Source organism: Strix aluco, chromosome 6 (assembly GCF_031877795.1).
Source record: "Strix aluco isolate bStrAlu1 chromosome 6, bStrAlu1.hap1, whole genome shotgun sequence".
Taxonomy (NCBI): domain Eukaryota; kingdom Metazoa; phylum Chordata; class Aves; order Strigiformes; family Strigidae; genus Strix; species Strix aluco.
Genome location: NC_133936.1, coordinates 43,637,074 through 43,910,939, shown reverse-complemented (window position 1 = coordinate 43,910,939; position 273,866 = coordinate 43,637,074). Strand labels below are relative to the sequence as shown.

The following is a 273,866-nucleotide window of genomic DNA, read 5'->3' as shown; positions in this document are numbered from 1 at the left end:
GGCATTGGGTGTGGGCACCCACTGTGCACCACTGCTGTCCCCCCCAATCCTGGGCCAGATGTGCCCACAGGCAGCCCCAGGACTTTTCTGGGGGTTCCGGAGGGCTCTGCCAGTCCCACAGCTGGCAGGGAGGGGGTTCTGGGAAGGCAAAAGACATGGAGATGCTGGGGGTTGAACCCAGGGCCTCTTACATGCAAAGCAAGCGCTCTCCCGCTGAGCTACATCCCCCTGCCCATGGGTAGGGCTGCACCCAGGGGTCCCCACTGATGCCCGTGGTCCAGTTGCCTCCATGGCCACTGGGGCTAGGGCGCTTATGTACTGTGGCCACCTCCAAACAGTGGCCCAACGTCCTGGGCACAGTAAGATGGACTTCCCTGCTCCAGGCTGTGCCAGGGGCAGAAGGCAGCATCAGCCACCCTCACCAACACCCAAAATTGTGGGGCATAGATGCTAGGGGTGCATTGGGGTGCAGCACCCCGGCTCGTTGGTCTAGGGGTATGATTCTCGCTTCGGGTGCGAGAGGTCCCGGGTTCAACTCCCGGACGAGCCCTCCTTTTGGGCACCCACCTGCCTTGCCTGGCATGTGGGACCATGGCATAACCAGGGCACGATGAGGGCAGTAGTGCCCAACCAGAGAGGGGTTGGTGCCGTGTCCTGGCTGGGTGTGTCCCCCTGCACAGGGTGGACCCCCAAGAGCTGACTGCGTTCCCTGAGGGTCTGTTTTTGGAGTCAGCACCCTGGGGGCAGAGCAGGGTGAGCAGTGGGCAGTGGGGCAGTGGTGGGGGGTGAGGGGAGTTGTGCAGGTCTCCACCCCTGCCCTTACAGAGGAGATGTAATTCAGTAGCAGAATGCTTGCTTTGCATGTAAGAGACCCTGGGTTCAACCCCCAGCATTTCCATGGCCTTTCCCCCCGACCCTGATACCTGTTTTCTCCCTGGGCATCACTGGAGGATGCTTCCCTTTGGTGCCCGTGTCGAGGCTCTCTGCTGTAACTGGATTTCTTCCCAGCCATTCATGAATACCCCCAGACATTCCCCTTTCCCAGCCCTGGCACGTGTGGGTACTGGGGCTACCGAGGGGTAGAGGGACTGTGCAGATGTCCCCACACCAGGCTGGGGGACATTTCTCCTCAAAAGCAGACTGCAGAACAAAGCCGGGGTGTCAGTGGCCCACAGAGAGACACCAGGGGCTGTGATGGCCGAGGGGTGAAGGCGTTGGACTTGAAATCCAATAGGGTTTCCCTGCGCAGGTTCGAATCCTGCTCACAGCGAGAGCTTTTACCCACGGTGGGATGGGGTGGGGGGCCAAGGCAGCCCCAGACCACAGGAGCACGCAGTGAGGAGAGCGAAGGCAGACTGCTGCCCTTCTACTGTGCTGGGCCTGGGGGACCCTGGGTCCAAGTCCCAGATGAGCCCTTCTTTTGGGCATGCACAGAACCTGTGGGGATGGGGCATGGAAAGGGTGACCTGCCCAGTACAGGGGGGACAGGCAGCTTCCTTGGCCACGTCCCCTCTGCTGGGACGGTCCCACTACTGCTGGGACCAAGGTGCTGCCCGCGGCCCTGTGGGCAAAGACACAGCTCAACCATACCCGGGCTTGTCGCCTTCTGGGTGGGGAAGGGGCTGTCAGGGCAGTGGGGGATGGCAGAGTGTGGCACTGCTGTACCACATCCCCCGTGGGCAGCTCTGCCTGGGACGTGGGGAATCCTCCCCTGCTTTGGGGATGCCTTCCAGAAGTTCAAGTGGAATTTATCACCACTGTCCTGTGGAGGTGGTGGGTATCAGGGAGGCAAAAAAACCTGGAGATGCTGGGGATTGAACCCAGGGCCTCTTACATGCGAAGCAAGCGCTCTCCCACTGAGCTACATCCCCCTGCCTCATAGCTACTGGCACCTGGGGGTCCTGCTGCCCACCCTGGTCCTCTTGGTCCCACGGCTTTTAGAGCCAGTGGCCATGTCCAGGTTCCAGCCCTGCAGCCAGGGCAGAGCAAGGGGGACCTTCCAGCTGTGAACTGGGGCCAAAACCAGCTTGCGCAGGTCCCATCCCATGCCGAACAGTTCCCTGTGTACTGAAGCTCAAGCAGGGGGGTCCTACCCCTCTGTAGCACACAGGCTTGTTGGTCTAGGGGTATGATTCTTGCTTTGGGTGTGAGAGGTCCCAAATGCAACTCCCAGACAAGCCCTCCTTTTGGGCACTCGCTTTCCTTGGCTGCCGTGCGTGGCCCCAGCCCGTGGTGGGACGAGGGGTTGGGGTAGTGTGAGGGCACTGGTGCCTGATGCAGTGAGGATAGGCAGAGTGTTTGGAGGGGACATGTCCCCACGGACAGGATGGAGCCTCTTAGAAGCAACAATTGGGATGATGGAGGGTCTGGTTTTGGTGTCAGGGCTCTGGGGGCAGTGCAGGGTGAGGAAGGGGCAGTGAGGGAGCAGTGCGGGGTGAGGGGAGTCACTCAGACCCCCACCCCTGTCCATGCAGAGGGGATGTAGCTCAGCGGGAGAGCGCTTGCTTTGCATGTAAGAGGCCCTGGGTTCAACCCCCAGCATCTCCAGCTTTTGCTCTCCCAGACGCCCCTCCCTGCTGGCTGCGGGGCTGGCAGAGCCCCAACAGCCCTTAGAAAAGCTCTGGGGCTGCCTGCAGGCACAGGTGTCCTGGGAATGCTTCCTGGCACCCACGGCCTGCGGGGAAATGCCTGTGGCCATTTCCCTCCCCTGCCAGGGCACTGCGGGGTGTGGGGGCACCTGGTGTCCTGTGTCTATGGGGCTCAGGGTGTCTCTTGGGGTGAGTTTTGGTGGTGGTGGGAGCGGCTGGGTGGGAGGAGGGTGGTGGGTGCCCAAAAGGAGGGCTCGTCCGGGAGTTGAACCCGGGACCTCTCGCACCCTAAGCGAGAATCATACCCCTAGACCAACGAGCCGGGGTGTGCAAGTGCTCGGGCACCCCCATCCTGTGCCGGGCACTGGGGTGCTGGGGGGGCACTGCTGCCCAGGGACACGGTGCCCCAGGAGCCGCTTTGTGGGGCTGGACCCTGCCCCCAGCCCCTGGGGAGCAGAGCGCGGCTGAGGGGGTGTGTGGGGATGCACCGGCCACCCCAGAGACTTCCCCACTTCCCAGGAAAAGGGGGCAGCAAGGACAGACTGGGGCAGTGGGAGCTGGGGGTGCACAGGGAGCCCAGCAATGCCCCAGGCTGGGGCTGTGATGGACTCGGAGCAGGAGGGTCACCGGTTCCCCTGGGGTTTTCCAGGTCTTGCAGAGCTGGGAGAGGTGAGGAAAGAGCCAGTTGTTGGGGAGGTGTGTAGGACCATGTTGCTGAGCTGCCACGTGGCTCGCCATCATGACCCTGTGCCTTGTCCAAGGACTGGAGAGCAGAGGGGAGGGAGAGGGCAGCCGCCACCTGTGCTGGGCACGGCTTGGGCTGTGCAGTGTCTGCGGCCGTGGGGTAGAGGAGCTGGTCTGGGTCCCCCCTGTGTACCCCATCTCGTGGTGGGTGCCCAAAAGGAGGGCTCGTCCGGGAGTTGAACCCGGGACCTCTCGCACCCTAAGCGAGAATCATACCCCTAGACCAACGAGCCGGGGTGTGCAAGTGCCCGGGCACCCCCATCCTGTGCCGGGCACTGGGGTGCTGGGGGGGCACTGCTGCCCAGGGACACGGTGCCCCAGGAGCCGCTTTGTGGGGCTGGGCCCTGCCCCCAGCCCCTGGGGAGCAGAGCGCGGCTGAGGGGGTGTGTGGGGATGCACCGGCCACCCCAGAGACTTCCCCACTTCCCAGGAAAAGGGGGCAGCAACGACAGGCTGGGGCAGTGGGAGCTGGGGGTGCACAGGCCAGGAGGGATACAGGCCCCCTCCAACGTTTTCCAGGATTTGCACCCTGGCACAGGTAGGGAAGTGACATTTCCCCACGATGCTGAGTGGAGTCTTCCACATTACTTCATCCCTTGGTGAGCTGGAGGAGCCGATGCCTGGAGAGCAGAGAGGAGAGAGAGGGCAGCACCCTGGGGCATCCCCCACCTACACTGGGTACGGCTTGGCCTGTGTGGTGCCTGGGGCCATGGGACTGTGGGGAACAGGAGCTGGGCTGGGTTCCCTCTGCGCATCCCATCATGTTGGTCTAGGGGTATAATTCTTGCTTAGGGTGCGAGAATCCCAGGTCCAACTGCCAGATGAGCCCTCCTTTTGGGAACCCACCACCCTCCTCCCACCCAGCCGCTCCCACCACCACCAAAACTCACCCCAAGAGACACCCTGAGCCCCATAGACACAGGACACCAGGTGCCCCCACACCCCGCAGTGCCCTGGCAGGGGAGGGAAATGGCCACAGGCATTTCCCCGCAGGCCGTGGGTGCCAGGAAGCATTCCCAGGACACCTGTGCCTGCAGGCAGCCCCAGAGCTTTTCTAAGGGCTGTTGGGGGCTCTGCCAGCCCCGCAGCCAGCAGGGAGGGGCGTCTGGGAGAGCAAAAGCTGGAGATGCTGGGGGTTGAACCCAGGGCCTCTTACATGCAAAGCAAGCGCTCTCCCGCTGAGCTACATCCCCCTGAAACACCCTCTCACCTGCCTTTCTCATCACTCCCACAAAATACCTCTCACTTCCCCAACCTCCTGCAGCTGCTCACCGTGCCCTTCAGGCCTTTCTGGACACTGCGTGGCCCTCCTGGGCCATGGGGCCGCTGACGGACCTCTCACTGCCGCGTCGACACAGGAGCACGCCAGGGACACGCTTTTCTGCACACAGCCCCCACGCACACCTGCCCACTGGGGATGTGCTTGACAGCCCACACACGCTCTCACATCCCCCACTGCCCCGACAGACCCTTCCCCACCCACATGGGGACCACACTGCCTGTGCCTGACCTCTGACTCTCACCACAGGGCCACGGCCAGCACCTCGCTCCCGGCACTGGCAGGACTGGCCCACCAGAGGGGACGTGGCTGACCTGGGGAAGCCGCCCGTCCCCCCTGTGCCGGGCAGCGTCGCCCCATCTGTGACCCGTCTGTCCCCACACAGGCCGTGCCCGGCAGTGCTGCCCTAAAGGAGGGCTCGTCCGGGGCTTAGACTGGGGATCTCTCGCACCCTAAGCGAGAATCATGCCCCTACCAAGGAGATGGGATGCGCAGAGGGGACCCAGCCCAGCTCCTGACGCCCATGGCCCCATGGCCCCGGGTACCGCACAGGCCAAGCCGTGCCCAGCGCAGGTGGGGGCTGCCCTCTGCCTCCCCTCTGCTCTCTGCACATCAGCTCCCCCAGCTCGCCCAGGGACAAGGCACAGGGCGATGCAAGGGACTCCACTCAGCATCTCAGGGAAATGCCACTGACCCCACCTGTGCCAGGGTGCAAAACTTGGAAAACATTTGCAGGGGTCTGTGTCCCTCCTGGCCTGTGCACCCCCAGCTCCCTCTGTCCCAGCCTGTCGTTGCTGCCCCCTTTTCCTGGGAAGTGGGGAAGTCTCTGGGGTGGCCGGTGCATCCCCACACACCCCCTCAGCCGCGCTCTGCTCCCCAGGGGCTGGGGGCAGGGCCCAGCCCCACAAAGCGGCTCCTGGGGCACCGTGTCCCTGGGCAGCAGTGCCCCCCCAGCACCCCAGTGCCCGGCACAGGATGGGGGTGCCTGGACACTTGCACACCCCGGCTCGTTGGTCTAGGGGTATGATTCTCGCTTAGGGTGCGAGAGGTCCCGGGTTCAACTCCCGGACGAGCCCTCCTTTTGGGCACCCACTGCCCACCGCAGCCCCTCTGGGCACGCATGGGGTGACACCCCAGCTGGGTGGCTCTGCCCAGGGCTGCGGTGCCGATGGTGATGGCACTGCAGCTGGGCTTCCCTCAGCAGCTCCTCTTCCCACCCTGGCACAGCTACTGGCAGCCCCTGACCAGCGGCTGCATCCAGAATATCAGGCCCCTGCTCTGCCCCGGAGCCATCCCCCTCCCTGTCCTGGCCCCGTTGGCACCCGTGGGCAACCAAGGCACACCCAGTGCCTGCAAAGCCCCATGGTCAGCAGCTCTGGGGGGCTGGGGAAGGGAGTAGTGGCAGGGATTTTCTGGGAGTGATGACAAAGCCACATCAGAGTGGGACATCAGCTTTGGGGGATGCCCCGTGGAGGAAGATGGAGGTGGGTGATGCTGCAAAGCACCAGCCGTGTCAACCTTGGCAAGAGCCAGGGAGGTGATTTTGAGGAGAAAAAGCCCTGGAAATGGTGGGAATTGGAGATGCTGGGCACTAATGTCCCGTGGCCACCTGCAGCTGCTGCATCCACTGATCAGGGATGGCCAGAGGGACCCCCCTGCTCCCAGAGTGTGCCGAGAGTCACACACCCCCTCAGCTGCCCCCAAGACCCCAAATCTGCGTGGAGCACAGGGGCTGGGGGCACAAGGGGGTACAGCGCCCTGGCTCGTTGGTCTAGGGGCATGATTCTCGCTTTGGGTGCGAGAGGTCCCGGGTTCAACTCCCGGACGAGCCCTCCTTTTGGGCACCCACCTTCCCCAGCAGTTCCTGCAACCATGGCCCAGCTGGGGCATGTCGAGGGCAGCAGTGTCCAGCACAGAGGGCTCAGTGCCACGGCCTGCCTGGCTGCGTCCCTGTGGGCAGGAGGGACCCCCAAGATCTGGCAGTGAGTGCCCCACCCCGAGGGTCTGGTTTTGGTGTCATGGCCCTGGAGCAGAGCAAGGTGGGCAGTGGGGAAGCAGTGGGGGGTTCAGGGGATTTCCCCAGGCCCCCACCCCTGCCCATGCAGAGGGGATGTAGCTCAGTGGGAGAGCGCTTGCTTTGCATGTAAGAGGCCCTGGGTTCAACCCCCAGCATCTCCAGTTTTTGTCTCCCCAGACCCCTTCTCCCTGACAGCTGTGAGGCTGGCAGAGGCCCTCAAACCCCTTAGGAAATCTCAGGGGTGCCTGCAGGCACTGCTCTCCTGGGGATGCTTCTTGGCACCCGCAGCCTGCACAGAATGCCCAAGGCCCTTTCCCTCCCCTGCCAGGGCACTGCGGGGTGTGGGGGCACCTTGTGTCCCTTCCCTACGGGGCTCAGGGTGTCTCTTGGGGTGAGTTTTGGTGGTGGTGGGAGCAGCTGGGTGGGAGAAGTGTGGTGGGTACCCAAAAGGAGGGCTCATCTGGGAGTTGGACCTGGGACCTCTCGCATTCTAAGTGGGAATTATACCCCTAGACCAACAAGATGGGGTGTGCAGGAGGGACACAGTCCAGCTCCTGTCCCCCACGGTCACGTGGCCCTGGGTACCGCACAAGTCAAGCCATGCTCAGTGCATTTGGAGGCAGCCCCAGGGCGCTGCCCTCTCCCTCCCCTCTGCTCTCCAGACATCAGACAAGGCACAGGGGCATGATGGCGAGACACATGGCATCTCAGCAACATGGTCCACACCTCCCCATCCCACTCCCCTTAATGGCTGTTTCCTCACCTCTCCCGGGTCTGCAAAACCTGAAAACACCATGAGAGTCTGTGCCCTTTCTTCTTTGAGGCCATCACAGCCCCAGTTTGGGGCATTCCTGGGGACTCAGCCATGAAGTGGGTTTTCTGGCGCAGGAGCTGCTCCCTAGGGCAGGGCTGGGGCTGCCCTGGCTGCCATCACTCTCCCACAGCAGCTCCCCCAGACGCAGCTGGGACTCCCAGCGTGGGTACCAGGGCGGCGGGTAAAAGCTCTCGCTGTGAGCAGGATTCGAACCTGCGCAGGGAAACCCTATTGGATTTCGAGTCCAACGCCTTCACCCCTCGGCCATCACAGCCACAGCCTTGTGCTCCCCGGGGGGACACCTGCCCCCCACCCCCCATCACCCCCCGGGCACCCCCGGGCACCCCGTTGTGCTGGGAAGTGGGGAAGTCTCTGGGGTGGCCGGTGCGTCCCCACACACCCCCTCAGCCCCGCTCTGCTCCCCAGGGGCTGGGGGCAGGGCCCAGCCCCACAAAGCGGCTCCTGGGGCACCGTGTCCCTGGGCAGCAGTGCCCCCCCAGCACCCCAGTGCCCGGCACAGGATGGGGGTGCCCGGGCACTTGCACACCCCGGCTCGTTGGTCTAGGGGTATGATTCTCGCTTAGGGTGCGAGAGGTCCCGGGTTCAACTCCCGGACGAGCCCTCCTTTTGGGCACCCTCATCCCCACTGGTGCCTGGGACCATGGCTTTACTGGGACAGGGCGAGGGCAGCAGTGTCCAGCACAGAGGGGTCAGTGCCAGGTCCTGCCTCCCCCTGGGACCTTGTGGATGCTTCCCCATGGGCAGGATGAACCCCCAAGTGTTGATAGTGTCTAATTTTGGAGTCAGAGCCCTGGGAACAGAGTGGGGCAGTGGTGTGGGGGGAGGGGATTTGCCCAGGCCCATGGGCAGGGGGATGTAGCTCAGCGGGAGAGCGCTTGCTTTGCATGTAAGAGGCCCTGGGTTCAACCCCCAGCATCTCCATGTCTTTTTTCAGGGAGAGCCCAAAAGGAGGTCTCATCAGAGAGTTGAACCTGGACCTGGGCCTGTGCCAGGGACATCCCCAGTGTAGGGTCCCCTTTGGCAGCTGGGACAGCTGGAGGGTGCTGCAGAGCTGTGTTTCATCCTCCGTGTTTCAGCCTTCCCGCTGGGTGTCAGTGGCTGAGCAGGTCTCAGTCCCACTCCCCAAGTCCCCTTCCCAGTGCTGGAGCCCATCTGAGCCAGGCCAGGAGGAGGCAAATGGAGCTGGGTGAGCACAGGTGTCACCAGCACCCGTCGTGCTGGGGAGCTGCTCTCGGCCACTCTCCCCCTTGATGTGTCTCACACAGCTCTCAAGAAACTGGAGACTTTAGGGGTGCCTGGGCGCTTAGAGGCTGCACTGAGATTATCTGGGTTGGCCTTTGGCACTCATGGGTGAACTGAGCAGGTGGGCAATATCCTGGGGACCCCTGGGATGCTGGGGTGAGCTGAGCAGCCAGAGAGAGACCCAAGGCAGAGGCAGTGGCCTCAGGGCAGTGCAGGGGCTGGGGCAGCTGGCAGGGCTCTGCCAGGGAAAGAGGAGGAGGGTAGCAAGTTCCTGCAGGGGCTGGGACCCCAAAACCCAGCTGATGGTGGTAGGGGACATGTTGGGCTCCCTGTGCCAGGGGACTGGGTCAGAACTGGGGCTGCTCGCATTGACAGATAGAAAGGCTTTGGGGGTGGGGTACCCCAGACCTGGGGCAACAGTGTGGGGCATGGGGAGGGGGAGTGTGGCTGCAGGTGGGCAGAGGGTCAGGTGTGTTGGGGGGGCACCCCATGTCTGTGGGGCAGGGGGGCGCCATGGCTCAGCTGGTTAAAGCGCCTGTCTAGTAAACAGGAGATCCTGGGTTCGACTCCCAGTGGTGCCTGGGCCTGGGGCTGTTTTTCCTCCCTGCCCCAAGCTGGGGGCCCTGCTGGGGGTCTCTGCCCTGCCCCCTAACAGTGGAGCCCCCCACCCCTCTGTCCCAGGGAACCCCACTCTGGAGGGAAGGCGTTTCCCTCTGCTCCCTCCCCCCTGCGTGCTCACAGTGGAGAGAGATGACCCAAACTATTTCTAGACCCCAGGGGATTTGGGAAATAAAGTGGTAGATCCAATGCTGACTGGAGCCCCACCATCTTCCCCATTTATTTGCACAGCTGGTGCTGAATCACGCAGGAAAACCCTCTGGACAGAGGTTGGGGGCGGTGGGATGGTGGTGTGGGGGGTAGTGGAGACCTGCAGCAAGTAACAAAGCCCAGGGCACATGCTTTTATGGCAAAAATAAATGCCACTTTGCCCTTTGCCATCCTCTGAACACAGGGAGAGAAGGGACCATGGAGAGGGGCAAACGAGCTGCTAGCACTTGGTTGCTGCCCTGCCCAGCTGCCCTGCGACAGGGAGGTGGGCAGTGGGCTGCCATGGCCAGGCAGATGGGCTACCAGGGCTCTGCCTGCCCAGCCTGGCTCTCCAGGGGACACTCTAGACAACCAGCCACAGGTTTGCAGCCTTTGGTCAAAAAAGAATAAAAAAATTCCCAGAAAAGAAACCAGAACAGGGGACGAGGTGGCCGAGTGGTGAAGGCGATGGACTGCTAATCCATTGTGCTTTGCACGCGTGGGTTCAAATCCCACCCTCGTCGGGGCTCTGGGGATACCCCACCCAGATGGGGATAAGTTTTTGCTGCAGCTCCCAGTGTGGCTGGCTTCCTTCTGCCTCTCTCTGTTTTTTTTGTTCTGCCATGTCAAATACCTGTCTGCCCCTGGGTTGCTGCTCCCACTTGTTGAACCTGCTCCTGGTTGCTCAGAGAACTGGGTTGCCCTTCAGTGCAACGTGCCAGGCCCCACACGCTCCCCTGCAGGAGCAGGCTACCAACCCTCTCCGTTTCCTGAGCCCTCCTGCCAGCTCACTAAGTCTTTCTCCAGGAGGTAAAGCACCAAACCGTGGCCAGGGAAGGTCAGCCACAGGCTGGCTGGGCAGCGATGTGGGCACATCCCGAGCTTGTGCTCTACTTTATTCCCTTCTGCTTTCTGTCAGCTGATTTATTCCTTTCTGCATCTCACACATAAGCCCTGGGCATCCCTGTCATGCTGATGGGAGCCAAAAGCCATCCCTGGACAAAGCTGTGTCTTGCTGAGCCATCGCCACATCCTACAGGTTCTTTTTCTGAGGGTGGCATAGCTGCTGCGTGCTGGCAAGCTCCCTCCTGGGTCTGCAGCAGTGCTGGCAGTGCAAGTTGCTGGGGAGAGAAGAGGGTGAGCTACTGCAAGATGAAGAGGAAAGAGGTAAAAAATAAACCTCACCTGCTGGGTATTTGACTGCTGAAATCCCAGCGGTCTTGCAGAGAGGGAAGCCTTGCATTCCTCAGAGCGTGTCTGTGCTTCGGTGCAGCTGGGCAAACGTGTTGTGCCAGCCTTGCAGGTGCCTTACCCGCTCCCGCCCCTTCTTTCCGCAGATGAGGATGTGGCCAGGCAATGCCGTGGCTTGGAGGCAAGGCGAGGACTCTCAGGCTGCCCACACTGCAAGCCCTGCACTGGCTTTTTGACCTTCCCTGGGGCCACGTTTCCTTCCCATGCCTTGGGGAGGTGCTCCTGGGGACCAGCTGGGAACTGCTTCCCTCTGTCAGCCTCTCCCAAGCCAGAAACAGTGATCAGGCTGCAGTGAAACACCGGCCTCATCCTGTCCCGCTGCTGTGAGACACTGCGGTGCTTGGCCACTTTCGGTGCATGGGGGTTACAGCCCCGGAGAAACAATAACTCACAGCTGGATGTGGTGAAATGGGAAGAGGTGGGGGGTGCAGGCTCCTCCTCAGGTGGTGGTGTATGGCACGGGGGCTGCTGCAGCAGGATGGGACCGGGGGGCTTGCCAGGCAGAGGCAGACAAGAGAGGGGACAAGCTGACTCCCTTGGGACACCCTTCAGCCCTGCTGGGCTTTATCCGCCCTGGCACATGCGTGCCTCCACCCTGGTGTGTAGTGATGAGGCCTCCTTGGGGGAACGTGCCAGCCTCAGTGACGCTGTGGAGCATCAGCCCACCCGGGGACCTGGCAATTACAGGGGACGTGTGGTTGTATGAAACCAGATCATCTGCAGCCCCAGGGTGGCACACGGCAGCCGGGGCCTGGCTCTCCACAGTGGCACCGGCTGGACTCTGCTCCCTGGGATGCACACAGTGGCCCTGGAGCACACCGAGCCTGCCCTGGCAAGGGCACAAACAGCCAAGGATGCTCCGTGGCTGTGTGGAGGGGCAGCTGCCCCAGGGGGTCTGTCTGTGCCAGGATGCTGCCTCCTGGCACCAGCGTGTCCCGCTCGCCCTCACCCGCCTCAGCGCAGTCCCCGCATGTGCCACCGCTGGCAGGTCAGCTGTGGCCCTGGGCGAGCATGCTGGATGCAGGTGTCCCTTGGAGATGGGAAGCAGTGGGTCTGTTGCTGCTCCAAAATGTGCCTTTGGCTTTCAGGAGAAGTTTGGGGCAAGCTTCTACCCTCCAGCCGGTCCCAGAGACATCTAGTCCTTGGGTTGTTGGAAATCAAAATGCAAAGTGGTGAAATTGGTGTTGCAGAGTGCTGCTGGGGCTGGTGATGAGAAGGGAAACAGCGAGTATTGGTCCTGGGCCGTGTTTCTTCTCATGTCCTTATCTGCAGGAGGAACCAGGGCTGAGATGGCCACACATCCTGGATCCACTGCAGAAGTTAAGAAAATGGGTCTGACATGTTTGGTTTGGTGAAGTTTTCTCATTTTTGTGGTTCCTCCAGAGAAAGTCATGTCTCAAGCAGAAAGTGCTCATTCCCTGAAATGAACAGGGGTTTGGAGAAAACAGCCCTTGTCTTTCTTCCAAATAGCTGCATTTCCAGGAAGAGTTCTTTCCCCTCTGGTTTTCCTATGCTTTAATCTCATTCATTACACAAATCTGATTATTTTAACTTCCTGACACATGACTTTTGTTTCCCCTTCTTCAGGCAAAGGTCTTGTTCAGTACACAGATCCACTCACATTCAGCAACATGCCCTCTCTAAGTACCCCTGTGCATTTATTTCAAGCATCACTGCGTCTGTGGATATTCTTCTGGGACACCTAAACTGGGTTGCAAAACATGCAGTGAGGCTGCAAATCAGAAGATCCCAGACTGTGTCTGGAAGCCTGGAAAGGAGTGCTCCAGGAAGGGCTGTTTTCCCTGGGATCATGGCAGTGCACAGAGGCACAAAAAAAAAAAAACAAAAAAGAGAGATGGAAGATGATTAGTGAAGTGGAAGAAACCCTGACTGGCAAAGGAAAGGTTTAATTCTTAGGCTGTGGGTCGAAGGTGTACCTGTGGCATCATTTTCTCATTCAAGAGTGGTGCAAAATGCAGCAAAGTAAAGCTTTATTTTAAGCTCACCAAATTGCTGTTTAGGAGGTCGTGATGAACAACAGCCTCCTGCCTTACTCCAGCAGGCTGCAATGTGGCTTCTGTCTGAAGCACATGTCCTCCGCTGCACCTCGGAAAAGCTGATTTTCTCTTTCCCCATTCAGAATGATGCTAAAAATAGCTGGGCTTGACTCCAGTGCCACTGAAAGGCCTATTTGCCCTGGCAGGCAGGGCAGGGAGGAGTAATTAGGGACAATTCAGTGCTATCAACCATGGCTCTGCAAGGCCACATCACCCTAGGAACTAAAATGACCCCCAAAACCTTACAAGGTGTGTCTTTAACAGTGATGCTGACAACCCCTGGCTCCACACATGCATAGTACATGTGCCCCAGTACTGTCATGGTTTATTCCAGGGCAGAAGATGTTTGTGCCTTCATCTGGGCTCTGCTGGCATGAAATGAAAAGCCTTCTTCAAACTTTCCTTGCCCCTAGAGCCTGATGGCTCATTCCCCTGCTTGGGACCACGCCAGTGACTCCCTCTCCCCAATGTGCAGGTGATTCACGTTTAAGTGCAGGTCGGGACTTTTGCGAGTCCCCGGCTGTTTAGCAGCTAACAGGCTTTCAGCAGAGCAATCCGGTGTCATGCCGCAGCCTGTAATTAAAAATGTCTTGATGATGTCACTCCATCACAAGAAAGCATAGCTGTGAACTTCTGGCTCACCACTGTTAGCATATCCAAAGAGCAGGATGGAAAGGCTCTTGGCCTCAGAAATCAGCTCACTGCGCAAAATCAGTCAGTTTTGGTGTGCGTCATCTTCAGGGGTGGACTCCAGAGCCCATGATTACTTTGCTTTTAAAATTTGATGTGTCTTCCAAGCAGAATTCATACCCCAGGCATGAGGAATAGTAACAAAAAAAGGCAAAATGCTCGAAGTGGATCCAAAAGCGTTAACAATTTGCTCATGCCAGGGTAACTCAAGTCCCTGTGTCTCTGTCTGTAGTACCTGGACATCTGGGGCGATAGAAATGCCCTCTGGCATTTTTCTTCCAGCCGTCTGTGGTTCCCCAGCACCTTCACCCCTGCAGCCCCCTGGTTTTCCTGCCATCGATGAGGTCACCTTTACAGGGTTTACCTACAAATGTATGTTTTTCTTGTGTTCAGCCTATGTCCCTGAGCTCACCTCAGGTGCACTGGGGAGCACTTGGTTGTGCTCGGAGGAAGGTGGGGAGCGATGCGCCAGGGATGTGCCTGCCCTAAATTCTGCTGAAACACTCTCCTGCCTGGTGGCATAAGACCAAAAATGTACTTTGGCCTTAGGAAGCAAGGTAATTAATGCCTGTAGCCCAAATCATTTCAATCTTACTCAGTATTAAATGGAAGCAAAACATGACAGATGAAAGAGGGAACTGTTTAATCAGCCGGGGGAGCTTTCCAGGAGAAAACTGTCGGTTGTTGGGAAGTTTCAGGCGGAAGGTATGCACCCGCTCCCCTGGGGGCTGGGACTCCCTATAAAACCCCGTGTGACTCCCGGCCCCACCACCCGCTCCCAGCTGCTGCCGCTGCCTCCGCCTGGGTAAGTCGAGACAGGCTCCGTCTCCTCCCCACTGAGCTGTTGCTTTCACCGATGCCTTGTACCCGGTCCTCCGCAAGAGTTCAAGGTTTGTTACCTGCCTCCTTCCCGCCTGTGGAGGATGCTGGGGAAGGGTGTATTTCTGCTCCAAAACGAGGAGTGCAAGGGGTTGTGGGATGCAGGGCTTGCAGGATCCGTAACCACATAGCAGGGTGCATCCTGCGTGGCTTTCCTGTTGAAGGAAAGAAAAAGAATAGCACATGCCCAGGTTGCAGGGATAGATGTGTCCCTGATAACGGGAGGGCATCAGAGGTCCCTTATATTTTGGGATGGGATAACTCAGCTCATGTGAAGTCCAGCTTGCTCACATTGTATTGATTTAGGTGGGTTTTGCTACAACCAGATGCGTCTTGGTAAGCATTTCGCTTGCTGAAGGCTTGCTGTCAGCTTGAAGGCGTGTAGGAGTGGGTCTGTTCTCAGTGCTCAGAGTCTGGTGCCTCCAGTTTCCCCAGACGTGCAGTCCAAACCAAACTCCTCATTTTCTCCTGAGCAGGTTATGGGGTGAGGGAAGGGGGAAGCTGGCTCCTGCCCATTTGGAAAGCCTTCCTTCGGCGTTCCTAAACCATCCAAACTCACCCTCTAACTAGTTTTCCCACACCTCTTATTATGGGAGCCACTGAATGAGGGCTCAGCAGAGATGGACCAGCCTCTGCCTTACATTTATACCCTGGCTCTGGCTTTCAGGTGTACGTCCTCGCCGTGCGATGTCCTGCTACGACCTGTGCCTGCCCTCCTCCTGTGGTCCCCGGCCACTGGCCACCAGCTGCAACCAGCCCTGCTTCCGCCGCTGCGGGGACTCCACTGCCGTCATCCAGCCCCCCACCGTCGTGGTCACCCTTCCCGGGCCCATCCTCAGCTCCTACCCGCAAAACACGACGGTGGGGTCCACGGCATCAGCAGCGGTTGGGAGCTACCTCCGGTGCTGCGGGGTCCCCGTGGCCTCCGGTGGTAGCCGGGGGCTGGGGAAGGCGGGACTGCTGTGCCTGGGCAGCGGGCTCTAGGGGTGTCCCTGGCCACCTCGGGAAGGACAAACGAAGCACAGGACCAAGACTGGGGAAGAGGACTAAGGAAATGCCCATGGGTTTCCCAGCTGGGGGGGGCACCTGCAGCCCCCCCAGGAGGAAAAGAGCTATGCGAGCGTGTTACTTGAGACCGTGCCTCTGTATACCTTTATCTCACTAAGCCTTACTTTATATTCCCATGTAGGTGTCACACCCTGCAGTGCTACACAACATTTGCTGCTGGCTGGGCAAAAATGCTTATAGGGGGCTGTAGACAGAAGATGATAGTCATGGGGCAGTGGGGCAGAAGAACACCTTGTAGGGATTGGCTTGTCCTGGAGTGGGGTTTATCCATTTCTTTACCGAGCGCTGGAAATGCACTTTTCATACTCTGAACTGGTTTATTCTCCTTCTCCTTCTCATTAAAGTCATGCTACATCATAGCCTGAGTCTTCTGGTGTTCCTTGTGCCTCTGGTCTGGAGGGGTAACCTGCTCTGGAGGCCACTTGTTGCTGGAGGAGGGAGGTTTCTTTTTCATCTGAAATGGGAGTTCCTGCTGCTCAGCTCCACACTGTACTGACATAAGTGTGTGGTTTGCTGTGACCAGCCTGAAGGCAATTTTCTCAGCCTGGAAACCTCTCCTGCTGCCCTATAACAAGTGCCATCTTAGGGATGACTTCCCACAGGAGCAGACTTGTTGCCTATTCCTTCAAGGAGTTGGGAGCACGAAGGTTTGACATTTCAAAATGACATTTACCCTGCCTTTTGAAGCAATTTTTTGAGGGAGCTAAGGAGGATGGATGTGGGGTCAGGGAAGAAAGGCAGAAGTGGCCTTCTTGGGAGATGCTTCTTTGGATGGTCATCCTACGCCCAACTCATCCAGTGTTTTATGGGTGACAATTAAGAGTAAAAAATTCCTAAGATATATCAGGGCTGCTTCAAGCATTAGACTTTTTATTCTTACTCTTTACAACAGCATGTAGCAAAAGGGGCCTTATACAAATAAATATGTACTGACTCAAACCCAGATAGCCCAGGTGCCAGTGAGGCATGTGGTGTGTCTACATGTGATGTATCTCCTAAGGAAGCAGCAGAAACATTTTGTTCTGTGCTGCCGCCTGCACACATAGACATGCATATGTACAGGCATGGCTGCAACATTGGCCTTGAGCGAGTCCTGTGAATAACATGAGCTGAATGTCCCTGTGCTAGCTCCGTGTGACAGCTCAGGGAATGCCATCTCACCCTGCACACAGGTGCACCTTGTCCTGCAGCCCATGTCTGCAGCAGCATCCCCGGCCCCCTCAGAGAAAGAGGGGTGCCTGTGATGTGAAACGCGCTGCAGGGTTACCCAGGCTTCCTCTGGACACAGATATTGGGAAGCCCAAATTTGCTGAGACCTGTGACTGATCACTGATTGATCAGAGGTGTCGTGGGGAGAGGCATCCTAACATTTCTCAGAGACTCCAAGCATGAGGACACTCAGACCTGTGGTAATGCCATCGGGACAGATATAGAAACGTAACAACAATGACACGAAGAAGCAACTATAGTTTACCCGTGTGCTCCAGATACAGAGGCAAGAGCAACAGCTGGACTGGCACACAGCAGGGAGCTGTTGCTGGGTAGGGAGCCCTGCAGCTCCTGTGCTTGTGAGCTGCTCAGTTAGAGGAGGACAAGGATAACCCCATTCCCATCCCCAGCCACAGCACGGTGAGCTCCATACTGAGCTCTTCCCAAAGACTGGGACACAAGACTTTAGTTGAACACATTAAAGAATCGGAGAATAATTTTTTTACAGGGAGGGGATGCAGGTGTTTCTGGAAAAAGATGTCAGGCATTGAGTAAAGCCATGTATCATCAAGCAGAACCTTTTCAGCTGATGAAAGGAGGAATAAGAGTCCTACATGGGTATTGTTTAAATACCCTCTCATACCTTATGCATTTTGGTAGTGTGACGATTTGCATAAAGCTGATGAGTGTTTATAATGAAGGATTATGCTGAGCTTGAAAGCATGTTGGTCTTCAAAAGCCTTTAACCAAGCTCAACTGGTTTTATTGCTCAGGAGGTCTTCACAGAGGTGCTCCTAATTTGGAGAATATTTATGTGGCAATTGCTCAGCAGTCAGAGCACCAGGAGAAGAGAGGTGTGGCTTTGCATCCTTCTTCCAAGGACTGCTCAGATATTTTTATCCCAGCTCCAGAAATTGCCTGTGGAGATAGTATGCAAAATTCTCCTGAACACTGCAATGAGGAAAAGCATTGGATTTCTAGCAAAAGATAAACAGATAATAAAGATTAGAAAGCTGTAGGCATCTGGAGCTTGTGCAACCATCCTCCATCAGTCTGTTGCACAGGACAGTCAGGATGGAGCCAGTGGAAAGAATAATGACATTTTTATGCAGCTTTTCTCTGAACAACTCCACTGGTGAGGTTATACAGATTGTTTTTTTTCTGATGATCCAGTGTCTTAAAGGAGACTAAAATCCATGCAGCCCTTGATTTGACTTGAAAATTGTGATGCCTTAGTGCAGACAGAGTTGGGGAATTGAGGATCTCAGTGCCCTGCAGGGCTCCCTGTCCTAAGGGACCTGGCACCCTGTCTCCCACGGGTGCTGTGACACCCGTCTGGGAGCCGTGCCGTCTTGGCTCCCAGCTCAAGAGCTGTCCTGAATTCACTCCACCATGTATCCCCCCAGCCAGTGCTTGCCCAGGGCAGGACCCCACAGACCTGCTGATCAGGCCCTAAAATACAGGTTCCTCCAAAGACAGTGCAGCCAAAGGCTCTGGTGGGAAACAGAGAACTGCATGCCAAGACTGAGATGAAAAATAATGCTTAGCGGCTGGAAGGACACACATGGAGGGAAATAGCTGGGTCCTGGGGTTTGGTCCCAGCCTTGCCTACTTACGGCTTTCAAAAGCAGCAACAGCAGCAGCATTTCTCAGAAAAACCTGGAGCATAGCCCTCTGGCTATGCCTGCATCTGTTGAATTTCATGTCTTCTGCTCATCTCCCATCTTCTCTCACCTGCTCATGTCCTTAGAGGAAACCTTCTCCCTGCTGTCTCTCAGCATCCTCCTCCGGCAGCAGTCATTGCGTCCTGGAGACCCCTATTTCCCTTCATTTTCTTTCTTCTGTCCTTTGCTTTGGTGAAGCCAACTGCACCAGCAGAAATTACAGTGCCCAAATCAACAGGGCCTGGCAAGGTGATGGTGGTAGCTCCCCATTGCAGGGCCACATCCATGGGGGTGTTGATCTCCTCTTTGGGGTGTCTGTAGCCATGGGGACACCCCAACCTGCATCACCACATGTGGCAAATGGGCTTGCTCAGGTTCCTCTGCATTTGCTTGTTTGGGGAAGCCAACAGAAGCAGCCAGTGAGCATTTTGTATGGTGGTGGGTAATTTGCTCCCCCCTGGGGATGGAGGAGGTGGGGAGCAGGGATGAAGTCATGGTTTGAGTTGGAATGATGGAACAATGGAAAAACCTAGAGAGTTGTCATGGAAAAGGGAAGACTGGTGTGAGTAACAAGCGAGTGGGACCATCAGGAGCGGAAGTCCAGGACAGCACGGAGCTAGTGATAGGGATGGAGGGATTGGTGGTGGCTGAATGATTGCTGGGTCAACAAAATACAAGCACATCAATCTGTGGCTTCTCTGCGCATCCATATGAGAAGACAAAAAACGTGGTGACTCACAGCAGTGGGATGGGATGAAGAGCCAGATCCACTGCCTGTGCCTTTGCTGGGTTGTAGAAGGTGTAACCCACCCCAGCACCTGGGCACTAACCTGAGGGCAACATCACCAGGAGGGTGAGCTGGCTTCCACAGGCAGTGTCCCTCATCCTCCTAGCTGGGGCAAACACCCCTGGCCAGAGCACTTGGGGACATGCCCCTGGAGCTGGGAGCCCGCAGGCATGGCAGACTGAGATGGGACTTGTTTGTCAATAAAAATCTCCTTCCTCGCACACCAAAGCCTGCAACACAATTTCCCACAAAAGCAGAGAGGACACCTGCTCTTGGGCTTTAGGAAAGGGAGAGAAAGTGGTTGCATGGCCGGGATAAGAAGGAGGAGAAGGCACCACTGAGAGGACATCCCACCCCAGGCACCCGTGGACTGACTGCAGGGCAGGGGCTTGCTGCTCTTTCTCGGGGTGCCCTCCCTGCCATGCAAGCGCCCTGTGTCAGCCTGGGGAGCCAGACAGGCGATGGCTCCTGCAAGGGCTCTGGTTCTTCCCCAGGGCTGGAAATCCCATAAAGCAGGAAAATAACAGGCCACCCACATGTATGAGTCATGGGGGAAGAAGCATGCAAATCAAAGGGCACTGGCACCCTGGTCTTGCCCTCCTGGTGCTGCCCATGGGAGCGGGGCACACAAGACTTGCACCCCAGCGATCCCACAGCCCTGTTGGCTCCGCCAGAGCCGTGCCTCATCACCGCTCCCGGCTGTCCTATCTCCCATTCTCCTCTGAGCCTCTCCCCCTGGGGAGGGCAGACCTCAGGGGGAGACAGGGATGAGTGCAATGAAAGCAGAGCCCGAATCCCAATGGTTTACAAGGTCCCGGGAGTGAAATACTTGTGGATCTGTGTTTAAAACTCAAGAATTGTTCAGTTAAATATGCCAAGGCTGTTAATTCACATTTGCTGAGAACTAGACGTCTGCACATTCTCCGAAGAGGACCAGGGTGATGTGGTTATTGCTGCATAAGGTGGCTGGTGTTAGCACTGGATACATGGGGCTGAAGGAGCTGGGCAGCCATGGAGGCTGATATGACATGGAAATCACGGGGGTGCAGTGCTTCCCCTGCCTGCTCCTCCCCCCTCCTCCGTGATTTGCAGGGCAGGGGAGAGGAGTGAGGCTTGCCTGCACTACCTCTGGCTGATCCATCCTCTCGGTTCCCCGGGGTCAGCTCACGGGGTTTGAATGTGCCCCAAGGAGGGAACCCTTGCTCTGGCACAGCACGCAATGTGATATAATCAGCATCACAGACTTGCTGTGGGCAGGTTGTCTGAAAATCAGCTCTTCACCCTGTTCCCCCCGTGACTGTCCTGCGTGGAGGGGGGTCCCTACCAGCTGGGGGTCCTGCAGCAACTTGGCTTCCCAATCCAGCACAGCTACAGGCAGCCCTCGGGGACTGTGTCCAGAAAGAATTCCCCTGTCCTGCCCTGGAGTTGTCCTCCCAATCTTGCCCCCCACGGCACCCGTGGGAGACCTGGCACCAGCACTATGCTGACCCCCATGGTTGGCAGCTCCCGGGGGCTGGGAAAAAGGTATGTCTGGGGGAATTTGCTAGTAATCTGGCACTCGCAACTCCTGTCCCTTGTCCCAAAGCCACACTGGCATCCGTGGGGCAGGGGAGAGGGAGATCCTTAGCCCTGGGACCACGTGAAGTGGGTCTCTGAGGGGTGGCAGTGGGAGATGAGGACACCCAGGAACCATCACCCTCTGCCCAAGGCCATGGGTAGATGGAGCACAGGGGCCAAGGGCAGGGAGGATGGTTCTGCCCCGGCTCGTTGGTCTAGGGGTATGATTCTCGCTTCGGGTGCGAGAGGTCCCGGGTTCAACTCCCGGACGAGCCCTCCTTTTGGGCACCCACCTGCCTTCCCTGATGGCATGTGGGGCTGTGATTGGGGCAGCAGTGCCTGGCACAGTGGGGTTATCCCACATCCTGCCTGGGTACAACCTGACTGGGCAGGATGGACCCCCAAGAACTGGCATTGAGGTGCTCCTGGTGCAGGGGGATGTAGCTCAGCGGGAGAGCGCTTGCTTTGCATGTAAGAGGCCCTGGGTTCAACCCCCAGCATCTCCAGCTTTTGCCTCCCCACAATCCACTCTCCATGCCATCTGCGGGACTGGCAGAGCCCCCCAGACCCCTAGAAAAGTTCTGGGGTTGCCTGTGGACATGGCTGGCCTGGGGATGCTGCATCCCCAGCCTGCAGGTGTGCTTGGGGAAAAACACAGCCCCAGGCACACCCTTAGCCCCAAAATTTGGGGGTGGGACAGAGAGAATGGGGGTGCAAAAAGCATGCAGCACCCTGGTTTGTTGGCCTAGGGGTATGATTCTTGCTTAGGCTGTGAGAGGTCCTGGGTTCAGCTCCTGGACAAGCCCTCCTTTTGGGACAACCCCTCCTTTGGGGACTGCATCCCTGCCCCTCTCTGCAGACCCCGTGGAGGAAGGTCAGCCCTGGCATCCCTCAGAAGCCTGCAAATGGCACCCTGTCGGGTGGCCATAAGGGTTCTCTCTGAGCTGACCCCGGTTTTAGCAAGCTTGGACGCTGTTGCTGCGGTGCCAGGGACAGTCCCTAGATAGATATCCCCCAGGAAAGGGGATGTAGCTCAGCGGGAGAGCGCTTGCTTCGCATGTAAGAGGCCCTGGGTTCAACCCCCAGCATCTCCAGCTTTTGTCGCCCTGAAAACGTCCGTAGGAAACATCCCCTTTCTTGCTGCATGGCACATCCTCAAAGCTGATCTCCATCTCTCACCAGGGTTTCTCCCCCTTGCTCCCTGGAATCCTGGTGACTGTTTTCTTTCCCAGCTATCTGTCTCTGCCATCAGGCTTAGCTGTCCACTGGATGTATTGTGGTAGTAGGGGCCACCATCAGCCATCCCCCACTGCCCCGACAGCCCCTTCCCCACCCAGGAGGGGATGAGCCTGGCTATGGCTGAGCCATGTCTCTGCCCATGGGGCTCCAGGGAGCACTTTGCTCCCATCAGTGGTGGGACCATCCCAGCAGAGGGGATGTGGCCAAATTAGGGAGGCCACCTGTCCCCAGCAGCATTGCCCTATCCATGCCCTGTCTGTCCCTGAAGGATCTGTGCCCAGCATCTCCAATTCCCACCATTTCCAGGGCTTTTTCTCCTCAAAATCACCTCCCTCGTTCTTGCCTCTTCGCAGCATCACCCGCTGCCCTCTTCCTCCACGGGGCATCCCCCAAAGCTGATGTCCCACTCTGATGTGGCTTTGTCATCACTTCCAGAAAATCCCTGCCACTACTCCCTTCCCCAGCCCCCCAGAGCTGCTGACCATGGGGCTTTGCAGGCACTGGGTGTCCCTTGGTTGCCTACGGGTGCCAACGGGGCCAGGACAGGGAGGGGGATGGCTCCGGGGCAGAGCAGGGGCCTGATATTCTGGATGCAGCCGCTGGTCAGGGGCTGCCAGTAGCTGTGCCAGGGTGGGAAGAGGAGCTGCTGAGGGAAGCCCAGCTGCAGTGCCATCACCATCGGCACCGCAGCCCTGGGCAGAGCCACCCAGCTGGGGTGTCACCCCATGCGTGCCCAGAGGGGCTGCGGTGGGCAGTGGGTGCCCAAAAGGAGGGCTCGTCCGGGAGTTGAACCCGGGACCTCTCGCACCCTAAGCGAGAATCATACCCCTAGACCAACGAGCCGGGGTGTGCAAGTGCCCGGGCACCCCCATCCTGTGCCGGGCACTGGGGTGCTGGGGGGGCACTGCTGCCCAGGGACACGGTGCCCCAGGAGCCGCTTTGTGGGGCTGGGCCCTGCCCCCAGCCCCTGGGGAGCAGAGCGCGGCTGAGGGGGTGTGTGGGGATGCACCGGCCACCCCAGAGACTTCCCCACTTCCCAGGAAAAGGGGGCAGCAAGGACAGGCTGGGGCAGTGGGTGCTGGGGGTGCACAGGGAGCCCAGCAATGCCCCAGGCTGGGGCTGTGATGGCCTCAAAGAAGAGGGGTCACAGGTTCCCCTGGGGTTTTCCAGGTCTTGCAGAGCCAGAAGAGATGTGGAAACAGCCATTAAGGGGAGTGGGATGGGGAGGTGTGGATCATATTGCTGAGATGCCATGTGTCTCGCCATCATGGCCCTGTGCCTTGTCTGATGTCTGGAGAGCAGAGGGGAGGGAGAGGGCAGTGCCCTGGGGCTGCCTCCACCTGCGCTGTGCACCGTTTGGCCTGTGCGGTGCCTGGGTCTGGGCTCCTCTGTGTCCCTCCTGCACACCCCATCTTGTTGGTCTAGGGGTATAATTCCCACTTAGAATGCGAGAGGTCCCAGGTCCAACTCCCAGATGAGCCCTCCTTTTGGGTACCCACCACACTTCTCCCACCCAGCTGCTCCCACCACCACCAAAACTCACCCCAAGAGACACCCTGAGCCCCGTAGGGAAGGGACACAAGGTGCCCCCACACCCCGCAGTGCCCTGGCAGGGGAGGGAAAGGGCCTTGGGCATTCTGTGCAGGCTGCGGGTGCCAAGAAGCATCCCCAGGAGAGCAGTGCCTGCAGGCACCCCTGAGATTTCCTAAGGGGTTTGAGGGCCTCTGCCAGCCTCACAGCTGTCAGGGAGAAGGGGTCTGGGGAGACAAAAACTGGAGATGCTGGGGGTTGAACCCAGGGCCTCTTACATGCAAAGCAAGCGCTCTCCCACTGAGCTACATCCCCTCTGCATGGGCAGGGGTGGGGGCCTGGGGAAATCCCCTGAACCCCCCACTGCTTCCCCACTGCCCACCTTGCTCTGCTCCAGGGCCATGACACCAAAACCAGACCCTCGGGGTGGGGCACTCACTGCCAGATCTTGGGGGTCCCTCCTGCCCACAGGGACGCAGCCAGGCAGGCCGTGGCACTGAGCCCTCTGTGCTGGACACTGCTGCCCTCGACATGCCCCAGCTGGGCCATGGTTGCAGGAACTGCTGGGGAAGGTGGGTGCCCAAAAGGAGGGCTCGTCCGGGAGTTGAACCCGGGACCTCTCGCACCCAAAGCGAGAATCATGCCCCTAGACCAACGAGCCAGGGCGCTGTACCCCCTTGTGCCCCCAGCCCCTGTGCTCCACGCAGATTTGGGGTCTTGGGGGCAGCTGAGGGGGTGTGTGACTCTCGGCACACTCTGGGAGCAGGGGGGTCCCTCTGGCCATCCCTGATCAGTGGATGCAGCAGCTGCAGGTGGCCACGGGACATTAGTGCCCAGCATCTCCAATTCCCACCATTTCCAGGGCTTTTTCTCCTCAAAATCACCTCCCTGGCTCTTGCCAAGGTTGACACGGCTGGTGCTTTGCAGCATCACCCACCTCCATCTTCCTCCACGGGGCATCCCCCAAAGCTGATGTCCCACTCTGATGTGGCTTTGTCATCACTCCCAGAAAATCCCTGCCACTGCTTCCTTCCCCAGCCCCCCAGAGCTGCTGACCATGGGGCTTTGCAGGCACTGGGTGTGCCTTGGTTGCCCACGGGTGCCAACGGGGCCAGGACAGGGAGGGGGATGGCTCCGGGGCAGAGCAGGGGCCTGATATTCTGGATGCAGCCGCTGGTCAGGGGCTGCCAGTAGCTGTGCCAGGGTGGGAAGAGGAGCTGCTGAGGGAAGCCCAGCTGCAGTGCCATCACCATCGGCACCGCAGCCCTGGGCAGAGCCACCCAGCTGGGGTGTCACCCCATGCGTGCCCAGAGGGGCTGCGGTGGGCAGTGGGTGCCCAAAAGGAGGGCTCGTCCGGGAGTTGAACCCGGGACCTCTCGCACCCTAAGCGAGAATCATACCCCTAGACCAACGAGCCGGGGTGTGCAAGTGCCCGGGCACCCCCATCCTGTGCCGGGCACTGGGGTGCTGGGGGGGCACTGCTGCCCAGGGACACGGTGCCCCAGGAGCCGCTTTGTGGGGCTGGGCCCTGCCCCCAGCCCCTGGGGAGCAGAGCGCGGCTGAGGGGGTGTGTGGGGATGCACCGGCCACCCCAGAGACTTCCCCACTTCCCAGGAAAAGGGGGCAGCAACGACAGGCTGGGACAGAGGGAGCTGGGGGTGCACAGGCCAGGAGGGACACAGACCCCTGCAAATGTTTTCCAAGTTTTGCACCCTGGCACAGGTGGGGTCAGTGGCATTTCCCTGAGATGCTGAGTGGAGTCCCTTGCATCGCCCTGTGCCTTGTCCCTGGGCGAGCTGGGGGAGCTGATGTGCAGAGAGCAGAGGGGAGGCAGAGGGCAGCCCCCACCTGCGCTGGGCACGGCTTGGCCTGTGCGGTACCCGGGGCCATGGGGCCATGGGCGTCAGGAGCTGGGCTGGGTCCCCTCTGCGCATCCCATCTCCTTGGTAGGGGCATGATTCTCGCTTAGGGTGCGAGAGATCCCCAGTCTAAGCCCCGGACGAGCCCTCCTTTAGGGCAGCACTGCCGGGCACGGCCTGTGTGGGGACAGACGGGTCACAGATGGGGCGACGCTGCCCGGCACAGGGGGGACGGGCGGCTTCCCCAGGTCAGCCACGTCCCCTCTGGTGGGCCAGTCCTGCCAGTGCCGGGAGCGAGGTGCTGGCCGTGGCCCTGTGGTGAGAGGCAGAGGTCAGGCACAGGCAGTGTGGTCCCCATGTGGGTGGGGAAGGGTCTGTCGGGGCAGTGGGGGATGTGAGAGCGTGTGTGGGCTGTCAAGCACATCCCCAGTGGGCAGGTGTGCGTGGGGGCTGTGTGCAGAAAAGCGTGTCCCTGGCGTGCTCCTGTGTCGACGCGGCAGTGAGAGGTCCGTCAGCGGCCCCATGGCCCAGGAGGGCCACGCAGTGTCCAGAAAGGCCTGAAGGGCACGGTGAGCAGCTGCAGGAGGTTGGGGAAGTGAGAGGTATTTTGTGGGAGTGATGAGAAAGGCAGGTGAGAGGGTGTTTCAGGGGGATGTAGCTCAGCGGGAGAGCGCTTGCTTTGCATGTAAGAGGCCCTGGGTTCAACCCCCAGCATCTCCAGCTTTTGCTCTCCCAGACGCCCCTCCCTGCTGGCTGCGGGGCTGGCAGAGCCCCAACAGCCCTTAGAAAAGCTCTGGGGCTGCCTGCAGGCACAGGTGTCCTGGGAATGCTTCCTGGCACCCACGGCCTGCGGGGAAATGCCTGTGGCCATTTCCCTCCCCTGCCAGGGCACTGCGGGGTGTGGGGGCACCTGGTGTCCTGTGTCTATGGGGCTCAGGGTGTCTCTTGGGGTGAGTTTTGGTGGTGGTGGGAGCAGCTGGGTGGGAGGAGGGTGGTGGGTTCCCAAAAGGAGGGCTCATCTGGCAGTTGGACCTGGGATTCTCGCACCCTAAGTGAGAATCATACCCCTAGACCAACGAGCCGGGGTGTGCAAGTGTTCAGGCACCCCCATCCTGTGCCGGGCACTGGGGTGCTGGGGGGGCACTGCTGCCCAGGGACACGGTGCCCCAGGAGCCGCTTTCTGTGGCTGGGCCCTGCCCCCAGCCCCTGGGGAGCAGAGCGCGGCTGAGGGGGTGTGTGGGGATGGACCGGCCACCCCAGAGACTTCCCCACTTCCCAGGAAAAGGGGGCAGCAAGGACAGGCTGGGGCAGTGGGAGCTGGGGGTGCACAGGGAGCCCAGCAATGCCCCAGGCTGGGGCTGTGATGGACTCGGAGCAGGAGGGTCACCGGTTCCCCTGGGGTTTTCCAGGTCTTGCAGAGCTGGGAGAGGTGAGGAAAGAGCCAGTTGTTGGGGAGGTGTGTAGGACCATGTTGCTGAGCTGCCACGTGGCTCGCCATCATGACCCTGTGCCTTGTCTGATGTCTGGAGAGCAGAGGGGAGGGAGAGGGCAGCCGCCACCTGTGCTGGGCACGGCTTGGGCTGTGCAGTGTCTGCGGCCGTGGGGTAGAGGAGCTGGTCTGGGTCCCCCCTGTGTACCCCATCTCGTGGTGGGTGCCCAAAAGGAGGGCTCGTCCGGGAGTTGAACCCGGGACCTCTCGCACCCTAAGCGAGAATCATACCCCTAGACCAACGAGCCGGGGTGTGCAAGTGTCCAGGCACCCCCATCCTGTGCCGGGCACTGGGGTGCTGGGGGGGCACTGCTGCCCAGGGACACGGTGCCCCAGGAGCCGCTTTGTGGGGCTGGACCCTGCCCCCAGCCCCTGGGGAGCAGAGCGGGGCTGAGGGGGTGTGTGGGGACGCACCGGCCACCCCAGAGACTTCCCCACTTCCCAGCACAACGGGGTGCCCGGGGGTGCCCGGGGGGTGATGGGGGGTGGGGGGCAGGTGTCCCCCCGGGGAGCACAAGGCTGTGGCTGTGATGGCCGAGGGGTGAAGGCGTTGGACTCGAAATCCAATAGGGTTTCCCTGCGCAGGTTCGAATCCTGCTCACAGCGAGAGCTTTTACCCGCCGCCCTGGTACCCACGCTGGGCATCCTGAGGAGCAGCTGTTTTCCCCCACCATCACGGAGTGCTGGTGTTCCTGTTGCTGTGCCTTTGGCAGGAGCAGGCTGTCCCTTCAGGTAGCCACAGCATGTTGCTGCGTGCAGCAGATCCTTTTTTTCATGTGGCATCACCTTCTAGCAACTGGCGCTTGTATTTAATTAGTGTTACAGGCTGTCCCTGGTAAGCAGGCAGAGCCCTTGCGCCTGGAGTTGCTCCAGGCATGGAAGGGTTAGTACCATGCTGTTTATCCAAGACCCTTTCTGACTCCTGGCCATCGATCAATGCAGTTAATGAGAAACCCTGGCTTGGGGAAGAGGCAAGGGGTGGTGTGTCCTGGGAGTATTTTGCTCTGCAGTGGGACGGGAAAGGGCAGGCAAACCCACAGGGTGTGAGGAGCCAAGCGTGGGACTGCGGGGTGCAGACAGGCCCTGGGACCATGGCCAAGCTGGTGGAGTGCGTCCCCAACTTCTCGGAGGGGAATAACAAGGAGGTGAGGGAGCGCGTGGAGGGGCTGAGGGGTGGGCGATGCCAGGGTGCAGATGGCTGGGCTGCCTCAGCGGAGTGGCCGTGCAGGCAGCACCCACTGCCAAACTCTGCCCTGCCTCTTTTGAAGTGCTGTGCACCTTTCCCTGCCTGGCTAATGCCAAAAATGCCCAAAGGCAGCCCCTGCTGAGGTGGGGGCTCAAAGACACCCCATCCCCACAGCCTGCAGGTTGCTGTAACACCAGGGCTTGATGTGGTCTGGCATACCCCCTTAGAGAAGTATCACTTGCAGTTGTTGTGCCGAATGACACTGTCTGGGTTAATGGGATCTGTCCTGGTCATCAGCCCTAGGCTGAACTTTGGCCCTGCTGGGGACAGGGGAGTTCAGTAAACCCAAAATTGCAGTAAAACCACTGCTTCCCCCAGGGAACAAGTTTTGCAGAACCAAATATTTTTGAATCTGGTAGGGGACGGTATCCTCAGGATTAAAAATCTGTGATGGCTCTCTCCAACCTGCAGCAGCAACCAGGTGTATCTCCCCCACCACAGCGGGTTTGGGGCTTGCTGGCAGCCATAGGTGCCCCAAATCCCCTGGGTATGAGTGGGATGCTCGTTCCTTTGCATCACAGGGCTGCATCCCCACTGATCTGATCATGGGGTCGTCCCTGACCCCAGTGTGGGTGGGAAGGGGGAGAGCTGAGAAAAGGTGTCCCTCACCTTGCGAAGCTGGGGCTGTGTCAGGGATCTGGCTGACTCAGCTTCTTGCCCCCATCTGCTGTCTGGCAGGTGATCGATGCGCTGGGGCAGGCCATCTCCCAGACGCCGGGCTGCGTGCTGCTGGACGTGGACGCCGGTGCCTCCACCAACCGCACTGTCTACACCTTTGTGGGCTCCCCTGAGGCCATCATTGAAGGGGCACTGAACGCGGCCCGCATGGCTGGGCAGCTCATTGACATGAGCCGGCACACGGGTGAGCTTGGGGGTGGTGTGGGAGCTGATGTGGCATGGAGCATCCCTTGACTGTGGTGTGTAGTTGGCTCTGGCTGCATCTTGCATGGCTGGAGCTAAAATCAGCTGCTGGTGGCCAAGCACAGCACGTTACTGCACCTGCAGCAAGCAGCGCTGCCAGGATGGATGCTGGTGGGACTGTGCAAAGCTCTTGCTCATCCTCCCAACCCAGAGAGGCTTAATGTCTCCTGTCCTTGGGCTGGAGTAGACATTACTGCCACAAACTCAACTTTCCTTGTGGTGGCAGTGTCCAATCTGCAGAAGAAGCTGGGAAAGGGTCATCCTCCCTCCTTGTCTGCTTGCTCTTCCCAGCTCCCATCCTTGTATCTGCCCTGTCACCAGGTGAACATCCTCGCATGGGAGCCCTGGACGTCTGCCCCTTCGTGCCGGTGATGAACGTCAGCATGGAGGAGTGCGTCACCTGCGCCCACATCTTTGGGCAGCGCTTGGCAGCAGAGCTGGGGGTGCCTGGTGAGTGGGGCCAGGAACCTCTGCCTGTGCATCCGACCCTGCATGCTTCCAGCTGTGGAGAAACCACATACCTTTTGCAAAAGCTTAACCAAATGGGGTTTGCTCCCAAATGGGCAAAACCAGACCTTGCTAGACGACGTGCCACCAGCCCCTGCCCGGCAGTGCTCAACCCCAGCTTTGTCTTGCAGTTTACCTGTATGGAGAGGCAGCACGGGAGGAGAGCAGGAAAGCCCTGCCTGCCATTCGCGCTGGCGAGTATGAGGCGCTCCCTGAGAAGGTGAGCCTGGCAGCACCCGACTGGGTGGCATGGGCTGGGCAGAGCCAAGCTGCAGCTTCCCGGCTTCAGGGAGAGTGACAGGGGCTGGCATAGTCCCTTTGCACTGAGAGGAGCTGATGAAACACTTTGGGTGATGCTGAACATGGAGGTGATCGTGGTAGATGCCAGCTGGGAAGAGAGATGTTGCCCCTGGGAGGGGGTCTCATGCTGCTCAGTGGTGCCAGCCCATGCACTCTCCTCCCTCCTCCCCAGCTTGCTAAACCAGAGTGGGCTCCCGATTTTGGGCCCCCAACCTTTGTCCCCCGGTGGGGGGCCACGGTGACGGGTGCGCGGACCTTCCTTATCGCGTACAACATCAACCTGCTGTGCACCAAGGAGCTGGCTCACCGCATCGCCCTCAACCTCCGTGAGCAGGGTCGTGGCGCTGACCAGGTACCCCCATGCCAGCGGCATGCCGGGAGCTGATCTGCTTGCCCCTGCACCTCCTGGGCCATGCCTTGACCATGGCAGTTCTTGGCAGCCCGGGCGCTTGAAGAGGGTGCAGGGCATCGGCTGGTATTTGGAGGAAGAGAATATAGCCCAGGTTTCGACGAACCTGCTGGACTTTCAGACCACGCCGCTCCATGCTGTCTACGAGGAGGTCTGTCGAGATGCAGAGGTGGGTGGCGCAGGGCAGCATGCCATGCTTGTTTCAATGGGGACTTCACAGAGGATGTCTCCCTCCAAATTCTCCTTCCCATCCCCAGGTCAGGCTCTGCTTTATCTCATGCTCAGCTCAGCCAAGCTCAGCAACTTGTTGGTAGCCCCCAGCTCCTCCATTGAAGGCTCTTCCATGAGCTCCCTATGTCCTAGGAAGGGATGAGGACCACCAGGCTGGGGTAGTAGTGGTAGCAGGGCAGGTGGCTCTGGAGACAGTTATGTTTCTGATGTCCTTTGCAGGCACTGAATCTCCCTGTGGTGGGGTCCCAGCTGGTGGGGCTTGTCCCCAAGAAGGCCATGCTGGACACAGCTGAGTTTTACATCAAGAAGGAAAAACTTTTCATCCTGGAAGAGGAACAGAAGATCAGGCTGGTAATGTGGCTCCTCCTGGTACTAAGGGGGAGGGTTGGATCATGAGAGTCACACTGCCCACCCCCCAAGCCTCCCAAAGTAGCACTGAGCAGAGATGTGGGACCATGGCAGACCCTAGGCCTGACACTTGTCTCCAGGAATGGTGCCTGGCAAGCTGTGAGGGCACAGCAAGTGGGAAAAGTTGCTTTATTGTCCTGAGGATGCTGAGATGCTCAGGAAGCAGAGAGCCCATCTCATGAGGACAGAGTGTGGGCCGCAGCTGCCCAGCTTGCCTGCAGGGAGGGCAGAAGGGGAAGGAGACCTCCCCAGAGCTCAAGGACAGTGCGTGGCATTATGGGCAACTGCCCCAGGACCAGTGTAAGCTGGAAAGGAGGAATCAGGCTCTGCTTTTCAGCTGCTGGAGGGAGGGACTTTTCCACCCTATGGGGAACATGCTAGATAAGAGCAAGGTAATTATTTATTGGTGCAGTTTCCAGTCATTTGTAGGTGGCCGCACACCGCCCCCAAGTCTGAGATGGGATGGGCTGGTGACGCCAGTCGTCCTTTCCCCGGGTGGTGGCCTGAGCAACTCTGTCCTAGGGCTGGATCACCCATGGTTAATTAACAGCAGGGAATGAGGATGCAACAGGACTTATCGTGACAGGGCTGACGCCGTGATGCTCCTCCTTGCAGGTGATCAGCCGGCTGGGCCTGGACTCCCTGTCTCCGTTTCACCCCCGGGAGCGCATCATCGAGTAGGGACCCCCATCCTGCTTCTCATGATGGTGCCCACCCCTGCCCAGATGGGGGGATCCCACTGCCTGCATCTCGCACTCAGCTTGTTTTGGGAGTGGTGCCTGCACCCAGCTCCTCTTCACACCCAGGGTTTGCCAGGTGTTGGGCAGGCATGGTGTGGTTCCTGCTCCCAAATGCTGATGGCGATCAATGAGGAGTGGGGGGATCCCAGGTCACTCGAACAGGCTGGGGGAGCAGGTTTCATGGCCAGACTTGAGCATGTACACGTTAAATCCTCCACCCCAGCCCGAATTTCACTGCCTCCAGCTCACATGCTGCCCTCCAAGGAGAGACGCCGTGCTGCAGCGCCCAGTGTAAAACACATGTCTGCCAGGGGAGAGGAAGGGAAATCCACCCATGCCAAGGTGAAAACAGGACATGCACTTTAAGTCCTTGTCATTGTCCCCTGGGGATGTGGCTGCAGGCATGTTTCTGTCCCACCAAATGCTGTTTGCATGAGCCCACCCTGCCTAATGCTGAGCAATGCCCTGCCCCCCCTTGTCCATCTGTCCCTGGGTCTCCTTGTCCTCTCCCTGACCCTTATGCTGTGTTTTTTTGAGCTAGTCCCCTTCTCAGCCACCTGCAGAGCCAAGGGGTGAATGAAAACCTGTTGGAGAGGGCAGTGCCGGGTGAGAAGGGACCAGCTGGTGATGGTGGGTATCCCTGAACCTGGGGGGCTCTGACCCACGGGGCCACTGTGCTGCAGGTACCTGGTGCAGGCAGGAGAGGTGGACAGGGGGCTGGTGGCCAAGCCACTGGGTGCCTTTGTGCGAGCAGTTGGTGGCAGGTCGGCAGCACCGGGAGGAGGCTCCGTGTCCGCAGCTGCGGCTGCCCTGGTATGTCCCCCATGCCAGGGTGGGGTCCCTGCCTCCCTGGGGGGTCCTCTGGGTGTGCTGAGCCCCTGAGAGGAGTTGCCACGGTGGTAGCTGTGTCTCACCAGAGGATTTACCACTGTGCCCTTTCAGGGAGCGGCGCTGGGCTGCATGGTGGGGCTGATGAGCTATGGGAAGCGGCAGTTTGAGGAGCTGGACCCCATCATGAGGAAGTTGATCCCCCCTTTCCACCAGGCCATGGATGAGCTGGTGGCCATGGTAGACACTGACTCCTGTGCCTTCAGCAGCTACATGGTGAGGTCCCACTGTTGGCAGATGTCCCATGGGGAAGTGGAGGGCTTTCCAGGTGGGAGGGAGGCCAGCATCACTGCACCCCAGTGTCCTTAGAGTCAGGGCCTAAGCCAGGGCCAGGGGAAGGGACATCATCACCTAAAGAAGTGCAAGACTATGGGAGCTATTGGGTCTGCTCTGATCCCTGATGCAAGGCAAACAGGATCTTGAAGCAAATGGCAGAAAATCTGCTTTTCTTCACCTGCAGGAAGCTATGAAGCTGCCAAAAAGCACCCCTGAAGAGCGGGAGAGGTAAGCTGGGCTGGTGAGGACTTGCAGACTGGGGGACCATGGCCACCCAGCGCTCACTCCGGGGCTGTTCCCCTCCCAGACGCACAGCTGCCATGCAACAGGGGCTGAAGACAGCCGTGAAGGTGCCCTGTGCCCTGGCAGAGAAGGTGAGCGGTCTCTGGCCTGCTCTGAAGGAGCTGGCACGCCACTGCAACCTGGCCTGCAAATCCGACATCCAGGTATGGCCCTGGGCTCACACACTGCCCTGGCTGGGGTTTTGGAGCCTGCCAGGCTCACCTCTTTTCCCTGAAAGGTGTCCCATTGTGTCCTGACCTCCAGGATGCATCTCTCTAGCCACGCTTCCCAAACTGGCCAGTGGTTTCCACCCACTAACTTGTTGGCAGCTTGCAACCCTTGTAGACAAGTTGACCTTCAATAGCCCTTGCCTGAGTTTTCCTGCCTGTGTGGCAAGGCAATGAATGGTTCCCACTTTACATCCTGAAAATACCGTGTTGGAAGGTGTTGCATGGCACTGGATGACGGAGGGTGGGAGCCCTGCAGTGTAAGGGTCTGCCCTGCTGCAGGATCGTATGCTGGTGCTCCGGTGCAGCAGGAGAGCTTCCCACAAGCCTCTTTTCCTAGGTGGGAGCCAAAATGCTGGAAGCAGCTGCGTTCGGAGCTTACTTCAATGTCATGATCAACCTCAAAGACATAACGGATGAGAAGTTCAAGCTTGTGGTAAGCAGGGGCCACGCATGTGCCCCATCCCTGGTAGCAGAATGCCCAGGCACCCCGTCCCTTTGCCACCAGCAGGATGCATGGGGTGGACGGTGGACAGCTCTCCTGTCCTGTCAAGTGGCAAACAATGCATCTTCTCCCTCCCTGCGCAGATGTCACAGAAGGTCTCTGGGCTGCTGGAGGAGGCGAAGCGAGGCTCGGCGCTTGTGCTGGAGCTGCTGGAGAAGCGAGCAGCCTGAGAGGGGCTCGTGAATGGACTGGGGGCTCTGCAGTGGCAAATACAGATGGGAAACACACTCATCCCTGCTTGGGCTCCTTTGGTATCTGTCCTAAGAATGCTGCTCCACACAAGCATATCCCAGTGACGTGTCCCCTGGTGGCCTTTCCCTGGCCAAGGTTGATTTTTGCTGTCTGGGGCTTGGACCCCAGTCTCCATCCCCCCATCCCTGGGGCAGAAGGTGCCAGTAGGTCTGGCAGTGCCTGGGACCACAGGGATCCCAATGGAGGGGATGTCGGCAACCCCGTGACGCTGCCTGGGAGGAGATTCCCGTTTGTGGGTACCTCCTGACTTTGCACACTCCTGTGTGTTTCTGTGCCCAGAAGACCCCCCGCCCGAGTCACCCCACTGCCCAGGGGAAAGACCTGTCTCAGTCCCTTTCTGTGAGGTGTCTTTTTGATGGTGCCTGAATGATGAGACCAGCCTGTTGCATTGCTCACTGGCCCGGGAGAGGAGAGCTGCCAAACACGGGGCAGCATCAGGCGTGTTAGCAGGGAGATGGGGGTGGGACAGGAGGAGCTCTGCCCCCTCCTCATAGACCCCCCGAGAGGAAGAGCTGAGCATTGGTGCATCCAGCCCTGTCTCTTGTCTCTGTTGACTGGGTCTGATGGCAGATATCACCTCCTCCACCCGCACACCATGGCAGCACCCTGAACAGTGTCAACAGGGAGTCATTATCTGGACCCTGAGCCCCGCTGTCCTACAACAGTGCCTGTGGGAGGGTGACCCCCCCCATTCCAGCCCCCCAGGACACTGTGTCCACACTGGGAGCACTGAGCCAGGGCTCATGGTGGGGACGCCTGACTCACCTCATCACCTCATGCTGGGAGGTGAAACCACCACCCTCTGTCCCTGGTTTTTATCAGCCCTCTGGGACCTTTGTGCTGACTGGGAGCGGCGTGTTGACATTTCCCGTGTGCCCATGGTGACGGCTGTGGCACAGGGAGTGGTGTGGCTGGTTCCACAGCTTGGCGGTGTCACCCCTGCCCGCCGCACCCCTCCTTGCCTGGGCAGGGCCCTGGTATTTAGCGGGTGCCCGCCACCCGAGGGGAGCCGTGCTGAGGACAGTAATCAGGGGTGCTGCTGGCAGCGGTGCTTTCAGAGGGTGCTGCTGACATCACCTCTGCTGGGACCTTTCCTGCAGGTTTGGTGAGTGAAAGTGTCTCCCCGAGGCAGCAGCGCCTGGCGGGGTGCAGGGCAGCCTGGGAGCACGGGGGCAGTGGGAGCGTGGGCACCCATGGGTCAGGGTGCACTGTCGCCAGGGCTGGCACTGCACTGAGACATGGTGTCCCTGGCCCCTTACGGTCCATGAGGACGTGGACTGGGCACCCAGGCTCAGCTGGAGCTGGTTTATTATTTCCATTAACAATGGAAACTACATGCCTGGGCTCTGGGGGTGCACAGAGGTAGGAACAGTCACTTTTGGGGTCAGCACTTTCACCCAAAGGTATGGGACTGCTGTTGGGGTCTCTGGCAGAACGACACTTTGGGGGAAGCAAGCGCGGTCTCTGTGCCTGGGGCAGAGGAGCCAGGTCCTGGCTGCTGGCAGGGTGATGACGCCCCCATGACAGGAGGTGCTGTGAGGGAACACTGACGATGCCTGTCCTTCCTTTGCAGTTCAAGGACTGTGGAGGATGTGGAACCCCAACCCAGGTGAGGGGCCATGGGGCTGGGCAGGGCTGCGGGTACCTCACAGCCATCGGAGCTCAGAGAGGGGCTCAGTGCAATCGCCACTGTCACCTGGGGGGATTATCTGCTTACCAAAGGGGAGTGGGGCATCATTTGTGAGGAGGGGGTAGGCCGGGAAGGGTCTTTTGGGTGCATGGGTACACCAGTTCCCTGCATTGCCTGCCTGGGGAGAGCCCGACTCTGCTTGCTAACAGCCCCCCTCTTCTTCCTAGGCACACCCGGAGGAGTGCCACCACCACAAGTGCAAATTTGCCCACCTGCCCCTCCGGGATACCCTGGTCCCAGCACTCCAGCAAGTCCCTGCCCTGGCTACCATACAGTGTCGCCTGGCACCCCCGGGGCCTGTCCCCCGGGACCCCCAGGTGGCTATCCCTGTGGCCCCTCTCCACCTGGCCCCTACCCACCAGGGCAGCACCCCCATGGGCACCCCCATCCGGGGCATCATCCCCATGGGCACCCCCATCCGGGGCATCACCCCCATGGGCACCACCATCCGGGGCATCACGCCCATGGGCACCCCCATCAGGGGTGCACACCATGCCACCCTGAGTGCCACCAGAAGCACCATAAGAAGCACAAGAAGAAGCACTCCAAGCACCATGGAGGCAAGGTAAGAGTGAGGCAGCAGCAGATCCTTCCAAATCTCTACTGTGGTTCTTCCCACGCCCTCTTGCATGCCACAGCATCCAGCCTGGGCAGCTGGGGCTCCCCACTTCCACCCTTGGGTGGCCAGTGTGGGCTGTCAAGACCTCAGTGGCTTTTTTTAGATGTGGAGACTCCTGTTTGGTTAATAAATAGGCAAGCATGAGTCATTTCAAGTGAGTCTCTTGAGATGTCATCCGTGAAATTCCTTGAAGCTCTTCAGAATGGTGACACAATGCAGGGTGCACCATGCCGCTGTATTAAATCCCAGGACTTTGTCCTGCTCACTCAAGAGTGAGGCATGTCTCTGTAAGGGACATTCACTCAGTGTCCCGCAGCAGAGGAGCAGTTTAGTTCCCTCTTAAAAAAGAAAAATAAATGGAAGAGATGCAAAAGGAGATGCTGCAGAAATGCCCTTCCACGGACAGGCACTATCCAGAGTAGGTGTGAGTGAGGGACTGCTAAATAAGACCCCAATTTCACCATTGGAGGTAGGAGCATTTCCCAAACCATCAGCTCCTCTTGATGTTTAACAGCTTGGAAAGTGAACAGCCTTGACATTTGCCCTCGCTGGCAGACAGCAGGACCCTTCTGGATTTTATTTAATTGGCCTGAACAGCCTTGTAAAATAATAATAAAAATCCCAGCCCTCTCATGATATGCCTGCAATTATATTCTCCAAGCAGAAAAATAATGGCTCCAAACTAAAAAGCAGTTTGTAACAGCACTGCAATAAACATTGTGGTGATGTTATTAGCAGCTATTTTATCTTCAAGTCAGGGTAACCTGGCTGGGGTTTGCTGACTGAGGCTGTGGTGCTGTGCTGACTCCCTCTGCATGGCCCCCCCAGGGGCCTTGACATTAACTAATTACTGGCTTGCAACCCAGCCAGCGTGCAAACCTGAGGGCACACCGTTTGCTGGCGTGCCAAGGCACGTGGGGATGGGTGGGTCTGCAGCCATCACTGCTGCACGCTCGGCCTGGACGCAGCTGGGCTTGGGAACGGGCGCCCACCACAGGATCACTAACGAGAGGGTTGTTTCTGTGCTACCTAAAGCTGTTTTTATCTCCTCCAGCACTCCAGCAGCTCAAGCAGCAGTTCCGACTCTGACTGAAGAGGACATCTCCCATCCACATGATGCTGATGAAACACAAAGAATGCCCCTTCGGAACCATCTGCATGTTGCTCCACTCCTTTCCCCTTTCTCTTAGAGCAGTGTTTTGCCTGCTGAGTGATTTTCTTGTTTTTAGCTTGTAAAGTCTTTGACCTGGAATTGCTGTAAGAGGACGGGCAGCAGCTCCATCCTCTGTCTTTCAGAAGCGCCCACTGAAAGTCATCCCCGAGGCTGCAGGTAGCCACACGGGGAGTATCACGTGCTGGTTTGCAGTCTGTTGGTGTCCGTGTGTTTTTTCCTGTGCAATGAAGCTGGCTGCTGATGTGGATCCCACCACCCGTAGAAGTCCTTACATTTCACATGAGCTTTCCCAGGTGTAGCAGGGGGCCTGGCCGAGGAATGCCATAACTTTCCCCTTGCTGAGATGTACGGGTTGTCATCCTCCATGCCACGGTAATAATTGATAGGAAAAAGTAGTGAGCTCTCTTTTTGCAGTCCCTGAGCCATGGCCATGCCACTGCAGCATGCTTGCTAGGAAAGGTGAAAAGTCTGGCAGCGCTTTCACCACAAAAATGTTAACATAGGGCTGCTTTTGCTGGTGTTTTATTTTTGTTTTGCCCACTGTCATGGCTCAAGAGGAGCCTTCCCAGCCCCGTTATCAAGAAGGCTTTGCTGCCAGATGGTGTGACTGGCTACTGGGCCCAGTGACACAAACACAAGCAGCTCACTGTGGCAGAGGGAATCTCCAAAAGAAGAGGTGCAGTCCATCTCACCCAGATTTACTGCCAGCATAGCTTTGTTCATCCTTGTTGCACTGCTGGCTGTGCATATGTGTGCTGGGGCAGTGGGATTTCACTCCTGCAGCTCCTCTCTGGATGCAGTTGTGTTTTGTCCTGTGACCCTCAAAGCTTCCTTACAGCTCTCCTTTCTGAAAGAGGGAAAACATGGCAGTCACACTGCAGCACGCACAGCCGCAGCTCCCCACCACCATGGCCTTCCCTGCATCTGCGCTGCTGGCTCCTCTGCACCCTGTGCCTGGGGTCCCCTACGGACAACCCAAGCCCTGCCTGGCCTCTCCTCCCCATCCCACCTCCACCACCTTACAGAAATGCCCCTGTCCTTGGAGGGTTCCCCTGCCCTGCTGTCCTGGCTTGAGACACCCAAGTGCTGGATGCAAGAGGGGCTGAAGAAAGCACGGGTAAAGCCTGACTCAGGTGCAATGTCACCTTCATTGGGGGGAAAGGCACAGCCCCCTCAAAGAGAGGCACCTGAGCTCTCCTCACCCATGCACAGGTGAGGAACATGAAGCAGGTGAGGAATGAAGACAAGGTCTTTGTTGTGCTGTGAGATCATGGTCTGGATGGGCACTGGGAGGGTGCGGGCACAGAGGAACAGGTCTGCAAGACAGTGGGGAGGGCTGGAGGGGCTCCATCAGCATCCTGTGGTCCTTCAGGTCCTCAGCAGTGACCCCTGTGCTGCAGGGACGCCCAGCTTTGTGCTCCAGCATTTGGGAGGAGAGGCAGAAGACAAACTTATCTGGACTTACCAGCTTAGCACCAAAAGAATCAGCTGCTCATTAAAACTAATTAAAGAGGCAAACTACAGAATAAAGAGGCTTTTGCAAGATAGGGTGAAAAGGGTTTGTTTATTTTGCAGATAGCACAATTCAAGTTCAAATCTGGGCATTGCTCAGCAGATACCGGTGGGAAGAAGGCACCATGGTTACTTTGAGCACATTGGGATGACAGCTCTGGTGGCTGTCCAGTATTTTGAGATGCTGGGAGGCGTGCTACCCCTCTCAGACAGGATTTTGGGTGCAGTAATAAATGAACAGGTTCTGATGAAGGTTGGAATGGCAGAAGGAAGCAAGGGAGATATGGCCCACAGGAAAATAAAGATCTTAAACTTGATCTGTGAAATTTAGAATAGATAAGAGCCCCAGAAGGAGCATCTGCAGACAACTGTAGAAGGCAGCAAAACCTCTCACCATCCCGTTGCTCCTGGGAGAGAGGAGCAAGCCACCGAGGGCCATGCAAAAGGCAAGCAAGTGGCTGACCATTTCAAGCAGCATGTGATGTGCCATAAACTCACTGGGTCCTCTCAGGGCAGAAGTACTGAGAGAACAAAAACCATGAGATAATCTGGAGAACAGTTTGCTAAAGAACGGGAGATGTCACAACCGTAAAGCTCCTCACAGGACACTGAGGGATATTGAGAGTTTTTGAAAACAAGAGATGATCATTTGTCCTGTTACAAAGGTTTCTCACTTCTCTGCTAAGCCCTCCTAGGATTATAGTATGTACACAAGTCATGTCTTTGTGTGTGTAAAGCTTTATAGAAGTATGTCATATGGCTCTGTATCCTGCTTCAATCTTGATTTTAATTAGCACCATAAATGTAAGATACACGACTTCTCATGATGAAAATCAAAAAAGAGCTCTGAATTTGGCTAGAAAGGAGGACCCAGAGGGCAGCTGTTCTGGGCCAGCTCAGAGTTGCTAGCAACCATACAGAGGGAAGAAAATAAAACAGGTAGTATCAGGGGTGTGTATACTGGTGAGAGGAGGACATGTGCGCTCCCTTTAACATATCCACCTAATGAACCTGTCGAAGAAGCTGGGCTGGGAGAGGCTGTCATAGTCCTTCTCCCGGAAGATGGCCGCCCGGTCCCCAAGGCCAAGCTTCAGCAGGACATCCATGTCTACATCACTCCCGAGAGCCACTACTGTGGGCATGACGTCTTGCTTCTTCATGGAGTTGATGGCCTCCTCGAGGTTCTTGCTTCCTGTGATGCCGTCAGTGATGAAGACAAAGGAGAGCTCAGCATTGCGACGGGCGAGTCGCTGCCCATCTCCCGGGCTGAGCACGATGTTGTTGATGGCGTGTATGATGGCTGACCCGATGTTGGAGGATGAGTCCAGGTACTTGATCTGTGCCAGGGCATTGGAGATTTCTGTCAGGTTGTAGGTCAGTGGGAAGACCACATCCTGGTCCCTCTCACTGCCGTACTGCAGCAGCGCAATCCGGGCATTCATGTTGTCACTGTTGGTCCTGGCCAACGTGAGCTGTCGGGCCACGTCCTCTACAAAGTGGTGGGCTCTGTGGAAATTCTGCTCCCCGATCCTTTCAGAGCCATCAAGCAAGAAAACAACATCAACGGGGCGCTGCGTGCACTGGGCCACCGCAAGCTCTGCAGGAGAAAGAAGACAAGATTTGGGAGCATAAGAAAACCTACGGGATAAGGTTGGGGCTTGCCTCGGGCAGTTTGGGCTGGAGTTGCCTCCATGCATCTTTGTCCAAAGAAGGACCAGCTCCACTCTGCTGCCAAAGCCTGTCTTTGCAGCTGGTAATGTGGGAACTTTGCTTCTGATGCCCTCAGCTCCTGGTACTAGGTCTTAATATATGTTAATTCTGGGGCCTACGACAGACCTCCATGAGATTAGACAGCTCTGTGCATTTCAGTCCCAGAATTACCTCCACCTTCTTACAGCAGTTCTCAGATCTTATCTGTAAGAGGAATACCCAGAGATTAATGGCAGGCAGTGTCTGCACACCTCTTACTTTTAGAGAGTGGTTTACTTTCAGAGTTACTCTTCACACACAGATTTGTAGGATGAAAGCTGTTTTCACACCTCTCACCCAGATTAGTTTAATCAGCAATCACTAATTCCTGAAGAGCTTATAAAGGTTGGGTCATATGATTCGAAAACAAGACTATCCTTGTCAGTTATATTAAAGGTTATATTAAAGCAGGCTATATTAAAGACCAATATTTGAGTGAAACACAGCGGGACACTGTTCTTCAGCCACTCAGAACAGCACCTGTCCACAGAGCGGGCATGTCAGCATATGAATATACACAGTAAATGAAAAAAAAAGGAGACAAAAATAGCTATCTTTGGAATCGGCTGTTAGTTAGGGACCATCATTTTGTCCCTTTGCAGTAGTTGCGTGTATTGCATTTGGTGTTCCTCAGTGTGCACTGCTTCTCTGAGAAACAATTCCATTTCTACACTGTTGAGTTTTCTTCTTGAGTTTCCGTCTCTGCTGAAAGCACTAATCAGGAATACAACTGCAACAGCAATATTGATTTGTGATGTACCTGCTGCGGCTGGCCACCCCCTGAGTTGGCAGCAGGGGAATGGCCATATCATTGTCAAGCAATTCTGTGGCTCTAAGACTGAATTTTGAAAGGGTGAAGTGCTGGAGCTGATGTCATGTTGTGCTGCATGACTGGCAAGGAATAGGAGATTCCGGATCAGCCCCAATTTGAACATCCATTTCTGGCAATGAGAGGTAACTTTTGGAATAGGAGTATCACATTAGGTTGACTTTCCATACTACGGGCAAATCCAACCTGACAAAGTGCTTCCTCAGCACTGAATGCAGCGTGGTGGGGTGCTGAACGGATGTAACTCCTTGTTTGAGCTGAGCAACAAATGGATCACTGCTCAGTACATGAGTACTATGTGTGTGGTCAACATTTGGCAAACAGTGAATTTATATTTTAAGCCAAGTAGATAAATGTACTCTTGAGACTACAGACACAGTGTCCAGCATGAATCCAACAGCACAAGACAGTGTAGCAGAAGCTCTGATGGTGCATATCATTGAGCTCGCAGATTATTTGGCACCACTTTCACCCATAAAACCGTCAAACCTGATGCAGGAACTTGTGCTGGTACTTCTGGCTTAACCTAACACACTGGACATAGCACAAGTCTGTGGTTGTTCCTCTATCCTATTCCCTGACATTGGAGCCTTGCATTTCTCCTTAGCCCATACTGTAAAACATATCTACAATGATGGCATGCCTTGAATGGTGCTTACTGTACATTGTCTTATTGTGAACAACAGGCTTCTGCAATGCTAGTTCTGACTGCAGTAGAAACCAATCTCTAAGCAATGCTTTTTCCCCCACAAGCTTTTTGAATATCGCATTTCCAAATTCAGCTGCGATACTCCACTCCTTTAAAGCAATAAAGGTACATACTCACCTCTGCCCAACCTTCCTTGAGAAATGTGTTCTAAAGGTACATTGATGCTGCAGTTCCTGGTACGCAGGTGCTGCTGCCACAAGGATACTTTGCCTTGGCAGCACCTGCGCTCTGGTCCTCACATGCTCTGAGCAGTCGTGGAGGGGGAAAGGAAGGAAGGCATGCCCTTTGCAACCACACAGTCTGAAATCTAAGCAGGGGGTCTGCAAAAGCAGGTGGAAACGAGCGGGTGGGAGCGAGGGCTGCATATTGCATTGGAGAATTGTTACCAATCTGTCTCCCCCAATGTCTATGTGTAGCCACGTTTCTTGAGATGACAAGCAAGATCCGTCCGTCGCCCACATGACTCGAAGCAAGCCTTAAGAACTCCTAGTTAAGCAGACCGTGGCTGAGAGCAGCATCACTCCATGAAGCTTCAGCGAGAGTGTAACGCTCTCCAGGCAGCCTCTACTGCAAGAGCACTCCCCAGAGACACTCTGCTTGCCGCTCAGCCCTCATGGCTGGAGGGCACTGCCTTCGAGCTGTGTGATAAGATACCTTCACATATGAGTTACCCCATGTGAACATAACATAGATGCAAGCAGTGCAGAAAAACCTTGGGTTTATCACGCTTTGGTTCAGCTTGTTCCCATTTCTGAGAGCCTGAGGACCCAAGCGCCCTTTCCTGCAGCAAGTAACTACATTCTAGATTCTAGCCCTTAACTAGGAGATAAGTTCTCAGAGGCATCACCACGAATTAGGTCCACTAAACTCTTCATGTCGTGCTTTTAGTTGGCGCACTGGTCCTTCTCATGCGGCTTACAGAAAGGCATGAATGCCTGTAGCTCATCACACTGCATACCACGTACTAGGACACAGGTGAGGATGTCTAACAGAGGCAAGCACAAAATGCAGAAATACCATCAATTTTCCTGCCATTAGCAACCGATCTAATTACGTGCACGTGCAGAGTAACCCCACCCATACACATCATGTTCCTACTTCTTCTAAAACCTGGGTAACTTGTACTTCCTCTACTGTTTCACAATTTTGACAGTGGAGATGAAAGCGACAGTGAGATGGGGACACCCCTTTCTGGGGCTTTCCCCTTTCACAACCCCTCCTGTGTCTCTGGGGAGGTGTGGACTGTCCTTTCCCTTATCTGTGTTCTTCCTTTGCCCAAGAACTTCACTGAAGGAACCACTGCTGTAATGAAATCTATCTGGTTTTATCAGAGGGATTAGCCAGGATTATGTTAGCAAAACATGACTACACTCACTTGACTCTGTCTAATAAGGACCAAGGCAAATACTGCTCAGGCAGAGACATTTTTTCTCTTCTTTCCCCCCCCCTAATGAGTAGAAGGTTTTCCAGAGGTAAAAAACTTTGTTTCCAATGTTGTACTGCTTTGCTAGGAAATTTTTCAAAAGGAAACGAAATAAACTCCCCCTTGCTGAAGTCTTGCCAAATCCTCGTCTTGTTCAGCAAGATGTCCCAGCCCTGAGTTGTTCTCTTCAAACCAGGGTTTTTTTGGAGCTTTTCCTCTAGCATCATGGCTGAAGCAGCTTAACTACCCTGAGTTCAGTCCTCTTCCTTGGATCCCAACAGGCTAAGTCACATGCTAATTTGGGGGTAAAAAACAAAACAGAGTAGGGAGCTTGGCTTTTCACAGACTATCTGGAATATGTGGATTACAAACAGACGTTGCCTATGGACTCAGATACAGGCTGATCCTTTTGCCTTCACCTAAACTGCAGAGCACACCACGTAAAGCTCTCTGAACTCTCTTCCCTCTATTACATGCCAACAGCAGAGTTCTCTGAACAACCTATCCCTATAGACTGGGACCAAAAAGTACTGAAACTTGGGAGAAGAACTATTTTTGTGCAGTGCGTCTGATCTGCTCATGTGCTGAGTGACACAAACACCTCCCCTGTGTGCCTGTTGCCGGATGGCTTCTAGCCTAGAGTGGCAAGCTCCAGATGTTGAAGAAGAGCTGGAAGAAAACACTGCAGTAAGTTCAAAGTGGGCAAGTTCCTTGTTCCGATTCCCATGCCTGAGCTCAGCAGCTGGCTCCACTTTGCACACGTGGAAACATTACAGCCCAACAGCATTTCTGAAGACCGTACACCTCCTTTCTGCCCATTAAATATGACATTTGCTCAGTATACTTTATTGCAATAATACCATGTCAGTTAGAGAGGCTGCAAAATCCACTTGCTGGCAGTAAACACTTCTACTCTTGTGTCTGCACACGAAATGCCATTTTCTCTTATGGCTTGAGAAGGCAGCAGTTATTCTGGAGGCAGGAATGGCAGTCACCTGCCTGACTTTTGGTGAAAACCAGGGGCAGCTGAGCTCATGGAAACATCACTCCTCATGAAAACGCACGTACCTGCAGTGCAAGTGGTGGGTCTGTAGTCTCTCTGAACCAAACCAGCACTGGATATGGGTTGAATGGGCTATACTACATCAGGTTTAAATATTTGCTTTTAAATAGCTCACGTAATGCATCACAGAGGTTTGACTGCACGGTCATGGATTTTTGCTTTGAACTGCCTGGCCCTACCATAACCTCTATCTCTTGGATATGAACAGGTACATGTTGCTAATTAAGACAGAAGAAACACAAACGTACAAGCAGAGAAAAAGGCAGAGGGAGCTCATACAGCTTCTCAGAGAAGCACTCCCCAGGTTTTGGTGCTCTTGAGGATGCCCCCTCCCCTGTACTACTTGGTCCTTCCCTTCAGTATCCCCAACAGCCCATTGAATGGTTGTACGGAGACACTCGCTGCGGCGAGAGGGGATACACCTTGCCTTGCCAGTCTTGCCACACAAATGGTTTGCAAGACCTGAAGAAACCCATCACGGTAACCCAGCGAGCGGATGCAGAAGATGCTTCAGGGGCAGTCAGCAAATATATATGTAAGAAGACATGGGAAAAAAGTGCATTGTTAGGCTCTCTGCAAATGAGGGCTTGCTCCGGCCCTCAGCCACGTGCATCCCAGCACCTCCTTGGTGGGGCCCAGTGCTGGAGTGTGGCTGAGGGCCAGGGCATGCTAGCCTGCCAGGCAGGGTAGGAGCGCGGGAGGGGAGCAGCATGGCTGGCTCAGAGACTGAGGCAACACAGCTCGTCCGCAGAAAAGCAGCAGGAAAAGCAAGAGCATCTCTTGACATCACTGGAGAAAGCTGCCGTGCTCATCAGTCAGCCCAGCCCGAGACGTCTGCTCCTTGTGTCCCATCCCTGATTGAGCGCAACCAAGCCACTTCACTGCCTGTTTCTCCTAAACTAAAAGCACCTACCAATGTACCTGTCCCCTCTGCCAAACAGGCACTCAAGGCAAGACGATTACCACCTCCACTCAACCTCTGCCTCCACCTGCTACATATGATCTCTAACAGAGATGTCAGCAAAGCCCTAGCACGGTTTCTGGGTCCCCCACAATCTCGCTGTGCACCATTTTGAAGGTGTCAATGAACAAGTCCATCCACTCTTGCCGCTCATTTCCAGTGGCAAACTTGGCTTTTTCGGCGGTAAAGGCCAAAGTGGCCACCAGCTGCGTGTACATGCTGGGGTCCTGGGTTTCCCGCGTGGCGTTTAGGAACTGGGCGATCGATTGTATGGTGCTGGGGAATTCTATGTTGATTCCCTCTTCCATGGGGCGGAAAATAAGTGGGTTTACGTTCCCAGGGTTCCTGTCATCTGCAAGTGAGCGTCAAAAGAATATTTTCAGGGCTTGCTAGCAATGGCTGTGTCTCTGAAAGCTACCTGGCTTCCCTACGTGCACTGCACCAGAGAAGAACAGAGCTAACGAGGACAGAGAAGCAAAGACCGAAGTTAGATTTCAAATCTTTCTGCCACATTTATGTGTGAGGAACCATGGGATTTGTAGTGAAATTACTCACACATCAGCCAAGAGACCTCAGAAAGTTACATGAAACCTTAACTGCCCAGTTCCTTCCCACTCATCCAGCACAGTGTGATGGAGAAAGAGCTGTGCTCAGGAAGACGGCCACAAGGTCCAACTTATTTCTGCATATGGGATTCAGCCATCATGTATGTAGCTTTGAACTCTGCTACGTGCAAACTATGCACATGATGCTGTGCAGCCAGAAAGACATCTAAGGGACAGCGTTACGTGAACTTGTCTGGCACTCAGCCTGCTGCGCTCTGGCTAGAGTCACTGCCCTGCAGTGTGCAATGCTCCTGTGTGGAGCACAGGCTAGGGAGGACCCTGAGAGCCTCCATCTCCACCTGATTGCAGATAACATCCCAAAGCTCAAAGCAAAGCCTTTTGCGTGGGTTAGAGAGCCGCACAGAGCGTCATGCGGTTTCTATTGAAGCAAGTGGTCAGTTCAGATTTGCTCAGCATTTAACACTCCAGCAGCCTGTTAGCACCACAGTAATCGATGGGTGGTAACAGGGAGACAAGGGTCTGCCCTGAAAACAGGAAAACCTGGATTTCCTTAGGCAAAGCACTGAGGCAGCACACCTTTAGCTGCAGATGTGACCCGAAGTGGTGATGTGCCTGGATCTGCAAGGCAGCAGGGAGGAAGCTGGGGTGTATGTAATACCTGTCCCTCTCTGTGCTCTTCTGACAATACCCAGTCTGGAGTTGGGCCACCGGGCATGAGAAATTGATTTGCTCCTTAAAGCGCCAGGACTGCAACTCTGTCAGTCATGGGGCCAAGAACAGCCCTGGGTGTAGCTGTCTCCCTGACCTGAACCGGTCTGGCCTGTCTACGTCTGGACACACACATTGAATGTGCATGAAGCTCCCGCACATACCCTGCAAAGGGCACTGCCTCCATCCAAAGGGTTTGCATGTGAATTAGCACCAACTCTTGAGATGTTCTTGGAGAACCAGAGGAAGCTGAGCACTGAGCAGAGAAGCCTGAGGCTGTCACACATTTTACGTTACACCCCATCCAACACGTTCCCTTGCCACTAGGCAAGTGTGATCATTGCAAATCCTTCTAAATGACGGCAGCAATGCATCACGGACCATCCAGTGCAGTGGGTGGAAGGCGCTTTGCCTAAAGGCCCCTGAATCCCTCGATATCACTTAGAACTTGATCTACTGGGCCCAGCACAGATCCTTGCACACCAGGAGAACTTTTGCCCATGCTGAGATGGGTGTACTGTCACTTTCACAGGAGGCCCAGACCTACCCAGTCACATCACTCCACCTCCCATGTCCTCTGGGGTGCAGGTGTAGGGCCTGCACTTGACCTGGCCTGCCTATGGCATGGCTTGAGGGATTCACCCAAGAGGGAATCCCCTCAGATAGCTCCTCAAGCCATTTCTGTTCTTGTTCCCAGGACTGTCAGGTACCAGCGAACTGTTCTCACCTTGCATCAGGAACAGAAACACCCAAGTGCACTACAGGTAAAGGACCGCCAACTTCGCCTTGCTTTGGAGGGCTTTGATGGCCCAAGCCTAGGAGAACATGAGTGCGCCACAGCTTGGGTCAGTCTCTCTCCTGCAGTGTTCCTCAGAAACAGGGAAGCTGCAAAGACCAAAACCTTTGAAGACACCTGAGCAGTCACCAGTGTGGCATGGGGAAGTTGCCTCCTTGTGCATGGATCCGCAGGACAAAGCTCCTCAGAGGACACTGCAGAGGAGCCTGCGTGGGTAGCTCAGCATCACGGTTGGACATTATGCTCTCTGCATGGCCGGGTGCAAATACTCTAAATACTAGTAAGAGATTTTAGACGGGAATAATTATAGCTTTTCTGTCTTCAGATTTCTGAGCATCCTGGGACCAGTTTTCCTTTGCTTTGTATGGAAATGAAGGGACTTCTCTGAAAATGAACTTTGAGATTCTGTTCCATACCGAGTTGAAGCTGAGGACTTTCACAAAAACATTCACGGCAAGTGTAGAGATAAAAGTTGCAAGAACTGGCAAAACTTTTTCCCTTATAAGCCTTGTGTATATCAGCAAATAGTGCATCTACTGCTTTTAAACAGGCACAGAGACTCAGACAGACGGGATCTCGAGGAATTCAGGTGGCAGATCTGCCCCTTAACAAGCAAAATGTGATCAAGTAAAGCTACCTGCAGCGAGCAGCAGCCATCTCTTTTATACCAGAGGATCCCTAGAGCCTTTTGTCCTTTAATACAACACTTTGAGTTAATTGTTAATTAAATACAGCCAGCGTTAGAAAAGCCAAAGCTTTGGGTCCGCTATGGTGTCATTTTCCAAAGAGTCCCTGCCCCCTGCTCTGCCCTTGTCACTCCCAAGGAGCATCCTGCCCAGTGCTGCAGGTTGGGCCCTGCATTTCAAAGGTCACATGGGTGGGACAGTTTAGCAAGGGGGTTTCAACTTGATGTATTACAGGGACATGGAACAAGTGAGAAATTAATTGCCGAGTTCAGAGGTCAAAACCTGGCGGCTCCCAGGAATTGGGACAGGGAGAAATATCAGGGCTGAGCCATCCTGGTGCACTAATACGGTGCACTTGTACCTACCTGTGCAGAGAACCCAGAGAGACAGGAAAGGAGCAGGAGATGAAACCCTTGAGCCTCTCCTCATGTAAAATAACACTATTTACCAAACTCCTGCCATCCAAAGGGAATGAACAGGGTTTCTCCCACTCCTGAGCCTTGTGCACTCTCCCCCAGACCTACCACTTTGTGCAGATGGCATGAAGCTACTTGTAATGTTTACCTGTCTGACAGGGCAGCTCAGGACAGACAATCTGTGGATCTGGAAGAAAAAGAAACAAGGAAAGCTGAGTGATGTGATGCCATCCCCCTTCACGGCTTGCACAGTCAGGGTGGCAAGGGGGAAAAGACTCCAAAGGACTGCCCCAAAAGGCTGGCCCATATCGGAGGAAGGACTGTTTACCCAGGGCTACATAAAGGTCAACCCCCACCATGAATGACCCAGTTTATGAGCTATTGGCCAACCTGCTGGGACACAATGTCTCTGCAATCGTTGTAATGCACCATACGTGCCCCCCACCCCAAACCCTGGGGGTGAACACTCCAGTTTCAGTAAGAACTGTGCAAGGACAAGTACAGACCTGGGCAGAGCACGTCCTCCATCTTGTCAATGAATTCCTCTGCCACCAGGTCTGAGAAAAGCCTCATCTTCTGGACTCGCTGGGGTTCATTGCAGGCAATGGAGACCAGGGTCTCGCTCTGTTCTGGCTGATCAAACATGTCTCCAATGCCAATAGTGTTGACAACCACATCTCTACCGCAAAGAGCCCCTAGGTTCTTGTCATCATCCCGGGGGTCGTAGCGCCCATCTGTGATCACCACAGCAAACACTTGGGCTTTCTCTCGCTTGCTTTCCTTGATGAGCTTGTTGTAGGCAAACTGAAGGGCAGAGGGTGTCCAGGTGCCTCCAGCGATCCACTCCAGGCGCTTTACTGCTTCTTTGAAGCTCGACAGTGAATCAATGCGCTCATCATCAAGCTTGATGGCTTCGAAGGTCCCCTCGTGACTGTACTGCACCACCCCAACACGGGCACCTGCCAATGAAGTGTGACGTTACTTGGCTTTCCGTCCTCAGTGAAAGTCAGCCAACTTTTGTGTCAGCAAAGAGCTGCCCTTTTGCCCTACAAAGATGGGAAGGGGGAAAAGCAGAAACTGCTGCGAAAATGCTGGACAGACGGATCGTAGCCTAGGGCAGCTACAGACAAACGTGGAAGCTGGAGGGATCCAAGACCCTTTTGTTTTCCCCATGCCCTGCTCTGTCCTCACACAGTCCAGACCTGTCTGCGACTTGGGGTCCTTGGCAATAGAGCCCAGCCGGCTGACCACGTTGACAACAAAATTTTTCTCCAGGGTGAAGTTGGTGTAGCCAATACTCTCCGAGCTGTCTATGACAAACATGATGTCCAGAGCACCGCAACGCTTCTCACAGTCTGGGGAGAGGGACAGAAGGAGGAAAACATGAAGGTCAGTGATGGTGGGAACAAGAGCCACCAGGGCAGAAGAGACCATCTATGGGAAGATGGAGACAGTTAGCATCACATCAAGCACCCACAGGGTTTGTGGTGCTGCCTGCAGCTGGCAACATAGGGAGGATTTTAGATGCATCTTTCTATTGATGTATATTGAAAGAAATCTTTTTACTCTTGCTGTGTAATACACTCTATGGTATCATCTGGACCATGCAACTCTGTATTACAGCTCACTGCTCCTGCGATGGCAGAGTTAAATTTTGGGAGGTAAGCCAGGCTGCCCCTGCAGTGCTACCACACTGGTCCTGGCGGGCTGGGACCAGGGTGAGCAGGGAAGGACTTCCCATGGTGTCTCCTCTGCAGGGTGCAGCCCTGTGCAGAGAGGCAAAGACCCCATCATGCCAGCAGCTCAGTGCAAAGGGCAGCTCACGGGGCAGAGCTCCCTCAAAGGAATTCCTGAAGAAGGAGGCAGTCTCTGGTGACCCCCTTTCCCCATCCCTTGAGTGGTCGTTCCTGTGCCCAGGGGAGAGATGATGGTCTGCTCACCACAGCATCCGCACGTCTCTCGCACGTAGGTCATCACGTCGCAGTCCTGCCAGCAAAAGGGTGCAGGGTGAATGCCTCCCTCCCCTCATGCAGCATCCATTCTCCCTAAGGGAAAGGCTCCCCTTTCCCCTCCCACCCAGTCAGCCCCCTCTCCTCTTTCCTTGGCTCCCATGGAAAGTCACAGACCAGCTCTGCTGGGCAGCAGCAGGACCTAACGCCCTGTTTTGTTCTCTGGCTGTGCACAGCAAAGCCATGGTTGCCCCTGGAAGAAGAGCACCAGGGGCTGCAGAGCAGTGCTACTTACAGTCAGGCCAGGATCTCCTGGTGGGCCGGGGGTCCCCTGTAAGAAGAGCACAGGGATTTCAGGCAGTTTTCCCATGAGTTCCCTTTTTGGGAACTGGACGCCAGAGCCATCAAAAACGTGGCTTTTTGCAGAGGTCTGCCACAGGAAGGGTAGGAAAGCCTCGCGGGGATCCAGCAGACATGTCTGGCAGCTGGTGTCCCCTCCAGCAAGTCCTGTTGTGGGGAGACCAGCTGGGGTCCGATGGGCTTTAGAGCATCAAGGAGAAGTGGGGAGGAGAGGAGGGAGCTAAAGCATCTGCTTAGACGCAATAGCATGGTACTATACCTCGAGGCCTGGTTCACCAGTTGGACCGCGGGGTCCGGGCTCCCCTCCTGGGCCAGGATCACCCTGGGGAAGAAACAGAGAAGGGTCAAGTATTTCCCTGGCAAGTTTGGTGATGCAGCTGCTGGTGTTCGGGGCTCCTCCTGATCCCCTCATCAGCTGCAGCCCTGCTAAGCGTGGTCACCAGCCTGCTCCAGCAAAACTTGGGGACACAGGGCAGGCAGGACAGCGGGCAGCACCATCCCCAGCACACCTGGCAGGGGAATCCCTGTGACAGGGGGACGCCGACCCCATGGGCAGTATGGGAAGTCTGCTTACCGGTTCCCCCTTCTGTCCTTTGGTTCCTTGCACTCCTTTTGGCCCAAGTTCACCTCTTACTCCCTGCTCAAAGGAAGGAGAAACAGATCTGGCATGGAGCACATCTGGATGTGCTCAGGCAGAGGCACTGCTGCTACGAGCCTGTCAAAAACACATGTGTGCCTGAGAGAGCACCCTCTAAACCAGCTGCTCAGTGCAGAGCAAACAAGCAATGTTTACATAGGCATTAACTAAGAATGAAGAAGTTTTGCAGAGCATATTTCAGATGGTTTCAAAAGGAGATGGGCTTGGGAGATACACCCAGGCTCCACAGCTTCAGGGAATAGGCAGGGCAGCTGCCAGCAGGACAGGCTCCTTGGCCACGCACCCGGAGGGTTGGGTGACAACTACTCAGCATTTCAGTCAGTACAAAAAACCAGGTGATAGAGACAAATATACTCACCTTGGGTCCTGGTTGACCCTTCTCACCCTTGTCACCCTGCAAAGGCAGAGGAGGGAGAGGTCAGCACCCGAGCGGTACCAACCCCACACCGTGCACGCATACATCTGAAGTTTGCATTGAGGGGCACAAAGCTGAACATCAGGTATAGCTTCAGGCTGATGGTTGGGGTGGTGGGTGCAGCCACCTCCCCATCACCACCGTTGAGGCTGGGGTCCCCAGCACCTCTGTCACAAGGCTGATGGAGCTGTGGCTTGGCTCAGTCCCAGTGTTCAACCCCTATCACCCCCTTTGCAGGCTGCGTGTTTCTGTGACCCTGATAATTTTAATTCCTCTTTCCCTCTTCTCCCAGGCTGCTCAGCTCCAACAGCATCCTCCACAGAAATGGGCTTCCTCACAGCATGTGCATCTGTGCTGGATGAGGCACACGTACCTGCGGTCCTCTGGGTCCAGGATAGCTAAAGCCAGGTCTGCCTCTGTCACCCTTTGGTAGGGAAAAAAAAAAAAGATCCATCAGAAACCAAACCAGGCCTTTCTGGTGATGCCAGTGACAGCCTGAGCTGTTTTCATCTTCTCTCAGGGTGAGACAACCCCAGGAGCTGTGACTTCTGCAGCTGGCCCTGAAACACTGGGAACAGCTGTGCAGAGCAAGGCTTCGCGGGGTCCTGGGGACGTCACATGCCAGGGACACCCCTGAATTTGTGCAGAGCGAGGCGTGCAATCAGAGCTGCCTTGGCCAGAGCAAGACCTACATCTCTGCCCCGCAGGAAGGCTCAGGTTTGAGCCATTCTGTTTCTGAGGCATGCAAATTTCTGCAAACTGCCTTTTTTTTTAATAATTAAAAAAAAAGGACACCAAAATACACTTTCAAGTGCAGAGTTGCATTCATGTACTTTACCTTTGGTCCTGGTGGCCCGGCGTCACCTCTTGGGCCCAAGTCACCAGGGTCCCCACGCGATCCCTGCAGGATAGTGTTGGGAAGAGTGGAGGAAGTGGGTGAGGATGGTCCCTGCAGCTGCCTGGCCACACAGGGGACTGTGCTGGAGAAACCAGCTCTTGAGATGATTCTGCGAGACCATCTCCCCTCCCAGTGAGGTTATTGTGACAGTGACTGATTCAGCATGTGAGTTCCCACATTCCATGGAGCCACACGAATGTCACAGCACTATTGCCACCGTGGGGTGCTGGACTAACCACAGACCCAGGACAAATGGGCACCCAGGGAGCCCCATCTTTCCTTGCTCCATGACCCACTCTGACATGATCCCTTCCGCATTGTCATAGGAACATCTGGGACCGGGATTGATGGAGAAGCAGGGAGTCCTGGCTCCTGCAATTTCTCCTTGTCCCAGAAAGGGGTAGCTAGGGGCCTCTGGGCTAATTTTTGAGCATCCCTGAGAAAAAGGCAGGCAGGCTGCCCTGGGGAGGGAAGGTGAAGCCAGCTTATGTCAGTGGGGCAAGCTGTCACTGCAGAGGGAGGACACAGTCACACAGATGCCCCAGAGTGACTTACTATCTTCCCTGGCTCTCCTACAGCACCTGAAGGGCCTCGGGGTCCTGGCAGTCCTTGGTCTCCCTGCAAAGCAAATCAAGAAGCAAGAACGTACAGAAGCAGGTACAGGCAGATGTGCATGAGGAGGAAAGCCAGGGGAGCTGCCCCTGGATGGCAGCAGTGCTCTCCCTCACTCCTGGCTGTCACCAGTCCCTGCTCCATGCTTACCCTTGCTCCTTTGCTTCCAACCTCACCGGGCAGGCCACGAGGACCCTCTGTACCAGGATCTCCCTGTGAAGTGGGTAAAGATATTTCTGGTCAGGGATGTCTCCAATGCTGTTTGTGTGCATGGCAGCGCTCCTTGAAGTGAGGAGGCATGATGCCATTCTCAAATCTGGTGTTTCTTGGCTAGAAACACAGTGTCAGGGCAGCTTGCACTCTGAACATTTCTCTTATCCTTGAGCTTTTCTGCCCTTTATCCCTGCTCTGGATCAAGCCCTGGAAGAGGAGGCTGTACCCGCTGCCACCAGGGCACAGCGGGAGCAGAGCACACATTCAGAGCCTGCTGGGTTCTGCAATTCCCAGCTCTGGTGTTGGATGCTGTGTGGCTGGGCAGTAACTCATCATGCACATTGGTCCTGTGCATCTTGGGGCTCACTCCCAATGGTCTGGACAGTTGCTTTACTCACTCTTTCTCCTTTGGCTCCAGGAGTACCTTTGCTGCCTTTCGTCCCTGGATCTCCACGTCGACCCTCGGCAGACACAGAAAGTCACATAAATGGGATGCAAAGATGGATCTACCTAAACAGTGACTCCTGGCTGCTCTGCCTTCTCCCTCCTGGCCCGAGACGTCTCCTTGCTCCCTTAGCGAGCACGTGCTTGGCAGCAGGGGAACAGGGATGCCCATGTTGGCACTGCCTGGGGGGTCTTGCCTTTGGCTTTTGGGAAGCTACAGCCAGACTATCCTTTCAGGAGAGTGATCACCGCAGTGACCACAAACACTTGTGGTTCATTCCCTCAGGGTTAAAGACTCTGCTTTACTTCCAGCTCATCCAGCATTGCTTCCCCCACCAGATCTCATACAAGGATGCAAGCCGGCTGGGCTCTGGCCTCCTGGTGCTGGTGGAGCCGTGATGCTGTATTCTGCCAGGGAACACAATCTTCAACCCACTCCCCAAATTTTGCAGCGCCCCGTCACATTAGCTTGGGTCTGCATGGCACCATTGATGTTGTGACACAGCTGTGATTTGATGTTGCCCTTTTCAGAGCGCTCTCCTGTAACAGCCACCAGATCTCAACTCTGTGAGCTCCTGTGAGAAGCCAGAGGTTTGGGAAACTTGCCAGAGTACAGGCAAAGGGTCTCTGGGCATCCACAGGGGCATTTGTGGTTATGTGGGAATACAGGATGCTTCTCTAAGGTGTAATGGTTATTAGGCTTAGGATCATGGAAGTACTGCTCTGTAAAGTTCAGGGAGACAAGGAGATCAGCATCTGCACATCTTTCGGGACGCAGAAGGTGGGGCAGGCAGGCTAAATGGGGCAGTTTCTCAGAGCTCATCCATGAAACTCCATCGGGCTCCATCCAGACACTTACAGGCTCTCCTTTGGGTCCAGGAGGTCCCGTTTCACCTTTTCTTCCCTTACTTCCAGGAGGCCCTTGAGGTCCAGGGTTGCCTGGAAGTCCCTTGGAGAAGAAAAAGAAATACAATTTGTCAGAAGAGAGGTCAAGGTGCACACACACAGAGCTCTTGTCCTGTGTCAAGCAGTCACCCTTTAGCAGACGTGTGCACGAGCACACAGCTTATGCTTCCACACACCCACCGTGCCTCCATGTCAAAGCTACGTGCACAGGCTCCAGCCTTGGAGCAGTGTGATGCTGTGTCACCTTTCCTCCAACAACCAGTGCAAAGGCTCATCAACTCTTCTTTACAGCATCTGTTCAGCCCTGCCCAAAGCTGGAGGGCTATTTCAGCCTCCTCCGCTATGTCTGAAGTATCTGGCCATCAGCATAGCAAACCCTGGGCTATAAGGTTGAGTGCAGTCGGTAAAGCCTGTGCTAGATCTCTGAGCAGTTAAAGTTTACTCACATGAATAAAACCAGCCTGCAAACACTGGCAGTGCCACAAACACTGAGGAAGTCATGAGACTGTGGCAGGGGAAACCATGGCCAAACAGGGTCTTTCTACTCAGGAGAAGATGGGAAGAGAAGGAAAAATGCAGCGCAATGGATGAACTAGAAAGGTAAATCCTTCTAAGTATGTTTTGCCTGCTTTGCTCTCCTCTGGGCAGATGCTCAAGACCCATTCTCATTTTGCTCTGGGCAGCTGCAGGGATGTTGCACAGTCCCCTCTCCTGTTGCCCACATGATGTTTCCCACTATACTGGTGGGGACACACACGGCAGGAGAGTTCACTCGACCACCCAGGGGCTTGTGCTTTCTCTGCGCTAGTGGCCTAATTTGCAGAATCACCAGGATTCCTTGTCAAACAGTCATCTTTGTGGTGCAGCTGCCCCATGACCAACAGTTGATACTACTCCGGTTCCACACCATGTGGAGCAGACCCTAGTACGACACTGGAGACATCTGAACACTGCATGAACCTACCGGGCTTCCTTTTTCTCCTGGAGGTCCCAGGGGTCCGCTGCGACCGGGCCGACCAGGATCTCCCTGAAACAGCCAGAGAGCAATGGTCATTGCCTGTGTCATCAGCATGTGGCTGTGCACCACTGACATGTGCCATGAGGAGCCCAAGGAGCAGGGCCAGCAAGGTTCTTCCCTCAGCTCCTGTGTCTGGTGATGGGATCCAGTCCCCAGGCAGACAGAGCCTAAGGGGTCCATGAGTAGTGAAGGATTTAAGAGAAAACACAGGCAATGGTGTTTAGCTGACCCCACTGGTGGCCTCTGCCCACACCCTGCTCACTGTTCAGAGTACTTGTACCTTTATGCCTTCATCTCCTCTTTCACCTTGGTCTCCTGCATCTCCTGGGTAGCCATCAGGGCCCTAGGGAGGGAAAGGACAAGGGACCACACATTTTGCAGTGGCAACAATATGGACTTTCCCTGCAGAATAAAACAACTGGCTTAGTTGCTCTAGAGACTAAAATAGTTTCTGCTTGTTGCTAGAGCTGCCGAAAGGAGCAGCTCCTCCTCTCTATGTGGAGGGAAGGGACACTGCGGGATGCCAGCTTACTTGCCCATGGAAAGAAGGCACAAAATATTCAGGCTGTGCTCCCCATTCTGGGGATCCCAGGCCTGGCATCAGATCATGCAATTGGTTGGAAAATGGGCCAGTAACCTCTTGTTGGCCATATCTCTCTGCATGTGCAGCTCATTTAGCAGCTAAAGTTGGGGTGATGCATCTGATGTGCCTTGTGAAAGAGAAGGCATTCCTACCTTGTCACCGGGGTCTCCCTTGCAGCCCGGTGGTCCAATTCTCCCCAGCTTGCCCTAGAGAGAAAGCATTCAAAAGAAGACACAGAAGCTGTAGGTGTCTGAAGGGAAAATACAGCTTTCCTGTTAACAGTTACTGATTTTTAACATCATCAACTGATCGCACCGGCGCTCAGTTAAAGAATAAATAGCAAGTGTCTTCCTTTAAACAGGAGTGTGATGTGCAGGGTCAAACAGAGGAGGAGAAAGTAGTTGAAACACCCCAAGTGGTAGCACAGGTGTTGGTGGGAATTCAAGCATGTTCATCCCACACACGTGACCTGGGTGATGGGCACGTCCCTTCACTGAGGCTGGATTTGGTCATCACTCATGTCCATGGTCGCACTGGTCCTCCATTGTGCATCTCGTGTCAGAGCAGCTCAGGTTCACAGGAACGTGAGGCAGTGACCACCTTGCCCTGTGCCATGAAACAGCTTTGCCAGCAGCACTTAGACAGCTTGCCCTGGCTAAAGAGCAGTGGTGACTGAAGGATTTTTGTGTTTTAGAGCTTCAGTGGCTTTTTAGTAGTGGGAAGAGTTGGTATTATCTCACAGATGTACTTGGTTGAGTATACGAGGAAGTGCAGAGCAAAACCAATGTGTGCTGGCCAGCAGACAAAGCCAGCTGAAATAATCTCAAATTAGACTATCCTGCTGTGGTACATCCTCATGGCATGCAGATCTAAGGGAGGTCGTGGCCCTCTACACTTACCACAGAGGGGACAGAGGATTTCAGGGACTTTGTTACAAGGTTCTTGAACCTGGTTTTAAGGCTTTAGTATTAAGAACAAGCAGTAGTTAGAGATGAAATCCCAGATTCTGTGACGAACTGCCTTGAAAACCAAATTTCTGCAAAACTTTCTGTGTACATGTCCTGTAGGGGTCACTAACACCCAAGATATCTACACCCAGATGATCCGGCCATATCACCTCCTGCAGCAGCACAGCCCGGGTTACACATCGAATTCCTGCAGAGAGCTTGCTGATGAAGCCATAGCACTTCTGTGACCTGAATTAATCCATCTCCAGCTAGCTCACGTATTTCTACAGGACATGCAGAATAATGTGCAAATAAGTTCATAGAAACCTCAGTCAGAACAAATAGCTAGTGTGTGGGATGGGAGAAACCAAACAGCCTGTGGAGACAAGGGTGGGTAAAGAAATGAAACAGCAGCAGTGACATTACAGGGTGCTCCCAAGTGGTGTTACCTTCTGTCCATCGGTGCCATTCCTGCCTGCCAAACCAGCGGCACCCTGGGATCAAGGGGAAAAAAGATGGGTCAGTGATCTGTTAACACACTCAAGGGTTGGTAGCTGGAACAACATGCAGGCTAGAAAATGTCCTTTCTTACCCTCCGTCCATCGGATCCAATCTCGCCCTGGGGGGAGAAGAGAACAGGAGTCAGCTGGTCTGCCTCCCTCCCTCCCACCCATTTAGCTCAGTGAAAACATCAACACTTCCCAAGATCATGAGCAATGCCTGAAGGAGACAGTCTTTGGGATGCCCCTGGAAATCCCCCCCCACCTCCATGTCTGCAATTACATATTAATAGGGTTGTTATTCTCCCCATTACAGCTAAACTCTCCCTCTTTGCAACAGAAAGGTGTGCGTCCCTTGCCAAGGGCCCAGACAGCCATTTCGTCTCTTCCTTCTCACCTTCTCTCCTTTCAGCCCTGGGACACCCTAGACAAAAAGAAAATAAGAAAAATGCTGTGTTAGTGCCTGGGGATCAGCAGAAGCAGAGGTAACGGCATGCCGGGGGGGGCGGTCTTGTGTGGTAAACAAGCAGGTGGAGAGGGAGAAGCAGCGCTCCCCCTGCTTCACCAAAAATCAACGAATGCAAAGAGCTCAGTCACCAGCTACAGGGTTCTTACCTTGGGACCAGGGTATCCGATCGGACCTTCAATACCTGGGTCACCCTTAAGGGAAGAAGACATGGAGCGTTAGCTTGAGCACGGCAGTGCTGCGGCCCCAGCTAATGCAGGGGCAGCTCTGATGGCTGTGGCAGGTGGGGGGACTTTCCACAACTCACCTGTCGTCCCTTCAGCCCAGGGGAGCCTGGCTCGCCCATGTTCCCCTTTGCACCCTAAGGAAAGAAAACAACCAACATAAGTCAGGGCTTGGTGCTGACTGTGAGAAAATGGCAATTTCTGGAAGCATCAGGCTCACTGTGACTGCTCCTACAGAGATTGGGGCAGCATCCTGGTGGAGTGGGACCTGCTTTATTCCAGGGAAGCTGGGGAAGGACTGTATGGGGATGGGAGCACACAGAGCTGGGGACAGGAGAACAGCACACCCTGTACATGTAAGAGCTCTTCTCTTGAGGGTGGGAGAATCGGAGACAACTGCTACCTCACTTCTGTGCTTGTGCTTCATATGTAACTTGTCTTTTCCCACAAACATCTAAATATCCAGAGGAACTCCTGAGAAATTCAGACAAGCCTTTTTTCCCACTGTCCTTTGTGTGTCTCTAGTTCCCCTCCATGCTCAGTTTGATGGGGATCCTGGAGGTGTCAGTGTTACCTCCCATAACCAGATAATTTGGGTGTCAACATGCCTGATGCTCAGCTGCCTCTCTGTGCTGGTGTCAATGCATCAGCCTTGGCATGGACATGAAGAGACACTGGTGCTGGCTGTGTGCTCCATTCACTGCAGCATGGCAGTCTCTCAGGGCCAAGAGAAATCCTGGGGAGTTATTTCCCACCTCACAGCATAGGGTGCCATGCCTGAGAAGGCTGCTGCAGCCGAGGTGGGATCTAGGGCATTCTGCAGCATCTGTGGCAGACACTGGCATTTTTCTCTTCCCACAGGTTAGGGTGATTTACCTTCTGCCCTCGGTATCCCTTGGGACCAGGTGGACCTGTAATCTCCAGGCAGCTCATCTTGTAGCACTGAAATACAGAAGAAATTATACAGGAGGTGTAACCCCGCGCTGCAGCGTGCCGGCCGCTTCGTGCACTGAGCCAGTGCGCACCTGAAGCTTGGCTCTGCACCATGGTTCTCCATGCACCTCTCCCCGTGACCGAAGTGCTAAAAACTACTATGGCTCCAGCTGGGTCAGAGTTGAGGCAGCAACAAGCATGCAGAAGAATGCTGCCCGTAAATTAAAAGCAGGAAGTTGCCACAAGCACATTCATTATGGCTTGGCTCTGGGCCCAAACTGAAGGAACAGGACTGCTAAGTGTCAGGCGAGGTGATGTGGGCTTGCTCTTCTGGTGCCCTCAGGGGCTGTGCATGCCCTCTGGAGCATTGCTCTGCATACTCCTCCCTAGGTATGCCTGTCCATGTGATACCAGTAGGGCAGGATCTTCAGCTTGTGCAGCACCTACAAAACATGCCTCCGAAGTGATTAAATTAGTCTATTCAATAGACCTGAATTCATTACAAGTGAGGGGGAGGCAGAGAGTGAAGAGTCCAGTGTATGCCATTTTAACCACTGGGTAACGGGACAGGTCCCCAGGCTCTGCACTAATCCACAGGTGGGCAGAGACCCACCCTGTGCAGCTCACTGCAAAATCTGGCTTGATACTTCGGGGTGCAAGCTGGTCTGCTTTTAAGTGAGGCGACTTAAACCTGTGTCATGTGGCAATGACATAAAGATGCTGGTCACTCACCTCTCCGTAGGCTTCGTGTTTCTGCAAAGGAGAAAATAGGATGAACAGAATCAGTTAAGGTGGTAATCCCCAAGAGAAAACCAGCATCGTGCCCTTAAAGGTCCCATGGCTTTAAAGATGTTCTCAGCAGAGTCCTCAGTTAACAGGTGGGGCCTCAAAGACCACGCTGATGGTGAGCACATGTCTCAGTGCTGCCTACTCTTTCACATGCCCCTGGATGGGGAGTAGCCTAGGGTGTGGGTCCGGCCTTCAGCAAAGCCAGGACTAGGGTGGCAGCCTGCCCAGACGTACCGGGGAACAGAGGCGCAAACCAAAGAGTCCTGGTTAAGCACCTAACCAGAGAAATCAGAGATGCTCAAGACTGCGTTTGGCCCGTAAGTGCTAAAAGGACATAAAAACTGAAGAGAAACAAAACAGAGGCTTTTCCCTACTACAAGTGATCTCTAGAGCCCTGCCAAAACCCACTGTGGGGCCGCTTGGAAAACATCCCCCCTGCTCCATGCGCTGCTTCTCTTGTCCCCCCTGTTATACTCCCTGCACCTCAGACAGCACTCCGTACCATAGCTTGGATTATCCTGTCGATGGTGTTCACATCGATGTCCAGGGTGTCCTTCTGCGTGATGGCATAGTTGTTGCGGTACAGCTCATGCGGCAGGTTGGCGATCTCCCGCAGCCCCTGCTCGTAGACGTTCTCGCTGGGGGCCACTGCGAAGAGCTTGATCCCCATGTCTCGTGCCCTCTCAGCCTGCACCTTCATCCCCCCGCAGGGGCTGCCAGTAACGTGGCCATCGGTGATGACTATTGCAAAGTTCACGCCTGAGGCCATCTGTGTCTGGATCTGCTCCGTCATGTTGGAGATAGCGCAGTCCGTGAAGGTGCCCCGGCCAAGGTAGTTAATAGCAGACAGCCTGGGGAGGTATATGTCTTTGCTGCTTGTTAAAGGGCTGTAAATTTCCACCACATCTGAGTAATGAAGTCCACCAAACTGCCAAGTGATATAGACTTGGTTCTGGTAGAGCTCATTCTCCAGTTTATCGATGAACACAGGGATGAACCGCTTTATTTGATCCACGAGGCTCTGGATAGGCACAGTCTGCAGAGCAACGCTCTCCGAGGTGTCAATGATGAAGTACACATTGATGGGGCAGTTCCTCTTTTCTGCATGGAGACAATTATTCAGATCATGTCAGAGGACTTCACGCACCACTGCACCACCTTCACTGTCCCCCAGAAACCTGGACTAAGAAGCGGATATAGACAGCACACAGAGGACAGCACATAGAGTTGTGAAGAGAGCAAACAACAGCACGAGGTTTGATATTCAGCTTCCTGCGAGTGTGTTGCAGTTCTTACTAATCAGGAGTTATTTCCACCTGGGTTGGAAGAAATGAGGAAACTGCGGACTAAGTGCTGGGATTAAACAAAGAAGAACAAGGTTATGACTTTTGCTCTCCTGCACTAAATAAATGCTCTGCCTGCCAGGCTGCTGCTTTGCTCTCTGATTTAGAAACATTTTGAAAAAGGTCATACCCAAGTGTGATACCGAAAAAGCACAAGTCCCACCCAGCTCTAGCAGAATCATCTGTGTTCAGGTCAGATGACTCTCCAGTGCCCAGGACTTCAAAATCCTAAGATCTGCTGAGTAATGAATCAATCTTCAAAATCTTGCAATTTTTTGTAAAAGCCAGGCTGGACATGTAAATCACCTCCTCTGCATTGCAACTGAACAGCTCTCAAATCATCAAATCCTAAGTGAGCTACTTTCTGACATCAGATACAGACCTGAGCTCCCTGGTATTTATTACTGCATCATCTGGGAGAAGCCACCACTGGCAGACCCCAGCTCTTCAATCTCTACCTCTCTGCACTCAAGTGCAAACCCAGAAATGGGAGTTTTGGTGGATGGAGGATGGTGTTCCTGACAGAGGGATCGCTACCCCAGGGCACCGCCCAGGAGAGCAAAAGGGCAGGAGAGGTATAACCTGCCACTGTCAGCTCCTTGGGAGCAGGCTCTACAACCGAGCATGGCCATTGCTTTTGGCAAAATTGCTGTCTACAAAGAAGAGAGAAACCCAAATTATCTGGTTCATACCTGCACAGGAGACAGGACTGACATCTCCAGTATCCACATCAAGTTGAGCATGGAGAGGAACTAGAGCCACACAAAGGAGAGTGGAAAAAAAGGCTTGTCGGAACATCTTAGCAGTTCCTCTGGATAGTTAGATGCCTGTGGGAATAGACAAGTTACATGTTAAGCACAATATACAACCTCCTAGCTCTGCTGGGAAGATGCAAAGCTAGCCAATGCTCCTTGTAAACCCTGTCTGTGAAAAACAAGACCTTTCCCTCACTGTGAGTCGGTGAATGATTTAAAACTGCTTTAGCTTCTCTGTCAGTCTGAAGGGAGGGATCAGGTGGTGGAGCTATGGACAGTGGATCAGGATCTTCTCATTTCCTGGTTTCTCTCCAGGTGTGACTCTGGCTGCCCCATGCCCACATTGACTCCATCATGCCTGATCCACGCAGACATAGCATCCATGCTCCTCTCTTCTTCTGCTTGGCCAGAGCACTAGTGAAGGTGTGCAGCAAGTCCTTTACACTTCTAACTCACCACACGGGTTTGGTGGTGCCTGTGTATACTGAAAAGGTACAAAACCCTGTGCTTAACAGTGCTGCTTTGTAGCCTGCACAACCCATGGAGTGAAGGGATGAATAAACAAGCACTTGAAGAAATGAACATCTTTAGTGTTCAACCCATCACTGGGCCTCCAAGGTCCAACTGCACATGGGAGTATATTTTGTGTAGGGTTATGATAACTTCAGCAGCAGCAGAGTTAGCGCTCTAGTCTGAAAAGTTCTTGGGAATGTGTGTAAGTGTTCAGAGGAACCCGGGATCTGAGAGGATATTCACAGACAAAACCCAAGCAACACTTATCAACAGCAAAGAATATGGAGGACGAGGCAACACTTGCTTTTATGTCTAGATGACAATGGCACTAAGCAGCATGGCCCCTTGATGGCACACGGGCCAAGTAGTAGCATAGACACTTTTCTGCTTGGTGGTCACCACAAGACAAAACAAAAAGGCCCATGTGTGATTTCTGTTAGGAAAAGAAGGCCCAAGTCCAGAGAGCTTCTTAAATGGCTTTTTTGGATAGCTCTTGGAAGAGTCCAAGGCTTAAACGGACACTGAGAGTGCATTTGGTTGCATTGGCTGTGCAGGGGGAGGGCAGGGGGTTAGCAATGTACCTGAGCTGCTGCCTTAGTTGCATGGGAAACGGCATTACCTGAAGAATACAGACAGCTCAGCTCCCCCTGCACCTCTCCAGAGACCTCTTTCCACATGGTGACCAGCTACTCCCTGGTGGGACATGTCCTCTTCCAGTTTACACTGCAAGCTGCAGCGCATCACAGGGTTCTGCAGACTGGTTTGTTCAAGAAAGGCTGGTTCCTATCAGTGCTGCCTATATCCTTACAACAGTGACAGCCTTTCTTCCTTACTAAGGCTTGTGCATATGCTAACAAGCCTGCGAGAGCCAGAGCTCAGGCTAGATTTTAGATAGGGGAAGGAGAAACCCTCATGCTCTTTGGAGATCTCCTGGGGAAGGGGACAAGATGTACAGAGAGCTTTGGGAACACCAACCTGAGGTGCTTCACAGACACGGCTCAGCAAAGCCCTCTGACATGTGGGCCTCTCACGTGCCTCCAGCTCAGCAGCCAAATGTCCCTACCAAGAGTTAGTGGGTCCTTTTTCCCCCCTCCAGCTCAGAGAGGCTGCACAGCTGCTTGCAAAGAGACCTGACTGTGGCCTCATGAAGTCCCTGCACTGGTAAGCGTGGCTCAGCATTCACTGCGCTGCAGGGAACAGAAGAGGTATCGTAAGGATAAAATACTGTAATGATTAAGGGGTATTTTAGTGAAGATCAAGACTTCCTCCCTCTAGCCCTCGTCTTGTTTGCCCTCCACAAAGCAGAGCTGCAGGAGATCCCGATCTCTTGTAAGACACAACAGCTTTGTGCCTTCAGACAGCACCATTTTAGAGCTAGTCTTCCGTGATGGCTGAGGAAGCTGGAGACATCAGCTTTTGGAGAGGCTGGGAGCACCGGAGTCTTTGGCCAAGTGTCTGACTCACAGATCACCGCATCCCGAGTTTAACCACCTCCCTCCTTTCCTCCCTCCCGCCATGTGTGTGTGGATGGGAAAGGCGCTGTGCAGAACCGCTGCTCTCCCGGCAGAGCTGCGAGGAGCAGTTAAACCGCACAGGCAGCCAGGGCCAGCTCTGGCACAGGACTGGATCAGTGAGGCACCATGGCCTTTGCCTCTACACGACCAGAAAAGTGACAGCTGCAAACACTAGAGACGGAAACGCTGTCTCCCTCAGAGGGGATCTCTGTGCCTCCCGCCACGTTAGCCTTCTGCTCTGCCAGCATCCCACCTGGTCATTAACAGTGAATGGACACAGAGTGGGGGAGGCCCCTCTCCCCACCTAAGGGGTCTTCAAGGCTGGGGTGGGCAACGGTGCCTATTTTGTCATCCTCAGAGCACTATCAGTTGTTGCAATTCTCTCACAAATTTCATAATATGCAATATTTTCCTTACAGCCCCGCCTCCTGCTGCGAAATTCTCAAATTAAAATCTCAGATTTCACCAGTAAAAGGGTGTATTTCAGACTAATGCGTTTTCTGGATGTTGAAGACAATTTTTGAACACTGACAGTCCAGAAAACTAATGGAAAGAGCAAATTGGGAGCTGACTCATTATGTTTGAATATCAGGGTCTGCCCATCCCGTTCTTCCTTGACCTTTCTCTCTCTGCAAGAGCAGGACCATGATACTGCGGGAGCAAGGCCTTACAAGGCTTTCCCTTGAAATTTCCTTCTCTCAGTATTTGTATTGTTGAGTGATGCATGAGACGCACACAAGAAAAAAACAACAGGGAATCTCGCGCAGTGGTTTTGGGTGCTCTGAACAGATTTTGAGGGCGCTGCTTTGCATCGTCCTCCCTGCATTAGGGTCTATGCTCCTACCTAATGTCTCAGGTGCTCAGCAGAAAAAAATGCATGGTCTGTGCTGCTGCCACACTCAGATCCCAGGTGACCTGGCTGTTGCCTGCATAATTGCAAAAGTATATGGAGTTATCTACACAGATCCCTGCACAAATAGTGGTCTTGCAGAAGGACCTGAGTTCCCTGCTTGTGGGTACCTCTTCCCACCCTGAGCAACTGAACCAAATGTAATCTTACAGCAAACAAATGACTTGCAACGACGCTTTCAAATGTGCAAATTACAGTCGACTTATTTGCACTCTCACACCTGATTATCAGACAGATCAGATTTTAATGCACTAACAAGATCACCTCATGTGCCTGGCTGGGCAGAGCCATGGTCTGTCTTACCCCACACATTGACATTTCTGGAGTTCCTCCTCGTGCACTGTGTATTTCTCCTTCAATACCACAACAATACCACAACAATTGCAACGAGCAAATTGATCCCAAATTTACAAAATTCAGGCGCTCTGCTAAGCTAACTCTGCCTGCAAGGAGCTTATTTAAAGCCACAAAAATTGCATTACTCCCAAGAAAGGAGAATTGTATTAGATATGTCATATGCAGAATAAAGTTTGAAACTCCACTGCTGCTCTGACATGGACCCAGTCCCAACTTTTTCATGGCTATGCTCAGCTGGCAGTGTCTCTGGTGCCACCCACTTGTGCATTTTGCTCCACTAAAATATTTGCTAAATAAAACCAGGGGGGGAAAAAAAAAAAAAGTGTCCCAATTTGGAACAAAAGCTCTTATAAATGCACCTCATCTTTATCATTTGCGTGCCCACGGTGGTTTGCACATTGCGTGCAGAGGGAATTTCAGTGTTTCTCGCAGTCGCTACCCAAATGTGCCCTGTCGCTTGAGTCCCTGGGCACACCACACACGCGGAAGGTTTCCTGACAGATGCAGGGAGCCCAGCAGTTCTCCAACTGCAACTATCTGGGCACTTCAGCCAGGGGAAGCCCAGGCCGCAGCGAGGTGCTCTGGCTGCAGGACTGTGCCCAACCTCCGGGGGGATGCTGCAGCCCCCTGGAGCTTTGGCTCTGGCAGCCAGAAACCTCCATTTACAGCACTCGTGTGGACCCCTGCCACCAAAAAAATAGCTGACCCGAGGAGGCAAGCACAAGGAGCTCTCAGGCATCGCCAAATGTGGTGTTACCCCTATAGAGATAACCCACCCCCAAGCTATAGAGGAGCTTGAGTTCATGAAGCTCAGTTTAACTAGGAGCCGTGAATCACAGATTAGTCTAATCCGTATCTTCTGAAATTCCAAAAATGAAAGAGGAATCATGAAGCAGATCAGAAAGTACCGTGCTGCCACTGCAGCCATCCCTTCTCTCTGTTGTGGCTGGTGAACTCAAATCAGTTGCCCCAGGGAAGGATTTGGTTCAACAGGTCCCCCCTGAGGGATTTTCTAGACCTCCAGCCCTGGCAGATGAAGAGTGTGTAGCTCACAATATCTGCACCTGGAAAAAAATGTTGGAAAAACTCCCAAACTACCCAAAAGCTGAAAGCAAATCAGATATTCTCTTATAGCAGGCACTGCCCAAACACGATGGAGAGCCCGCGGGCAGCGTCAGGGGCCCAGGCGCAAACTGGGATCCCTGAGGCTGGGCTCTGCTGGTCCTAAACTGGAGACGCCACACGACCACTGTACAAGGAGAGGAAAACTCTGCCTACCTGGAAAACGAGGTCATCCAAATTACCTCCAAAAAGCCTCTGAAATGCCGGGAAAAAGAGTTTGTGAAGTGGCCCGTATCAGGAGGGCTCCTGCATCCCCAGCTGGAAGGGTGAGCTCCCAGGCTCGGGGTGCTGGGTGGGGAGGAGCGGCCGGCAGCAGCAGAGGCGTCTCCAGCCCAGTCCCTCTACTCCCTCGCAAGCTGGAACTGCCCTCTATATTCCTCCTCCTTCAGAATCAGGCAGAGCCTCATTTGCAGTAGCTCCAGACATCCACGGAGAGTCACTGTGGGTCCACCGACACCTCGGGCCAGTCCCCTCCCACCCGCTCCCCGCCCAGGGCAGATGCTGGGCTGGGGCGAGGTTGTCATCTTCGGAGCTGAAGGCAGTTTTGTTTTACACGGGCTGGAAGAAGTCACTTTTTTCCATGATGAGAGGTCCCTTTTCGTGGTTGGCATTGCTGCCATACATATTTGTACCATCAAAGAGTGTTCCTATTTCTCCCCCCCCGCCCCTCCCCTTCCCATCCTAGTAACGTGTCCTGAGTGGAACAAATAAAACAAGAACATTTCAAAAAAGAGCAACTTGCATCTTAGCCTTTGCCAATATCCAAGTCTTGCTCAGAGTCACCCAAGTCTGAGTATTACCTCTTTGTGTTGATTTATTTCTGGGTTTTGTTTTTTCGTTGTTGGGTTGGGGTTTTTTGTTGGGTTTGGTTTGGGTTTTTTAAAAATTTTATTTTTAATTTCACAGGCAATTTTTATCTTTCCTAAATGAAAAATAGGGGCAAGTGTCACAACAAAATATGGAGAACGTCAATGACTTTCAGGAACATGGCTTTTTATCTCCTGAGTTATGACTTTCTGGTTCCAAACTCTGGTGTAAATGGACAGTGTGAAGGGACCACAACCAGGCCACAGCTGTCAGACACGGTAATCGCAATGGGGAAACCCAATTTAACTCTCATTTAACTCTGCTGACCCCAAGTAGTGACAAAACCAAAGGGTTTGTCTCAAGAGATCTTGGAGTAAGTTGCTAACCCACCAGTCCTGATCTATGGATCATGTTGCTCAGGCTGTTTGTGTTTGTGAAAACATTTGAACTATCAGATTAAAATAGTAAATCCAACTCTGTGTAGCTGCCAGTGCTTAAAAAGGTACATTTCTGGAGTATCTTCTGTGTCAGCATCTTCACCGGAAGTACTCTGGTGGACTTGGCAGTGTTAGGTTTATGGTGGGAATCGATGATGTTGAAGGTCCATCCAACCTATGGATTCTATGATTCTGTGATACTCAAGCAGCACAGCCGTAAGCTAGAATTTTACATGCCCATTTCCCCGTTCATCTCAAAGCCCTGTGACAGAAGCAGGACTCATTCTGGAGCAAGGGGACACAGAAGAAGAAGCATACCTGAGAAACAAGACATTTCTCAGTGACCATGAGCTGTCTAAGCAAAGCACTCACCTTCCAGTAATCCAGGGAACACACCACATGAGCAGGCTGTGCTGCTCTGCTGTGTCCGAGCTCTGTTGTGTCCATGAGTACCCACCAACACTGCTGTTAATCCACGCTCAATAAGCCTATTTCTAGGTGAATCTGCCCCTGTAGAAGCTGTTTCTCCATCAAGATGACTTATCACAAACAACTGGACAGCACATCTGTCTCCTACATTGCTGCCGAGTGCCTGGAGTGTAGAAAGGAGAGCACAGGGCCACATCTCCCTCTTCCTCCTTGCAGACTTGTCTTTTGTCTGCAGTTTCTTGGCCAAAGGACCTACAGACTTTTAACTTTCTATGTGTGCTTCTTGAGCTTTCTCATGTCAAATCAAAACCTTTTCCTGCAGCTTGACATGACGTGTTTTGTCTCCATGAGGATTCCCATATATTTTACAAAACAGCCCCATATTGCATCCTTTCCCTCAATAAAAAAAGACTAACTTGGTCTTTCTCACCTACCCAGGCACCCATTTTCATGACATTTGTACGAATATTATCTTCACACCTCTGTCACAGATTAACACATCTGGTGAGTTCATTTCTTACGTCGGGGTGCTCTGACACACAGGCCTGTTGAAGTGGTGGTATGTCTTGTTTACATAGGAATTCAGACAAATAACTCAAAACTAGATGCTGTTTTTTCTGGATTTGTTGGGCTTTTTTACAACCTTCTTTTATAATTGGTGACATTAAAAGCCTGAGCTAGTTCTCTGTAATTTAATTTTTGTTGTGAATGGGATGAGAATGTAGGAAGCTCTAAAGGAAAATGGATATAGGGCAGGAACTGTTTGAGACAGTACCAAAATTTTATCTAGCATCTCCTTTCTTCTTTGTAAAGGGAATCAGGATGGGCAAAGACATTTCTTTCTGTGCACAGTGACCCTCTTTTATACATCGTGCTTGCTATATATGTATATGGAGGTCTGTCCAGGTGAGGAATCACTCCCCTTCACTCAGGGGAGCCTCATTCACTATCTCTGTCCTCTCTTTGGCTCCTCTTCCTAATCCTCAAATCAATTGTCTTTTTTTTTTCTCCTTTCTGTGGAACTGCAAATCTCATGGAAACATTTTTGCAGAGAATGTGCATGGGCATGTATTAGTTGTTCATCCCCTATGTTTCTGACCTGCATACTATTATTGCTGCTCACAGAACACACTATATACTGAATAGATGTTTAGTATTCAATTATATTTAAAATGGAGAGAGAGGAAATGGAGGAAGATGAAGAGTAGAAAGAAAGAAGGAAAAAGCTGGTTGATTTTCTGCTCTCTTCTATAGAGTTTGAAGTAAGGGAGCCAGTCAGGCACAGATGGCTACTATTTCATTTACATCCCCTTGAAGTTGAAATGTGATTTACAGTATGTTTAGCTGTTACTGTAAACTATGTAGCTCGTTCTTTTATTTTTTTACATCTGACTTGTAGCCCCCAATAAAATGCAATCTCCTGGTTTTAAATCACATACATACATCTGAAACAGCTTTATGGGACTTCTGTGGTTCTCTGGAAAGCAGCTACTGTAGTTTCTTTGTGTCTGTCTGCCATTGCATCCACCCTTCATGTGATTCTGGTATTACACAGTGGTCTCCCAGGGTCTTGTTTTCTAAATATGTGAAGAGAACCAAAAACGAGGCCAAGATTGTTAAGTGCTTAGTGAAAACAATGAATGCTGCTTTTCAAATATTTGTAAGAATGTGATTGATAATCTCAGCATTTTAACTGATGACAAACGGAAGGATGGATTTTACGCCCTTTGTAGTGGCCATTTTCTGAAATTCTTGCCTCCTAACTCAATTTGTACAATGCATTTGTATTCCTCTGCCCCCACAGGCAAACCCCTGCTCCTCTGATGTAATTCTGCTGCTTGCCTTGCTGACTTCTCTCAGCACCTGAAGCGCCACAGCCTTGTTGTCCCTGCTGACAAGGCTGCCTCCAGCCTTCTGCAGCCAGTTCTTCCCTGTGTTTGAGCAGTGGGCCCAAAAGAGTTTCACCCCTAGTCGGTTCATTCATCACCTCCATCACGAAACTGCCTTCAGCCCATTCCAGAAACCTCTTGTGGTGGTCGTGCCCAGCCACACTGCTTTCCTAGCAGATGGTGAGGTGGTCAAATCCACTCATGAGTACCCAGGCCTGTGGCTGTAAGGATTCCTCCAAGTGCTTAAAGAAAACTTTATCTACTTCCTCTTCTTCATCAGGTGGTCTACAGCAGACCCCTACTACAACATCACCTGTGCTGTTCTGCCCTCTGATCCTCACTGCCCTTTGTGCAGGCACTGGGTGCAGGCTTGGTTGGCTCTGAGGTGTCCCTGGAAGATCTTGCTCATCCTCACCAGTGCCCAGGAGAAGACATCTATTAAAGAAACAAAAGAAGAAAACCCATTTGTTTTTCTAGATTAACCCAAGTCACGTATGTGAACAGCCCCCATTGTGTTTGGCAATCTTGAATTGTGGTAAAATGAGACACAAAGGGGAATCTTTCTGAAGAAAAATGTAAATGTTCATTTGATACCATATTTTAGCAGCACTTCCTGGGATTTGGGCTATTAAAGCTAACTGCTCCAGGATGTTTAGAGAGTCATCATGAACACACAAACACAATCTGAGGCTTTGCATACTTTTTCCTAGTTTAATATTCTGGTTAAAGTCCCCTATGCTATTGCAGTTCGTATTTATTTAGCACCCCGTTTTTATATACAGCATTTGTGTGCTCATAAATTGTTGTTTGCTAACATGTAAGGAGGTACTATTTGGAGTTTCTAGAGGGTTTTTTTTAAACACTCCCAAGGATTTCCCAACCTACAGCATTACTGAAGCCTTGCCAGACAGAGGTGCATATTTGTGACCTTGTGTTTTTTCACTAGAGCCCAAGATCCTTGGAGGATGATGACATCTCAGAGACTCTGCATTGTGTAGATACAGTGGTGGGAAAACGAGCAGCCAGAAATGGAGGTGGCAGTCCCCCATCTTTCAGATGGTCCCATGCTGCACAGACTCCAGAGAAGCCACCAGTGGAGCATTAGCAAGATGCATCTTGCTTTCGTTGGTGGGCCCAGGGCCTGTTTCGGTTCTGCTCTGCACAGCAGAGGCTTCGTCGTGAGAGACCACCCAAAGGAACGGCGTGCTCCTGGCTCTCTGTCCCAGCTGCAGGTTGCTCCTCACCGAGGCTTTGCTCCTACAGCCAGCCATGAGCCTGCTTCCCCACTATTTCTAATAATCCTCCTGAAGTGTTCATTCAGAGCTCGCTAGTGCGGAGACGCTTGCTCCAAGGTTTGTTTCCCCTCTGCTCAAAATGTCCCTTGCTAGGATTGGTTTGACTATACTGGCTTGAAGAAACAGCAGGGATGCTCTGGGGCTCTTGCGCTGAGCTGCTCTTGCTGCACAATTTCTTTGTGTCTTTGAAGTTTGCCCTTTTGAAATTGAGGCCATATTTATGAACTTGTTGATATTTTACCTTCAGTTTCTCAGTCCAGGCTTATTGTCTAGAGTCAGCTTTTCTACAGTGCCCCAATGGCTCACCATTTCTGGAGCTGCTCCCTCCCAACAGGGTGAAAACCCAGGGCTCCCAGCTGACCATTTTGGGGTCTCCTCGCTACCGTGCACTGGGTGGAAGAGTAATCTCAGCCATTTTAATACCAGGGGAAGTGAGGGTGCCCAGGGCTCTCCCAGAGGTGCCAGCTAGCAGCAACACAAGATCATACATGAATCCAGCAAGCAAAAAATCGGTGAACAGAGAGCAGAGAGAGTGGAGAAAAGGACGGACTGAAACCCTTTCTCCCAGAATACTTCCCCTTTTACCAGTTTCACAATCCTTGCTTTTTCATGCTTTCATCTCTTGCAGCATATTTTTTCCACGCAGCTAGTCAAGACGGTTGAGTCTCAAAATCTGTTGACTCACTGGGAAGAGCCTTTGCATAGTAAAGTGATTGCATTCCAGCTCTCTGGCAAGATAGACCTTGGAGAGGCAACTGATGCCTCCGTGGTCCGCAGTACATGCTGGATAATTCCGAGCTATCTTTGTGGAGATTTCAAACCATCTTTAGTTTCGGAGCCCATGGTAGGGAAAGAGTTAAAACACACAGTTTGCGTCTTTGGGGCTTTGTGGCGAAATACAGCAAGAGCAGAATGACCCAGCTGCATTTGTTTTATTTTCTTGTCACCAGAGAAACGAGAAGGAAAAACTTGCAGTGGTGTTTCCATGAAATTAAGAGAAAAAACCCACATAGTTTATAGAGGAAACCTCATTCCCCTCCCCAGCCTGTTACCAGTGACGGTTCACAAAAATGTACATATTTGAAACTTAGTCACATCCCGCTCCACCCACGGTCCTTAATGCCATGTACAGACCTAAGAAAGAGATTTCAGTTTCCTTCTTCCGCTGGTGAACTCCTGTCTAAACATTTGCTTTTTTCACTGCTGGAGCCTGGAGGTACTGCCTCCCCACGTAATGACTACTCTGGCTAAGGTTACAAATAAAATATAGACTTTCTCTGTTAGATTTCAGCTAACTGTATGAATATTATTCCCTCAAGACATACTCATTATATTGAACCATAAATCTACTGGGGAACACTTCTGCAGTGACTAATGGGTATAAATAGAAAGGAAAGGAATTAATTAGTGCTTTATTCTGGGAAAAGAGGGGGCTGAAAGGGATCAGATAAGAAAAAAAAGTTTTTTCTCTGAATGTGGGGGTACAGCAGTGTGGGCTGCTGGACTGGGAGGAGGTTGACCCTGGTTGGAGTGACTTCCCTCAGGAGTCTGGTGGCCTGGCAAGGACACATTAGGGCTCAGCAATTGAGCTGATTTATTTGAAATGCTAATCTTGTCTTTAATCCCAGTTTTGTCTCTCTGTAATCACGCTGTTCTCCTGCCCTCAGGTCTTAAACAAATGTTTCCAACACCAACTCTTGTATGGAGCTGAATCCTTGAGACAGATTATGTGTAATTCCCATTTCCATGGGACCAGTAAAAAGGAATTAGAAAGGAAAAAAGGAAAAAAACCCCTTGAAGCCAATGAGAGTCATTTTACTGGCTTTAGGGACCTGTGATTCAGGTTCTAAATGCAAAATCCGCACCTTTGAGGTTGCAACTTCTAACTAAAAATGCTCACCAAGAGAAAGCATGAAGTTTAGCTTCTTGAAAAGCCCTAATCCTCACAAACCCCCAGGAGATGGAGGGGGTGCTGAGAAATGAGCTTGGCTGTCCTCACTTGGGATGCTTTAGCGCGGGGTGCAATAGTGTAGCAGTCAAATATGAGCCCAGGTCAATACCGAAGAGAGCAGGTAAAATCTACTGGCATAGCACCATGCTGGTACGCTGGCAGCAGTACCTCCAACACCGCCTGAGGGAGGTTTGCCTTGCCTTCCAGGAGCACAGAGCCACTGAAAAGCCTTCCCTTGGGTCTCTCCTTAACTACACAGTAAGCTTTTAGTTTTTATCTTATAGAGGTTAAAGGAAAATATAACCTTTTACTCCCCAAACCACAGCAGGCAGGCAGCAAGGAGGCCAACAAGGGTCTAGAAGAGCATCTGATCCATGCTTGTGTGAATCAATGGGCTGACGGGCAAAAGACTCTGCACAGGTAAATGATAGCAAACAAGACCAAACAGTAATATTTTCTGGAGTTTCTGCAGTGTTAAGGAACTGTATCTAGCTACTCACTAACAACATTGCCCCCACATTCTCTGGAAGTCAAGTGTAGTCCTGGAGCAAAGGCTTCCATCATGACCCCTTTCACAGCCTGAATTGAATACAGGGCCAAATTTGACACAGGTTAAACTAACAATAATTTACAAAAATTTCACACAAAATTGCAATTATAATAATTTGCAAAATAATTTGCAAAACCAAAATTTTGCAGCTAATTCAAGTCTTGCTAACAGTATATGCCACAGGTGTACAGATGTGCCTCTGAACTGGAGTGATAAAGACCTCTGAAATCTGCGCCCACCTCAGCCACCAAGTCACAAAGCAAAACTCCACCATGCCTCCAGCCCTCCTTGGACTGAATTTATGTGCTGAGCCCTCCCAGGACTTGCTTTTCTCTGCTGGGGTAGAGTCTGTGAGGAGCCGCCCAGCTCTCTGGACATCCCTGTCCTGGGGAGTGTGGTGGGCAGCCACCCAGCTGCTGTTCCTTGGGTTGCAGAGCTTTTCCACTGCTCGGTGGCTGCTGTTCTTCACGTATTTGATGTGAATCCAGGGAACCCTGTGCAGCTCTTCGGCCCAGCTTCCCGGGTCACGTACAGCAGAGCATTGCTTCTCTGTTTTTGGCACAACGCTTAACACCTCCCCTTCCCTTACACACATACTCGAATTTTTGCTTTAACACAAAACATTAGAGGCCCTCATTTCATTTGTAGCTATAGATTGACGCTCAAGAAGTGTATAATTCTGTAATGAAGTGTCCTTCTGACCAAATACATCATCACAGTAAAATTCCCCTCTACCGTCACGTGAATCTGCTGCTACTGACAAGGAAAATGGTATTTGCACAAAGTCATAAAAATTTGAACAGGAGTTTTATGTATGTAAGAAATGTAATATAATTAGTTACAGAGTCAGTGTTAAGAAAAAGATTCTCATCCGAGTTGGTTTCAAAGGTCCTCCTACAAAGTAAAACAAACAAACAACAAAACCCAACCCCCCAAAATATGCTGCATTATTAACTTGTACTCCTCTGAGACAAAACAAGCAGACACTCTGCGGAGCAAGTTAGCAATACAGAGGTACAGAAGGAGAGCAAAATTCCATACTTCCTTGGATTCTTTTTTGACGTCACCTTAAATCAGCCCAAGAGATCAGGGTCACAAGGAAGTTAAAATATTTTTGCCAGGGATGTGACATCCCCGTTTACCAGTAACTGAACATCTGTGCTCTTCATCTGAGCATTAATGTGAGCCCAACCTCCAACATCAAATGAAATAATTTTGATCACATGTGCACAATAAATAACATCTTATGTTTATACTACTTTTCCTTAAGACCGCCAGTGGAACTCAGAGTCTTATCTTCAGCCCAAAGAGGCTTGAGATTTTCCAGATTCAGTGTGTGATAAACAAAATTAACAGTGGGGAGGTGAAAGTGCAGACATGCACTTACTGTCTTTCACATACAGTTCTTTTTTTCATACAGTTCTTTGCTCTCTCTTCTGTCCCTCATCCCCCCCTGCCCACGGCGAGAGCAGACTCTGACAGCCTCCATCTACAAAGATAAAAATATAGAGAGAAGCAGAAATGAGAAAGAAATCATGAATGATTTGCTTCTTTTATAGTTATTGTCTTGTGCACAGAAACCAGATTTTCATTTTACATTGACATTTCCCCTGCATCACTCTGGCAGTCTAAAGGCCCCTGCAATTGTTGACATTACCTACCTGAGTGCCTCTTCACACAGCAACATAACTAGTATAATTGCATTAAAAATGTGCCCTGCCGTGAAATCACAAAGTAGATTGTTTGTGCCTGTCCTAAAATCGTGGTAACGATTGTGACAGGCTCACCAGTCTGCTCACAGGAGAAGCTTCAAGGCTTAACAGCTGAACCATGTATGAGATCAGGCAAACGTGAACATCCTGAAAAGCAATCCGCTCATGTTTGCACACCTTGCTGCCTTGCGAAGGCAAAATAGATGTCCTGTCTGCTTAGCATCTCTGTCAGACATGAAAAAAATAAAAGGTGCGTCTGTGATCAAGATACAGTCTAGCATAGCCCACCCTCAGGGAGCACAAGGACAAGCACAGTGAGAAAGGATGGAGGGTGCTGGAAAAGGGAAATGGGGAGGGAAGGAGTTGCAGGAGCTGCTGGAAACCCTGTGGGGAAATCAGCCTCCCACATCCTTTCTGGGGAATCCAGATAATTGAAGGCTGTAGGAGTGCTTGACAGAACACCCCAGACCAGGAACAATTAAGTTCTCCTGGTCTCTCATCGAGAACACATGGATCCCATTGAGAGACCACAGCTTGGCCAGCAGTGGAAAGATGTCTCCTTGGGGGAGGACGGGGGGCTGGCAGTTTCTGACAACAGGAGACAGCAGGCAGCAGTTGGTTTTGGCAAAGCCTCTGTCATATTTTGTCTCTGCAGGCAAACAGCAAGCTTGCCTCCAGTCCAGGGTTTTGCTCTTGAAACTTTTGGGAAGAGGTGTGGGAGCACGGGAGGTGACAGGTCTACATTTGCCCCTCTGCAGCCTTGGTTGTAGATGCTGCAGCCGCTGGAGAAAACCCATGTGGGCTCCCTCCCCACCCACGGCGAGAGCAGGGGCTGGCGCTGGCTGTTACGGAGCACACGGGAGAGAACTTGAACCAGAAATGCCAGTAAAGATTACTGCTTGGGTTTGCTACCTCTGAGCTATGATATCCATGAGCAGCACCAGCCTCAGTTTCAACACCATCATGCTGACTTAAGAGCCCTATTTTCAGGGAAAACATGTTTCCAGAACAGGGAGCTGCTTTCATGCAGTCCAAAGTCCACATTTCAGGGGAAAATGTATTTAAGAGCTGTCATTTGAATATACATTAATTAAAAAGTTTTAATATCATCACAGCCTTAACATATATGTGCTACTAACTCTACCTTTCCTCCCAGACAGTTCAGATGGACGTAGTAACACTGTGGCCATGTACTCAGTAAACAACCCCCCTCACCCTACAGCACACCAAAATTAGGAAGGTTACAAGTTTGAACACATGTATGTGACGATCTCTCACCCTTTGCCCCTGTGGATCAGGATAGAGGGTTTACACTGTGATAACCTCCATCCCTTGCTGGTGCAGAAGAGACATCCCAGAACAGGACAGCCACTTGAATATTCAACCTATTGCAGATGCCATGTGCTGTGTCTCCATGGGGGTATTCCCTTTGTGGGAACAGCAGGATTTATCCACTGCCCCACATATTCCTCCACTGGTCCCTCCCAAAGACTTTCTCCCCTGCACAGGACACCGTGGGCCCCAGCAAACTGCTCTCATGACCCATCAGCTGCATCCCACCAGCTCCAGTGTCCCACCACCACTGTAGCTGCTGCAGGAGCATCTCCCCATTTCCCTGTCCCAAGTGTTGGGGTCCCCCTTTGTGGGAGGAGTGGTGTCACTCCCCCATCTCCATCTGCTCCTGCATCTGCTCTGGGTTAGCTTCAGTGCTGACTCCCATCCAGCAGCCCCACTAGTGTCCTTGTTAGTAGCTCATTGCACCCCCTAAGGCCATCGGTTGGACTCTCCAGCCCTGCCCAGCAGCCCTGGGCAACTGGGATGAGCCCCGGGCATCCCCACAGTGGAGTAGCACACGTTTACCTGGGTCTGGTACTCAGCACAGCCCTGCTGCAGCTTCTGAGCTGGTGCGTCTGGATCCTACGCATGGTGAAGGTCCCAGACCCAGGCCACTGGGGCAGGGGCTTGGAGCAGGACCCATCCCAGGACTGGCTTCCCATCTGGGGAGAGCACTGTGGGGTCTCACATGACTCTGAGCTTCTCTCCTGTTCTTCTCCCTGCCTGGGCAAAGAAAGGACTGGGTAGGACTCAAGCTCCTGAGAAAAGGGTAACGCACATACTGTCTGCATCCTGTGATATGATGGTTTTAAATGGCTCCCATTTTCTTTTCTTGAATCCTCGTCATAACACAGGCCAGAAAGCTGCAGACAGAACTTCATCAGCAGGGCCTGGCAGTAACAACACATTTGTTCTTCCCATGGTGGCTCCCTGTTCATAGGAGCTGAATGCTTTGATTGTAGAGGAATTGGCTCTGGCAAAGACTAGGCTTTTTTGGCTGGAAAAATCAATTCTCTGTTTTCAAAAGTTTTCTCCAGAAATCACATATTTCTACAGAATACCCAGAACCCAGACAAATGTTTGAAAGGAAACAATTCAGACATGGAGAGGTTATCCGTAACCTGATGAAGAAGCAGCTGCCAGGTCAGTGCTCCAGTCTTTGCATCCTTTCTGCCCTGCCAAGGGGGTGAGTGCCCCCAAGGTGCCCTACTCCACCTGCAGCCACCTCTGGCCAGTCAGTCCAGGTTTCACTGTGGCATGTGCTGAATTTCCACAAAACTACATGGAGTGGGAGCAAAAAGCATGGGGTTTTCAGTGCCTTGCTGAAATTGGGCCTTATACAAAAGACCAGTTATTTTTCCAATCTGGTGCCCTGGGTAAGGAAAATGATTAATTTTTTTTTCTCAGTTCTTCTCAGCCTGCTGCTCCACGTTAGGCATGTGAGCATGGAGCGGAGCAGGGGATGGGGAACTGGCAAGCAAGACAAGGTGCAAGAGCAAGATGGGGGTGCAGCATCCTAGTGCTGTTCCCCTGGAGGCTCCAGCCCCAGCTACGGCAATAAGCTTGCAGAAGGCATATCTCTTTCGGAGCTCAGGTCACGACTCTGCTTTATCTGCCCTAAAGCTCTTCATAAGCTGGGAATGCTTTATTCCATAGGCTTGATGGAGCACAGGGCATCGTAAACCTGCACATCTGTAATGCGTGGAGGGAACCTGGATCCCACATGCTGTGTCTCTCTGTAACTGGATCCTCTCTTCCTGGAGGCCAGAAAGGAGCATTCAGGAGCTATGGCCCTGGGAAGAGAATGGGCACAGCTCTGAGGGTCTCCAGCACCGCCTGCTCATGTGGCTGCCCCTTCTCCGGTGTCGCTGGCAGGACCAGGCATGACACACAGCTGCTAGCAGGGACAATCAGGTCAAATGGCCATAGCTTTGTCCTTCACAGTGTATCTGAGCCCTAGGTAAGGAAAATATTGACAACCACAATAATATCTGCTCTCCTGCCGCCAGACAGGCGCAACGCCTGCTTCTGGCCAAAATGATCCCTAATGAATCCCTGGAGCATCCTGGGTGGTGTGCTCCCGTAACAGATACTTGAAAAGCAAGGTATGAATACACACAGCTGGTTTCTCCCGATGTAAATCTATGGCCTCCCCTTTTGGAGACTTTCCATCTGTGTGGCGATTGGAGGCAAAGGGAAATAAAAATCCCAGCCATAAATGGAAACATTTGCAAGGAACAGGGTAAGACCAGCTGCCAAGTTACAGTTACTGCAGTATGACTAAGCAGCAAAATCAGCACAAGATACTGTACTTTCTGTAAGCTGCTGCTCTTTCACACACAAAAACCATGGTGCTCCACACGCACTACTCCTCCACCATCCCCAGCTAGAGCGTGGTGACCAGGAACACAAAGGCACTGGGAGCTAGTATGCAATGGGATGTCCAGCTCCTGAAGCTTGGCTCTGGGTGCTCTGAAGCAGGGGTCATCCCAAATCCAGCAGGATTACCTTGAAATAAGAAGTCAGGAACCATTTCAGAGTTTATAAACCTTACCCCACACTTTCTGAGTCCCTTCTGAGCTGAGGTGATGCACTAAAGAGGGGACAAGATCTTTAATTTTCCGCTACCTCATGTAATGCCTTGGGATTGCAGAATGCTTTCCTCTGAAACCCTGATTGTCCAGGATTCTGCAGGGAGGCAGAGCAGATGACCTTCTGTTGCCTTTGGTGAAATGGGGACCACCAGAATCACAGTCGAGGCTGGCAGGCAGCTCTGCAGATCATCCAGTCCAACCCCCCCCAGCGCAAGCAGGGTCAGACAGAGCAGGCTGCCCAGGACAGTGTCCAGCTGGGTTTTGAGTATCTCCACACTTGGGGACCACATAACATCTCTGGGCAACCAGTTCCACTGTCTCACAGTAAAAAACCTGTTTCCTGGTGTTCAGATGGAATTTCACGTGTTTCAGTTTGTGCCCGTTACCTCTTGTCCTGTCACTGGGCACCACTTCTTTACTTCCCATCAGGTATTTATACACATGAATAAGATCTCCTGAGACTTCTCCAGTCTGAACAGTCCCAACTCTCACAGCGTCTCCCTGTATGAGAGATGCTCCAATCCCTTCATCATCTTGATGGCCCTTCACCAGTATGTCCATCTCTCTCTTGCCCTGGGGAGCCCAACACTGAACACAGCACTCCAGTGCAGAGCAGAGAGGAGGGTTCACCTCCCTTGACCTGCCCCACAGCACTACCCCTATTGGAGCCCAAGATGCTGTTGGCTTTGGTACAAGGGTGCATCTCTGGTTCATGTTCAATTACAGAACTCATCACATCATGTTGGGCAACTTTAAAACCAGAATCGGTATCTACATGACATAGACCTAACTCTGGTAGAAACCATCCAGGAGGGGAAAGAAGATGAACAGAAATATTCAGCTAGAAAAATTCTTTTCAATTCAGCAGCAAGTTCCTTATGACATTCTATTAAAATCACTTGCTTCCTAAATTTCTCCTCACATTTCAGTAAAAACTATCAGCCTCCTATTCATTGAATGATTATTTAACATATATGACTCCATTTCAAATGTTTTAACAGAATTAAAGGGACTTTTTGGACTGTTTTGATGCAAATTTCCTGGAAAAATGTGCAAAGTAATAAATCCATTTTTACTAATGCAGCACACATGTCCTATCCAGTGGCTAACAAGCAATCATTAGTTTAAGTGCAATAAAAAAAATAGTGTTTGTGAGTCAGCTGAGTACTTCAATTCCAATTTTGCAACTGCACAGTGAACACATGCTTCTAATTTGGCTATCAAAATCAATGGACTTAAGGAAACTGGAGACATAGTGGTTGCAGGCTTGATTCAACTATCTAAGCTTATGAAAAATTGCCCCAGAAATACATGATAACACTATAGAAGAGCTGAAGTGAGTGTCTACTCTTGCTATCATAAAGAACCATGCACTTCTGAAACAGCCACCATGACCTCCTTTATAACTGGTGGAGAGAAATGGGACTTGTATGGACCAGTTCGTCACCTTCTGACTTGTCTGACATGATTCCGGTTAATTTTACTCCAGATGTGCTTATTTCTTGTCTGTGTTGTGAAGAAGTCCTAAATGATTAGCTTAGACTGAGGTGTATTCACTGAAGATAGCTCAAGCTATAGGAAATTAATAGCCCCCAAAAAGGCTTATAGAAGAAGGCATCTGCCCTGACAGTGATGTACAGGATTCAGCCAGTATAGTTGTCTCAGGAGGGTGCGCTCATGCTCCATGCAGAATGGAGAAAGAAAACATTATGTCAGAAGTGTGCCTGAACAGGAGCTTGACGTTTTTGTGCATCACTGCCTTTGTCTTGTGTCCCCTGTGCACTCAGGATGGTTTTCACAGAATCTCTTGCACACAAAAATCAAGTGAGAGAGGTTCAGTTCCTACATCTCTTGCAGCCTTGAGTTATGGTCTTGGGCAAACGCTTAATTTCTTTGTTTTGCAACTCCCTGCCAGCAAAATAGCTCCCATAATATTCTTCTAGCTCTTTTCATTACCTAATAACCCATCAGACATCACAGGCAACAAATATTATACAAAACTTTTTGTCAACCAGAGTGTTTTCAGTATCTTCTGGCATTACCTGTAGACCAGGCACAAGATGATCAGAAACTGATTTTCTGATTTCAAAGCAGAAACATTTGAATTGTGTGGTGTCTCCCTGGCTCCATGCAGATATCACATGGTCATATCTGTCTTTGTTATGCAGGCCGGACACTGCTGTGTCGTAGTTTCTTACATCAAATTGCCTTCTCTTGCAAATTCCCTTGCCTGCACCAAAGAGGATACAGAAAAGCTTTCCAGATAGCACCCTTTCTGCCTTCCATGCTCGAGTGGTACCTGTCTGGCAGCCAGACTGAGTCTACCAGAATGCCCACACAGCAGCCTGGTGTCAACTGGATGAGACATCTCCTGGGCTGTGGCAATGCCTGTCTTCTGCATAAAGAATGCCACGGTGGACTCACCACTCAGTTGTGCAGCATCTACCAGCAGAGTATTTCTTGACCATGTCTTGCCACATGCTTGAGGTTCTTCCCAGGCCCTGCATAAAACATACAACAATGTGAGCCCAAGGGACCCTGAATATGCAGGAAATCCCAAATCCCCTTGTGGCTATGAAGAGTGGAGCCACTCAATTTGGGTTTGATAACACTGAACTCCCAGGCCCACCCGTCTGCAAATGAACCGGCAAGACAGCCACCTTGCACAGCAAAGGGGACAGTGTGGGCTAGATGAGATGTCAGCTGAAACTGGAAACCGTGGGGTCCCTGAGACCCTTGGCCTGATTGCACAAGCTTGAAGCACGTGTGGCCTCAGAGCAGTATTGCTATCTTTCCATGCAGCCCTCTTCCTGCACTACGGGGAGCACGGGGTCTTCTAACACCCAGCATGGGTCTTCCTGTGGGATGGGACCTGTGAGACCCAGCGATGTTGCAGAGGGAAGTTTATGCAGAAGGCTAGTCTGCTCCTGCCTTGCTTTGCAAGGTAGCAAATGACACTTTCAGCAGGGCCCCGCTGTGCCCTGGGGGCGGTGTTCGGGTCGCATCCCAGGCTGCTGTTGGGACGGCTGGTTTCAAGTGCAGTAATCTGCCACATGTTCTCATTTCCCCCGCATGCCAGACCCCTTTTGACACACATTTCAAAGGGGCTGTGGGGCTCCAGATGGGACTCATCCAGCTGTCCTTGGCTGCGTCTTGTTAAGTACGTGCCCAGCGCTTCCATGCTAGGCTCTCAGAGCCAGAAAAAACTTCAGTCTGCTGCTCATGGCCTGAGCTTTATCCGGGACAGACTTGCCCTAGAAAAGCAAAATGCTGGTTTTACAAGCTGCCTTTGAAAAATCTCAAGTACTTCAGGTCCCGTGGAAAATACTGTATATAACTTTGTTTAGCTCTCACGTTAACCAAGACATAATTTTATATGCAGGGATAATTTTATCACCAGAAGTACTATCAGAAATCCAGAGCCCTCAGAAACACTTGGGGCTGAATTTCCCATTTATGTAGAAATAAACACAACTCAGACGAAGGAGCAAACATTTTGTGGTTCCGGAGGGCTTGGATTCTTTTAGGGCAAGAGAGGGATTTGCAGGGATTTCAGAAATTATAGACAAGCACTTTGAGCTCATATCCATGTTTATGAAGGTTTGAATTGCTTTCTAGAACTGAGCCAGGAAAGAAACACCAGCCAGGGTTTGACAGATATTTCTCCGTGCTTTCAGAGCAGTGAAAATCTGTGGGATCTAGGTGCCAACCTTGCACGCTTATTCCTGCCTTGTTTACTTTCTCTTAAGCCATGAAAAATGCTAGTTGAGGAGTATAGGATTTGGTTGTTGGGGCATAAGAAAAGAGAGACAGAGAAAAACTTCAGGGGCAACCTTGGGATCACATTTAGGTTTACGTTTAGGATCACATTACACCAGGATTTTGCCATGTAGAAAAACCTGCTTTCAAAATGGGGTGCTCCAGACCCACACTGTCTGCAGCTGTCCTTCCACTGCCTTTCCCCATCAGCTGTCTCAGGCCAGGACCGGGGCAGTAGCAGCACAGGCAAAGGGGGCTGTAGGCTCCTTCCTTGCCTGCAATATCTATTGCAAGACATATCTTGAAACTGCTGGCTGAGCTCCATGGGCAAAGACCTCCTGCTGCCAGGGCTAGCCAGTGTCTGCACTGGATATGCCTTGAATGTGGTATGAGGTCATGCAATGTGGGGCTAGGTATCTGATGTCTGATTTGGTTCGGTCTGACTGCAAGACATGTATTTGTGATGTTGCAGAAATCCTTCTCTGGCTTACAGCAGCATCTGAGGTTTAGTATACCAGTAGGAGCTAATGCCCCAGTCCTAACACAAGAAAAGCTTGTTTCTGGAAAGCTGGAATAACATCAAAGAGCCCTTACCCCCCATGCAAAGGGCAAGGAAGTATTAACAACAAAATTACCTGCTTCTAGTATTTTCAGCCTGGCAGCCAACACGGATCATCCTCAGTGAAAGGAAAAAATGAAGCGGTAGCAGGGATGAGCCTGAGATCATCCTGAGAAAGGACAGGCTCTTCCAGGGAGGGAGCTTGAAGGACACCTGAGATGCTGAATGAGGCCCAAGCGGGTAGCTGCCAATGCCTGTCCCAGCCGGTCTATGAAACACATATGTCTGTTCTGGTATTTCATTTCATATCTCCCTGAGGGGTCAGAGTACAAACTGGTGTGCTTAGGAAGGACAACCCATGGTGAGTGCCTGAAATTACTGTGAGGCTTTGGGGCTCTCACATGCTGATGTAAAAACTCTTGTAGACGTGTATATTTTGTTCCCTTTCGTGCAGAGTTCATCCCCTTTGCAGAGACTTTTGGGGCCATTGGTGGTGGTGCTCCATGCCATGTCAGCCTGCGTTCCTTCCCCCATGGGACACAGCCCCAGCAGGAGACCCTGCCCCGACGGGCGGGAGAGGGAGTGCTGGCAGACATGGGTCATTGCAAAGCTGAAACATCTGGCTGGCCGTTTTGGAACTAAGTGATTCAGAAAGCACAAAGTCCACTGACGGCTCAGCTTCTGGGCTCCATCATCCCTACGTGCTGCAGCAGCCAAACTCGCCTGCGCATTGTGGTGCACATCTGAGGGATGTGAGTACCGCAAGGTCTGGCGGGCTGTCTGTCCTCCTCAGTTTGATTCTGTGGAAGGATGCTATTTATTTCTTTTTGTCAAGCATCTTCTGGCCTCACCTCTGTGACTGGGAGCTCTCTGAGGCTCATATTTTCCAGGATAACAGGTCAGATTTCAAATTTCAACTTCAAAAATGATTTGCTGCTGGCTGGCATGAGCTTGTTACCGAAGATGGCTAACTCTGAGCATGTTCTGCTGATCCACACGTAAACCAGAGGTTGCCTTTCACAAAGGTTGTTTCAAAGCTGCCTGTATACAGAAAATTTGCACCTTAATCCCTTCCTAGTCTCTAGGACAACTGTGCAAAACAAATGTCTCAAGGTTCTCTTGCCAGAAGTGAGTTTGGGTTCTTAATCTTCTCCACGGGGGCTCAGAAAGGCTTTGTCCTGTCCCCACATTACCTTTATGATAGGTAGAGGTCTCAAAATGAAATAACCCATAACTACCCTGTGGGCCAACCAGAAAAGAAAGGTTGTCCGTGAAGACTATTAGATAACATATGAAAACAACTCCAAACAGACCCAGGACAAAGGACTAAGGGGATCCTCGCTACTGTCAGACCCTTTACCAGTTTGGAGAAGGTTTTCCAGATTGCTCCTGGGATGAACATACCTGCTGCGAGACTTTTTGCTGTAGCCTTACTTTTGGGTGCTCCCACAGGCTTCTGGCACCATGAACAAGGACCGTGTGTTCAGGTCATGAGAGAAAAAAAGAAAACACAAATAAGAGACCTCAGCTGATAAATGACTCTGTAAGAGAAGGAGGAAATGATCTCTGTGTCCACAGTGCAGATGACAAGAAGTAACAGGCTTAATATCAGCAAGAGTAACACCAACTGCATTATTTGCAGCACTGTGAATAGAAGCAGAGATTTGCCCTAAAACACTGTCTGCAGATGTGGTAAAGTCCCCATGTTCAGAGCTCTTTAAGATTCGACAAACACCCATCTGACAGGGTAACAAATACGTAGCCTGTGGGGTAAAACATACCTTTAAGGTAGAAAACAGGCTTAATGACCTCTTTGTGCCTTGTTTCTTGGTGTTTCAGTGACTAAAGAAACCTAAGTTTGTTAAGGCAGCATCTTCTATTTGGCCAACAGATTGTGGGAAAAAAAAAAGTTTAGACAGAGGCTACACCAGGACTGCTACAGCATATGCTTTGTGCAGTCAAATCAGATGACACTGTAAAAACAGATGGCCCCCCAAGTTTCTTGCATGATTTTTCCCCACCAGAAAGCTCATCTCATTTCAAGAAGCAGTTTATCTCCCAAGACCTTTGGAGTGACCCAGAACAAAGTGCCATAATCAAAAGTGGAGAAAAAAGAACAATTTTCTCCAGAAGTGTGAAGTAAGGGGTAGGATGCATCTGCATTGCCTCCAGCTTCTGCTATTTCATTCTATTTTCCCTTTTAATATACTAACATCAAGAAGATATACCCCAGCTGCGTTTTCGTTTGGTTCAGTGGCTTGGACGTTAAACTCTAACATTTTCACAGGGATGACAAAGCTGAGAAGTGTTCCTGTGGGTGTCTGCAGCAATGGGAGCACTGCTCTGCTGAGATGGTGGGAAGGTGGAAGGGCTGAGGTGATATTTCATGGGGATAAGTCACTCCACGCATTCCCAGTCCTCGCTGGAAAGGCCGTGTCATTGTCTCAGGGTGTTCCTGTGAGCACCTCAGTAGTTTCCATGTCTGACAGGGGTGACCATGTGCGTGAGAAGCTATTTAAATGAATCAAGAAAAAACCCCAAAAAATAGAAATTAAACAGCATCGATTGCTCAGTCCTCTCAACTTCTTGGTGAGGCTACCTGGCTGCAGCTTCCCTCCTGACATCCATCCTCCAGAGCTATCTGCTGCCACAGGTCCTGTCGGGACAAACCAGGAGCTGGGCTGATGCAACATATAATTTCTGCAGACAGTCATGGGAAGTAGAGACTGTGGTCCCAGCCTGATCTGACAGACAGAGAGGAGAAATTTTCAAGGGAAAGACCCTGGCAGAGCATGCTTGTTGTGTGTGGGCTTAGCTATGGGCAGCCAAAAAAAGATGCTGTTAAGTGTAGATTTAAAAATTCGTTGTTTGTCTAATTAACATCTTAGCCTAGCCAGAGTACAACAACTTGCTTAATCCAGTCATTATATAGGTACCTATAATCTAAATGACAATTATTGATAGGAATTAACAAAACCTAAAATTGTTGTATACATGTGTCCCAGAGCTGTACCATGCTTTGGAGATGCTCCCCCATCCTATGTAACGTTATGGGAGGCCATCAGCTTCTCAAATCCTTTACCTGATGAAGTATGATGATGACAGTATGTTTTGGGTGGGAGGGGATGGTCTTCCTCCATGGTCTTGAGTTTGCTCAGAATTACATCTGTGTGCCAACCCTGTATTTCTTAATGGGTTCCAGTCTTTCCTCTGCTGTTAGCCCACAAGCTTGTGTACCATGATTCTTTCTCCATATACAGTATGATTTCTTTTAAGGAGGAGATCCATGTAATTGGACAAAATAATGCAAGCTTAGACTAAAACACATTTGGTAGTAATAGAGTTAAAACAAACCCCAAACCCCAGGATAGCAAGAGGCATTTGAACATTCAGTTATTCTGTTGTTACAGTTAGAGAGGCTAGACAATGGACCTCTGCTCCTCGGGAAAATCATAGGCACATGAAAGGTTCTTAAATAATTCTGAAAATGCAATTCAAAATCATCCGAGAGCAGCTATTTATTGTTACACAGCTTGAGGCCTAGCGCTAGCATTGTCAACAGTAATTTGGCTGGGCTACAGGGCTGCAGGCTGAGGGAAGAGTTGCCCTGACAGCCCTGTGGTCTCCAGGAGTCCCGTGTTGTCCAGGGCAATGGTTCTGGAGGACGGATCTGCCCAAGGGTGCAGAGGTAGCATTCCCAATGCTACTGTGCCTTCCCTTTAGTAGCAGGAGCAAGCACTCGCCAGGGCCCAAAGAGATGATTTGGAGCTCAGGGCTGTACAGGTACACTATGTGGTGCCAGTCAGGGCCTTGTGCTGTACTTGACCGTCCATGGAGAAACAATGACCGGGGCAGTCAACTAAGCTGCAGACCTGCTCCACAGCTGGAGATGGAAAGCTGGGTAGGTCAGGTCAGATGAGCAGTGCCAGTGGATGGGTTTAACTGAGCCTCTTAGGGTTTCCCAAGTGCAAGCAGTCTTATGTTCTCATTTACAAGAGCTAACTGGGTAGGATATTTATCTCTCACTTACCAGTTTACCTCTCTTACATCACTTTTTGCTCTATCCTTTAGGATTACAATCCCACAGGCCTGTCCCAGCCTGTTGCCTTGTTGGTTTTTTGCACTGCTTGTTGGGTACGTGTTTTAGGAGTCCCACCACATTAGTAAAGTGGCCTCAGTGATCCCTTCCTTCACCAGCCATCACATTCCCATGAAGGGCTGTGAATCAGCGTTGCCTCAAATGAGGAGAATTTAGTCAGAGGAAAAGAGAGAAATGTGGCCCAAATTCTGATGTTGTTACATAAACCCCCTTGCTGAACATCTGGAGAACATCTGAAGTTTAACAAAGCAAGCCTGCAGGCAGAGGCATTTTTGACCTTTCCTGTAATGGAAGCATAGAAATTGAGACTGAAAAGAGGGGAGTAAATATAACTAGAAATGGAAGTCAAAATGGGTCCAGCATATCGGGGTCGACTTTGGCCCAACCACCCAACAAGGGCTCCTGCAATCCTGCCTGGACAGTGCACAAGCGTGGGGAGAGACATGGCAACACACCTAAACACAAGGTGTTGGGCACTGCTGAAAAATCCCTGCTGGTCCCTGTCTGCTGGGGAAGCCAGCTTGCATTAGGCTCTGATTAAAACTATGTTTCTTCTGGGCAAACTGGAATTTAAAGGGAATGTTTAGATTTTTCTCATGAGGAAAACTGACAAACACTCCAGAACTGAGGCTTAGAAACCGACAATTTTTGCTACTTTGGGATTTTCTTCCCCTTTCAGTAAAGGGAAAAAACGAGGGCATGGTTGGGGGAAATGCACAGAAGCAGGAAGAATTCCAGCCCAAAGGCAGAGATAGCTTTCCCCGGGTGTCTTTTCTATCCCTGCATTTGGCCCTGCTTGGATCTGAGAGGGACATACCCCTGGGATGGTGCAGGAGATGTCCAGGAGGGGCAGCTGCCTTTTCCCACCCCTCCTTGATGGCAGCAGGACATCCTGCCAGCCGGGCAGTCCCAGCAGTAGGTGTGTGACCCAGGGGCTTGTCTGTATCATGTTCCCTTCCTTTGTGGATGATTCATGCTGAGGATTGCAGTAGGCCATTAAGAAATATTTCTTTAGCTGTAACAATAACTTTCTTTATTAGGGCAGACGTGAAGGCATTTTTTCCTAACTTTCCATGGAGAGGAGAGCAGGACATCTGACACAAACTGCAGCCACCCACAGAGCCTCCCCAGAGGTGTTTCTCAGACTTTCCAGCTGTGAGGTGTCCCCAGTGCTGTGGGACAGTCAGGGATCTCAACAACCATCTCAACTGAGGTGCTTGGCCACAAGAGAGGATGACTAAGAGGAGGACATGAGACAAGGCAGAAGCCTTTCTGTTACAGAAACAGGACATGAATGTGGTCCACTGTCTGGAGAGCAAGTGAGTGTGCATGCATCCACGATGAAAGGTTGCAACAAGCCCCTGGGATGTACAGGTACGGCCTGGGAGCTTTCCCAGAGATAAGCACCCTTTAGAGCTGTCTTAGGATGTAAAACAAATGCTTGAGGACCACTGAGCCTGACAAAGCTGGATGAGATGTTTGGATACCTCCACCACTAGCCCTGTCTGAAGAACTGCATCCCCATGTGCCCAGGAAATGAGGTACTACGGAGAGATGCTGAACATAAGCAGAAAGCTGGAGCACCTACCTCTTCACCTGATGATCACCATCCCTCTGCACCTGGTCTTCTGGAAACAACAGTTCCTAGCTGTATAGTTGTTTGGCTTTTTTCGCAACCAGAAGGCAAACAGAAGCTGCGTAAGCATTTCCCACCCTTTGAGAGCTTGGTGCTCTTCTCATAAGTTTTTTATGCACCATTTAATAGATGAAGAGAATTCACAGTATTTCCCAAGTCCATGCCATTCAATAATAGCCAGATTTGTGATACAAAAGCGATAGATCTCTTTTCTTCTATTCCTTACAGTTTTATACGAGAAGTTCTGCTACAGTCTTCCCAGATCCCAGCAACCTCTATTTCACTGAGTGACTATTTGAACGTTTGGAGACCTTGAAATTCAAGTCAGATAAACTTCCAACGAGACTGTGGAAAACAATTTATTTGACAAATTTCCGAAGTGGACAATTTCAGTAAAACACAGGCATAAAATAAAACTAACTCATACAGTGGGGTTTTGGATACAAAGTAAAGAGTTTGGAATGCCGATACCTGGCAATCACTATTGCTTTCTCAGAAGCGCATGAATTCATAGCAAGAGCACCAATGGAAGCGCTGAAACAAAATCTCACCCAGCCAAACCACATCTTCAGTGTGGTCCTGGAAACAACTGTGTAAACACCAAGGGCCCATATCACCCACGTAGTGATAGCACCTTTGTCAGTATATCCGTAGGGTGTGACTCAAAAACCCTGGCAGATAATGGCAGCCTTTCCCTTGACTTTGCTGGGCTGTGGATGAGGCCCTAATTCAATATATATAGTACAGTTAGTGGGCTTCCCTAGGGCCCAGCTGCCTAACTCCTAGATGGTCCTATATAAACAATACTCCCAGAGAGCTTACTGGGAATTAGACAGCTTGGCACTTTTGAAAAAAATATTTTAAAAAATCCCACTAACTGGGCTCAGAGAGATTTTCCAGAATGGAGCTTGGACCATAACACAAGTCATCAGGTTATTCATGAGGTTCCTGGTTTCACTGTAGGACCATGAGATCAGTTAGTGATGGAGTGCAGTTCCGTAGCTTCTTCTAGGGTTTCCCCCCTCCCCAATGGCTACTGTCCGTCTTTCATTTGGTCGGTGCCCAGCCTCCCTGCCCTGAATGGGAGTGTCATCGCTGAGGGATGCTCCACCACCCACCTCCACACCATCCCTGGGAAGTCAGTGCCCAATCCCATGGCACTGGAGGACAGAGATGCTTCCACCCAACTTGGGTAATGCAGTCCAGCCCTCCCTGTGCCCCCCTCCAGGCATGGGACATACGAACCAAACTTGCCAGCCAGGACAACAATCCCCTCTCAAAGCTTTGCTGAAGTGTTGAGCGTTTCACTTGAAGCACAGCATTGGGTTAGGACCATTGTGAGCTGGGCAAGTGCTCAGCTGATGTATGAAAGAAAGAAGCAAATGAACAAAAACCCTGGTATCTGAAAAGAGCATAATCAGCCTTATGAGAACCAGGCCAGTCCTTAGTGGTACAAAATTCCTCATCCTGATTCTTTCTTGGCAAAAAAACTGTGAGATGAGGTTGCTATTGGTGTTCTGTCAGCTTATTATTAGATGTGTTTGTGTTTGCCTGCTGTGGGAGGGAGACGCAGTCATGGGCAGGGAGGGAAGTTTGAGGCTAACAGAGTAGCAATGCAAATGATGAAGCTGGGGGAGAAGGAAGGGGACTATGCACAGCCAGGCTGTGACACTATGGCTATCTGCATAGACGCAAATTCTTCAGGTTGGTCAAGAGTACCGTTAATTTTTTTTGTTTTGTTGATTTTCATTTTTAGGCAAGACAGAAGCAGGCATGGCCTTGGCAGAAACCCACCCAGACACTCAGTCAACAGCTATCTTCCTGGAGACAGTTTGGTAGAAGACGCCACGCAGCAGAGAGGTATAGTCAGGCACACGGAAGAGGTGGCGCTCCCCGTAGACCACATCATAATCTGCGCTCTTCCCTGTGACCAGGACACGGATGTTGGGCTCGTTGGCTTGGCTGCCCACTGCCAGCACGTAGATCTCGATGCCAGCCTGCTGAACTTCCTGCACTGCCCTCTCAATGGCCCTCGCAGTGATCCCTTGAGAGTTGCCATCAGAAAACACCAGAACCCTCTTCTTTGCCCCAGCACGGGAAGACCGCTGGTACAGCCCCGTGACGTACCGCAGGGCAGCGTTGACATCCGTGGCATCATTAATGAACTCCATGTTGTCGATGGCTTTGGCGATGACTGTGTAGTTGTACTGGAACTGAGCTTCCACCTTCTGCTGGTTTCTGCCACTGTACTGAACCACTGAGATGCGCACGGAGTCGTCGGCAGGCTTGCCAGCCTCCAGGAACCGCTCCGCCAGCCGCTTCACGAACTTCTTGGTGGTCTCAAAGTTCTTGCTCCCCACACTGGTGGAGCTGTCCACCAGCAGCGTGATGTCAGCCAGCCCATTGAAGGTGACTGCAAGGGGAAAGGCCAGGGCTTTGTTATGTTGCATTTCAACTCCTGCCTCCTCCATGGAAAGCCAGTGAAGTCACCAGCTGTCTCGCAGGCTTCCTGCCTTTTCAGACTTGGGAAATCCCCACTCTCTGGGTATTTGCTAGCTTGGTTTCCCCTACACCAGTGCTGTCCTACACTTGTCCTTTTACCTTTTCATTCCTTCTTTTATTTGGTTTACGGCAGGCTGCATTCCCAGGTACTTATCTGGTTTAGATAATCTAGTGACTCTTGTTGTTTAAATACAGTGCTGTCCTTGAATGTCTGGGGAACCACTTCATCTCCCAAGGCTGCTTTCTTTCCATCATGAGTCTGCACATTGTATACACTTCTGACTTGGAGGTGTACCCCACTAAATTCCTCCCTGAACTCACTTTTCAGGCACCTTTCACAAATATCACTGCCATGGTGCTGATTTTTCCTTGTGCTCCCACCACCACATAGCAATTGATCTCATTACCTGCCTCAGCTAAAGCCTGTGAGGGCTAAAATCTGGCACAGCCTCCTCTCTAGGTTTGTTGTCCCAGAAAAGCAACTCTCTAGGCTTTTCCCCCAGGTGCTTTGGGCTGGCATGTGTGTGAGAAACCCTGTGAACTTCTGACATGACTTGCTTTCTTCTCCAGCCCAGGAGTCTCCCTGTTGCAAGAGGTCTCCAATCTATGCATTCCCATAAACACAAAATCCTGCTTCTTCCACCACAGCACCCACAACCCCTTTGGGTGGCACGAGGAGTCAATACTCACTTGGGCAGGTGTAGTCCGGACATTTCTTCTCTGTTAAGAAAATTAGAAAGAGCAATGTCACCAGCTCACCCAGGAAAACCATTTCTACTATAGCTTCCCAGTCAGCCACAGAAGGAACAAATGCTCACCTCAGTCACAGGTGCACTACACAAGGTGCTGTGCAAAGGCTATAAACATGCACCAGAAAGAGCAGAGGTGCACACGTGGAAAATGCTGTGGACGGAGGTGTCCTGCAGCAGGAGAGGACCTGGACCTGGCTGCAAAGTGTTCTGATACATGAGCTGTCCTTGTCCCTTATTGAACTAAAAATTGAATGCTGTTCTCCTCCTTTAACACCTGCTTAATAGCATCTCTGGGGAAAGGCAAGGGAGGGCAGCCCACATCCCTCACCCGTTGTCTGAGGCAATCCTCACTACCTTCCTTATTGCTTCCAGACACAGTCTTTCACCCACCTTGGCAGACGTACGAAGTGATGTTCTGCAAGAAGGTGTCATCCAGGAGCTCAGCGTAGTTGTCCCTTTGAATGGACAGTCCTGGCCTGGTCGGTCTGCTTAAACAAGCGATGTCATTCAGGTGATCTGGATTTGGAGGGTTCCGGAAAATATCGCCTATCCCAAGGGAAACCACCTGCAGTGAAGTTTAGAGTCCATCACCAGATGCATTCATCATCTGATGCATTCATAAGCTTGTCAGTTTATGACAGTGCTTCTAGCGACACATGTCCCCCCTTGCCCTAGCCTTGGGTAGCAAAGACGTGGAGACTCCCAGAGAGCCTGCACTGCTCTGATGCACAGCTGCTGTGTGGCAGTTCCCTGCAGGCAGGGTGCTTCCCCTGTGCCCTTACCGGGGTGACATCACACAGAGAGTTGAGAGGAGTAGGGTCCCTCAGCGTGTCAGAGCGTCCATCTGTGATGACAATGGCAACACGCTTGTCAGAGGTGAATCTCCGCAGCAGGTTTTCCTTGGTGAACTGCAGGGCTTCTCCAGTGTACGTGCCCCCAGCTATCCATTTCAGGTTCTTGACTGCCCTGCAAGCATAGACAGGTTAGCCTTCAAGCCCTGCCCCGTGGATACAGAAGGAGCCCCTGGTAACATGTATCTCTGACATGATTGCGAAGCAGGACGACATCCCTGCATGGGGCTTTGGGTGGAAAGCTGGCAAGCTCCTTGGCCTCAGCACCACTTACAATGCTGCCAGCCTCTACTTTCTGCTAAAGAACATTTAGCATCCTTGCAGTTGCAGGAGCTGCTGTTCTGGACATGGAGGCTGGGAGGTGAGTAGGTGTCCCTGTATCAGATCTCTGCATGATGCGCTGAGACCCCACAGACTCACTGTTTGAGCGCCCCGATGTTGTCTATGTTGGCATCCCCCATGGCCACCAGCTCCTGCGTGTTGTCATGGCTGTACTGCACAACACCCACACGGGACTCCCCAGCTTCAAACTGTTGGAAAAAACAGAAGCAAGTTAAGGTCAGATACCTCAGGGGGCCCTTCAGAGCTCAGAAATCATCTGGTGGTTTGCACTGAATGCCTTCATGGCAGGATCTGCCATCTCTCCTCTGTCTTATTCCAGGCAGAAGAAGCCCCAACAGGAGTGGATGCACATGGGGACAAATTCAGTGAGCCAGTCAGTGAAACAAGACCCAAACCCAGGTTTCCTGGCTCAGTGGTCTCAACACAAGCCATTGGCCATGGTGGGTGCCTAGGAATAGATCTTTTGTCAAAATTTCTGGTTTTTTTCCAACACAGTAGTTTTGCTGCCGAGCTCTAGGCTTTCTGCTTGTTACCATCTCTTTGCCAGCCAAAGAGAGATGTGTATGCCCACACAAGTGTCCAACAGCAGGTCGCTGTGGCTTTACAGCCCGTGGGCTACAGATGTCTCTGGTTATACCTTAAGGAAAGACCGGATCCCAAACATTCCTTCCAAATCACAGAGGTAAACGACATTTCCTGCGCACAGCTGGTTACCAGGGAAGAGTTGGGAGAGTAACTATTTGTGTGCGAGACTGGAAGACTCGCTACTGGGACAATATTGCTCTTTTGGGCTGCAAAGGTCCTTTTTAGTACTGTGCCTAACTGGTAACCTAAACCCAAGCTTGTGTGCAGACAAGGGCACCTGGGGGACTGACCATCAGGGAGCTAGGGTAAGCTGGAACACACCTCATGGTGTTATGTACTCCAGCCACCTGAAGTGCTCATCAGGACAAGGAAGAGACTGAGAGGCTGATTGATCAGGCTAATGCTTTATAAGCCATCTGCTCTGGGACATGGAAAAAGAAGTCACAGCCACAGCAGGCAGAGTCCCTTTGCGCAGAAAGAGTAAAATGTCTATATTTTGGGACAACAAACTGCTGTGTCATCTCCACCACTTTATAAATCTGGAAGGAATCTGGATCCACCCCAGCTAAATACTTGAAGCTAACCCTTGTGGAGGCTCTTTGGAGTGGAGGCACCTGCCTGTTTTTCTGCTTGCAGTGAAAAATAAGTGAGTGTACACAAGTGTATCTCAGCACTAGGTGGAAATCTCACCTTCACACGCTCGTCCTTGCTCAGACGGTCAATGACTTTGATGATGAAGTCCTTGGCAATCTGGAAGTTCTGCAGGCCAATGCTCTCCGAGCTGTCCAATACGAAGAGGAGGTCGACGGGACCGCAGGTGCACTCTGCAGCAAGGCACAGGAGTGAAGGGGCTTGTGTTTTCTACCTGAGCATCTTGCTCAGAGCAGCGCATTTTGCAGGGAGGCATACCAAAGCAAGCAGCTGATGTCTGCTGTTAGCATGGTGTAAAGTAAAGCAGTAAAATAGCTGCACAGGAGACTTGAGAGTCAGTTTACTGATTTCTCCATTTGCATTTTGCTCAGCATCCCTTATAAGACATGTAGCGTTTCCAAGCTGTGAGCACCCTTAAAACACCCAATAATTATTCCAGAACCTGATTCTTCGTAAGCCTTTGCACTTCTTACACTCACCCAGCCCAGGAGGACAGAGGTGATACTGGTGAGCTGGAGAAGGCTGACTCAGCTTTCTCCCCTCTTTCCTATGACTGAAGGACATCATGTGCCCTTGGCTCTTCCTTCGAGCTTTTGGACTACAAACCCAACCCATCGGGACAGCATCAGAGAAGAAAGCCCAGCACATTTCTTTGCAGACCAGCACAGGATTTGGAAGGAGGACAGAGCTGGATCCACAGCATGCCCTGAAGTGACGTCCCTTTCAACTGCAAAAAGGGTGGAGAAAATCTGCCTGCAGTTTGCTGGCACAGGGCACCTTGACAACAATTTTCCAGTTGTAGGACCCAGCCTCTGGATCCACGCAACACCCTTGTGGAGAGCTCGCTGCCCTTCCCTGCCTTGCTAATGCTCGGTCCTCCCTCCCAGGCTCTCACCACATCTCCATAGCAGAAGGCAAGGAGCAGGGAAAGGGAGGCGTGCAAGCAAGGAGAAGGGCTAGCAAATGTTTGCAAAGCAACTTTGCCAAGCAACACTCACCACAGCAAGCTAGGGGAGAAGGGAGAGAAAGAGACAATGTTAAAATGCGTGACAGAAGGTTTTTTCACACACTAATGTAGACTGCAGATTGGTGTTTCTGCAAACCCGCGGACACCTGGACTGGACAATTCAAGCTCATAGAGGTTTCCCTCCCCTTTGAAATATCCAGATCTCTCTCCTCTTTCAGATTGTTACGCCACAACCTGGAGCACTGCATGCAACAGAGCCCTGTTTCTGCACGCGCTGATGCATTCTTATTTAAATAAAAATAAAAGCTAATCCTGAAGGGCTTAGGTAAATCACCAGAGTATGGAGCTCAAACTCAGTTCGTTAAGTAAGTGTCCTTCCACCGCTTCATTACTGGCCAGAAACCCTTTGCAGCACATGTGTACTGCTGCTCCCCATGGCAGGACACCCCAGAACAGACCTGCCTTTCCCAAGGGGTAAAGCCAGGCACTGCTATTTAAGAAGAGAACATTGTAAAATGGTCCACACAAGGACTGTACACAACTTTGCTTGTATTTTCACTGAGGGGTAATTGTGTATATGCAGAGCCATAGACATAGCAAACCAGTCTGCAGCATGCACAAGTGAAACACAGCTGCATGATCTACTCTAGAGATCGAGCTGGAAGTCCCTGGGTCAAGAGAAGGGACAACAACACACAAAAGATTTGCCCCTTTTAGGTGCTGTCCCGGCTGCAGGGAGAGCCTCCCACCTCTCCCCGAGCTTGTTGACTTAATTGTGACTTGTGGAAGGGGAGTGATGCCCACGGCATCCCTCTCCGTGCGGCCCAGGGATGGCTCTGCTTACTGGGGGCCAGAGAAAAAACAGCTGTCTCCCACTCGGCAAGGACCTGAGCAGGGCAGGAGGAGCAGTACAGGGATACTCACAGCACATCTTCATGATGATGTCCAAGATTTCACATTCCTGAAAACAGAGGTAAAGAAATGTTTGAGTAATGGTAAGGGCAGCCTCCTGGCTCCCAGGTGCTGCCCACAACCCCGCCGCTGCTTTGTACCCTCAGAGCAGATCCTGATCTGGAAATGAGTGATGTGCAAGTGGAGTCCACTAGAGAGGGGACTGCCTGGTGATGGACTGGCATGAAGGAAATCTGGCCAGTGAGACTCGCTGGGACAGTAATGGGAGGAAGACACCACCCAACCCGGGAGGACAAGACTTCCCCAGCAATGACGCCCTCCCAGGAGCCATCATGTGGGGTAGGGAAAGCACAGACCAGGTAAGCAAGCAGTGCCCTGATCCTATCCCACTCACATCTGGTCCTGGAGGCCCCACAGGTCCTGGTGGTCCCTGTCAAACAGAAGTGTAGAGAGAGCAATTACAAGAGCAGCCAGTCCTATCTGCAGCGTACTCTGCCGATACCTTGCTAAGCAATGAAGAGTCTGGAAAAGTCTCTTGGCTTCCCAGTTGCTGGCCCCTGCACTGGTCTTTGAGCAGGTACATCTGCTTGTTTGCATGATGCCCTGGGGCTGCACAGGGGTTGGGGGAAGGAGACCCACTTCCATGCGTGCCATGCCCACTGAGTTGGGAAGGCAAGCTCTTGCTGCAGGCAGCGAGCACACACACCATGTGTGACATGGCTTGCCATTGCTCCCAGAGCACCCAGAGGATGGACGGATGGATGCCATTTGCTTGGAAGATGCCTTCCTGTAGCCTCTAGGTCAACGTGAGGCAACACAAGCAAGTGGCGGCTCAACATGAATGCTTTCAGGTTCAGGATGGCCACCCCGAAAGGCTGCTTACCCTTACTGAACCTGATCATACGAGAATGTTTTGCTCATGAAAAAGCACAAATGCCTCAATTTTCTGCCTTGATTTGGGATGATCATGATTTCAGAGACCCGTGTATCAGGCTGCAGCAGTGGGTTTTCAAACTGCCTTGTTCCTGCTGTGAGCAGGACCAAGCACAGCAAGTCTGTGGTGAGCCCTGCTATTGGGAGCTCCATCAGCCTGGCACGCTGTGCTTATCGGTGCAAACCCTGCCAGGGTCCTTACTTACCGGGCGGCCTTCAAGTCCCCTGTGGCCCTTTGCTCCTTTGATGCCCCTGGGGCCAGGGGTTAGGTTCTGGAATGAAAACAAAACAAAAATTCACAAATCTGTTGGTGTCAGGGTGCAGCACCTTCCCCTCCAGATGTCTGCTGAGCTCTGCTTAACCACAAAAATGTTATCTGAGATTTCTGTACCCGACCAAAGAAGTTAGGCCTTGGGAAGATTGGGATGGACTGGGAAAATCTTCCTCCACAGGACAGTGGTGCAGCACAGCTATCTGGAAACATACAGAACCTTGCAGAGATGATACCCATCTCAGCCTAACAGACCTGGAGGTTTGACAGCCATAAGCTGTAGGACACAATGAACATCTGGAGGGAGCTCCCCTTGCCATCAGACACTGCTCATCGACAAAGGGTACTTGCAGACTTATAAAGTCTGATGAGCTCTGACCCACAAGCAAGGTAGTGTTAGAGACCCAGCCCAAAGCTCCTGTACTGTGTTCATGGAGAAAGAAGATTCAGCTTTATACAGATTACTCACATCATTGCCAGGGTCACCAGCTTCTCCTTCATCACCTTTAGGACCGACATAGCCTTTAGTTCCCTGAAAAATAGTACAGAAGAGACTACTGCTTGGACAGTAGCGTGGTGAAGTTGGTGCTGGCATGCAGTCACCTTGTGACAACTGGCTCGGGAGGGGGTAAAAAGCAGCATATAGACTCCCTAGCACCAAATTGCAGTGCTACTGAAGGAGAGAGCTTCTTAGGTGGCTTTCACTGTTATTGCATCATCCAGCTCCCCCTGAGTGGCACTCCCAACACCAAACTCTGGCTCTGGCATCAGAAAGCACTCAACCCAGGCTGCTGCCCTTGGGTGTTACTACCAGTACACCAAGGCAGGACACTTCCACCAGAAGCATCCACTGCAAGGAGAGGTGGGAAGAAGGAAAAGAGGGCTTTGGAGGAGCAGGATGCTTCAGGGAGCTCATTTCACCATGCAGCTGATGGAGAGGCTCTAGAAGCCAAACCACCAGCCAGGACAATTTCTGTTGGGAGTATGAAGAAACAGCACACTTACATTAGTTCCAGGGTCACCTCTGTCTCCTGGTTGCCCCTGGGGATGAAGGAAAGGAAGTGTGTTAGGTCAGACAAGCAGAAATAATGGTCTTATGCTTTCAAAGCAGCATAAAAATCTTACCGGGGCACCTGTGAATCCAATCGTGCCGTTCCCAGGAGGGCCATCCTCCCCCTGGAAAGGAAGGGAGAAATATGTGAGATAATGTAAAGTGGACCCCTCAGATAGCACAGCAGCAGGATCCTGACCTCCTTGGACAGTTTATCTCCACAGCAGAATGTCTGTGCCAAAAATAAGTGACTAGTGGGTTGAACACTGGTGCAGGCAGGTAAAAAGACCATCTTGCTTGTGTGTGACCTGCACAGCCACCGAGAGGAGAGTGACACTGTTCCTCTCAGAGACTGGGGATGTGACCACAGGCTGGGAACAAACTGGGAAGTATCAGGTCTCTGTTGCTGGAAAGTAAACCCCAAAATACAGCTCTAGAGCCTTAGAGATGTGATGCATATTCAAAACCAGGCTGCTTGCAAATTTTCCCAGCACCTCAGCTGTATATGAATGAGATTTCTTTTCTCCTGAGTTGGATCATGCTCTGTGGAACCAGCATGTTGTATATCCTTTCCACATGACGTGCAATCCCCCCAACCAAATACCACTCACCCTTTCTCCCATCAGGCCAGGGTCTCCAGGCAGCCCAGGTGCTCCAGGCAATCCCTTTGGGCCCTGGAAGGAACAGAAGAAACAGTCAAGCATTGTATACCATCCTTTGAGCTGGGAAGATGATGCCTTCTGAGGCAACAGGCTACCATCACCAGCCCATCACGGGATGCATTTTGCTTATACAAGAGCAATGCAAAGCCCACAGCTGGGGTTGGGATTCAGTTTACTCCCTGCCCTGGGGATCGAATCTGCTGGCAGATTCAGGTGACTGCCCTTGGAGAGCAGCTCCTCCAGCTTCTGTGATGGGAAGTGACATGGCTTCTGGTGTGGCTATACTCTCTCCATGAAATGGCCATGAAAAATACCTCGATGTGTCTGCCAGGAAGCTAGCACCTGAGTTTGTACTTACAACAGGTTTCCAAGATCTGAGGGGTTGGGGGACAGCCCTAATGGGCAGCATCTCCTGGTCTTCCCTTCATTCCCTCCCCCCAGAAGTTGCGGTGGTGAAGTAGCACTGACCTCATTGCCGCGAGGGCCGTCGTCTCCCCTGTAGCCCTTGGGTCCTGGCGGTCCAGGCTCGCCCTAGGGAAACAGAAAGAGCTCTTATAACAGGGATTTTCTCTTGGTGCTGCTCCTGCCCTGAAGGGCTGGTCCCTTCATTTTGTGATGTGGTGGGTGGGGGCATCTGCCTCGTGCCTCGCACCCATCTCCACCTTGGCCAGCCTCACAATAAAGGACATATTGATGGGGGTTAACACAAGTGGGGAGATGCTGCAGGAGCTGTGCCTGGCTCCTCCCGTGCCTGCCTGCCTTCCTCTGTCTGCACAGGCTGCAGCTCCCCATGCTTCCTTACGCCCTGCTTTCTCTGCAAAGCCCTGTTGAGGCAGCTCTGGCCAGACCCCTGCTGACTGCGAGCCAGAACAAGAGGCTTTCTGGGCCAAGGTGTGACACTGCAGGAGTGGGTTGAACACCACATGATTTCAGTGGCAGCCGGGCTGCAGGAGGGAGCAGTCTCTGAGCAGAGCCTCCAAGTCCCTAAAAGCCATCCCTCTCCTCCACATCTCAGTCCAGTAACAGAGGACCTGGTGGGGGAGAGGACCAGGGAGGCAGGGATGATGTTTTCTAGCTGGGTTGTGTAGTGGCATCTCATCGGCTGTGACAGAGGTGTCACCGGGGCAGAGAACGGTCTTTGGTGGAGCACCTGAAGGTGACACAGACCTCCCTCCACAGAGTCCCTTGGGGCTCGGACATGTCTGGGTCACAGCCAGGCTGGCAGAGGCCCTTTTGTGGCTCCGGGGGGTTTCTGTCCTCAGGAGGCTGCAGATCCCTGGCAGTGTGTGCTGGAACAGACCAAAGCTGTCACTCTGCCACATCCCATCTGGGCAGCAGCCTCTCACTCCATCAGCTGTGCGGCTGGCCAGAGACAGACAGAGATAAGAGAGAAGGTAAAAGAAGATTTTTTTTCTCCGAGAGCTCCAACAGATGTCCAAGGGAGCCCCTCCACCTTCTGCTGGGTGCCAACAGCCCTTCGCTGGGTTTACTTGCCAGGTGATGATGCTGGGTGAAGATTGGGTAATGATGTTCTTGCTCATGGGTCCAAATCCTTGAGCAAGCCAGCATCTCATGTGGATCTGGGTGTGCAACCAGTCCCCAGGCGATAGAGGTGACAGAGGTAGGCAGAAGGAAGGCAGAGAGCAAGATGTGGTGGGAGAGAGCAATGGCTCGGCAATTGACCCCTCCAGCATCGCTGCTGCAGGCAGTGGGCATGCCAGTTCAGAACTCCCAATCTCTGAAATGTTCACTGCGGCAAGCCACACGACTGCACTGTCCTGACAGGCAGAAGACAGCACTCGCTCAGTGGTACCTCAACTTTAGCATCACAGTGGTGCATGCCTGAGAGCTTCCTCCATGTTTTCCGTACATCAGCAGCACCTCTGAGCTTTTCTGGGGAGCTGCCTCAGTGCAGTGGCTCAGCCTAGCCCAGCTTTGCAGCCTCTCTCTCACCTCCCGAATGCTGAGGAAGCTGAAATCCCCTCCAGCTGTCGTCCCTGCTCCTCTTCGCATGACAGCGGCTGGGAGAATCTGCTGCCAAACATCCATGCACGCCGCATGCACCCTTCTTCCAAGGAAAGGTGTACGTGTGGGTACAGCGGGCTTAAAATTACACAGTGCAGTGCAGAGCACTAAACTGCTCAAAGGCATGTGACCTTCTGCACAAAAGCCCAGAAGAGAGAAAGCTGGGAAGAAGAGACAAGAACTCATGATTGTTCACATCAGCCAAAGCTGGATCCACGGCACCCTTGGCTCGTGATGGCCTTACATGTTCTCACTGTAGTACACAGTGCAAATCCCTCACGGCCCTGGAGGAATTTATGAAGATGCCGGATTTTGGGTTGCCGGATTTTTTAGCAGCTCTCTGTCCACTACCTTTCTGCGTGTGACAGGAACCACAGGAAGGATGGGCACCATGGCCAGGAATAGAGAGGGACCAGCAAACCTGCCCATGAGGACCAAGGAAAGAGTGTGCTGACCTTTAGCTTCTCTCAGATAGAAAGAGGATGAAAGGGAGTCACAGGTTAGCGGGAGCCCTTTCCCCTTGCCAAGAGAAATACACTCCAAGAGCCAGAACTTGCAGATAACACGGCTTGAAAAACACTTGTGTTTGCCAAAGTCCTAGTCTTGCCCAAGCCCAATTATGCATTTATTTTTAATTTGGCCAAACAAAAGCATTCTTCCTCAGCTTGTGGAAAAAATGTCCTCACTTTGTAACTGCTTTTGAAATCTCCCTGGAGCTGTGGAGGTTCTGGGGTAGTCTCTGGTCTGGGGAAGCATGGGAGCTGCTTCTTTAATGCTTCCCTCTCTGACAGGGGTTTGACTCAAGTTCAGTGCTGGCGAGGGAAAACTGGTGTCCCACAGGCTCAGTGACAGCAGGGAGACCATTCTTTCTCCTCCTCCTCCCCCCTAGTGAAGACTGGCTGAAGGCAGGATCTATCCCAGCCTGACTCCCCACCATGCTTGTACAGCTTTGTCTTCCAGGCTTGCATCAAATCTTCACCTTAGCTCTGTCTTCTTCTGCACAATCCTTCTCCTACCTTGAACTTGGAATGAGCCTCTACCACATGGACAGCAGCTCCAGTCCTTCCTCCTTCACTGATGTCAGGCTGTAGCACCAGTCCATTACATGCACACATCCAAACAGCTGCCTTCCTACCAAGGCCCCCTCCCAAAATGACACCTCCCACCATGGCAGTGCCGAGCAGGCTGGATGCTGTCAGATGCTCTTTGGTTGCAGCAGGAGCTCAGCTCAGCTACAGACAGTAAGATCTAGACAATCCCCCTGTGTGAATTTGGTGCAATTCGCTAGCATGAGACAGGCTCAAGGGAAACCCAACTCCAGGCAAGCACAACACCGGCGCAAGCATGTCCTCTCCCCGGGCTGCGGCATGGTGCGGGTCTGCCATGGGGATCACCTGTGGTGGGGATAATGTGGCCCCTTCATGGCTGTCCTGCCCTCTGGATCTCCTTCAGGGCTCTTCAACAACTGGTCAACCATAACAGGAATTCAGAAGCTGTCTCCTCTTTGTCTGCACGCTGGTCTCCATGCTTCACCCCTTCTGCAAGTCCTGCTCCACCAGTGTGGGGATGTTTATCTCAATACTTCCCTGTATCTTGGGCTCTGTTAAAGCTCTGACAGTATGGGTAGCAGGGGAGTTTTCCCACAGAGCCCTGTCCAAGGATGATGTCAAAGCATGCTTGCTCGGGTGCAGAGACCCTGTTGGCATTGCAACCAGTGCTATCGCCATGGAGGATTGACCCAGCAACAACTCCAGAACCAGAGTTATCATCTGGGCCCTGGGTATATCTTTGGGAAGAAAGAGTCTTTAATTGTGCAGGGGACAGAAGCCATCCTCAGGCTGGAGGTAGCCAGCTCTGCTCTCCAGAAAGCCCGTGGGGTCTGAGATCTGTTCCTTGAGGCACATGAAGACAAGCAGACCCCAGAGCAGGAGGGCCAGACCTTGCAGCAAGCAGACTTGAGGAACACTGGCCTTGAGACAGACTGTCTCTGAAGATGCCAATGGTGTCAGGGGCAGCACTGGGGCCCCGTCAGGCTATCCTCACTGGCACAAGATGTCTCATTGACTCCTTTGACCGAGGTGAGCAACGTCTGGCCCCAGGCCTGAACATTTTGTGCATTACTGCAGCTTGTACTTGCCAGTTTCCAAATCTGTGAGACGTGTTGACATTTGTTTCCATGGGATTTGGAAATGGCGTGGAGGTTGCTTTGTCCCCAGCCCAGCAGCCAAGTCTCCATTTTTTTCAGCCCTGTTCATATTCTGGGTTCTCCTAGAAATCCCTGCCCCTCTTCACCAGCTTTGCTACCTGGTCTGAAAGATGCTGAGATCTTGCCCCAAGATGCTGTGGCATCAGTCAAGCCCCTACCCCACTCTCCCCTCTGCCCCAACCACTTCCACCTGGGATTCAGAAGGTTAACCCAAGCTCCTACCTGGTCGCCAGGTGGTCCGAGGGGTCCTTCCCGCCCTTGGTCACCAGGTGGTCCAGGCTCTCCCTGAAAACACACACAGAAGGCATGAGAAACTCAAAGAGGAACAGGTGTAGGGTGTAAAGGGCCCTGCGTGCAGTCGGGAGTGGGGATACAGCACTGATAGCACATGCTGGATAGAAATGCAGTCATCCAAACAGGGAGGTTTTTGAGGCAGATTCAGGAGCTGGGTAGGAAACAGAGGTATGGGGAGACAGAGGCTAGCGTGGCCACCTTGCAGTCAAGAAGATAGCCCTAAGAGTAAGACCTTCAGAAAGATAAGAGTGCTTGCCTCTGGGTGACATGTTTCAGCCCATTTTGTGACAGAAAATCAAATGCCTGAAGAGATCCATCTTGCAAGTCTTCTACAGATACACAGACCTGGACCTGGCCCCAAAACCGTGTAGTGAATTTTCCCAGCTATGCTCTGTAACCATGGCTGCTTTTCTAGAGCAGCTCCTGCCCTGGGCAGTCTGCATGGAGAGGAGCTGCTGTCCCCATGCATGGGCAGAGACTTCAGGCTAGCAGCCTCCTTCCTCCACCCCCTCTTCCTCCAGCCTGCCATCCCTGTGGAGCTAAGGGGGTTTTCCAAGGGAATGAGCCAGCAGATGGGAAGGGACATCTTCACCTCTCACTGCTGATGCTCTCCCCTCTCCTTACTAACACTCAGCACCCTGAGCTGGGTTAGAGCTCTTTGCAGAGAACTGACAGCCCAAGAAAGCCTGGAAAAACCTGAGTCTGGGTTTTTTGACACTCCAACAACTCCAATAGAAGGAAATGCCCAAGGGCTGGACACAGCTCAGTTCCACTTTCACTTAAACAATGTGGAAAGGGACAGCCTTCCACCAGTCCAGCAGAGCTGCTTCCCAACAGGGCAGTATGTCTGTCAGACCTGGGCTGGCTCCAGGGCACCTTCCCCATCTAGACCCATGACTAGGAGTGAGCAATCCAGGAAGTCAAAAGGAGAGCCATGAGGCACGGCCCCCCATCCCTGCAGCCTGAAGTCTTGCTGCAAGTCCCCAGCAATTCAGAAGAAAGATTTCCCTCCTGCAAAGTAGAGCATTACCCCTTACAGGGCTGCACAACAGCCAAGCACAGAGCTTTGCACCTTACAGTCAAACCACCCCTGAGATCAGCCAGCACCAAGTGCTGCAAGACAAGGATCTTGCACGAGGTGCTGCTCTGCCTGCAGCCTGGGGATGTGGGGCTAGGCAGCCACCAGCCCATGGGGAAGGGAGGTGTTCAGGAATGTCCCATGACAGTCACACCTGACTTAAAACTTTGAGGAAAGAGGTTGAAAGCTTGCTGACCTAAAGCTGTTGTTTGCAAGCTAGAAGCTTCCAGATGCCTAAGCCAAACAGTGAATATAAAACACAACTTCCAAAGGACCCTCAGCGCCAGTGGAGACGTTTCTGGCGAGGTTACACAGCCTTGTGCTTGGACTAAAACTTGGAAGGAAGCAGCCCATCGCCTGCTGAACAATTTAACTCCGGGACACTGGCGTGCCTTCATCTCCTGTGCACATCTGCCCCACACATCACGTGCAGCAGTGCTGCCGCTCCCTGAGCAGTAAACAGGAAGGGGGAGGCTGCCAGCACCCCCCTGCCAGAGCTGCCCCCTCCCCAGGGTGGAGATCTGCCCCCCACTCCCTGAGCTGGTGGTGGGTACTGGCTGTCCTCGCTGCAGGGACAGGGGAAAAGAAGTGTGGTGGTGGCTGCCCAGCAGTGCCAGGACATGGCTGGCCACCTGCCAGGATGCTGCTGCTGGACGCCTTGACTCCCGCTGCCCCCACCCTAAGCAGCATCACCCCTCGTCCCTCCTCAGTGTGCGTGGCACCTCTGCCGCTCACCACATGTTTGTCCTGGCCTGCTGAGGGCTACTGCCTGTCCCTCCCACGCTCATGCTCCGTGACTCACCCCCGGAAGGCAAGAAAAATACTTTCCTAGTGACTCCCACCCTAAAGGGGAGAGAAGGGTGTTCCCCCTCCCATCTACACCCACACATGCTGCTGTACTGCTAATGGTACCTGTGCCCTCCTTCCCAAGTCACCGGTACCCCATGCAGCCCCCCAACACCTCCAGAGGAGGACACCTTGACTCTTGTCTCTTCATCAACTGGTTTTGCAGCTGTGAGGCAGGGGCTGATCCCCCCTCTGCCTACTTTTGGCTTGCTGGGCATGCTCTCCCCTGGGTTTGGGCTGTTTGGTGATTAGCTACCAGTGTAAAGGGGCAATTGCTGGGGGACAACAGCAAGTCCCCCCTGGGCTGGCAGTTAAAGGTACCGAGCTTGCTTACTGGTCCACGGGCTGGTGGGTTAGCCACTGAGCACCTGTTTTTAGTCCCTGGCTGTCAAATGCACCCCATTTGCAAGCCGATGTCAAAAGCCACCCTGCAGATGCAGTTACCGGCTCTCCTCTTGGCCCACGGTCACCCGGCGATCCCGGGGGTCCTCTTTCTCCATTGCTGCCCTGCAAGGAGATGGCAGGAACACAAAATCAAGACCTGCCCCCAGCAGCAGCAAAGCCCTCCCTCATTTCCCACCTCTCAGCAGGCTCACCCCCAGCCCTCCTCCTCCTCAGCAGCGTACCAGCCTGCACCCTGCCAGTGTGGTGCCTGGCAGTGGAGCCCTCACTTACCCGTTCTCCAGGAGGACCATCCATACCAGGAGCACCCTGTGGAGAAATGACAGGGGTGGTCAGGCAGTGGGGATGGCCAGTAAGCATGCATGGGGAACATGGCGGGCATGGGCAGAGGACTCACCTCATCGCCTGTCTCTCCTGCAGGTCCAGGCTCACCCTGGTTTCCAGGCATGCCCTGGGTGAGCAAGCCACAGAGGTGCAAATGAGACAAGTCAGAAGGTTTTGGAGCAAAGCCCCGCAGAGCCTTGGGCAAGCTCTTTGAAACCAAGGCTGACACAGGGGACCTCTCCCTCTCACAGAGGGCAGAGGATGGTCACGCACAGACACTTCACCCACCTTCTCTCCAGGGCTGCCAGGAATCCCCTGTCGGCCAGGTTTTCCATCATCCCCAGGCTCCCCCTTCACAAGGACACAAGGCACTGTCAAGACTACAGCAATGGGTTTTGGCTCCCATGCTGCAGAGGCCGTCAGGAGCCCTGGTGCACCCCAAACCTCTTTCTGGGCTCTGATCTCTCCCCAGGGAGCTCCCCATGTCCAGCAGACCCTCCCCCACTACTCCACCTGCCCAGTGCAAGCCACCTTTTCACAGTAGCCCCCCAATATCTCAGGTATGCTTGTGCCAGGCTTGTGGGCACCCACTAACCTTGGGCACGCTTGGAGTCACACCAGCAGGATTTTACTGTGGGTGAGGGGCCTCTAGCACAGGTTTTCCCCCATGCAGTGCAAAGGAGGCCAGTGATGGGTCAATTGCCACCTCTCCCTCTTGCAGGAGAGGGGCCCCAGCAACCCTCCTTCTGCGTGAGGCTGGGCAGAGTGGCTCACCTTTCCTCCCTTGGGTCCGTAAGCACCAGGATCTCCCTTTGGTCCAGGCGGGCCTTGAGCTCCCTGTTGAAAATAAAGACAACATCACTAATAACCAAGCTGGTATCACTATCTGCAGGAAACTGGGCATGGACCGAGCATCCCAGCAGGCTGGCCCACAGTTCCACATCAGGACAGACAGGAGGGACATGTACTCAGGAGCAATGCAGGGATGGCGTGGTAATCTTGCACCATGGAGCCGTGCAAGCAACGCTGCGGTCATGTTGCTGAAACACTGCAAAACTGAGTGTGCTTTTGCAGGTTAGAGGAAAATGGCAGAAAAGGTGGTTGTTGGGCTGCTATGGCTTGACTGCAGTGATACTGGTGCCACCAGGATTGTGTCATCCTGGGAGCATGGAAACAAGCAGGGAAACTGGAGAAATGCAATGTCAGAATAATGTTTTCCAGAGCCCTCCAAAATCTCCAACATTTCCTGGGTGGCTTGTCAGAGCAGGCTGAAATCAGTTAATCCTGGGCTTTCCTATCTGGCACTGAGATCTTCTTTGCCAAGTTCCCTGTGGTAAAGGTGCAAGGTGCCCAACCTCCAGCCAAATGCTCCCCCAGCCTGCAGATTCCCAGGCAGCCCCATGCAATGGGGGACAACTTCCAGGCAAAACAAGGCAGACTGCCCCAGGAACACCCCTGAGGTGCCGTGCCTGGGATGAGCATCACATGTCTAGAGGCGTATTTCCAAGCACAGCAACTCCCTCCCACAGCACCCCTTCTTGGGGGGCTCCCCGTTTCCATGCGCCATCACACCAGACCTGCTGCACTGGTTCATTCGCATACAAGGAACACCCACAGGGTACGTACATCGAATCCAGGTGAGCCTTTGCAGCCAGGTAAGCCAGGGTATCCAGCTTCACCCTGTCAGACAGAACAGGGGTCTCCATGAGCGGTGCCCATGGAAGACCCCATCCATCATCCCAGAGGGATATCCCAGCCCTGTCCTCGGCTGGCAGGTGGAGGCCCCTGCAGGGAGGGATCCCCACTGCCCCACATGGAACACCGGCTTCAGTCTGGGACCCCACAATGGTTTTGAAGGGGTGTCTGAGCAAAAGTCAGGGTCCTCAGTCTAAGTAAGGTGCCCCAGATCCAAGGTTTACCTTCATGCCATCAATGCCATCGATTCCACGCCTGCCTTTCTCACCCTGAAATGAAGAATAGGGACCATGAATAAGTAATTTCCAAAGACCCGCAGGCATCAACTAGAAAGAATAAATGGTGTAAAACTGAAAGCTGACCTTGGCTCCTTTGGCTCCTCTCGAGCCCTGTGAAGGGAAGGAGAGAGAAGTTAGGCCCCCATGTAGAGCAGATCCATCCCACTGCCATGCAGTGCTCCCCATGCTAGGTCAGTCTGAGGGTGCAGGCAATCACTATGCCCCTGCACACCACTGGTCCCTCCCGTTCTGCCCAGCTGTGCTCACTTCACGGTGCTTGCCTGATCCCCAAGGCCACATCAGCTGCAAATGTTCTGCTCCCGTTGGATCCCTGCTCCTGGCGCAAGTGGTGCCAGCAGGAGGGACAGATGTGTGGGCATGGACATGTACCAGACCCCAACACTGTGCAGCTCCAAGGGCAGCCCCGGCTAACCAAGCAGGAGGGCACAGAGACACCTTCCCCCTCCCATCAAGTCCATGCTATCCTCACCTTTTCTCCTCGACTTCCTTTGTCACCCTAGAGATGAAAGGAGAGAGAAAAATGGGAAAATGAAAACACTTCCAGCACAAAGGCTGTGGCCCATCTAGGAAGAGTGCCCATGACCCTGCAGCCCCATGTACCTTCATTCCTTGGTAGCCAACAGGTCCCATGTCCCCTGGCCTGCCCTAGAGGACAGAAAATGGTGTTACGGAGGCAGAGATTATCACTACCATTGCCATGGGGCAGTTTCCCCCCAGGCTCCAGCCGCCATACCATCCCTCAGGAAGCTCTCCCCTAACAATGCTCCTCGTTTGCCCAGTCTGGAAGCACAGGATCATTGTGGAGGACAGAGGAGACCTGCCTTCACCTCCACAATCTCCAGCCCTTCCTGGGGGTGAGGGAAACTGGGCACTTGGGAACATGTAATCTGGGATGAAAGGGAAGGGCAGAAAACCCTTGGGAAGGAAAAATCTGCATGTGCATGACATGGGGTTTCCAAATTGGGAATGCACAAGCTGAGTAATTGCACACTCACGTGTGTGGGAGAAATGCACCTCCCAAAAATAAGCACACCTAGTAAAAAAAGGGGAGGAGGAGGGAAATAGTTTCCTCATGCTATTAGTTTATTATTTAGCAAAGGTTTCCCTGGAACACTGCTGTGCTTGTCATGTCAGAGGACACGGGAAGGAGACCAGAGTCCACCCCTGGACTGGCATACATGAGTCAGAGATGTGTCCTCCAGGAAGAATGGCTATTTTGGGTGAAGAACAAGGAAGCCTTGTAGCAACAGAGGAGGGGACCACCCCACTGCCCGCCAGAAGCCATTGCTCAACAGGGTGGCTGCAGAGGGGGACAGCTGGACGTGACCCCCCACTGACTACCCCATGGAAACAGGGTGATGCGGGGGCAAGGACTGATGAGGATGCACCTGAGAGGTCTGGCCAGAAGTGGCCAAAAATTAGCTGCTGCACATTGTCACCAGGGCTGGTCCTTTACTTACTGGGTCTCCAGCATCACCTTTCTGGCCAGGAAGACCTGGCTTGCCTCTTTCTCCCTGCAATACAGGACAGAAATAAAGTTAGCTCATCACCCTCAGGAATAGAATGATGACCTGTTGAAAGGAGATCAGGGAGGATGATAGCAGCAATGATCCATCGATGTGGGGAGCAGATGTGGGCTGCATGGAAGCATGGTGTGGGTCCTCATGCACCTCTCCATGGGGCAGTGGTGGGGTGCTGAGAATCCGTGCCGCACCAGTCTCTGAGCCCATCCCACCACCCCGGTCCTGTAACGTGGCTGCAGCTGGTCCCTCACCTCATTGCCTGGGTCGCCAGGAAGTCCGGGGAGCCCTCGGGGAGGCTGCAGGAGAGAGGTATGGGTTAGATCAGTCACCAAGGCACAGCCTGGGGCCATGGGGATATGAGGGAAGGGGACAGGGGTTCTCAAAAGCCTGACTTACCTGGCACTCAAAGGAGCAGCACTGCCCAGAGAGAAAGAGAAAACAGCATTAGAAGCAGTGGGCAGCACCATGGCCAGGCTGCACCTTGCTAGGGGGGAGCTCCCCAGGCTGGCAGGGGCCAAGCAGGGACTGCCTGCAGAGCAGGGCTGTGCCACTGAGCCCTTGTTTGGCTGTGGGTGACCTGCAGGGAACAGGCTCAGGCTCAGGACTGAGGGGGAGTGGGGATACTCACCGATTGCTCCGTGTTAGCTTTCTGCAAGACAAGAAAGAAAAGAGAGGAGATTTGAGAGGAATGGGTGAGCCTGGGAAGGGGGCAGGCTGGGGAAGGGGCAGGCAGCACTCACAATCATGTCGATGATGGTGTTGATGGTTTCCTCCACGTCGAGCTCCCTGGTTGGCTTCAGGCTGGTGGCGGTGAAGTTGCGGCGGTAGGCATGGTCCGTGGCAATGATGTTGAGCCGTTGGTCCTAGGATTGGGAGGGTGGGGAGGGCAGAGTGAGACCTGCAGGCACCCGTAGAGGGCCCATCTCCAGAGACTACCCTACACCCTCCCTCCATGGAGGGCCTCTGAAGGGCACTCAGAGCCTCCTTCGCTGTGCTGGGGGTCTTGTGGGCCCACTCGGGACCCCTACAGGGAGCATCCCAGCTGCATGGTCCCTACCAGGTGGTTGGGAGAAATGGCCACAGAGAACACTTTGATCCCCAAATGTTTGGCTTCATTGGCAGCATCGTCCAGGCCTCCACAGGGCTCCTTGTACCCTTCCAAGGGGTGTCCATCAGTCACCACGATCAGGTATTTATTCTCCTTGTGATGGGAGCCACTGCAACAGTTTAAACACAGGATTTAACATTGCAAGAATTTAACAGATTTAGCTGGAGAGGAGTGGCTTGGGCACCTCTGGGCACTCACCCCAGGCAGTGCCCCAGCCTATCATGAGGGCAAGCCTCATCCCAGCAAAGCTGGAGCACTAGCAACCTGCCACCCCTGTGCCTATTTCATGCCTAGGTGACCTCTTCTCCCACCCTGGGGACAGCTCTGCACAATGCACAGGGATGTCCTAACCCAGAAGCTCCCAACCTCCATCCACCACTGCCACATCACCAGCATCACTCCCTCTGCCCATCCCAGCCCCACTGCCTTACCTGATGAGCAGCTCCTCAATTCCCCGCTTTATGGCACAGTCGGTGTAGGTACCCTTCCCGATGTAGTTCACGGCCGAGACGCGGTTCTTCAGCTCGTTCCGGCCGCTGGGCATAGAGGTGAGGCTCTTGATGAGCACGACCTCATCGCTGTAGTGCAGTGCCCCGGCGTTCCACACCAGATTGCGGTCACAGCGGTAGTACCTGCGTGGATAGACCAGGACACGTGCTTTCAGCACCTTTGTCCATGCCCTGCCGCCACCTCCACTTCACTTGCACTGGCCTGCCGTGCAAAATGCAAATCCTCTGCCAAACACTGCAGGGCTTTGCTAGGGCTCCTTGCTCTCCTGCAAGGCTGGGGTGTGCTTCACATGCAAAGCCCAGCCACGGGAGCAGGGCAGTTTGTTCAGCAGGTGGAAGGACAAAGGGGTGCAGCTGGTGGGTGTCCACAGGGGTCAGACAGTTTGGCAGAGAGGCTTCCCAAAGAGGTACTGGGATGCAGTGGCTGGAGCTGAGCAGGAGGTGCTGAGCCAGACAGCCAGGTGTGTGTGTGTGCAAGACAGGTAACAACCAAAACACCCCACACAGGACTGGGGTGAGTTTTCCACTGCAAGATGTGTTAAAATCGAAGAGGAATGCCTCCCTCTGAAGGGTGTTCTGACTCAGAGGATGATGAGCGTGTGCTGAAGTCCTGTGTGCTGACAGAGCCTGCACCTGTGACCCTGGGACAGGGGCATCACAACTCCCTGTGCTTTGGCCAGTGCCCCAAAAAGAGTATTTTCAGGATGTTGGGGCCAATCCCAAAGTGATGGGGTTGCACAGCTCCCTTGCCTTCCCAAGCTCATCTTATCTCTGCCCAGCATGACCTTTCCCAAAGCCACCTGAGCATTGCCTACTCCTCTCCCCTCCACCCCACTGCTGCCAGCTGCCTCACCATCATCTGTGCCAACCATGCCATGCATGCCGTGGGTGCCTGGCAGCATAGCGTGCGCAGTGGTGGCTTGTAGGGAGATGTCTCCAAAGCAGGTAGAGGAGAGCAGGGTGGGCACAGGGGTGTTTGGGATGGGGTCAGGAGGTCCATCCATCTGTCTGCATGCAGCAGGGGCTCTGAACAAAATCCAGTGCCTTGCTTAGGAGAGAGTCATGTTGCATTAATGCAGGCCTGGTAGGTTATTCCCAAGCACGAGGCTCCTGATCACTCAGTGGTAACTCTCCTACCTGGGCAATGGGGAGGTGAGCTGCTGACGACCCCACATCTGTCAAGACAGGAACCTTGCCCCTTCAGCTCGTGCAGCACTGGGACATCCCTGCAGTGCCCCTCTGAGCAACAGCACACATCTCCTGCTGCCCCAAGGACCAGGACCCACATGCCCCCAGGACTTGTGGTGCTCCTGTGCATCCCTGGATCTCCTGCCAGGAGGTGACCCATGGCCTTTTCCTCCACCTCTTCCCAGCATCACCCCCCTCCAGGATATGGCAGATTTGGTGCCCCTGGGTGCCCTCACCCTGGGAAAGACAGGGTCAGACTGGGGTTGGTGACAACATGGATGGGTGAGGAGGAGGCAGATAAAGGGCTGGGCAGTGGAGTGGATGAAGGTCACTCCACAGGGGCCTCCAAAGCTGGGTTCAGTGCTGCAGGTCATCCTGGGGGATGCCAGTTGCAAGGGAGGATTTGTTCTGCAGGGTGCCCATGAGTGCTGGGTTTAACATCAGAGGTGCCCTGCTGCCACTTAAACACCTGGGTTGTCCTGGGCCTGAGCAGTCAGTGGCATGGGGATCAGCATCATTTTGGACCTACAGAATAACCATCCGGCCAAGCAGGCCAGCTGGAGGTGGTGAGGATGGGGTGCCATGTCTGCAGCCCCAGGAAGCCCTCACTTTCCCAAGGGTGGGTGTAGGCAGCTCTGCTGAATGCACATTGCCACCATCGGCATGGATGGAGCAGAAACAGGGTGGCTGCAGACCGGGACAGGGAGGAGACACTCCCACCCCCCTCCCCAGCATCCCTGCTTTCTTCCTCTCCCTCCTCGGATGGGCACACAGGGTGGTCTCAGCATTCCACCCAGCACCAGGCTCCATCCCTAAAGCAGCCTGGACAAAACCCCGGGACATGTACCTGTTTGTCAGTTTATCAATGAACCGGTTGGTGAAATCTTTCACTTGGGCAACCAGGTCCCCAAAGGGCTTCACCCTCAGGGCGACACTCTCCGAGGTGTCCAGGACAAAGAACAGGTCCACAGGGCAGTCTGGGAAGAAGTGGAGAGGCAGGAGTCAGCAGGCGGCCCTGCGGCATCGCCTCCCCAGCTCGGGCTCCCCACACCCGCCCGCTTGCAGCTCAGCTCCCCTCCCTCCCAGCAGGCTCCCCGAATCTTTGCTAAGGAGACCACGTTCACATTCTAACCCCAAGCAAGACACAGAAGGACACACGCACTGGTGAGGTTGCTTATTTCTGTTTTGGCATCAGGGGTAAGCCAGATCGAGCACATATTCAGAAAACATCACTTTGTGGCATTTAACACTTTCCTGTACATTTTTTTCCATTTACATTCAAAGAATATCTTTGCAAGACCAATACTTGTTATTATATAAAATAACATGCAGCTGCAGCAATCACTTAAAAAAATAAAACCAAGACATGATAGCAATTAATATAATGAGAAACCAATGAGTGTCTGACACATCTTGGCACAAATATCATTGCAGAGGAGAGCAAAAATGAAAATGCCATTTAACGGCCAGTGCCAAACTCAAAATATTTCAGAAAGCTAAACTGGTATCAGCTGTTATCCCCATCTCCTGCATCCCAGTGCTGCTGGTAACACCTAACAAGACAGTCAAGGAGAAAGACCCAAAAAGCATTAAAAGTAGGTATGTCTGGCAGATCCTCTCTAATCCTACATCACTCTCCTCAAACACAACTCTTCCCCCAAATGTCCTGACAAAGCTGTGGCTGTGTTCAGTAGTGGAGGCGTCCGCCCAGGAGGGAAACAGCAACCCGACTTCTCTGCTGATCCTGGGGAGGAAAAACACTCTGGGAAGCAGCCCAGGCTTACCTTCTGCGTTTGCAACCCGGGTGGTGATTTCTGGGCGCTGAGCCCATGAGCCCCCCCCCAGGAAGACGGTCAGGAGCAGCAAAGTGAATAGAAAGTCCCGCAGCCTCATTTTTCTTCGTTCAGATTAACATCAAGCTGGATTGAAGAAAAAAAGCAGGGAAGGAGAACCCAGCAGCACAGAGAGGCTGCAGTCCGGAGGCAGGAGTCACTGAAGATATTTTTTTACCACTTTCCCCTTGGTTTCTGTGGGAGGAAGAGCAGGCAGGAGGGTAAGGGTGAGGAGGAGACTTCTCCAGCCTGAGGATGGAGGGAGGGATCAGGAGCTGTCAGCTGTGAGTCAGAAACAAATGAGGCATTTCTCCTTACCCATTTTCTGGATGTGGCTGTACCTGCAATGGCACCCTGGCCACCGGTTCCTGGGATCTCCGCAAGCCTCACGCAGGGGGCCCTGGCACAGTCAGTGCCCAGTATTAGCATACCATCAGCCTTCTCTGTGGGGCAGGGGCGATTGGGCCACCTGCCAGACTGCTCCCTCCTGGCTCCTGGGACGAGAAAGCTGGGGCAGGGGGACATGCATTCCCATTGCATCCCCACCTGTGTGAGCTGGCCTGTGTTGTCCTGCTAACCAGGGGAGTCCTTACTACAGGGCAGAGCTGGAGCTGTCCCATGGGCACCCAGGGATGGGGCAGCATAAAGGCACCACATTTTTGGAGAAGCACCTTCCTCCCTGACTTTCAGGGCTTTCTACTCAACCCAGTCAGGAACCTGAGAAGCAAGCTGAGAAAAAATCCCACAGGGACACCTACAGACTGGGAACAACTCCTCTGGGCCATGCTCAGGGCAGGGTGCAGGAATGGGGTCAAAGCTGTCAAGCCCAGAAGGAGTGCAAGTCCTTAGGGATGCCTGGAGATGAGCATCTTCCCATTCTGCAGGATGGCAGGAGAGCCTCAGGACCTGCAGCAGTGGGGAGCTGGACCCCCACATCAAGGTCCCCCAAAGTATTGTAGACCATCCGCTCTCCATGGCCAGCACTGGAGATGAGTCCCGTGCTGCTGAACTCAGACCCAGAAACAGGTACTGCCAAACCCCTCATCACAGTGGGAGCATTAATTGCTATTGGAGAGAGAGGTGAAATGCCTGGGGGCTGATCCTACCACAGCTGCAGCTGTAACCTGCTCCCAAAGGGGACCAAAAGCTGTCATTAAATAACAAATTGATGGATTGTCCAGGATGGCTCCAAAGCGCAAAGAGTCGACAGCGCAAACCCAGCCTGTACAAATGGTTTGCACACAAGTTGGCTGCACAAAGGCAGCAGGAGACCTGCCCTTTGTGGGGCTGTGCAGGGCTGGCTGCCACCTCCATCACCCTGCCTTTCACGCACAGCTTCTCTGACAGAATCTTTGTGTGAATGATCAGGAGAAAATATCATAAGCTTGGCTGTAGGAAGTTGTCTCAAGTTGAGACAACTAAAAAAAAAGCTTTAGCTCCACTGATTACAAATTACATCAGTGGAGGGGCCTGTCCACACTATCAAGGCAGATACATCAAATAATGACTCTTTGGATAAACAAAATCCAAGATCAGTGGAAAAAAACTGCAGACTGTGCTGAACTGAAACCTCGTAAACCCAACAGCACAACAGGCACTGTTTTTCATGCCAACACAAATTTAGGTGCATCTGTGGAAGATGATGTTAAAACAAAGGAAAGAGGAGAAGCTGGTGGTCTCAAGAAGAGGCAGGACCGCTGCTGGGCACCCCTGCACCCCGTCCCCACAGCTCCTCCCGACCTTTGGAAAGCCTCAGGGTACCATGTGCTTTGGCCAACAGGGCTCCTCCTTGGAGGAGACAAGAAGTGTTGGGAGGCTACACCAAAAAGTGAAACAAAACTCTGTGTGTGTTGGGGGTGGGAAGAGACACCCCAGCTACAAAAGATCCAGGTGTTTGTTATGCTGAAGGAAGCATTTTTCCCCCAGCTGAAAAGCTTTAGTACCAGTGTGAACCTGGTGGGTGTAAATAACTGCCCAGGCATAGAGATGGGTGGGCTTTGCAGAGCTGTGCATGTAGCACCAGGAGATAAGGACACCAAAAGGCAAATTTTCAAGGCATTTCAAACCTACTAAAGATGCTTTCCAAGAGAACAAGGGTGTTGAGGGACAAATCCTGCTGTGTGACAGTTCACAGGGGATCAGACCTGATTTGGCTTTCCAACACGCCTCCTTGGTGCCCCCATGAGGGAGCTCACCTGGGATTTTGAAAACCAGCCAGAGGCTCCCAGGAAGGCGGGTGCTGGGAAGGGACCCGTTTTCATGCCTCAGCTCAGCGGAGGCATCTTGTGAATCTGCACACCAGAGACATTTCCTCTTTGTTTTATCTCTTCCTCTCCCCCCTTCCCTCCCAGGCAATTACCCTGAGCAACACAAGAGCCGATTCCCTCCCCCTCCTTAGAGGAAGGGAAAAGCACATCCATCTCAGGAACAGCCCGGCTGCTCCACAGAGCCTTGCAAGCTGGAGGCCGGTTGGCTGCGCCAGCAAAGACTTAATGATAATGGTATGGCTTGTGCAAGGCGCCTGCTGACCGTATATGGCTCCACACAGCTGCAGTTTGTCCGACCCTGTGCACCCCGGCATGGGGAACCAGCAAGTCAGGGCTCCCCCCGCCGCCAGGGACCCCAGTTCCCAGCCGCCAGCCACAGGGGCTGTTATCAGGTGCAACATCCCAGGTTCATCCTCACTGCTGTCCAATTGGGCCACAGGCTTGGATCCCTGTCCAGCTTCAAAAGCGTTTTAAAGCGCTGCTAAACCAGGGCTAGCAGCCAGCAGTGTCTCCGGGGTGTTGAACGGACGTTTCCTTGGAAAAGTGTGGGCTAGTTTTGTAGAAATCCAGCTGATAGCTGGGCAGCAGTTTGCAGGCTGACCCCAGGGGTGTTGCAATCATTGGGCCTAGCAGCATGCCATCATGTCCAAAAATCTAAGGACACGTGCCTGTGAAGGACGTTCCGTTTCCCTTCTTCTTCAGATGAGGCCAGGGGAGCTGACCCCTATGGCTCTGGCACAGTGGGTCCCCCAGGAGCAGGACACACCCTTCATCTACCAGCATTCCTCCAGACGGGCAAGGGGAGCCCCTCCACGGTGGCTGCATGCCCTGGGGGACGAGTGCTCCCCATCCCAAGTCCCAGCCCACAGTACTGCAAGCAATAACTTTTAGTTCAATACCAGACCAAATCGGGGTGCAGAAAAAAAAGTGCACTTGGGACAGAATTTTTGCTTTTTCTCCTCCCAGAGATTGAGAGAAGAATGAGTTTGCTCCATTTTTCTGCTATTAACTCTTTCACACAACCTTTCCTTCCCTTTGATCAAGTCCACTTAGAAATGGAAAACACTCCATCCACAGGAAATATGGAAATGAGCTGAAATGAATTCCCCTGGGAAAAGCCAGGATTGAACCCACCAGCACACTTATAATCAAAGGGTGCTTTCGAAAGCAGGGAAGGACTGAGTACCAGATTTCCAGCTCCATCTTCTGCAGCTGGGGCTACTTTGTCCTCTCACATGGTCCCGGGAGATGCCACAACTAACGAGCACTGAAATTTCCCCAGTTGCAACCCCATGAAGCACACTGGCATCCTGACAGCTGGCTGTGTCACCTTCCACCACTCCTGGGGACGTGAGTGCCCAAGACTTGCTAAGCGTTTGGGATGTTGAAGGCGTTTGCTTGAAGAGGTTTCCATGTGCTCTGGTTGCCACAGACTGCACCTCCCTGGCCTGGCTGTTGGACCCCCAGGGTGCACAACCCAGCTCGCCCGTGGCTCAGCTGCATCCCCACTGGCTGGCCCATCTCCATGCTCAGACCTGCACAACAGGAGCAGCAGTGGTCCAAGCTGAGCGCTGTGCCAACCACAAACCCTGCTGGAAAGAGTGTGGCTTGTGGTGTTTCTGCACATGATAATTTATCTTCCCACAGTGGATCTCTGTGGGAGGAGGCAGTGGAGAAACCCCTCCAAGTAGGAAAAGCATCACCTCTCCCAGCACAGCAGCAGCTGCTCTCCCAGCACAGGCGGGTGGTGCCTTGCAAGCATCCTACCATGGGTGTAGAGTGGGCTCAGCAGCACCAGAGGAAGGTCTCACACTCATCCACCCACCTGCAAAAAGACCCAGTGGAAAAGCCAACCCATGTCATGCAGTATCTTCCAAATCCCTTGACAGCCCTACTCAAAGTGACACGTTTTCTTTGCCAACCCTGCAAGAGGCAGGACAGCCAGGATGTAGAGCTTGTCCTCTGCTTGAATCGATGGCTCATCTGACCTGGCGCGAACTTCCCCACAGTGCAGCTTGCCAGCGGGGCTCTGCACCTACAAGTTTGAGCTGTCCTGGGGGGACCCTTCCCTCCCTTCCAGCACCATCTGGGGACATGCTCTTCCCTTCCCCATCAAAACCTTCCTCAAGCCACCCCCACAGGGCCACCGATGGTCCAAGGGGGGCTTTCCAGCTACCCCACTGCTCCAGCACATATTGGGTGCTAGTTCCCCCCCGGCACCACCCACTCTGCAGACCCCTTGCGTGCCGGCACAGCCAAGACACGGCACAGCTCCACCAGCAAAGCCACAAACCCATGCTCAGGCTGGTGTGGGATGGGTTAATATTTTCCCCGTTACCTCACGCTGGCCTCTGGTCCTATGGAAAAAACAAGCCATCTGGTAATAATATTTCTCTAATAGCTGTCTGGGTCTGTGGGAAAGCTTGGCTCAGCTTCTTAGGAAAGATGAGAGGGTCGAGTGAGAGGGGAGGTTGCAGATGCGGCATGGGAGCTGTAGGAGAGGAGATAACATTTTCGGGCTCCTTTTTCTGGCCCCCCAGCTCTCGCAGGGCTGCTTTCCTCATGGGGGTGCTGCAGGATGGGTGGGATGTCTTGCATTCGGGATATTGGGAAGGGCCTCCCCGCATGCTCCTGGGAACGAGAGCCCCACCATGGAGGCTTGAAGGTGAACAAAGCAAAACTCACTTTCAGGTTTCTTTGATTTTTTCTTTTCCTCCGGGGAAAATGTACATTTTACACTCAGAAAATTGAAACAACCCAAGGCGTAGGCTTTTTGGGGTTGGGAGCGTTGTGGTTTGGGAATAAAACTGGCCCAAACCGGGAAGATCGCCAACACCTGCACTGTTCTCCTGTTCTTGCAGAAAACAAAACCGAGGCGGGGGGCCTGGTTTTCTGACAAAGCTAGAGAAGAAATGATGGTAGGCGTTGATGCCCGAGAATCATTGCTTGCTAGCTCCTGACCAAGCCCTTGGCAAGCAACCGTGCTTTGCCCCAGCCAGCCCACGTGGTGTCAGCAGCACCCCGGGACATGCCACCTCCAGCCCTGGGGATACGGCTGCCAGGACAGGGGACAGAGCACCCGCCTCTCCCACGTAGCCTCTCATGGAGCACATCCAGCAGGCACAGCATGAAAACTGGGTGGAAAAACACGCGCTAACCCCTCTGGCAGTTGGGCGGAGAATATTTTCCATTTCTCTGCAGTATAATGCATCGCTTGGGTGATTCCCAGGGAGTGGAGCATGCTCGCCAGACTGGCCACATCTTCCTGGGAAAAGGAGGCACCAGGCGCTCGAGGAACAGCCGAGCAGCCGCCAGACACAGCCCTGGCTCCAGCTGGGGGGACTGGAAGCCACTGGCTCCCCCCCCCAGCCCCATACGGGGGGAGGTGGCACAGGGCTCCCTTGCCCTGCAGTTTGCAGAAGCCAGGCCAGCCTTTGTCACCAAACTGCAAAGAGATGATCTAATCAGGTAGGAAACCTGGTGTTCCCCTGCCACGGATTACAGCACCACTTCCAAACCTTCCTCTCCGCATCTGTGCGGATGCCCAGCAGCTTGTTGGTGCACAGCAGTGACCAGGACTGGTCCCAGCAAGCCCCAGGTGGAAGGGGTGACACGAGGCTGGCAGCGTTCCCCATCCTCTCCTGAAGCAGCACAGCAAAACCCCCGACGCCCACATGGCACCGTGCTTCTCCTTTCACCCCTCGCCTGTTTTCCAGCAGCTTGTCTCGACTTTCAAGATGCAGTGGTGCTATAGCACAGCTCATCTCTTCTGCGGAACCAAAAGACCACCCTGAATTGCTTTCATTTCATTTCCTCCTGCTTTCAAGTGACCTCCGCTCCCCTGAACACGCTGTCATTTTCCCTCGGTGTAGGCAGCAAGCCCCAAAGCCCTAGGAAGGCACAGAGGTTGTTGGACACCCTCCAGATAACGCCTAGGCTGGCTTCAGGGCACAGTGCAGTGCAGAGCCAGCCCGACCCCTTTCCATGCTTTTCCAGGGGGATGATCCACCCCAACTGAGGAGCTCACACATATCTGGCAGACTCCTTGAGGTCCCTGTCACCTCTTTCCCAGACTGTTTCTTCTCTCAGTTTTTTTAGCATGCATCATTTATACTCATCATTTTTACCACTCCGGCAGCCATCACAGCTTCTGGGGTGGCTGCGCCCTTTGAGAGCAGTCCTAGGATGCAACAAGGCTTGCAGCTGAGCTTTCTTTATGCCAGAGCCAGATCCAGCCTGCAGCCTTTTCCTAGAAGATTAAAGCAAGTCAGCTACCCTTCCTGACAAGGACACCTTCCCAGCACACTCCAAGCAGTGCCAAGCATCCTCCTCAGATCTTTTGCAGATAGTGAAGAGCAAATGTAAACCATCCAGCCATTTTGCTGTCCTCAAGCTTATTTCCCCAGCTGTGTTTAGCCATGGCTGAGACAGGAGTGATGATGCTGAGCTGGAGGAGAAAACTGTCCTTCAGGAGCACCACTGAGGAGGAGCAGCACTCTTTGGAGGACAGCCCTTGGTCCTGCAGACACACACCCTGCCTGGGAGACATCTAGCACATCCCCCTTGCAGGATGGAAAGAAGCAGCCACCTTTTAAAAGATACCAGGCCACCAAGCTGGCCAGGGGGTTGGAGCACAGGGCACACAAGGAGAGGCTGACCTGCTCCATCCTGGAGCAGAAGCAGGGGTTACAGAGGAGACAACAGACCAGAGGTTCCCAGCACAAGCTGCAGCAAGGTCATAAAGATAAGCATCTCTCCTTCACTGCTTTGTTTTTTTAGAGGAACAGTCAAAGGTAAACAGGCTGTTTCAAATCTCCAAAGACGCACCCTCTCAGGAGGAAGCCACTGAGCACTGCAGCCAGATACCCTGCAGCAGAGGGCTGGAGGCAATGGGGAGGGGTGTGGGGCATCTGCATCCCTTAATGCCTTTCACAGGGGCAATGATGCTTTGTGTTTCAGCTGATGCATCCTGCAGAGGAAAAGCCAGTGTATGCAGGTGAAGGACGTTGGTGGTTAATATCCCTTCACACCCACCTCTCCAGCCTGGGCAGGGATTCAAGCCCTGTGGGTGGGTGGCAGTATCTGGGGCTGAACCCCAGGTGTTTGCACTCACAGATCTACTGGCTCCTTCCGTGGGACTGTTCCCACCCTGGGATGTCTCTGTCTCTGGCAGTGTCTCCTAGCACCAGGCAAGGGTGCATAGCCATGCAATGTGCTCATGGAAGGCCCATGGCTTTGTGGAGGTGGGAAAGGATCCCTGAGCCAGGCTGACCCATGTTTCCCAGAACTCAGAACCCTGCTTTGGGAGGGTCTCCACAGTGCTGCTGCTGTGAGGAATGGGAGAGGAGTGGGGACATGGGTTTTTCTCTAAGCCAAAGCATAGGACCAGCTGATGGAGCAGGAGAAACACTGAAAACCTGTTTTTTAGTGAAAAGTGGGTGTCAGGTCTGGAACTGCATGTTGCAGGTGGCTTTGTGGCTTGCCTGAGCCAGGCAGCAAGCTGGGCTGGCTGCTGGCACCCTGGGCACCAACACACCGTGGGAGCCAGCACAGGTAGCAGTGTGCATCTTCAGTCCCCGGCAGGCGTTGCCTTTGCTGTGTCACCTCATTCCAAATAAAGAGATTTGTGAAGGAGCAAAATGATTTTTTTCTAGTCAGATTCCCATCTTGGGCATGATAACAGCCTGCTTTTAAGGATTGCACTGGCTGACTTTTTACCACAGAAGATCCCTGGCTTTTTGCAAGTTGCCAAGGGTGGCTTTTCCTCCTGGAGGTGCTGTGGGGTACAGATACTGGGATGGGGTGGAAATGAGCACCTTTTCTGCCAGTGGGCCCATAATGCTGACTATGAGCTGGCCGAGACCTCCCCAGATAGTGCCACAGGCTGACACCTCTGTATAGGACCAGTGTGATGGCACAGAGGAAGCACTTGGGGCAAACACTGGCGCCCATACAGATTTGGGGCTAGTGCTCACTGGGTTTAGCAGGGGTGAAAATCAGGTTCCCACAGCAACACTTGGGCTCGGCCAGCTGCCAAAACCCAGAGGGACTGTCTGCCTGCCCACAGCTTCTTTGCAGGGCCAAACAAGAGCAGGGGTGACATGCACTGCAGAAAATACAATTCCAAATGGAGAAAAAGGTTGAAATGGGCATTTTTGCCTTCATTTCCCCATGAGGCAGAGGTCTGAACAGGCAATGCTGGCTTCTCCTGGCTGCCTGGCTGTGTTTCAGCCCTGGAGCTGGACTGGCTAGGGACCGGAGACCCTCACTGCATCAGGGCAACATGGGCGAAGTCAGCAGCTCTGCTTCACAGGGTGATACCCCTGCTTGAGGCTGGCTTTACCCAAGGGCATGGGCACATGTGGGCATGGCAGGGGAACTGCCGGGGCTGGTGGCGTGGCAGGGAGAGGCAGCACTCTGGCATCGCTTCTCGAGTAAGAAATGAAGCATCCCAGTGAAAACATGTGCCCCGATGCAGACCAAAATAGTGCTGGGTCTGCTCCAAGGTCTGGGGCTGGCGTGTGGCAGTCTGGGGCGGGGGCAGTTTGAGAACTGCCATTGTGTAGGGCTGGATGGGCAGCACATACCCCATCCGCATTGCTGGCAGTCCTGGCGGTGGGCTGCTCCCATCCAAGGGGCCTGGCAGTGACTCATGCTTGCTATAAACAGATCTCCTGACAGATAATGAATCCCAGCCGCCGCTGCCTTTGGGGAAAGCTCTGGATTTTCTTCACAGTGCTCCCCCCCCCCCCCCCCCGTCCCACTCTCCCTCCCCTCTGGGCAGCCCCGCTCCCGCACTGGATCATTTCCTGATGCCGAGCGGATGAGGCCCTTTTTCCAGCCAGTCGTGGGTTGTTTCACAGGCTGTGTGCACTGAGTTTCCCCATTAACCCTCCCGAGGGGACAGAGGCTTCTGCCCTGCTGGGCCACCCCACAGCATCCCACCACCCTCCCTGTCGATGCCCCACTCCCCAAGCCACGGCTGTGCCAGCTGAGCAGCATGTGCCCCCACTGGGGACCCCCTTTTTGCTGTCACCCCAACCTTCTCCTGCTAACCATGGAGGGTACCTCAAGCGACAAAAGCTTTATTGCAATTACACAAATAAGCCACAAAATACATCGCAAAGCAGCAGGGGAGTGAGGGGTGATACAGAAGCGCAGAGAGGGGCGGTGGGGAAATGCTTGCTTGCAGAAGCAGGTACTGCTGCAAGCTGGCTGCAAGCTGCTGTTCTCCTGCAAGCTGCTGCTCAAGCCCCCTGGTCCCGCCGCTGTCCTGTACCACAGCTGAGGGAGCAGGGTCTGTGCAGCCATGGGCAGGGGACTTCGGGCAGTCAGCCTGAAGGGTGCCACGGAGGAGAGGGAGAAGTTCATGGAAAGCCGGCAGCATCTTCGGGGGAGGCTCAAGTGTCAGCCACTGGCACCATGTCTGCTGCGGTGCTCCGGTCAGGCGATGAAGGTGTTCCTCCCATGGGGATCAGGGTCTGGAGAGCTAGGGGGTCAATCAAGGGAGATGGTCAGGGCTCAGCTGAGGCTCCAACACCAGTCCCTCCCCCTCCCAGCCCCTTGGGCTACATGGATGCATGGCACCACACAACGCCCTGAGCAACTCTCCAGTGTGATGCTGAAATCACCTGCACCCTGAAGGCCAAACCTGGGTGAGCTGTGCCCAGGCTGAGCTCTGTTACACCAACACAACCCTCCCTTTGCCACTGAAGCTCACACCCAAACACATCCCACGTGAGTGCCCTGGGCTGCTGGGTGAGCCAAGGTGGTCACCCGGTGTGCTGTGGGTTTGCCTTGTGAGCTCTCACTGGGTGCTGTGAGCAGCTTTTTGGGAGCTCCAGAGGAGCCAGCCGAACATGTCGAGGCCACAGGCTTTGTACAGGTAAAATGCCTTGACCCCATGTCACACGCTGTGGGCTGTTCCCAGGCTGAGCATCGCCCCTGGCTGTTTGCCTGCCTGCCCTCCTTCCTATGCCTGCCTCTCTCTGTCCCGCAAACAAGGCTGCAAGGATGGTGACTGAGGACAGCTGGTGCTGCTGGCCCCCATCAGCTCAGGCAGTGAGGTTTGGGGGTGACGGGCAAGGGCGAGTGCATTGAGGGGCTGGGGGTGATGCGCAGGAGCCAGCAGCTGGGAGGGTAACACTGGGGAAGGGTGCATACCCCTGCCCAACCTCTGTCTGTGAACAGCAGAAAGCCTGTGAGTAGGTTTTGGCATTGTGCTAAGGGGAAAAAAGCACACCCTGCCCGTGTTCTGGCCAACAAGGAGCCACGGTCACACAGCTCTGGGCTGCCCCAGCACAGAGGGAACAAACATCACAGGCTGAATCTTGTATCGCAGGTACATGAGCACATAAATATTTTTTTCAGTCCAACCCCCCCACCCCGAGCGCTGCTGCATTTAAAGATACACTGTGGTGTCCTGTACATCTTGAAATTGTTGCATTTCAACCTGAAATGTTTGGAGGGAAAATCTACTTGAGGCAAGAAAAGAAATATTAGCATGCAACTGAAAATCTGGTTTAAACACAGAGATGGTGGTTTCTCTGGGGTGTCACGTTTACATCTTTAACTAGCTTTTCATAGGCAGTGAGAAGCAGCACACCATTCCTCTACTGAGTAGCACACAGCAGCATCCATTGGGGAAACCACAGCACTGGCTGCAGCAGTAGCCTCAGGTTACACCATTGCAATGTCTGGGTGGGAGCTCCTGCCTGAAGGACCCCATGAAAAAAAAACCAAACCCATACCACCAAATCAGAGGTTTTGACTGAGCACGTCATGAAGCTATCTTGCTCTCCTTTGCACTGGGAAATCCTGTTGGATTTCTGCTGTGGTTCGACCCTAAGCCATGCATGTAACCCTGAGTTCATGAGTAATGCTGCTCCATCCCTCCATCCCTCCCTCCCACCTCCCCAAGCTCTTCGTGCTTGGCCGTGCTGCCAGCTGCCCACCACCAGCATGCCGCCATGCCCACGCTTCCCCGGAGCATCCCACGCCTCAGACTCTCATCTGAAGCATCAAAACTCAGAGAGGGTCCAGAGCCAAGTGGTGCTAGACCTTTTTTGGTCCAGATGCAAATGCTTTTAGACATAGGCTTTCCTCCAGGCATAAATAATGCCTCTGAGATGCTGCTCACAGGGAACCCAAATACAGCGCTCTGGGAGTGCTTCAAATACTTGACTCCTCGTGCACATCCCGGCTTTCCCTTTCAGGATCAAAGCAGTTCCTTCTAGAAACAGCATGCATGTTTTAAATCAGCAACAGGCTGATTTCAGCATGTTCAGCATGGGGTTCAGCAGCGAAGCCTCCTCCTGCCGCTTCATTTTTATCTCGCTCATCTCCTAGCTGTTTTTTCTCCCCATGTGCGGAGCCGACACGAGCATCATTTCTGGGAAGAGACATCTCTGCGGTTAAACTGCCTAAACACTAGTGTGGGAATCCAGAGCCAGTCTGGTTTTGTACTTGGCTAGATTTAGTTTGCGGGCCGCTTTCTGAGCAATCTGGTGTCTCTTGTTCCTTTTTGCAGGACAACTGTGCTGAGGCAGAGCGGGAGCGGGGGGCTGCACATCTGGAGTTGAAGGAGTTGCACATCTGGTACATTCAGTACTTCCTAAAAGTCACTGCCACGTTACCCTTTGGATGGAGGCCTGGGGCTTGATGCATAGCACAGTGGATTGAGATCCACAGCTGCATTATTTTTTTGAAGGGAAAGCAAAAATAACCCTCAGCACAACCCCAGCTCCCCGTGATATCCAACATGTGAGTAGGGGAATTACACCGAGACTATGACCTTTCTGCAAGTCATTCCACCAGCTGCAGACACTCCCGCAGCGAGCTGAGGCACGGCGCATGCCGACCTCCCCGTGGACAGCGAGGGCTGGGGACACCTGGGACCTCTCTAGCAAAACCTTATCCTTCTGTTGCGAAACACCGGGTCAGGGAGACCAGAAAGTGTGGGGACACCCGTGGCCAAGGGAGCTGCTAGCCATGCGTGCTTGCCCAGATGGGCTAGGGTGTCTCCATGAAGGTCCCAGCACTGATGGGACCCTTCCCATAGTGGGACACAGTGCCAGCCACCTGCTAGGTGGATGTCACCGGTGGGGGGGGGGACACAAATACCCACTCCCTTCTCACGTCCAGCAGCGTGGCACCTCTTCTGCAAGTGGATGGAGCAGAGGCTGGGAGCACCCGACATCCAAATGCTCTGCCCACGCCCCCGCTGGAGCAGGATGCGTGCAAAAAGCTGGTCAAGGGGGACACCTAGTGACCAGCCGGGGGGCGGGGGGGACACGCAGGGCTGGGGACCGGAGTACCTCCCTGGGGCTGGGGCCTGCAGCCAGGCAGGGTTAGGGGAGATGGGCTGCGGGGCTCTCATCTTCTGCGAACGGCGTGAGAAAGGTGTCAGAAAGGGTTGGCGCCCAGTCGGTGCCATCCTCCCACCCCTGTGGCCAAGGAGAAAATGAGATTGAGGATTCATCCTTCCCACAGCACAGAGAGAACCCCCAGAAACCCCACCTCTGTCAGCACTGGAAGGGTGACATTAAACTTGCTAATGGACCATAAGCTTGAAATTAGCATAATTAAAAGTGACTAGCATGAATACATAAAACCCCCTGAAATATGAATAAAACAAAGTATTACATTTAAAGAGTCTGCCCGGTAAAAGTCACTTTCCCTTAGGGGAAACTATTTTTTTCAACCCCATTATGTACTAGATTTGCAAAGACAGTCTAGGAAAAAAATGCACATAACAATACTCCGAACACTTAATTTTGAGAGCATTATCTGGGGAGGATGTGAGGGGGAGTGGAGACCTTCAGCTGAGCTCCAAAGGGCCGAGCGCAGTCCTCAGCTGCCCCTCTCTGATGGAGAACCACTGTGCTATGGGGGCAGGGGGAGGCATCAGACCAATACTTTCCTGCCAAAGTAACAATTTCCCACAAAATAACACATTCCCAAGGAATCTGACTGAGTAATACTGAGTTAGTTACTTCCAGAAATGTTGAATCATTCTGCCTGGATAAAATTGCATTGCTCTGAGAGAGAAAAGCAATGTGCTAAAGTTATTCTGTTGATTAAATGGGACATTCACCTTGTATTGAATATTCATTCCAACATCAGAGATGTGCATATATTTTTCCCAGTGGCATGGCTGTGGGTACATCACTGGAGCGTTTTAAGATCATATAAAATGCAAACCCAAGACATATCACAAGTAAAAGCAAAACATTGAGGCTCCTTCCAAATAAACCATCGAATCTCCTTTTGACCCATATCAAGGAAATCAAAGCCGAGTTTGACACATTCCTTGTGATTTCGTTGTTATCATTGTTGTCATCCACATGTTCCCAGGAGATGCTACAATTTTTTAAACACCTCTTTCTCCAGGCCTAGCTCAAGCCCAGATGATGATGGATAAGCTGCTAGATTCCCACATAACACTGGAATTTTGTTTCTTTTTTTTTTTTTTTTCTTTGCAAAATAACCCGACCCCTAAGAAAAGTCACAAAGTCAAAGGCCTGGGTAATGTCAGAAGGAGGGATACCTCAACCACACCAGCACGACTACATCCTTCACTGTGCCCTCTCCTGTAGGATCCCACCCAATGCTTTCTGCAGGCTCCCCTCCCTCCAGCACTACAGCAAAGGGCTCAGCTCCTTCCCACATCCTCTAAAACCTAAATGCACAGCAGGGAGAGGCAGCAGGCTGGGCTGTATCACTCCCTCTGCCAAGGTGATTCCTGAGCAACAGAAGGCAAATAAGCATTTGCTTTGTAGGGGTTCAGTATAGATTTATCATTTTTTGCACGCCTGGTTTGATAAACCACCAGTTCCATTTGCAGGAGGGCTGGCATTTCCCAGGTAGAGTTGCTCAGGTGGCTTTTTCTGTAATAAATGGTATCCAGACAGCTGAAACAAAAAAAGCATCCTGTGTCAGAGCAAAAAGCAGAAATGTGATCAGTTTTGTACATCGAGGCTCCTTTGCCTCCTCAAGTCCCTTGGGAATACCTCGAGCTTTAACGGTCACGCAAGCAGACATCATGCAGATAAAGCAGGCTGAAGTGCCGTGGGGAGAAGGCAAAACCCAGGACAGCACATTTCAACAACAGTCCTTAAAAACCACATCCCAAGACGCGTTGTTTTTTATCTAGGTGCTGGAAGATTTGTGAGACTGTCCTGCTGCTCCATGCAGAGCCGAGGCTGCAAGGATGTGTCTGCTACCGCTGGGACCGTCCCTTGCCCTCCCCAGCCTGATGCACCATTCCCCAGAGTGCTCCCATGAGCCTGGGTCCTTGCTGCAGTGTGTGGCTTGGCACAACAGCTCGATGCTCATGCTCGTATCTGACCTCCCCTCCTTCACCATGGATTCCTGCAGCGGCTTTACTGGCAGGCACAGTCTCGCTGGGTGATGGACGTACCACAGTGGGCTGGGCTGGGGATGGTAGCCAGAGGGGGAAGTTATCTGTGGGTTCACTGGCACGGAGATGCGTGTAGAGGTATTGCTGCAGCCTGCTCCTCCTCTCTAGCAGCCTCTGAGCTTGGTTGCATCTGGCAGATCCAATCTGGCATTTGCTATTTTGGGCAGCGCTGTCTCAGTGGCGGTGGGGAATAGCATGGGGAGCACACCACACACACAGCAAAGAAATTCAGGGCAGACGCAATCTGCAGAAACCACAGGTCCCTGTGCAAAGCCATTCCCACGTTCATTGCAATTAGCACGCTATTACAGTCCCCTGCCTTCCTCAGGGCATAAGCACCCAACACGTGTACGAACCCCACAAATGCATTGGCTTGTGATGGGTTTCTTGGTCTTGGTTGACATGCTCCTGCTGCTGATTTCTGATGATGCCAGAGTTTTAAAGTGCTTCCATGTGCCCAGAAAGCAGTGCAAGAAGAGGCAGGCTGCTCCTGCCATGCACCTGGGTTGCTTTCCATCCTCCATCACCTGCAAGATCTGCTCATGCTTTGGCTTGTCCTGCAGCTTCATGGGAGAGCCGAGCCACAGCAGGATGGCCTGGTTCCCTCCATGCATCATCCCCCTCCAAGAGGGACATCACCCCAGGCCACTGGCTGCTTCGAGGGTGGTGGCAGTGGGATGTGGAGCTTTTGCTGGCAGGCACATGCCCCGGCTTACCACCCAGGCCACCAGGGTGGCTCTGACAGGCTGATGGGTGGTTATTTTCACGCTGGGTCTCACACACAGATATTTTGTTCTTTTAACACAAAAAATACTTGGCTAGACCAGAGTGAGGAAAAGGAGAGGATGAGGAGTGCCGGTTGCCCACAGCTGACTTACCACCTTTGCAGGTGGCTCTGCGCTTGCTGTGGGCAGTCAGCAGTGTGGGGAAGGTAACATTTGGTGCCTGGGCTCTCTCTTTCCTCCAGCATCAGCACAAACACAAGGGGAGGGATGCTGCTGGGGCGGAGGTTACTGGCTCCACCCAAGCCCCTGTAGCACTTCCCAAAGCACCTCCGAACCCCTGGGTGGGGAACAAAGGGATGCTCTTGCATATGTTTGGCTACTGGACCACCTGAAAGGCACAGCTGAATCCAGACTGCCAGGGAGAGCGGAGCAGTGTTGGGAACTGGCAGAAAAGCATCTTAAGAAGGAGCTGGAAGCACCTTTAAATGCAGAGGCTTCAAATGCTCCAGAGAGCTGAGCACGCATGGGTTTTATGACACCTAGGCTGAGCGAATCATTGGTGCTCAGTGCAAAGGACTGGCAGCCACCTCCACATTTCTGGATCTTTGACAGCAGTGGGGTCCTGGGCTGGGGGAATGGACCTCTAAGGGGAGGTGACGATGCTGCTTGATACACGCAGATAGCAGGCACATGATGTCTTGCTCAAGCAAACTCACTCCCTTTGCCCTCTCCGAGCCATGCTACCATCCCTGCCAGATGCTGGGCAGCCACACAAGCCCCCATGCTGGGGCTGGAGCCCATAACCCTCTGCCCAACTCTGGCCCGATGGATGCGGTGGCATCATCTGGGGTCCCCACTGCAGCCCCTTGTGAACGCTGATCAGTCAGCACTGGTGACAGGAGGAGAAGCAGTCCAGCATCCCAGCAGGAAAAGGGAGGGGAACTGCTAGCAGTACCTGCTGGCAGTAGGGGTAGAAGAGAGGGAAAGGCCATGAAGTCTTGGGGCTCCCCTGGAAAAAACAATATATTTCCCATGTGGTACAGTGCAAAATGTATCTGCTGCTTTAGCTGCCTGGGGACATGGTGTATCACGATCCCCTCCTTTGCAATACAGGAAAAAACATGTACCATATGTTTTGTACAGTAGGAAATTAACAGATGGAAAATATATTTGTTTCCCTGTTTGAGAGGTAGGAGAGAGAAGTAAAGCCTGGAAGCAGAAGGCAGGGCTGGGCATAGAGGGTCTTGGGGAAAGGTGTGAGGCACAGACATGGTAGATTCATCCAGACAAGGGGGCAGTGAGAGATGTTTGTTGTCATACCGTAACTTGTAACTTAATCTTAGGGAAAATCAAAGCATTATGCAAGTCAAGTACCCTCCCCTTTAAAAAAAAAAAGAAAGCCTAGAATCACTCAGGAAGTGCATCACTCATGGGGACCTTCTCTAAATAAAATAAAATAATAATAATATGATGATAATAATAATAATGATGATGAAGTTTTGCATACAATCCCCACCTTCCCTCCAAGCAGCTAAAAAGATGCAGAAGGATGCAGAGGGAGGGATGGGGCTGGAGATGGCAGGGCGACCCAGGAGAAGAACAGTCGGAGCCCATCGGTAGCAGAGCTGCACAGACATTTATTGAACACAAACAACGACAAACACAGCCGGCTCACAGAGCTTCCTGAGCTATCGTCCAAAGGTTTTGCTCGTGGGGATTGTCAAAAGAGTGCTTTCAAAGGCCCCTGGGGGTGTGAATCCCATGCAGCTGAATTCTTCCCACTTCCAGTTGCTTGTTAGTTAAAAAAGAGGACCATTTTTGTGTATGTGTGTGTGTGTGTGTTTCCCTTCTTTTAGTATGAAAAATGGCTTGTCTGGACCCTGCCATGTTTCAAACAGAGAAGACTGCAGGTGTACCCATGCGTGTGTGTCAGCTTGGGCTCTGCATGTTCTGCTTCCCAAATAACATGGGGTGAAAACTATGCCTTGCCCTGAGGGCAGGGATGCAAGGTCACAAAGGTGAGCCAGGACAAGCAAAGCCAACGATAAGGGAGCATCAAAGGAAGAGGGTGTGAAAAGTAAGTACTCTGAAGCACGCACAGCTCTGGGTGGCGTCACATGTCCATAGGTTACAGCAAGTACCGCCAACTTCAACTCAAACGTGTAAGTAGCTACTCTAGACTGACACTAGAGACCCCGTCAGCTTCTGAAGTCTCACCAGCAGAAAAAAAACAACCCCCCCCTTCCCCACCCCCTGAAAAGCAGATGAAGTAATAACACCGTACGCTGAAAACAAGGACCATAACCAAAGAGTTTGGGAGCAGTCTCAGGAGCACAGTAAGGAGCTCGTAAAGAAATGTTCCAGTGTGTGCATATGCATGTGTATTTAAATATATATATATATTTGTTAGTAAAGAAAAGAGTATCTGTGGAGGCAAAGGGAAGACGGTAAATGTACAGGCAGTACAGGCTGGGTGGAGTGCCGGTGGCTGGAGAGGGTCGGGTGGTGCGGAGTGGAGGATGGTGGGTGGAAATTAGAGTGCGCCCATTCCAGTGACCTCAGACGTCAGCCTAGAATAGACAGGGACAGAGAGAGGGGTGAGGGGGAGACAAAAACAAGCGCTTAATATCCAGAGCAGAAAAGAAAACGAAGACCCTGTGGGGCAGCGCTCCTCCTCTGGCCTACGCCCCGCTGGGACTGGGGGCAGAGCATCACTGGGTTGCTTGAGCACACGGAGCTTGGGGGTCCCTGTGGAGGGCACGGGGGGCTGGAGCAGAGAGCCAGCTCAATGGCCAGCTGCCTTCTCCTCTCCTTGCTGCTGCCAGGTAATGCCTGTCCCTGGCACTGCACCCACCAGGGGTGCTGGCAGGAGGCATACCAGTGCACGGCTTCACTGCTACCAGCATCCCTCTCAGGGAGGGCAGGCAGCTGTCCCAGCTCCTCCGTCTTCTTCATTTTGCTTTGGTTTTTGAAACTATGGGAGAGGCTGAGCTATGCCCCATCCTGCCGCCTGCCAGGTCATCTCTGCCACAGCACAGGCTGCAGCTCAGCTAGCCCTTTCCAGTAAGGAAGAGCCACTCGTTTTTCTTTTCTTTCTCTCTCTTGTTTCAAGAGGTGGGGGGAGGAGGCAAGGAGCTGAGGGAAAAGCTGCTTGGCCTTGCCCATGGGCATGGGGCCGGCCCTGTCCCTCTCCTGAGCGGCTGGAGAGGTGCCATGGGTGGGGGCAGCGGGACAGCGGGGCAGGATGGTGGAGGTCTGTTGCAGGTCAGGGCTGAGGTGGGTTGGGTGCAAGGAGGAGAAGGCACATACAGACCTCACCAGTGCTCCCAGCCCACACACCAACGAACGTCAGAGTCACTGCCAGCAGCCCCCCATCCTCAGAACCCTACCAGCAGCCTCCTGCAGCCACACGCATCCTGGGCTGGCGGCAGGTTAGCACGTCACCAACTCTGCCTGTGGCAGAGGGCATGGACAGTTGGACAGCCTTGGCTTGCACGGCTGTTCCAGGTGAGCGCGAAGCCAGTAAAGGCCCTCTCTCCCCTTAGCTCCCCATCCGTGAGTCCATAGACGCAGGCAAACAGGTCTGTGCGAGCACCCCAGACATGGTTCACCACCAGCACGGAGATGGTCCCCAACCCCTCTTCAGCTACATCTCCCCTGTACGCTCCCCTTGCAGTCCCTTGCTGGACCCCCAGTACCCCACGGCACAGGCAGCATCACCCCCCAGCTGGAGGCAGCGTCGGGAACCCTTGGCCCTTGTGAAGTCCTGTTGCACCAAGCATTTTAGCATGAAAAGGAAGCAATCAGGCCGTTCCCATGTCTTGAGTTTATTGGACTGATTATTTTCATTGGATGGAGGAAAGCCTTTGGGAGGCCTGGAAGCACACAGAAGAGGCTCTGAAGTGGTAGTAAGCGATGCCGGGATCCCAGTGAGCAGGTCCCAAGTGATACCTCCCCACCACCAGCTCATATCTGTCCCCGTCCCTGTCCCCTGCCTTGTCCGCAGGGAAAGTCGGCGGCAATTTTGCCCACCCACGAGCAAAACCCTCGAGTGAGGGTGATGAGTGGGCAGGTGACCGGCGCAACCCGCGGCCACTCCGCCGTCAGCAAAGCAGCTCCCAGTCACCAGCCAAAGTGCCAGTTGGGGGGAGAGGTCCCGCTGGTGACATCTGGTCCCCGCTCAGAGGTCTCAGCAAGCCACCATCCGTCCCAGCCGGCCTCAGGAAGCCCCTCCTGGCCTGCAGTGCCGGGAGCGAGTGCTGCTCCCACCACGCCAGCAGGACAAGTTTGGCCGTGGTGGGAGGCGGCGGAGGTCGGCGGGGGGGTCTCACCTGGCGTTGATGAGGTACTGAGCGAGGCTGATGTTTGCAGGGGTTCCTGTGATGGTAATTTGGCGCTCTGATGACCCTTCCGTGGCGTTGGCGATTTTGATCTGCGCTCCCGACATCTGCCGAATTTCATTGATTTTGGTCCCTTGGCGTCCGATTATGCAGCCTATTAGCTAGAAAAAAAGCACGGAGGGAACGTCTGAGAAGCGGCAGCTCTGGCAGTCACCGGCGGGATACAAGCACAACCACACGGTGCCGGCCAGAAGCTTTCCTCCCTCTGCCCTGGGACACGAGTGACCTTAACGCTCATGAAAACAGGAGAGGGACAGCCCGGGGGTCAATCCCACCTGCACACAAGCACGGTCCTCTCAGGACACGTCCAGCAGCCTGCCCTGCTCTGCTCCTCGGGGGCAAATTTCATTTATCTGCACACAATGCCCAGCATCTCAGAGGGCTTCAAGAAGGGCGAGGTGTTATATTGGGCTCATTTCGGTAATAATAATTTTCACGGTCTAATAACTGGTCAGTGTTTTGCAAGGATGGGAATAAGTCATGTTTCAGACTGTGGTCTGCACTTATCCCCTTGCCAATCACAGCGAACCTGAAGGAGGTTATACAGGACATGTTACTAGAAGAAAACAAGCCTGCCACCTTCCCTGGGGACATCCCAGCTCCAAGAGCCCCCTCATCAGCTGGTGCAGCCACACATGATCGATAGCTTCACATTGCTTGCCCCGTCCCACACTTCTCCCCTGTTGGGACACACTCGCTGCCTGTTACCCCCTTCAGCTCCTTCAGTGCAATGCAAAGGCTCGCCCGCGTGCACACCATTGACAGGAGAGCACCACATGTCTGCAGCACCAACAGAAGAGAATCCTACTTAAACATGTATTTCACACTCTTGTGAAAAAATTAGAGCCAGCTGGAGACTTGAATTTCCTCAGTTGCCCACGCCTTGAATTTTCTCAATGGTCCTCAGTGGTTTGAATCTCTTCAGCAGTCTTCATCTTTGCTCTTGCTCATTTTTGCATCAAACTATGGTCCCCTCAAGCACCTCTGCAGCTTGGTAACACATACCGAGATGTCCAGCTTTACCAACACAGGCATGAGGTGTTTCTGCATGCCTTTCTTGGCCATCAGCATTTGAGCTCTTCTCCAAGGTTACACCTGGGAATTTTATATGTGGGACATTCATCTTGGCAGCTGCTAGATTTCTGTCACTGTAGAAGTGGAGACAACTACTCCTCCAAATGTCCACTGGTCCCTTTGTTAGTGGTTTGTCGCATGTGAACCTGAATATATACACCACACTGCAGTGCTGGAAGAGTATCAACTATCTCAGGGGCTGCAGTGGGCTGTTCAGCCCAACAGCTGCCCATCCTGGTCTTCATGGCGCAGAAATAACTCAGAGATGCTTCAGCAAATGAAAATCCCTTACAGATGGGAACCTGCTTGGGAGACCTGAGGAGCCAAACTATTTAGACAGATGTTCAACAACATCCAAGCTGAACAGCATTTGAGTTTCTCCTGACAGTCAGAGGAGCAACAAGATGGATACCATCAGACTTCCTTGAATGGCAGCGCAACCTCAAGCTGATCTACACCACTAAAACATGCCTGTAGACCCTTTGCTTTAAGAAATCCAAACCTGTCCTCCGCTTCCAGGGAAGGTGGCAGTGAGGACTTAAAAGCCTTCAAAACAACAGGAGGCAGAGCTAAGGAGGCATTTTTCAGCAGACAGAAAAAGGCAGGTGATGACATCTAATGCTGCGCAGGTCTGATGAGAGCTGGGCTTCTAGCGAGCAAATGCTCTGAGTGCTCCCGGGTCCTGTGGGAGGTCCCCTGGAATCCTTTCCTCCCCTTTGGGCCCTTTTCCAAGGGCTCCCTTGATATTCCTGAAGATGTCCTCATTGCTGCCAGGGCTATGATCCCCCATGCTTGACAGACGTGGCTGTTGCAACCTTAGGAACATTTTCAGAGCTCCCTACAGCCTCCCAGAGGGAGCTTGTCGCTGGACAGACAGAAGCAGACTCGGGATCAGCCCTGATGCCATCTCCCTGCAGAACCCTGCGTTGGTGGTTGGCCTTGGTGTGAAGCGTCTCCGAGGGTTTCAGCCAGCAGATGTTGAGAAGCTGTTTCCCTGACACATCTCTCGGGTGGAAGGAGGCTGGGGCATGCATCCCGGAGGAGCAGAGGTGCCCGGCAGCTGCAGCCAGGCTCGCTGCCCATCCCTTGCATTGCCATGTGTTGGTGAACAGCAGGAAGAAGTATCAACAGCTGCCAGACCTCGTCTAGAAACTCCTGATAAGGGTGGGCTGAAGGTGCTTGGAGATGGGGACAGAGACTGGAAGTCATGCCCCTGCTTGCCCTGATCCTGGTTTGAGTGCAGGCTGGTTATCAACTCATGGAAAACAGTGGGCCAGTCCAGAAGTGAGACCCATGGATCCAGGTGCTGCTGTGTTGTGCTCTCCATCCCACCTCCTCCCCGCTGAGCATCCCCAAGCACCCACCTCGCACCGTGTGGTGCCCAGCATGACTGCAGCCTCCTCCCAGTGAATATCCCAGTCCAACATCTACTTTACCACAATGCCTTCATCTATAAGACCCAAAAGTTACCTGCCACCAGTACTGAGATAAGACGCACCATCCTTCAGATTTTTGTGTGACACTTTGTATCATCAGAAACACTATTTACTTACCTCCTCTTCAATGCCCCCTCCCCCAGTAACTACGCTTGAGCTGAAACATCATCTCAGATCTGCCAGTGCTAGATTAAACGATTATAGTTTAATCAGGGCTGGCTCAGGAGCTCTCCCCCTTCCCAGTGCTGTCAACTGGGAGTGTTTCATGAGCACTGATTTCACTTGGAAAGGGAAAAGGAGCATTAAGGATTGTACCTAGGAAAGCTACTGACAGAGTAAAGTCCAACAGGTGCTTTATGCTGCAGGCCGATTCCCAACAGACCGCACATGACATGAGTGAACCTGGTGAAGGGGCATCTCTAAACATATTTAACAAAGTCATATGCCTGCAGCTTATATATATATATATATATACATACACATATATATGTGTATACACACACACACATGCCAAGGAAGCACTTGGATTTACTTACATCATTGGGAATGGTGAGTTCATGAGTACTGGCCGGGGGACTGGCATCCAAACCTGGGCATATGCAAGGGAAAATGGTTATAGCTTGTAGAGACAGCGCGGTGGAGCTCCGCTGCTTTCCTGCAACAGTCAACACTGCAAAAGCTGCGTCCTGCCGGGACGGGAGGGGAAGGGGAGCACACACGCTGGTACAAGGAGGAGGAAGACGGTTGCTACCTGACTCTGCTGGAGCTGGCTGCCACCTTCCCCTGCATCCCTCGAGCTGGCCTTGCAAGTGCTGCCCCATGAGTGCCTTGCTTCCCATCCTCCATCCTCCCACTGAGAATGGCTTCAGAGGAGGCTGCGTTACAGTGCAAGGTCGCAGCATCGCCAGGGAGAGGTGGGAAAAGCACCTTCCCACAGAGCCCTCTTCCACACAGCAGCAGACAGCCTGCTGGCTGGGAGACCCAACCCCAGAGGCAGACAGCCTGCCAGCTAGGGGGTCCTCCACGCACCCTCCAGCCCTCTCTGGACACAGCAGCACAGAGCTGCTCGGTTACAACAGCTGCTTCGTGCCCCAAAGCCAGTTTCCCTGGGTGATCCGGCAGTGCTAGCACAGGACAACCTGCAAAGCATTTTGCAAGTTACAGCCCCACAGACTTGCACACTGAATTTAAGCCAGACCGCTACGACATGCAGGCTAGCTGGACCCGGGACTGGTGGTCCCTCTCACTCTCAAGGGAAAGCGTGGCAAACAGTATGGAGATTTAGAGCCTGCTTCACTACAAAATGACATGGCAAGGAGTGAAGGCAGCAGTATGCTTCCTCCCAGCCTCTCCTGGGCCAGGGAGAGCACTCTCCTCCACAGTGGGAAAGGTTGGAGCCAGCAGGCTGCCCTGTGTGTGTAGCTCCAGAGTAGCATGGCATGATGCTCCTAGACCAGGTCAAAGCTTGCTTCTCCGAAAGGTTTCCCTATTAAATCACCTCAATGCTGAAGTATCTGCAAGACAGAAGCTGTCTGGCGGCTAACAGGAATTTGCAGTAACCTCAAAAAACCCCTTATCCATATGATATGAACTACTGAGGAAGGCTTTTAAGAGCAGTGCGTGCAAAAGTCCAAGACGCTTGTGCAGAGTAAAGGGTGGCAGAAGCACAAGGAGACTGGAAGTGCTGGGCTGCTACAACACAAGCCAGCAGCAGCACCAAATTCCTGGTCACCCAGTCCGGCAGGGCTTCTTCACACTGCACAGCATGATGCCGCTGCCGTAACCACGCCGAGCAGCTCCTCCAAGCAATGGCCAAGTTTTGCTGGCCCGCATTTCCACCAGGGCCCTCTGCACTGCGGAAGAGGAGCTTCCCTGCAGTTTTGCCAGCAACAGCCGCCCAGGTTTTAAAACGCAGCAGGTCTGAACTGATGTCTGTCTGGGTACCAGCACTGTCAAAGGAAGATTTTTAAAATACTAAAATGAAGCCTTAGGTTGCAATCCCATTCGAGCATCGCCCCTAGAAAGGACAATATCAGGTATTCTCACTTCACTCTTGCATGACTCCTGCGCTTTCCCACATGCACTTCCCTTACAGAGACGCAACGCCTGGGTACCCTGCCCAGGCACCCACTTGTGGGAGGTCTCTCTACCACATTTTTCACTCAGGAGCACACAGAAAGGCAGGGAATGGGGATGCAAATCCTCCACTCAGCAGCCCTACGCCCTCCTTCACCTCTGCTGGGTGTACTAATGCTAAAGTCTGCACAAAACAGCTCCTGGCCAGGTTTTACACAGAGGGCAATGCTTAACGCTGACTTTACAGCATGTTGCACTGGAAAAGACATTTCACCAGCCCTGGATAATCTTTCATGCTGAACCTCTTCACCGTCTGGGGCAAGGTGGACTGCACCTAACACAAAGACATGTCCCTCAGGGGGCTGGTGTCCCTGTCTCTCAGCCATGCGGTAGGCCCTGTCTCTCGGCCACACAAGGCTCAGCTCAGTACCAGCCTGGGTATGACAGAAAAGGTCTTCTGAAGGGAGAACAGCACTGGAGATGGGCTCAGAGCAGCACTGAGGCACTCAGGGGTCTTTGGAAATGCAAGCTGGGCTCCTCAGATTCTTAGGTAGGGCTCCCCGCCTGATGCTCAGATGGCATGGGTGCTGCTGAAAGCTGGGGCAAGCGGTGCCATGGTGCTGCACCACCCCTGCATCACAATGGCCATCGAGGAATGGCCACGTCTTTCTCCATTACCTGGAGACAGTTTATTTTAGCATACCAGATCCTCCCTCTCTGATATGCACATGCAGTCCCAGAAGCTGTAATGTGGGGAGGTCAGGGCAGGATTAATGCCTTGGGTGATTGTAAATGGCAAAGCAGGGCGCACAGAAAACAAGGCTGTGCAGGTTGGTATCATGAAATCTATCTTTGCTCTAGTCTTGTGGGTTCTATTTACTTGGGCTACATTTGCTTCCATTGTTAGGCCATGTCCCCAGACTCTTTCAAGGCAGGCATGTCATGAGCCCTGGATGGCTCCAGAGCATGTGTGTGCCCTGGGTACCCCCAGGGAGGGGTCTGGCTCACATCACCTATGAGCCTCCAGGTCTCAGGATAACTCCTCTAAGCAATGGTAGGTTGTGAAAGATAAGCATGATTGGCACATATGGATGAATGTGTGGGACATTTGAGATCAAAAATTCTCCAAGTTTACAGCCACGCTTTGGCTCCTCAGGGTCCTCTCCCACTAAAAATACAGCTCACCCTGAATGGCTTAGAGATGGCTAAAACTGTGTCTTGTTTCTGGTCCCACAGGCATTTTTCTACTGTTTCTGAGCAAAGTTTACACAAAATTAAATGAAAGAATAAGGGCAATGTCTCTGATGTCTTTCTGTTACACAGATGGCAGTTATACACAAACATCAAAAAACTAGGCAATAAACTCCAGGCACTTTTCTTTTGACATGCTGTACAAAGGAGAATGGCAGGCACAGTGCTGCCCAGTCTCTCCCTGCTCAACAAGAAGACCTGCTGTCTTCTCCACAAATACCACAGTTTATCTAGGAGCACAACGATGGCACAGTCCTATTTAAGAAACATATTTCAACAGACACCTGCTTATTTCCCTGTAGCTTTGTGTTTTACCTGATGATTGGCCCATCAGATTTTGAGCTTCTTCGGAGGAATGTAAGGGCAGCTTTTCTCCTGAAGAGCAAAGAAGAAACAGGTTTAATGCTTTTGCCTTCGAGGAGATAAGCAATGTCACTTCATCTAGGAAGCTCAAAATATGATGAACATACTGTCCGAAAAGGCATTTCCAACCAGCACTTTGACCCCTGAGTAAGCAAAGGTACTTTAAGCATCTCCATCCCCTGCGCTCTATCTGTTTCCCAGGTCACCGTGAAAACGCCAGCCCTGGGGACGAGGCTGCTGAGCCACACCACGTCTGCCTGTCCTCCCATCAATGCGGCTCCCTACGGCTGTGGCTCCTTCCCATCGCTCTCCCCAGTGCAGGGGTGCCGTCCTGCCCAGCTCAGCACCACCAGGTACCAGGGCAGCATCCCCAGCCGGTGCTGAGCCGTTCCCCCCGGGAAAATGGGGATGTCCCACCAGGGTCCAGATCAGCACACGGTGGGAGATGCTACCTCCTTTGGCTGGGGAAGGTGAGAGACTGGTGCTCATCACTTCTGCTGGGAAAGCCAGCAAAGCTGGAAGCAAGGTAAACGTGGCTTCACAGGAGCAGTCCAGACATGCATGGTTAATGGCTGAGAGCTCGCCCGTGAGGACCGTAACCCCCAAACATTCATCCTGTCTCCCTGCTAACCTTTCCCCATGGACATTGCAACTTCAGTTTTACTACTTGCCCTGCTTGTTTCCATAAAATAGCACGAGTTTAGAAAGAGAGAGAAACTCTACAGGTAAGAAGAGAAGGATATCTAGAAAGGGCGTGTGGGTACGTACCAGGGAAAGCGGGGGTGGTCTGTCCAAGGGGAGTAAAGGGGGTTTGCTGCATAGCCAACTGGTGGAGCTTGGTCAACTGCTGAGGGGTAGGAGGGACATTAGAGCTAAGAAGGTTATTGTCATAGAGTACAACAAGTCACACCGAAAATCAAGAGCAAAATTATAACGGAAGAAAAAAAAGAAAACAAACCAAAAAAAACCAAACCAGGAAGCCATGGTGAGACATGGCAAAAACATTAGCAGAAGGACTTGGCCTGGGTAAAATGCAATAAAGCCCAAATCTTTTGCAGAAGTGCTTGGTCAGGGTCTGAAGTACGATACCATCAAGAAGCCCATTCTTAGTTTCTGCCCCTTGCCAAACGGTTCAGCTCCTTTGCCGTGAGCGAGTGGCCACCTCAGCGCATGGCCGGCTGCCTCAGCAGTGGTAAGGCTGCTGCCTACGGCGCTTCCAGCCGCTGCCTTTCCCTCCCAGGCTTCACAACCTGTGACAAGAGGCTGCTGCTCGCTTCAGGACAGCTTTAGAGCAAAGAAGCCATCTCAAAGACACTGCCAGGCTAGTGGCCATTGTGTGCCAGAAGCCAGAAGACCCTCTTTGTGCTGCTGGAGCTGCAACATGACCACTTGCCCCCCAGCAAACACTCTTGAGCTGCACCTCAGATGGAAAATGCCTCTTGGAGGCAGACAAACCGTGGCTCTTAACACCAGCTTACAAGAGCAAGTCCCTTAGCAGTACGAGGAAATACGGGCTTCAGCCATGACCAGTAGGTATTTCAGATCCTTGTATCCCTTGTTGTGCTGGGTAGGTTTTCGTGCCCCGTCAGGAAGTGGTTGCGTACAGAGGAGTTTGTTTGGAATACATTTTGTGCTCTGTTTCACTGCTCCAAATTAAAAAAAAATAAATCAATAAACCAAAAGAAAACAAAACGAAGTGGGCTGAAATCTAGCAGTGAGCAGGAGGGGGCAGGTCTTTATCACCTCCTGCTCGGCAATTTCACAGCTGCTTAGAGGGTTGCCAGGATCTCATCATCCCCCAAATGCAAACCACTCATTGCACCTGTCCCCCGCCTGAGGAGGGAGAGGCAGGAGTTACAATTTCCATGTTTTTGGGGGAAACAATAATGAAAAACCTCCTTGCTCCTCAGCGTGGCTAGGGAGGTAGCGCAGGCAGGTCTGGCTGGCAGCAGTGAGGGGGAAACACTGGAGAGAGCAGGTCTGGGGGGCTGAGCACACCGGGGAAGAGGCTGGAGGGAGGCAGAGGAGAGGGGGAATGCCTGCACGTCTCCAGAGAGGTACCCGAGGGACCCCTGCCTGGCAGAGGTGTGAGGACTTCCAGCCTCTGCCTGCTCGGGGGAGAGGTCTCGCCACCCTGTGAGAAGAGGCGCACGCCCACCTCTCCATGTGCAGCACGGAAAATAAGCGAAAGGTGTGCTATGGCAGGTTCCTGAAGAAAGTCAGCTCCGGATAGGGCCAGGCACGCCACTGTTCCTGCAGGTAGCAGGGACATCAGCATCTGCTGGTTTTAATTTAAGAACTACCCTGTTTTCTACCAAATTCAACCCATGTGCACCCTGTTTGTGGAGCTCCTCGTTACAACCAGTCCCACCAGCAGGACTCTAGATGAAACCTCCCCCCTCTTTGCTGGCACTGCTGAGGAGCACCGGGGAGGCAGAGCTCCTTGGGCTTCAGCCGTGCTGTGGGGCAGGAGTCCCACTTTGCCTGACAGAGGAAACACCAAAATCCTTTCTAATTGTGGTCTAGCATATTTTTAAGACATAGTTTGGATAGTGGTATTTAGCAAATGCCCGTAATAACAGTAATAAAAAAGCCTACAAGACGAGAGGATGGCTACATCTAGGTGTTAAAGTGAAAGCTGCTTGCAGTGCATGAAACACCTCCTCTCCCAATTCCTGTGGAAAGCTGAAAGCAAAAACCTGAAAGCACTTCTTCAAACTCTGGTTTTCCCCACACATCAGAGGAGAGTTCCCCCACTGGCACTGCTGGGAGGGACAGAAAAGGACAGGACAGGACAGGACAGGACAGCAGCACTGGGACCAACATACAGCGAACCGAGCATCCCTAGGTACCCATAGCAACGCCTGGTTACATCTCATTGGATGCCAGCCTGGTGCATACGCAGGAGTGATGCCCTGGTTTGGGAGGTTTCCTGCGCTTGACATTTATTTCACTCCCAAATGCACCCGACTCCTGACTGCTATGGCTGTTCTTTCATCTCCCACTGCAAATTTTGTGAAGGCAGGTAGCTACACATCGCATCCTGAATGTCTTACACGAGCACTTGGTCAATGCCAAAGCCCTTCATGAGCCAAAACTCCTACGGACCTGGGTGGGCTTTTCCCAGCGGAGAAGATCAAGGCAGGATCTTGCCTTTCCCAAGGCAGGAGCTTGCATTTTAGCTTTGGCATTCGAAATTCTGCCCGCTCTGCAGTCATGGGTCTGCAGAAGGCATCCGCTAAACACAGACACCTGTGACAGCAAGGGCCCTAAAATCACGTTCAAGAGTGCACTGAGCAGTGTTTAAAATGACCAGTCCTTGCGAGAGAGCTATGAGAGTAAGGATGGAGCACATGGCCCCTGTACAAACAACTTCTTCCAGATCTAGGCATATCTGCTGGGAATAGGGCAGAGCACAGCCAGCACATGTATGAAATGTATTTTATTCCTGTCAGAGGAATATAATAACTAATATAATACCTAACCAGAGGAATATAATAACAAGGAAAACACTAAGCTGTCACCACCACTTGCAAAGAAAAACTGTGACAAAGAGTATATTGATCTACCCTCACTAAATATGCAGGTTTATTTATTTATATTCCACTTAAGGAGCAAAAGTGAAGCCCACACAATTAAGAATATTTCTGAGGAAACATCACGTCAGGCTATTCAAAGTACATTCATACTGGTGTTGCATGGAAAGCCAAAGCCTCAACCAAATGGAGTGAAATCGCTGCTCCGAAGATCAAAATCCAGCCTACAGCTCCTAACCGCTCCCGCGGGGAGCGCGCATTCATGGTATTGGACAACCTTGCCCCATTCTCAATCATGCAAAAAGTAATCCCATGATTTAATACCCAACACGCCCATCAGAAAGAGGAACACCAAGCTACGTCAAACTCTTCCCATGCATGGGATGACTGGAGATGGCTTTCCACCCAGATCACACCACTTACAATTAAGCCGCATCCCCAGAGCGGCACTTTGTGCTCAGAGCCCACTTGACTCACAGGTGTGCCAGCAAGAAGGGGCCTCTGCAGTGGGACTTGCCAAGTATTTTATCCCCTCTGAAACACATTTAGAAAATCTCAGCTTTTTCCAAGAGTTCCTCTGCACGTGTCAGCCGTGACAACTCCAGAAGCTGAGCAGCTGTCTGCTGATGCAAAGGAGCTGCTGGCATTGCAGTGCTTCGCTGCTGCTTTTCATAGAGAAATCCTTTAAAATAGACTCGTTTTCTCTTTCTTTTGGTACTTTTACATGCAGACATGCCAGCAGTTGTTCCCTGCATGTCCCCCCACAAACGTGCTGAGGCTCCCTGACCCAGCCCAGGCTAGGAGCCTGCACGAGCATCAGCAAAGCCCTCTGGCGCTGCAAGCCTGAGCAGTGCCTGTCTCGACACCAGACAAAGGGGGGACATTGCCTGCTATGCTCCCCTCCCTGGGTGACTGAAAGCCAAACCTGGCACGACAGCCATCAAACCCAGGGTGACCGCTTTGCTCCGGGGTGCAGAGACCTCAGCAAGGTGAGATCCAGCAGCGCGGCAGGATCCGCATCCTCTCCATCCTGCCGGGGGACACGGGAGGTGTTTGGCCCAACCTCAGCACCTGCTCCTGAGTCACCCAGAGGAGGACCCCCAAGAAGGCATGTCCCCCTGCCCAGGCTTCAAGTCAGAAAGCACACACCGCTGGAGCTCTGGCTTCTCCCCACCCCATCAAGGAACTCAGCACCCAAATAAGCCCTTGGCTTACCAACATTTTAAGGACAAGGGAGAAATAGAGAGGAAAGTTTTTTTTTTTCCCTTTCTTTGCATCTTTTGATCATTTTGAGGCACAAAATGCATAGAGTATGGTTTGTCTCAGAACAAAGGGATAGCACTGAACAATGCAAACAATTTAGCATCAGGCCAAGTCCTCAGAATTAATAAAGTTTAGTGCTAACAGGTTAAAAGACTATTCAAGGTATTACGGATACTACACACGGCCAGTTACTTTGAAAATGTGCTATTAATATTATTGTCTAATATTAATATTATGTGAATTAACAGTAGCATGCAGGTGACATAAAAGGGTATAAGAAAAATAAGGGTAAAACTCACATCTGGGTGTGGAATAGCGTATTGTCCCTGAATTGTATAGGCCTGCAAAGAAAAAAACACACATTATTAGGGCTGGCAGGAGGTGGTGGCAAAGCCCCATGCCTCCACAGGGACTGCTGTCCCCAGGCTTTGCTCCTTTCTGCCTGACGTGGGCTAAATGCTGTGAATGCAGGGGCTAAAGAGGAGCTCAGCTCCCACCCTGCTCTGCCTGGGACCCTGTGTTACCCCCAAATAATGGAACATGGGGAGCTGAGCATTGTGACACCAGCACACCTCTCCCCTCACTCCACTGCAGGGTGTGGGATCTTGAATTTTGACTTAGCCGGCTTAATTTTGAGGATGGAGGGCATGAGGGAAGAAGCCCTTTCCATGCGCACCCCCCTGGCTAGCCCAGGGAAAGATCCCCCCATGCTGCATTAAATTCGCTGGGCCAGCGAGTCCTTGGGATGGGAGGGAGACGTACTCTTTCCATCAAAGCTGGAGCACGCTGAGCTACCTAACTTGATGGGCTTGGGCTCAGTTTGGCTTTTCCAAAAGGAAGGAAACAGCTCTTTAAAGGTGCCAGATTTGCATGGAGTGGGAAGACTGGGCTTCTCTGTACAAAAGATATTCATGAAAGCAGAATTATCTGTTTAGTGGATGCACAGTAACATCACCACTGCCCTTTGCACCTAAACGAGATCCTAGAAAGCAAACCAGTGCAGTGAGTCTCTCCATATTTCCAGGTGCACAAGTCTTAACACGCTTTACATCTACCCAGTATGTTCCAGTGCTCTGCTGGGGGAAAGGCACTGCTGCGCAGAGAGCCAGCTGGGCAGCACTGTGCTGTATCCGCAAGCATGGAGAGGGCTCAGGGACGGACTGCCTGCACTGCAATGCCTTTCACCAGCTATAGCTGACAAATCCATGCAGATGTCTGCTAGGCACATTGTTTAGTGTTTTTCCCATCGTTTGTACCAATCCTTTCTCTTTTGTAAATAACCTGAAAATAAGCATCACTGTGGGTACAGAGCCAGACACTAGAGAGCCCAATATTTAGGACTTAACCAGCTAGCAAAACATATCTCACTGGTTGACACATTTTTCAGATGATTCTGAAAGAAATGGCAAAAGAGATGGATAACACTTTAAAAAGGGAGAGTAAAGATAGCCAAGAACAATAAAAAAAAATCTCCTCTGAACCTTCTGCAAACTTGCTGCATCATTTGCAAACAGCAAAGCACTGTGTGAGGAAAACCCCTGAATTCCTGGAGGAAGGAGGCAAAGCCCCACGCAATCCCCACGCCTGCTGGCATCCCAGCTCGATGGGGACGTGGCAGAGGCCACTCTAAAAGGTTCAGTCTTTCCTGGCAATTTAATTTGGTGGTTGGTTTTTTTTTTTTTTTTTTAATTTATTAGAAATATTGATTAGAAAAAGCTAATTAAAGGCAGGAAGGTGTCTTGGACAGATGCAGACCCGCCTGCGTGACCCTTGGCTTTCTGACATTGTGCACGGACGATGGGGCTGATCCAACTTTGGCAGCTGCCACTGGCCACCACATCCTTCAGCCTGCTGAGCTCCTGCAAGTCCAACCCACCCCAAGCACCCTGCAGCACCACTGACTGCCACCTGATGTTCTCTGCCCACCCGCACTGTGCCACCCCTCAGGCAGAGCCAGTGCTCCCTCGGGAGCAGCAGGGAAGAGCTCTCATTTCAGAGATGGTTGCCTCTTCCCGCAACATCACTTCTGCGCAAGACAACAACCATTCACCAGAAGGAGAAATGCTACCTCTATCTTACTCTCCCTTTTGAGAAGATAAGTTCACCAAGCAGATGGACTCAAAGCTCTTTTCCAGGATGGCTGATCAGACCAAACGACACACTCCTCCTGATGCTGGCAGTGACTAAGAGATGCCAATTCAGCACGCGGCCTGAAATAGCCTGTGCTTTGGGCTTTGTCCTTCTGCTATTTATTATGGTTGGGGAGAAATGAAATAACTTGTGTGGAGCTGCTCTGGATGGCATTAGCTGTAGCTTCGTGGTGCTGGCTCTACCTGACTGCTGGAGCTCCTGGGAAAGTTCCTGCTGGTGCACCACAGCATGGTGGCTTCTACAGGCAGGTCCTCAGTCAGCCGGTGAGGTGAGTAGATGAGGTGGAAAAAGCAAGGGTTCAAGTCCCCTCTTTAAAAGCAGTTGCCTGCTCAACTCCTCATTTCATAAATGACACGCTGCGGGAGCTGATTTTTGTTTGCAGAACAACCACCAGCTCCCACGGCACGTGTGCGCTATGGTTATCCTGCAAAGGAAAAATCTGCCGTTGCTTCCTAAGGGTCTCTAGAAGCACCACATCATGACTGCAAGCCTGCAGCCCGACCACCGTGCAATGTCACTGAAAGCAATGCAATGCAGGCTCTCCTGCGGACAGAGCTAAGGCCCAGCTTTGCAGCAGAGGTTACGGGAATTTCAGGGGAAGAAGCACCCCAAACGGGCTGAGCACCAGTGATGTGGACGTGACTCTTTCATGGAGACTGTCCTGAACAGAGGCTCAGCAAAGTCCTGGGGTGGCTTGGACGAGCCTTTCCTATCTTGGATCGACTACAACTATGCGAAGTTATTTTTAATTGGACTAGAGATGCCAGAAAATAAACGCTTGCGGCCACCGTGAGAGCATGGCTGCGGCCTCTTGTTCAGTGAGGCTTTTCACATTTCCTCCTTTACAGTGGTAACTGTAAATACTGAATTTCTAATGAATAAATGTCTAATGAAGAAAACTCCAGTGCACAAACTTCTTGCTGCACAAGCACCCAGCAGAGCTAATACTGTTTTCCCTGGCTGCCCTTTCCTTATCCCCCAACAGCCATCACAGGATCTAAGCCATCTCCCTGGGCTTGCAAACTGCCAGTGGTTCTGCAAAGAGCTTTCAGTCCACCTGCCGTGGCACACAACGGATGGGATGACACCATGCAAGTCAGAAGGCAAGAAACCTGAGTGCACTAACGGGCAGCGGCTGGTGCTGCAGTAAAAGGCTGAGGTTGGCAGTGGAGGCTGCAAGCGGGTCGGCTCTTACCTGACCACCTGCAAAAATGACAGGGGTGGAGGCGGGCTTTGGGCGGTAGGGAATGGTGGCACCTTTTGGTGGGGACTAGGAAAAGGGACAAGGAGAGGGAGAGAGAACATTAGAAGAGCTTTCCTGAAACGGCGGCAAAAAGAGTGTTAGAAAGCACCCGACAGAGCACGGCCCCCGGGGCCACCGCCAGCAACACCCACACCAGGCAAACCGCGTTTCTGGACAGGAGGACATGGGGGGAAATTGGTGTTTAATGGACAACAAGGACAGCCTGGGGTACGGGAGATCCCCTGACAAGACACAGGCCCCTATATCACTTCCTGGACCTCCACTGCCTCCCTCGCCTTCACTCTGCTCTCTGCAAACTGGTCTAGATCTAGCCTGATGCTTGAATGTAGTACCCTCTTCAAAACACCCTGAGGAGACCCTCAGGCAGTGAGATAGGGAGGTACACTCACGGACCAGGCTTTTTAATCCCTGGCTGCCAGGAGCGTCCTTGTACGGTGGTTTTCTCTGCAGCCTGAGATCTCTGGCACGTTGACGGCCTGCCCTGGAGTCATACCAGTCCCACTGAGCACCAGGAGCTGTGGCGTGGCATCGTGAGCATGGGCGTCAGAAGGAGTGAGCAGCCAGTCTAAGTGACCCGGCACAATGCTCAAGCTCTTTGACCCCTCTCATCTTCCTCACTGCCTCAGGGAACAGGGCCACCTTCAGGACTTGGTTTGGTCTATTGCCACTCAAGCTGGGACGTGGGTGGCCGTGCAGCAGATGCTGAAAAGCACCTTCATTGTGGTCTAGACCTTCCATGCCCTGGCAAGACAAGTGGCAGTGATCACTTTGGCCAGAGTGCTGAGCTCTGGAGAAGCCAGAGGTTGGAAACCCCTCTCAGATGGCAACACCAGAATTTCCAGAGATCTTGTCCTAGAGCTGCATGGTAGTAGTATTCCTTGTGAGCAGACAGACAGATGCCAGCAGCAGAGGCACTGGGCAATATCCACTCCCAGACCTCCTCCTGCATCAGTGTGACCCAGTGCAGCCCCGCTCTGGCTGGGCAGGACATCTTGCTCTTTGCTGCTGTGGCCTGACCAGTCCCTGAGTAGGTCCAAGCAGAAGCTTGATGGTGCCTGATGCACATCGAACTGTAGTGATGCATCTTGCTGCACAGTGCATGGGCTCTTCTCACCCAAGTTATCTCTGTCAGTTTTCTCTTGAACATAACTAACAGGCCATTGAAGAGATTGTGGAGGTTTCTAGGGATCAGAAGAACTTTCAGATAAAAGCCTCTAGGTTCTACCTGAAGTGAAATGACCAAGCTACTGCTATGTAAAGATAGGCAATATAAATTATGCTATGTCATGGAAAATTTTTCATTTTTTCTGTACATTCTTCTAGATATCCACTTGTAGCCAAGTGATGTATCCAAATCTTCCTGCTAAGCACAGGTCTGCAGGAAAGCTGTACGATCAAAGCACAGCCTCTATAATCACAAACCTGCTTTTTTTTAATTCTGTGACAAATCTTGGAGGGGATGAGTGAGGATTACTGTGGTAAGATAATTTAAGACTAAAAGGTTATGAGGAGCATCTCTGTGAACTGTTAAAGTCAGGGGACTTCCCACATTTCAGACTGCAAGAAAATTCATGAGTTTTTCTCTTTCCCGTTGCTGAGTCATACAGAGGAGCAGCATCCCTTGCTTTGGTCAGTGAGAACAGTAGTCATGAAAGACTGTATAACACACCTGCAAGCATCACCTTGGGCCCATCTCTGCCACAGTCCAGAGCACAACCTGGAGTCACCGTGCAGCTAAACTGCACTCCTCTGGCAGCACAGTGTACCTGCCTGAGCATCACTACCAGCAGCAGTGGGTAATGTGGCTCATGGCAATTCCTCCTTAGCTGTGCTGCTGCCAAACTGAAGTTGCTTCCATTTGGTTTGGTTTCACCTCCACCAAGCCTTGCTGTCTTTGTCTGAAACTCTTGCAGCACCAAATGCTCTCCTCCCTGCCATGAAAGGGCAGTGGTGTGCAGGCTGTGCAGCAAGGCAGAGGGGCCTGACATCGGTCTGTGCTTGTCTACCTCTGGGAGACACCAGGAGTAGAGGGTATCACCATCCTGTTGTCCCAACGTGTTTCCTCCTGGAGCTTCTCCTATCTGAAGTAGCAGGTGTGGATGTGGGGCACCTGGCCATGGTCATCCCTGGCAATAAGCCATTGGTACAGCAGCATCTCTCCATGGAAGAGATCTTCAAGCTCCGCTCGTCAGCATTTCTCCCAGAAAACGGCACCCTGGACACATGTCCATGCACCCTACAGGCCATGCTCTCCACCAGCCTTCCTCACTGCCCTTCCTGCTGTGCCTCACTGAAGCCTGGATTTGCGCTCCTAGTGTAGGGGATGCACTGGCCTTCTCCCAGCCATGGTCCTCACGGGGCCCCGTGAGGCCCATGCAGAGGAGGCCAGGCACATGGTGGAGTGGCTGCAGCCCCCATCCCCTTCCCATGGCACTCTGGGTGCTGCTGGGACACCAGGCTATGGCTGTCCCAGCCTTCCCAGCCTCCTCCAGCACCCCTCTCTCCCAAAGCCACCCTGTGCTGCGACACAAACCATCTCCTTTGGGGCACCCGACCAGGCAGGTTTCCAGTGTGGGACTCTAGAAACAGTGGACAATGGTGGGGAAAACACACTGGGTGGGTTTCAAACGGAGGTACCAGGAAATGAGAGTGGTCTGACAACGCATGGTGAAGTGTACGAGAGACACACCCCACAGCTCCCAGCGCTGCTGTGGTTCCAGCTGGGTTTTTTTCCTATGTACTTTACCCCCTTTGTTACAGACTGTACCTCCAGCATCACCACACAGATCTGTTTGACACACTGGATAATTGCGTCGGGTGTCCCCGAGATTGTCACCGCCCGCTCCGTGGAGTTGGGCAGCATGTCCCCCGCCACTTGCACCTGAGCACCTGTTGACTGGAGACAGAAAGAGAGAGGAGGAGAAATCCCACAGCTGAGTGCCTTTCCTTGCAGCCAGCTCCAGCGCCACGCGCCTCCCAAGAGCTGCACTGCCCTGCACGAGCCCAGATGCCTGCATCCGCAGGAGCATGCTGGAAAGGTCCCACGGGATGCTGCTCCTACATCAGCAGGATCATCCTGGGAAGCAGCATGATACATGATGCTAGCAGAATAAGGATCCAAGATCAGCTCCGAGGAGCTGCGATTACATGCAATGATGAAATCAAGTCTGACTTACCTCCCTGATTTCCTTGATCTTGGAGCCTCCTTTGCCGATCAGTGAGCCACACTGACTAGCCGGCACAACAAGTCTCAGTGTCACTGGAGGTTTGCTGGTAGCAGTGCTGTTGCTCATTGAGTTGGTTATGTCCTTGGGAAGGAAGAATGCAACGCATCAGCCCTTGGTACCTGAGCAGACCCTGCCAACACAAATTCCTTGGGCCAGAAAAGAGGGGTCATGGCCCCCAGACTGTGGCTGGTCTCTGTCTGCAGCTGCATTGCTGTGCATCCCTGCAGTTAATTAACTACAAGATCTCTGGGACAGTTCACTGAAGCTCTGTTCTTGCCTAGTTAGAGATGTCTGTAAGGTTTTGTCCAGCCAGGCATCACACATGGGTTGGAGCTACCCATGCCCATCTGCACTGCTGGCCCCAGCACTGGGCATGCCGGAACTCTGCTCGGCTGGTGGGCCACCCAGGGGTCTGGATGCAGGCCCTTTTACTCTGCCTCCCTGGGGGAAAGGGCTCACGTTGCTCACCTCCTCAAATTTGTAGGCGATCATGGCAAAAGCCTTGAAGATGGCATCGGTGGGGCCAGTGATGGTCACAATTCGTTCAGGGCAGTTTCCCTCTGAGATGTTGATCCTTGCCCCGCTCTGGAAAAAGAAGGGCAGCCCTGGAATAGCCACAGCCAAGCAACCCACGGGGATGTGCCGGAAGCACAGTCCTTCCTCTGGGTCAGGTCCTGTCCCAGCTTGGTCCCTTGTCATCCTCTGTGCCAGCCTCATGGCATCCCATCTAACCTTAAAAACTCCCATCCCTGCCCCCCGTGGTGCTTCCAGCGCTGCCTTACCCTGACCCTCAGAAAGGGTTTCCAAGCACCCGCTTTGCATCTTTTACTGCAATGCAAACCCACACAATCAAGGTAAGACAAGCTCATGGCATCGTTATAAAAAGAAGAGTGTTGCTTACAGATCTGACAACTCTTTGGTAGCTGCAGGCACAAAGACCTTGGACAAACTCAAGCATCTTACGAGTGACTTAATTTCAGTGTTTCATTAAGAGCGAATTCTTGGCTCTGGAAAATTTCCATTAAATGTGATAGGAGTTTGTTTGAGTATGGAGTGAGAAAACTAGACCAAAGACCTCTGAACACAGATGTCTTGCGTGTCCTGACCCTGGGACCTACTGCACATATTGCACAGGGCAGCTCTGGCCGCTGTGCTGTCTGCTGCTGGACAGGACAGCTCAACAGCCCTTCCCACTCCTCTCCCCTTTTCCCACAAATAATTTTTCCAAGCAGGTTCCTCACCTCCTCACGCATCTTCTTCACGGTCTCTCCTTTCTGAAATAAGAAGCAGAAACACAGGCTATTACTAAAAATTCAAGACTTCTACCTTCAAAACAACCCTTCCAAACATGCATCTCTCTAATATGTGGCAACACATAGCCAAACATTTGGGCAGCCTGGCCCTCCACCCCCACATGATGGTCAGATGCAGAGCTGAGGGTGTAAGCTGTTGTAGTCCTGCTCCCTGTGTCTGTAAGACATGACAGACAAAACAGCTACTAATGCACAACTTCAGCCTCCACCTCCATTTCTATGTTTCCTGTTAGGAGGAAAAATGCACAGGAAAAGCTCAGAAACTCATCAGGTGTTGAGAAAAGCTGGCACCTCAGAGTGGCTTTGAAGGGCAGTTATCTAGTAACTACAGAGAGATCTAGTATCTTTATATCCAGATATAAAGCAGGTACAACTGTGAATCTTTCCAGGGATGGACAGGCTGATGGAAAAATAAGGTGCAAGCATATAGAAGAAGGTGCTTGTACTGCAAATCTTTGCTACCACAAAACTGTCTTTTAAAAACACCAAAACACAAATCCTATATAGCCAGGACTTTCCAAACCACCACGGCAAGCACCAGGGAGCAGAGCACCTCGTGAAGCTTTTCTGCACAAGCTAAGTGGTGTCCTGTGGCCTCAGAGGGAAGTGAATTTAAATGGGTTTGCATGACATTTCTTAATCTCTCTTAATGAATCTATTTAATTAACACATCAGGGCAACATGATCATAAACACCCATTTGTCACCACAATGAAGCAGCTGGAAACGGCACTGGATAAGTTTGGTGGTGATGTTTTTTTAGGGGAATGGTCTTTGATCCCTCTGTGGGTCTCCGATTGTTTCTGTCTCACAAACCCACAGACAAGCTCGTGCACACCGAACATTTAAGGGACATTACAGGGAAGAGGTGACTGGCATCTACCACACTGGAGGCAGCAAATCGTGCAGGCAATAACATTAAATACACATGTAAAAGACGTCCTTACCTTTCCAATGATGCTTCCAACTTCCTACAAAAAAAAAAAGCCAAACACAAAGGAATTACATTGCAAAAAGTGAAGACAACTCAGCCCAACCCCATAATGCAGCAAAGACCTGGTGCACAGTGTCCCCAGCAGAAGGACAGGGCGGGGGGCAGGCACGAGAGGGGCCAGGAGCACTGTGCCACCGTGGTACCCTCCCCACCAGCAGGAGGATGCCTGTTCCCTGCAGCCTGGGGCTGGCTGGACCTGGGCACAGCTGGAGCAGAGGCACAAGAGGGAGCTGCGAGGAAACCCCCTCACCGGGAGCCCCTTACCTTGCCATGCATTAAGAGCCGGATGGTGAGGGTGACGTTCAGGCCGCCTTCAGAGACCTTGGACTCCATTTCCTACCAGGGGACGGGAGACGTGTGTTAGCTGGGAGGGCAGCCCTGGCGCAGAATGAGACAGCACCACGGCCGTATCACCTGGGGATAGAGAGGGAGAAAGGTTTTCTCTCAAAACGGGCAGGTTTCCTGATGGATGGAGCTGGCAGAGCAGCAGGGCATGGGAAAGCCACAGCTGGAGGAGCTGTGGGGAGATGTTGTGGGCTGAGCACCTTCATGGGTGCAGGTCAGGCTGGCTGCTGGGTGCAGGGACTATGCTGGGTGCGAGCCTGGGGACAGCCTGTAGCTCTGCCATGGCTTTGCCACCACATTTATGCAAAAGCTACTGCAGGAGCAAAGACTCAAGTGTCCAAGATGGCACAGCCAGATGTCTAGCCCACACCTGCATGAGCCAAAAAGCAGCTGTGCCCAGCTGAGCGTGTGGATGCAGGAGCAGGGAGTCAGTGGAGCAGCTTGGCCAAAGACTGATGGATGGACTCGGACCATCCATCTTTAAAAGACCCAGGACACCTAGCTAGCAAACCAAAATTCACCATTTCAAGTATGAATGGGCATTCAGAAAATCAAAAGCCAGTTTTTCAGTAACCAGGAAATATCTGACCCCAGGAGCACAAAGTGGGAAGGATGGAGCTGGTGTCCCAATTGCTACACACCTGCGTTTTCATCCCGACCTGTGGGCACCCTAGCTGGGCACTGGGTCTCAGGATCAAGCCATTTCCAGCCATTCATGCTTTGCATGGATCTAACGAAACCTCTGCGAGTTTTCCCTCTGCTGTCATGTTCCTTTCCCTTCCTATTCTCTCCCTTTCCTCCTCTGCCCTCTAGAGGGAAAAATGCCACTTAGTTTTGAAGGCAGGGGAAAAAAATCGCAGAACGGCAACAAATCCTTTCTTTTTCTTTCCTGACACCTCTTTAGTAGCATGTCTGCGTGTGGACCTGGCATATGAAATGTCTCTGCAGCCCACTGCATGGGGTCACCAGTCCTGTCTCAGAGGGAGGTGCCAGCACCCTTCTACATGCAGTGCTGAGAGATCTGTAGCAATTCTCCCCCATGTTATTTAATCCCTCAGTAGATATCAGATGGGAGATTTTTCATCCTGGTCACAAGCATCTGGAATTTTCCTTTGCTCAGACGTGGACTTATCTGACCAAAAAATGGGAGGTAAACCAGTTCTCAAGTATTGCTTTAGTGCAAAGAGGCAGTCGGGATGAATAAACATGCAGCAATGCACAAATCATGGCTGGGAGATCGGTTTGATGTAAAACCTCTTCCAAGGGGCTACTATGAAACCCAAAATGTATAAAACCCATGTGGTTAGCCAGGAGACGGTGTTCCCACCGAGCTAACAGGAGACCAGCTCACTGGGAATGAGTTTGCTTATAACCTACTTGGAAACGCTGGTCTTGAGGCCACTGGATGTTACAAATGAAAAAAAGTAAAATCCTCACAAGAAGGATAAGAAATGAAATGTGTTGAAGATGTCAAGCCAAAAGGCACTGTTAAGGGTGGGGAGGAGAACAACATTTCTGAGGGAGAAGGTGACAACGTTAGGTACCAGACTAATGGGAACAGGCTGAGACACGATAGCACAACGTGCACGATCAGGAACTTTCCCTTTCAAAACTGAGCCCACTGCAGGTGAACAATAAAGGAAAATGAATAACTGGTTGTGTTGGTTAACCCCAGGCTGACTCCTGTGCATGGGAGGCAATGCTGAAAAGATTGAACAGGCTGATTTGTGGATGTCAGCGTTCCTAGTGCTCCTGATGTGGCAGGAGACAAAGTGCCTGCACCAAAGAGGTGCCCTCGTCGCACAGGGGGACAGCCATCCCCAGGCATGTCCTGCCCCAGGAGCAACCTAGCCCTGCCACAGGGAAAGAAACAAAGCCGTGACACCACTGCAGCTACCCGTGAGGCTGGTGCACGCCAACACAGTTTCTGCAGCTCCTTTTCCCGGCTGATGAGCATCCTCTGACAGCACAGCCAGAGGAGGGTAGAGGCTGTTCCCAGCTGATGGTCAAGGCATATTCACACGCAGTGGCTTTGCCAGCAGGGTGATGGACCCCAAAGCCCAGCTGGGTGGCTGAGGTGCTCTAAACCCAGGCACATCCTTGTGGCAGCAGGACAGCTGGCAGTCCCAATGAGGTAGGTCACGACTTGCCTGCTAAGGACCAGCCAAATTCGCCATTTTCTTTCCTACAGTGGTAGTGCTTATCGCGGGAGTGTCTGCCATCCCCTGCTCCACATCCCTCACAGAAGGAACCCTGCATCAGACCATTATGTAAATGTTTCCAATTGATTGAAAAAGTGGGTCATGTGTTAGCCAAATGCTTCTGGCTTTAAGATTTATCAGCATTATTAAATTAAACACGCTTCATGCTCCAGTGAGCGGGAAAGCTACATTGGCCTTTTCTTAATCATACTAGTGAAAGGTAAGTCTTTTATATGGAGGTTCATAACCTCAATGGAAACGATGGGAACAATAGAGCCGAGGCATTTACCCTGGGTGCATGCCTCCCCCCACAGCCCTCATTCTTCACAGACAAAGTGCTGGGAAAAAAATTATCCCCCAAACGCCATTTTGAGCATTTCAGAGCATTCCCTGCCTGGAGAGAGACCCATCTCGGACCCTTCCTCTTCACCATCATATTCTGCCTAGTTTACAGCAGCTCTGAAATGGCTTCTTTGTCCATCTACTTGAAAGCCCTGAGGACACCATTATGTTGAGTCTGACGGATAGAGTAAATCCAGAGTCCAACTCCAACCCAGTGCAAAGCAGGTGCAGCCCTGCAGAGGTCAAAGACACAGCACTAGGAGACAGAAGTGTTGTGTTTGGCCCCAAAATGGAAGTTGCACAGCGAGCCAAGCGAGGCTCTGCCAAGCATCACGCCTGGGTAACTGCAGATGGAGGACCAGAGCAGCATCCTCCCATGCACGGCCATCGCGAGGAGCAGCCAAATGTCTTTGCACTGCAGTGAGGGGAGTTCTGCAAGGTGGGGAACATGGTGTCTGGTGCCAATGTGCCCCAAAACAGCTGGATAATGTTATTCCAAAGGATGATCCTACTGCAGAATAAATAGGTTTTTTTAATGCAGCTGCATTTTGGGAGAGTGCTTGGAGAAGGCATCATTGGTACTCAGAGCAATCTGATTCTTCCTTCTCCCTTGGTTTTGAGATTAAATATATTAAATTCTGGGAAATTTCCTTAGTCTATCAGAGATTCCCTATGTCTGAAAAAGTAGCTTAAGTACCAGTGACCAAGGAGAAGAAGAGGAAGGAAAACGAAAACCCAGAACAGCAGAAAGACTCCTTTTCTCCATGTGCAAATATACACTGATTTTTATCCTTTCCAAAATTTTAGAGGTCGCAGCTATTGCCTGAACTGGTGGTCTTGCGTTTATGCTTGCTGATACCTCACAAATACTCATACTCTCCTAAAATTCCAACAAAACCTTCTAATTAGGGGAATTCTGAACACCGTGTATTAAATTAATTTAATACCATGATCATCTCCCAGATGGGAGACAGCATGTGAAGCAGAACAGGGGGAGGGAGACTGAGCTCTAGGCTGGACTTTGTTCTCCAGCCTGGTTTCCAAACAGAAGCTGGAAAAGCAGATGCTGGGATCCCCACAGCCCACTCCAGAGAGGCGATAGCAGGGTGCTTGGCTGAGCTCGGGCAGAGCCGGTGCCTCTTGCAGGCATTGGGAGACATTGCTGGCTCTGTGCTTGCTGAAGCCAGCCCTCCTCCTCCTCCTCCTCTTCCTCCTCCCATGCATCCCCTTGGGCTCCCCGGGCACGTTAGCCACGCGCGAGCAAGTCCTGCGGCGCAGCTCCAGCAAACGCTGCCTATGCCTCCTCTGCAAATGCCCAGTGGAGAGCCAAGGCATCTGCTGCCAGTACTGGGGGGCAGCTCCCCTGAGACAGCCCCCGCTGCCCCGGGATGCAGCAGCAGCAGCCTGCATGTCAGACAAGGTGGCTGAGGCTCTCATAAACAAGCTCCATCACAAAACGGTTCCTCTTGCTTTGGTGCTAGCATTGCTACTGCCTGCAGATCCCAACTCCAGAGGGAGGGTCTCTCTTATCTGCACTAAAGTCACCCTGGTGCTTCTGCGACATACGGTCCTGCCAGAAGACAGACGACACACAAGGTAGAGCTTATTTGGTAGATCTTGTTATGGAATATTCTCATCAGTTTTATGGAGATCAAATGTCATTGCTTCATCTAGGTATTTGTTTTGGGGGACAGCAAGGTTTTTTTCAAGCTGCCTGAAAACAGAGAGGACAACTCGGTGCAAAAATGTCCCACAGGCATAACCCACCCCCTCCCTGACAGGTTTGGATGGAAAGTTCACAGGCACTGCCAAGCAAACTCAAAGAAGAAAGTCTCCATCACCCCCCTTGCCCATCACACGGCCTTCAGAATGTCGCATGTTGTTGACAAGTTTGGTCAGTGCAGGCTGATAAACTCCAAAACCTTGGAGCCCTGTTGACCAAGAACCCTCGCTGACCTGTGCAGGTAAAGAGCAATGTGCCCGGGGCACCGGTCTGTACAGGGATGTTGTGCCACTTGCCCAGAGGACTACCCCCAAGACCCTACCCTGGAGCATCTTGGCGGTTGCTCAACGGCAATGCTACCCTGAAAAACATCCAACATGCTTCCCAGGCTCTTTGGTGTTTCAGCAGCCCCACCAGCAGAATGCCAGGTATTGAAGACAAAGCTTCAGTGTCCTTCAGCACACTGCAATACGCTACGGCATGGCCCAGATTTCTAATGTGGTTGGCAGACTTTCATGCTGGGGATTAACATCTTGTCCAGAAAGTCCATCACTCAAGACAACATTTTCCATTGCGAGGGAGGTAATGTTTAAACACCTCTGACCTCTCAATACCTCCTTCACAAGACTCAGACCAGCATTTTCTGACCCTTGGAAAAGGAAAGATGTGCTAAATGTAGAGAAAAGCAGGAAAGCCAGGGAAGAAGCTGCTTGTCCAGTATTTTGTGCTTTTTAGCTTGCTTTCCTGAGGAGCACTGCCTGTCCACCTGTGTAAGCAGGAGCTTTCTCCCCACTCATTTCCCAGTGACTTGATCCTGCCATTAAGACCTAATCCGGCGATTTCAGCATTACGTTTTAGTAGCTGGGAAGCACCATGATGCAGCGAGCTCAGGATTATGACGACAACACAGTCTGGCCTCATCAGGACAGGGGTGGAAGGAGAAAAACCACTACGGCAGAAAACCAAAGCCAAGCATTACCTTAAACCCAGGCTCCAAATAGAAACGTATCAGCCACCAGCAGGCTTCGGCTGCCAGAAGATGAAGCCGTGAGAGGACAGCAGCACCATCTACATGAGTGACACCAAATGCCATTTTGCAATAAAGCTGCATTTCCAGCTGCTGCCATTTTCCACAGACTGTAGCAATTTTGGTTGACCTTTCCTCTGCTTACTTTCCAGTTTCAGTGGAAATATTTTAGATATCGCTAATCAAAAAAGAAAAATATCCCCCATGCTAACTTGGTATATCAGTCAGTAGTATATCCTCGCTGCCCACCTGCCCTTGATCTTTCCAAGCATCACGGGAGACAAACGTCCCTGCTTCTGCCCTCACAGCAGGCATCTCTGGAGGCTTCACTCTCAGTCACCTGCTCCCATTTCCCTGCTCTCCTCTGGATGTCTCCATTCATGGCCCAGGCTGTCACTTGTTGGCTGCTGACAAGCAATTATAACCTGCCTTCTCCTTGCTTGTGTGCACCAGAGGGCTCTTCCAGTCTTGCTCACCTCTGTGCCACTTACCCCAATTACTACTGCAGGGATGCACCTTCCTCTGGACCCTCAGCTCCCTCCCTTCCCCTCTCTGCTCTGCTGGCTCCTCTGCCCACAAATGCAGTGCCAGGACCACCAGAGCAACCTCTCCTGCTTCGTCATTTGCTACCTCCATGCATCAGGTGGTCTTCTAACTCCTGCTTCTCCCACCAACCTCTTTGGTGGCTGCAACTCTTGGGAGCTCTTCTCTATTTCTAAACAATTATTTTCTACCACCCTTCTTGTCAGCATGGTTTTCTCCCCAGATACTCTGCCCTCTAAAGATCAGGGTTGGTTTTCTACACTGGGAGAGACAATGGATCTAGATATTGGTATTAGCCAGAGTTCAGGAGCAACTGGTACGATGACCCATCACTCCAGTCCTGTCACACAGCAGTGGGCTCAGCCACATCCCAGCCAAATGCACACCTCTGCTCTCAGACCAGCCCAAAGATGTGCTAAGCCTGCTCTCTCCTCCAGGAAATTCCCAGCTGCTTTCCTGGGTTTCTCCTTCATCTGGTGCACCCACAAGCTGGTATCAGGCTGTGCATCCTGCTTTGGGTGTTGACCATACCAGCCTCGTTTGCCTCTGCTGATCCACCTTATATTTGTAGGTTTTTAGTGGGGTTTCACCCACTTCAGAGTGATTTCTGACCTGATGGATAAACCAAGTGGAATAGAAATGCAGCATCGCATACCTCCAGCACAGTCCAGGAAAACTGGCAAGTCTCTATAACGAAGAGTAGCATAAACCCCTGGCTCCAGTCCGTGGACACTGGAAAACCAGGGAGGGATTCCAGTGAGAGTCCCTGCTCATCCTCTGAGCACCGTGTGGTTCATCGCAACAGTTAACCAAGACCAGCAGCAGCCACCCACAGAAGTGCAACCCTTGCACGGCTGGTGCATGGGTGTGCAATCATGCATGAAATCAGAATCAGGCCCCACATGTCAGATGGTGTTAGTCTCCACCTTCTCTAAAGCAAGCCCGGTCTGAGGAGAATGACTGGTTTGTCGCAATGGCAGTGCCGTTATTGCAATCATTTTTGTGAAGGCTAGCAAACAAAGCTGTAGCTTTTCCCTGTCAATCTCCCCAGGATGAAGGTCTTGAACATAATTTCATCCCATGCGACAGGACAGCAGGGTGATAGCACCTACCTCTTGCCCTGATACATCTGCAGGAGACAAAATTTGGAGGCTTATGTTAATTATTAGGTTTGGAGGAAATTTAGGTAGCTGTACCTGAGAGATATATCTGCAGAGATCTAAAGAATGCAGAATTTCCATTCATTCATATGAGCCACTGCTGTGTTGCAAGCAGAGGCTGGGCACACATCAGAGAGGGAAATTCAATGTAGTAGGAGCAGACTATTAGATGCCCTTGTGCAAGCCAGGAAACCCTGTCTGGGCTGATTTCAGGGCTCTTTGATTGTGCCAATAAAAACAGTATTTTCAGTGAATGTAAAGCTGCTTAAGTCAGTGTTAGGTTAATGGTTGGACTAGATGATCTTCAAGGTCTTTTCCAACCTAGATGATTCTGTGATTCTTTGAAGTACCTCAGAAATTTCGCCTCATGAGGTGATGAGAACCAATGCTCCTTGCACTACTCAGTTGGGCCCATTGCGACTCAGTGGCCAAGAGCATCCTCAGATGTCTGTGAGCCTTTAGCAGGTGCTGGGTGCACTCAAGATCCTATGTGCTGAGAAAATAACATTTCCTGGGATAAGGAAGGTCACTCTGTCTCATTTGGTCTGCCAGCAGATTCAGATAAAAATGACCCATTACAGTTTTTTCTTGAAATACTGGCTGTCCCTCCATGCCCAGGCCAATGTTTTGGAGAGGCTGGGAGCAAGGGGCCCACAAGAGCTGCTGATGGACCACTGAGGACCAAGCGTTTGCCTGGTGTCCGCTCAGCCCAGGTGCCCTGGTCATTTCAGGAAGGCAGAGCCAGCAGCACTGCATTGCACCCCCAGCCTGGACCCTGCCGTGGGGCTCAGCACTGCAGAGCAAGGCGGATTCTATTGCAGCATCTGAGCAACAGGAAAAAAATCCCAAGGCTTTCATGAATTAGCTGAAACAGCACCGCCTTGCACTGTGGAGACCAGGAAGATGACTACTTCAGTGCCACGCTCCACATCTGCACGCCTGAACGTGCAGTGGGACACGGGAAACACCACTAGCAGTGCTGCTGAGGGCAGCTGGGCCATGCCGCTGGAGAATGGAGAAACTCGTGTGATGTGAAGGAAGCCATGGCACCTCATCCAGCATTTCTGCAAGCACCAGCAATAAACACCCCCTGGGAGGAGCCTTCACAGAGTGGGGAAATGCCCTAACGGGTAGTACAGGTGTAGCAGTAACAAGGCTGTTAATACTATCCTACATGGCATTGTCCTGAAAGAGCCAGGGAAGCCTGGGGCAGATGAAATCATTTGAAGATGGCTGGGAAATGCTCTAACCCCCCATGAAATATTTATCAGCAACATTCCTGTTAAACTGCCAGGTGACAACCCAGGTGGGGGAAGCTCTTGGAGAGCAGAGCAAGAAGCCAAAGTGAGCTTGGAAAAAGGGGGAAAAAAAGATGCAGTTCAGCAAGGCAAAGTACCAAGCTTGGCTGTGTGCAATTAAGTGCACAGAAACAGAGGAAGAGCTCTCCATTCACCTGAAAATGGCTGGGAGTGACAACTCAACTTGCAGGATCTGCAGAAGGAAACCAAGAATGACAAGGTGGGTCTTTACAAGAGATCCAGCCAGCAGAGAGCAACCCCAGATCCTGGGATCAGCAAACACGGCCCACAGGGAAGGGCTGGAGGAACCAAGGCTCTGCAGGAGAGGTAGGTGGTGGGGATAGGGCAATGGTCTTGAGTGAGGGGCTTAAACTGTAGTGAAGAAGATCCAGGTCAGGTGCTGGAAAAGAGCTTCCCCACAGCTATGTGCTGTTGGTGACAATGTTATTCTGGCAGTCATCATTGTTTAAATCTTACAGACATTTCCGTGTTTGCAAATAAAGCTTATATCTGTTGGACAACTGCACTCATAACCTTGACACTGAGCTATGCCCAGGGTCGGTCATGCTTCAGGGATGCACCCAATTTATCCTTTTTTGCCCCCAGACAGAGGCTAAGGAACAGGACCCAGAAGACACTGCCTCGCACAGGGAGATGCCTCAACAGATGCCCCAGGGATGCTCTGCTGGGGCCGTGCAACCTCTCCAAAGAACCCGTGTCTTGTCCAAAGGATGCCAGTGCAGCCAGCATTGGAAATACACCCCTCTGGAGATCGAGGAGTGAGACAATCAGATAGCAGTCCCCCGTGTGTCAGTTTTTAAAGGGCCATTTTTCAGGGCAAGTCCAAAGGACGCCTAAAAAAAGGATGTTCATGGCCATACGTCCATGCCTGCTGCTTATAAAGGAGAAGAGACCACGGAGAGCTGTGTGGACCTCAGAGGACAAGCGGCTTGTCCTCCAGCAGCCTGGAAACAAGAGGGCACCGCTCTGCAAAGAGCTTCAGGCACACTCCTGGTGCCTTTTAATGGGGAGGGGGGGTGCAGCTGAGAGGAGAGCACCTCCGGGGTCTTGGGAAAGCAGAAAGCAATGGGCACGTTTATCCCACTGCCATGCCAGAGACTGCACAGCCTTAGCCATAACCTCGAGGAGGTAACTCAGTCCTCACTTAAAAGAGCTGAATGGACTTAACCAGCACAAGACTTTTGCCCATGCTGTTTCTACACCACTGCTGTACAGATGCATGCGTGGCCTCAACACCCACAGAGCAGGCACCAAACCACACCATCACTATTTTTCTTGACCAGGCCACCAGGGACATGGCCTCTTGTCCCCTCATCCCTCTCTCCACCTTGGCCCACCATACTGTACACCCTTTCAGGCATCCTGGAGAGCTGGGGCCAGGGGGCATCTGCTTCCAGTGCATCCTCCAAAACAGATGAGGATGCAACCAGGAGCATCTCCCACAGTTCAGAGCAGCAGGCATCCTGCGGCTCCCCCATCCATGACCACCGCATTCCCCTCCTCCAGAGCCTGCTGGCTGCCCTGGCTTTAATCCTGCAGGCAGCATCATCCCAATAATTTCCCCCCGTTTTCAATCTACTGATCTGGGGGCAGTCTACAAATCCCTTCATCCTGAGAGCGAAGCAATCTACTGCCTCATCTCATCCCATCTCCATTTCTCTCTCTCTAATCCCTGGAAACAGGGACAAGGCTCGCAGCGCATGGGCTGCCTGGAGGAGTCTGTCCAGGTGCCAGTGGACAGGCAGACAGACCGACCCAGAGCACACAGGGGCAAACAGGAGGTGCCAGGTCAAGACGGGCAAAGAGCCTGTTATTTTGCCCGTGCTCAGTCTCTACAAAAACCAAGATTTAGCTGATGATTTTTTCTTTTTTTTTTTTAAGTAGATGGCAGCCCAATGCTATGCTGTGCAGTAAGAAAGATGGGGGGTTGGGGCTGCTCTCATGAATGCCACTGAACTTGTCAAAGCACCTGGGGTAGGTCCTAGACCCTCTTCATCCAGGGATGGGGGAAGAGGAAGTTCTTCCCATTCTCCTCCCTGCCCCACACTCCCCACCACGCTGGGGACATAAGGACAGAGTACAGTGTCATTCTGCTGGTCGCTTCCACGCAAAATGTGTGGCCACCAAGTGAGACTGACAGGGGAGCCATGAACAGCCTGGCCCCATAAATCCTAGCTCCTCCAGGCTCAGGACTGGATGCAGTGCTTTGCTTGTGCTGTTTCCCCACAAGCCTAAATCCATGACTTTCACCCTGGCCATAGATGCTCCTTGGGAATGGGAGACTGATGGGAGACGTGGAAAGGGAGACACTTGGGGTCTCTCCCTCCCCTGGAGAAGCAACCGGCATTGCTCAGTCAGGACCGAGCGGTTTGGTCGGGATGCAGCACTAACCCCATCCTTCCTTTTTCAAGCATCCATTCGCACAGGGCTGGACTTAGCAGGGGTAAGTCCATGCTCGGTGGCCACCACAAGGCCGTGTCCTGCCTGACGCTGGCCCCAGCCAAAGGCACCGCAAGGAAGGAGGATGCAGGGGTGGCATGTGACAAAGCCATCCGGCAGCCGTGTCAGCGGTGGAGCCGGGCTGCATGGCCCCTGTCCTGTGCTCAGTGGTGGTTGCTCTCCCCGGGTTTGGCTGGCAAGGAGGAGGACGGGGGCCCTTGGTGGCTGGGGGTGGATCGCTGCTGCGCCATGCTCAGACCCTGACAGCAGGCTCCAAAACTGTCACTCCCGATCTGTTTTCACTTCAGCTAAACCTCAACCCCGATTAAAATCAAGGAGAGCTGCCTTCTCTCTCCTTCTCCCCATGGTAGGTCCTCTGTAACCTCAGGTCTAAACACTGAGCAAAACACACCGGTGAGGGAATTGGTGAATTTTCTCGGCTGGGAATCGGGGCCATGACAACTCCTGTCCCTAAACCTGACCCTGGTTGAAAGGGCATGGCTGCTGCAGCGGTCCCATCCCCAGGGGCTGTGGGTCTCTGCTGAAATCCAGGGTGGGATGTGCCACCGACACCCCGGCCTGCCTCTGCCACGGGTGGTACCCCAGCAGCTCCGGCAGACCGTGCATCTGTGGGGTGGAGCAGGTCTGCTGCCAGCGGGGTGCCCTGCGCTGGCACCCGCTGCCAGCTACCAGCTCATTTAGCAAAGCTTAAATAGAATAAAGAAATTAAACCAGGTATGTGCGTGTGCATGATTGCAGCACCAGGATGGGTGCATTCATTGAGAAGCTGAAAAAAGCTCACTACAGGGATGGGGACAGCCCTCATCCATCTGTGAAGCATTTAAATTCACTTTCCATTTCAGCTGTCCAAAAAGCAGCTACAGAGGTCTGGAAAACTCAAGCCATGTAGGCTGCCACCCACCCTCACACTGCAGGAATGGGGGCTCAGTGCCAGAGGTGCCACCCTGCGCAGCATGTCCCGGGGCTGGGAAAGCATCCTCTGCTTCGCCAAAAGCAGCCACGTCTCTTCTCTACAGATCAGAGCCGGGGCTGCAAGCGCTCCGCCGCCAGTGGGATCGAGCTTGTCCCTGTGTGCTGGGCATGAGCCCCGCTGCCACACGGAGTCACGCTGGCCAGCAGCGTGCCACCGGCAAGGTGCCTGCTCCACTTGCCACACAGCAAACGCCCATTTTCCAAGCAGGTGTCCGACTTGGAGGAAAAAAAAAATCATCGCCTGCGAAAAGTGGTTCTGGGACCACCAAACCAGGAAAGGTAAAAGCATCGTTGGTAGTTACCCAGAAGAGCATCCTGCAAGGTGGTGAGTGTCTGCCTGTGCAAGCATCCAGGTCCCCTCCGCTTCCACCCCAAATCGGGGCTGGCCGCTGCGGAGGTGGTTTGCTCGGTCTGCTCTGCACAACCCATGCCACTGATTCCGACAACATTCGTGTTTTCTGATCCTATGCACTGAAACCCCACAGTTTCTCTAATGCATTTTGAAAGCAGAATTTACACTCATTGCAATATGAACATTAAAATAATGTTGAAACCACTTAAAGAGGTTTTTTTTCCCCTTGGTCTTGATCAGTAGCCTTTTTTACCCACTGAAATGCTCGTTTTTCTTCAGAAAGAAATGTTGTCTTAATTCAGCCAAGATTAAAAGCACATTTTTTACAGCTATTTCTCAGGAAGAAAGAATTTCAAATTTGCTTTTGTATCTGAGAATACTAAATATGTTTACATAAATAAATCTAAAAAAGAGGGGGAAAGTCTGAGATTTTGGAATTCTGTATTAAAAGCAAACCCCCAGATATCAGGAAAAACTGCTAGTTTTCAGGGTTTGGTTTCTGTATCAAAATGCAGGCTAGCATCTGTCTTTGCATCTGTCAAAACAAAGGTCAATCATTTTATGGAAACTTAAACACAACGCCCTTGCTCCACTGTTTCTGGTTTATTTTTAAGCTGGACGTGACTTCCGACTAATAAAATAAGATTTTCTAATATGGTTCATATTAACATTACATTATCCCAGAAAACTCAGATTACAAGAAAAATACGTCCGAGAACATTTTCCCTTTATAATAAGAAGATATTTTGGGATTGAGTTCAACAGCATTTAAGTCCTCTATAACCTTTGCAACTAATATTTCACTTTTCTGCTTATAAAGCAATGGTGTAACCAAAGAAAATGCAACAGAAACATGACAGTATCAGAAATAATTTAGCCACCCTGAGCAAAATGGGTATCTGAAGGCAAACTGAAAAGAAAACAAAGCGAGCCCCATAATAAAAGGTATTCCTCTCTCCAAATCAAATTTCCCTGGCACAAGAAAAAAAATTAATGGAAATAGAACCAAAAGGTAAAAATTAAATCAAACAGGGTCAGGGGTTTTATTACGTTGCCAGACTAAGACGTGATTAACATCTATGCTATTTTAGTATCAATTTCTTTAAGGCAATTTGATTTGTGCTATTCCCACCTGAGCGCATAAATAAATGACACTGTCCAAAGCCTGCACTGAAAATCAGGTAAATTAGGAATGGCTGAATATTCTGGTTAATGCCAAGATGGATGCTTCCCTACCCAGGGATACAATCTTTGGCTTTAGCCACAAGGCACAGGTAAAACTGGATTTTATCAAAATAAAGCACACAGAGAGAATGACAATTTTGCAAAACAAATCTGGCAAAAATATATTGCAGATATCTTACAGGAGAGACTTGAGGAGCAGCTGTTAACTTAAGCTAACCCCCTTGCTCGCGCACCTATTTCTCCCATGATCCCACCTCTCTCCGACACAGACTTAAATTTCCTCTACGAGAAATTCACTTAAGATGGCTCTTAAGCATCCAAAGCTCTTCTAACCCACATTGCAGCCCCATACCCGACTCATTTCGTGATTCTTCCCTGATTTTCATAGGTAGGAAAAGTTGCATGCGGCAGGTGGTCTTCCACCAACACAATCTTTTAAATCTTCTTACCTTCCCCAAAGAGCTGCTTTAGTGCCGATTTGGCGTGAGGGGGGTCCGGACAGATGGCCAGTCTTTTCACGTTTGGAAAGGATGAAAAATGCTAGGGGGGGGAAAAAATCCCAGTGGTTTTTTTCGCCGTACGGCGCAGAGGGCTCCAAACCTCATTGGCCCTGGGAGGTCCACCACGTGGCACAGGATGAAGAGCACGTGACCTATTTTCTCCCAAATCCCTTGGTTTGCTGGAAAGGGGGATGCACCCACTGCTGATGTTCTTGTCATTTCAGTAGGCTTTGATTTTTTTTTTTTATTTTTTTTAAAGGCCACTGAGCAAATCGGGTTGCCTCAAGGCGATGAGGGTGAACCAGCCAACGCTTTCAACATGAAGGAGAAAGGAGCTTGGGTACGAGACGAGCACCAGGGCACTGCCCGTGTGCAGGGAGAAATTGGGAGATGCTTTACCAGGGTACCGGCAGAGCAGTGCCTGCCCACCCACTCCAGGGATGGAGCCTTTGGAGGGGAGAGGCGTACAGCAATGCACATTTGGCTGCTAGTAATGGACTGTGTTAAACCCTCCATCTCAGAGGAAGCAGCAGCAGAGGGAAGGACCAGGCTGAAGGACTGCAGAACCCAGAGGAAGAGGATGTGTTACAACTGCTCCATCACCAAAAAAAAAAAAAAATCTTGTGCCTTTATGTTGCTTCTGACCTCTCCCAGGCCGATCCCATCCTCTGTTGCCTTACCGGCTATTGCACAGTTGTTGCACCAACCAGCTGCTCTGAGAGATAGCAAGTCTGCTTTGGAGGCAGAGCGTCTGCCGAAACTGCTTTCTTGGAAGAAGGACCAAGGGCAGTGGAGGGAGCACGGCATGCTCTGGGTGGGCATTGCCTGCTCCCACCACCACATGGCCATGCCAGGCTCAAAAGGCATTTCAAAGTGTCCCCCCCCAGACACTCACCAAACCTAAAATGCAGCACAATTCTGGGGATGTTCTGCCCCAGAGGGGTGCCCAAGGCCCTGTGGATCAAGGCAGGGCAGGCCACAGCTCCCAGCATCTGACTTTGACAGGTGCTGGGGGTCTCTCCTTGCCCCAGCTCTCTACTTCCCAGGGGACAGCAGCTCTGAGCCACCACATCCCAGCCAGCCATGGTCCACAGGCCAAGCAGCTCCTGGCCTTCCCTTGGTAACTGCAGGTACCAGCCCATCACTGTCAGGACACTCAGGTTGGGGAAGGGCAAAGGAATTTTTGGAGCCCAAGACATCCTCTTGTTTTTCCTGTCAAAGCTCAAGCCCGTGTGTTGCGCCAGTCAGAAGGTGCATTTTTCTGGCAACCTGAGTTCCCACCTGACACATCCCTTGACTGTGCCATCTTGTCGTGCCAGCGATATGCCTGTTCATCATCTCTGCCAATAGAAAGCCCTAAGTGAATCTACCTCTGGCATCTGCCCTGGAATTTCAGTGATGTTACTTCTGCAGAGCAGCTGTCCCCAGCCATCCTATCATCCAAGGGTTCAAGCCCTTCTTATCTAAGGATAACACCTAAGGCTCCTCAAAGAACCAGCTGAACTTGGGCTCTGGTGAAAAAGCACAGCTCCGGCCACCTCCATGCCTTCTTGGCATCACCACCACGTCCTGACCTGGCGCAGAGCCCGACTGCTGGTTCTCCCTTGTGACTGTTCCCCTGCACATGGCTCTGCACGGGGACAGAAAGCATCGGGAGCACAGTCCCTATTTCCAGGTCCTTCCTGAGGCCAGACTGTCTTACCATGCTGTTATCAAAAAGAGAAGTACAGCCATAAAATGCCTCAAATGGTGTAGAGAAGTGCAGGGTTTCACCTGAAATCCTCTGTGGCTCAGAGGGTTATACTTCTCCAGCCACCAGCCAGACGATGGGGCATTTTAGTCCACAAATACAAGCCGAGGGAGAAACTTGCCATGCTCAAATGCAAATTATGGACACAGCCAAAAGCGCTCAGCTTGCTGCTTTCCCCTCCCACATTTTGTGATGGACAGTGTGCAAAGGGTGAGAAGGAACCCCCCCACCTTCCAGCCCCACAGCTCCCTGTTTGCAGCCCCCTCATCCTTCCCCAGTGATGCCCAGCTAAATCTGGCTCCCGAGTAATCTTCTGAATAATTATATAATAGAGAGGCAGGCATAGAAATAATTTTAGGCTGCTCTGTTGATAGAAAGCAAGCTGGATTAAAAGATCAGAACAAGCAATACTTAGATTAAAATGGTTTGTTATTTTCAGCTGTGGAAAATCTGTGGCTAAAGCACGGAAGATGTTGAGGGAAGGCACATCATCTTTCTTTCCCCAAAACCAAGCTTTCTACATATTAGCCAAGGCAAATTCTAGGCTTCCAACCTACACTCAGGTTTGTTTCCCAATGGGTCAAATAAATACAATTTGCCAGTTCATATGGCATTTTATGTAAAGACTTAAGAGCAGCGCAGAGATGCTTCAAGTTACATTCTGCCCTGCGAGCTGAGTCCGAATTAAACGCCATCAATGCATGGCTGCTTGTTAAGACATCAGACCACCTGAGTCAAGAGAATCAGCATGCGGCTTGGCAGACAACTTCATTACCTACGAGAAACGTGCCTCCTGACACACAGCATGGGCTTTATTGGTACCAACATATTTGCCTTTAGCATGTGCCTCCCTGCACCCCTGAGCTGATGGCAGGCAGACGCCAAGTGGTAGAGGGGCAGCTGCAGATGGGAGAAGCCCGTCAGACAGTGGGGCAGCTCTCTGCAGGCGCCTATATGGCATCCCCCTTGCCCCCAGCAAGGTCAGCAGCTTGGGGTGCCACACCAGGCCCCCGCTCTGACTGATGGCTTTGGAAAGGCGTGAAGGAAAGGCAGGAAAAAAACAGTGAGACAGGGACCTGATGCTGGGGGCCAAGCCCTCCGCAGGGCATGGCGCTCATCAGCCACATCCCGGATCGATGCCGCTAGCTTTGCTCATTCACCTTCAAGTTCAGATTAAGCAGAAGGGTCAAACAGAGAAATTGTTTGCCACTGGCGGGCACGTCCCCACCCACCCCCCACAGCCTCGTGTCACAGCCTTTGCTGGCATGGACACGTCCCACCCGAGCCCCTTGCTAACCTCACAGCATCTCTGGCCCCCAGCATCAGCAGTGACCACTCATGACATCACCTGGATGCAAGATGGAGCAGCAGCAGTTTCCCAGTGCCCAGTGGTCTCCAAAAACTGGGTCCTCTTCCAGGTGTCCTTCACACCTGTAGTTTTTCTATAAAATAGTCATGGTACTACACACACAGGATCACCTCTGAGTTCTAACGATGAAATCCCATGGGGCAAGAGGTCCAAGACAGCCTTGAAGAGGGGTTAGCATTTAAAATGAAAACCACACCTTGCTTTGCATTTTAAGCTAGAAGCTGCTGGCTTGCTCAGAGATGGGAACCAGGCTACTCTCTTGACTGCGAATGTGGTAGAGGGCCAGGGCACAGGCCTGGGAGAAGGGATGGGATGTTGGACAGGGAGCATGTGAAGGCAGAAAAATGAGGTCGGAGACCTCCCTGGAGGAGATGGGAGATGTGAGTTGTTGTGATGTTCATCCAAATGGTGCTTTAATAACCACTTACTGCAGAAAAGTGTCTTCACTAAAGCCAGTCAACAAATTGCACTTGCTGGACAGACTGGGCTTAAGAGTGTTTGTGGGAGGACAGTCTGGGGACTTGGTCCCCAGCTGGACACTCAGCTCCCCCAGCAAGGACATGTCCCAGTTTTCCTGGGGTTGGCGATGGGAATCCCTTCCCCAAGACCTGCTGTGCTCAGGGAGATGCCAGCAAGCAGGGAAGAGGCAGGGCCCTCCAGGGATGCACTCCCAAGTGCATCCTTCAGCTCGTGGCCTCCAGGCTACCAGCAGGAAAGACAAAGCTGCCCTCCACCCCCCAAAAAAACCCCTCTACAGATGGATGTGTTTGTAAGAGGCACACAGGAGCTGCAGATGGTGATGGAAGAGACCTCAGATGATGCATGCTTAAGACCAGATATAACTAGTACCCACCATGTCACCAGTGATCATGGACAAGCCTCCTTGCAGGTTTTTGGGCAAGTTCTACCCTTACTGTACCTTACTGAGTCACCTACAGCTCCTCTGAGAAACCTCCATCCCCTTACCCAAAACGCACCATCTTGTTGCAGGTATAGGGTGTTGCTCTGGCTGGTGTCTCCCAGGGTTTTATGTGCAGAAAACAGCGATTAGCGACACTTTTAAATGGAAAGGGAGAGAAGAGAGGTGGATTTGTCTGTCGCTACCACATTTCTGCTTTATGGAGCTGTCTTCTCACTCAGAGATGCGTGTTCTCCTCTTCACTAATGGAAAATGTTGCCTCGCCGTCCATTTGCGATAGTCAATGCCTGGGACAACACAATGGCCCCAGGCCAAAGCAAATCTATTTTAGTAACAAAAGCAGAGTGGCTGATGAGAATGACCCCATCTATGCACTTCCCAGCTTAGCTCTTTAGCTGGTTTTAATGGACCCCTGTGACCAACGTGGTGGAAAGCAGGCGGCCGAGTGCAATGAGGGCAGAGGCGGCAGGATGGGACACCTGCACGGATGCACGACTGTCCCAATCCCTTTGCACAGAGACACCCCAGCAGCAAAACACACCTCTCACAGAAGCTCTGTTAGCAGGATTGCACCATGCAGGGAGCAAAACCCCCTTCCCTTTTTTGCCCATGCCACAGCATTGCCCCTCACACGGAGCTGGGTCCCTGCAGTGCAGCAGTATGTCTCTCTGAAGAGCCCAACCACGTCCTCCCTGCAGGCATTTTATAGCCTAAGGGAGACCATAGTGCAGCTGCTAAGACCCACCGGGGTTGGAAAAGGATCTGAGCTCACCTTACCTTACCCTGCAGGCCAGCCTCGAGCTCCAGAGCGATTCCTTGGAGGGTCCGGTTGCACCAGAAAAGGGCATGCTGAGCACAGGGTGGCAACCAGCGGTCCACAGCACGAGTCTGCAAACCAGGACATGGCAGAGGTTAGGCACAGCACAGAGGAAGGACACCCGACGGCTGCTTACTGTCCAGGAAAAGTGAATTTCAGAGAGAAATAAAACATGGTTTGGGTTGGGGGGGACAAAATAATCAGGAGCATCACCTCCAGGTTGTTTATGGGGCAGGCAGCAAAGCCCCGTCTATATTTTTATCTACATTCAGAGCAGATTTGGGCAGGTCCTACTCCAGCATCCATTAACCAAGGGAAGTCAACCAAAGAGCTGGGCTGTGGAGTAGGGGACCCCAACAAGACCCCCCAGGCGACCACAGCCCAGCGGTCTGGCTGTGGGAACTCCCCCCACCACAGAGGGAGCACAAGCCAAGGGTCTGCTTCATCCATGGAAATAGTCCAGCACGTTTCAGTGACATGGGTGCAGCATTATTTTTATTGCTTTATTTTTGCTGCTGTTCCCAGTAAGTTAACTGGGGCATGCATTACCCATCAATAAAATCAATCGAGAAGCCTGAGCTGTTAATAAGCTGAGTACCAGAGGGCAGAAAAACCTCTCCATCTCCCAAAATATTCTTTGGGGAGTGGGGTGGGTGAGCTGCAGGCCCCATTCATTGCTTGGCCTTGATGTGCTGGGGCAGCTTGTGCATTATAATGGGAAACCTTCCTCTTCCTGGTGACTCAGCAACCACCGCGCTTATCCCCAGCGACCTGGGCACGAGGGGCTGATGCCATGGGAAGGAGCACATCAGTGGGAGGGGAGCCCATGAGACCCCCCTGAGGTCAGTCTTCAGGTCCTGCCTGCTGCTCACAACATCATCAGCACTAAGATCAGAGCAGGTTGTCCAGGGCTTTATCCTTTTGGGGCTTGAAAATCTCCGAGGATGGGGACTACAGAGTCTCTGTCAGTGACCAGCTGTCCTCAGAATTCATGTTTTTTCCCTGTAATACTCTATATGTCTCTCTGAATGGCAGCCATGTCCTCCAAGGTAATAACTACATCCCCAGCTGGTGTCACCTGCAAGCAGGACAGATCCCAGGACAGACCCTGAGGCACTTCACTACTCTCCACTGAGCCTACACAAGCAAAATAAATTTTAAATCCCACTGTCACAATCGTAACATCCTTCCTCATGGACTCCCAACAGACAGAGAGGGAACAAAGAAAAACCCCAACCAAATCCAACTAGCTGAAAAAAATTGGAAAGGATGGAAAACCCAACCTGCGACTCACCGTTGGAGGAACAGCAGGGGCAGGTCGGGGATCCCGTGGGGTAGATGGCTGGGGGTCAGCAGCTGAGGTGGCAGGGGAGGACCTGGAAGACAGCACGACATCTCAGCACCCCCGGGCGCCTGGCCAGGCCCCCTACCTGGGAACCCGCAAGAGCCTCCTCCCAGCACTGCTTCCATGGCCAAGGGTAACCCAGGGAACAGGGCAAAACAGCCTTGAGCAGAGGAATCCTTGGTAATTTTTTTATGCCAGTCAGCAAAAACTTCTGGTCACTGATTCCAGTATTGAGAAAAAGAAGGAAAGACCCTGACCATGGCACCAGCTTCATCAAAATACACATGAACAAGGGGGCTCAGCCAAGGATTCAGGATGCTGGAAGGACAAGGGTTTGCAAGAAAACCCCCTTCCTTCTCCACAGCGCCAATGCAGGCAAGCCTCTCTGCCACAGCCTCATGGGCACATCCTTCCTCCCCACTGCCCACACAGGCACAGAGCAGCGACCTGCAGCCCGTGAATTCATGAGGAAAGAAACTTTTATTTGTCTTCCAGGTCATAGGTTTGAGTTTATCCCAAGACAAGGCTTAGCATTCAGGAAATGTGTCATTAAAGAATTTGTCAGCAGTTTTCTTAATCAAATATTGGTCTGTCTCCCAGCAGCTCTGCTTCTTGTTATGTTACAATCCGTCCACCCTTACACCAACATGCTGATTGGTAAGATCCCACCCACGACCCCGTCGTCTTTCACTGTGCACCACATGTACACCCACCCACAGAAACTTCTGCTTCCAGAACAGCTTTTTCCTCTGAATGTTTGGTGCAGATAGAATTGTAAGCCAGTCTCCAAAACTGCTATTTCTATGTCTTGCAGCCTCCTGAGATGCACAAGAGCAGGTGAGTCAAACCATGCAGAGGAGCTGAACGCTTGCCTAGACACCTAAGTGGTGTTCTCTGTGATTAAGGTGCAGGTCACCTGGTACGGACAGGCCTGCGTTTCCCACAGGACTGGTGCTGTGCTGGGGTCAACCTCAGTTCCATCATGGGTATGAGTGCACCTCAAGTAATCCAAAAGTTGACTCCAAGCAGAAACCTCAGTGCTCCAAAGCACGTCTTGACCACAGCTGCTTTAAGCATCCCTCGACTCCTCCTGCAGGGCTGTTTCCAGAAGAACTCTGCCAGGTGCAGCCATCCACCGTGGCCAAAGAGGCCCTGGCTGTGGCAGCTGTCTGTGTCCCCACATCACCCAACAGCGGTATCTTGCTCATCAGTGACCAATGCAAGGCAGTCAGGAGTTGTCTTAAAAGACAGCATCATAAGCTTATGGACAAGCAACATTTTGGTCTGCTGGTAGACTATCATCCTCACCATCGTCACTCCAGCACAGCTAAAGACCCTGCACCTTGTGTCTGCTCTGGCAGTACAAGAAGAGGAGTCAATTACTTTTTTTCCTGGTTGTTTCTCTCCACTGAAACACACGTGGGTGCTGTGAGAAAGACACCAGCAAGCTTATCACACCAAAAGCTTTCTGTCTTATGATCCATGGCAGTGGAGAGCACGGCTCCATCCCTGCATGGCCAGCTCACCCGCTAGCTCTCGTGGACTACATCCCATTAGCAAATTTCATCAGCAGTGTTCATGAGAGGTCACCCAGGATGCTGAAGGAGTCACCTGTGAACAGCAGAGCAGCAGAGGTATCCAGATCCCAGCAAAAACACACCTATTTCTCCCAGAGAAAAGAACCTGAGGATGCAATGAATTCCAAAGCATTGATGTGGCCAGTCCCCTCAAAAGTCAGCCTTTGTAGACTATGATATTTCAACATCTTTAACTTATGCCAGGGGGGCACCAAGCACCCTGAGCAGAGCAGCAGGGACCCCATACAGCACTCCCCAGGGGCTCGGCAGCACCCTCAGCTTGATGCCACCTACATGCACTGGAGAACTCAGCCACCTCATTCCACGGGGCTCAAAATTTCACAGCATTTAGTCTTGAGTGGGTAAGGAGGAATCACAGAGATATGGACAAACATTCTCTGAAGAGGGTTTGACCATGTGGCATCAATAGGATGCAAAGGTGAACAAACTGTATGTAGCACCCTGCTCGTGCCCAGCCTCGGAGGTGAGCTGACGGGTACTTCCAAGTGTGAGCGGGTCCTGTGCCCAGTTCCATGTGGCTGTGACAACTTCCCCACTTTTTCTCAGGCAGAGCAAGCTGGTGAGCACTGCTCTTGAGGACATCTGTGGGCATCCAAAGCAGCACCTAGGCACGGAGGCTGTCCCTTGCACTTGCCTTGGTGGGTGTCCAGCTCACACGCTGCCCTGCTGCCCAGCCCAAACCAGCAGATCACACCAAGAATCATTTTTAAGGGCCCCCCAAAGTAAAGCTTGCTCAGGCAAAACCAGATTTTCAGCAGCCTTGCGCATAGTCTCCCCATCTCTGTGCCTACTCTGGGCTGGAGATGCAGAAGCAGCCCCCTGACAACCCTGGCATGCTGCCCTATCCTACCATCCCAAATAACAGCAGGTCCCCCCATATCTCCTACCACACATCACCTCTCCTGCAAAAAAAAAAGTCTGCTCCAACATCAATCCTGCCTCTCCTGCAAACAGCCAGCCAAGATGGACTTCAGCTCCCCCTCACCTGTGAGTACTTGGATGTTTGTGCCCACAGGACATCTCGCTTGGCCCTGTGTTTGGGGCACCTGTGTGGGGTACAAGGTCTGCAGAGAGTATGGAGAGCTTGCAGATGTCCTCTTCCTTTGCTGCAACCCCGCTAGGGAAAACACAAGCTCTTTGGGAAAACGTGTTGTGCAGCTGGTGAGGGATGCACCAGATGGGATGGGATGGGATGGGATGGGATGGGGATGTTCCCCCACCATATCATCGATTTCCTGAGCTATAATACACCTTATAGATGGAAAACTCAGCAAAATGGCTCCATCAGCATTGTCCCCCCGGGCTGTTGGCCCCCTTCATGTTGTAGGGGACCCCACTCCCACCCAGTCGGGGTGCAGAAGCCCCTGTACCGCTGGGATCTGCTTTGTTCTGTTGCTTGGGGTTCTCAGTGCCGTCGCTCATTGCGCAGGGGAGAGAACGATCCTCCCCTGACCTGTGTTCCCATCATCCGCCTTACTGGGTGTTTTACGCAGACAGAGGCAATGATTTTAATGTCCCAGTGAACAAGCTGTCGGGACGCATCAGCCTCAAAGGGCAGACTTCAGAGATGGCTTCTCCTCCCAGGCGCTGCCTGGGAAAGGAAAACCAATTCCAGCTCTGCACACGCACACACACACACACACACACACACACGCCATGCGTGTGCCACTGGTGCCCATTACTTTCCAGACTTTTAATAAAACATCCTTCAAAACCGCACTCCTCAGGAGGGGGAGGTGGTGAGCCCAAGGTGGGGGGGCCGTAGGTGAGCCGCCACCAGGACGGCGTGGCCGCCGGGCAAGCAGAGCGGGCAGCCCTGCAGGCAGGAGCTGGCCTGACGTGATGGGACCTGAGCGCTCTGAAGCCGTCAAGAGTCTCGGCAGAGATGAGCTGAGAAAAGCCATGAGCAAAGCTGACATCTGCCCCCTGGGCGGGTACCTAATGAGCGGAGACATTGTCCATTTGGGGAGATGAGGTAAAGTTAAAAGATTTCAGAGCTGACACCTGGCAGCCTCCATTGGTATTCCTGGCAAAATGGCAAGGGAAGGAGAATGGAGATGGGGGCCTGAAACTGGTCCCCGCCCTGGGCTCCGCAGTGGTGAGTGAGCGGGATGGGGGTGGTGTTGGTGTCTCAGCATCTCATCTCTGCTGCCTGGAGCAACCGTCTTTGTGATTTTCTACCACGTTAGAAGAGAAACTGGTGCTTTCTGAGAGCTGCCCCACCGGGATCATCCCCGGGGCGGGTCTGGCAAGGTCTCACATGGCCCCATGCCCGCCGAAAAGGCATGGGGAGAGCACGTTCCTGGGTCCAGCAGCACACCAGACCCACTCTCAGCTGGGATCTGGGTACAGGCAAAGGCTCCCATGTCCCACAGCCCCCACAGCCTGGGAGCAGAACAGCACTCAGCGAAGCCCTGGCCCCCAGCATCACCCAGCAGCCCCCCCCTGCTGCTTCCACAAACCTAGTTCAGTCAGTCCCTATAAATCCAGCCTCTGTAAGCCCACTTGTCATCTGCACTTCCCTAACTTACCTCCAGCCTCTTTGCTTTCCACTACCTTCAAATGGTGCCTGACGACAAGACGGGAGTGATGGAGCATATCACCCCTATCACCTCCAGGTTTTCCCCTCCAGAAAACCTGGCCAGCAAACTCCCCTCATTTACCCCCAAAGCCACGTCGTGTGCCCCCACTGAGATACTTTCATCCCCACCCATCTGCCTGCTTTCCCAAAGGCCAAGTGGGTTTTACAGGGCAATCATCTCCTTGGGACCATCCTGGGTGGAAGGGGAGTTCCTCGAGCATCCTCCAGGCCTCCTACCAGCCAACAACAGCTTACAAAACTTGCCATTGCTCCACACAGTTTCCATCAGCTCCATCAATGAACGCCCTCAGGTCTAAACCACATTGCAAGTGCAATTTTCACCCATGTAGCTCTGGGTTTTTTTACTCCTTTCCAAAAGATATAGCCAGAAACCACCCATGGTGGCTTTGCCTGGGATGCCCGGGAGCAGGGACAGCATCTGGGCTCTGGCTGCTCCTCCCCGGCACCCGCTGACCTGCTGGGCTCAAGCAGATGGAGCGGCCGCAAATCCCCCTGTAAGCCAGGGAAGAAGACTAATCTCCTAGAGGACAAATCGGTTGGCAAGGGGGGGAGCTCGGCATTTCAACTTTTCCTCCCTCTTCCAGCAAATGCCAGCAACATCCAGCATGCTTGGAGGGACCCCAGCACCCCTGAGGGCAGAGGTGGCAGCGCCAGGGGCTTGGGGACCTGGTGGAGACCTGGTTTTGGGACAAGCAGACTTTTCATTTAGGTCACAGCAAGATAAGCCATAAGTGCCCTATCAGAGACACAGCAGCTGGTGTCTTCTTGGGGAAAACCACATCTGGTGAGTTCTTAAAACTTCCAGAGTGCTCCCCAGCCACGAAGGGCTGAGGCTTTGCTGCACCTGAGAAGTCCTTGGTGGGTTAAGGAAGCCTTAGGAGCAGCCACCGGCATGAGATGGACCATCCGCAGTGGAATCCCCAGACCTGCCTCACCTTTGGGGAAGAATGGGAATTAGGTCCATTGGAGAGGGCCAGTTTAGGTCTTCAGGATGGGATCTGGAAAGCCAAACATGTTCTTTCCAAAGCCATCACTAAAAGGATGAGGAGTGATGTAATGCACTGATGTCAAAACAGTCAAGCCAGAGCCAAGCCCCAGCAGCAGATGCCACCAGCAGCTCCCCAGGACATCACCCATGGCCAAACCCACCCCATGCCTTTCAGAAGGGTGTTTCTGCCCAAAAGACCCCAGAGCAGAGGTCAGCCTAAGGACACCCCAGGATCTGCACAGCCCAGTCCTGCTCCCGGGGCCATTTGCAAGCAGCCAACTCCCTCCAATTCATTTTCCCTCTGCTCCAGAGGCAACCGAGAGGGAGGAGGTCAGCAAATTTGGTACCATTGTCTGTTCTTCTGGGTTTTTTTTTTCCTTCCCTCCTTTATCATTGACCCTCTTCCCTTGCTTAAGGGCTGGCAAAACTACTCCTGCACGCTTGTAAGGGAGAAACATCTCAACAGATATTGTCAGCTCTACTTGCAAAACTATGGAGTGTTTTCTAGCTGTGACAGGGAGAGCTGTTGATGACAGGCACGTTAGCTCTCATAAAAACTTGAAAGGAGGAGGCCACAACCCAGGGCAAGGACAGAGACCATATAGGGTGGAACGCGTGGCATCTGAGCACAGTTTGTACCCTGGTCCTCTGATGAAGGTGCTTGGGTGACCGGCAGAGCCCAGTTAAGCCCTGGCTGAGCTGTAACACACATAAGCATGGCACAGCATTACTTCTACCACTCGCCCAGGGAGCCAAGCCCCCAGCGCAGAGTCCACATGTAAGGAAATATCCCTGGAGAGAGAGGGTGAGCTATCAGTGCGTGTCCCTGGGGACCACGGTCACCCAATCTGTTCAGTAAAAACAGGCAACTTCGGGTCCCTCACTTGTCCATCCCCTGCCATGCGCTGGTGTCCAAAATCCCCTGGATGGACAACACATTTCTGAGGTGGGGAAACTGAGTCACATAATTGTCCAGACCAGTGAGGTGCCTGCACAGGTCCCCCTAGGTGGATTTTTCAGCAGACACTAAAACCCCTGATGATGCTACAGGGCTGCTTCTCTGCACCTCACTATGCACTCACCATCCTCCCCATCACAGCCTCCTGATTTTTGCAAGATCCTTTGCCCTGCACAAGCTCAGGGAGCCCACCCTGGGCAGCCCCAAGGCATCCTCTTCCCCTGACACAAAGCATCCAACATAGCCAGATCAGGAGAATCTCTCCCAAAGCTATGAGATGTCAGAAACGTGTGGATTTTGCCCATTGGCTTTGGGCTTCGTAGCTTCCCAGGATTCCCGAGGTGCGTTTCATGGAGTGGCCACGGGCAACCACAGCAGAGAGGCTCGCTCGCCCCATGGAGCTGCACCTCCACAGGAAAGGGTTTTGTTTCACAGATACCCTGGGGTCCCGTCTCTACATGCCGCTGCCATGCCTGGGGTACCCTGGGGAGCTTTGGACCTGTGGTGGGGCCGTTCCTGCCTCCTTACCCCTGGGGCCGGTCCCCGGCGCAGCGCGACTCGGAGGCACATCTGGTGGCGTTGGGAAGGTGACAGTGCAGTCGGCTGGGCGGCCCTTGCCCTGCAGACAAAAGGGATGAGAGTCAGGCTGCGCCGGGGCAAAAGCATCCTCCGAACAACGCGCCCCAACACAGAGCAAGGCACTCGGCTGCCCAGCAGCAAATCCCCCAAAATCCTTGCAAATATGATGGAGCAAAGATGTCACAACCAGGGGGAACCCACGTGACGGAGCGGGGGGAACCTGGAGGGCAGAGCCCATGTCATGATGTGTTTGCACAAGGGGGAAGGTTTCAAGGTTTCAAGGCAGAGACCCCTGGCAGCACCCCCAGCCCCATGCTGGCTGTGGTTCGGTGTTTCCATGAGTCCCGTGCTCATGCAATGTTCACCACGAACAGATTGCGGGGAGCTCCAAAGCACGCACGTAGCAAAGCTGCACATCGCAGATGAGAAAACCTTCCACGAGCAGCAGCCCAGCTGCTAACAGCAGGAATAAGGCAAGCATTTGCTACCTCTGCTTGCAGCAGCACGTCACTTATGTTTCCAAATGTGTTGCTTAAGTTACTATCATTTAGTGGCTTTTAAGAAAAGACTCTGCTCCCTTCCCACCCCGAGCTGAGCGCGGACAGGCTGTGCTGGTGCTGGTCGCTCACCCTGTGCCCACCACAGCAGGTCCCCATTCCAGGGACACCCACGCAGGTGCTTCAGCTTCACCCATGCCAGAGGTGCCACAGCCCCAATTCCCTAAGGACAAGCAGGTCCTAGCGCTGTTGGGAAGCAGCTTTTCCCAAACCCCAGGTCAGCAGACTGGGGCCCTCCAGGGCACTTGGATTTTCAGGAAACCATCACCTTAGACTGGGAAAGTCTGGACAAGAGGGTTTACTCCTTGGTGGAGGATGCATAAGTCATCCTCCAGCCTGCCCTTGAAACTGAGCCAAAAAAGCTTTTACCTAAAGCAGTCAGCAATAGGATATCAGATCCGGAGTTCCAGGATTAACCCCTTCCTGGGAGATGCTGGCTGGTTGCCCTTGCATGTGGCCCCCCTTTCTCCTCCTCTGGTCGATGCTGGATTTCCCCACCGTGTGTGCCCACCAGGCTGGTGGACGCAATGTCTGTACTCCCCTGGCAAGGCTGGGGGGGCACACACCACGAGACCCTGGTGATGGGCTGCTGCCAGATCAAAGGGGACTGAAAACACATTCCCCCCAGCCAGGGAGTGGCATTTCTCTTCTGTGTGTCTCCTTGCAAAGCCTGCCCAAACAGGCCAGAGTTTGGGACTCAGCAAAGGGAAGAAGCAACCAAAAAAATAAGGTGGAAAATACAAAGCACTTCATTTTGCCATTTTCAGAGGAAAGCGTTTGGGTTTTGCACTCCTTAGGAAGTCACCAACTGTCCGTAGCTCCTCTAAAGGGCTCGCCATTGATCAGTGTGCCAAGTCTCAGTGGGCTTTCCCCAAAAATACCATATTCCCTCCTCGACAGAAAACAGCCCCTTCGGGACACCCAGAGGAGGGACCTTCTGGGTTAAAGGGAGTTTTTCTTCTTTCTGGGTTCCCTGCAGACAATCCGAGAGGTGCCAGCACCAGTTTGCCTGCCAACCTGATGAAAAGCGAACCTATTTCTGCAGTGTGGAAAGGCAAGAGCCTCCACCCATGGCCATGCACTGGGATGGGGCAGGAAGATGAAGGATGCCCCTGTCCCTGCTCCAGGTATCACTGCCCCACAGCCAGGAGCAAAGGGTCCACCCTGGGTACAATAACACTGTCCCCCAGCCCGGCACGTCTCCAGCGTCCCCGCAGCCTCTGCGCAGGAAAGGACAGCCAGCAGGCGCCGCGAGGGATGCCGGCCATATCTTAGTGCCGTTAATTCACCTCCACAATTAGCAGGGCGGAGAAGCAGCGCTTCTGGCAGAGCACCGAGGCCGGGAGGAAGTGCTGCCATTAGCGCTGCCAGCAGCTGCCTGAACTGTGCCTGCAGCAGCGGGGGGGTGGGTCTAAGGACATTTTTCCCTCTCCCCAGGCTCTGCCCCATGGGAGGGACACCACGTATGCAGGGGTGTCAGCAGCACCCCAGCCTCACTGTGCAGCTTCCCAGGGGCAGGCACAAAGACTGTCTGGGTGGGAGCCAGCTCCAGTCCCAAAAGAAGCCCATGGTCTCCTGGGGCCATTGCAAAGAGAAGGAAAAGGAGCCAGGGGTTATAATTGTACCCACTAATCTGGGCTGGAGCCGCCCACGACAGTCCTGTGGACCCAGGGCTCAGGCAGCACAGGGGCTGAGCATCGCTCAACCTACCCCAGCAGTGTCTGGCAGCGGTTTCAGCACCTGCATGGGCCTGCCTGGAATTTCACTGCAGAATTACACCTCCTCCGCCATCATTTAAAGCAAGCCCAAACAGAGGTTTCCCTCTTGCATCCTCCCAGAGGCCACTGTGGAAATGCTCCTAGAAAGCACGGATTAGGTCACAGAGATTTTGGGTGCCTTTGTCAGCTCCCATGGGGCTCTCCATCCCCAGACTGCTTGCTTACAGCTGGAGTTGGTCTGTGCGAGGTGCTGCTATCCATCCCCTCCACCCTGGGGGACTCCTGTCCACCTCCCAGCTCCTCCAAGACCCTGGCACGGAGCAGTGGCTGGTGCATCTCCCACCAGGACCACCCTCCCCTTTGCTACCGCATCCCTCAGGATGTGCAGTTGCTCTCTCCTCTCGCAAGGATGAAGAGCGTGCACCGTCCACAGCTGCAGGCTGGGAAAGCCTGGGACACCTGTGCCACGCCGCACGGACGTGGCCCCTGGCTTCACCCCACACCCCCAGCACCGTGGGAGCCCCTGGGGCATCACAGCCCCCAGCTGCCCCATCTGTCCCCGGGCTGACTGTGCCGCAAGGTGGGGGAGGACGCTCTGTGGCGCGGGGCTCTGCGCCATTCCCGGGGGGCCATGCAGCATCCGCACCAGGGTGGGGACGCTCTGCAGCACAGCGGTCGCCAGAGAATGCTGCACAGGGCTGGGCTGCTGCGAGGAGGGTGGTATGGGCACCCCCCTCACCAGGATGGGTCAGCAAGGCCTCACCCAGACCCCAGGGGGACTCACCGGGATGAGCTGGGCAATAAATGCTGCTCACTGCCCCAGGGGTGATACCCAAATAAACCTACCCCTCTCAAATCGGCTCCATGCGAGGAGGGGTGATGGCTCCGGAGGGGAGGGAGGAACAACCCCAGCACAGGGCACCTTGTGCTCCCTTGAGGCACATGCTGATGAACCAGCTCGATTTCAGAGGAAGGACAGAAAGGTCCCAGCTGGGGAAATAGGCTCCCAGGAGACGATTTGCCCAACTGCGGAGGCAGCTTGGAGGCATGAGCTCCAGAAACGAGGCCTGGGCCCCCTTCCTCCCCCCGGCACTGATACTGGGGTTGCATCTGCCCCAGCTGGATACACCGATGAGCTGCTCGGTGGGTGCTTGGTGACCGGCACACCCGGAGCCAGGGCTTAGAAACGACCGCTGGACCAACACAGTGGGCCACCGCGGGATGCTCGCGCCCGAAAGCCACCACCCAAAAGCCAGCTGCCTGCACAGCATCGCTGCCATCACCTGTCCCCACGCACAACTCTCCCTGCAGTGGCGGGTGGGGGGCTCGGCAAGCCCTCTTCTCCCTTGGGGATCCCCACTTGTGGGCCAGGGGCGCAGGGAGCTTGTTTCGGTAGAGGCCAGTCCCTGCTGAGCCAAGCAGCATCCCGGGCTGGGAGTCAGGGACGGAAAACTCTCAGCAGCCTCGCAGAGACGCACACCCGGGGAGGTGACAGGGCATGGGGGGGGGAGCCCCTCGGGATGGCGACACGGGGGACCACCGCTCTGCAGAGCCACCCTGCGTTCGAAGGGTGCTCGCCTCCTGCTCCCGGACTGGTTCCCGGAGTGACGCCGCACCGGGAGCCGCTTCCTCGTCGGAGGGGCTCTGTCCCCCTCCCCGCCACCACCCGGGTCCCTGCGGGGGGGACCCAGCCTCCCCCCGCCCCAAGGACGGACCTGGCTGGAGCAGGACGAAGGCTCCGTCCCGGGCCCCCCCGCCAGCCCGCCCCCGCCCAAAAAACAACGCCCCAGGGAAGGCAAACCCCTACCTGCCCCCGGACGGACGGACGGAGGGACGGAGCGACGGGCTGTGCAGAGCGGGGAGGGATCGGGCAGGGACAGGCAGGGCTGGGCAGGAGGAGGGGAGCGGCGGAGTTGGGGGCCGGGAGGGCGCGGCGGGGCTCGCTCCGAGGGAGGCGGCAGCTGGAGCCGAGCGGTGGGTCCTGCCCGGCCCCGCAGCCCTGCCCGGCCCCCCCGGCTCTGTCAGGCCCCCCCCCGGCTCTGCCCGGCCCCGCAGCCCTGCCCGGCCCCCCCGGCTCTGCCCGGCCCACCCGACGCACCGCCCCACCGCGCCCTGCCCCTGCCCCAGCCTCTGCCCCATCCCTTCCCGCCCCCGCCCCTGCCCCTGAGCCTACCCCAGCCGCTTCCCCACCTCGGCTATTGCCTCTGACAGGTCCCAGCTCCTGCCCCAGCTCCTGCCCCAGCCCAGACCCCTGCCCAGACCCCTGCCCCTGTCCCTTTCCCAGCCCCTGACCTTTCCCTGTCCCTGCCCTTCTCTGTTCTAGCCACTGCCCATTTCCCAGACCTGGTCCCTGCCCCGCCCCAGCCCCTGTCCCTTCCCGGCCCCAGCCTCTTCCCATGTCCCTGCCCCTGCTCAAGGCCATGCCCATGTCCCAGACCCTGCTCAAGCAGGGTCCCCAGCACCACACCTTGACTCTGGCCCTGCCCCAGCCCCTGGCCTTGATCCTGCCCTTAAACCTGCTCTGCCTCAGCCCCGTGCCCCAGCCCCTGCTCCTGTTTCTGCCCCCGAACCCGCTCTGCCCCTACCCAGCCCCTGCCTCTTCCTCTGCCCCAGTTCCTGCCCCTGCCCCAGCCCCAAACCCCGGCAGCTGGCATTGCCCGGGTACACAGCATCACCTCTGACCCGCACCTTGGGGTGCTCCTGCACCCAGGTCCTGCTGCACATAAAGAAGGGACCCAACCCTGCCATTGCCAAGGCACAGAGAGATGGGTCCCACCAAGGGCTATGCCCCTGCCTGGGGGTCACAGGGAGCCACATCTGCTGTGGTCTTGCCATCCTCCCCAGGACCAGTGCCCACCTCGGAGGGGATATGAGCTGGCTCTTTCTGCAGTGTCAAAGCCATCCTGGTAGGACACCCCAGGGAGGAAACTTCTTCGTGGAGCAAACATGCCATCATTTAAGAAAGGATTTGTGATGTCCCCCACCTAAATAACACACCCTGGCTCCATCTGTTTGGCTGAGAAAAGGAGGAGAAAACCCCAAGTGAAATAAAGGCTGGTCCAGCCGCTGCCACAGTGGTTTGGTGGTGAGCATCTCTGTATGGATGTTGGGGGGCTCAGTGGGATGGGAGGCCTCTGGGTAGGAAGACCCCAGGCTGGGGTGCGGCTGCCTGGACCCCTCACAGCCCTGGGCAGGGGGCTGTGACGATCCCTGGACATCTGGGATCCCGCTGCCACGCTTCCAGGCGGGAACATATAAATATTTCAGCGGAGTAGCTGAGCCCTGTCAGGTTGCATTTGCTTCTGGCAGGGTAAGTGTTGGGAGAGGGGGAGGAAAGGCAGGGAGAGGAAATGCTCTCAGAAGATGCATCATCTCCCAGGAGATGGGGGCACCAGCTCCGGGGCTCGATCCTCGAGGGTCTCCACCTCTGCTTAGTTTGCCTCTGAGGATGCTCTTGCCTCCGGGACCGGTGCAGTCCCCCTTGCCCCGATGTTTGGGTCTTACCCCATAAGCGCATTTTGGGGGCTGCTGCCGGGCTGTGCCGGAGGGGCAGAGGGGCTTCGGGGATTTCGCTCCGAGCCCAGCAGGCAGCGGCACGTCCAGGACCCTCGGGGACTTGGCACAGCCCGGGCTGTAACAAATTCCCTCCCCGCCTCTAAAAACTTGGGTGCAGAAATAAATCCAAGCGCCTTATGGGCAGTGGGGAGCGGGAAGGGGAGGCGTTCAATCACTTCGGGGGGGGGAGCTTAGGCGGTGGGCAGCGTCCCCCCCCCACCCTGGGGGATGCGGGGCCCTGCAGCCCAGAGGCTACGGCAGATGGGCGGGGAGCTGACCCCGGCCAGGGGTGCTGTGTCCCCCCCTCTGGGGGCTGCGCGGGCAGGATACGGAGGCGATGCTTTAGGGGGGGGCGGGATTACCCCCCAGACTCAGACAAACAACCACTGGCCGGCAGGACCCGGCCCCCCGGGATAGCTGAGCTCCTCCTCCTCCTCCTCCTCTTCCTCTGCTTCCTCCTCCCTTTCCTCCCGCCCGCTGCACTGTGGGGCCTGTAGTCCCCCGGTCACCCCGCACATGGGGCACGACTACATTTCCCGAGGGCCCCCCCAACCCTCTTCCTCCTCCTGGGTTTGCTGCGGCTGCGGCTCCGGCGGCAGCGGGGCCGCGGGGAGCCCCGGGACCCCCCCACCGCGCCCGGGCGGGTACGGGCCGCCGCCCCCATGCGCACCACCCCCCAGGTACGGGCCGGACTGCGGGGGGTACGGGGTGCTGGGGTGCTCCCGGTGCTGGGGTACCTGGGCTACCGGCGATGTAGGGTGTCCCTGGGATGCCCGGGGTACCGGGGATGTGGGGTGTCCCGGGGTACCTGGGTTGCCGGGGCTGTGGGTGCGCCCCGGGTGCCCGGGAGGGTGGGGATGTGGGGTATGTAGGGTGCCATGTCTCAGGGTGAGCTGGTGCCGCGCACCCTCCCCAACACCCTCCTCTACCACGTGCACCCCAAACCACCCCGCAGCATCTGAAGGAGCCTCCCATCCCTTGGATGCTGGGGAGGAGGCAGACAGGAGCCCACGCGGTGGGCGAGGGTCTATTTTAGGGAGCTTCCCTCCCTGTTTTGGGGAAGGTGCCCCAGGGGCTCGCACACCCCCATCTCCTGCCTGCTCGTCAGCTCCCTACAAAATGCATCGTGCTTCGGTGACGTCACTTCTGTGCCACCAACATGTGGCTGTGGGGAGAGCATCCCCGCCAGGGCTGTCCCCTCCGGACCGCTTGGCCGTGGCTCCCAGAGAGCTGTGCCTGAGCTCATGGCCCTCAGCACCCGTGACCCTGGGTTGACAACCGTGTAGCGTGACCGCGATCCCTTGTCAAGGTCATGCTACAATAACCAGGTTTACACGGTGATAACCGCCCGTGCTCTGCTCCCTCTCCTCTGCCTGGCTTGCACCAGGGCAGAGGGACAACAGCTCCGAGCTGGGAGCATCCCTTGGGACCCGTGCCTGCTCACTTCGAGCAGTGGCAGCTCCCTGGATGGTCCAGAGCGGTGGAGCTGGGTCCAGCCAGATGGGTTTGGGGCTGGGGTCCCTGCATGCGTGGGAATGCACATGCCAGGAGTTAGGAGCCTGGTGCTCCTGGGGACAGTGGCACCGAGGCAGGTGCATGGACCTACATCCTGGGTTTAGTGCAGACAGTTTCCTTTGGGCCAGGCACGAGCACACGTATCCATCCTGGATAGACACGAAGGGAAGTGGGGAGCATCTGCTTCCAAAACAAGTTTGAGCAGGGGGTGGAAAACAGTCCCCCGGGGTCCCAGCGTACATGGCGAGGGGCTGCCCCGCAGAGGTGATGATCGCTCACATCCGCAGCCCGACTTGGGGACAAGCGAGTGATGGGGCATAGTCCAGGCAGTCACGGCTGGCAGGGGCCCAGGGCGGGCACTGCACAGTGCTTGGGTGGGCGTTTGCGGGGGGGCTTTAGCTCCTGCTCCTTGCCCCTTGCCCTTCCCGACACAGCGGGGGGGCTGTGGAGCTCCATCCAGCGCCCAAACCAGCACCGGGTCTGGGCCCTGAATCCCCGCCTCGCTCCCCAGGGACCTATTTAAGAGGTACGAGCTGTTTGTCCAGCTGTGAGCTCCAGGATGTGCGTGTTCTGGTGATGCTCAGGCACCGGTGCTGAAATGCCGTGGGATTGCCCCATTCGCCGCATGCGTTATCGGGGGCTGGGGGGGGTTCTTCAGAGGTGAGCCACCCAGCCTCACCGTGCAGGATGGTGGGGGGGGGGGGGCACAGACTGGGACCATGGACTTCCTTTTTAATGACCGTGATTTGTTGTTCTGCAATTAGCAGGGTAATCAGGTTTCTAGACCTTGCTCCTGCAGCGTGGATTGGCACACGTGGATTTTTATGGCTCGAAAAGCGCCGTCAGTGACTTGTGGGAGTGAGGAGCACTGAGAGGACGCCTGGGCCAGGCCTTCTCCCTTCCTGCCTTCATCCCGTGACTGCTAATCGGGCCTCCCTGGCGCTGCCAGCTTTCCAGTGTCCAAACCTCAGGATTTGAGCATTTAATCCCCCTCTGGACCGTGAACCTCATGGCATTTTGCGTTCTCCCCAGGCTGGGCGATGCCACCCGAGCATCGCGTCCTGCCGGGGGAGAGCCGAAGGGCAGTCACTTGCCTGCGGCTCAGCTGAAGTCCTGCCAACCGCCCAGCTAATGTATAACACGAGTGGCCCCGCACCAAGTGTGCACATTAACTCGCTTTCACAACCGGCACAGTCCCCACGACCGCTGCCGTCTCCCTCCGGAGCATCCTTGGCACAGGGTGTCTGCATCCCTCTGCCTCCGGGTCTGCAGCAGAGCGACTCGGTTCAGAGGGAAGCGTCGCTTCGGGGAGGGGTTAAAACCCCACTGACTCTTAAAAGGGAGAAAAAGGAGGTGGTGGGAGCCCAGGATGCCCTGCCGCAGAGCCGGGTGCTTCATGCATCCAGGCTCTTTCACACGGGATTTACAAACGCCGCCCTAAATGGGCCCCCCCAGCTTTTGCACAGTGAGACACGCAGCTGCTTTTCTTCTTGCAGGAACATCTCCTGGGGAGAAGGTAGTGGTATTTATTTGCCTTGCGATTATGGAGGAATTTGAGCCTGTGCCAAATGCTGCTTTCTCCCCAGAAACTGCAGCGACGTGGCTTTCAATGCGTTGGAAAGCGCCTGCAGCCAGAGAGGGGCTGCCTGGCCTGGCAAAGCCCGTCTAGCTGACAGTCCCTGGGATAACGCCGCCGTCCTGCTGCAGAGCCAGCGGAGCCATGCCTAAGAAGGATGACGACGCCAAAAAGCCAGCGTCGGAGACGGTACCAGACCAGCGCTGGAAACTACAAGTCTTCTACCTCTGCTTCTATGGCTTTATGACGCAGGTCCGGCCTGGGGAGAGCTTCATCACCCCGTATCTCCTGGGGCCCGACAAGAACTTCACACAGACAGAGGTGAGCCGCGGGCAGCCTGTCCCCCCTGATGTCCCCCTTTCTGGACACAGTCACCACCCCGGGGCTGGTCAGAGCATCCTTCTGCGGTCCTGGGGTGTGGAGGCATGCAGGTGTGCCATGTCCTGAGCGTGTAGTGATGCACGGTGGTGCTTTTTGGCGGGGAGAAGGTGGTGTGGTATGGGTCCAGCTGGCAGCGTGTCCCTGTCTCAGTGGGCTGCGAGGTCACCCTGTTCCTTAAGGTCCAGACTCAGCTTTCCCTGACATAAGACCTTGTGCCCAGGCTGGCAACCAATTTGTGGGGGTGATGCCTGACCCCTGCCCACCTGGGCAGCCAGTGGGATGGCAGGGGGGTGCCGAGCCAGGAGAAGCCTCATCCCATCCCACCCCCACTGACACGGTGCAGTGGGGAGCACAGGGCTGGGCACTGCCGGGCTGCTGGCAACGATGGGGTTAGGTGAGGAGGGGCCACATGTTGTCGTCCCCCAAGAAAGGAACGCTGGCACCAGTCCCGGCAGGCTGTTGTGTCCGTGGGAACGCTGTGTTCCCGGCACGGGAGGGGGCCGAGCCTCAGCCAGACCCCCGTCCGAGTGCGCCACAGGCCACATTCCTCCCCGAGGAAGTGCCGTGATGGGGGTCAGCAGCTGGTGCCCACCCAAACTGTGTTCCTCCGGGCTGGGGGCATCCCCCAGGGACGTGTCCTGTGCTCAGCCCCTCCTTGCACGCATGGCAGGTGACCAACGTGATCACGCCGGTGCTGACCTACTCCTACATGGCCATGCTGGTGCCCATCTTCTTGCTGACGGACTACCTGCGCTACAAGCCAGTACTGGTGCTGCAGAGCCTGAGCCACATCTCCATCTGGCTGCTGCTGGTGTTGGGCACCTCGGTCCTGGCCATGCAGCTGATGGAGTTCTTCTACGGTGTCACCATGGCTGCCCGCATCGCCTACTCCTCCTACATCTTCTCCCTTGTGACCCCATCCCGCTACCAGCGTATGGCCAGCTACTCCCGCTCCGCTGTCCTCCTGGGCGTCTTCACCAGCTCGGTGCTGGGCCAGCTCTGCATCACTTTGGGTGGTGTCTCCTTCCTCACCCTCAACTATGTCTCGTTGGGCTTCGTCAGCTTCGGCCTCATCCTCACCCTCTTCCTCGAGCGGCCCCAGCGCAGCCTCTTTTTCAACCGGCCTGAAGGGGCTGGGGATGGGGCTGCGCCCACCGAGCTGGACAAGATGGCCAGGGAAGACGGCGGTGGGGGGATGCGGGGCTGGCGGGAGGCAGCGCTGTGCCGTATGCTGCGGGAGGTGGGAGCGTTGGCTGGGCAGCCCCAGCTCCGGCTCTGGTCCTTGTGGTGGGTCTTCAACTCAGCCGGTTACTACCTGATGCTGTACTATGTGCAGATCCTCTGGAACGAGATCTACCCCGCCACGGAAAATCGCCGGGTGTACAACGGAGGGGTGGACGCTGCCTCCACGCTGCTGGGTACGCTCACCTGGGCTGGGGACACCAGGGATGCAGGGGGACACCCCCATCCTGCTGCATCCCCTGGGAATGGCTGGGGTCACTGGGGATGCAGGGGGACAACCCCATCTTGCTGCGTCCCCGGGCGTGGCGGTCCTTATGACATTTTTGGGGATGCAGGGGGTGGTTTGGCAGTGGTGATGAGATGAGCATCGCTAGGCTGGGGGACACAAGGTGTTCCCATGCTGCTGAGGTGTTCACAGCATCCTTCATCTCCTCTCCAGGGGCTGGTGCCTCCTTCGCTGCTGGCTACGTGAAGATCCGCTGGACGTTGTGGTCAGAGCTGGTGATTGGGGTGGTAACAGCTTTCCAGGCGGGGCTGCTCCTGCTCATGAACACCACCAGCAACATCTGGCTGTGCTACGCTGCCTACGTCCTCTTCCGTGGCTCTTACCAGTTCCTGGTGCCCGTTGCCATGTGCGTGGTACCCCTGGGGACCCGCTCCCACCTCAGCAGCTGGGCTGGTACCAGGGGTTCACTGGTGGCCTCCTCTTTCCCAGTTTCCAGATCGCTACCTCCCTCTCCAAAGAGCTCTGTGCGCTGGTCTTCGGGGTCAACACCTTCTTCGCCACTGTTCTGAAGACCATCATCACCATCATCGTGGCCGACAAGAGGGGCTTGGGCTTGTCCGTGCATCCCCAGGTAGGGATGAGGGGCATCTAGGCTGGAGGCAGGCCCCTAATGTTGTGAGATGAAGCAGGAGGTGCAAGTGTTGTTCTCTCCCCCCACTCTCTTGCAGTTTTACGTGTATTTCGGCTACTTCACGCTGCTGGCGGTGGTCTACCTGCTGTCGGCCGTCGGCGTGGGCATTCGGTACAGCCGCCGCAAGCAGGCGGCAGAGCTGGCCTTGGCCAAGGAGCTGTGCCAGCTCCCCGCTGAGGTGCCAGCACAGGAGAAGAGCCTGGAGGCAGATGCTGTGCAAGCCTGAGCACCGGCACCGTGACCACTGAGGCCAGGTCTTGGCTCCATAAGTGAGCGTTACCATCACTGCGTGCGTAGTCTCCTGTCCCACTGCCGGTCCTTGGCACCGGCCCGTTGAGGACACAACCCCTTAGGACCAGTTTCCTGCTTCATGGGGGCAGGGCTGTGCCCCCAGCCCCAGATACAACCAGAGCAGGGGCAGGATGCCCACGGCCACCGCCACCAGGTACCACACAGGGATAGAGATGGGGTCCGGGGTGTCTCCTGGCCACCAGCTCCCCATCATGGCGCAGAGCCAGGCTACAAGAAGACAATATTTCTTTATTCAGTGCCTTTAGAAAATGGTTTATAGGACACAACTGACAACAACAAAAAAAAAAGATCCACAGGCTTTAAATTGCATTAATTACACAAAATACAGTAGACTGTAAGAAATAGAGACCATGTGACTCGCACAGCTTTTATGGTAATAATTTCCATACAATAATAAAAAGCTAGTTACAGATTTATCTTTTCTTCTCTTTTTTGTTTTTTAGCACCTTGGATTTGCCCACACCAATTCAAACCAGCTTTGCTGTGCCTTGGCCCTCATTGCACAGCAAAGGTGGCACGGGGAGGGGGGCGATGGCGGTGCCTGCCCTCGGTACCACGCGTGTTCAACACGCACACGTACGTAAACACACGCCAAGGGCATGCCTGCCCCGTGTCAGAGCCACCCCATCACCCCAGTCCCTGCGCTCGCCTGGGTGTAGCTGTACCTGGGGTGTGGGGGAATGGCCTGGGGTCCCAAGGGTGTGTGGAGGGGCTGGAGGGACCAGACCCCCCAGGGCTCACGAGCTGCTGGCTGGGAGGTGGAGGCGAAGATGATGATGGGGGACTGGGTGGGATGGTCCTTACCTGGGGAGGACGGAGACCATCTAAGGGGAGCCCCGGCACCACCACGGGACGGTCCCTTGCTGGGGTGGGATGCCAGGGTTTTGGCTGGAGAAGACCCTGTGGCCCTCACAGCGGGGATTTGGGTCAACCCCGAGCTCCTAGCGAGGACAGTGCAGGGCTGGGTGGGGGTCGGAGAATCCCCTGCAGGCTTTCCGGGAGGGCATACTGCATGGCAATGCCAAAATCTCCCAGCTGAGTATCCTCTCACCCAGCCACCCTGAAAAGACCATCTGAGCAGGTGGGGGATGCAAGCTGAAGTGGTTAAATATTAGGAGTTAGAAGAGAATTGGAGCAAGAGGAGGAGGAGGAAGGCAGCCAGCCCATGGCTGCCCTGCCCCAGGTGGGATATGAGCCCCTGCCGACCCAGGGCAGGGGCGATGGTGATACTCTTTGGCTTCAGGTCTGCAGGAGAAGAAAACCCTGCGGGGCGAGGGCAGGTGCATGGGGAGGGCTGAAGACCACAGGGGTGCCGGGGTGCAGGCTGGCTCTGGCCCGACCCTCCCTGGGGACATGTGGGGTATCCAGGGGTGGGAGGGTGTCACTTTTTGGCGGCAGTCATGAAGCTGTTCTCGATGCAGAGGACGATGAAGGCATGCTGGCAGCTGCTGGCCACTTGCTCCAACAGCTTGCCAGAGCCCAGCGAGGAAGCCTGGCCGGTGACGGCGTGCTCCTCCGTCCGCCACGTCTCACAGTAGCTCTCGGGCAAGCGCCGGCCCTTGGTATCTGAGCCGTGCCAGACACTCTTCTGCGGCCTGGAAAGGGGAAAGGTGGGGGTCTGCCGCTGCCCCCAACAGTCCAGACCCCATCTCCCCTCCTTCCCCATCGCTAGATCCTGCACTCACCATCCTGCATCCCGCAGGACATCCCGGCCGTCAAAGGAGAGGATGTGGGCACCGGCTCGCAGTGGGGCCCCGCTGCCCGTGAAAAGGGCTTCCCAGTTATTGAAGAGCACTTCGTCCTGGTGGAAAAAGAGGAGGGGGGGGTGTGTCAGCCCTGCTTGCACCCCGAGAGCATCACAGGAGCTCCAAGCCCCAGCCACCTCTGGGGAGGGGATGCTTCACAGTCACTGCCACGTGGATGGACGGGGGATGCTCTGTAGCCCTCAGAGCTCACAGGGTGTCAGAAAGGGGTCGGAGACATGCACGTACCCGGAGGTTGACGATGGGCACGGTGGCACGGTCGGCCCTGCGCACGATGCTGTAGAGGTCCTGCAGGCGGGAGGAGAGGAAGGCACGGAAGGTGCCAGCCAGTCCGACCTGCCGGGCTTGCTGGAAGCACTGGAAATCGGCGCCCCGGATGCCACGCATTCCACCGCTTAGCGGGGCGTTCAGGGCCACCAGGTGAAGCTGCCAAGGAGGGGACAACAGGGCTTGAGGGACATGACTTTGACCACCATCGTCACCTCCCCTCGGCTGGTATGTGGCACTCACAGCGGGCTGGAAGTCCTGGTGCACGTGGGCAGCCACGGGGGCTGGATCTGGCCGGTGGTGGATGTAGTAGCTATTAAGGAGCTCATGCTGGTGGTGGAGCAGGGGTTGCTCGGGCAGGCGGTGCTGGTTGGCCACCACCTCGTCCCCACGCCAGGGTCGGGCAGTGGGTGGGGGGCTGTGGTTGCGGAGGGGGTGGAGGGGTCCACGGGGCTGGAGGGGGGGCTGGGCGCCAGCATAGTGGACGCTGGGTGGTTTGTCATACACCTCGTTGTCCTGAGGAGGGAGGGGGAGAAAGGCTGAGGGTTGGTGCTGCCCAGGTGGGGACAGGGATGATGATGAATATGGGGATGGAGATGGTTGGGGGGTGGATGGAGATAGGGATAGAGATGGTTGATGATAGGGATGGAGATGGGGATGGAGAAGGTTGGGTTTGGGATGGCTGGGGATGGCATGAGGATGGAGCATGGAGATAGGGATGAGGGATGAGGATGGGCATGGGGGACAGGGGACTCACCAGAGCTGAACTGGGGATCAGGGTGTGCTCCTCCAGCTGCAACAGCATGACACATCATATCCCAGCTGTCCCCCCTCTCCTCTTCCTCATGCATGAGTGGGGGGACCCTCAAGCATTGCCAAAAGACACCACCAAAACCCCAGGGCGATGCAATCCGTACTCCCCTAGGGCCAGGCACTGCAACCCAAGATGGGGGGCCCCTTCGGCCCCCTCCCACTCACCAGCACCCGTCGGAAGCCCCCGCGCAGTCGGACATAGAGCTCTTGCCGGTCGGTCAGGAAGACGAGGCTGCCCTCGGGCAGCTCATGCACAGCACTCAGCATCGCCTGGTAGGTTGGCAGGGTGCGCAGCTACGGGGCACAGCCCGGAGGGTGGCTCAGGGCTCGGCCAGCCAGCCCATGGGCAACCCCCTGCCCAGAGCCCTGACTCACCCCCAAGGACATCCCACTGGTGCCTGGTGGTCCAGGGGGTCCCGGTGGTCCAGGGGGTCCAGGAATGCTGATAGCTGGGGGGGAAGAAGGGTGAGATGGGGCGGGCTGCAGCATGGAGAGGGATATGGTGGGTGCAGGGAGGGATGTAAGGGTGGCAGGGAGGGATGCAATGGGGCAGGTACTCACCTTGTCTGTGGGGACCTGGGAAGGAGGGTGGACCAGGGGGGCCAGGAGGGCCAGGAGGGCCCTGCCGCCCCTCATATCCGATACCAGGGGGGCCCTGAGGTCCAGGAGGCCCTGGTGGCCCAACGATACTGTCCCCCTTGGGACCCTAGGCAGTGCGAGAGAGCATCCCTGGAGCAAAGCACCTGGGGATGCTGCCCCTCCCATGCCCCCCCCCCCCTTGCCCCTGCGCCATGGGGTACTCACCGGCAGCCCGGGGTAGCCCTGGGGCCCTGGAGGCCCTGGCAGCCCAGAGACGCTGGGACCGTAGAGCGGGGTGCTGCCCGGCTCTCCCTTCTCACCCTTGGGACCTGCATCCCCCTTGTCACCCTGTGGGACAGCACAGCCTTAGAGTGAGTGGCTGGGGCACACCCCAGTACCCCAAATCATGCTGGGTGCCAGCCCCGCGAGCCGCCGCTGGTGGGAAAAGGGCTTACCCGCAGGTTGGCACCGAAGTGACTCGGGTCATAGGGGAAGTGGCCTGTGGAGAGGGAGAGGAGGGGAGAGGAGAGCTGGGATGGGCACAAGCCACCTCCTGCCTGCTCCTGCCTGTGGGGACCAGTCACCTACCTGGGGGTCCCGGGGCTCCAGCATCACCTTTCTCTCCCTTTTGTCCTGGAAACTGGTGGAAACCTATGGGGAGCAGCAGAGAGATGCCATCTCAGTGCTGCAGCATTCTAGCCCCAGCTCTAACGGAGGGGGTCTCCCCACCCTGCCGTGCCTTGCTGGGTGTCCCTGAACTGCTCCAAGGCAGCTGGGAGAGGGACACCCCCTTACCGGGGAAGGCTGGCAGCACAGGATGGCTGGAGTCGCTGAAGGCCTGTGGGGATGCAAAGAAAGCAGCTGCAGAGAGAGCAGCTGCATCCTTGGGCATCCCTCCCTCAATGTGATGCTGATGACAGCCCCACGTGCCAGTCCTGGCCAGGATGCCACCAGAACATCTTCCATCCCCTCCAGCCAGGTGGGGGCACTGGGGGGACTCCGTCACCAGCCCTTAGCACCCCCATCACAGTAACCATGTTGTTACTCACATTGCTGCTGTCGTATACTATGCTGCCAGGTGGCCCAGGGGGCCCTGGGGGACCTGGGGGTCCTGGGGGACCCTGTGGGGCGAGAGAAGAAGTGTCAGGGTCCTGGAAAGTGGACAGTTCCCATGGGGGACACACTGAGGCCATGCCCTGCCCCAGAAGGGCAACCAGTCCCTGGAAGAGGGAGGCATGTGCCCTTTGCCAATGGGATTCGGGTCTCCAGGGAGACCCTCGGTGTGTGTCCCCTACTCTGACAAACCAGCCAGGGGGGCCACCACAGTACTCACCCGCAAGCCCAGCACACTACTGACATCCACGGGGTCACCCTTGTCGCCCTTCAGCCCGTTCATGCCAGGACGTCCCTGTGGATGAGCAGCACAGATGAGCCTCGTCCCCGTCCCCCTGCCAACTCCAGGGTGACACCCCGGCGTCACCTCTGATGCCCTGGAGTCACCTCTGACACCCTGGCATTGCCTCCAACATGTTGGCATCACCCCGCCCCTTGGGGACACAATAGGATTTGGGGTTCAACGGGTGCAAGACGTGCAAAGGGGGTGGGGGGACGTGGTGGAGGAGGCGATGGCCGAGGGGACAAACAAACCGGGAGCAGGTCTTACGGGTCTGCCCGGAAAGCCGATCTCTCCCTTCATCCCTGCTCGTCCCTGGGGACCCTAGAGAGGAGAGAAGAGGAGGATGATTGTGCTCAGAGCGGGAGCACACCCTCTGCCCTGGATCAGCCCTGGCCCTCCCCGTGGGCTCTGAGGAGGATGGTGCTGGTGACTTACCAAGGGTCCCGCTGGTCCCCGCAGCCCCGGCTCCCCCTGAGGACAGCAGAGAGGGAAAGAGCATCACCACTGGGACCACCTGGCACCCATCGCATGGGGACGTGCCCCCAGTTCCTGCAACACACCCACCTTTTCTCCTTTCACCTTTGCAGTGACCACGGTCCCATCGGGGCTGATGATGACACCGGGCTCGCCCTTCTCCCCCTGTAAGAGAGGAGGAGGCACCAGGGCAGATGGAGGGACCAGGCTCCCTCCCATGGTGGGACTGGCATCACCACTGGGACCTGGTGGCCAGGCAGGATGGGGGACCAGGTGATCACCCCACAGGGTGGAGGTGGCCCAAAGCAGTTACCTTCAACCCCGGCGAGCCCTGGGGACCAGACGACCCCCGGTCTCCTTTTGGTCCCACTGGGCCCTGCAGGGAGCACAGAGCCCACGTCAGCCCTGACCCACCAAAGGCAGACCCTGCCTCCATCACCACCACCCCAGCACCACTGCGGCAAATCACAGCAGGACCAGCAAACAGAGGTTTCACCAAAGCGTGCCTGGAGCTTTCAGTGGGGCCACCCTTGTGGTCCCCAGCCCTGCCACTGACTCACCGGGAAGCCGGCGTGACCTGGTCTGCCCTGCAGAGAGAATCAGAGATGCTTGTAAGAGCACACCCCCTCTCTCCAAGAAACTGGGTGCCGTGCTGGCACTGCTGAGGGGTGAGTGTGGCTAGCAGGGGGGGCACTTACTTCTGGACCAGGCAAAGCTGCCAAAGACTTCTGCAAAAAGAGAGAAAACAAGGTTTTTCACCCTGATACTTGCTCTGAAGAGGTCATAGCTCCTGGAAAATTCTCCCTCAGTCCCCCCACGCGATGGGTGCTGGGAAGGCCATTCCCCCCACCCCCCCAATTTTAGCTTCCTCCAGCAGCGGTGAAGCCAGGTGCCATCACTTACATCTTCGCTGGAGATAGAGATGACCTGTCCAGGGGGACCAGGAGGACCAGGGGGGCCAGGCAGTCCCACACCATCTTGGCCTCGCTCACCCTGAAAGACACAAGCCATCAGGTCCAGGGCCGCTGCCAGCTGGTCCCCATCCCCAGCCCGGTGGCACTTACCTTCTCGCCGGGGCTGCCTCTGTCACCTTTGGGTCCCTGGAAGGAGGAGCAGGCAGGGGTGAGCTTCCTGCTTGGCACCACATGCAGCCAGACCCTGGCTCACAAGCAGAGACCCCCTCCTGCCTGCTGCTCCGCAAAATCTTTCAGGCCACTGCCTGAAAAGTCCAGGCAGTGAGCCAGGTTGGGATGCTTTTGGGTGGAGGTGGTGGCAAGCAGGGTGGCAAGTTGATGGGGACAGGGTCCCAAGCAGCATAGACACTCCTGGCAGGCAGTGAGCCCAGTCCCAGAGCAGGGGACAGCTGAAGGCATCGGGGGGATGTGAATTTTGGCTGCTGGGGACGAAGCTGCTGCAAGCGGTCCTGCAGCGACCAAGGGTACCCTGCCTGGAGCGAGGGGGCTTCTGCAAAGCAGGGGCTGATGCTCCTCCTACCTGCGGTCCGGGGAAGCCCTCCAGGCCAGGGCGGCCGTCCATGCCAGGCACACCAGCATCTCCCTGCAACGAGATACAGGGAAGGGCAAGATGCAGTAGGGAGCATCCTCCTGACAGCCTCAGGATGGGGAGCACAGGGGTCCTGCCCAGCACCCTGCAAACCCAGGTGCTCACACACAGCCCATCCCAATCTCCCAGTGGCCCTACCTTCACTCCCGGCAAGCCAGGCTGCCCAGGGCTGCCAATCTCCCCCTGCAAGGAAAGAGGTGTCAGAGCAGGAGCATCCCCACAGGCTGCCTGTGGGCATCCTGCAAGGATGGAGCCAGGCTCCTGCGGCTGCGTCCAGCGGAGGGCCAGGAAAGTGTTTGAAGGGCTCCTCACCTTCACCCCTGGCAGTCCTGGCACCCCCTGCAAGCAACAAGAAGTGTGTCATGAGTGTTGGGTGATGGCAGGGGACGTGATGGCAGAGGGCGCCCCCAGGGAGCCCAGGATGGAGGGGAGGGAAGGGGAAAGAGCGGAGCTACCTGTGGTCCTTCAGGTCCAGGTGGTCCAGGGGAGCTGGCAGCGAATGGCAGCCCTGAGCCCTCCATGTCACCCTAGGTGGGGGGGAGAGGGAGAAGGGGCTGAGCTGCGTCTGCGCCCCACTCCACTTCATCCCACTTCCCCATCTCAGGGATGATCACTTACAAATCCAGCCTCGTAGCCTGGCCCCGGTGGTCCCGGGGGACCGGGGGGTCCCGGCTGCCCGCGGGGTCCGATGGGCCCAGGAAGGCCAGCTAAGCCCATTTCTCCTGGGGCTCCTGCTGGTCCCGCTTCTCCCTTGCTGCCCTGCAAAGGTGACAAGAAAAACAAGGGGACAGATGAGATAAGGTGACAAGGGTCCCTGCCTGGAGCCTGCAAAGCGGGCTGCAACATGTCCCCTCCCGCATTCCCAAACCGCCCCTTGGGACAGGACAGGGATGCTCCCTGTCTCCTGGACAGCAGCAGGAAGGGGCATTGCCCAGCTCAGGCATCCTTCGTGCCGGCTGTCGTTGGACGGCCCCGGCTCCCCCTGCAATGTGCACGGCGGCCACCAGAGGCTCGTCTAAAATCATAAATGCGGATTCTTTTGCATACGTCACTGTCTCTGATGCTGCAGCAGAGCTCAGCGCCGAGGGGGGATGCTCGCAGGCACCCCTGCGCTTTGCTAGAGGTTTCTGAGCGGCATGATCGGTACTTATACCCGCTGCCACACCATCTACCCTCTTGGTGCTGGCAGCATTAAGAAACCTTAATTCTTGAAGCTCTTGCCCTCAGCTCAGGCTGCAGTGGATGGGTCATCCCAAGGAGCATCCTGGCCCCCAAGGGAGGGGAGTGTAAGCGTGTGCATCCCAGCAAGCCTTCACCTCCACCCTGGGGGATGTGGGGAGGAAAGAAGCTCGAGCAGGCAGGCAGGAGAGTGATGTGCAGAAGATGGGGTATTTTCCAGTGGGGTGTGGGCACCAAAAATCCCCCAAGCAAACCCTCTTCTGTGCCTCCGAACACCCTGCTCAGCTTTCCTGTCCACTTTCCGAGGCAGCGACACCCGGAGCAAAGCCAAGAGAGGGTGGCGGGAGCCTGGAGAGCATCCTGGGGGTGTTCGGTGGCTCCACGCACCCTTGAGCTACGGCACTGCTCTGCTCTGGGAGGAACCCAAATACCAGTACCCCGCTTCCCACTCTGGCGCAAGGTGGGCCCCCAAGCAGCATTCCTGCCTCCAGTCTGCAGTGCGCATGGGATACCCCTCCTGCCCCAAGAAACCTGCCCTAGGCACAGTACCTTGGGTCCTGGTGCGCCGGGGAGGCCAAGGTCGCCCACATCACCCTGGGGAGGAGGAAGAAGAAGAAGAGGGTGTGAAGAAGCTGCCCAGTTCCAGGCAGAAGCAGGTTGATGCTCCCCAGCGTGGGGATGGAGGGAGCTGGGACCTCCCAGAGATGTGCCAGGGGTGCTGGCTGCCCTGGGTGGAAGCCATAACATGCTCCTGGGGGACATGGGACAGGAGACACTCACCTGTTCTCCTTTGGGCCCTGGCTGCCCAGCTGCCCCATCTCTTCCAGGAGGACCCTGAGGACCCTGCAAGATGCCCATGAGCTGGATCCAGTGCCATGAAACCCCATGGAGCTTGTGGGCACTGAGCCCCCCACCACCACAGGGGGCAGTTACAGCCCCACTGCTACAGGGTGGCCCTGGGATGGGTCCACTTGGCCACCCCATACACTTACCACTGGCCCTGGGGGTCCAGGGATCCCGTCCCTGCCTGGCAGCCCTGGGGGTCCTGGCAGGTCCGTGCGGTTCATTCCAAACTGTCCTGGCTCCCCTGGCAAACCAGGCACGCCGGGTGGCCCTGGGGGACCAGGTGGCCCTCGTGGACCCTAGAAGAGAAGGAGGGGACGACGGCTGAGCACATCCCCACACACCCTGTCAACAGGACAAGCACCCACCTGCACTCACCCGCAGGCTCTCCAGGTCGCCGGCAAAGCCAGAGCCCTCCATGTCAATGAAGGTCTGGGGGAGAAGCAGGAGGGCGATGTCAGGCATCGATGGGCAGGGTCAGGGTACCCAGTGGTGCAGGGATGCTGCCTGGGGGCTGGTGGCAGCATCCTGCACCTCAGTGGCTTGATGGATACCCCCCCCGCCAAATCCCTGTGTCCCAGGGGGCACCCACCAGCTTGTCATGCTTGGAGGAGGGTCCTGGTGGTCCTGGGGGGCCAGGTGGTCCGGGGGGTCCCCTTGGCCCCATGCCCGGGTCACCCTAACACAGAGGAGAGAGCGGGGTTTGCGAGCACAGCCAAGCTGATGGTGAGAGGAAAGGGGGGGCAGCGGCATGTGCTGTCCCCCTACACTGGCACCAGCACTCACCTTCTCCCCCTTCAGACCGGGCTCCCCCGGCGTCCCGGGGAACCCCTGGGGCCCCATATCACCCTGCAAAGGGGAGCAGTCGGGGGTCAGAGGGTGCCAAGGCAAGGGGGTGGTTGGCATGTATCAACCCCACCATCCCCCCCACCAACTTACAGGTTTGCCGTCCTCGCCAGGATCACCCTAGGGAGGGATGGCAGAGATGGGAGAGGTCAATGTGCAGGCAGGCAGGCAAGCAGGCAGGGATTGGGGGAGAGTGGGATACCCGAGGGGTGAGGGGCTCAACTCACAGGCTCGCCGTCCCTGCCAGGGGCTCCATCCTTCCCCGGTGGCCCTGGGGGACCGGTGACCTGCTCCACCACCGAGCCATCAGCATGCCGTGAGAGGGTCCCGGGAAGGCCGGGTTCACCTGGTTCCCCTTTCTGGCCCTTGGAGCCCGGGTAGCCAAATCCAGCGCTGCCCTGGGGATGGGAGGGATCCAGGATGGGTGGCATGTCCCCAGGGGTGGCAGTCAAGACAGGCATGGCTTTGCCCCAGCTCCCCCAGCGATGCTTACCTTAACGCCCAGCTCTCCTTTCTCCCCCTGTGGGACAGAAAGAAAGAGGAGCAGGTGTCAAACACGGGCACATCACTGGCATCCTCGAGCTCCTGGGGTACACTTTCTCACCCACCTTGTCGCCCTTGAAACTGCCCGTCCCCATGATGCCGCTGGTCCCTGAGTCCCCTTTCAGGCCACGTTCGCCCTTCTCCCCTTTTTCACCTTTGGGTCCAGTGCCTGTGGAAAGGGAAAAGGGACCTGGTCATGCTTGGGGACGTCCACCCCACTGTGTCCCTGCTGGTGTGCCTCAGGGCTGGTGGCATGGCAGGGAAGGGGAAAGCTGCCAGCATTACCTCCCGCGGAGACCTGCCGTGTCTCCTCCACTCTGGTCCTCTCAACTTGCTGTGGGGAGCCCCCACCGCTCCTCGGCTCGCTGCCCGCCACCACGGGGGGAGAGGTGACGGGGACGGCATCCACTAGCCCTGGGACACCCTGTGCCAACAACAAGGGGACATCATGGCACTGTTGACCTCCTGGTGCCCTCCCAAAAGAGACAGGTGCCAGGACCCCATCAGGAATCCCAGGACCTCAAACCGTGGGGGGCACTCAGCCCTCCCCAGCCCTAAAATCTTGGCGTCCTGTTGCCGAGTGCAACGCCTGTGGACACCTACTCACCCTGACTTTCCCCAAGGGTTGGTGTCCACCTTCTGCCCCGCTGCCGAAATCGCCAGAGACCTGCGTTTGCCAGGGAGAAGGGGCAAGGGGTGAGCTGGGAGCAGGGGGTGGCCGCCTCCTATCCTGCCCCAGCTGGGCTGCTGACACTCACCTCAGCATCATCCTCCTCTTCCTCGCACTGGCGCTCGGCCGCCTGCGGGTCCCCTTGCAGCTTCAAATCAGCAATCACCCCCTGGAAGGAAACCACACTGAGGGCTGCCACGAATGGACGTGTGCCATGGATGGAGATGTGTCACAGGCCATCCCGCGGCATGATGTGACCTGCCATGCCACTCAGCCACCACGTCCTCCAGTGCCCCGTGTACATCAGGCTTTCTCACCTGCTGCAGAGTGCTCTCCCCCCGCACATCCATCCATAACCCAGCACTTGCAGGTTTCAGCCTTGCAGCCCCTGTGCCCAGCACCGGCAGCATGGCTTGAGAAGTCATGGGAAAAAGCCATGTGCCAACTCTGGCACCAGGCGAGCTGAGTGGAGATAGCGGCCAGGATCCAGCTAGCCAGACAGCAATGCTTTTACAGGGGCCTTTTTGGCCATGCTCCTTGTTTCCCCACTCTGGAGCGTTCCCCAGCCACAGACTGCCTCTCTGCCTCAAGCAAGGGCTGCTGGCAGGTCCCATTCCACTGCAGTCCCGGTTTTGTGTTTCTTAGGCTAATCCGTACTTCCTTACCATTTATTTGGGTTTTGCAAGCACTGTGCACATCCAAGCTGCTTGTTTATACAAGAAACCACCACAAATTCCTTCCTAAGGATGCTGCCTCCAGACAAAGCCCTGTAACTGAGCTACCGGGACTGCCCAGGAGGGCAGCATCCCCGTCTTGGCTGGGGAGGTTGCATGGGTACCAGCCTCAACCCCACAGCTCCCACAGTGAGTGAGGTCACCCAGTGCATCTCAGAGACCAGCCCAGGTCCTCGCTGCTGGGATGGGACACAGGGATGCTGCTGGGACGGGATACTGCTGGGATGGGATGCTGCCCATCCCTCTGATCCCAGCAGGGAGGTGCCGAGAACCACACTGGGAAGTGAGCTCAGAGAGGGCAGATACCTCCTGCTAGACCTCCTGTCTCTTCTCTGGGCAAGACACCTAAAATAATATTTGGGCTGCTTGAAAGCACAGTGCACCATGTCTGGGAAAGAGGGTTGTACTCGGGAAACACAATGGGTTTAAGAAAACAGGAATCATGGGCAGTTGCAGTTCAGCCAGGCTGGCTATGACATATTATAAATATACTATATTGTAGATATATGGTAAATATATTATAAATATATTTTTAATATATATAATTTAAAAAAAAATCCCTCCCTCAAGGAAGTGCCCCCCAGGTGACCTCCTCCAGCTGCTCACCCTGGTGACAGCTGGCTCTAATCCATTCCTCTCCTCCCCACAGAGCACCAGCAGCAAGCCCAAGCTTTGATAAACGCAACACTCCAGCCTGGCCTTCCTGGTTCTGGGGCTTGCCAGAGGCATCGGAAATAATATGGTTCCAGCCCTGAACTGAGGGATGGTTATAAGGGCCCTTTGCAGCCCGTTTGCCCCAGTAAAGGGGCAGAAGCGCTGTAGGTGTTATCACGCATCCAGCTGCAAACAAACCCTCCTGCCAGACCCCAGCTGAGACCCCATTTACAGTAACTCCCTTGATATCTGCTGTCCCAGGAGCTTCTGCGTTACCTGCAGGCTTTGCCCCTCCAAATTTCACGCCATTGCCACAAGGGCAACTCCGAAAGAAGCACAGATGCCAGCTGAGACCCCACCAGCAGCCCTCCAGCTGCCCGCAAGCAGCTCATCTTGTGGCTTGACCAAGGGCCAGGTTTTAATCAGCTTGATGCCCCGTTAGTTCCAGATAACACGAGTCAGGGCTGGTCAGCGATGGAAATACCACAAGGCAGTCAGATGACAAGGAGACGTCTGAGCCCACGTTCCCCGCTCCCCTCTCGGCCAGCCAAGGCAGTCAGCCTCCTTCCCTCAGACCGGCTATGCCCTGCGGGAAAACCGGGGGCGGGCGATGGTGGGATCGGGTGTTAGGCGAGCTCAGGAGCACCACCTGCTAGAAAGGCAGGAGCGCTTCTCTCTGCTCTGGGCTGTTGCTTTGCCTTCCAAATGGTGCCAAACCCTCTCCAGCTGGGGAGAGGAGCTCCTCCACAGCCATGACCTGGCCCTCCCAGCATGTTCAAGAGCAAAAAGCTGCTCTTCAAGAGCAAAAAGTTGCTTTCAGAGACCTCGAGGGACCAACCCGAATCCCAGTGCAAACTGGTCTCTAGCCCACTAATCATTAACCCCTTCCTGGGGGAGCTTTTCCTGCCTGAAGGCATTTAACTAGGACTACAGCAGCACTGCTCGTTAGTCAACATGAAGTTTAAGTTCAGAAACGTGCTTTGCAAAGCTCCCTGTGAAAAGCATCACTCCACTTGGCAGAGCCTTTGTTGCTGGGCAAACCATGCTCAACCCAGGAGAAACGCGGCGGTGCAATCCTGAACTTTCCTCTCCTCAAGCACCGCGGGGGATTTCCATGTCAGCTGCACATTTTCCTCACACTTCCCATATACCTTATCTAGAACATAAGTCATGCTCAAATCGCGGGCTGAGCTATCACCTCCCCTTGCTTTCCAAAGTCTTCCTGCAGATATCACCCATGTCTGCTAACAAAGATATGCTCCGGTCCAAGCATTTTTTCCAGCTAAGAGAGACATTTTGTCAGCCAAACCAGCTCCTCCACCAAAGGAGCTGGGTATTTTTAACAATGTGGAGATTTGAAGAGGCTCTTTGCGTTTGCTGGAAAAGGTATGGGCAACGGTGGCTGCTGTAGTGCAACCCCATCTCCTCCTGCCAGCCCAACTTGAGAGCTTTGCTTTGGTGAGACCCAAGACAATAAAGTTGGTGGCATCTCAAGCCACCTCTTCTCTCCATCTCAAGTGTCTCCTTCCCCAGGGACACACACAGAGTGTGACTGTTGGTTTGACTTCTGGACAAAGACTTTGGTTCAACAGGCACAGACTGGTGTCATGTCCCTCTAGCCTCACCCAGGCTTCTTGGAGATGCTCCTTGGAGTGACCTGAGGTCTTACCTGGTATTTATCTGGGTCGGCTCCTCCAGCCTGAGCAACAAAGAGCCCAGAGCCATCTTCCAACTCCATCTCATCCGGGGAGCGCTCGAAGCGGACCCGCTGGTGCTCCTCACAGTCCAGGTAGAGGATGACTTCATCCTCCTCCACGCTGATGGCAAAGCGTGTCCACTGGTTGAGCAAGGTGGGCACGGTGAAGGTGGCCGCTGCATATGAGCTTGGTGAGCCTGGCTCCGTGTAGTAGAAGATGATTTGCTGCTTGCCCGCCCGCAGCTCCGAGAGCTTGACGCCCACATAGATGATGCTCTGTGAGGAGTCCGTGACGGCAAAGAGCACGCCGGCCCGGGGGGTGGTGGGCTGGATGTGGAACAGGAGGGAAAAGTCCCGGTAGAAAGGGCTTGGCAGGTGGTACCTGGCCACTTGGCCCGTGTTGGCATTGGGGCCGAAGACATAGCCGGGGTTGTTGTCAGGGCCATAAATTTTGAGGATCTCCTCCGGTGGGGGATCTCCAATCAGCTCCAGGAGGCTGACCTCATGGCTCAGGTTCTCTGCAAGAGGAACAGAAAGGGGACAGTCACAACCGGCCTGGTGAGGATGGTCACTCTCAGCAAGGCACCTTTGGGGGGGACACGTCTGGTCATGCTTCCCCCAAACACTGCTCTTCAGCAGCTCCCTCCATTTCCCCTCCCCATGGCCTGGGATTTCCCTTCAGGCTGCGGACTGGCCAAGGCAGCAGGCTCCCTGAGCTGCTCCAACCACACCATTTCAATGTGACTCCCAAAATGCCACCCATTCCCTGCTGTTGGCCCTCCAGCTGGGACATCCCTGAGGTGGGATAAAACCAAAAGGATCTTGCCCATGGTAGCAACATGCCCGTGCAGACAGCAGGGATGCTGCTGGAGCACTGGGATGCTGAACAACCATGGAGCTGCGAGGAAGTGTGTTGCATCCATACCCACTCTGGGGTCATGGTGACCCCCCACGTCATCCCGGAACAAGATCACGGGGTCACCCCAGCTGGGAATAAATCAGAGCCATCCCCTTGCAACACCCTGGGAACGGGGCTCGAGACGGCGCAGCCTGTCAGCTTCCCAGATGATCTCAATTTGGAGCTCGCCTCCTTTTCCCGACTCCTTTTTCTCAAGGCGCTTGGGGAAGTTCTGCTCGGGACGGTCTCCCCTACCCGATGCAGCTGAACATCTGGCCGGGGTGAGCCGGCCCTCTGTACGCCAGCTCCCGTTGTTTTGGCAGCAGGCACATCCTCATCGCCCACACACCGGGCGCTAGATTCCTCCTCTCCTATGTCAACTGCTCGGGCGGGTGCCAACTCGATGGGAGCGAGCACCTCGGGTGCTTTTTAACTCCATGTTTCCCGGGAGCAAGGAAATCCAACCACCCCGGCTCCAAAACAGCTAATGGCTCACACTGGGAACAGATGCCCAGTGCTGATTTCAGCCCCATCCTGAGTCAGTTCAATGTCCCCAACTCCATCTTGGTGTTTCACGTGAGTAATAGGGGGTTATGAGAGGTATGTTGAGCCCGGGAGGGCCAGCCAGGAACCTCCACCCTGCTCTGGAGCCAGGCATTGTCCTCCAGAGCTCTTTTAAAAAAAAAAAAAGAAGAGGAAAAAAAAAAAAAGACATCAGCCCAGTCTTGCCCAGCCTGGAAGGAAAACATGTCTTAGGATGGTGGGAGGAGATGAAAACCTGGGTGCCTCTTCCAAAGCCTGGGGGTACCTGCGCATGCAGAGCATCCCCAGCCTCACCCTGCTGCCAAGCTCTGATGCCAGCACCAGCCCTGTGACAGGGACCCAGGCAGTGGGGACATTAGAAATGCCACTGAAATGGAGGCAAGTTTTCTCTCTGCCAGACTCCAGACTTGTTGATCCTCTCCTGAGCCTGCTGCTCTGAAACTGCTCCATGCCCACCATGCTCCCTCAAAACCCCAGTCCCTCCCAAGCTTGGCACCCCAAACCTGAGCACCCAGCCAGGAGGAAACCTCCCTCCTGGGGTCGTGCCTGTCCTGACCCTCTCATCCACCCTGCACCTGGACTGGGCTATCCTGTGGGGCATCCCCAGCCCGCTTGGAGGGGAAGGGCTCAGTGCAGCCCCTCTGCCCCGCCAGCTGTGGGGACCTCTGGATCCTGGAGCCCAGCATCCTTTCGAGCCTAGCATTCTTTTGCAACCAGATGTGCGCAGCCCTACACCAAAAATGATGGGGTGAGTGAGCAGGGCTCCCCTGGACTGGCAGTGAGCCCCAGCCTGGCACCTACCCTTGGGACACCCCACAAGCTCACTCCTATTGCCCCGTCCCCAGCTGCACCATCCCCAGTCGCTCCAGCCACCCTGCAGGGGGCTGTGGCCAATGCCAGGATGCAGGGATGGAGCTTATCTTGGGCTGGAGGAAGCCAGATTCACAGCAGCTTTAAGGGAAGAGGAAACCAGCGCTTCCTCCCGGGGGTCTGCACGGGTGTAAGAGCCAGCGATGCAATTTCTGCAACCAGACAAGCCATCGTCTGCCCCCAGGGCTCAGGATGATGGGGGACGGGCTGAAAGAGGCTATTGTGAACGATGCAATTTTCAACCACGCTCCCCTTCGCCTTTCAGCTGGCTCTGAGATCTCCCCTCCTCTCCAAACATGCCACTCGCCCCCAAGCCTGGGGTGGGAGCTGGGTGCCAGTGCTTCCCCAAGCAAACAGGGACACATCTTTCCCCAGTGCAACATGCAAAGCAGGCAGAGGCCAGGGCTACGAGGCTGGATGGGCCCTGGGGAGCAGGGGAATGTAAGGGGAGATCCCTTCAAGCAGCGGCTCCCCTGCAAAAGCCAAGTGCCCCTTCTCAACCCCAAACCTTTCAGGCCATGCCTGCTTTTTCCAAAGGGCACCCAGAGCCCAAATATCACAACCCTCATCCCTGTGGCAAACCAGCAGCACCCAGAGCACAGGGAGCCAGAGATGGCAGAGTCCACAGTGGTTTTGTTATGGGTGGTGTCACAGGATGGCTGTGGGGATGCCTCTGGCCACAGCGACCCAGCCATTTGTTCCTGTTGCCATTGGAAAGGCTCCAGGGATGTTGCAAGCCACCTTCCTGCTCTGCCATGACCTTCCTGGCTGGCCCACGTCATGGCTACCAGCCTTGCGCATCCTGTCCTAGCTGGGATGCAGGGGACCATCGGCACACAGGAGCATCTCAGGTTACTCCATGGGGTGCACCAGAGTCCCCATGTCCCCCGCCTTTTCTCCATGCTGCCCATCCGGGAGCGTGCGCCTCCCGTCAAGCATCCCCATGATCCCGCCGTGCTGCCCCGAGGTCAGCTGGTGAACAGAGCCGCTTTGATGCCATGTGTGTGACCCTTGTCTACTGGCCCCTGCTAAATCGCCCCTCTGATGGCAACGGGCGTCTCGCTGCTCCTGGTCGGCAGCCCCAGGCCATCACCCGAGGGCACAGGGGGCCAGCGCAGGAACACAGCCTCATTCAGAGGGCTCAGCGGGGGGAGCAGTGAGCTCCCACTCCTGCTTTCATCCCAAACTGCGTTCTTGCTCTTATATCCCAATATGCATTTCTCCGAGCGCCGGTATCCCCTCCTCCCTTCCTTCCACCCTCCCCACTGCCAAAGAGGCATGTCTTGGTCCCTGGCTGACATACAGAAGGGTCACAACCACCAAATGGTGAAGCTGGAGGTGAAGTAACCTCTCCTGCCTGCCAAGCAGGGAGAGGATCAAACATTAGCTGTTAGGTAAATAATTAACCCCAAAGCAAAGACCCGCTCTGGGAGAGGGGAGCGTGTGGGCACAGCCACAGGGTCACCTTGAAGCTTCCTCACTGCCATGGCCCCAGATGCTGCTGCGGTTGGGTGGTCACAGGGTCCTGGTCATTCCCCTGTCCCCACAGGGAGCTGCCAGCTCTGCAAGCACTCCGCTTCTGGGATGGACACCCCAAAGTCCTTTGTTGTGCACTGCAGCACCTGCAAACCAGCCCTGAATGCCAGCATGATGAGCTCAGGGAGCATCTCTTGTCCTGGCCACTGGAACATTGTCTTTTAACATGGTCACAGTGTTTCACTGGGGGTGAAACAGCCCGAGGAAGGGATGGTGATGCTCAGCCTTGTGGAGGGAGCCAAAACCCGCTGGTGGTCCCTGTTTGAAGAAGCCAAGGCTGGATGGAAAGCGATTTTGGACTCAGCAGCATCCCATGGGGCCAAGGCAGAAGCATCCCTCAGCACCTAAAAACATGGGGGAGTTTGAGGAGGGGAGACACACACAAACACATGGAGATCACCCAGCCACATTACCTGCAGAAGCATTAATAAAGACACAAGAATACCCTTCGTCCTCCTCGGGGAGAGCATCACAAGGCAGAGGCAGGCGCCCGCCGGCCAAGTGCATCCAACACAGGTCTCTGACGGCCTCGCAGAAGCCCTGGCATGGCGGGGGGGTTACAGGGACAGAGGCGCTACACCCAGGAAGCAGGAGCAAGCAGAGAAACCACTCCACGTAGCGATGGCACCGCGATTCAAGCAGCCCCTCCCAATCATGCAAAGCTGCCCGAATTTCCACCTCACTGCTGTGGCGGAGGTAATTCGGTAATCTGAAATGGTCGGTGCCCAGCACACTGCAGAAGGGCAGGCGTGTTGGGATGGGCAGGCATTGGCCGTCTGCCAACATCAGTCCAGGTAAGAAGGATGCGAGCCCTGTGCCGCTACTACTGTAGAGTCGCGTAGCGGCGGTTAGTAAATCAAACTCGAGAGGACTGGCAAGAGGAGGATCCACACCATTAGCTGCCCTCCTGTTAGGCAAAGGTGGGCTCCGGCTCCTGTTCATGCCAGCCAGCGCCAGCCCCCAGCGGCCGGTGCCATGCCACGGGATCTGTGGGGCGGGCGATGCTGCGTGGCGGTGTCGGGGCGGTTGTGTCGTGGGGTCCTGGGGCAGCATCGCCTGCTCATGGTTACTGTCACCTGGTGAGAAAGGAAAAGGAGCACTACCTGGCCGGGGACCTGCTGGTCTCTGTAAGGACACCCGTGTCCCCGTTGCTGCAGGGGTCCCCGTCCCCAGGAGCTGCAGGTCTTCAGTGTTCCCCGTCCCCAGGAGCTGCAGGTCTTCGGTGTTCCCCGTCCCCAGGAGCTGTGGGTCCTCAGTGGTACCTGTCCTCAGGAGCTGTGGGTCCTCAGTGGTCCCTGTCCCCAGGAGCTGTGGGTCCCCAGTGGTCCCTGTCCCCAGGAGCTGTGGGTCCTCAGTGGTCCCTGTCCCCAGGAGCTGTGGGTCCTCAGTGGTCCCTGTCTCCAGGAGCTGTGAGTCCTTGGTGGAGCTGCTGACCGCATCCTGGCCAGGAGCAGGTGACGTGCTGCGGGGAGGAGCGATGCTTGGCTGTGCCGTGCTCTCCACCAGCTTCATGGCATTCCTGTCCCACTGCTCGGTGTTTTCAGCCACGGTCCCCTCACCCACCGGTGCTCTTGTGCCAGGATCTGGATCCTGGGGCTGTGGGGTGGTGACGTCCCCCACCACCTGGCCGCTCCACGTCCCCAAGGATGTGCTGGGGGTGCGAGCAGCCGCAGAGGTGAGCAGTTCTGGTGCTGTGGTTCCCTCGCCGGGTGCCGCTGGACTTCCCATGGTCTTTGTGCTGCCCCAAATCCAGTCCAGAAACTGCATTTCAGAGGAGGAGAAGCAGCAAGCCAGGAGGAGCAGAAACCCCAGGCGAGGTGGGGCCATCAGGAAGGGAAAACGAGCCCCGTTGCTTCAGAGAGCGAAACGGAGAAGCCGGAGGAAGGAAAGGAGGGAAGAAGCAGGAGTTTTTTCTGGGCCGGACTCCCGGAGCACTCACATTGCTCTCTCCTCCCTTGCTCCAGCACACCACCCTTCAAACCAGCTGGAGCAGTGGGAGGAGTGGCCGCGCTGCTGGCCCTGCCAAGCCCTCCTCTCCCAGCGCCAGCCTCCCAGCACCCGGCACGGCCCATCAGGGACCCCGCCGTCCTGCTGGGAACCCACCTGAGCCCCCCAAAACCTCTGGGAGCCAAGCCAGCCCTCAGACGCACCCTGTTCCCTGTCTCAGCTGCTGCTGCCAGCTGTTTAACTCCTTCCTGCCCAGAAAATCCTAAATCCTCTCTCCCTTCTCGGTGGCTCTGGTTAAATTACCAGTATCCAGAGCCGTACATGGGGCGGGAGAGGGATCATGCATGGACACTGTCCCCAGGGATGCCCAGCTTCGGTGGGACACACAGGTCCCCCTGCTCCAGGGCTCAGGGAAAGGTTACAACCTCAGAGCAAAACAGAATTAGAAGGGAAAAAAATTCCAGAGAACATTTCCAAGATTTCCACTGGCTGGAAACACAAGTCCCAAAAGTCAAGTGTTTTTAAGCCACTTTCCCAGCTTGGTTACAGAGCCAGGACCCCCCAGGTGCTCAGGACAGTGAGGGGAACACTTGCAATCCCCCCCAGCCACGAACATCACATGCCAGTGACGTCTCAAAGGTCTGAGCAATCACAGCCTTGAGCACTCAGTTTTCCTGAAGTCTGGGATGAAAATCTCCCCCCAGCAGCTCTGGCGCTCTCCCACACCCCAAAAAATTCAGTTGCTCTTCACCTCAGCTTAAAAAAATCCCCCCCAATCCACTTATCTTTCCCATTTTCCCACGTCAGTGATGCCCCACTCTGGAGATGATGACCCCTGTTCCTGGGGACCACCTAATCCCCAGTCCCCTACAGGGATGGAGCACACCCATGGACCTCATGCTGCTCTTGCTGTGACACCGAGCAAGTCACCTTCATGGCTCAGAAAGTGTTCCTGAGAAGGTAGATCGAGGGGGAGGTGACAATTTCAGCTCTCCAAGCCGGGATGCTGCGTGACCAGGAAAGCCATAGTCTGCGGGAATGTGGTCCCACAACGTGGAGTGGGAAGGGATGCAACTCTCCCCATGCTCCAGTTTTAAAATATTCAGGAAAAGCACTGAAAAAAAATGCTCAGATGTCTATTTTGCTTTACACAACATTTCCCACACTCCTTTTTAAGCAAAACGGGTGAGTTTTCCCCTTAAAATGGTAGCTGGCACAGCAAGGATGATGTTGTTAATAGGCTTGCCCCATGACTGATGCTGTTAGGGGCGCATATTGTGGAACAGCCCACAACTAATTGAATACGGGATGTGTTTTTGTCCGTATGTCAGAGTTTCCATATGGCCCCCCCAAAAGCTCATGTGCTCCCATCAACCTGATGAAAGGAGCCAGCCTGGCAACCCGCCCTGGCGTGTTTGGACGGGACCCTGCTGCGCCCAGCAATGCTTCCCTGGGGCGAGGGTGCAGCATCCTGGTAGGGTGCGGGATCCCCCTTCCGCGTCCTCGGGACGCCCAAGAGGGATGCCAGTGACTGCTGCTCCTCTCCCACTGGTGGGGAGGACAGATGGAAAAGCTCGGGGTTCCCACGGTCTCTCCCCCAGCCTGCAGTGGAGATGGGATCCAAGCCCCCCAGAGCTGCACAGCATCACTAGGGCAGCTCCCGGAGCCAGGGGGGAGCATCACGAGCCCCAGTGAGCTGCCTCATCTCAGCCAGGAGGGTTTTGGCAGCAGCACCATGCTGGGGTGCCCCAAGCGTGTGCAGACATGATGCCCAGCCAGAAAAAAATCCCATTTCTCCCTTCTGCTGGGATTAGGCAGCTCACGAGAGCAGACCAAAGCAAAGCAGCAATCCTGCGGGACCTCCCCACGAGGGGCTGCTGCCGCCAGCCCTCATTAAGTCAATGATCTTCATTTCACTGCACAACTCCATGCTGGCAGCTCCCAGGGGAGGAGCCAGGGCTGGGGCGTCCCCACAAGCCACAGTATCCGTGTACCCTGGCTGCGCTGCTGACCCCCTCCCAGCAGCGGGATTTCCAAAATAAGGGCTCAGGGGGTGGCCCAGTGGCATGGGTGGCACTAGAGCATCCCGACCCAATGTGCCCAGCTCTGCCACCAACCAAGCAGCAAGGCAGGGACAGGGAATGTACCAGCCAGAGAAATATTTTGTATAAGTATTTCCCCAAAGAGAAGCCATGGCAGCCGACTTGCTGGCAGAGCAGGGGAAACCCCTTGTTTTAGCCTCCTCTAGGCTAAAGACTCCCAAAAAGCACTTTGCACACTCCAGAGAATGCTGCTGGAAGCTCATCACAACCTTGCACCTCTTTAAAAACAAAACTGGGCCCTCAGTCTCATTCTAATTCCCTCCTGAACAGGCTGGCTGTGTCTTCCTGCCACCATCCAGCATCTGCTGGTGCAACCTGGTCCCTCCAGAAAAGGGGGATGAGGCTGCCCTGCTCACTATGGGCTCAGTCCTGCCCCAGAAGAAAAGAGATGGGGAAAAGGAGAAGAGAGAGAGAGGGGACAAGTGGGAGGCGTGGTGGGGAGGGGTGAGGCGGTGGGGGGAAGCAAGAGAAAGGGGGAAAGCAAGAGGTAAAAAAGAGAAAGAAAAGCCTGTCATGCAGGTTTCAGACCTGCAGCATGACACCAGTGGTTAAAGAATAATGATGTTATTCTTCAGGGGCCAAAGTGGAGCCGAGCGAGTGGATTTCAAGTGACCAGGCCACGCATGTCCCTGTGTCATGGGAGCAGCCCACAGTGGTGACTGGGGATGGCAAGCCCGGCCATGAATGTCCTGGGCTTTGCAGCGTGTGCTCCGTCCCCAGCCCACGTCCTGAGTTTTCACCAGGGGCAACTCTGGGTTGCTCTCCCCACAGCATTTTGGGAGGGGATGGGGACCCTGCCCCAGCCCAGCTCAGCAAAGCCTCCCTCCACAGTCCAAGGAAAGAGCTGAGCAGGCAGAGACGGACAGACAGACAAGCAAACGGACAGCAGAGGGAGCCTCAGGCTGGCCAGAGCGCAGGACACCCATTTTGCTGCATCCCATCAGGGGTGATGACCCATCCCGGTGCCCTATCCTGGCCATGAGCCCAGTGGTCACTGAGTCCAGGCAGCAATGGGCAGTGATTTTTGCAGGGTGCAGCCAGACAGAGTGCAGGCAGGGATTTATGACCTCCAACTTCCTTCCTCCCCCTGCTCACATTTCGAGGGAAGGTCTCCCAGCCCGCAGGCAGGATGGCTGCAAATCACCTCTTGCTTTTGGCCACCATTAGAAGTGTCCCCGGTCCCTTCAGAGCAGCCACGATGACCCACACACAGCATTTCATTGGGGAGTTCTCCATGAAATGGCCCCCCTGGGGCCAGTAGGAAGGATATCTGGTGTCAGCCCTGGGATGCAAACAAATTGCAGGCCCACGACCTTTCCAGAACTCATTGCTTCACTTCAGCAGCTTGCCAAAAGCTTGCCAGGTTACCATCAGTGATGGCAACATTGCCATAGGGTGCTCAAGAAAGCATCTACCTCCAAAAGGCACAAAACTGCAGCAGAGCAAGCGCTTGGGACTGCTGCTGATGTTCCATCCATACATCTCCCCTTCCATGGATGCTGCTGGGGAGGGAAGGAGGGAGGAAAGGAAGGAGGGAAGGAGGGAGGAAAGGAAGGAGGGAAGGAGGGAGGAAAGGAAGGAGGGAAGGAGGGAAGGAGGGAAGGAGGGAAGGAGGGAAGGAGGGAAGGAGGGAAGGAGGGAAGGAGGGAAGGAGGGAAGGAGGGAAGGAAGGAAGGAAGGAAGGAAGGAAGGAAGGAAGGAAGGAAGGAAGGAAGGAAGGAAGGAAGGAAGGAAGGAAGGAAGGAAGGAAGGAAGGAAGGAAGGAAGGAAGGAAACCTTGACAGTGGCACAGCCAAAATGCTGGAGGCAGGAGCACTCATGCACAGAGAAGAAAAATTCAGCAACTGTCAGTGGCAGATGGTATCTATAAATCCTATCGATGTTTGGGATTTTAATCCGTTCTTCATCTATCAGCCCAAACAATTAAAACGCCCTCATCGAGTCGCATGCCGAGGATATTGCCACATCCCGAGCTGCTGACCTCCCATGCAGAGACAACCTCCTGGGAGAGACCAATGGACATATGCCCATCGATGGGTGCTCAGCCAGGGAGACGGGAAGGCAGGGGCAGAGGATGAGGAGGCATGGGAGCCAAGCCGACGTGAATGACAGCACCCATCACAGCCCCAAAAATGATGCAGGTGCCAGTTTGCTGGGACCTGCCTCCAGGCCAGCATTTTCCCCTGCCTCTGGCTGCGCAGCACCACTGAGTCCCTGGGACCGCAGCGTTCCTAAACATTTACTCATGGAGAGCCAGAAACATCCTCCCAACAAATTCCTCAATAAGATAAACTGTCAAAATGTCACGACTGCCTCAGTGAGACACCAAATAACCCCAGGGGGTAAGAAGGGTGGCAGTGCCCAGACCCCTGCCGTTACCTGCATCCTCCTCCCACTCCTGAACTGAGCAGAGATGGAGGCATCCGCTGTGCCAGGGCATCTATCCTGCTCATCTAAGGAGTATTTTTGTCAGAAATCATGGGAAATTATGCGGGCAATGGCAACAGGCAGTGCCAGCAAAGCACAAAGCAAACAGCCTTCCTTCCAAGTGTGGCTAAAAATACCCACGGGGGTCAAGCCCCTTGGGAACGGCGCGCAAAGGGGCAGGTCTCGCTGAAGGCATCTTGAGTTTGCCTTGTAACTTGTTACCCTTCAGTGAAGACTGAGAGCCCAAGCTGGAGAAGGCACAGCCAAGAGATGCTGGTGTCCCCCTTTTCCCCATCCACGTGGGCAGGAGGACAAGGCAGCAGGGGCAGGGAATTGGGGCTGGGGTGACTTTGGCCACCCCGTGAGGTCCCCTGGCCACCCCAGGGGATGGATGGTGGATAGGGGCCATCAACCTCTGGGCACAGCCAAACCCAAGGAAGGTCTTTAAAAGTGCAAGGAGGTCTTTAAAATGCAAGATGAGCTTGATGTGACCTGTAGCCCCCAGCCCCACCACTGGTGTCCCCTCCCCTGCCCTGCCTCCACAGGGGCCACCGGCTCTGCTTCCCATCACTCGCCTCCCTCCAGGGCCGACCGACAACCCGGAGATAAGGTGAAGGGAGGCGAGGGAAGGAATGCAACCCCCTCACTCACTCTCTGCCATGTTAATAAATCACCTTGCAGACTAATTGCTCCTTGGAGGGGGAAGACTCACCCCCCTCCTCACCCCCCACCAAGGCCCTGGTTCAGCCTGGGAGCCACACTCCCAAGAAGCCCCGAATTTCAATCGCGTTCCTGGCATTCCTGCCCCGGCACGCAGCCGAAGGGCAGAAGGGGCTCCGGCAGCACCCGCCAGCCACCACCGCCTGGGCAGGCACGGGGCGGGGGGGGGGCGGTCTATCCCGGTTATAGGAAGTGGGGGTCGGTTTCCATCTCTGCAAGGAACTGAGCAGGTCTGCAGCTGAGGACCACATCCCTATTCTCAGGCACCTATTTATCCAAAAATACAGGGAGACCAGTGTGCCCGGCATCCCAGATTGTGGACGGATGCAGTACCGCAGGACGAGGGGAGATCAGGGTTGGGATGAAGGGTTTATGAGCCGACTCGATGCCATCACAACCTGCTCACTTGCACAAAGCAGAGAAGAGAATGACAATCTACCCAGGCAGGGTACATTTCCCCAGAGCTCAAACAAAGCCTTCCAGCATCACACAGCAGAGAAGCCAGTGAAGCCCAAAACATCAGGACATGACTCCCACGAGCATATTCCCAGCCACAGAGAGGGCTGGGCACCAAGAAGGACTGGGAAAGGGCCCACGGGACACCCTGCCCATGCCCTGACTGCGCTTGTTAAGGATGCTAAGCTGCTGATGTCAAGGAGCTCTGCCAGAGTGTAGCCCTCCTCCAGAAGGCTGCATGACAAAATCTGGGTCTTACCCATTCCCAGATGTTTTTCAGGACTTTAGTGCAGAGGAAAATACCAGCACAGCTTAAAAAAAACCCCAAAAACAATTCACCATAAAAAACACAGAAGAGCTGCCAAACAAAGTAGTACCTGAAGCTGTGATGGAGCAGTACAGCATCCATGCCGTGCTACAGCATCCTTCCTGCATCTGTCATGAGCTGGTGGTGCTAGCTGGTCCCTGCCACTGCAAGAGGCAACTGCCACAGCTTGTGGATGCTTTACGGAGCCTCTCCACAGCTTTATGGTGAGGAAAACCCACCCGGCAGTTCAGTAACCTCATCTTCAGTGCAGCTTGCAGCAAACAAAATCCAAGCTCCTGCGGTTGCTGCAGGACCAGGTGGGAAGAAACACTATTCTGCTAGGGAATGGAAAAGACGGATCTGGGAGGGGTTTTTGGTTTTGGACTTCAGCTACAATCTCCCGCTCATCCAACCAGCCTCAGTCTTGTCAGTGCTTCCCCCCTGAAGTGCAGGGGACTTTGTTTAGCTTGGATCCTCTCGAAGCCCCTGGCTGTGCTTGTAATAAGACCCCTCATTCGCTCCATGGCCCTTCCACCTCTCTGTACTCCTCAGACAATAGTTTGCCTGTGCTGCTAACTTTGGCATCATTTCCCTGCTCTTTCCAAAAGTTTCCTCTGTATAAGGCAGCCGAGCTTGGTCATCCTGCTTTGGCATTGCATCCCATCCCAGGGTTGTCTGCTGGGGACCGCACTTCACGCCAGACCTCACCACAGCTTTTGGTCCCTCAAGGTGCAGATACAAGGGGGTGAGATGCCCGGTAGACTCTCTGGGGTTGGATGGGGTCAAAGCTATTTAATGCCTTCATTAGCAGCCTGAATGAGGGGCCACTTACGTACGGAAAGTGTCGTCTGGTCCTTGAACCTACCCGGCTGCACATGTCCCAGTGCTAAAGAAAAAACAAGTAAGTTGAACGCCTTGAAATTAAGTTGAGCGATGACAACTTGATGTCAGCCAAGGCTGAAATCCCCCACTCCCTACCAGGATAATAGTCTCTGTCTCCACTGGCACAGAAAGTATTTAAGCAGCAAAATTTAGATCTTTTGAGAGAGTCCAAGCACCTCTGGAGATAGACATTAAAGGGGTCAAACAGGTCAAGGTTGTCAGTGGCTACTTTGCTGCTCCATACAAGTGGAGAGAAGGTATCTTAGTTTCCTTCAGCACTAGGGAAAGCCAACAGGCCCTGAATGAGGCCAGAAAACACATCATCCCTTTCAACCAACAACTGAACATGCCAGGCAAGAGATCTTGTTTCCAGCACAAGCAGGAGATGGGGACCAAAAGCCATTGATTGACCAATTATTCCCTTTTTCAACAAATCGTTTGGTTTTAAAGCAAAATACGTCAGTAAAGTAGCTTTAATGCACTGGAGTGTACCATCTATAATGTAACATGTCAAGAACAAGGATGGGTGTAATAGATTCCTGCTCACATGCAGGTGGGGATTCAGGAGCAGGTTTGCTCCCTCCTGAGCACAGGGACAATGCCATGGCCAGGCACTGTCCCCAGCACTGGCATCCCAAAGCAAAGCTGGCCAGACCACGGGCATGCCGCCACGGAGATGAGTCTCTGCAAGCTGTTTTCTGGGATGATAAGGGTTAAAAAAAAAAAAACCAAACCACACAAAAAATCCAGCAGGCATGCCTGAAGAGGAGGATTAGAGAGAATAGGGCCATTTCTCAGCAAAGACTATGGCAACGTAAATAGAAAAGTAACATTACGCTCAGGACCGGGGCCCTTTCCCTTTGCTCCTTCCCTACAATGCCACTATTGTTTTGCTGACAACTGGTAATTATCCCAAGCTGCACACACTGGTATTCCCACCCTTTAACCGGGAGGGATTTTGCTGCCGCCGACCCTCTGACACCAGCAAAAATTCACATACCACAGGGTTCAAAGGGGGGGCGGGCTAGAAAGGCTGGGCGAGCCTCATGGGGTACGTCATTCAGGGACCTCCTTTTAGTCATCGCTAAAAACCAAAGCTATTTGTGATGGTTTTGCTCCTGATGGCCATGCTTGGGGTTCAAGGTGCCCCAAACAGCAGGGGTCTTTCCCCCCATCCTGAGTGAGCATCACCACCCTAGATGAAATTCATCTCCCAAATATCTAAGTCTGCACGGTGCATCCTTTCTCAGCCTGGCAGCAAAGAGGAAACTGAAAAAAAAAACCCAAAACCAAAACCATGGAGGCAAGGTTTTCCTTCCCTCCTAAAAAGCTCAGGCAACCCTTGGGATGCTGGGCCCCTGGGATGAACCCCTGCAGGCAGATGCTGCCCTGCTCCTGCTGCAAGGGGGCTGTAATGGGGATGAGTTGGACCCATGACTTCTCATTTATGGGATGGGGGAGTCACGGTCCCAACCTTCCCAGCCCACGAGGAGTCCTGCCTGGTGCCAGAACCAGCTCAGATAAGGTGATAAAAAATACTGGAAACTGCCTCAAGAGGGATTAAAACACTCCCATGGTCAAAATGTAGATTTTTTTTTTTTTCCCCCCAGGCTGGTGCATGAGCCAGAAAGACCAGAAAAAGGGAAAAAAAAATGCACTTTTTTTCTGCCACGGGCTGCAGGCAGCACAGCCAAGGACAGAGCAAGGCAGAGGACGCACACAGCCGCCCAAGGACCCGGCTATGAGCACCACAACCAGCTGCTCTGGGATTTTTTTTTTTTTCTCCTGCATTTTAATTACACGATCGCAGAAGTTTCTTCCTAACGGGAAAGCTGGAAACCAGTTTTTCCTGCAGCAAGGCCAATTCCACAAATGCTAGCAGTGACCTGTAAAGATAAAAAAAGCCCCATAAATCAGCAGAGCAATATCTTTCCTTCCTTGCAGCGTCACCGGCCTGTTTCACTGGGGTGGGTTTTTAGTTGTTGTTGTTGTTTTAAGCACCCAAGAGAAAAGAAACCGCTTCTAAAACCCCACTTAACCCATCCCAGCTGCAGAAAAAAACCCCACGTAGGCTGGAGGAGCTATGCTACGGGACTCCGGGCAAGCTCCAGCCTGTCCCTGCAGCGCCTGGCTGGGTTTTGTGGGGAACAATCCCCCCTTCTCTCAACCCTGGAGCCCCGCCAGCCTCTTGCCTAACTGAAGCGTGTGGCCACTTGCAGGAAGGAAAGCCAGCAGCCAGGGCACAGAGGCTCCAGCGCCTCCAGGGGTGAGCCCCACCGCTGGACCAGCACCCCACTTTTAAGGATGCTGAAGCTTGGAGGAACTACTAGGGTTGTGTCAGTACCTGGCTGCATCACTTGCTTGGCCAGACTGGTGACACAGCTGCAGGGCAAAGAATAAACCCAGATTTGTTCTTTAAACCACTTCTGGTTGCTTTGTCCTCCCTTTTTGGGGATATTGGAGCAGAACAGGATGAGGGGAATAGCAAGGAAGGGACGAAGGCTTGCACAGTTTGTGAGGGAAATGCTCGCTGGCCCCTCTGCAAGGGAAGGAGGGCAAGAGAAAGCCCGGAAGGGGCCACAGGGAAAACAGAGGAAGGGTTTAACAGATTAAAATAGGACAATGTTATCAGTGGGCAGCTGCCCCACGCCTTCAGGCCACGTACGCGGGGGGCTCCGGCTGCTGGCTCTGGCTGCACGGTGCCCACCAACACCCTGCCAGTGCCCACTGGGGTGTGTCTGGGTGTCAAGTGCTGACACCGGCTGCACCAGTGTCATCAAGAGATTGAACAGCAACAGTGCCATAAAAGGATTAAACAGCAAAACGGAAGAAATGGGAAACATTTTCACTCCCTACCCAAGCAAACGGGCTTTTACTGGTGTTCATGCAACTGCAGTTCATCAGTGCAAACCACATCAGCGGCACCCCAAGGCCAGAGGGATCCCAGCAGCTTAACAGCAACCCCTGCACAGCGACTGTTCACACGGCCGAAGCATTGGGGACGTACTGAGAGACCCAAACACTGGGATGCAGGGGAAGTTACTGGGAGACCCATTTCCACTGTGACAGATTTACAGTGACACGGGCTGTCCCGAGGTCCCAGCGTGGTCACGGTGGAGCTGGTGCAATGAGGTTGGCTGTACTTGGCCATGGAGCATCCCACCCCAGCGAGCTCCCAAACCAGGCTTGGTGTCGGTCTGGGGACAGAGAAGCTTCACCACCTACTTACCCATCGCTGGAGGGATGTGGGTCAGCCAAAACATCCATAAGCCTGTTTTATCACCCATCTCCCACATTTCCCTGCTGCTAGACCAAGGCTAACCATCGGGAGCTGCCGGCAGAGCCTGGGGCAGGCACAGGCAGAGAGTCCGGGGCTGCCCCCAGAGCCCAGCCCACATCTCCCCCCTGCCCAGCCATGCGGAGCGGCACGCATCCGGACCACCAGCCCGGGATGGAGTGGGACACAGCCAATGTCCGCCTTACACCGCTGCATTAATCCTGTTGCTAGGACACCCGTGGGCAAAGAAATACAACTTGACGGATTAGCGTCTAGACTGGCTGACCTTTCCCTCCGCTCGCGAGGTGGAACCAGGGCAAAAATCGGGCGCCGTTGGCTAAAAGAAGGGTTTTTTGTAGTTGTTTTTTTTTTGTAGATGTGAGCCAGGGAGGGAGGGACATCACTGTCGCTGAAAGAGCCATTTCACTACCTGCTGCTGGAGAGGGATGTGCAGGAGACGGACCCGGGTCTTGCAACCTGCTGCCAAGCAGTGCTTTGCCCAGCAACCCAGTTGACAAAAGAGTCTTTCATGAGAGGGGACGATGTCAACTCCGCAATTAGCAGGGGAAAAGAAAAAAGAGCCGAAAGAAGATTATTACCTCCAGCAGTTGCCTCTGGGGGCCCCTCTCAAATGGTTTCGTTAACTCTTTCAGCCGAGCCCAAGAAGAAGAAGGTATGGAAGGAGCCACCAATGTCAGCAGAAGCCAGTGGCTGACTGGACCCAGGGTGGCATCCCAATCGTGCAGGATGCCATGAGGAGACCTGTCCCCTTGGGTGCTGTTGGGGCAGTCTGGCAGTGATGAATAACTCTGCTCCTGAGCTCCAATGCTGGATCAGACCCAGTGGGAACCAGGACCACCACCCTCCTGCATCTCTGCTGGGAGGGGACCACAATACAGCTACCACAGTCTCCTGCCCAGCCCTGGGGAGTCCCTGCAAGACCAAATGCTGACCTTGGCGAGTGGCAACCTTGCTCAAGCCATTGAGCGGCCGCAGAGTATGTCACACACCAAATGTCTTCCACCTCCCGCCTTGCTGAGTAACCTGATGGAGAGCCCAGCCCACCCCACTGGGTATCACACACAGAGGGAATGCCAGGACTCCTCCACACCCTCCACCTTCATGGCCCGACATTTCCACCTCCCCACCAAGAAGACGCAATAGCTTGTTGAAATAAAAACCCACGTGTTTTTATCAGATGGTGCCCTGGTTACCTGGTGGGAAGCGGTTAGAAACCTCCCTCCAGGCATCTTTTCTCTTCCTGATGCTAAAACCCCCACAGCTTTCCCTTTTGGTACCCACCCTGAGGAAATCTGGGACAGGTCACCCAGAGGACAGCGGCTCACCTTGATGGTGCCACAGTCCCCTACCCCAGGGGCATTGTGTGATGCAAGTTGTCCCTGCAAAAAGCCACCCAGAGAGCAAATCCCCAACCTGGCCTCCAGCAGCTTTGGCAGGCAAGATGCCAGGTTGACTGTAGTCACAGGATGGGGACACACAGGGACTGCTTGCCCTTCTGCCAGGAGTGGCCCTGTGACCACTGCTTTCCAGGCTCACTGTGGAGCTGTGGCACTTGCTCCTAAGGAGCCAGCTGAGGCTTCCCCAAGCCCCAAGGATGCCCTTGGGGGTCCTTGGGGGCCTGCCTTGTCCCCGCACAGAGATTTAACAGGAAGCCCCAGGCACAGAGGCCCCCGAAGCAGCTGCAGAAAGAACTGGTTAATCAAGTCCTAGATTAAAAACCAAAAACTCACATGTGCTGTTGCCACACAACTGCCTCCATCCACAAAATCAGGGACTTTCTCCCACTCCCTGGTATTCAGTGGGATTCAGTACTAGCCAAAATCATTGCAGATCTCTTCTACACCATCTCCCACCCATCAGTGCTTCCTCTGAGCACTGGCTTTCAGCAAGACGAGGCACATCTTCCCAGAGGGCAGCTGTACTGCTGTGCCATGCACATTGGTACCCAGGAGATGGGGAGCATGGCTGGAGGACAGGAGAGCCAGTGAGAACACCCCACAGATGGCAGAGAAGAGATGGAGCGATGGGGTGAAGCAGAGCCCAGAATTGGCCTCCCATTCATCACAGAAGATGATGCCTCCAGGCTGCCTCCCGGCTGCACAGGACGTTCTTGGAAAGGGTCCATCTCCCTCGATAAGGCTGCGGGAGGCTGAGCCATCGGGTCCGTGCCTGTGCTGGATCAAGCCTCTCCAGCAGACTCGTTGGTGCTGGCATCTCCCAGTAGGGCAATGCCATGCTATGCACTCCGTGCTGGGGCTTGGGAGGGAAACCCCACTTCACGATGCAGTGGGACATAATCTCCTTAAAAGACATGAGGCCTCCTGGCTCTGAGAGCACCCATCCCCTCCTCTGGGCGAATGACCCAGCACTCAATAGCAGAGTGTGAATTCATCTGGTGAGCAAGGCAAGCAGTTATTAATCATAACACACTAATGAACGCTGTATTGAAGGCTTACAGTCCTGGCACATGGGCACTACAAGCCCTTCTCCTGTTTCAGAACCCAGATGGGGTACCCTCAGCAAGAGGGTAACGTGAGTTGTCCTGGGGCTCCATGTCACCCACAGGTCCTGGGTCTGGGCAAGCCTGTCCCCTTGCTGCAATGCAGACCCCTGCCGAAAGGGAGGGAGGGACGGTTGCTATGAGCACCCCATCCCTGGGAACAATGTTGGGAGTGGGGCAGAGGTCCTAGGGGGTCACCCCAGAAGGGAGCAGGGATGACCCCATGCTGGGGTTTGGTGAGGAACCTCAGGAGTGACCACCCCCCAAGACCAGGCTGCCCGCATGAGTGCTCACCATTGAAGCTGAGCAAAGGGTCTCTATCCACACCCAGAAAGGGCTGAGGCTTCCCCAAAATGAGGGTCCTGGACCCTCTGGAGAGCATTTTTGGGGCAGAGGGGAAGGACCAAGCCAAAAAGATGCTTTCCCACCCTGGGGATCTTCTTTAAAGCAAGACAAGATGTCGTTTCACCTTCACCCTAACACACTGGTCGGTGCCTTCCTACTCTGACTTGCATGCATCATCCCTCCAACCCACAGGTGCTTAGGAGAGGTGTCCGCATCCCCCCTTCCCTGAGGATCCTGTTAATCCTGCTGCTGGACAGCACAGCAGAACATGCAACACCCAAGCATCACCCATCTCACCAGAGGCACAGGTCCCACATCAGCACTGGGAGGAGAAGCCCCTTGGCTTCCAGCAACCCCTTGCCTTCCCCCATCCCTCATCACCACCTGTTTAATAAATTACAGCCTATTGCCACCAGAACAAACACAGAGCCCCTGATCTGGCACCACCAGCTGCAGCGCTGGCCTGGGACCCACCATCAGGAGTGAGGCTGAAGCCTTGTGCACCCATCATATGTGGACCTCCTTGACCTGCCTCCCTGGGAGACACACCTCGACTGGAAATGCCACTGGGCTGGAGGGAGCGGACGGGACCCAGGACACCATCCACAGCATGCATGCAGTCAGCGAGCACCACCAGCTTATCTGGGGTTATCAAAAAGGTGCTGTTTATCCAAAAGTCAACAATCTCCAACTCAATTAAGTTACAGACTAACAAGGAGGGTGGAAAAGAATAAATTTGTTTGACTAGAGTGTTTACTGGAGGAAAGGCAGGTGGCTTACCTATGAATTATAAAATCAGAGACAGCTTCAAGGACTGCTGGGCTGTCAGAGATTTTTGCCAGTGGTGAGGTGGGAAGAGCACGGGGATGGTGATGCTGGGCTGGTGAGCTGCAGACTCCAGGTGCCCTGGATGCTATTCCTACCCCAAGCTGTTTGAGCAGCCTCCCACAACCTGGGGACAGGGTCAGAGGAACAGCCAGATCTTCCAGTCCCCCGGGGAGGAGGAAACCAGCAAATTGAGCTTGGGAATAAAATAAAAATACAATAAAATCCACTAATGACCAATTTCCATCTTAGAAAAGGGTTGGGAGGCGATGCCAAAACAAGCAATAAAAATTCCACAAAAGCAACCTTTTCAACTGAAAACCAGCAGACACGGGATGTTCCGGACCAGATGTTGCTTGTTGAGAAAGCCCCCAAAGCTGGGGATGCTCCTGCCAAACAGCGCTGCTGGTCAGAGCCAGGAGCACAGCAAGTCCCTGGAGCCTTGTCCCTGGAGCAGCCCCATCCCACAGCCCCGGGGCGAGGTGTTCCTGCTCCCCCCGCCAGCCCCCAGCACATGCTGGGAGGCAAAAGCCACCCCACCTTTGCCTTGCAGGAACCAGCCCTTCACCCCCAAAGGGTTTATTAACTGCGTTCATGCCTCAGGACCATTGATGGTTTTTGGCCCGCAGTTCACTCTCGCACATGCTGGCAGCGAAGGAAATAGAGACGAGAAACAGAAAACACGCTGAATGACGCCAAGACATACAATTACGTGGGCAGAGCTGGCAAACACGTCCAGCACCGCCGAGGCAACCTACCAGCTGTGCTGCCAAGCTGCCACCCACCCCACAGGCAACCCTGCTCCCGGTGACTGGGAGGGATGTGGGACATCAGGCTGCAACATCGCAACTACATACCCAATGGCTTTCTCTTTAATGAAGGCTTCTCACTCATTAATAGCGGAGCCAAGCTTTCCAAGCACAGGAGACGGCCTCACAAGTGTCTGAGCAACTCTGCATTAACTCAAATCTGCATGAACAGCACCCAGACTGTATCAGCCATGAGTTTCCCAGGTTCTGCTGGTTGCCCCCCACTGCGTCCTTCCCTCTCCGCTCTCTGCTCGCTCCCACCTAACACGACTCATTTTTGCCCTCAAGCCCACTTCAGCTCTCCCCACACCCGCAGCCTCTGCTCTCATGTTTCTCCCAGTGGCTGAAAATCCACATTAAGGCAACGCCGGAAGCCCCCGTTAGCTGTACAAACGTCCAAAACATTTTCTAATCCCATTCAGCTTCTTGCTTTAATGATATCTTTGGCAACAAGCTCTCTAGGCTAATCAAATCCCACATTAAAAGCCAAAACCCACACATGTGCTGCTACCACATACCTTCCTCCATCCACAAAATCAGGGACGTTCTCCCACTCCCTGATAGTCAGGGAGACTTGGTACCAGCCAACACCGTTGCAGGTTTCTTCTCCACCACCTCCCACCCATCAGTGCTTCCTCTGAGCACCAGCTCTCAGCAGGACAGGGCACATCTTCCCAGAGGGCAGCAGCACCGCTGCTCCACACACATTGGTACCCAACAGATGAGGAATGCAGCTGGAGGACAGAAGAGCTGGTGAGAGCACCCCACAGATGGCAGAGGAGAGATGGAGTGATGGGGTGAGGTGGAGCCCAGCACTCGTCCCCCCATTTGTTGCAGAATATGCTGCCTCCAGGCTGCATACAAAGCCAGAGATATGTGCAGGACGCTCTTGGAAAGGATTCATCTCCAACGCTTTCTCAAATGTCATCAGATACGCTAGAAGATCGTTAAAATGCTTTATTAATCCCATACCTCTGGGCTGCTGATATACATCCGATCCTTAATCCCAGATGTCTTCTTCAGCTCTTTGAACTCTCTCCTGAAATGCCAGAATTAATTCTTTTCTTGGTAAACTATCAGAGTTTGGAAGAGACACAGCACACTCACTGGGATTGTTATTTCAGGGCTTAGATCACCGTCCCCAACAGTCACCACAGACCAGACTGGTGCAGGAGGGAAGCTGGCACTGTGCACATCCGACACCAGCAGCAGCAGCAAGGTGTAGACAAGTCCTCACCAGTAAAGCTGTGCAGCAGCCCCTGCCAGCCCCATGTGAGCAGTTCGCATGGCTCCATCCCTCCTCCGTCTCCTCCAGCTCCCCCTCTCCATGTCTCCCAGAGACATCTCCCTCTGCAAAGCAGCCTCAAGCTCAGAGCATCTCTCGAGGCAGGGAAGCATTAGCTGGAATAACATGGGAAGTGTTCCTGAGGATGGAGGATCTTCTCCCTCTGCTCTCTAGACATAGGGTAAGTACCGTCCTTGAACCCACCTCCCTGGCACATCTCTCCTGGCTGAGCAGGGCTCTGCGTGGACCTCACCGAACTGGAGAGTTGCTCAGGCCCTACTGAGCGGGTTACAGTGGATGTCTGTCTGTCATGACCATGGAAGCCCAGGGAGTCCACTTAAGAAACATGAGGACTCCAGCGCAGGAAGGATGCACTGTTGAGTTGCACACCAGCACAGACCATGGAGCTTCCCACATGGCTGGGCAACAGGAACACCAGATGCCCACCCCCTAGGCAGTGGCTTGGAAGGAAGGGTGTATGTCCATGGCGGGATAGCCTATACCAAGACCACAAACCAGAGTGGGAGCAAGGTAAAAAGCATGGCCAGCAGGTCAAGGGAGGTGATTCTCCCCCTCTACTCTGCTCTTCTGAGACCCCACCTGGGGTACTGCACCCAGCTCCATGGTCCCCAGCACAAGACAGACATGGACCTGTTAGAGCGGGTCCAGAGGAGGTCACAGAAATAGTCAGAGGGCTGGAACACTTCTCCTATGGAGAGAAGCTGAGAGAGTTGGGGTTGTTCAGCCTGGAGAAGAGAAGGCTCCAGGGAGACCTTACTGCGGCCTTTCAATATGTAAAGGCGACTTATAAGAAAGATGGAGATAGACTTTTGCCAGGGCCTGTAGTGACAGGACAAGGAGCAATGGTTTTAAACAAAGATAGTAGGTTTAAATTGGACATAAAAAAGAAATTTTTTTACAATGAGAGTGGTGAGACACTGGCACAGGTTTCCCAGAGAAGCTGTGGATGCCCCATCACTGGCAGTGTTCAAGGCCAGGCTGGACGGGGCTTTGAGCAACCTGGTCTAATGGAAGGTGTCCCTGCCCATGGCAGGGGGGTTGAACTAGGTGATCTTTGAAGGTCCCTTCCAACCCAAACCATTCTGTGATTCTATGATAAAGCAAGAGTGGGTAAATTAGTAAGACTGCAGAAGCACGAGGGTGAGATGCCTTGGGCTTGCGCAGAAGAGCAGGTTGCCCCACATGCCTGGGATTTTCCTCCCAGAGCTGCTGCGACAAGCTCCAAATGTGCTGGAGGACACAACAGTGGCATCCCATGGTGCAGGCTGGGGTGAGAACAGCCCTCCCTTACTATCCCAAAGGACCAAGGTCAGACCTCAGCTCTACCAGACACCCTCTGGGCTGCCCAGGAGGCTGGTTTGCATACAGAAGTCATGTTTGCAAACAGATGGCGATGTCACCCATGCACCCGCATCCTCAGCATCCTCTGCAGGCTCCATGCTCATCAGAGGATGCAGCTTCGGATCAGTCCTCACTCCCTGTGCTCACTCCCTGCTCTGCATGTTCCTGCCTCCTTAAAAAGGAATGGTGACATCCCCCCACTAGAGAAAAGACTCTTTCGCAGCAGCAGAGTTATCTGCTTGGGTTTTTTTAAGCCTTGCGACAACGCTTGAAACGGGATTGCAAAATGTGTTCCTCTGTCTTCTCTAAGTGTTCAAGGTTCGCTATTTAACAGCACCCAAATTGTATCAACATAAACACTGCAAGAAGAGGTTATTCCAGCTGCAGGCCAAAATAAATAAGAAGCAATGTCACAAAGAGGCTGCTATTCAGAGCAGAAACCCCACTTCTCTGGGATCTGGTAGTGGCTGCTGGAAGACACACACACAGGGAAAAGCACCTCGGCTCTCTGTCCTCCCGGGGACATGCACCAGCAGGGAGGGAGCTTCCAGGAACCCGCAGCCACGCAGGGCCAGGAGAAACCTAGACTGCTCCCTTTCCCCACATGGAAACCTAAAATCAAGTCAGAGCTCTGGGCGAAGGATGCTGTAGATGGACTGAGTCCAGGTACAGAGCTGCAAAACCACAGAGAAAATTAAGATTGGTGCTTGAAAAGGTTGCTTGCATCAAGGGAAGCGAAGAAAACTCCTGCCTGGCAGTACAGCCGCTCTGCAGAACTCCTCAGCCTCCTTTCAAACCAAGTTTCCAGCCCCAAAGTGCCATCCGAGCTGCCTCCTCCTCGGAACAGGCAGGAGGGATGGGATTCATCTGTCAGGGGATGGACCAGGAGCCCCAGGAGCACCCAGCAGTGCTGCAGGGAGACATCCACAGGCTTGGCTCCTTCCAGCTGCCAGCAGCCCAGGGCAGCTCTCCCTCCCCACCAGCTCCCACAGCAGAGACCAGCAGCCCAGATAAGGTTTTGCAAACAGAAGTCCCGCCAGCTGATAAGGAGATGATGAGTCCACAGAGCCTCCTGAGCACAGCATCCTCCCCAGTTGCTCCAGCCCATCCCAGCGGCCTCAGCAGCCAAACGATGCTGTTGGAGCCAAGAGGTGTCAACTCTCCCCGGGCCAAACCCATGCTGGTGCGTGCTGCCCATGGCCGATTCCCCACAGTGCTTCTCCTAATCTTTAGAAGAAATTCTTAAAATAATGTTTGCGAAAGCTCCAATCCACCTGTCAAAAATCCCCAGGCGCTGATGCCAAAGCAGTTATGTCACAGGCTGTAAATCGCTTTGCATAGCACCTGTTTCATCTCTGAAGGCACGTGCTTGCAAGGAATCCCAGCCATTGAGACTGACGAGCCATTGAAGATGGAAATAAAATCAAGCACGAGCCTCTACGCTGGCAGCAAGTGGCTCTGGCACCTGCTGTATTTAACAGCATGAGGAGGCAACTTGACTTCCCAGGTGCTACCTGCATCCTCATCATCACCAGTCAAGGCCTTGATGTACCAGCCCATTCCAGCCCCAAATCAATGCAAGAGAAACTCAACACAAGAGAAGATGAATGAGGCCAGGCTGTCTTACATCCCCCGCACCACACTGGGGTGACTCTGGCCAGCTTTGTAAACCCCTACTGGCAGGCATTCCCCCATCTCCAGGGACCTGTTCCAGGCTTGTCCTTCCTCCTGGGAATGGGGATTTCCCCAGCGTCTGATCCAGCCCAGGCTGCTTCCCCGTGTACAGGGGACTCCCACAGCCCTACATGTGCCCTAATTTCCCCATGCTCTCAGGACTGGTCCTGCAGCAGCATCCCTGCTGCATCCCCCTCCCCTGTGAGGCTACGTGCCCTTGCTGAGGAATCCCAGAGATCTGTTGATAAGAGGTAAGACCAACTCCGGGCAGCTAAGCCCCCAAATTTGCAAGGCAGGCAGATAAAGGAAAGGTTATCTCCATGCCAGGACAGCCTTCAGAGCAAACATTCCCCAGGAGCCATCACAAAGGAGGGCTGGCAGAACAGGCCCTGCAGTCCTTGGACATTGAACCAAGGAAAGAGAAGAAAGAAGAAAAAAAGAGAGAGGAGAAAGAGAGAGGAGAAAGAGAGAGGAGAAAGAGAGAGGAGAAAGAGAGAGGAGAAAGAGAGAGGAGAAAGAGAGAGGAGAAAGAGAGAGGAGAAAGAGAGAGGAGAAAGAGAGAGGAGAAAGAGAGAGGAGAAAGAGAGAGGAGAAAGAGAGAGGAGAAAGAGAGAGGAGAAAGAGAGAGGAGAAAGAGAGAGGAGAAAGAGAGAGGAGAAAGAGAGAGGAGAAAGAGAGAGGAGAAAGAGAGAGGAGAAAGAGAGAGGAGAAAGAGAGAGGAGAAAGAGAGAGGAGAAAGAGAGAGGAGAAAGAGAGAGGAGAAAGAGAGAGGAGAAAGAGAGAGGAGAAAGAGAGAGGAGAAAGAGAGAGGAGAAAGAGAGAGGAGAAAGAGAGAGGAGAAAGAGAGAGGAGAAAGAGAGAGGAGAAAGAGAGAGGAGAAAGAGAGAGGAAGAAAAGCCACACCAACCCTCTTGCAAATTCTTTTAAAACCTGATTCACAGGCTGCCTTTGGGAGACGGCCAAGTCAGCTGGGTGAAACGGGCACCTCCCTGCCAGCGGTGACCGGCGCCGGCAGTGCTCCCCGACGTTTAACCCCTCTGCACACCATGGGAAACCTCCCTGGGGTCCTTCAGCGTGGCTCTTCAAAGGGGGGGGGGGGTGCAGCTTCAGCTCAGCAGAGGGTCCCAGCCAGCCCTGTGTGCCCAATGCTGTGCTGAGAGCCGGGACACCAGTGGCAAGGGGGGTGGCAAGGGCATGAATAGCTCTTGAGGAACCGCTGTTAAACCAGCTCCCGGCCTTCTAGCTCAGTTTGGCTCTGCTGGATGGTCTCCAGGGACCTAAAACAGTCAATTCAGGATTTCACATTGGAATGATGTTCCCATTTCTGAAGACCTCCAAGGGGAGCTTTGTTCCCGCGGTCCCTGGGGAGGCACCCACGCCATGCAAAGCAGCATCATAAACCCAGCCTGGGGCACTCCGAGAGCTTCTCCAAGTGTTCCCAGACACACTCTGGGAGTGCTGGGCATCGCTGCTGCCCAGGTCACAATCCTCCCCTCGCGACGTGACCTAGCCGCCAGCAGAGCCAGCCTCTGCGCAGCCGTGCCCAAGCTGTTCCTAGATGACACGAAGCCTTGCTCCAGTAAATAATCCACCGATTTCATGGGCCAGTGCCTGTCTGACTTCCAGCTCGTCTGTACCTGGGGCAGCCACTTACCAACACATCTCACCCAGCCTACGACAACAGAGAGGGGCACGAGCCGTGCCTTGTAACGCGCTGGCAAGCTGACAACGCTCAGCCACGAGCAGAAGACAACCAGAACATCACCCTAGAGAAAAGCCACCCTTGCTCAGTTTTGGACTGTCGCTTGCAGCTCAGCTACTTTTGCAAAGGGGGTTCAGGGGCCATAAGTGAGGTCAGGGGCTCCCTGCGTCAGCCATGGGTCTCTCTGCTGCCTCGTGCTGGGCACGCGTCCAGAGACTGGCTGCAAGAGGAGGAGGGCTTTCAACCGGCCTGGCAGCCAGGAGGAAACTTCCCCGGTGCGGAGGTAAAGTTCACCAGGAAAATAGGCAGCTCGTGCAGCCAGGCAGCGGGAGAACCGGCTCGCGTGTCCAGTGGGGAAAGAAGGGCTGGAAAGCTGAGTCAGCGCTAAATTCCCCTCTCCCAGGGCACGCGCTGCGAGACAAGCAGGTTGTTTCGCCAAGCCCCAAAGGCAGGGGAAAGCCGGTGAGCGGTATGGGAGGTGGTGCATCCCCCGGGCACATAGTCAAGGCTTCCCACAGCTCCCAACGCTTTCAAGGACTCACAGTCACCAGGAGGACTTCTGCAGGCATGGCAGAAACCGCTAACACATGGAGTACAGCCACTCTGGGGCAACGCCATCCTGTCTGTCCCACAACCAGAATGGACCAGACAAACCACTCTCACCCAGTAACGCCCCTGAGCACACTACAGCCAGGCGTCTCTCTCAAGGGTGGCCTGGCACAGCATTTCCCCAGCATTCTTCCCCGCTCCCCCACTGATGAGATGGGGCACACGGGACCCCAACCCTGCCACCTCCAGTGGCCACAAGGGTGCACAGGAGGAAACTTCCCCCCAGGACTCTTCTTTTTGGGATCACAGCCTGGGCACAGCATTTGGCCTGAGGGGAGATGCAATCCCACACCTGCTGGGGAGTCGGGCTGTATTCGCACCGCATCCCAGGGGATGAGGGGGCTTCAGGAGAGGAAGGGGGTCCGGAACCCCAGGCACGGCGCAGGGACCCCCCTCCCCAGCATCCCGCGCACGTTACCCGGCTCCTGGGAAGCGGCGGGGACCAGCAGGACAAAGAACCCGAGCAGCAGCCGCCGCGGGGGGCACCTGCGGGAAGGGAAGGAGAGAGCAAAAGGTTACCCACCCTCCCGCCGGCTCCGGGCTGCCCCCCGCCCGGCAGCCCCGGGACCGACCCGTGGGGCCCCCCATTCCCGCAGCCCCAAGGCGGCTCGGGAGTTCTCACAGTACCGGTGCCCCCGGGGTTCCCACGGTACCGGTGCCCCCCCCCCAGCCTCGGCGGCAGCGATGCACCGGAGTCTCGGCGAATCCCAGCCCCGCTGCCCCCGGGATCCCCGCGGTACACCGGTGCCTCCCAGCCCCACCAGTTCCGGTGTCCCCGCGTACCGGTGCCCCCGGGGTCCCCCCACAGTATACCGGTGCCCTCCAGCCCCGGCGGCACCGGAATCCCGGTGTCCCCCAGCCCCGGCAGCTCCGGGGTCCTGGTGCACCGGGGTCCCGATGAGCCCCAGCGCCGGCTGCTCCGGGGTCCCCGCGCTACCGGCGCCCCCTCCCCAGCCCCGGCGGCTCCGGGGTGCCGGTGCGTCCCGGTGCCCGGCAGCCCCCCCCAGCCCCGTCGCTCACCCTGGGCGCATGGTGCCCGCTCGGTGCCGGCAGCGCGGCTCGGCTTGGCGCGGCTCGGCACGGCCCGGGGGGGCGGGGAGGGGAGAGGAGGGGAGGGGAGGGAAGGGGAGGGAGGGGCGGTCCGTCCCGGGCTGGCGGCGGAGCGGGCGAGCCAGGGCCGGGCCTCAGCCCGCCCCCAGCCCCCGGTGCCGGGTCTTGCACCGCCACTGGGCTCCTGCAGCCGGGGGGGGGGGTCGGGGACACCCCCCCGGGGCGTCCGGGCTCTGCGCCAGCCCCAGCACAAACCGGTGTGCAGGGTCACGGCCCGGCTCCCCCCAGGAGCATCCTCTCCCGGGGACGCCGGGGAGCACCCTCACCCCAAAAGGGCACCGGCAGCCCGGACCTGCCCTGGCGTCTCCTGCTCTCAGGCCAGGCCTGGTCTTGAAGGAGGGGGTGAATCAGCGAGCTGAACCCATTCCCTCTCCCCTCCCCTCTCCGAGCCCCGGGGGGCACCAGGCAGGGAAGGGTGCTCCCATCCGGGCACCCCATGCCCTCCTCTGCTGGACCTTCCCTGCCCTAGCAGCCCCTCGCTCCTCCCTGATGCGTGGGGGGGTTTGGGAACCCCACGAGCCTCCCCTGCCGCGCTGGCTGTTCATGTGATGAACCTAGCCCAGCCCGCAGAACGGGGGGGCCTGGGGGTCCCTGGGCACCTTCCCAGGACAGCCCTTGCCGGGGGGCTGGAGTTCCCGGGTGGCAGCGCACCTCACCTCACCTCACCTTTCCTGTGCAGGGAAAGGGGTTAAAGCTGGCACTGCTGCCCCCTTTCACCTCCTCCCCTTACCCCAGCTTTCATCTCCCTCCAGCCCCAGCCCCGCGTAGGGCAGGATAATCCTCACGAAACCTGCCACACCTTGCTTTGTCTTCCGCAGCATTTTAGTGCCCCGCGGCAGCAAGCTTCTGAAATCCAAGCCCTGGAAACTTCCAGGGGATCTAGAAGTGATTCACTGATGATGGCAGAGGCAATGTTTAGTCTAAGCCACAGTTTAGATCTAGCAGAATAAACCATGACATCCAGCTACTTGTCTCTATGCTCGCAGAGGTGCACGCTATCACTATCCGTCTTTTAGCTATAAATCTTTTAACCGTGCCTTGCACCACGGAGCCAAAGGCAGGCAGCCCCTCGGCATGACCCCAGTCTGGGGGCGATGAATAGACACTGAAGCTGCCTTTTGTTTGGGTGCAGAATGATTTCACGCGGTCGGGACTGTTAAATTTACGCTTTCCCGGCTGGATGCTGAGTGATTTACTGCCCCTTTCTTCTGCCGCAGCTGGATTCCTTTCCTCCAGGTAGATGATGCGCGTTGTACCAAGTACCTGAGCTGCACAAAAGGCAACACGTGGCAGCCCTGAGTCACCGGGCTGCCATTTCACGCAGGGTTTTTGGAGGGGTGGATGGGCTGCAGGAGGAGTCACGATGGCGCTGGGCCTGGAGAGCATGGAACAAGTGGGAGGAGAGTCCTGGGGCAAGGATGGTGCTTGGAAAAATCTCCTTGAAAACTGAAAATGATCCTCCCCGACAGCCGCGGTCTCTTCAAAGTGATCCAGCATTTAATGGGCTTGATGGGAGCAGGCGGGTAAACACTCCCGCGGAGTGGGAGAGGCCGTGGGCTCTGGGCATTGCTCTAGGTCAGCTGGGAAACGCGGCGCTGGCCCTTCCTATAGTTATCAGCACCGCATGGGTCAGGAGGTGCAAACCTAGTCAGGGCTACCCTGACTGCCTGCCCGGACATTCCCGCACACTGACGCAGCCGGCACTTCACCGAGAGCAGAGATGTTATCGCTGGGTGCTGCGAGCGCCAAGGTGCAGGTGAATGTGGAGCTGCTCTACAGCCCAAACTTCCTCCTCGCTGCACCTCCGGGATCTGCCTGGCCTGGCCGTGCTCCCCCAGCTCCTGCCATACTTGTTCACCAAAGAGAGACATGGGGCAGGTTCAAGTGCATCATCTTTTGGAGCCCTCCTGCCTTCCCTGTGCCTGCCAGTGGGTCTCTGCCCCAGTGTTGGCCCCACAGCCATGGGGCCGTCTCCCCCCAGCAGTCCTCCATGCAAAGCGCCTGGCTGACACCAGGGCAGTTTCCCATCATAAAACTTCCTCCCGCTGTGCTTTAAAGTTTGAGAGCCACGAAGGACAGATAATGAGGCTCATCTTTTCCCAAGCAAACAAACACTGCCTGCCGCGGGGGGGACACGCTGCCAGGGAGGCAGCTCTTTCGAAAGCCGACCAAATGGAAACCAGCGGTGCTCCGATGGTGGCTCAGCCGCTTGCAGCCGCGACTTCCCAAACCCCAGCCAAAAAGGCCCTCCTGCCCCGCAGGCTTCAAGCTCCAGCAAAGCTTTGACATTTTTCATCTCTGCAAGGCTCTTCCAGGGTCCAGCTGTCCCCCCACCCCTGCTCCCTCCCCGCTGCATCCCGCGGCTGGTGGTCCCATGCTGCTGGGTGGCCCCGGGCAGGGGCACCCCAGTGCAGGGACAGAGGGGCTGCCCCAGCTCCCAGTACACAGCCCCTGCCAGCTCAGCGTCTGGGACAGCACGGCAGCCAAAAATATGTCACCCTGGCAACCCTGCGGGATGACTGGCCTGATTTTCCCTCCTTTGGGCAGAGGGGAGGGGTTGGATACACTGGGTGTCACAGCCCAGGCGCGTCCCTGGCAGTCGCTCCGGGGCTGGCACGCATGGCCTGTGTCCATGTCCCCCTCACGAAGCAGCTTCGGGGCGGTGGCCGCCCCTGTGCTGTGAAGGGCAGTGTGTCCCCAGGCTGCTGGGCGGCCCGAGGAGCTGTGACCCCTGTGCTGTGGGAGCAGTGGGGGTGCCAGCGGACACCGTGAACCATTGCCACTGCCAAAAAGCCATTGCTTGTGCACGGTTGCTTTGAGATGCTCCTGTGACTTGCAGCTGGGATGCAGGCAGGGCCTTAGTCCGTCTGCCACTGTGCTTTTCCACAGGGCACTTAGCGAGGAGACTGGGCAGCAGCGGGAGTCACAGGATAGGGACCAGGGGGGCAATAAGGGACAAGAAGGCAAAGGACAATATTTGGCAAGTGTCCACACAGAAAAACAAAGGCTGCAGCAAGCGGAGGGAGCAGAAAACCACCGATGGGCAGGGCTGTCCTATCTGTGCCAATCCCCAAGCAGTCACCATGGCCCGTCCTACCACTTTGATGTGCCATTTGTTCATGTTAAAGCCACCTTCTTCCAGCTGCAGTCCCTGGGTGTGAACACTCAGGACCACCAGCACCAGCCAGTTTTGCATCTCTCTGACACATCCGTTGCTCTGGCTCAGAAGTCTGTGTCTGTTGATGGCCCAGACCTGCCGGGACAGAGGTGGAGGAGCTGGTCTGGGAGGGACATCCACTGCAAAGGGCAGCACCATGCCCTCCCTTCAGCTGACACCTTCAGCGAGGATCTGGCAAGGGATGACGTGACAGCATCTTGTCTGTGAAAGGCACCCCTCCTTTCCGGAGGTGAAACATGCACAGCCACAAAGGTGGGCGTTTGGGAAGGACCCAAGGAGCTCAGGCAGGGAGTGGGAATAATTGGAAATCCAGATATTCCCCCAACGAGGAAAGCTGGCAAGCACAAGAGCTTGGCTGAGTGGGGAGCATGTTACCCGCCCATGTAGGCGGGGATGAAGTAAACCAGGTTGGGGTGCCGGGAGGCTGGGAGCGTAGCAGCACTGTGCGTGGCCTCAGCAGCCAGATCTGGTGGACGTGTTAGTGAGGGGCTGCAGAGGACGGAAGAAGGTGTTATGGGGGCGGCCGGAGGCCTGGCCGGCAGCAGGAATGCTCCAGGATCTGGAGCCCATGGATGTGAGGAGGACAGGACAGTGTGGATTGCTGTGGCTCGGCAGGGAGGTGAGCTGGGGCCAGGGGACAACCGCACCATCACTCCGACCTCAGCAGGGACAGGACAGACTCCTGTCTGCAGCCCCCCACATCACATGGCACAGCCCCCCACCACTGCAGAGCCCAGAGCCCTGCACATAAAGCTGGGTGGGCAGGGGACCCCAGCTGTTACCTCTCCCCCTGGGCCATGGTCTGTGGACACCTCTCGTCTGGCAGAGTTGTGACATGATGGAGGTGGCCTGGACCATTCCCAAGGTGGATATTGGCAATAAAAGAGGTGAGCGACGCACAAGAGAGATGAGCAAACGAGAGGATTTTCTCCAGAGCCAACAGATACACAGCCACTAACTCAGCAGAGGCACAGCTGAGAGCTCATCCCCCTAACACACAGTAACCTCCTCCCCGGCAAAGGAGGAGGGGGACCAGAGGAGGGATCACCCTTCCTATCCCAGGGCTGAGGAGCACTGTGCAGTGTCAGCAGGGAGACAGCCAGCCGCAGACCCCCAGACCACGTGCATCCTTCCTGCTCTCTGTCTGCACCCCTGGGCAGTGCCTGCTCCCTCCCACGCAGCCTCCCCACCGAACAAAGGCTCCCGGGCTGTCCCGGCAGCCCCTGCTCCCTCCCAGCTTCTCCGTGACTCATCCACTCCAGAGGAAAATCAATACTTCAGCACACATCAGACGAAGGACCAAGAGAAGCATTTCATGGGAAAGGGGACGAGGCAGATGCTTCTCGCATGCCTCATCCCAGCAGCTCGCCTTTGGGTCTCTGCCTCTTGGCTGGCTGTGGGAAATGGCACTTGTTTCCCTTCCCGCTGCACAGTCATGCTTGTACACCACCAGTGGAAGATAATAAGGATTGAGTTCTGCAGCCACATGAAACCTTGGTGCATCTGCATCTCAGGTATGAGGTGCAGGTCTGGTCCCCTATAGCTTCAGAGGGACCGGTTGGAGCTGGGGTGAGGAGCATCTGCAACGATGGAGGGGATGGAGCAGCTGCCCAAGGGGCAAGACTGCCTGGCGGGGGCTCTGGGAGGGGAGGAGAGGGTGGAAGGGGGGGATGATGGAGGGCTACATGCTCACAGAGCTGGTGGGTGAGGTGGATGTGGAGCTGTTACTCACTGCAAGCTGCAACACCAGCATTGGGGACACCTGCTGAGGCTCAGCGGAGAGAGGCTGAGAGCAGATCCCAGCAGGCACTTCTGTCCCCAGCCACAGCGCTTGCTGCCAGGGTACGATGGGAGCTGGATGGGACCAGCAAGAAAGGGAGGAGAGAAATTCGTGGTCATGGATCAGGTCCTAAAGAGCCTGGACAAGCACATCCCCACCAATATCCCTGATGTGATGACTACAGACACTGCGGGAGTACGAGGGGACCAGTCCACAGAGAGTGGCCAGGCTCACGGCATCCCCCAGCAGCATCTCTTGTCTCTGCCCATGGAGACGTGTGCCAGCCTGTGCCCCATATCCCACCCAGGGGAGGACACCAGGTCCTCCTCTGCCCCCTCCCACTGCATGCCCTGCCCGAAGCCCCCATCCCTCTGCAGTGTGGGGAGTGCCAGCAGCACTGGCCATCCCAGCTCTGCCAAACCCAGCAAGTCTGGGAGAGTTCCAAGGCCTTCCAATTGCCATGTCCTCCCACACTGGGACACCTTGGCTGCCAGCTCCAGCCCCTCCATGTCCCTCCTGCGACTGGTGGGGGCCACCCACAGCCTCCAGCTGCTGGTCTGGACGGGCCCCTCAGGCTCTCCCATCCCCCACATGGCCTGCCCAAGGGTGCTGTGCCCCAGCAACCTCTGCTCATACACCCACCTCCTCGTTTTCCCCCAGAAAGTGCAGTTCAGTTCAAATCAACATCCGCTCGCTCTGCTTGGTGTGAGACAGGACCAGCAGCCACCGAGCAAGCAAACTCATCCAGATTCTTGCTTCCCTTCCCCAGCCCTTTCAGACAGACCTCTTGAAAAGCAGTTTATTTATAACATGAGAAAAAGAGCATGTTCCCGCTCCTTCCCACGTTGACAGACAGGTGCTTGCTCAGTGAAGAGCCTTGAAATTGGACCAGGTAAGATGAGGTCTCCGGGAGAGAGCCAGGTCTGGCAGAGTGATGGGGCTGAGCCCAGGTTGCCATTTTGGGGGAGAGCCCTGTAAGCATCACCATTACCTTGTCAGGCACAACGCTGACAGGCTGTAAGTCATGGCTGTCTCTGGCTCAGGCACAGGGAGCAGGATGCAGGGGGAAGGACATGGCTCCCAGTGCAGGGTGGTGGCTGGAGGAGGGACCGGCGAGTCCCTAGGGATGCTGTGTCATTGGTGAAGCATGTCTGCATTTTCCCTGTGTGGAGGTAACGCTGAGAGCAAACAGCCCCAAAACTGAAGGTCCTGGCATGCGGCAGTGCTGCTTCCTTGGGGAGTCTCCCAGCAGCCCTGAGGTTGTCAACTCCTCTCTCCGACTGCACTCGGCGTCTCCCCTGGAGAGGAATGGTCAACTTTGACTCAGATGGAAAAAAAAACCCCAACCAAGAAATCAAAGTCCTTTGCTCCAGCACACTCAAAATAGGAGCTGTTTGCTTCCTGGGAAGAGGAAATTCCTGGCTCCCCACAGAGGAGCTTGTGCCGGGTGGCTCTGCGGGACCGGACTGCCCCAGGCTGCTCAGTGGCTGGATGCCCTGAGGTTCTGCCCCAGTTCCCCATGTCAGGGTGGACAGAGCTGCCGGGCTTCCCGCAGCTTGTGAGGGGGTCTGGCCACTGGGAAGGTTTGCTTCTGTGAGGATGTCCACACTCGAGGACCCTCGTACCCCGCCTCGCATAGGGTAGCTCTAGGTCCTGACCACGCACTGGCTGACACTCAGTGTGCCCTATCCCTTTCTGGATCAGCTGGTGCTGGCCACCTCCGAGGTGTCCAGTACTGACCAACATTTTTCTCTCCAGGATAACCCCACCAGGATTTCTATTCCAATTTATGAGCCCTTCCCACCCATCTGGGGAAAAAAATGAGCTGGGATGGGTGAGGGGGGGTGGGGGGTGGGAATGTCCCTAGGGCAAAGACCTGTCTGCTGTGGCCATCCCATCCCTGTGCACCCTGATCACCTCCCGGTCCCTGCAGCAGCTTTGCTGAGCTGTTCACCACTGGTTTGAGCACATTTGGCAGGACAGTCCTCAAGCATGCTCCTAGTCCTCTTGCTTCCCCGTTTGTATCCGACTTGCTGCGTTTTTTCAGCTTTCTTGTTCTTTTGGCAGACCTTACACTTTTCAGCATCAACCTTTTTCCTGTGCTCCCCATTCTTTCCCATCAGCTGTGTGGGGGCTTTATGGGATTGCCCTATTTGCTCTTTGCTCCATGTTCTACTGAGGCTCTTAAAAAGGCATTTTTTTACAGCCTCCAGGCAGCTCAGAGTCTTCTGGCTTTCTGGACCACACCACTAAGAGGTTTGGGATTGGCCCATTTTTTTCTTTTTTTGACACATTTCCTCATTTTTACATGGTCTCTTGCCTTGAAATTGAAAAACCACATGCTGGATTTATTCAACCTGCTCTTCTTTACCATAAAATTAAAACCAAGTGGTATCACAGCTGGCCTAGACCCTCCCAAGCTAAGCCCCATGTGCTGTGCAAGAGCAGATCCAAAAAAGCATCTTCTCCTAGTGGTTCTCAGACTGCTTCTGGGGGGATGGCACCATGTACCTCATTCAAAGGTTTTATCCTTACATCTTGTCCCCTGGCGCTTCGATCCAGTCTGCAAGTGGGTCGTTGAAGTGTCCCCATATTACAGCCTCCCCTAAAATCCCTAAGTATCTGGCTTTAGGTGTCTGGCATTGGTGCAGGAGCACTTGTAGGTTTTCCCCTTGCTCTGCTGCCCAGACATGCACTGGCTGCTCTCCTGGCACTGCAGGGGATCTGATTTGCCCTCCTTATTTATTGCAGTTACGCTGTTTATTTTGCTGCTGGCGTTTTCAGAAGTGTACTGAACATTAGCTGCATTTCCCACATCAGTCCCACCAGGTCAAGCCAGGTGCTCTCCTTCAGCTGCCCGCTTCTGGTTCAAATACTCTCTGGCATTGCAGTTCTCAGTGCCAGCAGCCTGCTTCTGTTACAATGAAGGAACAGCATGTGTCTCTGTCCTGTGCATCCCAAGAGGTGCTCCAAGTCCTACCATAGCTAAACACCTCCTCTCTGACCCACCGTCTCATCCCTACCCTGAGAGTCCAGCTCTGCCTGTTTCCTGGGTCTCACCCCTGGGACTGGCAAGGTTTCAGAGTACCCCAGGCAGGTCCTGGGCACCAGTGTCTGCCCAAGCAGCTGGACATAGCTGCCAGCTCACCCTCCGATACTCACCTACCACACGGCGTGGCACCATCAGCTTCTCTGCTGTAGTAGGAGCATCTCCCCAGCAGTGTGTGAAGGCATCCTGGTGGGGCTGCTCTCGGCATACAAAGTAACTGCCACCAGGCACCGCTTTCCCCAAAGAGCCTGACCTGCTGCCTAACCCTGGTGATGAGAAAACAGTCCGTTTTCTCCCAGCACTTATGAGCTGCCTTTGGCTCGTCTTCACTTGCTCAGCAAACGCCCCCGAACAGGTCAGCACTTTCTTCACAGCAAAGCTATGTGAGGAATTTCTCCTAAGGCAGCTGGACCCTTTCCAAAGAGGGTGAGCTGCCAAATTCCCACCCCCCCCCAGCCCCCAGCAGAGAAACAAGGTGCAAACTTGGCCCCTGAAGGCTTGCTGTGTGCTTCCACTTCTGCCCTTGTGTCCACTGGAGCTGGGGAAGAAGGGGCCCTCTCCACTCCCCTCCCATGCCTGTGTTGACTGCACCATGGAAAGGTCCTGCCCCATCTCTCCAGAGAGACCTTTAGGTCAACTCTCCCCAAATGCAGCAGCTAGAAGACACAGGTGTGGGTCTGCAGCTCCTGGCGCTCCCCTCTCTGCTTTCAAGCAGTGCCTGGCACTGCTGGGTGGCAAGAAGAGGCTCCTGATGTGCAGGCTGCATGGCGCTGGGGGATACTTGGGCACTTGCTGGCATCATTGCCTCCTGTGATTTATTATTTTTTTAAATCTCAAATTGCTTCTCAACGCTCCAGCTGTTGGGCTCATGTGCTCAGGCAAGACACTAGGCTTTCCCATAAGCGCCCATCCCCAGCCCTGCCGGCATGGAGAGATACTTGCAGATGTGTCCCCACAGGCATGCTTTCCACCTGCTCCCACTCCGCAGGTCCTGCGGAGCTTCTGTCAGCAAGACACAGATCCCAGCAGAGTGTGGTAAGCGCTCTGGCCTGGTGGAGGACAGACACACTTTGGCAAGCTGGAGAAGCAGAACGCCCTCCAGGCATGGATACCAAAACACCCCCTGCGTGTGGCAAAACCAACTGCAGTTGAAATTGCTTATCCAGGTATCTGAAACTTCCTGCTCTTTATGAGCATGGCTGCAGGCTGCACAAAGAAGGCTGCTTATCTGTGTTGTGCTGTGGGTTCATGACTCCTCTATCTTCCGCTCCTTCCAGCCTTCCAAAGGCCCCTGGAGAAGGTGCAGCTCCCCTGCCTGGCCCCTAGCCCCTGAAGTTGGCTTTTTGGCACATTGTCCCAGTGGCACAGCTGGAGACTCACCTGCTTTATTTCTCTGGCTTCAATTCATGGGTAGGAAAGTTGGCTTTTTTCTCCTGCCTGTCTACTGAGAAGGTAAAAGATATTTCCAGGGGATGCAACCCCTCTGTGCATTCAATAGGGGAGTGCCAAGGGCCCTTGAAAGCCAAGCACCTAGGAGAGCAAATGAGCAAGTCAGCCTTGGCCACCCAATGACATTTTTCTAAAGCTTGGTGACCCAGATGCACCTGGGATTTCACAGAAGCAAAGGTACCAAGTGTTGGAGCTGTTCTGGCCTCTGATCTCTACAAACATGGCACCTCACTCTTCCTCCTTCCCTGAACCAGCAGATCATTCCCAAAAAACATCCACGAAATCCACTATTGGAAGAGAGCTATAGGAAAACAGGCTCCAGGTAATTGGCCATGACCACACATGGGAATGGGCACCACCACCTTGCAGCTCCCCTCAACCCCCACCTTAAGGAGTAGCCTCAACCAAACCTGAACACTTGAGGCACTGGGTGGCCCACACCTCATGCTCAAACCTTGGCTTGCTCTAAGTGTCAGGCCCTTGAGAGCACTGATGGGTCTTGATGACCCTGAACAGCCTCACCTGGGACCCCCACCCACACATCCTCCAGCTGTGGGCCCTGTGCTTACTTCAGCCCTGGGCACCTACTCCTGTGGGGAGCTCTGTGAGGGTGTGTATATTGATGCCTCTGTCTCCAGATGGACCTTGGACCTGTGTAACAGGTAGCTTATCTCAGGTGCTGTTTCCTGTGTAGACCTCATACTTTGTGGCAGAGAGCTTGTGTTCAGCCCACCTGCTGGACAGCCCTTTGACAGACCTCGTATGTAGCTGGTCTTTGTGTCTGGCCCCATCTCCTGGATGGAGCCCTCAGGTCCTTGCTGCAGTGTTGCTTTGCTCCCAGTGTTGCCTCCAGCCCTCTCTCCTGCTGCTCCTGTCTGGGCCTTGGCCTCGGTCCATCCTCTTGCTGTGGTTGCTGACAGACCCTGTTACCTGCACATAGCACAGCTGGGAGTGAGCTCCTGCAAAGCAGGTCAGGGCTGAAGCATGAGAGGCACTGGCTCTCCTGCACTCTCTCTGGGGAGCCTCCTCACGGGCCAGACCAGCTGCCAGAACAGGATGGTGCTGCCTGCCTCTTACCCAGGGTGGGCTTGTTCCCTGACCCACAAAGGATGCAGGTTTTAAGCCAAGAGTAGGATCTCTGGCACCTCCAAAAGCAATTTCGTTAGCACCTTGCCTATTTTCTGGCAGTGACCCTGCCCAGCTGCTTGCACCCTCCTCAGGGTGGAGGTTGGCTGGGCTCCCTGGCCTCCTCTTCATCGGCACCTGCCATCTATGGCGCTGCAGTGGGATGCCCTGGCTCCTGGGAATTGTCCTTGGTCACCCTTTGGTGGGATTGCCCTGCCCTCTGCTGATCTTTGCAGCAGCAAGCCTGGAGCTGAGGAACGGGCCAGCAGCCAGCAGCCTAGCAAGGCTCCCAGGCAATGAATGTAGGGGAGAAAACCTCTACAGATGGCCTGGGAGAGTAAATATTCTGGAATAAAGCAAGCAAGATGCACTCTCAGATACTTGCTTGTCTTGTGCACGCTCTGCAGGGCAGTCGTGTGTAAAAGCAGGCCTCCACAGCTAGGGATGGCTTTTCCCTGTGCGCTTGCTGCCTTGCTGGAAAATCAGATGGGGTCAATCTCCGTCAGGCAAACAGTGACAGACCCTGACCAGTAACAGAGATGCTTATCCTGCCTCTCCAAAGAGATGGGTTGCTGCTCTTGTAGCTGGGCTGGGAATGACTGCCTGGGGGTGCACCCTGCTTCACAGGAGGTGCAGGAGGCTTTGGGGATGGCCTGGATGGGAGCTGTTACCTCTCCCAGCAGCACCATGCAGACTGCAGGGCAACAAGCCTGGGTCCTGCCAGCTTCCAAGTATGGCAAGGCATTTTCTGAAGATCTCTCGGGACAAAATGGCTCCATAGGGCAATCACCCAGTGGGTGAACAGTGAAGCTGTGGGCTCCTGCAGTGCTTTGGGAGCCAGCTCTCCAGGAGAGGAGAGGCCAGCTAGGAGAGCTGTGGTCTGAGAGCCAATGTCCCCACACAGGGACATGCACCTCACTGTGCTATGCAAACATGACTGCCTGAGGCTGTGTCTAAGGTCTCTGACATGGTGCCTACCTGGTGAGGGCTGAGCTCCTCCATCTGCCCTGGCACAGGGGTCCAGGAAGGATGGACAAGGAGCCTTGCTCCTCTGCTCCCCTGCCTGGCATCACTTTCCCCTTCCAGCACCAACTGCTGCTGGGGATGCTTTACTACCTCAGCCTGCCATCCATGCGTGGGAGAGACACATGCTGCCCCTTCTTCGGGGAAAGCAGTCCCATGAGGAATGCATCAGCCATGGACGGACAGGACAAGCGATAGCCCGAGGAGCTCTGATCCTGCGAGGTGCTGGGGCCCATGGGGCTGGCACATGCCTCCCTGCTGCCACCCCACAGGCATCAGGAGATGTGCGCAGGAGTCAGGCAGGCGTGGTGATGGAGCAGCACGGAGGGAGTGTGAGCATGCAGGGAGGGAAGTGGGGACATAAATGTTCCCATGGTGGGGACCAGAGCTGCTCCCATCCTGCAAGGTGGGAAAAGAGTTGCACGGGATGCTCAAAGCAGAACGGAGCTGACCTGAGGGTCATTCCCCTAAAATCTGCCGCCAGCTTTTCCTCTGCAGTGTTGAGACCCAGGCCAGATGGAAAAAGATCCTCTTGGCTCACCAAAGGTGATGGGACCTTCAGAACAGGAACCAACATCACTGGAGGAACATTTGCTGTGATCTGCCCTTGTTCACCTCAGCACTTATGTCAAAAGAATCTTGCAGCTCCTGTGCCTGTGTGACAGAGGCTGTACCCCATCCACCCCTTGCCACGTGAGACATGAGCGCTGCAGAGCGGGTGCCTTGGAAGAAAAAGCTTTTCCTCTCCTTTCCTCTTGCTCTCACAGGCCGGCAGAACAGCCAGCACCTGTGGCCAGGCCATGGGCTATGGGTATGTCCGGCGCTGCTGCCAGCTGCTGGAAAACGGGCACGGCTGGTCACTCTCTCCTGAGGGTCCCAGTTGCTTCAGGGCCTGGGTTTTCCACTGTTTTGTTTCCACAAAGGAAAACACGCAGAAGGCAGCACCTTCTCCACAGTTCTGTGCTCAGAGACCATCACGGTCCACATGGTCACGCCAGCTCTGCAGGCCCAGAGCAGGGTCTCGGCCACAGTGCTGTGGCCTGGGCAACCACAAGGGCCTGGGCTGGCTGCCAGCCTTGCCCCCGTCCACTGCCCCTTGCCAGCATCACCCAGCAGACGTGCCCCTGTGGGGGCTCCTTCTCACCCAGTCAGGCCAGCCTAGGCACGTTGAAGGGTATCCCCACCATGCTGCTGAGGCTCAGCCTCGAGGGCTTCTGCCACAGAGATGGGAGACACCTCGGGGAAGCACGGTGGCAAGGAATGAGGTGGCTGTGTGGGGGCTTCTTATGGCCTCCTGCCACCCTGTCCTCTCAGCAGTTCCTGCTCCTCAGGACCTCCCACCGCCCCCATCCCCTCAGGGTCTCTCCCCAGCCTGGCAAACGTGCCCTGCAGTGGCACAGCACCGAAGGAGCTCCACAGGAGCTAAAACAGCGCTTCAGACCCCTCAACAATCCAGCCAGCAACACACGGGCAGGAAACAAATGGCAGTTCACAGCTGGGAGAGTATTTGTGGACATCTCCAAGGACAAGTTCTCCACGCAGGCAGCCAACTTTGCACAAAGGGGAGTCAGTACTAAAGAGGATACAGAGGATGGCCAGCTTGTTTGAAAACCAACCCAATCCCTAAAATGGGTGGTTTTCTTTCAAGTTTTTCCCAGCATAATATACTGTGTGATTAAACTAATAGCAGGCTGCCTGTGAACTGGTAACAAGCTGCACCTGCAGTGTTGTGGTTGGTCACCTGAGGCCAGCACTGAGGCAGACTGAGAAGTTCCTCCACTGCCAGCTGAAGTAGGCTGGTTTGCTGGGTTTTAATGTCACTGATCCACAAGTTCATTTTTGGTAAGAACTCCCTGGAGCTGTGATTCTCGCGTCTTCCTCCCTCAGGAAAGAGAGGATCAAAGCACCCAAATCTCATAGGCTTTTCCTTCAACAATCAAAACCGCATGGGTCTTTGACTTCTGTGTCTCAGTTCTCAGCTTCCAAGGTGCAGGGTCTCAGCTAAGCTGACAAATATTCAGTGTGCTTTGTTGACACTTCCTTCCTTGGTTGATATTCTCCAAACTGGAAGAGATACAAAGAGTGATAACAAGAACCAGTTGGGTGAATATAGCTGGAGAGCTTCCACCCTGCCTCAGTGCCAGCAATCTGCATGCAAGTCTTCCAGCAGATGAGGCTTTAATCTCATCTGTATTTACTTTCTGTGGCTCAACTGACTCAGGAAGACTGGTATTTATCTTCATGTTTTAAAAGGAGGAAAAAATATAATATTCAGGATCTTACATTTTTTTTCTTCATTCAATATTGGACCTGACAGCTAGCAAAGGTTTCTGTTAATTTTAATAAGACTTATAGCCAGGGTCTGTTCCTGGAGAGGAGGTTGCCATGACCATACGTTTATGATGGAGAGATCATGTTAATACAGAAGATGTCTGAACTATGGGCATGTGTTACTTTGAGGATTGCTCCAGACATGTTCTTTACCTGGATTTTCTGTCCGATCCTTTCTCAAACCCCCAGTTCTTCATTCTCCAGGGCTCTCCCCTTTGCCACAAAGGGTCAGACTGCAGCCTCCCCACAGGCCTCTTGTCCTACAAAGTACACCAGGTCAAAGTCACCTCATTTGTAGCACAATAAAAGCACAAGCCAGAAGGCCTGTACCTCCTCAGCAAGGCATCAACACTGGTGATGATGCCAAAAGTGGGGACACTGTGGGCACAATTGCATGTGGTTTGGCAGAAGGCTTGGGGAAAAGGGGCCATAAGGGCTTTATATTGACTTCCCAGCCTCTCAGCAACACTTTGCAGCTTCAGGTGCTGCCTGTCATCTTGGCTGCCCTTAATCACAGTGCTTGAGGTCAGACTCACCCTCCACAGTCAAGTGTCTCAAGCCAGCTGCATCTGTGCCATCATTAGGCTGTGATGGAACCCGAGCCTTGAGGCGCATCTGATGTACCTCTCCTTCATGCAAGCACCTTAAAAATATGTGAATGAACTTCTAAACTCTAAATCCAAGACTTGCTAGGAACAACAATACTGTTTTCAGAGGAACTCTCTTGGCATGCTTTCACTCATAACTGAGGCTGATAAGTTGCAAGCCCATGTAGCTTTCCCTAGTATTTCCTGATGGTGATCCTTCTCACGGGATCCTTCTTCTCTCCCCAAGTTCCAGAGGTGAATAGGACATGGCTGGGGAAAGGAACCTCATTTTGCCTTTCTGAGTAACTGCACAGTTCCCTAGAAACTGGGATGTTCTGCATGCAACTTCCTTTCCTGAAACAAGAAAGCCAGCTCTGCAATAACATGAAACCCACAATGTACATTGTCTGTGGCATCATACAACGAGAGCCATGGGGCACATAAGAAATGTAGGAGTTTGTATGCCCTAGGAGAGGAAGGAGTAGCAGTCACTGAAGAAAAGCAGAAACTCGTGTGGATGAGATTAAGTGATGGAGTAAAGTAAACATGTTGCTTTGCTCTGCTTGAAAAGATGGGTCACATTGGGGTGCACTAGAGCCAAAGCCTCTGACAGCAACATGGGGTGAGCTCACAAACCATTCAACGATGAGCAAGAAAGTATCAGAATTGTGTGTGCCTGTGCCGAATTTGGTATCTGCTGACAAGATGGCCCAGTTCACAAGCTCAGACTTTGCTGCTAGAGGATCCTACACTGGTCTTGATGGAGGCCAGTGCATGGCCATCCATTGTTCCTGGATCAAGCTTTCTGGACTGATGGGAACAAACCTGCCCAGTGTCCATCACAGTCGCAGAACTTCTCTGCTTCCAGCACTTCTCTTGGCTGCTCCTTCAGGATAGTGGCATCATAATCAGACACAGAGCAGGTTCTCATCCCAGAGTCATCCCCATCCTCTGCACTCCCCAAAGTAAATGTCTCCCGTGTTATTCACAGGGGAACCTCCCTGTTCATGGCTGTACGTTTCCTCGCACAGTAGGCATCTAGTTTTGTTTGGATATCAACTGCTAGAAGCAGCCAAATACGTAGCAACTGGAATGTTAAACACTGGAGACTGGACTTCTTTTTTTCCACAATGCAAGAAAAAAGCCAAAAGAACACATGGAAACTTGAAAGTATCTCTGTACAAGTCTAATTAACTTGTTAAACTCAGCAGATCATGATATTTTTGTGCTGCAGGTAATCAGTTTCATGAAAAAACATTCCAGAAAGGAGCAACAGCTTCTATATTCTGCCAGATACCAACTATTGCCACTGGTTCCTCCAGTTCCTCCTCACAACAGCCACCTGCAAGAGCCCAGACATCAATGCACTTCAACTTCAACTGTCCACTTACACAGAAGTCACCCAGGGGCTCTGCTGGGTTTGTGTGACAGGGTTTTTGGTAGCAGGGGAGGGGGTTACTGCAGTGGCCCCCTGTGAGAAGCTTCTTGAAAACTCCCTCTGCTCTAAGTCAGACCCACCTCTGGCCAAGGCTGAGTCAATTAGCGATGATGGCCTTGCCTCTGCAATAATGTATTTAAGAAGGGAAACCTGAGAGGGGGTGGGGACTTTGGGGACGAGTCACCTTTGAGGTGAGGCCATCTATGCAAACACCAAGGTCAGTGGAAGGAAGGAGGAGGAAGGAGAGGGAGGTGTGCCAGAGCAGAGACCCACCCTTGACATGGTGAGATGTCAAGGCTGCCCTCCCTGCCACCCATGGAGGTCACCAGAGGAGCAGAGATTTGCCTGCAGCCTGTGAAGGACTCCCATAGGGTTATGGGAAGAGGCCCCTACTGTTGTAGTTTGGTGCTGGGAGGACTGAAACATGTGGGGGTGACTCATGCTGGAGCATCTTGAGAAGAATGCATCCCATGGGAAGGACCCACAGCAGGGAGAGTTTGTGGACTGTCTCCCGTGAGAAGGACACCAGGTGGAGCAGGGGGGAGAATGTAGAAGAGTGCTTCCCCCACCTTGGAGGAAGAAGCAGCAGATTGACTGCACTCCCCATCCCCTACCTCTGTGCTACTGAGGGAGGAGGTAGAGATATCAGGAACAAAAGCTAGGCCTGGGAAGAAGGGAGGGGTGTGGGGAGGTGTTTCTAAGATACAGTAACGCTTCTCACTGTCTCATTCTGTCTGTTCAGTGTCATTATCATTAGTGTTTTTAATTACAGTGATGTCCTTTCTTCCCTTAATGACCCTGTCTTTTGTCTGTGACTGTTAATGGGTGAGCCACCCCTCCCTGTCCTTATCTCTATACCTGAGCCTTTTGATTCACTTTTCTCCTTCCCAGCGCTGCGGGGGAAGGGGTGAGTGAACGGCTGCGCAGTGCTCAGTTTCCCTCTGGGCTCAAACCATGGTAGGGGCGCAGGTCTTTGAGGTAGAAGATGGGTACCACAGTTCGCAGGAATCAGTGGGGTGACAGGTCTCCTTCTGCAAGGATGCATTCTCCACCATACCTACTGATTTCAGTACACCCGAGGCAAAAGGTGTCAGATGACCATTCAGGCACTTGTCCATTTGGACACACGTTCCTCGTCTATGTTACAAACAGCGTGTTTATGATTACCACAAGCCGTGACTTCTTTCAGGGAGGTCATGCCAACTTCTGTGGAAGGCCCTGTGCCCTTCCCACTGAGGCTGCTTAGGCAGCCATGGGTGTTCCTTCCACTGAAATGAGCAGGCAAAAGAGGTGCCCCATCAGCGAGGTGAGTGTTTAGTTAATTTTTGAACTGTTACTAGGGTTCATTTCCAGTTGTCTTGGAGAGGTTTGAGAACAGATCCTTCTCCCAGACACAATGCAGTTGACGAATTGCAGCCATATCTCAGCTGTAGCTGGAGGGTATGGGTTGGGGGAGATGGAAGCAAGCATTTTGTCTATACTTGGCTTCAACAGTGTTTAGAACGCTCTGTTATCATATCAAATCAGAGGAAGATGCTATGAACGGCTCGTGTCATTCCTCTCTTTGCAAGAGGGTGATGTGCTGTCTTCTTTCATGTTCACTTCTTAAAGTGCTCCTCAGCCATGGCTGTAAGGAGGACACTGAAGCTGGAGAAAGGCCACCTACTCTTTAAAGTCAGCCTTAAACAAAAGGGAGAAGGGCTGTGTGCATCTCAGAGCTCTCCTTCACCTCTTTGTCCTGATGTAATCAGGCTCTTCCTTTTTTTCAATAATTAATGGCAACAGTAGTAAGGGCAACGCAGCAGTAACTGAGGAAACCCACATGAGCATATAGGACCATGCATTAACAGCAGTACAAGGGAACATTTTTTTACTGCATTTACTGTTCAGTGTTCTTGCTATGACCTGTACACCGCCAGGTGCCTGCAGTATTTCCCAAGGCACTGTGGTGCCAGCTTTCCAAAGCAACTGATGGTTCTGGTTGGTTCTGGTCTCGGTTGCCCAACTTGCAAAGTTTTCAAAGGGCCCAGTTTTGGAAAAGCAGAAAAAACTTCTCCAGTGAAGCGACTTGGGTTGAACACCTAAAACTCATGAGCTCCTCCCTGTTCTCTGTGAACAAAATCAGTCCATATCTCCTCTCATGTTCCCAACCCTCCCTCCTCACCTAAAGCTACCAGAGTCAGGGGGAGGCTAATCACAAGACTGCTTGGTGAGGAGTGTCTCATCATCACTGCCAGGGCCCTGAGGGCACTAATAGGCCTTGAAGGCTCTGACCAGCCCCTCCACTGGGGCCTCCACCTATTGCCCCAGTTATTGAAGCTCAGCCCCGGATCTTCTGAGCTATGTGGTAGGAATGCCAATCTCCAGCTCAAACAAGGGAACATGGCTCGAGCAAGTTACCTAGATTACGTAGGCTTTCCCTCACACTCTCTGTTTTTCCTCTCCATGATGTTGCTTAAGTAAGTATAGGAAGAGCCTTTGTCCTCTCCTTGTTCACAATTGCTATGTTCAACCTGCAATGCCACGTGCTGACCAACACACATTGATCCATCTAGTTTTATTCCTCCCAAGTCCCATATCAAGTGTCCCCATAACCAGCACTGGGCTGCAGTGTTCACACTGGCGATGCTTAGAGGTGCCCCTTCTGGCAGTGACCTTAAAAATCCAGCAAAGCCATATGCATCCGATTTCCCCATACGAGGCCTTTAAAGAATAGCTCCTATGCTTCATGGAGCACCATGTTTTATTCACGAGTCTGCCGAAAGATTCAAAGCTCTTCCAGAGCAACATCAGGGAGAATGTGGCTGCTTCCAAACAGATGGCCCCAGAGGGGTAGGTGCTACTGAATCGATTAACAACCCCACACAGTAAAGGTGACCGCCTTTGATGAGATTGTTAGACCAAGCCATATGTCTGGCATCTAACCCTGGAGATTTGATTACAGTCCCAGGGAGATGGCATGTTTTGGGCCTGAAAGAGCTTTGCCTCAGGGCAGAAGCTCATGGGGAAAAAGCAGACAACCAGTATCTAAGTCTTGTGCCGCTCTCTTAGACCCTTGCCCAAATTTCGTAGACTTTGAGAGATTTCATTAACCCATGAGCATGGGTACACCATGGGCACACTGTGCTTCCTGCCTCTACTGGAAGATAGGAAGAACTGGGGAAACAGCCTTCCTGCAGTGACCAACCCCTCTGACATCCCAGCTCCAGAAAGGCAGAGAGGTCTGGCAGTCTTTGCTTTAAATCACTTGGACTCAGTTTTAACTACTAAGGCGGAAAGACACGTTGCTTGGGATTTCAAACACATCTATTAAAAAAGGACTCTAGGAAATGGTACAAGGGGAACACAGAAAGAGCATCAAGACCTTTCCTAGAGCTGGGAGAAACACTTCTGCAGAAAGTATAAAAACACCGTAAAGAGCTTCACCTGTAGTTTGCAAGAATATAATGTGTAGGACATAGGATCTAGAAGAGATCATAAATAAATTTAAAATTCTGTATAGAAAGCCAAAACAGCTTCCTTTGAAAAAAACCCCATGTGTTAAGTGTTGATTTTGATAAAAATGTCAGCATTTTCCCTGGAAACAAGAAACCCTTCATTGAACATTCATTGCATCTGAAACCCAGTTTCCTCTCTGAATTTTTTTTTTAAAGGAAAATGTTGGCTAGCCCTGCCAGTCCTATGTGTAAATGTCCTCCAAACACAGAGCACAAAGTGTTGGTTGCAAATCAGAATTTTCCCTGCTAAACAGATAAGGCAAAGGGAGAGAGAGAATGCACTTACCATCCCCAGAACAAACTTTCCCCCAGACTGTGGTTCAAAACCACCAAAATGCTTCATTCCCATAAAGTCCAAGCGGATCTTAAAGTACCGCAGCCACACAATCACATCAATATCAGGCCAAATGGAAGCAAAAGGTTCAGAAAGTCATAGCTTTTGATTAGGTTTAAGGAAAAAAAGAAAACCAGAAGTGCATTCTGTGCTTGCCTGCTTGTTAATACACGAGTCAACACCAGTGCACTGCAAGGAACACTTCAATGACTTTCTGACAGCAATCATGTTGCCATGTTGGCACCTGGGAGCTCTCTGCCCCTGTAGGAGGTCACCAAGACGCAGCCTTATCCTTTGGACCTGCATGGATAAGCTTTGTGAGACTGCCTTGCTCTTCACGCCAGCTAACACCTGAATAGGTGGTCTGTGGCACAGCTAGGGACCTGCCTGCAGGCAGATCGTGCATGCTTATCTTTGCTGTATAAAATGCAAGAAGCTCACCCTGCTTCCCATGTGTGCACTGGATGTGGCTGGTGTCTGAGATGATAAATGCCTTGTCAATGCATGTCCTGCTTCCCAGGATCTCCAAGGGATGCAGTCTGTAGGGCAAATCATCCTCTGTATTCATACTTTTGTCATCAAATCACTTGTATTTGGAGAGCTGCGGAGTTTAACTTATCATGTGCTGCCTGGAGGCAAGTAAAGAAGCTTAGCAAGGAAGCAACATGGCCTTAATTCTCTGAGAGAACTGCTCATTTCAGGGCTATCAGATATGCTTTTTCCCCAGGGGTTAGACAATGGGAGGACAGAAAATAAAGAGGTGCTTGATAGAAGTCACAGTCCCAAGTAGCCTGCTGTGAAATTATCAGAAGGTCGAGTCCATTTGGCTCTGCTCTGGGTGCATTTGCTTTTCTTTCTCCAGATAGATGTTTTGTAATGAAACAATCCGTTTCATTAGGATGAGTATTTGCTGCACGCATTCTACTGATGGGCCGCAGCTCCCTCCTGCCACAGCCTCCCCCCGTGGCTTTCTCTCCCTTCCCTCCGTACTCTGCTGGAGCGTGGCTCTGCTGTCATCAAGCAGAGGCTGAATCTCATGCTGGTCCTGCAGCACCACCTCACCACACTCCCTAAGAGGGTGTCAGACCAGGGAGGAGCTGGCAATGAGGTGGTTCACGGCTGTTGCCCACCCCACTATCCATCACTGCGCATCCCTCTGGTTGCGGTGCCTGGGCCGTAGGAACCACGTAGAGAGGTATGAGGCCAGAGCAATACATGGCACAATGAGGAGACTCCCTGCGGTGTCCCCATGTCCCAGGAGGGGACCATGATGGCCCTAGGCACCCTGTGCTGGCCTGCCTGCTCTGCAGTGCCTAGCAGCAGGCTCAGAGCTTCCCTTCCATCTCCCCCACCTCGGAGAGCAATGTCTGGCATCACTGCCATCGACATCACTGGGTGTCAAGACAGACTGCAACAAAATCCAAACAAGCAGAACAACCAGCCTGCTGACAAGGTTATTCATAAAAAAAAGAGTTTGTAATTGCCTCTGGCAGCTGTTTGCCCAGGGTTTAGAGACTTGCCCATGTCACAGTTCATTAAGTGCTGTGGCTCGTTAAGTGATAGCCAGTTTACTTACACAGAGGAAAGGCTGTTGCTAGAGCTGCTGTGCTGTTTGCATTTCAGGACTGAGATGAAGCCCCTAGATTTCTGCTTTCAGTGACACAGGGACTGGTAAGGAGGGGAAACTTGTGGGGAAAGCCAAGGACCCCAGAAGGTTATTAGCAGGTTTCTCTCCTATTGTGAAGGAGTGTTTGGCTCACTCAGCAGAGGTGTTTTGAGGGTACATATTAAATAGATGGTTGAAAAATTTGTAAGTGCTGACCACAAAGATCCCAGTACAGATCAGGAGAACAAGGGTTAAAACCCCTCTAGCTGCCAGCTCATGGCCAGTCACTGGGGCTGAGGATTCTCAGCCACTGTGGGTGAGGATGCTCAGCCACTGTGGGTGACTGCAGGAGTTTTAGGGACTGAAATCTCAGTGTAGCCAAACCAAATGCATACTGAAGTATAACATGATAGCTATGTTACCACACTGATGGAGGAGGGATCTGTAAGGGGACCTGCTCTCCGGGAATAGCTGTCCTTTTAAGAAAGTCCCACCAGCTTTCCCAAAACTGTGAGCAGTTTTCTTTTCTTGCCAGAGGCTGGTGTCACGGGAGAAAACTGAGGGCCCTTCTCATGTTGAATGAAGCCCTCAGTTCCTCCTGGATGGGTCCTTAAAGTTAAGAAGCAGCAGAATGGCTGTACTTCTTACAGACACTGCACCGAATGACACAGGGTGGCAATACGCCGCATTCGTACAGCTCTAAGATCACCAGAGGACTGATCTTGCATCGGTGCAATAAACACAAAGGCTAGGACACAGCAGCTAATAAGGAGCCAGTTTTAGCAACTGCACAGGGCACTCTGCAAGCAACAGCACCAGGCCTTGCACCATGCTGCATTTAACCAGACAGCAGAAGACCTCGGCTGTAATTGTTAAGTATGGGAAAAGATACCTTCATCAGCCTATTTCGTGTGTATGGCTCTGGGTCCTAGAAGAACCCTTAGCACCAAAGCAAGTCCTGCCCTTAAGGAGAGGGAGAATAACATCTGGATGAGATGAAGAGCTTAGAGCTTAGACTGGCTCTTAGGAAGTATTTCTTTCCAGAAGGGGTTGTTGGGCGTTGGAATGGGCTGCCCAGGGCAGGGGGGGAGTCCCCATCCCTGGAGGGGTTGAAGAGTCGGGTTGACCCAGCGCTGAGGGATCTGGTGGAGTTGGGAACGGTCAGGGTGAGGTTCATGGTTGGACTGGAGGATCTTCAAGGGCTTTTCCAACCGAGATGATTCTGTGATTCTGTGAAGAGCAAACCCTGTGCTGCCCAGGCAGATCCCTTGTAGGCTGGGTTCCTCCAGGCAGATTGCCAGCTCAAATCCCAGGAAGCAGATCCTTGAAGTGAGTGGCTCATAAGAGCTAAGGCAGCTGCTCTGGCTCACAGACTCAGTAACACAGAGCAGGACTGTTTGAAAGCCCTGATTGTTCCTGGTTCACACTGGTAATGCTATGGTTCCTAATGACATGACTTCCTCAGCGCAGAGAAAGCAGCTCTCAAGCCCCCATGCATTTCACTTGTGCAAAACAACAGGCTCAGCAGCGGATAGTACATTTCTGGGGAGACTAAGTTACACACTCCCTCCATGGGAGACAACACCAAGACATCAAACCAAGTAGAGAACCTGGCTGTGGTGGGTTGACCCCTGCCAGCAGCCAAACACCTGTACAGCCTTTTGCTCACTCGTCTCTTTTGCAGGATAGGAAGAAAATAGTAGGAAGGTGAGAAGACTTGTGGATTGAGGTAATAAAAGCTTAACAGGGAAAACAAAACCTGAATGCATAAGCTAAGCAGAAGGAGGAATTCAATCTCTATGTCCCATCAGCAGGCAGACACCCCGCCACTGCTTGGGAAGCGGGGCCTTTGTGTAATGGTTGCTTGGGAAGACAAACACCATAGCCACAAACGTCCTCCCTTCCTCCGCCTTTCCCTGAGCTTTTATTGCTGAGCACGATGTCATATGGTTTGGAATATCCCTTTGGTCAGTTTGGGTCATCTGTCCCTGACAGAGCAGTGGTGTTTGTGTTGCCCATACACAAAGAGCTCCTAGGCTATTCCAGGTTGCACACCATCCACTGGACAGTGAAATGGTTTTCCATCTATTCTCATATTCTGATTAACTGATGAGCACTTAGCTAGATTCATTGTTTCTCAAAATTCAGAAAGATGCATTTGGTACTTGAGGTCATACTTGAGGTCATGATGCTAACTCACACAGATCCTATTTCTTCATTTCTTCCACACAGAGAGTCAGCAGAAAAACATGCACACCCAGGGAGTTTTAAGCAGCTGAACTGCAAGACCATCATCTTGCTTTTTTCCTAGATGCTTTCAGGTAGGCTCTGGGGAAAAAAAAAAAAAAAATCCTTTATTTTTCAGATGGAGGATTTCAGATATTTCCTTTTCCTATTTAAAAAAATCTGATTTTTGTCATCCAATAAGATTTTGTAGGTCTGAGCACTTTGCCTTCTACCTTAGCAAAGGAAATTCCCTTCCCCTCAAAAAGAAGATAAATTTAAATCCCATGCAGTCAGCCTCCCCACTCAACCCAAAACCAGTAATGGACTTGCACCATTCCTTCTGCCTTCTCCGTAGATTAATAAGGTTTGGTTTCCTGGTATTTAGATGCATATAATGGCATGCCTTAAGTGAGCTGCTACCACCCAGAGAGCAGGTCCTGCACCATAGCAGCTGACTCACAGTGCAGCAACTGTCAAAACACACTCCCCTAGCCCCAAAGATCAGGATAATCAGGAGGAAGAGCAGAGCCAAGGGATGTCCCAATGCCCCTGGAAGGGTACCTGATGCTTGATGGCCTCACTGCACAACGGTGAGGCTCTTCCTAAGGGCAGGCAAGTCTCCACATGCATCCAGGGATGTCACAAGCCACAGACACTCAGGATCCTGAAGTCCAGCTCCTCAGCAGAGAGAAGGACACCCTAGAAGCCAGACAGGATGTAGTCACCTTCCTCTGTGTTTTGCCCTTTTGCAAATTGACTTGCTCTGTGCCCTCTGCTCTGCTTAATTGATCCACTGCCCATCTCCAGCAAATAAATTGTTCTCCTGTCTCATTCATAATATGCTTCAAATAAAGTGTGTTTCTGCCTGAGTGAACGCCCTTTGGGGGTACTTTTAAATTGTCACAGTGCATAAGGCTTTCCCTGAAATCTGCATTTTTACAGTGCTAGGTCTCTGCAATGGCCCCTGGAGCCACACTTAATGTATTTCAAGGGATGTAAAGATTTATCTTGCTTAAACAACTTGGCTAGGAAGGCAAAGCTTACTTTAAACCAAGTTCTTTCTGTCCTCCCTTTCCCCCCAAACCAGCTGAGTTTTGCTTTTTCATCCTGAAAACAAAGAAGAAAACCAAACTCCAAAAAGTGTTTCTTGATCCAGCTCTGAGAACCCACCAAATCAAAGCACAATCCAGTTGAAATTGGGCAAAGATTCAAATCCTTGTAGGATCTGAGGACCAGCAGCCATTGCAGTTGATTCAACCTGGTCTTGCTGCTTGAGGAACATCGCTGAGGAAATCAGTGAGGCTGGATGTCCCCACAAGCATGCTTCGAGCAAGTAGCCAGTGTGCCCAGGAGATATGATCTGCAACTGTGAAATCCCACCACAAGCTTGTAATTTACTGCAGACCTAACAGTGGTATAGAAATACTGCCAAAGGAGCAGCCATCACTGCTGATAAACAGGGAGGAGCTCAGATTTGAGCTTCTCTTTGTGAACAGAGAAGGACTGGTGGATGATGTGGTGACTGGAAGCCAACTAGGGCACAGCGATCATGAAATAATAGAGTTATCTGTTCTTAGAGAGGCCAGGAGAGGGGGCAGCAGAACTGCCATCCTGGACTTCCAAAGGGCTGACTTTGTCTTGTTTGGGCAACTGCTTGGCAGAATCCCTTGGGAGACGGTACTGAAGCGTATAGGGCTCCAGGAAGGCTGGACACTCTTTAAGGAGAAAGTCTTAATGGCTCAGGAGCAGGCGGTCCCCAGGTGCTGTAAGGGAAGCCGGTGCCAGAGAAGACCACCCTGGCTAAACAGGGAGCTTTGGCTGCAACTCAGGGAGAAAAGGAGAGTTTATGGCCTCTGGAAGAAGGAGTTAGCCACTCACAGTGATTACAAAGATGCTGTGAGGCTATGCAGGGTGGAAATCAGGAGGTCTAAAGCCCAGCTAGAAATTAATCTGGCTTCAGCAATCAAGAATAACAAGCAATGTTTCTATAAGTATGTCATCAGCAAAAGAAAGACCAGGGAGAGCCTCCATCCATTGCTAGACGCAGGAGGAAACATGGTAACAAGTGATGAGGAGAAGGCTGAGGTGCTTAATGTCTTCTTTGCCTCAGTCTTTAATAACAAGACTAGTTGTACTGAGTGAATCCAGCCTCCTCAGCCAGAGGACAGAGACTGGGAGAACGACCCCCCCTACATTCCAGGAGGAGACAATCAGTGACCTACTGCATCACATAGACATACACAAGTCTATGGGGCCGGATGGGATACACCCGAGGGTGCTGAAGGAGCTGGCTGGGGTGCTCGCCAAGCCACTTTCCATCATTTACCAGCAGTCCTGGCTGACCGGGGAGGTCCCGACAGATTGGAAATTGGCCATTGTGACACCCATATATAAGAAGGGTTGGAAGGATGATCCAGGAAATTACAGGCCTGTCAGCTTGACTTCGGTGCCCAGGAAGCTGATGGAGCAGCTCATCCAGAGTGCCATCACACAACACGAGTGGGACAACCAGATGATCAGGCCCAGTCAGCATGGGTTTATGAAAGGCAGGTCCTGCTTGACAAACCTGATCTCCTTCTACGACAGGGTGACCCGCTTATTGGATGAGGGAAAGGCTGTGGATGTTGTCTACCTTGACTTCAGTAAGGCCTTTGACACCATTTCCCACAACATTCTCCTGGCAAAACTGGCTGCTCGTGGCTTGGATGATCGCACGCTTTGCTGGGTAAAAAACTGGCTGGATGGCCAGGCCCAAAGAGTTGTGGTGAACGGAGTTAAATCCAGTTGGCGGCCGGTCATGAGTGGTGTCCCCCAGGGCTCGGTTTTGGGGCCCCTCCTGTTTAATATCTTTATTGATGATCTAGACGAGGGGATCGAGAGCACCCTCAGTAAGTTTGCAGATGACACCAAGTTGGGTGGGAGTGTTGATTTGCTCGAGGGTAGGGAGGCTCTGCAGAGAGACCTGGACAGGCTGGAGCGATGGGCTGAGGGCAACTGGAGGAGTCAATAAGGGCAAATGCTGGGTGCTGCCCTTGGACCACAACAACCCCCAGCAGCACTACAGGCTTGGGGAGGAGTGGCTGGAGAGCTGCCAGTCAGAGAGGGACCTGGGGGGGTTGATTGACAGCTAGCTGAACAGGAGCCAGCAGTGTGCCCAGGTGGCCAAGAAGGCCAGTGGCATCCTGGCTTGTATCAGCACTAGTGTGGCCAGCAGGGACAGGGAAGGGATCTGACCCCTGGACTTGTCACTGGTGAGGCCGCCTCTCGATGAGTGGGTTCAGTTTTGGGCCCTTCACTCCAAAAAGGCCATTGAATGACTCGAGCGTGTCCAGAGAAGGGCAACGGAGCTGGTGCAGGGTCTGGAGCACAGGTCTGATGGGGAGCGGCTGAGGGAACTGGGGGGGTTTAGTCTGGAGAAGAGGAGGCTGAGGGGAGACCTCATGGCCCTCTACAACTCCCTGAAAGGAGGGTGCAGAGAGGGGGGATGAGTCTCTTGAGCCAAGGAACCAGCGGCAGGACAAGAGGGAATGGCCTCAAGCTGCGCCAGGGCAGGGTCAGACTGGCTCTTAGGAAGGATTTCTTTGCAGAAGGGGTTGTTGGGCGTTGGAATGGGCTGCCCAGGGCAGGGGGGGAGTCCCCATCCCTGGAGGGGTTGAAGAGTCGGGTTGACCCAGCGCTGCGGGATCTGGTGGAGTTGGGAACGGTCAGGGTGAGGTTAATGGTTGGACTGGAGGACCTCCGAGGTCTTTTCCAACCTCGATGATGCTGTGATTCTTTTCACCTTTCTCATATATTTCCAGGACACAGACCAAAAGCGAGCGGAAGCCACCCAAATGCCACCCAGTCTGCATTTCTTTAGTGATGCTAGACCCCTCTGAACAGTCTGTGTGTGAAGGAACTCAGTGAAACAGAGACAAGGGGACTGGATTTTGCTTGTGTTCGCACAGATTTGGAAAATGAATCAGCTCCACCACATGTATTATTAGCACAAGAAAGTCCTAAAATGCTGTCTATTTTTGCTGTCAACCCTGGTAAGAAGCATCTCCCATGAGAGGGAGCTCCCATGTTTGTGCAGGATGGTTTTGGGGAGCAAGGAACTCCTCAGCATCAGGAAGCATGGATCCAACTACTCAATTTTTGTCTTTGAATCTGCATATCATGGAAAAAAAAAAGACCAAGACCAAGGTTCCATAGTCTCTTCCCAGGAGCTCTGAGAAGGGCAGCAAGTCACAAATGCACACCCAGCAGCACGGAGCAGTGCAAAGGTCTTTCACCTCAATTGATGCTGGCAGCTTCTCACTGTGCAGTTTGTCTTGCTCAGAGCCAGTGAGAGCAGATTTGGAGCATGGGCTTGGCAGGATATTTCAAAAGCTGGGATCAGAGCTGCTTCCCAGCTGGAGTCTAAAATAACTATGAGATTAGCTCCACAGGGGCGCAGCCAGCATATATAATCATAGAAACATGGTTTGGGTTGGAAGGGACCTTAAAGATCACCCAGTTCCAACTCCCCTGCCATGGGCAGGGACACCTTCCACTAGCCCAGGTTGCCCAAAGCCCCGTCCAACCTGGCCTTGAACCCTTCCAGGGAGGGGGCAGCCACAGCTTCTCTGGGCAACCTGTGCCAGGGCCTCACCACCCTCACAGGGAAGGATTTCTTCCTTAGATCTAATCTAAATCTACCCTCTTCCAGTTTAAAACCATTACCTCTCTTCCTATCCCTACAACCCCTGATCAAGAGTCCCTCCCCACCTTTCCTGTAGCCCCTTTAAGTACTGGGAGGCTGCTATAAGGTCTCCCCGGAGCCTTCTCTTCTCCAGGCTGAACCCCCCCAACTCTCTCAGCCTGTCCTCACAGGGGAGGTGCTCCAGCCCCCTGATCATCTTCATGGCCTCCTCTGGACCCTCTCAAGCAGGTTCATGTCCTTCTTGTGTTGGGGGCCCCAAAGCTGGAGACAGCACTGCAGGGGGGAGTCTCACAAGAGTCAAGTAGAGGGGGAGAGTCACCTCCCTCGCCCTGCTGGCCACAATTCTTTTGATGCAGCCCAGGACACGGTTGACTTTCTGGGCTGAGAGTGCATGTTACTTATAGAAAGTTTTCCATCCACTAATACCCCCAAGTCCTTCTCCTTGGGCTGCTCTCAATCCACTCCTCACTCAGCCTGTATTTGTGCTTGGGATTGCCCCAACCCATGTGCAGGACCTTGCACTTGGCCTTGTTGAACTCCATGAGGTTTGCCCAGTCCCACCTCTCCAGCCTGTCCAGGTCCCTCTGGATGGCACATCCCTTCCCTCCAGCGTGTCAACCGCACCACACAGCTTGGTGTCATCGGCAAACTTCCTTAGGGTGCACTTGATCCCACTCTCCATGTCATCAACAAAGATGTTAAATAGCGCCAGTCCCAACACCGACCCCTGAGGAACGTCACTGCTCTCCACTTGGACACCAAGTCATTGACCACAGCTCTTTGAGTGTGACCATCCAGCCAATTCCTTATCCACCGAGTGGTCCATCCATCAAATCCATGTCTCTCCAATTTAGAGACAAGGATGTTGAGCAGGACAGCGTCAAATGCTTTGCACAAGTCCAGGTAGATGACGTAAGTTGTTCTTCCCTTATCCACCAGCTCTGTAACTTTGTTGTAGAAGGCCACCAAATTTGTCAGGCATGATTTGCCCTTAGTGAAGCCATGTTTGCTGTCACCAACAACCTCCTTATTTTTCATGTGCTGTAGCATATTTTCCAGGAGGATCCACTCCATGATCTTGCTAGGCACAGAAGTGAGATTGACTGGCCTGTAGTTCCCCAGGTCTTCTTTTTTTACCTTTTTAAAAATGGGGGTTATGATTCCCCTTTTCCAGGCAGCAGAAAATTCACTGGAATGCCATGACTTCTCACATATGATGGATAGTGGCGTAGCCACTTCATCTACCAGTTCCCTCAAGGACCTGTGGATGCATTTTATCAGGTCCCATGAACTTGTGCACCTTCAGGTTCCTTAGATGGTCTCGAACCTGATCTTCCCCTTCAGTGGGCGGTTCTTCATACTCCCAGTCCCCACCTTTACCTTCTGCATCTTGGGCAGTGTGGCTGGAGCACTTGCTGGTGAAGACTGAGGCAAAAAAATTGTTGGGTACCTCAGTCTTCTCCATATCCCAGGTAACCACGCTTCCTGTTTCCTTCTGGAGAGGGCCCACATTTTCCCTAGTCTTCCTTTTATCACCAACATACTTATAGGAGCTTTTCTTGTTGCCCTTGACATCCCTGGCCAGATTTAGTTCTACCAGGGCTTTGGCCAACCTGATCCCTGGCTGCTTGGACAGTTTCTATGTATTCCTCCCAGGCTACCTGTCCTTGCTTCCACCCTCTGTAGGCTTCCCTTTTGTGTTTGTTGTTTGGCCTGTTCCTCTCCCAGCTTGCTAGAGTCTTGCCTGGCTTCCCTTCCACCTTTATTTAAAGTCTTCTTCACTGCAGGAACTATTCCTGCTGAGGGGAAAGAGAGGGCTGAGCTTCCCCCCTGCTGCCCTCCTCCTGCTCTCCCTCAGGTGCTGTGTCCCATGGGGGTGCTATGCAGGTAGCCTCTGGAGGGCCCCTCTCCATGCTTGGCTGTGTGGCTGCCAGAGGCTGCCACGTCCCTCTGCACCATCCGTATTCCACCATGCTCCCAGGACTGCTCCTTTCCTACCCGCACTGGGAAAAAGATCCAGGAGTCAACTGCTGGCAGACATATGGACGCCTTGGGAAAACAACTCTGAAATTAACTGCAGGCAAATAATTGAAGGGCAGGATCAAATATGTAAAGCCCAGGATCAAACCCTTCTCCAGAGACAGGAGAGGAGAAGCGTGTTTCTGCAGATGCTCCTATTCAGAGGCAAAGCAGACCTGGAAAAATGCAGCTGATCTCCCTTTGGGGATGAACTGAACCACATGTAACTTGGAGGGCACATCAGAAGAGTCCAGCCCAACGTGTCTGTTATGCTCCACAAATTAGCTCAAATAACTCTACCCACCGACCCCACAGGAAGGCAACAAGATCTGAGCTTTTGCAAGGATCTTCCAAAGACAATACATCCTCGCGGGCCTCACCAGCAGCAGGGATGACAGGTTTGGTGTCACTTCTGTCCCTAGGGTTGATGTAGAGCTCAATACACCTCTGAACTTCTCCACTTTTACACTCTGTGCAGACGTCACATTGCTTGTTTGCTAGATCCTTTACTGCTGGGCTCTGCTTTCTGCAAAGTAATTCCAGCTATTAATTTTGCAGAGGGCTAACGTGCAAATGAATTTTCTTCTCCCTCGAGAGCCTTGCATGGCTTGTGTTCATTTTCCCCTGTGTGGCCAGGCCACCATCAGCTTGGACTGGAATTTTAAGCATTAATGCTATTTCACACTCAAGCCAAGGGTTTTTCTGGCATGAACCATCCAGGCAACAAACACAGAGACGCAAACTGTTCTTGGGCAAGCTTGCAAGAGCCATTTCTTTCCCTGCAGAGCCAAAACCACTAGAGATGGATGGAACAGCTGGGGCTGGAGCCCAGCACCAATGCAGAGGACTGTGCAAGGTAGACATGACACTTTGTTCACCCGGTCAGTTTGGAAATCCTCTCAGATGTGTCTGAGGGTTTAGCAACCACTGCTGACAGCTGGCCGGGAAGAGGGGAATTAATGACTGGGGGATAGGCAGGGAGGGTGGTATTCAAAGCGGACATGGGACACCATGACACCAAAGAGCCCTGGAACACCTCTCTGCTCAGTGGAAAGACATCTGGGAGACATCAGCAACATAACAACAGCAGCACATCTGTTAGCAAAAGCAGGAGATTTTCACAGCTGCAGAACAACAACAAGCTGCCCACACATCAGGAGAAGAGGCGAGGACAGTAATACATGGTTATACCCAACAGACAGTGTTAAAGTAACCAGACACAGGTGACTCCAACACTGTTAGATGCTAGTTGTTTAGCATAAAGCTAATCCTGTTCTGTCCTGAAACAGCAATTTCTTAGGAGAAGGGACCTGACAGACAGTGATGCTGTGAGGGTACAAATAGGCAAAGAAACGCAGCCCTCCTCACCTTCCTAAGAAAAAGGGGTGACTCCGCAGAAGCCGAGCCTTGCATTCCTGAGGAACCACCCCATCACAGGCGCACATTAGCCAAGCAAGACTGAATGACAGTGCTTATCTGTGAATCCATTCCAGAGAAGGATGGATGCTCCTTCTTGGCCTCTGCAGTTTACTAGCACTGAGCTGGTGTCCAACAAGACTGGCAATAGGAGAGGCTGACTTCACTCTCCTGCTGTTTTTGGTTACAGATATGTCAGCAGCTTGGGTCCTTGCCTGTCTCAGGCACACTGTTACTGGTCCCCAGGTACCTCTGGTGATTTAGATTACTCCCGTGCAGGTGTTCATCCTGGCCACCTAAAATTAAAGTCTTCTCAAACTTTGCAGAAGGTAAGAAATATAAAATGAAAGCTAATATGCTCTGGGTTGAAAAGAAATGTTTCACTGGAGGTTAAATACAGTGATGAGTTTTGACTTTAGCTTTCTAAAACCCATCAGGTAAGCTGAAGTAAAGATTCAGTATGAAATAATTAAATAGGGGAGCTGAAAGCTTTTCCTTTAGAAAGATTTCACATTAGATTTGAGATTATTTTTCGTGGCACACACATTTATCCAACAACATGAAAAGTTTCAGCCCATTCAAATCCAACTTTCCTAGGTCCAGAAAGTAATAATGATAATAGTGATAATAATGATAATTATGATATAGTTATGATAATGATAATATCATTATGACAATAATGATAATAATAATAACAACAACAACTACAATCCCATTATTCAGAAGTACCTCCTAGCCATGAGCTGGTTATTCCTTCCAGGACAATGGCTGTGTTCCACCATTCTTTATGTCACCAGCCCAGCTTGGAAGGTGTTTGGACCTATCAAAAGGATACACAAATGTATTTCTCTGGGCAGATAACTGGTATATAAAGCCCATCATACATGAAAATCGTGGGCACAGAAGGTTGTGTACATGGCTGGCCACTCCACTCAGTATTGGGTACAAAGCATTGCACATTCCAGATGTTCTGAAGCGCCTGTGTATTAGAAGAGACTTTATGCTTCATCTAAGTTTTTTAATTATTTAAACCAAAGTGAAAGGTGTCTCGGCTGTTCCCCAGGAACACACTAGTTAACTTCACGCCCAGTGTCCCAGGTGTTCCAAGTCAGGATACAGCACCAGTCTGGGGCTCTCCTCTCGCCTGCCACAGGAGCTCAGCATGGCCCTGGCACCAAGCTGCAGCCAGCAAAGAGGACACAGGCTAGGAGTGAACAAACCCCACCTCCCCACGTCCTCCTTCATCTCTATTTAATGCACGAACCATTGGAAAGTGTTCTGCTCTACTGCCCATGGCTCCAACCCCCATGTATAATGGATGGTGCACGTAGGTGGTGTGGGCAAACACCAGTCTGAGCTTTTATAAAAATATTTACCTTGCTCTCTGCTGCCTTGGGGCCCTGGGAGACATCTGCTCCTGGCCTCCATGATGCTGTCCGGGGACCGGTGCTTTCAGCCTCACGGATGCAGGCAGCATTAGGTGTCACCTCTCCTAGCTGGCTTGAGCCAGGAGCCTCATTTTTCTGCATGCTGTGAGTCACAGACCCCTGCCCTGGCTGGCATCTGCTGCAGCTTGGGAAAACAGTGGGCACGAAGGTAAAGGAGAAAGATGCAGAGGAAAAATGCTTTCCTCCTCCCCTGCGTGCATGCCATTAAAAGTGTTAAATCTGCTCAGTTATAACCCAGCAGGGTGTGATCAGGGCCCTGACATTCTCACCACTGCTTCCAGGTCATCTGCATCCCCTGCTATGGGTGAGGGGACATCAGGGGTTGGTCCTTGGAGGGCACAGGGCTCACCCAGGCTCAGCCCCTCCTTGCCATTGACGTCTATCTCCCTGTGTGAGGAGGCTGCAACTCCACAGTGCATGCGAGGCACCCAACTGGACCATAACTGGACTTACTTAAGTCTTTGCTTGGGCTGTTCAAGCATTAACTTGACTAACAATAAGTTCTCTTGGATCCTCACATAAGTCATGTATTTTTGGCTGCCCACAACCACATGGCAGAGTCAACAGCAGACCTGGGGCATGGAGGAAGAGCAGAGTGCATGGAGAGTGCAGGACTAGGAGTGTGTAGGTAGAGCAAAGTGCCGGGTGTAGGACTTTCACCTCCCCAGTACAGCCGGAGCAAGGCCACCCAAACACGTTTTATCCTGCTGCGAGGAGGCTCAAGCCAGGAGGCACCACAGCTCTTCCTGCCCTTCCCCAGATGGAGCCAAGCGCAGAGCTACACAAGCATCCCCAAATCTCTCCATACTCTTTTCTCACACCTTCCTCAGGCTCATCCGACTCTTCAGGGCTGAACACATCCCACACGACAGCGCTCACCCCAGGTGTGCAAACAAGAGTGTAACAGCACATCTGTCTGATCCCCTTTTCTACCGCCATGGATCAGGGCAGGCTGTGGGTGCCATGATGCTGAACAGTGGCTTCTCCTTTCCTGCAGCTCACACAGGAGGTTTTACTTCAGCCAGGCTCCCTGAGGTGGCCAGGTGTGTTGCAAATCATTGCCATAAGGCCCAGAGGAGGACAAGCAGCAGCTGGTGTGAGGATGGGCATGAATTATGGATGTGCTGGCCTCCTTGAAGAGCAGAGGGCACCTGCTGCAGGGCACCTCCTGCTGCAGAGATGATGGCTTTTGCTCCACAGACCTCACAGAAACACAGCACCAGACAAATTGACGCCACGTTCGAGTAAAGCACAGCCTGGTGACAAAGCCAGGAGGGCTGTAGTTCTCTTTAAGTCTCTTTGGCTGCTGGGAAGCTCTTGGGGCTGTGGAGACAAGTGGAAAGGAAGAGGAGAAACCAGTCAGGGTATTTGGCAGTGGTATGACTGCCTGCATATCCAGGACCTGTCTCAAGAAGAAAGTTTACTAGTGGTCAGTTTTTTCTCAGCGCCTGGCATTCAATGGACCACCAGAAGTCAAGGACCTACAGCCACAAGGATGCTCCTGTACTTGTGCCACAGTGCTGAAAGTGGCCATCCTTCCATCCCCATCAGTGTGCGTGGTGCTGTCCATAGCCAACTCCTTAGGAAGAAAAAGGGAGAAAAAGCAGAGCAGAGCACAGAAACTCTAGAAGATCTAATTCTCCCAGCATGTCTCCATCAAACTTCAGAAAAGTTACAATGTCGTGGAAAAGCAGGTGCCAGGCAGGGGTGGGAATATGCTAAAATTTAATATTCAGAAAAAGAAACCTGTGTTTTTTCTAATTTCCAGATTGACAAAAATGATGCAGATGAAAAGTATCAGCTAGTTTGTCATAAAAGACATTTTATATTATATAGGCATTTTATAAATATATACATTTTATATTTCACAGAATCACAGAATCACAGAATCATCTAGGTTGGAAAAGACCTTGAAGATCATCTAGTCCAACCGTTAATCTAGCACTGGTAGTTCCCAACTCCACCAGATCCCTCAGCGCTATGTCGACCCTACTCTTAAACACCTCCAGGGATGGGGACTCCACCACCTCCCTGGGCAGCCCATTCCAATGCCCAACAACCCCTTCTGGAAAGAAATACTTCCTAAGAGCCAGTCTGACCCTGCCCTGGCGCAGCTTGAGGCCATTCCCTCTTGTCTTATCACTCATTACTTGGCTCAAGAGACTCATCCCCCCTCTCTGCACCCTCCTTTCAGGGAGTTGTAGAGGGCCATGAGGTCTCCCCTCAGCCTCCTCTTCTCCAGACTAAACCCCCCCAGTTCCCGCAGCCGCTCCCCATCAGACCTGTGCTCCAGACCCTGCACCAGCTCCGTTGCCCTTCTCTGGACACGCTCGAGTCATTCAATGGCCTTTTTGGAGTGAGGGGCCCAAAACTGAACCCAGTCATCGAGGTGCAGCCTCACCAGTGCCGAGCACAGGGGTCAGATCCCTTCCCTGTCCCTGCTGGCCATGCTAGTGCTGATACAAGCCAGGATGCCATTGGCCTTCTTGGCCACCTGGGCACACTGCTGGCTCATGTTCAGCCGGCTGGCAATCAACACCCCCAGGTCCCTCTCTGGAATATCTCTCTAATTATGTTTTTTTATATATACAAGGCTGCACAACTGATCTCATAGAAAACTGAAATTTTATCCCAAACCTGAGCAAAGCTCACATTTCAAACTGCTGTATGAGAGAGCTTTCCTGGCCCAGCCCAGGGGAAGCTTCTGGTTCTGCATATTGCAGATACTTTCTTAGATCAGAAGGTCATGCAGGATGAGCAAAAAGCTCTCACAGAAGTCTGTCGTAACCACATGCTCACCCTTTTCCATGAAATTTCTCAGTTCATTTCAAACTTGTTTCTGATGATTTTTTTTTTTAATGGAAAAAAAAGAATAAAAACCACCCAAATTTTATTTTGCATAAAGACCACACTGAATAATAAGAGCAACCTTAGCAACCTTTTCATGTTAGAGCAACCAGTTGGCCTTCTGGAAAACTTTCCCTGGTCTGTATAAACCCAACTGACATGCTGGTCTCTGGTATCCCACCTGAGTCTTTCTAAATATTGGCAGAGTATTTGCTTTTTCCCCATTCCTTTAAAATCATCAGACACTCAGACCACCAGATCAGTGATTCTTTTCATACCCCGGGGTACCAGCTCTCCAAACCTACTGAGATTTAAATATTTGCATATGTCAGCTGACTTGCTTCTTTTTAGAGACCGGGGTTCACCATCCCACCCTATCGCCTCTCTCCACATTGCCTGTAGATTCCCAAGGGACAGAATGGGCACATGAAGTCTGCTTTTTCTAGAAAGAAGTCACAATCTCCAGGCTGTCCCAAGAGCCTTCTGAAATGTCACACCCCCAGGGTGTACCAACACCCACAACCCACCTTGAAGACCAGATGGTGTCACCCGCTGGAGTTAGCCAAAGATGCTCCTGCGATAAAGGGACAATGCTCATGGACTGGCCAGGCAGCAGCTGTGCCCACCACGTGGCCCAGGTCTGCTCAGCCCATCAACCTCTCTAGCACTGCGTAAAGTGCCCTCCAGGTACTTGTGGGGATGCAGACATGTCCATGGCAGGAGCTAGAAGATGGGTGGTGTGCACCTGGCATCCCAAAGGCTGCGAGTGTTGCTGTGGTGGGGTGGCTGCGCTCCTGGTGTCCATCATTCCAACAATGGCTTCACCTTCAGCTCTTCCAGGC

The 273,866-nt window shown here is 53.8% G+C and overlaps 7 protein-coding genes and 26 non-coding genes across 70 annotated transcripts; 18 read left to right on the top strand and 15 right to left on the bottom strand.

Moving 5' to 3' along the window:
- Positions 1 to 156: 156 nt before the first annotated feature.
- Positions 157 to 228, bottom strand: TRNAA-UGC (transfer RNA alanine (anticodon UGC)). The gene has a single exon. It is a non-coding gene; the product is annotated as a tRNA-Ala (tRNA).
- A 250-nt stretch (positions 229 to 478) lies between these two features.
- On the top strand, positions 479 to 550 carry TRNAP-CGG (transfer RNA proline (anticodon CGG)). Its single transcript has one exon. It is a non-coding gene; the product is annotated as a tRNA-Pro (tRNA).
- A 638-nt stretch (positions 551 to 1,188) lies between these two features.
- TRNAS-UGA (transfer RNA serine (anticodon UGA)) lies at positions 1,189 to 1,270 on the top strand. The gene has a single exon. It is a non-coding gene; the product is annotated as a tRNA-Ser (tRNA).
- Positions 1,271 to 1,799: 529 nt separating this feature from the next.
- On the bottom strand, positions 1,800 to 1,871 carry TRNAA-CGC (transfer RNA alanine (anticodon CGC)). The gene has a single exon. It is a non-coding gene; the product is annotated as a tRNA-Ala (tRNA).
- A 604-nt stretch (positions 1,872 to 2,475) lies between these two features.
- TRNAA-UGC (transfer RNA alanine (anticodon UGC)) lies at positions 2,476 to 2,547 on the top strand. The gene has a single exon. It is a non-coding gene; the product is annotated as a tRNA-Ala (tRNA).
- A 291-nt stretch (positions 2,548 to 2,838) lies between these two features.
- TRNAP-AGG (transfer RNA proline (anticodon AGG)) lies at positions 2,839 to 2,910 on the bottom strand. Its single transcript has one exon. It is a non-coding gene; the product is annotated as a tRNA-Pro (tRNA).
- Positions 2,911 to 3,493: 583 nt separating this feature from the next.
- TRNAP-AGG (transfer RNA proline (anticodon AGG)) lies at positions 3,494 to 3,565 on the bottom strand. Its single transcript has one exon. It is a non-coding gene; the product is annotated as a tRNA-Pro (tRNA).
- Positions 3,566 to 4,453: 888 nt separating this feature from the next.
- On the bottom strand, positions 4,454 to 4,525 carry TRNAA-UGC (transfer RNA alanine (anticodon UGC)). Its single transcript has one exon. It is a non-coding gene; the product is annotated as a tRNA-Ala (tRNA).
- Positions 4,526 to 5,615: 1,090 nt separating this feature from the next.
- TRNAP-AGG (transfer RNA proline (anticodon AGG)) lies at positions 5,616 to 5,687 on the top strand. Its single transcript has one exon. It is a non-coding gene; the product is annotated as a tRNA-Pro (tRNA).
- A 684-nt stretch (positions 5,688 to 6,371) lies between these two features.
- TRNAP-UGG (transfer RNA proline (anticodon UGG)) lies at positions 6,372 to 6,443 on the top strand. The gene has a single exon. It is a non-coding gene; the product is annotated as a tRNA-Pro (tRNA).
- Positions 6,444 to 6,717: 274 nt separating this feature from the next.
- TRNAA-UGC (transfer RNA alanine (anticodon UGC)) lies at positions 6,718 to 6,789 on the top strand. The gene has a single exon. It is a non-coding gene; the product is annotated as a tRNA-Ala (tRNA).
- Positions 6,790 to 7,634: 845 nt separating this feature from the next.
- Positions 7,635 to 7,716, bottom strand: TRNAS-CGA (transfer RNA serine (anticodon CGA)). The gene has a single exon. It is a non-coding gene; the product is annotated as a tRNA-Ser (tRNA).
- A 276-nt stretch (positions 7,717 to 7,992) lies between these two features.
- Positions 7,993 to 8,064, top strand: TRNAP-AGG (transfer RNA proline (anticodon AGG)). Its single transcript has one exon. It is a non-coding gene; the product is annotated as a tRNA-Pro (tRNA).
- Positions 8,065 to 8,312: 248 nt separating this feature from the next.
- Positions 8,313 to 8,384, top strand: TRNAA-UGC (transfer RNA alanine (anticodon UGC)). The gene has a single exon. It is a non-coding gene; the product is annotated as a tRNA-Ala (tRNA).
- An 828-nt stretch (positions 8,385 to 9,212) lies between these two features.
- On the top strand, positions 9,213 to 9,286 carry TRNAT-AGU (transfer RNA threonine (anticodon AGU)). The gene has a single exon. It is a non-coding gene; the product is annotated as a tRNA-Thr (tRNA).
- Positions 9,287 to 9,954: 668 nt separating this feature from the next.
- On the top strand, positions 9,955 to 10,036 carry TRNAS-GCU (transfer RNA serine (anticodon GCU)). The gene has a single exon. It is a non-coding gene; the product is annotated as a tRNA-Ser (tRNA).
- Positions 10,037 to 15,076: 5,040 nt separating this feature from the next.
- Positions 15,077 to 15,373, top strand: LOC141925003 (feather beta keratin-like). The gene has a single exon (XM_074828332.1). It carries the CDS (start codon positions 15,077 to 15,079, stop codon positions 15,371 to 15,373), a length of 297 nt encoding a protein of 98 aa, XP_074684433.1.
- Positions 15,374 to 20,878: 5,505 nt separating this feature from the next.
- On the top strand, positions 20,879 to 20,950 carry TRNAP-CGG (transfer RNA proline (anticodon CGG)). Its single transcript has one exon. It is a non-coding gene; the product is annotated as a tRNA-Pro (tRNA).
- Positions 20,951 to 21,108: 158 nt separating this feature from the next.
- On the top strand, positions 21,109 to 21,180 carry TRNAA-UGC (transfer RNA alanine (anticodon UGC)). The gene has a single exon. It is a non-coding gene; the product is annotated as a tRNA-Ala (tRNA).
- A 516-nt stretch (positions 21,181 to 21,696) lies between these two features.
- Positions 21,697 to 21,768, top strand: TRNAA-CGC (transfer RNA alanine (anticodon CGC)). The gene has a single exon. It is a non-coding gene; the product is annotated as a tRNA-Ala (tRNA).
- Positions 21,769 to 22,684: 916 nt separating this feature from the next.
- Positions 22,685 to 22,756, bottom strand: TRNAP-AGG (transfer RNA proline (anticodon AGG)). The gene has a single exon. It is a non-coding gene; the product is annotated as a tRNA-Pro (tRNA).
- A 930-nt stretch (positions 22,757 to 23,686) lies between these two features.
- On the bottom strand, positions 23,687 to 23,758 carry TRNAA-UGC (transfer RNA alanine (anticodon UGC)). The gene has a single exon. It is a non-coding gene; the product is annotated as a tRNA-Ala (tRNA).
- A 274-nt stretch (positions 23,759 to 24,032) lies between these two features.
- On the bottom strand, positions 24,033 to 24,104 carry TRNAP-UGG (transfer RNA proline (anticodon UGG)). Its single transcript has one exon. It is a non-coding gene; the product is annotated as a tRNA-Pro (tRNA).
- Positions 24,105 to 24,788: 684 nt separating this feature from the next.
- Positions 24,789 to 24,860, bottom strand: TRNAP-AGG (transfer RNA proline (anticodon AGG)). Its single transcript has one exon. It is a non-coding gene; the product is annotated as a tRNA-Pro (tRNA).
- A 1,090-nt stretch (positions 24,861 to 25,950) lies between these two features.
- TRNAA-UGC (transfer RNA alanine (anticodon UGC)) lies at positions 25,951 to 26,022 on the top strand. The gene has a single exon. It is a non-coding gene; the product is annotated as a tRNA-Ala (tRNA).
- A 945-nt stretch (positions 26,023 to 26,967) lies between these two features.
- Positions 26,968 to 27,039, bottom strand: TRNAP-AGG (transfer RNA proline (anticodon AGG)). The gene has a single exon. It is a non-coding gene; the product is annotated as a tRNA-Pro (tRNA).
- A 276-nt stretch (positions 27,040 to 27,315) lies between these two features.
- On the top strand, positions 27,316 to 27,397 carry TRNAS-CGA (transfer RNA serine (anticodon CGA)). The gene has a single exon. It is a non-coding gene; the product is annotated as a tRNA-Ser (tRNA).
- A 409-nt stretch (positions 27,398 to 27,806) lies between these two features.
- FTCD (formimidoyltransferase cyclodeaminase) lies at positions 27,807 to 33,962 on the top strand. Of its 3 annotated transcripts, none has more exons than XM_074828330.1 (14): positions 27,807 to 27,936; positions 28,716 to 28,899; positions 29,280 to 29,408; positions 29,597 to 29,685; positions 29,938 to 30,117; positions 30,206 to 30,325; positions 30,625 to 30,756; positions 31,429 to 31,490; positions 32,237 to 32,366; positions 32,496 to 32,657; positions 32,902 to 32,945; positions 33,025 to 33,163; positions 33,567 to 33,662; positions 33,815 to 33,962. In XM_074828330.1, the coding sequence occupies exons 1-14, from the start codon at positions 27,883 to 27,885 to the stop codon at positions 33,899 to 33,901; spliced, it is 1,608 nt and encodes a 535-aa protein (XP_074684431.1). In that variant the 5' UTR covers positions 27,807 to 27,882; the 3' UTR covers positions 33,902 to 33,962. The 3 variants fall into 3 exon arrangements, with proteins under 3 accessions (XP_074684431.1, XP_074684430.1, XP_074684432.1); XM_074828329.1 differs by having other exon boundaries at positions 30,206 to 30,343; XM_074828331.1 differs by lacking the exons at positions 29,938 to 30,117; positions 30,206 to 30,325.
- Positions 33,963 to 39,011: 5,049 nt separating this feature from the next.
- Positions 39,012 to 67,610, bottom strand: COL6A2 (collagen type VI alpha 2 chain). Of its 2 annotated transcripts, none has more exons than XM_074829903.1 (28): positions 67,470 to 67,610; positions 62,835 to 62,969; positions 61,302 to 61,900; positions 60,743 to 60,763; positions 59,954 to 60,019; positions 59,161 to 59,214; positions 59,003 to 59,047; positions 58,785 to 58,811; positions 58,480 to 58,506; positions 58,337 to 58,381; positions 57,093 to 57,146; positions 56,638 to 56,700; positions 56,304 to 56,366; positions 55,293 to 55,382; positions 54,388 to 54,450; positions 53,927 to 53,989; positions 53,720 to 53,782; positions 53,105 to 53,167; positions 52,640 to 52,690; positions 52,210 to 52,245; positions 51,768 to 51,830; positions 51,453 to 51,515; positions 51,129 to 51,164; positions 50,825 to 50,870; positions 50,087 to 50,239; positions 49,391 to 49,843; positions 49,033 to 49,071; positions 39,012 to 40,575 (listed from the first exon to the last, which is right to left on the bottom strand). In XM_074829903.1, the coding sequence occupies exons 2-28, from the start codon at positions 62,938 to 62,940 to the stop codon at positions 39,968 to 39,970; spliced, it is 3,060 nt and encodes a 1,019-aa protein (XP_074686004.1). In that variant the 5' UTR covers positions 62,941 to 62,969; positions 67,470 to 67,610; the 3' UTR covers positions 39,012 to 39,967. The 2 variants fall into 2 exon arrangements, with proteins under 2 accessions (XP_074686004.1, XP_074686005.1); XM_074829904.1 differs by lacking the exon at positions 39,012 to 40,575 and adding an exon at positions 44,526 to 46,064.
- Positions 67,611 to 90,707: 23,097 nt separating this feature from the next.
- On the bottom strand, positions 90,708 to 116,363 carry COL6A1 (collagen type VI alpha 1 chain). Its single transcript, XM_074829902.1, has 35 exons — positions 116,126 to 116,363; positions 115,189 to 115,318; positions 113,076 to 113,276; positions 112,594 to 112,753; positions 112,277 to 112,399; positions 112,165 to 112,185; positions 111,933 to 111,953; positions 111,788 to 111,832; positions 111,474 to 111,527; positions 110,614 to 110,658; positions 110,483 to 110,509; positions 110,077 to 110,103; positions 109,939 to 109,983; positions 109,646 to 109,699; positions 108,794 to 108,856; positions 108,308 to 108,370; positions 108,093 to 108,146; positions 107,969 to 108,004; positions 107,738 to 107,800; positions 105,298 to 105,360; positions 101,313 to 101,375; positions 100,794 to 100,856; positions 100,257 to 100,307; positions 100,137 to 100,172; positions 99,601 to 99,663; positions 99,067 to 99,132; positions 98,322 to 98,357; positions 97,940 to 97,976; positions 97,047 to 97,055; positions 96,088 to 96,221; positions 94,891 to 95,000; positions 94,402 to 94,585; positions 94,010 to 94,184; positions 93,558 to 93,587; positions 90,708 to 92,778 (listed from the first exon to the last, which is right to left on the bottom strand). The coding sequence occupies exons 1-35, from the start codon at positions 116,232 to 116,234 to the stop codon at positions 92,168 to 92,170; spliced, it is 3,072 nt and encodes a 1,023-aa protein (XP_074686003.1). The 5' UTR covers positions 116,235 to 116,363; the 3' UTR covers positions 90,708 to 92,167.
- Positions 116,364 to 125,500: 9,137 nt separating this feature from the next.
- PCBP3 (poly(rC) binding protein 3) lies at positions 125,501 to 187,329 on the bottom strand. Of its 28 annotated transcripts, none has more exons than XM_074829882.1 (17): positions 187,070 to 187,329; positions 182,937 to 183,027; positions 176,212 to 176,293; positions 174,873 to 174,988; positions 156,198 to 156,347; positions 155,887 to 155,910; positions 154,869 to 154,901; positions 154,096 to 154,212; positions 153,577 to 153,708; positions 153,168 to 153,296; positions 150,263 to 150,406; positions 147,285 to 147,326; positions 142,955 to 143,033; positions 142,139 to 142,198; positions 139,033 to 139,085; positions 135,918 to 136,087; positions 125,501 to 125,929 (listed from the first exon to the last, which is right to left on the bottom strand). In XM_074829882.1, the coding sequence occupies exons 5-17, from the start codon at positions 156,264 to 156,266 to the stop codon at positions 125,884 to 125,886; spliced, it is 1,098 nt and encodes a 365-aa protein (XP_074685983.1). In that variant the 5' UTR covers positions 156,267 to 156,347; positions 174,873 to 174,988; positions 176,212 to 176,293; positions 182,937 to 183,027; positions 187,070 to 187,329; the 3' UTR covers positions 125,501 to 125,883. The 28 variants fall into 28 exon arrangements, with proteins under 28 accessions (XP_074685983.1, XP_074685980.1, XP_074685985.1 ...); XM_074829879.1 differs by having other exon boundaries at positions 174,878 to 174,988; XM_074829884.1 differs by having other exon boundaries at positions 156,198 to 156,269; positions 174,878 to 174,988.
- A 2,059-nt stretch (positions 187,330 to 189,388) lies between these two features.
- On the top strand, positions 189,389 to 195,176 carry SLC19A1 (solute carrier family 19 member 1). Of its 3 annotated transcripts, none has more exons than XM_074829867.1 (6): positions 189,389 to 189,497; positions 191,919 to 192,229; positions 192,960 to 193,707; positions 193,971 to 194,163; positions 194,247 to 194,388; positions 194,486 to 195,176. In XM_074829867.1, the coding sequence occupies exons 2-6, from the start codon at positions 192,053 to 192,055 to the stop codon at positions 194,672 to 194,674; spliced, it is 1,449 nt and encodes a 482-aa protein (XP_074685968.1). In that variant the 5' UTR covers positions 189,389 to 189,497; positions 191,919 to 192,052; the 3' UTR covers positions 194,675 to 195,176. The 3 variants fall into 3 exon arrangements, with proteins under 3 accessions (XP_074685968.1, XP_074685970.1, XP_074685969.1); XM_074829869.1 differs by having other exon boundaries at positions 189,395 to 189,497; positions 192,040 to 192,229; XM_074829868.1 differs by lacking the exon at positions 189,389 to 189,497 and adding an exon at positions 191,083 to 191,848 and having other exon boundaries at positions 192,040 to 192,229.
- Positions 194,969 to 236,927, bottom strand: COL18A1 (collagen type XVIII alpha 1 chain). Of its 6 annotated transcripts, XM_074829866.1 has the most exons (43): positions 236,898 to 236,927; positions 236,296 to 236,363; positions 208,754 to 209,298; positions 205,785 to 205,865; positions 205,634 to 205,693; positions 205,312 to 205,450; positions 205,092 to 205,195; positions 204,977 to 205,003; positions 204,711 to 204,881; positions 204,577 to 204,603; positions 204,424 to 204,486; positions 204,230 to 204,316; positions 204,016 to 204,069; positions 203,787 to 203,936; positions 203,575 to 203,637; positions 203,344 to 203,388; positions 202,234 to 202,374; positions 202,071 to 202,142; positions 201,928 to 201,954; positions 201,754 to 201,798; positions 201,547 to 201,609; positions 201,117 to 201,152; positions 200,956 to 201,045; positions 200,751 to 200,780; positions 200,613 to 200,639; positions 200,366 to 200,428; positions 200,143 to 200,217; positions 200,014 to 200,049; positions 199,846 to 199,899; positions 199,516 to 199,590; positions 199,232 to 199,303; positions 198,978 to 199,020; positions 198,771 to 198,833; positions 198,638 to 198,681; positions 198,408 to 198,530; positions 198,165 to 198,309; positions 197,979 to 198,052; positions 197,769 to 197,897; positions 197,548 to 197,583; positions 197,034 to 197,306; positions 196,752 to 196,949; positions 196,446 to 196,561; positions 194,969 to 196,355 (listed from the first exon to the last, which is right to left on the bottom strand). In XM_074829866.1, the coding sequence occupies exons 1-43, from the start codon at positions 236,906 to 236,908 to the stop codon at positions 196,142 to 196,144; spliced, it is 4,059 nt and encodes a 1,352-aa protein (XP_074685967.1). In that variant the 5' UTR covers positions 236,909 to 236,927; the 3' UTR covers positions 194,969 to 196,141. The 6 variants fall into 6 exon arrangements, with proteins under 6 accessions (XP_074685967.1, XP_074685963.1, XP_074685964.1 ...); XM_074829862.1 differs by lacking the exons at positions 236,296 to 236,363; positions 236,898 to 236,927 and adding an exon at positions 213,041 to 214,469; XM_074829863.1 differs by lacking the exons at positions 236,296 to 236,363; positions 236,898 to 236,927 and adding an exon at positions 213,728 to 214,454.
- Positions 236,928 to 273,866: the final 36,939 nt, after the last annotated feature.

Excerpts from the sequence above, each read along its gene's own strand:
- LOC141925003 (XM_074828332.1), top strand. The coding sequence starts at position 15,077 with ATGTCCTGCTACGACCTGTGCCTGCCCTCCTCCTGTGGTCCCCGGCCA.
- FTCD (XM_074828329.1), top strand. The coding sequence starts at position 27,883 with ATGGCCAAGCTGGTGGAGTGCGTCCCCAACTTCTCGGAGGGGAATAAC. Across the intron at positions 27,937-28,715 it reads CGGAGGGGAATAACAAGGAG|GTGATCGATGCGCTGGGGCA; the intron begins GTGAGGGAGCGC and ends GCTGTCTGGCAG. Across the intron at positions 29,409-29,596 it reads AGCAGAGCTGGGGGTGCCTG|TTTACCTGTATGGAGAGGCA; the intron begins GTGAGTGGGGCC and ends TTTGTCTTGCAG.
- COL6A2 (XM_074829903.1), bottom strand. The coding sequence starts at position 62,940 with ATGTTCCGACAAGCCTTTTTTTCCACTCTCCTTTGTGTGGCTCTAGTT. Across the intron at positions 58,507-58,784 it reads CAGGGCTGAAAGGAGAGAAG|GGCGAGATTGGATCCGATGG; the intron begins GTGAGAAGGAAG and ends TTCTCCCCCCAG. Across the intron at positions 50,871-51,128 it reads CAGGAGATCCTGGCCTGACT|GACTGCGACGTGATGACCTA; the intron begins GTAAGTAGCACT and ends TTTTGCTGGCAG.
- COL6A1 (XM_074829902.1), bottom strand. The coding sequence starts at position 116,234 with ATGAGGCTGCGGGACTTTCTATTCACTTTGCTGCTCCTGACCGTCTTC. Across the intron at positions 105,361-107,737 it reads GTGGGCCAAGAGGAGAGCCG|GGAGAGCCTGGACCACCTGG; the intron begins GTAACTGCATCT and ends GTGTGTTTTCAG. Across the intron at positions 101,376-105,297 it reads TCGGACCACCTGGCGACCAG|GGCGAGCCTGGACCGCCAGG; the intron begins GTAGGAGCTTGG and ends CTGTTTCCCTAG.
- PCBP3 (XM_074829873.1), bottom strand. The coding sequence starts at position 174,948 with ATGCCCTTTTCTGGTGCAACCGGACCCTCCAAGGAATCGCTCTGGAGC. Across the intron at positions 154,213-154,868 it reads TGAAGAAGATGCGTGAGGAG|AGCGGGGCAAGGATCAACAT; the intron begins GTGAGGAACCTG and ends TTCTTTTTCCAG. Across the intron at positions 125,930-135,917 it reads CAGTACCTCATCAACGCCAG|CTCTCCAGACCCTGATCCCC; the intron begins GTGAGACCCCCC and ends TTGACCCCCTAG.
- SLC19A1 (XM_074829867.1), top strand. The coding sequence starts at position 192,053 with ATGCCTAAGAAGGATGACGACGCCAAAAAGCCAGCGTCGGAGACGGTA. Across the intron at positions 193,708-193,970 it reads CGCTGCCTCCACGCTGCTGG|GGGCTGGTGCCTCCTTCGCT; the intron begins GTACGCTCACCT and ends TCTCCTCTCCAG. Across the intron at positions 194,164-194,246 it reads TTCCTGGTGCCCGTTGCCAT|TTTCCAGATCGCTACCTCCC; the intron begins GTGCGTGGTACC and ends CCTCTTTCCCAG.
- COL18A1 (XM_074829862.1), bottom strand. The coding sequence starts at position 214,454 with ATGGCCCCACCTCGCCTGGGGTTTCTGCTCCTCCTGGCTTGCTGCTTC. Across the intron at positions 202,143-202,233 it reads CAGGCTACGAGGCTGGATTT|GGTGACATGGAGGGCTCAGG; the intron begins GTAAGTGATCAT and ends CCCCCCACCTAG. Across the intron at positions 199,900-200,013 it reads GGGGACCAGCGGGACCCTTG|GGTCCCCAGGGACGAGCAGG; the intron begins GTAAGTCACCAG and ends TCTCCTCTCTAG.